General features: G+C 36.8%; 2 protein-coding genes and 2 long non-coding RNA genes across 29 annotated transcripts in view; 2 read left to right on the forward strand and 2 right to left on the reverse strand.

Moving 5' to 3' along the window:
- LOC141401393 (uncharacterized) overlaps positions 1-25353 on the reverse strand; it is a 72177-nt gene extending 46824 nt beyond the window's left edge. The window contains exon 1 of the long non-coding RNA XR_012412344.1: positions 25153-25353. This is a non-coding gene — a long non-coding RNA (uncharacterized lncRNA). The remainder of the gene's footprint in view (positions 1-25152) is intronic.
- A 43662-nt stretch (positions 25354-69015) lies between these two features.
- On the reverse strand, positions 69016-192702 carry LOC141401390 (lamin-B1-like). 20 transcript variants are annotated; one of them, XM_073981611.1, is made up of 5 exons: positions 192586-192699; positions 192353-192414; positions 152400-152469; positions 125114-127518; positions 120929-125034 (listed from the first exon to the last, which is right to left on the reverse strand). In XM_073981611.1, the coding sequence occupies exons 4-5, from the start codon at positions 127238-127240 to the stop codon at positions 125002-125004; spliced, it is 2160 nt and encodes a 719-aa protein (XP_073837712.1). In that variant the 5' UTR covers positions 127241-127518; positions 152400-152469; positions 192353-192414; positions 192586-192699; the 3' UTR covers positions 120929-125001. The 20 variants fall into 20 exon arrangements, with proteins under 20 accessions (XP_073837720.1, XP_073837719.1, XP_073837717.1 ...); XM_073981610.1 differs by having other exon boundaries at positions 125114-133561; positions 192255-192414; XM_073981609.1 differs by having other exon boundaries at positions 125146-133561; positions 192255-192414; positions 192586-192685.
- On the forward strand, positions 158960-162902 carry LOC141401614 (uncharacterized). The gene is made up of 3 exons (XM_073981944.1): positions 158960-159074; positions 159134-159345; positions 162646-162902. The coding sequence occupies exons 1-3, from the start codon at positions 159034-159036 to the stop codon at positions 162900-162902; spliced, it is 510 nt and encodes a 169-aa protein (XP_073838045.1). The 5' UTR covers positions 158960-159033.
- A 72-nt stretch (positions 192703-192774) lies between the features above and the next one.
- On the forward strand, positions 192775-238343 carry LOC141401392 (uncharacterized). 7 transcript variants are annotated; one of them, XR_012412343.1, is made up of 8 exons: positions 192775-192889; positions 193164-193213; positions 193280-193393; positions 193459-193716; positions 193786-193912; positions 193982-194566; positions 194641-194848; positions 237325-238343. It is a non-coding gene; the product is annotated as an uncharacterized lncRNA (long non-coding RNA). The 7 variants fall into 7 exon arrangements; XR_012412341.1 differs by having other exon boundaries at positions 193982-194848; XR_012412338.1 differs by lacking the exon at positions 237325-238343 and adding an exon at positions 220710-220986 and having other exon boundaries at positions 193982-220628.
- Positions 238344-243793: the final 5450 nt, after the last annotated feature.

Genomic DNA, 243793 nt, shown 5'->3' on the forward strand with positions numbered 1-243793 from the left:
ATAATGATAAATATGTACTCTTAGCTTCAAAAATACAGGAAATACAAATTTTGGACAAAGGTATTAAGGAAAAATTGTATTGACAAATTTTAAAAAATTCAGAAAAAATAGTAATTGTCCGAATCCCATTACCAAATAGGGCTTAAAATTTTTGTAATTGAACGTAGTTTAACATAAATTTTTTTTTGAAAAAATCGAAGGGTGCAATCATCTTTAAAAATTGATTTTAAATATTAAATCCCGAAAATTGCATTGAAGCCCACTGTGCACACTTATTTTAAATATTTCTTTCGATAGCTGATAAAAAAACAAACAGATCAAAAAAAAGATGGTCCCATTTGGACCAATATTAAAGAAGTTATGAGTATTTATTTGAACATAGTTCTTTAAAAATTCGATAATTTCAATAGGCGATATCTCTGTACCGTTGGTCAAAAAATAATTTTAAAATATACTAAAATGTTCTGTTGGCTAGGAGCATAAATTGAACCAAAAACAATTGAAATCAAAAATTAATTTTCTCCGAACTGTCCGATTTCACTTGGAATTCCCCATATATTCTTGATCAGGGTAAAATTCTGAGTCGATCTGTGCACGTCCGTCCGTCCGTCCGTCCGTCCGTCCGTCCGTCCGTCTGTGGTAATCACTCTAGCATCCACAAAAATGAAGATAGGACGCTGAAATTTTGGGAAAATGAGTCTTTTGTTTGCAGGCAGGTCAAGTTCGATGATGGGCTATATCGGTCCACGTTTTGGTATAGCCCCCATATAACGGTACCGCCCGATTTACGGTATTTTGACGTTTTTAGCTACATTTTCAGGCCGATATAGCTATAATTTGACATTTGGGGTTCTTAAGTGTCAATAAACTTATATAACAAAACTTGTGGACATAGGTCCACGTTTTGGTATAGCCCCCATATAACGGTACCCCCCGATTTACGGTATTTTGACGTTTTTAGCTACATTTTCAGACCGATTTAGCTATAATTTGACATTTAGGGTTTTAAAGTACCAATAAACTTATATAACAAAAGTTGTTGACATAGGTCCACGTTTTGATATAGCCCCCATATAACGGTACCCCCCGATTTACGGTATTTTGACGTTTTTAGCTTCATTTTCAGACCGATTTAGCTATAATTTGACATTTAGGGTTCTTAAGTGTCAATAAACTTATATAACAAAACTTGTGGACATAGGACCACGTTTTGGTATAGCCCCCATATAACGATACCCCCGATTTACGGTATTTTGACGTTTTTAGCTACATTTTTAGACCGATTTAGCTATAATTTGACATTTATGGGTTTTAAGTGTCAATAAACTTATATAACAAAAGTTGTGGACATAGGTCCACGTTTTGATATAGCCCCACATAACGGTACCCCCCGATTTACGGTATTTTGACGTTTTTAGCTACATTTTCAGACCGATTTAGCTATAATTTGACATTTAGGGTTCTTAAGCGTCAATAAACTTATATAACAAAACTTGTGGACATAGGTCCATGTTTTGGTATAGCCCCCATATAACGGTACCCCCGATTTACGGTATTTTGACGTTTTTAGCTACATTTTCAGACCGATGTAGCTATAATTTGACATTTAGGGTTCTTAAGTGCCAATTAACTTATATAACGAAAGTTGTGGACATAGTTCCACATTTTGGTATAGCCCCCATATAACGGTACCCCCCGATTTACGGTATTTTGGCGTTTTTAGCTAAATTTTCAGACCGATTTAGCTATAATTTGACATTTAGGGTTCTTAAGTGCCAATAAACTTATATAAGAAAACTTGTGGACATAGATCCACGTTTTGGTATAGCCCCCATATAACGGTACCCCCGATTTACGGTATTTTGACGTTTTTAGCTACATTTTCAGACCGATTTCGCTATAATTTGGCACTAAGGGTTCTTAAGTGTCAATAAACTTATATAACAAAAGTTGAGGACATAGGTCCACGTTTTGGTATAGCCCCCATATAACGGTGCCCCTCGACTTACGTTATTTTGACGTTTTTAGCTACATTTTCAGACCGATTTAGCTATAAAATGACATTTAGGGTTCTTAAGTGCCAATAAACTTATATAAGAAAACTTGTGGACATAGATCCACTTTTTGGTATAGCCCCCATATAACGGTACCCCCGATTTACGGTATTTTGATGTTTTTAGCTACATTTTTAGACCGATGTGGCTATAATTTGACATTTAGGGTTCTTAAATGTCAATAAACTTGTATAACACAACTTGTGTACATAGGTCCACGTTTTGGTATAGCCCCCATATAACGGTGCCCCTCGACTTACGTTATTTTGACGTTTTTAGCTACATTTTCAGACCGATTTAGCTACAAAATGACATTTAGGGTTCTTAAGTGTAAATAAACTTTTATAACAAAAGTTGTGGACATAGGTCCACGTTTTGGTATAGCCCCATATAACGGCTCCCGATTTTCGGTATTTTGAGAATTTTACCTACAAGTTTTAACCGAATTATCTGTAATTTGAACATTTGACATTTGAAATTCCTAGTGGTCACCACACCTCTCCATCAATAATTGTCAAGAAAGGTCGATGTATTGATAAAGCTCCCATATAACGGTACCTCCCGATTTTCAGTAATTTGATGATTTTAGCTACAATATTAAACCGAACTAGCAGCAATTTGACATTTGAAGTTTTTAGTGGTCACAACACCTCTCCATCAAAAATTGTCAACATAGGTCCATGTTCGTCCCATATAACGGTACCTCCCAATTTTCAGTAATTTTGCAATTTTAGCTACAATTTTTAACCGAACTAACTGTAATTTGACATTTGAATGTTGTAGTGGTCACCACACATCTGCATCAACAATTTTCAACATAGCCCCAATATAACGATACTTCCCGATTTTCGGCACTTTGAGGATTTTACTTAAAATGTTTAACCGAACGTAAGTCCATGTTTTGGTATAGCCCCAAAACAAACCTCCCGATTTTCCGTACCTTAGCTTTATTTTTTGGACGAACTTTCTGTAATTTGAAATTTAAAAGCCAACAAAAATTCTGCAACAAAAATTGTTCATTTATGTTCATATTTTCGTATAGCCCACATACCTCCGAACAAGCTGTTAATGACATTTGAAGTTCCCACGTTATGTACCGATTTTCGGTATTTTGAGAATTCTAGCTGCAATTTTTAACCGAATTAGGAGTTATTTGACGTTGAAGGCTCCCATCAAAAACTGTCAACATTGGTCCATGTTTTATTATAACCCCTATATAACGGTACCTCCCAATTTCTAGCCCTCCAATAATTGTCAACATACATAGTTAGATATAGGTACCATAAAAAAGGGCCTCCCGAATGAAGCATTTTATGTACATTATCTGACATTTTAACGTACCCACTTAAAGTTGGGGACAGGAATGAAAACTAGTTATTCCATTTTAGTTCAGAATATTTTATGGTGGAGGGTATGAAAAGTTCGGCCCGGCCGAACTTAACGCTTTTTTACTTGTTTCTTTTTGAATTACAACTTGCACACAATTTTATTTGTTCCACCACCAGTAAATACAAAATATTTGTGGTACCACAGTTATTTGAGGACAAAAAACAAATACAATTCTCACCTACTCGCAATACAACACACAACTGTTTCTCTCTGTTATGTTAGGGTGAGTACGCACAAGTAGCCACATAACATAACTGTTACACTCATTCTCTTTTTCATACCTTCTGTAACAGATATGTCTATGGTGTAGTTGTTTTGTTAGCACTTGCAGTTACACTGCCGCACGTCTTTAGTACATACTCAAAGTTCAAAGTGTTGAGTTTTTTAATTTTCCGCGCCAATGCTACTCAATTCGAAGATTAGGGGTAGAGTTTGTTTTTCAGTTTGCCGGTTTTTTCAACTCAACATCAAACGTTTAAAGCAATTACAATGATAAATAATCATTTGCTTAAAGAAACATTTTGATTTTTGTGGCTTATTAGCAAATATATTTTTATTACTCGGTAAATTTATGTTTTTTTCGAACATTTTACACATTCTTAAGGTGAAATTCAATTTGCACAAATCTGACAATTTTTTTGAACATAGTCTATGTATGATTAGCTAGGCAAGCAAAAACTTCAACCAGGAAAACCAGTGTTTTATAGATTTTTTCGATCTTGATTTACTTTATTTCTTATACCATGGTCAGAATATCATTTCCTGTGCAGTAGTGCTCAATTTATTTCAATTTGTTTATACTTCGGTAGATGGCGCTGGAACGATATCGTGGTAAGGTTAACAAAGACATAGAAATATAAATAATATAAATATAGGAAAACTCTGTTACAATAATTTATTTATTCTTTTTATTTTGTATTTGCCGCGACGAATTCTTTTTATTTTGTATTCGCCGCGGCAAAATCGTTTTATTTTGTACTGTACACGTAAAGCAATTGTAATTTTCATTATACTATTATTTTATATCATTCCAAAATCGCAAACGCCATGGTTTTTTTGAGAACATCATTCGCGAAATTAAACGCAGGTAATTACCATTTATGGAAGTTGAAGCTGGAATTAATCTTGCGTAATAGTCGTTTATATATAACCGGATTTAATAAACGCACTGGGTTTTAAATCTCAATTCCATTGCTTATATTTCAAATAAATCCTCAAAAACTGAACCCTGCAAAAAGCTGTAATATAAACATGGCCTAAGGAAGGTTGGTGGGAATGTGTTACTTGCGTTGTTCCTAATGACCCTGTTGCGAAATGGAAGAAAAAGAACGAAGCAGCGACGGTAATAATTGGCCTTCCGTTGAAGACAATCAACTAATACTGATTAGGAAAGCAACGAGTGCCCATGATTCATGGAATATATTGCAAAATCATCATGAAAAAAATACGCCTGGATGCGGATGTTAATGAACATAAAATGAACATGAAGTTACTATTTGAAAAATTGGAAGCAATAGGTGAGAAATTTTCCGAGCGGTGGTTGGTGGTTATGCTTCTAACAGTCTTCCGTCATCATTTGACACGCTTGTCAGAATCTTGGAAGTTCGAAAAGTCGACGAGCTGACTATTAATATCGTGGAAACATGCTTGATACAAGAATGCCAACGAATGAAAGGTAACGTACCAACGAATTCTATATCAAGACATCTGAACGTTCTGAAGAACGCCACGTAAACCCATGCCATTTCTGTGAGGCAAAAAGTCATCTGAAAACGGATTGCTGGAAATTCAAGAAAGCTAAGAACAATTATGCCAATAAAGAGAACGAGGCAAAAGACGAGAAAGCCGTTGAAGGCAACTATTGTTCAAATGGCGATATATTTAATATCAAAATCCAAGATGTGCAAGATGTGCTGTACAAACCATCCTTCCATCGATAAATAAAATATTGAAAAATGGAATTAAAGTTAGTTATGGCCATACAGATGTTGAATAAAGATTGATAAAGATACGTGATTACGGCATGAGAAAGGTATATATTATATGAGGGGTAATCAGTAAGGTTTTGGATAAAGATGAAGTCTTCGATAGAATTAAATGACTTTTAGAACTGATGAAGAATAAATTTTCAAGATACTTAACCCTAATACGATCCAATATTGGTGGTGAATATACCGATAAAAATGTGCGGATCTATTTGGTGCAGAGAAGAATAGAGTATCATGCTGTACCCATAGATCTCTTGTCGAAACGGCGAGGTGTCTACTTGCAGAAGCCAAACTTACAAATGTGTTCTGGGGAGAAGCTATAATGACAGCAAACTATTTACAAACTCGCACTTTCTCCAAATCCATCAGTATTACACCTAACCAAGTATGTATATGGAAAGAAAGTACCCAATATTAAACTTTTACATGATTTTGGACCGAAAGCTCATGTTCGAGTCGAAAGTTAAATGATAAAATTGAAATTTTAACATTCGGGGGTTATGATCAGAGACCATAAGGATGAAGATTTGTTAACACAATTACCAAGAAGGTAACCATCAGCTGAGTTGCAAAATTTACAAAGACTGATGCATCGATGTTTTTCCAAGAAAAACAAATTCCAATAATACTACTGACGAGGGTCATATAGAGAATCTAGCCGATGATATTTAGTCCGAAGAAGATGTACTTTTTTAAAGCATGGAAAATCAAATTAAATTCTCTTCAGATGATACAAATGAACAACTACAATTGCGCAGATAATCTCGTGAATAATGGAAACCCTGCTGCAAAGTAGGGTACAGTGTTCAAAAGTATGAAGAATTTCAGGAACCAAAAACTCAGCGATGCCTTAAAATCAGAGCAGCGTACAGAGTGGCTTACAGCAATGAAAGAAGGAATAACATCACTTAAGAAACTGAACGTAGAAGAATGCAAATATCGTTAGCTTAAAGTGGACATTAAAAATACAACGGAATTCTAAGGAACTGATCAAAGATTCAAAACTCGATTGGTAGCGCGTGAATACACTCAAAAATATGGTCAGGATTACGACGAAGTTTTTGCTCCTGTAGTGAGACAAATGAAATTACGGACGTTGTTACCCGTAGCAAGAACAAAGAAAATGTCAGTTGATCACTTCGATGTGAAATCAGTGATTTTGAAGGTGAATTGCCAGTAATCTTGGAAGGGTGAACCATTATTTGGATCTGAAAATTTTTGCTAGAAAAATTCTCCAACTTTTGTATTCGTCAGAGAAAGTATATCAATGACTTTGTCAAGAAATTTGGAATGGAGAATTCGAAAGATTCAAAATGCCGAAAAATATACATTAAAAAGCTAGGCTGACGCAAATTAGGCCGAAGACATGCTTCACAGGAAACCAAACTGTGTTTACATATATGAATTTAAAGGCGGTACTAGGCGGTACTATCAGTTGGACATGTAGATAACAAACATGTGTATCTATTTCATCTACACAGGCTGAATTTGTTGTCCTTTCCGAAGCATGCAAAGAAGCCATACGGATTAGAGATTATTAAGCGATATGCGAATTAGCCAAGGTTTGCCAACAACAACATTTGAAGATAATCAAAGTTACTTAAGACTCATCAAGGAAGAAAAACTCAGCAATAGAACTAAATATATTGACACCAAAGTTCATTTTGTAAAGGATCATATTGAAACAAAAAAACAAGAAATAATAGCTTATAACTAGGCGTTTAAACACAGACAGTATTGGCAAGACAATAGCAAATTTACAAACCATTTTCACCAATAATTTACTCTATACATTCTCTTGCCAATACTGGCATTTGCAAGGCCGGGTAATAGAGCTCTAACTCATTTTTGAGTTACCTACAAAAACTTCAACTATGTAGTTTGAATGGAAGAAATTCTTCAGTTTTGTATTGAAATAGTCATTATAATCAAATATCCACAACTCGATTATGTAGAGAAACTTAACACTTCGCCTTTTTCTAAATGCTCATAAAAGAATTATAAATAAACACACTTGTTTTTTGTGTTTAGTAATTATGAAGTTATATTAATTTTGGCAAACCAGGGTTCTATAGATTCGTGGATTTTGATTTAGCTTGTTTCTTATACCTTGATCAGAATATCATTTCCTGTGGAGTAGTGCATAATTTATTGCATTGTAATTATACTTCGTTAGATGGCGTTGGAACGATATCGTGATAACGTTAGCAAAGATGTATAAATATAAAGATATGAAGACCCTATTGCAAATACATCAGTTTTAGTATCAAGTCATAAAGGGCGTTTGTGTATAAGAGAAATATAACAGAACACAACGGCAACAAAACAGATATTTTTTTATTTTAAAGTCGCTATCGAAGGAGACAGTTACAAAAAAACTCCCACGAATGAAATATATGGATTCAAAAAACTTTTCTAGTGCGACTGCTTCCTCGCGATATCTTTAAAATCTGACTAAAAACGTAAACAAATGTGAACTTTGTTAAACTTAACTTAATTATTTGTCGCAATATTGTAATTCCAACGCCATCTAATCGAAGTATAATAACAGTGAAATGCCCCATCTTATTATATTTTGAACTGTTCCTTTATATTTGAAAACGGTAAAAGTAGTAACAGTTGTGAACTGCTATCATATCAATTGTATGGTTCTTTTAGTGGAGGAATGCTTTTCTTACGAGCTTTTATGTCTTACGTATCAGAGAGAGAGAAACCGTTTTTTATTCTTACAACTTTAGGAACAGGAATATGCTTTAGGAATAACTGTCAGATAAATTAAAAGGAACTTTGTATTCCTTTTAAAATTTAAAGTGCGCCCGAGAGTATGCTCACCAAAAAAAAAAAAATTAAGCAAATTCAAAAATTTGAGTAAACTTTAAATATACCAGTTTTTTTGGCTTGATATTGCCATATTTTTACAAAATATAACATGAATTTTAAATGATAATGCGAACTTTATCTCCTACTTTTGGATAATTTTAAAGATACGATATAGAAATTGAATATACATTTTTAGATGTGGCGGTGACAACTCGTTTAACTGTAGGTTCTTTAAAACTGTAGGTTTTAAATTGATTGAAGTCGTATTTCCATTGTTGGTTCTGTTCAGTTGACTACTTCCCCATTTATTAGGTACACTTAAATGAGGAAGTACCGATTGGTCAAGAAAGGTTAGCAAGTTGGACGCAGTATATGTCTTCCCCGATCTGTGTGTTAAATGCAATTGAAGTCTCTCAGAGATTAATCAAATACAGACGCCGGAATGTTCTCATCTGTTTTGTTTGATTTTGTTTCTACTGAGGTAGTATGATTAATTTTTGTTGTTTGAGTAACAATACCGAAGTCACTTAAACCTTAAATAAAAAGAATTTTCGTCCATAAAATGTGTTTCTTGTAAGACAAATATACAAAATATCAATTAATTTCCTTGAAAACAACATTAATTATCTCCGAAGTCGAGTATGTTTCGTACGCAAACATATAACATAGACTAATCAAATATAGACAACGGCAGATATTGTTTTTTTTCACCAATAGATTTTGCGTATGGTTACGGTGACCAACCGTACTCTATTATAGAGGACAGTACTCTATTTGAGGTGTCCGTACTCTATTTTTTCAACGTACTCTATTTGTCCTCTATTTTCATCATATGTACTCTATGTCCTCTATTTTTGATTTGTTTTACAAATACATGATTTGTTTTACAAGGTAATGCAATGAAATCCGAGAGACCTAGGCAGAAATTTGGCCAAATATTGTCGTTGTTGAAATGAAATCAGTTTCAAATCACTGTTTATTGATTTAAACACTTCTGCACGCGCTCAAGCCAATTGTTGAAACATCTCCAAAACGTGGTTTTTGAACGTGTCAACAGCATGTTCTCTCGATTGCTGTTTTGTTTCGGTCTTATACGCATTGTATAAGGTTTATATAGCGATCGTATTTTTTTGAAATTTCTTGCACCAATCTGTACGGGGTCCACCGATACGAAACCTTTTTTACGGCCAGGTTTTCATGCAGTATGGGATGTAAGCCCATGAATTAGCGGCAAGTGTCGCAGACATAACCATCGTGTCACCTGGTCTGACAAATGATGTCGTTTCTCTTGGACGTACAAAGTTTGTCGTAAAATATATTGAGTGTTTGGTAGAGAGCGGGAAGGATAGAGCTTCCCTACAATCAATTTCACAAAAACTGAATTTACTTTAAGGAAAACCTTTCACGTGTGACTACCAAAGTTTCGGAGTAGAGCCACTTTTGTTTCGACTCCGACTCCGGAGTCGACTCTGAAGACAATTTCTAATAGCACTCAATGAATAAAATATACACTAGTTTACGATTTTTTCCTATATGTTGGCCATTTTCTGCGGTGTTCCTTGAAAATAACTTTTGTCGAATATAATACACAACTACAAAACTTCTTTGTTTAAAACTTCTACGATTATAATAAAAATACAAGATCACAGAAATTTGAAACTCTGTGTAAGAGGTTCTGAAGTGGGCAGGGAATATGAGCAGTTTGAGATCATTATCTTCTTGGATCATAATCTTATATAGAATGTGTTTGATCCAAAACAAATATTCCAAAATATGTATACATTTCTTATCGTATATTAAGAAATCGACCCAGCTTACAAATTCACGCTTAAGTTGAAACTCTAATTCGATTGTCATGGAATTTTAAGTTTGCTTTAGATTATTAATTGGACCGCAAAAGTTCTTGAAATTCATTTTTGATAAATGTAGAAAAAATTGTTGCCCGGAGTTGGAGCCATGTTATTTTTTCGACTCAGTCTCCGACTACAGCATAATTGCTCGACTCCAACGCAGACTACGAAACCCTATTGACTACTGACTATAGAATGTTGCTTCATCGCGTCGTCATCACGTAGAAAATTGTGAAACATGGTCGGACGAAAATATTCACAAGTAAATTCCACATTTTTTTGCAAATTAATCCTTCAAGTCCTGTAAAAAACGCAATACGTGGTACGTCAAACCGCACTGAGTACGCTTATGCTAGAAAATGTTAAGCTTTCCAATCGAAATGGTAAATAGCGCCTGACATTGTTGTCTAGCCCAGAAACTTCTGTAGTAGCCCTCGTATGTGTACTCTATTTTCATCCAAAAATATTGGTCACCGTACGTATGGTACAAAATAAAAGTGTTGAGTTTTTTTTTTGTACCATAAACTAATAAATGTATAGACAAATAAGTTGTAGCTTGCTTCTCGTTCTCCAGGTGTCGCTCTTGCGAAATATGCTAGGGTTGCCACTCAATTCCACAATGTTTTGGGGTAAGTTGGACAATTTTGTTGCATATTTTCATATGAGGAAATAGATCCGGCCAAATACTATCCACATATTGTCTTTTACCGGAATAAATAGTTAAACAATTTATAGTTATTGCCATTTTACAAGTTGAGTTCAAATGAGTGCATATTAAACAGACTACATTGGAATATACTCACTGAGACGATTTCTTCCTCTTTACATTAATTAGTCCAGCATTAGGCAACCCATACCAACGCACATTGTGTTGTTTGCATTAGTAATGGGGACATAACGCGCTCAATGCAGTTCAATCATTCGGATCAGAATCGTTCATGGGGTCTTAATCGTCCGCTTGATGAAAATACATACACCAAAGGGCCTATTCTGTAACTTTTTAACAACTTTACTCATTGCTTATTTTCCAACAATTTCATTTCTTTGTTTTGTAGTTGCTACACTAGATTGTGAATCGTTTGTTCGTTGATCGTTCTTCGTGGATCCTTCGGTCGGCGCTCAGTAATCTATTGAACTATATCGACTGATTTAGTTCATACGCTCTTTTCAATTAATAGTCCAATTGAACTAGTTTGTTCATAAACTATACAACTCTACTCAACATCATATGTGTAAGGCAATTACAATGATAAATAACCTGGTCAACACTACTTTTGTATCTTCCGAAATTGTTTGTGTTTCTGACTAAAATTGTCTAGTTATTTTGGAATCCGGAAGCAGTTTTGCCTATCAGTTTTTTTTTTCGATATATAGGAGCCTATTTTACCATTTTTACCCAGATTTTCGTTATCCTTGGCCACAAGAAATATTTATTCGGCTTTTTTTAAATTAGTTTGTTAAACATTGGTTTGGTCATTTTGTGATTTTGTGGACCAGTGTAATCATTAACTAATAACCCGGCATTTAAATGCTAGTATTGGCAAGACAATAGCAAAAATATAAACCTTTTTCACAAATACATTTATAAATTTTTAAATATGTATAGAGGAAGGTATGAATGCATTGGTGAATATGGTTTGCAACTTTGCTATTGTCTTGCCAATACTGGCTGTACGCATAGTTATTAGCGCACATATAGTTTTATTACGGTGTAAATTTATGTTTTTCGAACTTTAACATTTTTACTCATTCTTAAAGTGAAATTCAATCCGCACACTATTGCCATCCTAATCTAAAAATTTTTTCGAATATGAAAGAAGAAGCATCATCGACTAATTAAATATAGACAACGGAATGCTTCTTCTTTATTGTTCGAAAAAAAGTCAGATTAGGATGGCGTTTGTGTGCAAATTAAATTTCGCCTTAAAAATGAGTGAAAACATTAATGTTCGAAAAAAACATAAATTTGGACAATAATAAAAATATATTTGCTAATAAGCCACAAAAACTAAAACGTTTCATAAATTGAATGATTTTTTATCATTGTAAGTACTTCAAGGCTTGCGTACATAAGCTGCCTCGCCTGGTTGCCTTGCTTGCTTCTGATAAAAAAATAAAAAAGAAAAGGGCAACCCAGTTCGAAATTTGCTCGGCCTCCTTTATTCTTTTATTTTTATTATGTCAAAAATGAAGCAGGAAAGCAAGGCAACCAGGCAAACACCTTCAGGCCTTCAAACATATGATGTTGAGTTGAAAAACCGGCAAACACTAAAGGGGTGTTTACACAATGTATGAATGTCATATGAGATGTCAAATTTGTTACCTGTGAATGTTGTACACATAGTGTGGCCATTATGAAAATTTGCATCTATCAAAATTATGTGGCAACTCATATGTAAATTTTTCATTTAGGGGGAGCTCTATTCGGTCATGTATTTTCGTATGCAGTTGAGAAATTGATTGTTAGAAGAAAACAATTTTACCAAAAAATGAAGGAAATAGGTAAAGAAAACGAAAATGTGAGTGCGATTAAAGTTTTTAACAATATAAATTGTGTTATTTGCGTGATTTATATTTTGTGGTCATATGAAATTGTATGCTAGTGTGAACGCAAAAACTAAAAGTGGTATGGACTTTGACAAACATAAAGGATGTCGAATGGATAAAAGAAGTGACAGCTCATATGACATTGACCGATAGTGTAAACACCCCTTAAAACAAACTCTACCCCTCAACTTCGAATTGAGCAGCTATGGTGCGGAAAAATAAACAAACTCAACACTTTGCGTATGTACCATCGTCAAAATATGCTGGTGTGGCATCTGGCGGAATAAGATAACTACATCTTCCGTTGTCTATATTTAATTAGTCTATGGAAGCATTCCGTTGTCTATATTTTATAAGTCTTTGTTTTCACTCATTCTTAAGGTGAAATCATAGACTAATAAATGAGCTCTGTTCCAGAACTAAAAAGTTTGTACAATTTTTACCACTTTTACACATTTTGCGTTGCCGTACACAAAATTTATATGAAACTCGTTTACTACTTTTACAACTTTTACCACTTTATAAAGTACGGGAACAGGCCAATGTATAGACAAATAAATTAGGTATGTTCGTTTACTCAATAATTTGTAAAAATTTGTACAAGTCCAGTAACTTCTTGTAAACGACTAAGGTCTTTTGCACTGAACTGTAGAGTAAACGAACAACATCCAGTAACAATTCGTACAAATTTTGAGTAAACGAACACACATATTGTAGTGTGCTTCTTGCTGATTTGTAGTGATTTGTTAGACAAATGAATCGTATATACATAGATTTGCTCTTAGCATTTATCTTCGAATTATCGAAAATTGATAGATGGCGTTAGTAGTTTTATTTATAGTTAATATAGATTTTAAACTATTTATTCTGATAAAAGACAACATGTGGATAATCTTTGGCCAGATCTACATCCTCATATAAACAAATTCAACAAAATATTGCAATTTACCCCAAAACATTGTACAATTGAGTGAAAAGATTAAGCAGTTTTCGCAAGGGCGACACCTACAAAAAGAAGCCACTACAATCTCTTTGTCTATTTCATTCATTCGTCTATGTTGTTATTACATCTTCAATTTAAACTAAATGTTATATTTTGTAAAAATATGGCAATATCAAGCAAATAAGACTGTACACATCAAATTTACTCAACTCTGATTGGTTGAAATGGATTTGCTCTCAAATTGTTCCTGTCTTTGGTGAAGCATACTCTCGGGCGCATTTAATTTTTCAAAGGAGCACAAACCTCCTTTTAATCTATCTGACACTTAAAGCCAGTTTCTGTATGTAGAAAGAAGAACGTTGGTGCGAATGAAGCACGCCCGAACTTTAGTTTTCGAAAACGTTTACCTTTGCTTTTGCTTCAAAATAAAAACAAATTTGAGAAACACACAAGAGTTTGGACGTGTTTCTTTCGCACACATTCTTCTTTCGACATGCAGAAACAGCTGTTATTATTAAAGAAAACATGTAAGAACAAAAAGCAGGTTATCTGTTCGATACCGGCCAAAATTTAACTACAGAAAGGATGTAATAATGAGCCAAAATAACATTGAAATTACTTTAGTGTGTCCAAGTCCAAGTTTTTCATCAGTCTCAATTTACCATATCAATATTGGTACACAATTATCATGAGGAAGAAGCAGAGACGGAAATTGGAAATTTCTCTCTTCAATGATGCTGGAGAGTTTTATGTTATGGATTCAACAATCATCCAAGCGAACAGAGGTTCACAAGAGGAAAAACGCACAAAGAGTCTCAAAGTTGCGGCTAACAGCGTTTGAAGTGTCCCAGGATGGCGTAATTCGAAAACTTCGTGTCGAACCTGAGGGAATGATTAAACGCCACAATAAACACAATAAACCATTGTATATCAGTGCCGGGCAACGTTCCACATAGAAATCCCTCCAGATGTTGTAGATGTTGTGCCACAGTCAGAGTTTATTACCCTTTCCGTGAGTGGTAATAATTTGGCCCCAACTCTAAAGAATCTCAATGGTTAACCTCCGGTTGTGGTGAACTGAATATGGTGAACTTTGCTCCAAATGTTTATTATTGTCTTTTTAGGACGAAGGCCATTATTTATGAAAGTTTTTAATTAATTAATTGGATTAATCGAGCTAACATGAGTTTTGTATATACTGGTGTTACAGTAACTTCAATGAAAAAGAATTAGTGGCAAAAGCAAGGAATTACATGAAATTGGTTATCAGCAACAATTACACTGCTCAACAAAATTGAAAAAGTTGAATGTTTCAGACGAAGTTGCAGTTGTTTCTAGATGAAATCGGCGAGTTATTTTCAAATCTGGTCCCGGTTTTTCTCCATCAGCCCTTGTTTTTGAGATATAGCTCAAAATCGGTTTTTACGAGTTTAAGCCAGACTTTCGTTATTTTCAGATTCACACAAATATTTTTTGTGGGTTTTTCGACATTAATATATTAAGGAGATGTTGTACGCTCGATACAAATCGTTTTTGAAATAGTTATGCTCACCATACATATCAAAAAAATATAGAAAATATACGACTATATAGTCCAGAATTTAAATATATAATATAAAGTTCATAGCTCCCATGATTCAGCCATAACCTAAAAATCATCATGAAGACTGCCATTGAAAAGTAAATGGCTTATGTGGTAATGATATCACTGGTAAATTATTTCCCTTTAGCAGTCTTCATGGTGATTTTTAGGTTATGACCGAATCATGGGGGCTATGAACTTTATATTATACATTTGAATACTGGATTATATAGTAGACACCCTAAGCATATCCGGAGTACCATATGAAGATCCTATGACTTTCCCCGATGACGTAATTACAGCTTAAAGTACTCAAAATATGCAATTTTTGCAAAGTCCGTCGTATATTTTCTATATTTATACCCTATACCACAATGTGGAAAAGGGTATAATAAGTTTGTTTTCCCAAAAATTCATGTAACGCCGCGAAATATTCGTCGTAGACCCCTCATGTGGTATACCAAACTTCATATCTCGACGAGATAAAGCGATTTAGCGATGTGTGTCCGTCCGTCCGTCCGTCTGTCCGTCCATTAAAAATTGTAATCAAGCTAGAGGCCGCAATTATGGACCGATTGTCACGAAATTTAGTATGGAGGTCGGGTTTGGACCAGAATAGAACTGATTAGTTTTTGGCGATGATCGTGAAATGTTAAAGGGATGAAATGGACCAAAAACAAAATTTTTGCTCGATTTTGTAGCCGCTCTGTAGGTCGCAATAATAGTCCGATCGGCGCGAAATTTTAAACGTAGTTTTGGTTTGAGATGAAGAAGTAGCGTGCAAGTCAACGGTATGATCGGATAATATTTAGCGGGTTAAATTGATCAAAACTTTTGTGTGAAAATTGGTAAAATTTCTAATGCACATCTTATAACAGCTAGCCCGGAAAGCTAGTGCACAGGGATAGTGGTATAGGGTATCACATGGTCGGCCCCGTCCGACTATAGTCTGTTCTTACTTGTTTTTTGATATATACTCACCATAACTATTTCAAAAACGATTTGTAGCGAGCGTACAACATCTCCTTAATATATTAATGTCGAAAAACCCACAAAAAAATATTTGTTTGTATCCGAAAATAACGAAAGTCTGGGTTAAACACGTAAAACCAGATTTTGAGCTATATCTCAAAAACAAGACCTGATGGAGAAAACCGGGACCGGATTTGGAAACAACTCGCCGATTTCATCTAGAAACAACTGCAACTTCGGTTGAAACAAAAGTCCTGTTGACCAGTGTTATCAAAGTTACAGAGTCTTTGGTCAAGGTATTGATGATGAGCCAAGAATAAAGAATTATTTTTCATTAAAACGTTTCTCATAGTTCGAAATGTAATCGGAGAATGATGATTGCCATATTTCCTTGCTGTGGTTGTTTTATACATACCACTTTGTTCCCATTCTTTCATTGATTTATATTTAACGCCATTTCTACATTCAGTCCTTAAAGATCGTAAGGATTTGTTGATGTTAGCTAGACCCAGATATTTATACAGTGTTGATCTTGAACATTTATATTTGTAATCTTGTATTGCTCCAGCCATGGAGCCGACTTCGTTGTATTTTAGTTCACCAACAACAGAAGTATCTTCTTCTATTTCATAGCTTTATTCTATGTTGCTGTCACCAATTCATCACCAGGAGCAGAGGCTGCGGATGTAGCAACTGCGACAGCTACGTCGTCATCCAATTCAAATTCGATGGCAAGCATCTGAACAAATCTTTTGAAATCATCGTCAATATGATCCTCATCAGCATTTGCATTTGTGTTGCTACGGCCTCCAACTATGAGGTTTCTTGCACTGATTTGTAATAGGTTTATTGTGTAAAGTGTTTCCTGGGTAGAATTTTTGTTTAATTCACAGCGGCCAAAAAAATATACGAGCTGTTGTATATGTTTTAGTACATGGGGCGATATATTTGGCAATGTGATGTGGTATTGGTATTTTCCCGTCGACAGGAGGGTTCTAAAAAGATCGCTGCTCTCCATCAGCAGGATCTGGTGAATCTTAATGAATGCGTCTCCAGATATTATGTTAACATTTGCGTTGCCTTTTACTGCCTCAGAGTACAATTCTTTAAGAAGATTGATGTGATGCAATTTTACCAATTTTCCTCTGACTGTTCTGACTGTATTCGTTGTATTCGTGGACATGTTGATGGTAAAATAACAACTGTTCTTGTTCTGCTCAACTGTTAGATTGGTTTATATTGCCACGTGCCTAACAAAACAACAAAAACAACGACAAGCAACAAAAAACGTTAAATTTTAAATTGTGCTCTTCAGTTATAACTAACTTCTTAAGTTCTATGTTCTCATTGTTACATTGTTATATCATAGACTAATGGAAACATAGAGTATGTTCGAAAAAGTGTTCTGAAAAAGTTAATAAATATTTTGTTCTGGCAAAAGACAACTTGGGGTTAGATAAACATATCCAAGAAAATATTGTCATTTTCCGCAAAAAACGTCTTCGAACTTTTTTGAGTTTTCGGGTTTGAGTAACTTGATAGCGGCAAAATTGCGTACTCCTTCGTCTATGTTGTCATTAGTCTATGGTATAACTCAAAAAAAGTTAGTTTTAACTCAAGAGGACAAAAGAAGTTCTCTTTTTCTCTCAAACAAACTCAAACTTCAAATTTGTTATATAACCATTGTTTAAGTTAGAATTGATCATATTGTTTTATTTGGCCCTATGAATCGCATAGGCATATTCGTTGAAATCTCCCCATTCCAATTTGTTACACCCCTGTAATAGTATGAGAGATTTCAACTAATATTCACTTGACAACCGCCCTCTTCAAGCATCCATGCAGATGTCAACACAAAACAAACACATAAACAAAAAGAAGATCGATCGGCCGCTTAAATCGAAAGCAACTTCTACCCGCGCTTTATCGTAAGCCTTCGTTGTACTTAATTCTTAAAGGTAATATTGTTTACCAATAAATAAACACACGGCAATCGAGCCAAACCATTTACTAAAAACTATCGTGTTTTATTTTCTATTTCTTTTTATTTCTATTGACGGCCACTCGTACGCATTGGGCGTACTGGCTCCTTGTACACTTGTTTCCCCCAAGTCCCTAAGTCCCTTAAGTCCCTATAGTGCCTATAGTGCGGACTAAACATTTGGTTGCTTCGAGCCGAATAAACAACCATAATAACACACACACATACAAAAATAGCAGAAAGCTTTTTTACATTGTTCATTTGCAACACACACCACCACACACACACACAAAAATAACAAATAGCTTTTTGAAACTGGGATTATTTGAAAAAATAGGGAAAAAACGGGGTTCGTGAACTGAAAAATAGGGAAAACGGGGTTCGTGAATTGACTGGGGTTATTATTGGAATTATTTGGAAAAAACGGGGTTCGTGAACTGAAAAACAGGGAAAAACGGGGTTCGTGAATTGACTTGAGCTATTATTGGGATTATTTTGATAAATTTATCTAGTGGTTTTATCTGGCTTCGTGAATTTAAATTTAATCTTGTTTGTTTTTTACGTTATAAAATACGAAAAAAAACCAAAAAAAAAATAGACAAAAGTATCTTCTCTCAAAGAGAGATTCTTTTGACGGATGACGCGAATATCAACGGATAATGGTTTTAGACCCCAAGTAGGTTTGCACGATATCCGTTTCAGACAATTTTGAGTAGATCTAGCAATGTCCGCCAGTCTGTCTGTCTGGCTGGTTGGTGCGCACGATAACTCTCGAACGGATGAACCGATTTGGTCTAAAAGTTGGCCCTCGCAATATTTTGTGCAAACTTAGTTTAAGTTCGAAGATAAGCCATATCGGTCCACTCCTTCAGGTAACTTCCCCACAAAAGTTGAAAAATGTTTGGAAAATTGTGCACACGACAACTCTTGAAGGGAGTGACCGATTTAGTCCATACTTTACACATCCTAATATATATGCCAGGTATAGATCAGGTTCGAATATGGACTATATTTGTCCACTCCTTCGGGTGCCTCCCACACAAAATTTTGGATAAGTTAACTTTAAGAACTGCTCTCGAATCACATTGAGTTTTGTTGAAGCAACATCCGACCGATTTGGTCTAAAAGTTGGCCCTCGCAATATTTTGTGCAAACTTAGTTTAAGTTCGAAGATAAGCCATATCGGTCCACTCCTTCAGGTAACTTCCCCACAAAAGTTGAAAAATGTTTGGAAAATTGTGCACACGACAACTCTTGAAGGGAGTGACCGATTTAGTCCATACTTTACACATTCTAATATATCTGCCAGTTATAGATCAGGTTCGAATATGGACTATATTTGTCCACTCCTTCTGGTACCTCCCACACAAAATTTCGGATAAGTTAACTTTAAGACCTGCTCTCGAATCACTTTGAGTTTTGTTGAAGCAACTTCCATTCACTGACCCACTTACGATGGTACAATTTTTTCAGGGGCAAGTAAATACTTTCTGAGAAAATAGCCCGAAAGTTGTAAAAATCCCTATGACACCATGTGTAGTGGCTGGTGCGCACTATAGCACTCGAAGTGGTCAACGGATTTGGTCCAAGATTTGGCTCACAGTTTCAATTCACATAGGCTGAGGGTATATCTCTGTCGGCAAAGCCGACTGATACTTTTTTACTTGTTATACCCTATTTTAAATGTGGACAAAATGTGACCCAATCTTGTATTTACTTTCTTTCAGATGCCATCAAGAAGGAAATGCAGCATTCCAGCATGCAACAGCATTGAGGCACTGCAGCAACCCAGAATCCAAATCCATTCCATTAGGACTGCATGGATTCCAATATTGCAACAATATTGGCAACAAAATTATAGTGATGCAGAGCTAAAAGGAATTTGTATATGCTCTCTGCATTTTGAGGCGAATGCCATTTCAAACAAAAATTATTTATATAATCTATCTTCCCACCACCTGCCAGAGCCGTCGTCCACGCCGACCACATTATTGACGACATTGATGCCGATGATGCAGCTGATGATGATGATGTAGCCAGTGCCAGAGCCGTCGTCCACGCCGACCATATTATTGATGATTATGATGATGCAGTCATGGCCGTCGTCCAAGTCGATGGTATAGGCAAAAGAACTTGCCAACAAATGTGGATTGATATTTTAAGTGGGAAATCTACATATCCTTATTCCCCCAAGGAAATCATGTTTTTAAGGACACACCTATTAATGTCACACAAGACATATACAACATTAGAAAATAGATACGATTTTAGATGCCCACCCGCAGAATACGTTGAAATCTTTCTACCAGACAGCCCAATGGGTTTCTCAGAAACTACAAAAGTTTTGCTTCAAAAATACCTCGAAAATAAACCACCGACAGAAAAAAATTTGCATTTTTTCCTTTGACGCATTGAAGGTAAAAGATGATAATTGCAGATGTGCATATGCATTTTTGATGAGTGTTTTATTTTCGAATTGGGAACTTCTGTTAGGGGTGGAATCTAAACCGAAATACACAGTGGACAATTTAACGAACATGCTTGCTCAAATTTTTGCAACAGTATCAAGTTTAAATGTTCACATTGTTTTTTGTTGCTGCGACGCTGATGATAGACACATGCAACTATTATATCCATTAAGGGTTCAAAGAGTATTTGTGGAAATAATTCCAGGCTACAATTACCTATGGGCCATACACATAATGCATTTGTTGTGCAATATAACATATGCATTTTATTCCAAAAAAAAAAATTAAATTTCAGCAATCAGTGCCCAACTACGGGTATATAAAAACAAAATATAGAAAGCGAACATCATATTCATATGAAACATTTAACTTAAATAATCTATACTTAAGCATTTATAATAATAAAACTCTTGCAGATCTTGCAACCAAAACCACAAAAGAAGATTTGCGGTGCACAAAAGAAGATTTGCGGTGCACAAAAGACTTTATATCCGGCATGATTCCTCTCGTGCATTTATTACTGCATGGCGACTTGCCTTTAGGAGAAAAATATATATTATACAGGCATGTCACAGATTCCGATCGGAATGGTTTCAATTCCGTAATTTCATTTCGATCGTTTTTGTTTTAGCTTCTTCAGATTTCAATCGATTTGGTGAATTCCGAAAATCTTATTATTTGTATAAATATGGCAACATTAGAAGAATTAAGAGAAACGAAACAAAAACATGTGATTAGAAAACACGGTAGAAGTGGAATTGTGAAAACATTGTGTTGCCTTTTTTGTGCGAAAAGAAAGTTAATTTCGTTATTGAATTTTCAATTTTTCTATTGTTTCTGTAATTTAGGCACAAAAAAATCAATTTTACATTGAAAAATACCTTCCTTGAGCTTTTTCTTGTTTTGTTTTCTTTTATCATTGTTTTAATTTATCATTCGTAATGCCAGATTGTCTTGTTTTTACAAAATAACAATGAAAAATTATGTGACAATACTTTGTTAACAAATGATTTCGTTGATTGAGAAATAATGGAAATGTGCGAATTTTTTAAAAAAAAAATGGTAAAAAAATATGAAATTAAATGTGAATTTTTTAATAAAACAATATTTTTATTATTTTCAAGTGTTTTTGCAGTGTTTTAAAGTGACATGTTTCCAAAAATATGAAATTCCACTTGAGAAACCAAAAGTGGTTTCATTTCGAACAAAATTTTCGTTTTTCGGTTTCTGAAGAAGCTAAATACGGAATCAATTCCACTTTCGATCGGAATTGGTTTCTGTGACATGCCTGATAAACACATTTTGCAATTTTTTAGAACAAATAGATTATTCTCAACAAAAAGTTTTTATTTCATCACTTAAAGCATGGAAATTAATGCTACAAAGATTTGGCAATATTTCATTATTAAAGTGTACAACACACAATACTATTGAACATTTGTTTGCAAAAATTAGAGCACGATATGAGAAAACACCCACAGTAAATAATATGATTTATGTAAAATCGGGTTCAGATGCCGCAATTGAATGCACTAATGAAATTAATAATAACTAGACAGCGGAATCCTATGCAAATGCATATATGGTTAGGATGGTCGTCGAGAAAATCTGATTAGACAGAAACTCGTTTTATTACAAAATAAAACGGATTAGGCACAGAAATTTTTGCATATTTTGCATATTCAGCATATCGTGCATATTTTGACATATTTGTACATATCTGCATAAAATTAGCATATGCAAAACCATGTGCAAACATATATTCAAGAATTTGTGGTCTAAATATCCCACCGAAATAGCTGAAATTTGGTATTAAGTCTTCGTTAGGGGTATGCAACTTTACAACTGAAATCTGTCCGCATAGATCCACGTCTTCATATAGCCCCCATAGAACGGTACCTACCGATATTCGGTATTTTGAAAGTTGTAGCCTCAACATTCCACCGAAATGACTGAAAATTGGTATTTAGTCTTCGTTGGGCGTATGAAACACTCCACCTGAAATTTGTCGGCGTAGGTCCACGTCTTCATATAGCCCCCATAGAATGGGACCTCCCGATTTTCGGTATTTTGAAGGTTGTGGCCTCAATATCCCACCGAAATGACTGACATTTGGTAGTTAGTTTTCGTTGGGGGTATAAAACTTCCCACCTGAAATATCTCGGTATAGGTTCACTTCTTCATATAGCCCCCATAGAACGGTACCTCCAGATTTCTGATATTTTGAAGGTTGTGGCCTCAATATCCCTCCGAAATGGCTGAAATTTGGTATTAAGTCTTCCTAGGGGGTATAAAACTTTCCACCTGAAATTTCTCATATAGTCCCCATAGAATGGTACCTCCCGATTTTCGGTATTTTGAAGGTTGTGGCCCCAATATCCCACCGAATGAATAAAAATTTGCATTTTTTTTCGCTGTGGGTTTAAAACTTTCCACTTAAAATTTGTCGGTATAGGTCCACGTCTTCGTATAGCCCCCATAGAACGGTGCCTTCGGATTTCTGGTATTTTGAAGGTTGTGCCCTCAATATCCCTCCGAAATGGCTGAAATTTGGTATTAAGTCTTCGTTGAGTGTATAAAACATTCCACCTGAAATTTCTCGATATAGGTCTACGTCTTCATATAGCCCCCATAGAATGGTACCTCCCGATTTTCAGTATTTTGAAGGCTGTGGCTGTGGTTATATATTTCTCTATTTTATTGACTTTTATGGAGAGAATTTTAAACAGAAAAATTGTACACACAAACATTTTTGTACCTATTACTGAAATATTTGTTGCATAAGAAAATATGTAAAATGCATAAATTTTGCATATGCAAAAATTTATGCATTTTGCATAATTTTGCATATGTCATATGTTTCGATTGCAATGTAATCAGAAACCAAAAATATGCCTAGTCTCAAATTTTGACATGAATCGGACCAAAAATAGGGGTTGCATAAAATTCCGCTGTCTAATAATAACTTATTCTGGGCTGAGGACAAATTTCCAAATTAATTATATATTATTATTATTTGATATTATAATTAAATTTAGTTTACAATAATAAAATCTACTCAAAATTGTCTGAAACAGATATCGTACAAACATACTTGGGGTCTAAAACCATTATTTCTATGAGGCACATTCTTGGTCGTATCAAAGTGTAAATATATTAAGGCATGTTTAGAAAAGCAGCCTCCAAACACGGTTCACAATGTTACTAAGTTTACCACACAACACTCGAGGAAAAATAACTATGACACAGGACTTTTCTTGATATCACTACTGCCAGGGAAATCTGTATCTGATATATCACACATTAGATACGTTTTAAAACAAAAAGCCACGTTTGAATCCCCAAAAGCTAATACGAGAATACTTCAACGTTGGCGTTGCCAACAGTGGGGTCACGTGTCTTCCAACTGCAGCCGTCAGTGTGCATGTGTCAAGTGTGATAAGTGTCATGACCCCGGTAATTGCGAATATGTACAAACGGATAGTAACAAACCAGCAAACCGTATTGTGTGAATTGTAAGGAATACGGTCATCCATCAAGTTATAGGAAATGTCCCTCGTATTTAAAGTATGTGGAACTAAAAGAAACAATTAAAACTTCTGCGAAACAATAGAGATTAGAGGCTTCAAGAGGTGTATATAATGCTCTGAATGGGTCAAATATAGTTCAACCCGGAAAAACGTTTGCTAATTGTTTCAGCAGCTCTCAAAATTGCAAGGAAAGCTACGCATCAAATACTGTTCAAGAGTTCCTAAAAATAGCAAGAGTTTTATGTGAACCTGAGACGTTGTCTCTGCAAGAAAAAATGGAGCGTTTTATGAGAGGATACAAGAACATGACTGTAGATGAGGCTAAAAGCCAATGTTTGGGGTTGTTAAATGAACTAAAGCAGTCTTATGGTCCGTAAACATATAAATTTGTTAACTCTTAATGTCAGGTCGTTAATTGATATTAGCCGAAGAATTGATTTATTGAGTATATTAAATTCTAACAGAATAGATTTAGCTTTCATTCAGGAAACATATTTGAATGAAAGACATCGAGTAGTATTGAAGGACTATGTCTTTTTAGAAAACAGAAGTGGTGTTGATGTGGTTTGGCACTTCGAGAAAACATAGCATTCACAAGACTCGAAATTCCAAATCTTCAAGTTCCAAATTTGTTCATAGTAATAAACACTTCAATAGATGGTCAGCAGAAGAAGATTTTGCTAGGAACAGTTTATTTTGAGTGTAATTTGGGGAAATCTATCATATACAACAATCTCTCAATTATAAACAGTTTCTCTCGTAACTATGATGGTTTAATTTTAGGCGGTGATTTAAACTCCAGAAACGTATGTTGGGGTGGCTCCTTTACAAACTTAAACGGTAGATCACTTCTACAATGACAACTCTCTCGTTAGATTGTGCGATTCAACACCATCAGTTCCAAATGGAGCGTCATTCTTAGACCATTATTTAATCAGTCCAAATTTTGTAGATGTTCTGCACCCTAATTTTCGTATTGAGAGTCTATCAATCTTTCCTGATCATTATGCGTTAAAATTACAACTTACGTTTGGTGGTGTTGACTTTGTAGCCTAGGGAATACGTCTCATTTGAAAACACGAACTGGGTTCAATTTAAATCCGATTTAACTGCTGAATTAGATGCTCATTTCCCACCACTTAATAAAAATCTGTCTAACGGAGAGATTGATGATTACATTGAGGAATTTACTTCCACTGTTGGTTTAGTGTCTCAATTACATTCTGAAAGAAAACTGTTGAAAAACAGAAAATTTAAAGTATCGCAGGAAGTAAATAATCTTTACAAATTAAAGCATGAATGGCTAAAAGAATTGAAACTACTTTTTCACCGTCACATGAACAGACAAAATCCTCAATATGTATTACTCTCAAAGCAAATTAATCTTCTTAAAGTTATAAACAAAGAAAATGTGGAGATAGAACAGTCCCGTATTTTTGATGGAAAACTGCGAAACATTAGACCTGGTCCGAATGCATATAGACAAATCTATGGCTTAATAGGAAAGTGTAACAAGTCTGCAATAGGGGATGTATTAGTAAACGGTGTGAACGTGATAAATGACAATGAAAAACTTGAGGTATTAAAGAATCATTTTGCTGAAGTTTATAATGGGCCAGCGTCAGATAGAGACCCTACGTCTGTAGAAGAGTCAATTAGAGATTATTTGTCTAATATTCCTGATCATTTGGTAGTGTTTAATAGCGAATCAAACTCCACAAACAATGATTTAGATAGCAAATTCACCAGTTCGACTAGTGGTATCCACATTACATAATAAAAATCAAAGGGTTTGGACAATATATCGAACTACTTGATTCGAAAAATTCCAGTAAAAGCTTTAAAGTATCTCGTTGTTATATTTAATAACTGTTTGAATAATTCATACTTTCCAAAAGTTTGGAAAATTGGCAAGATTATACCAATCAAAAAGAAACAAAATTCCACAGACATTAATAATCTACGACCCATTTCGCTCTTATCCAATTTAGGAAAGTTATTCGAGAAAATTTTACGTGAAAAAATTGACATAGATGTTCAGGCAAATTATATTCCTCCTTACCAATTTGGGTTTAGGAAGGGACATTCTACATTAGATGCGCTTACCAAGTTTAGTAGTGATATAGTTCATAATCTGAGAAAGAGAAACCGCACTGTTGCAATTTCGCTGGACGTGGAAAAGGCATTTGATCGAACTTATCACGATTGTGTTATTTATAAAATGATTCTACTAGGATTTGGAACTCCTGTTGTAAAAATGTTTAGAAGTTTTTTCACCGATCGACGTTTCTATATTGAACTAGTGAATTTGAAATCCGACTTAAGTAGTGTGTCTTGTGGTGTACCACAGGGTTCAATCTTGTCACCTCATTTGTTTAGCATTTATATGTACGATTTTCCGCATGCTTTTCAGAACTCGGTGGGTGTTTTGTATGCCGATGATTGTCTCTTGTATGCCCACGCTGAATCTCCGATAGAGGCTCTGTCATTTGTTTCGGAACATTTGCTGGCTGTTCATGAGTTTTATACAGAATGGCGTAGAAAAATTAACACTATTAAGAGCGAGGCGATATGCATAAGAAACGCCTCTGGAAAATGCAAGAGATGGGTGGTACCAGAAAGTAAGATATTAAAGCTCTCCCTTAATGGGGTAGAAATTCCGTTTAGAGATGGAAACTGAAAGTTAATTATTATTTTACAAAACGATTGTTAGACCCGCACTGCTATATGCTTTTCCCATTTGGTTTTCAATATCCCCTACTGTCATGAAAGAGCTCAGTATCTTTGAACGAAAAATAATTAGGATGTGCATAGGAAAGAATTTTGAATTTTTTAATAAACGTCATTCAAATAGTTTTATATATGAAACATCTGAAGTTAAACCCATTTCAGAGTACGCTATAAAAATTATGTAAACAGACTGTTTTTGCATCCAAACCCACTTATGAATGAAGTTGTTGAAATTGAATCGGAATACAACTGGGCAAATACAAATTATATTTCAGCTCTTGGAATTAATCTAAATTATGATTTGGAGGGTTTAATGTGTCCAGATTTTTATGTACGCACTTCTCTTGGAATCCACAGAAATTTGGCCTCTCTGACAGGTCTAAACATTCCTGTCAGAGAGGCCACATTTCTTATTTATTTATTTTTTTTATTAGGTTTAGGTTAGGTTAAGTTTAAACCAAATGAGACATGCTCTCTAAATATTGATGTGCCGAGAGCAAACACGATTTACTTTCACGGAACAATAACAACATATCTTACATGTCAAGACAAGACAGATGCTGAATTTTTAAATATGTCATTAAAACAAAACATAATAGCTTTAAGTATTTCATATTATGTGCTTTTTAAACTTGTATGGGATAAAAAAGACTCAATAAATTTGAATTGCTTATACATTTGAAATGCTTAGTTTAAATGAAAAATTATAAACAAATTAAAACTGGTTTATTGGCCCACGCGGTTGAGCGAACTTTAAACTGACAATCTGACTGCGTTGGGTTCTATTCCCAGTCTTAACGTTGAAATTTCAATAGATCACAATTAGGTGAACTGTCTATGCCAACCAGCGCTACAATTACTTATAATTTTAAGTGTATTAGACGATATTTAAAACATCAGATCCAGAATATTATATTTATTGTGGTATTTAAGTCAATTTATCGACAAAATATAGTTAATATAAATTAAGTGATGTGAATCAATTTAAATTTAACTTTTTGTTCTCATTTGGAATGTTGCCATAAATGTAATGACAATCACTTGGAATTAAGTGTTTTAAGTCCCAAAATCTCCGGAAATTGTCTGTTGTAGAGTCTGGCAGTTATCTTTTATATCACTTTAAAAATAGATTATACCGCTAAGATCAAACGCCAATGTTTGCAGTTTATTGGATCTCCTGTCCATTTGCATTAGTAAACAATACAGAAAAGTTCCGTTTTTCTCTGGATCTATTTGAATATCATTAAAACCAATCTCAAGCCATTATATATGTTATACCACGGGTTGATAAGAACATTGTTCGGCAAACTTACACTATAACCGTAGTTGTCTTTAAAAAACATCTTTGTGTTAGACCGATGAGAATTTTGAGCATATACACGTTTTCGGGCGAACGTCTCATAAGACTTGTCAGGTACATCAGTTTTTGTTGCCATTTGTCTTCAAAATAACCACTTTTGTCCGTTTACTTTATATTGTTTTCACGTTTTTTGTTGTTCTTGGGAGGTTTATTCAAATCAGGGCAGTGGTCGGTCTTCAGACATCATCTTCAATTAGACACTTCAATCACTTTTTTATTAAAACTTTCGACATTTTACCAAACCTGGGTTTTGGCTATGACATGCGTATAAGGTGAAATATCAAAAATTCCCACAAATCTGAATTTTGGTGCAAAAAGATATTCGGGTTACAAAAACCGCCTAAAGTAAAAGTTGTAGATTTAAGAATTAGCAACAAGAATGGTCTTTATAATTTTTTAAACGGAATCACCATTCATGAGATATCGTCATCTGAGAGTCAAATTAAACATATGGAGAAATAAGCCGCATAAGAGGCGAACCGGTTAAAATAACCACGCCATGTGATAGGTATTTTTTAAGCTTACAAACGACACCCACTTTGTAGTAATAGGTTCAGTAGAACCGGGTCTAACACGGTTTTTGAATCTGGACTTTCGGGTCAAATAACCGGATAACCGTATCCGCTCCAAAGGAAATTATACGTTTCCGTAATCAGCTCAATATACCCTCCCTCTGGCATTATACTTGCAGCAAAAATCAAGGACTAAGTTGTTTGTACTGCTGTTTTATTTTCAAATAATGTGGGTTACGCCTTTTGTGTTTTATGAATATTACAGTAAGCTGTTACGTCTTTTGGCATTTCTTAAACAGGACCGTTATTCTTAAACGTAGACGCTTGAAATTTTGCCAGAACATGTATTTTAGCTTAATGTATCAGATTCCACCAAAAAACGAATTTCGATTTTCATGTCGGTTACGTCTTCCGGCATTTATGGTGTATGTATATTAGGGTTATGATTTTTTGACATTTTTTCTCAAAAATGATTTCCTGTAGCAAGGATGAATGAACTTTTGCCTAATAATCACTACGCTATCGTTTATTCCATTGAAATATAAAAAAAGTTCACGCACAATTCGATTTTAAAAATATAATTTTTTGAAAAAATATATGAAATGAAAAAAATTTCAAAAATTATTTTTTGTTGTACGAATGAATAAATATAAGCCTACCAATAACTATAATAATGTTTATTTCATTCAAATATTGAAAAAGGTCATGCACAAACCACTTTGAAAAAATTTTAATATTTTTGTTTTTTGTTAAAAAATTATATCTTCAATTCTGAGAATTGAAGAAAATTAGTGAGAAATAAATGTTATGTCAGTTTAATTATCTCATGCGACTCTAAAGTTTATTTTCAATTGTATATCTGCTTACAGTGACTGCAAAAAATTGTCCATAATTTTGATAAATTCAAATTTTAAAATCATTTTGTGCGTGAGGTTTTTTCACCGAATCACCTTATAATTACGATTTAATGTAATCTTACGGTAAAGCTCATCACGCTATGATACAGGGATATATATATATATATATATATATATATATATATATATATATATATATATATATATATATTATATTGTAGAAACGTAATCTATAACGAACCCTGTTTTATTTGGTACAAATCGTATCGGGGAATAAAACAACGTCTACACGGATGTTAGTTAAACCTAATTCCGTAACAATATATACATTAGGGTTATGACTTTTTTACAACCTCATATCCCTGTATCATAGCGTGATGAGCTTTACCGTAAGATTACATTAAATCGTAATTATAAGGTGATTCGGTGAAAAAACCTCACGCACAAAATGATTTTAAAATTTGAATTTATCAAAATTATGGACAATTTTTCGCAGTCACTGTAAGCAGATATACAATTGAAAATAAACTTTAGAGTCGCATGAGATAACTAAACTGACATAACATTTATTTCTAACTAATTTTCTTTAATTCTCAGAATTGAAGATATAATTTGTTAACAAAAATATTAAAATTTTTTCAAAGTGGTTTGTGCATGACCTTTTTCAATATTTGAATGAAAAAAACATTATTATAGTTATTAGTAGGCTTATATTTATTCATTCGCACAACAAAAAATAATTTAAAAAAAAAAAAAAAATTTTCATTTCATAAATTTTTTCAAAAAATTATATTTTTAAAATCGAATTGTGCGTGAACTTTTTTTATATTTCAATGGAATAAACGATAGCGTAGTGATTATTAGTCAAAAGTTCATTCATCCCTGCTACAGGAAATCATTTTTGAGAAAAAATGTCAAAAAGTCATAACCCTAATATACATACACCATAAATGCCGGAAGACGTAACCGACATGAAAATCGAAATTCGTTTTTTGTTGGAATCTGATACATTAAGCTAAAATACATGTTCTGGCAAAATTTCAAGCGTCTACGTTTAAGAATAACGATCCTGTTTAAGAAATGCCAAAAGACGTAACAGCTTACTGTAATATTCATAAAACACAAAAGGCGTAACCCACATTATTTGAAAATAAAACAGAAGTACAAACAACTTGATTTTTGCAGCAAGTATAATGCCAGAGGGAGGGTATATTGAGCTGTTTACGGAAACGTATAATTTCCTTTGTAGCGGATACGGTTATCCGGTTATTTGACCCGAAAGTCCAGATTCAAAAACCGTGTTAGACCCGGTTCTACTGAACCTATTACTACAAAGTGGGTGTCGTTTGTAAGCTTAAAAAATACCTATCACATAGCGTGGTTATTTTAACCGGTTCGCCTCTTATGCGGTTTGTTTCTCCATATGTTTAATTTGACTCTCAGATGACGATATCTCATGAATGGTGATTCCGTTTAAAAAATTATAAAGACCATTCTTGTTGCTATTTCTTAAATCTACAACTTTTACTTTAGGCGGTTTTTGTAACCCGAATATCTTTTTGCACCAAAATTCAGATTTGTGGGAATTTTTGATATTTCACCTTATACGCATGTCATAGCCAAAACCCAGGTTTGGTAAAATGTCGAAAGTTCTAATAAAAAAGTGATTGAAGTGTTGTAATGAGTGATAGTTACAAAGATTTTTCTCTAATCGCTTCCCACCCAAATAGTTTGCTGGGCAACAATTACTTTGTCAGCTGCTATGATAACTACCTCCTAATTCCTACTTTTACAGTACGTTTTGTGCTACCCTCTTCCATTGTTTACCTTTTTCTATTTGTTCGGCATCTTTCGTCAATCTCTGTTACAATTCCCCCCAAATACCGTTGTATTGTAATGTTGCGACCCCCAACACAGACCACTTGTTTAGGTATTGGTTCGAACATGTTGGAAGCCTCACTAGAGCTCATACTATCTTTTGGCTGTATCAACCGACAGACTTGATCTAGGTCAGTGGGTAGCGTAGTTGGCTGACATTCTGGAAGCCGAGGTTCAATCCCAGCTCTAGAGATACAAAATGTTTACATTTTTTTTGGGAAAAATTTTTGATTTTTTTTATGCCTTAACATTCTTTTCCTCTATGTGTCTTTATCATGACATTTTTTAGAAGTACCAAGAACGGTACATCACTTAGTCTACACCAGTAGTCTCATTTTTATCAACAGTAAACGTTTCGTTTCTGCAATGTTTCTTTGGAAATAACAAAATTGTGGATTTTATTCTGCCTACCATTCCTATTCGCGGAGAGACCTAATGGCCTAGTTACAAATTACTGATCTTTCTTTCCTCTTGTGGCTAGTCGTTAATTCAGAACGTTGTGTGGAGTGAATATTTGTTCTGCTCGAGAATTTAAGTGCCGACATAAATTAAACAAAATAACATAATTAAATCGGCATATATCAGAATCATCTAAACTCGCACAATAATCCAAGCCAAATTCTATTAATCGTACGTCTGCCAGTACCCACTTTTTTGAGGAAATTTTAACTAATTAGACGAAAAGTTTCCACATATATTAATAATTGATTGGAGTCCGTAATCAAGGATAGTGACAGAATCTTTCGTCTGCCAAGTAGAAAACCCGTAACATACATACATAAACGAATCGCAACAGTTAGTTTTAATTTCTGCACAGGTAAATTAGTATTTAAAAAAAAAACTTACGGTCAGTGGGCTAAAGTGCTATTTATTCGTCCTTTAGCTCGCTTGCATTGTATTTGGTACAAAGTTTTGCCACCGGCAGTCAAGAATTTACAACGTGCAAGAGGGGCTGTGCTTATAAGCAGTGAAACAACCTTCCCAATGGGGCTATATTGAATTCTTGGAGTTAAAAAAAATCGCAATTATTACTCCAACCAGAGTTGTGAAATTAAGCCAAATCTAGTGGAGTTAGCTCATTATAGTGGAATCGACACTTGGCCTTAGTGGATGAATCCCAAACTTTACCATAGCATAGCCGGAACTGGAGTACACCCTACCGAATATCCGACATCACTGGGTCAAGATCTAAATTTAAGTCATCTAGAGGAATTAAAACCAATCGAATCCATCAAAGATTTCAAATTGCTAGTGCATATTTTAAGCAAATGTTCTTACAAAACCCCATCTAGCCACCTGTGTAACGAAGTGCTTCGAGGCCTCGACGACTTTCCAACACGAGATTTGAAAGTGGTAAGTTTAAAACATACAGCTACTTGCTGTCATAACCAATAATTTGCTTTTTATGTATATGCAATATTATAAATGTTGATGTTTGAAATCTTTGGTAGACTTATTTTCCGTCAGCATAGCATTAAGCAATCAAGAAATGTTCAAGAAAGAATGTACAAAACACAGTTAAGATTTGCAAGTATTGTTGTTTTATAAGTTACCCTCCAATTAAGTATGATCTAACTCAGTAGTGATTCAATATCACAACTTATATGTTGAAGCACTGCTACAAAAAAGTAGTGAGATTTCCATCTTACTGTTTCTGATCGAAAAAGGAAAAGTTAAAAGAAGGGAATCCATTATGATTAAAGAATAAGATTAAAAATTATAGTTCAATTAATACGATTCTGTTTCAGTGAACAAGGTCTTTTATATTTTTTTTCCATTGCATATGTTTATGTTTATTAATGAATGTTTCTATACTTAGAATTTAAAACTAACTTACACGAGTTATGAATAAAAGTGTAAGTTTGAAATGAATTCAACATTGGATTACAAAATGAATCTATAAGTATCTTTTGGTTTGGCGGCGGTGATGCGTAAGTAGAGGGCAGGGTCGTCGCACAGTAGGGGTCTTAAAATGAAGTATTAGCCCTTTAAGATCTTGGTTGGGTAGGGTTGTGAGGCGTAGATTCCAGATCACCCGGAATCTTGTTTTGATGAGGAATTAACGATAGGTGAACATTAATTAGTGGGGTTGTTTCCCTGGTGTACTAGAAGTACACTTTTTAGAGAAGAGTTCGATTAATAGGATTTCTTCTGTTGTTGTGTTGGCAATAGTTTCAGTTAAATGGGAGTCTAAATTCAATTTTGTTTATGAAGAGGATAGGCATGGATGCATCTAAGGGATTTACTTTATTTTTGCTGTTCGCATTATAAAGTCCGTAGTTAATAGTGACGGGAAAATCGAAGGCTGGTTTGTTAAAATGTTGTAAGGGCATATAAGATGAATTCACCCCATAGCCCAGTTTAGTTATTTGAGTTTCCGAGTTTCCTATCGTATTCCTATATATGTGTTCCTACTCTACTATGCATCACCAAATCGCCGTAAAAACCGAATATTTGCATTTTCTATAAAAACAAAAAAAAATTGTGCTGATAAGAATGGTTCCTATAAAAACCATATAATAAACGTCTATATATTTTCATTATTTTCTTTACTGGATTTGATTGATATAAAAAATGACTCAGCGCAGTCCGTCAAAACCTGTAGGTGCAATTTTAGGAGCACAATCTCTTCCTCAAGGGGAGCCAATTTGTAGCATCTGTGAAGACCCGATGTTGTTCGATTCATAGGAATGTTATAATATACAAACATGTAGTCACATCTTCCATCAGCGCTGTGTGGAACCAGCTCTGTCGAGTTCTGCAGAATGTCCGCACTGCAAGCTACCATGCGATTTAGCAGATTTGCGCAAATATCAGGGTAATTCGAACCCTGTCATTAAGAATTCAGTGGAAATATCCACACAAACAGTTAATGAAAAAAAATCTCATCCAGCTGTCCGAGGGAAAGGTCGAGGCGCAATGGCCAATCGGCCAATAACAAGAAACTTTAGTAAAGTCCTTTTCCAGGAAAACTATGACACTCCGCAACAAAACCTTGAACATTTAGTTCATATGAACGAACCATTTTCCCCAATGAGACTAAATGCTTCGTTTCCACCACCACCTCAACACAATTTAAATAGTGGTTATTCCAACCCCCCCTCTCAGAATTCTATCGCGGTTGATTATTCTAGAAACCAACATTGCTAAATTCTTTCAAAATTTTAATTTACAAGGTAACTCTTTACTGAATTCTCCTTTAAGAACTGATTAAGAACCACCAGCGTCTAGAAATGAGAATTTGTCACAGCAGATAATAAGCAATCGTAGGCATAGTATTAGCCAGCTAGATCAAATGATTTCATCACGTCCCGAAAAACTGGCATCTATTATTCAAAACTGGAATGTCAAATTTGACGGTTCCAGTAAAGGCCTTACGGTGGAAGAGTTCTTGTACAGAATAAAATCCTTAACTCAGGAGCATCTCGAAAATAATTTTGGCATAGTATGCAAAAACCTCCAAGTGCTTTTAACAGGCAAAGCAAGAGAGTGGTATTGGAGGTACCACAAACAAGTGGACTCCATAGAATGGCCGTCGTTTTGTGCGGCCCTCAAATGCCAGTTTAAAGATATGCGATCTATGTTTGAAATTAAGGAAGAGATCAGGGATCGTAAAATGAAATCGGGCGATAATTTTGAAGAATTTTATGATTCAGTCTGTGCTATAGTCGACAGATTAGAACAACCATTACCTGAAGAGGAATTGGTTGAGATTCTCGTGAGAAATTTAAGGCCTGAAATTCGGCACGAACTGTTCTATGTGCCTGTTTTCACAATTGCTCACCTTCGAAATCTCGTTCAAAGGAGAGAAAAATTGTTTGCGGACGAATGTTATCGTAAAAATGTGAACCTTAAATCACAATGTAACATAAATCCAGGCAATCGACGAAATTTAGCTGAATTAGAAAAAACCGAAGATCTATCACCCGAATTAAATACCGAGGTTAGAGTTGATGCCGTCAACTCTAATTCAAATCTACCCAAGTGTTGGAATTGCGACCAAACCGGTCACTTTTGGGATGATTGTGCAGAACTGCGCACAGTGTTTTGCTATGGTTGCGGCACTAAAAATGTGTACAAACCACAGTGCGGTAGATGTGCAGGAAAAAAAATTAGGGTTGTCAAAAAACTTTGCACGTCAAAATTTACTTCCGAAACAATCCTAGCACATTCTAACGAAAGCAACACCGATCCACAATTGTCACCTTCAAAATCTGTTTTGCGACGTAACGCTGATACACCTAATCTTCCATCTAATATATTACGGCCCTTGCGTCCTTACCATGAACGTCTTATGGACTATGTTGCAAAACGAAACCAAATTTTTCAAACTCATGCCATTAACTGTTCTCTTAGGAAGCACCCAAAAGGTCAACTCTCCGCTTGAGATCATACTTCAGACGAAGAAAACTTATTAGTAAATACATAATTTCGGCTATAATTTCCAATGCTAAGGACAAAAGGTATTATGCCAAAATTTCTTTTTTGAATTTTAATGAATGTGGCTTGCTTGACACCGGGACAAATGTGTCATGTATTAAGTCCAGTTTAGCTCTTACAGATTTCACTCAGTATCCTCAGTTTGTTTCAAATAAATCAGGAGTGAAAACGGCTGATGGGACTATTCAGAAAACTATTGGTTTTATAGATGTTGACGTCAAATTCCGAAATGAGACACGAAAATTAAAAATGCTCATTGTCCATGCAATTACCCAGAGGGTCATACTAGGCCTAGATTTCTGGAGAGCATTTAATTTAGCCCCAGATCTCTTTCAACCAGCCATTACAACCGAACCGAATTTTTATCAAAATTCTTCAGATCAGCCTTTCCAACTACCAAAATCAGTCAGTAATCTTTGTAGTCCTGATCCTTCAACGGACAACCAAAATTATCCTCTGAGTTCTGGTCAGAAGTCCCAGCTTGACTGTATCATCGAGTTATTTCCAGACTTTTCCAAACAAGGCTTAGGACGAACATCCTTAATAGAACACGAGATTGCGTGTGGAGAACCTCATGTTCCAGGAAATCGATAGAATGCTCGCTCTTGGGGTAATTGAACCCTCGTCGTCTCCATGGAGTTCTCCGATGCGTCTAGTTTTAAAGCCTAACAAAGTTAGGCTTTGTCTAGATGCACGGAGACTCAACCAGGCCACTGCTAAGGATGCCTACCCGCTTCCCAGAACCGAGGGTATCTTCTCTCGATTGCCCAAAGCTAATATAATAACAAAGCTGGATCTCAAAGATGCGTACTGGCAGATTTGACTGAGTGAAAAATCGAAATCTCTCACTGCGTTTACGGTACCAGGTCGTCCATTGTACCAGTTTACTGTAATGCCTTTCGGTCTGTGCACAGCTCCACAGACAATGTGTCGTCTGATGGACCAGATAATTCCGCCTGACCTAAAGCATTGCGTATTCGGGTACCTCGACGACCTGGTCATCATAACAGAAGATTTCGCCACTCATGTCACTGTCCTCGTCAGAATCGCTCAGGAATTTAAAAGGGCCAATCTGACCTTAAACGTTGGAAAATGTAAATTCTGTGTCACTCAGGTCCAGTACTTGGGTTATGTCCTCGGTCACGGTGGTATACAGACCGACCCCGAAAAGGTGAAATCAACCATGGGGTAATATCTATGTGGGTGTTAACACCGTTGTGTTGGGTAGAACAGTAGCTCACATTTAGTCGTAGGTTACGTAAGACCGACAGTAGCCCAGAGGGTAGCACATCGAGCTACAACACCAGCAGCCCAGGTTCGAGCCCTGCATCTGGTATTACTTTTTTTTAATTTTTTCCCACATTACACAAGTTTGTTTCTTTTTTGTGAACTTCTTAGTATTACTAATACAGTTGAACCAATTAATATATAAACGGGTCATATTCTAGACGATAACCGTAAAGGTTTCATTCTCTAATGTCCCCCTGAAGACTGAGCCGTGGTGAATTTTGTTCTTCTCTACCCTTCTTGTTCATAGAGAGGCTTGGAAGCACAACCACCAAAATGATTTCGATCTTTCTTTTCGTGAACTTGGACCAAACCACATCATAAAGAAGTAGAGCAATAAAGCGATAAAATAAACTACGTCTGCTAAATAGAGCTGTGATCAGAGTGTTAAATACATTATTAACTCAATTATTCCAAGTGAATTTTGTTAACTAACTTTAGAACACCCAAAACGACGTGAATGTATTAACGCATATACGGTAATTTCCGAAGTATTCTTTGAAAATATTTAGTTAAACATAAACTTCTTATAGAAAAGAAAGAAAACTTCGTCTAATATTGTCACTATTTGAGTGTACAAATTGATGCAACACCCTATCATCGAATCTGACTAGAGTCGCTGTTGTCTAAATCAAATTTTTGTATTCAAAATTAACAATTGTGCACAGGTAAATTCCGTTTTTATCCCAAGCATCCTGGAAACTGTTATAATTCTGTAGTTTTTCAATCTCCAGCCCACTTGCCGCGAACCTAACCTCCCTGTTGTATCATTGGAGTTGGTGGCACCCGCAGCCACAGAGGGCTGTGCATCTGGATTATTAAATTCCCTAATTAACATATAACATCCAGAGGCATATTCATAACTCTTGGCAACCAGACCTGTTGTGCAAATGTTTATGGTGTTCCAAACTAAGTGGACATATAATTGAATACCAATATCTGCCATGCCAGCCTTACTTTGGAATACTTAATACTACTTCGTATCATCGTAACCATAAACTCTAAATACAGGAGTATTATCTAACGACAAGTACTGAATTTTCCTTGAGAAATATCGATCGTGAAGCTGTTTTAGAATAAGTTAAAGGAATAAGTCTATTTTATCAGCTTGTATAAAAGGTTTCACAGTATCAAGGCATATAATAAGCACCATTTAAATTTACTTAATACAGCCACATGAGTCTGCAGAAAAGTTCTTCGAGGCATCGACGTCTTTCAAGGATGACTACCAAAGGTGGTAAGTGAAACCAATCTTTATAATTGTTGTGATACAAGAATGAGTTGTTTTTTTATATGCCAAAGTCTAAAAAATACGTGAAATCTTAAGTCTTGTGGAAGTTATCTGAAATTTGCGTAAGAAGAAATATATATTTTTTTTGTTGTTGAAAAGGAATGTCGTAATAGCTAACATTGCGAAGTTTTTCTATAATTTACAATTTTGTTGTTTTCATACATGATTGCCTTTTTTTTTTGAGGGAATAACTACAGATAACGCTTTTGAAATTACCATTTATTGGTTAGTTATTATGAATTTTTATACTTTGCAATGGTAAATTCTATACTACATTTCTCAGTTATTTGATTATTTTACACTTAAATTTAATTTATACATAACCTTAAAGTTAAACCTCCACATTTATGAAGTCGTAACCTTTAAAACAAGACTTAATAATGAACTTAAAATTCAACGCCAATTAGTACTATCAAACATGTTCGAGTTTGACCTGAACTTCATTATCATTATTGCTAGTAATCAATCCCTGTTTTTTTTTACACACAATAAATGAATTTGTCGATTGCTTGTGAATTAACAATGTATCTGTGAATATCTTTTACTTTACGGTGGTGATGTATAATTAGGGCAGGGTTACGGAAGTTAGGGGCCTTAATAATAATAAAGCCATTAAGGTCATGGTAGGGTTGGGTAATGAGGCTTTAGATTCCAGTCCATCCGGAATCTCATTTCAATTATATTGAGGAGTATGATAGATAATATATATGATTGCCATTATATTCAATCATTTGGGGATCAATATTTTTATGGTTGGAAACAGTTTTCATTTAAATTTCAATTCATCTTGTTGTATGTTTAGATTAATTTAAAACGGGAGTCTATACAAATAATTTTGTTTGTGTAGAGAGAGTAGGTACGGAGACATTAAGGGGACCCGAACCCCCCTCCTGACTGCAGCTAGTTTTTTATGGCTCCCAGTCCTCTTGATGGCCCGACAACTATCTAGAATTTTTGATCACTTTTTATTCTGCCTGCCTCTCATACAGTGGTTACATTAGGGACCCCTAGTCAACCATCTTGTACATTACAGTGTCTAATTGAAGATGATGTCTGAAGACCGACCAAATCAGGGCAGATTTGAATAAACCTCCCAAGAACAACAAAAAACGTGAAAACGATATAAAGTAAACGGACAAAAGTGGTTATTTTGAAGACAAATGGCAACAAAAACTGATGTACCTGACAAGTCTTATGAGACGTTCGCCCGAAAATGTATATATGCTCAAAATTCTCATCGGTCTAACACAAAGATGTTTTTTAAAGACAACTACGGTTATAGTGTAAGTTTGCCGAACAATGTTCTTATCAACCCGTGGTATAACATATATAATGGCTTGAGATTGATTTTAATGATATTCAAATAGATCCAGAGAAAAACGGAACTTTTCTGTATTGTTTACTAATGCAAATGGACAGGAGATCCAATAAACTGCAAACATTGGCGTTTGATCTTAGCGGTATAATCTATTTTTAAAGTGATATAAAAGATAACTGCCAGACTCTACAAGAGACAATTTCCGGAGATTTTGGGGCTATAATTTCCAAAAAAGGAATTTCAGCACCTGCTAGACTTAAAACACTTAATTCCAAGTGATTGTCATTACATTTATGGCAACATTCCAAATGAGAACAAAAAGTTAAATTTAAATTGATTCACATCACTTAATTTATATTAACTATATTTTGTCGATAAATTGACTTAAATACCACAATAAATATAATATTCTGGATCTGATGTTTTAAATATCGACTAATACACTTAAAATTATAAGTAATTGTAGCGCTGGTTGGCATAGACAGTTCACCTAATTGTGATCTATTGAAATTTCAACGTTAAGACTGGGAATAGAACCCAACGCAGTCAGATTGTCAGTTTAAAGTTCGCTCAACCGCGTGGGCCAATAAACCAGTTTTAATTTGTTTATAATTTTTCATTTAAACTTTTCAAATGTACAAGCATTTCAATTCAAATTTATTGAGTCTTTTTTTATCCCATACAAGTTTAAAATGCACATAATATGAAATACTTAAAGCTATTATGTTTTGTTTTTTCAAATGTACAAGCAATTCAATTCAAATTTATTGAGTCGTTTTTTATCCCATACAAGTTTAAAATGCATGCAAAGCTATTATGTTTTGTTTTAATGACATATTTAAAAATTCAGCATCTGTCTTGTCTTGACGTGTAAGATACGTTGTTATTGTACCGTGAAAGTAAATCGTGTTTGCTCTCGGCACTTCAATATTTAGAGAGCATGTTTCATTTGGTTTAAACTTAACCTAACCTAAACCTAATAAAAAAAATAAATAAATAAGAAATGTGGATTCCAGGAGAAGTGCGTACATAAAAATCTGGACACATTAAACCATCCAAATCATAATTTAGATTAATTCCAAGAGCTGAAATATAATTTGTATTTGCCCAGTTGTATTCCGATTCAATTTCAACAACTGCATTCATAAGTGGGTTTGGATGCAAAAACAGTCTGTTTACATAATTTTTAATAATTTTTATAGCGTACACTGAAATGGGTTTAAGTTCAGATGTTTCATATATAAAACTATTTGAGTGACGTTTATTAAAAATTTCAAAATTCTTTCCTATGCACATCCTAATTATTTTTCGTTCAAAGATACTGAGCTCTTTCATGACAGTAGGGGATATTTAAAACCAAATGGGAAAAGCATATAGCAGTGCGGGTCTAACAGTCGTTTTGTAAAATAATAATTAACTTTCAGTTTCCATCTCTAAACGGAATTTCTACCCCATTAAGGGAGAGCTTTAATATCTTACTTTCTGGTACCACCTATCTCTTGCATTTTCCAGAGGCGTTTCTTATGCATATCGCCTCGCTCTTACTAGTGCTAGTTTTTATACCCCAATCTGTATAAAACTCATGAACAGCCAGCAAATGTTCCGAAACAAATGACAGAGCCTCTATCGGAGATTCAGCGTGGGCATACAAGAGACAATCATCGGCATACAAAACACCCACCGAGTTCTGAAAAGCATGCGGAAAATCGTACATATAAATGCTAAACAAATGAGGTGACAAGATTGAACCCTGTGGTACACCACAAGACACACTACTTAAGTCGGATTTCAAATTCACTAGTTCAATATAGAAACGTCGATCGATTTGTTACTCCATAGAAATGTCTGCCCTTTTTGAGTCAGTGGTGTAAGCTTGCGGCAATGCTGGCAAAATTGGTGACAAACCGACGGTAATAGGTGCAGAGACCCAGAAAACTTCGCTGCTCATGGAGGTTTCGAGGCTGCGGCCAGTCTCTGACGGTCGATATGCCCTCCGAAGACGATAGCTGCTGGAGTACATTCCTTAAATTCGTGAGGTGTTCGTCGAATGTCTGTCCCATGACTATAATGTCATCCAAGTATATAAGGCACGACTTCCACTGCAACCCTTTCAGCACCCGCTCCATCAGCCTTTCAAAGGTGGTCGGGGCGTTGCAGAGTCCGAATGGCATGACATTAAATTGACAGAGACCGCCGTTAACGCCAAACGCTGTATTTTCCTTATCTTTTTCGGCTATATCTACCTGCCAGTAACCACTCTGCAGATCGAGGGTAGAGAACCATGACGTCCCGGCTAAGGTGTCTAGTGTGTCGTCGATTCTTGGGAGCGGGTAGCTATCTTTCTTGGTGACATCATTTAGTTTTCTGTAATCCACACCAAAAATGTGCCACCGTAGTGCAATGGTATGCACACCCGCCTTGCACACATAAGGTCGTGGGTTCGATTCCCCGGCCAGACAACATCGAAACACTTTTCAACGGTGGCAAAATACCCCTCAGTAATATTGGCGACATTTCCTGAGTATTTCAGTCATGTAAAACTTCTCTACAAAAGTGGTGTCTTAGACACGCCGTTCGGACTCGGCAATAAACTGTAGGTCCCATATCATTGAGCTAATATGAATCGGGGTGCACTCATTGATTGTAGAGAAGTCTCCCTTGTCCTTTATGGGATGTTTGCGGAACAATTATATAATCCACACCAAATCAGGTACTTCCATCATTCTTCTTGACCAGAACTACTGGGGAACACCAGAGACTCGACGACGGTTCGATCACACCACTCTCCTCTATTTATCAAATTGATTACAGCTTCGGCTGGTGTACATTGTCCAACGTCGGAAAATTGGCAAATTTGCTCTTGCTTGTCTGACAGGTTGAAAACTCTAACTCTCTGCTGGTTCCACCACCCACAATTTCCCGACTCCACAATCTCCATCCATTGATACCCATATCAATGTTTCGGCTCAAGGCGGTATAATCTCTGGATGTTTGTGGGAATTATGGTAACATAAATTGCCCACAAATAATTTGCATTGTTGCTCCAAATTGTTTGCTAGAATACCTGTTTTATTTTTAACCATTAGATTGTAATCTATTACAATCTTTTTTCCACAAACCAAAGTTGGTTAACGCGTACTCACCGACCGATGTTTTTTTCTTTTTTTATTATTTTATTCTGCTTCTTATTCCTACAGAAAAAAATCCTCTCTTTTTACGGTACTTTTTACTTCGGATAGTAGGCGGAGCTAACATCGTTATGTATCCTTGTATTGCTAGGTAACGGTTAGACGAAAAGATCATTATTTGTCAGTTTCTCGGTTAACTTTCCCAATTAAATATTATTGGTGGTGAAATTTCTAGAAAATGATTAACATTATTCCCACAACACCAACAAGAATACCAATTGTTCTTTCGCTTTTCTGTTCTGCCAACGACAACACACAACATTTGACGAAACCAAACTTATTGTGTTAAACGGTTGTGAAATAAAACATAAATCAAAATCGAAGTTTTACAATTAGTAAAAAGTGCATAAATAAATCTAAGATCGCCTTTAAATCAGTGTATGTTTTAAGCTGAACGCTATTGAATTTCCTTAATAAACATATCAGTTACAACAAGATAAGGTGATTTTTGAAGAATTTTTCGATTTTATTCATTTTAACTACTACAAAAAAACTTAATTTAAAGGTCTGTAAAAATTGGTTGTCAAGCGTATCTAGATCTCTATTTCTCTGGCCAAAAGTGTCCTTAAACGTTTACTAGTGCAACAAAATTATCCCGAGGTAAGGAATGAAATGAAATACAGTGATGCAATTGGTGTTAGATTAGTTTACCTTTCCTTTAGATATCCGTCAAAATTCTCCATTTTGTGAAAATCAGTGCCGACATTGTTCTGTTTCCGGCAATAATTTTGTTCGTGTATGCTTTCACGAAGACTTAGAAATTATTCCTTGACGAGTGGGATAAAAATCTGCCACTGTGCGAGACCGCACGGGCCAACAGTGATTCTACCGTCACTTGTTACTCGAACGACAAAGTGGAACGTAATTGCATGAAGATTCAAAAATAGATCCTCACCAGCCTACAGGCCAAGTGTCAGGTGGCTCTCTGACGTTGTGGTGTCTACGCAATCCGAGTCCGTTGTAAACCCCACCAAATTTTTAGTTAACCACATTATCAACAAGACCGACAGTAGCCCAGAGTGTAAGCGGGCAGTGCAGCAATCAACCTTGTCATACCTTCCCAGCAAAATGTTCCATGCCAAGGATGCTATTGAATCATGGGTGCAAGTGATCTGGCATGTCATCTTTTTAGCATTTTCACTCATGAATTTTATATGAGCGTGACCACCATAAGATGACACTCATTTTCGGATCTTAAGATGACATTCATTGTCGGATCCTAAGCATGTCATTTTGACCAATGCTTTGACATGTCATTTTCACCAACCCTTTGGCATGACATTTTCATGTCTTGTTTGGAAACTGGAAAATTCTGTATTCAAATATGATTTTCCTGACAAATCAAACTATTTATTAATTCAAACTAATTCATGAAATAACTAGAACTAATTTATCAGCATAAAGTTTACACCCAAAATTTCAATTTAATCACCGCCGCTGCACCGCAACAGAGTTCACTTCGTCCACTCTCAGCCACTGATTTTGTTTCATCTTACAGAAGCTTTTCTATTATCTTCTAATCACCAGTTCAGATTTCGACATGGACTCCAACAGCACTCCTTTAAGAATTTCTAGTTCGTGAACCGACATTTAATTTGTAATTTTGTAATTTTATAACAAAAATTTTGGAAATGTATACTCTTTTGTTTTGATGTCGCTACTTGTAGGGATGTACAAATCGACTTGTTTGTTTCTAGTGATCTGTACAAATGATTCAAATGCTGATGAAAAGATCGGATCTTTCACGACTTCCTTTGCATGGGTTTAAATGCTAATGAAAAGATCGGATCTTTCACGACTTGCTTTGAACCAATGCAAAATATGCCATGAAATCACGCCATCGCATAGAACCCCTTCCTTCAAATTTTGCTGGGTTGTCATACATCACCAGCAACCTGGGTTCAAATCCCGGTATAAGCAGTAGCCAAAACTTTTCTTTAATTATTGTTTAAACTTCTCCGAAATCACAAAGAGTAAGAAAAAGAAATATGATACCCCAAATCCAAAGAGTTTCAATAAGTATAAAATTAACTACTAAAAAGACAACACCCCTAAAAATATGCAAAACATTTTAAACTTTAAAATTTGAACTTCTTTCAAGGTATTACAGCAGAGTGAGGCAGAGAAAATTGTTGGGTCTCTCTTGTGCTCTCAATGAGCGAAAATTTGTTGTTGTTCACAACGAGTTAGCATCTACACATGCTGTGAGCGATAACAAATTTACGCTCACTTAGAGAAAATGGGCTCTCTTGTGAGTCACAATGCCTACCCTTGTATTACAGCAAAACCTCAACATATCCTGCACAAACACATACAAACATGTTCATCGAGGACTCGGCGATCATCATAATGTGAAGTTAAAAGGATGTTAAAATAAACCGTTAAGTACAATCGTAAGTTGTAAAACACAAAGAAAACCGAAAAGTGTAAATTAAAAGTGTTAAAATGTCATTTGCATTTGAGTCCTTGAAAAGGAATATAATCGAAGGATAAAATCTATCTTTCCAAAGGAAGCCCAAAAATCATTCGAAAATCAACATATACATTTATTCTTTATTTCTACAAAGTTTTCCGCTTCATATCCTGAAGATAGATGAAGCTTTTCGATTACATCACTTTATCTAAAGAATAAGAATTTAGAAAAAAAGGATAACTTGTTATTCTAACTCCTTTTATTACTCTGACTCCATTATTTAATTATCCAATTCACAAATTTCAATATTGTCCAATTCAAAGAAAAATAACCTAAACTAAAATTATCTGCTTGAAAAAATCGAAACCTATATTAGTGGATATAAAATCGATTTGTGTAATTTTCTGTCATCTCTTTTATTTCTAATTCGTATGCTTTCAAACGGGTATTTACCATTATAAAGTTTTTCAAACTGAATTGTAAAAATCGTTGATATAAATAATTATACCTCTCATATCTCAAAATGAATTGCCCAACTTGTCAATCTATGTTTCTTCATCTCCTACTTTCCTGAATATATTTATAAATATACGATTGTATTCTATCTGAATGAATTCTTTATTTAATATATCCTTGTGTTAACAAGATGAAACGTTAAACTAATCTATTATTCCTTACAGTGGTGAGGTAGACTAAAGAGGGAAAGATCGCTTTTGGGGTCTCCAACATTTTTAAGCAATTGAGACCATAGTAGGGCAAGGGTTTAGAGGCTTAATCTCCATCTTCCACCAGGAGTTTGAAATACCAAGTATGTAGGACTTGATTTTCCATAATTTCATTTTTATCTGGACCAACAGGGGTACAATGGTTGACCAGATTATTTTCCATCCAAGTTTAAATTGTTTTGCTTCACTCCCACGGGAGTCTATAATAACACTGTGCAAAATTTTAAGGTGATCTTGTGCAAACAATTCGAACTGAGGATTTTTTGAAAGTACAGACACAAACCACAAGAAACCCTAGTTGGGTTTTGTTGTGTCAGGTCCAGCTTGGATTTTATGGCCCCAGCTAAACATGGTTAAATATTGAATTTTTAAAGAAATTCGGGGCTATATCTCTGAAACCAATGCGAATCTTCTTCTGACCTCTGAAGCAAATTTGTAGATAAGGACAAGAATAAAATATCTGGAGAAATAATGGACTCGAAAAACTACATTTAAAATATATATATATATATATATATATATATATATATATATCTATATATATATATAAATGAGCTTGGTGATTGACTGACTGACGGACTGACTGACTGACTCATCATCAACGCCCAGCCAAAACGGCTAAAGCTAGGAGCTTGAAATTTTACCAGTGGGTCACTGTTGATGCAAATGTGCGAGATAAGGCCGGGTTTTAGAAAATTCGTCCTGGAACCACAAAAAATGACAACAACAAAAATCCTTATTTTTCATTACTATTACGTACTTATTCACTTAGTTGGCCCTCTGCAAGACATGTGTAAAATTAACAATGCCATAACTTATTGATATCGTAAGAGATCACACATAATTTCAAATTTTGTAGTTTACTTCTAGGCGCACTTATTTTATCGTAAACCACTAAATAGTAGAAAGACAAGACATTTGTTATCTTCCATTGCAACAGATGTCGCAGTTGGTCATAATGGTGTATAAACATCAATTACGCAAATGAACAAATGAGTTGCTGTTGAAGACAACATTAGGGGAATAAATTCAGAAATCGGCCAGAAATAACAACAACTAAAAACTGTATGGACCTGACTTTTTGGTAATAACTAAATGTTTGCAAATCAATGAAAGTGCAATAGAATTGTGCATATTACCACGATTTATTTGCAATTAAGAATTTTATCGTATATGGAGATGTACAGTCATAACTATTCAATTTTCAATTTCAAAATCTGTAATTTGAATGAAATCAATAATAGGCCCCAGGAATATAGGAATTTGGTATGGAAATCAAGGTTGGGAAGTGGTGCTTCTAAAAGGAAATGGTTTGGAAAATTACCAATCATGTGTACGAAAAGTACTAAATTTAGTACAATTTAGATTTGGGTGAACGTAAAGAGCTGGAAACCTGAAATTTGGAATTAAAGTTACTGTTGTAGTGTAGGATTGAAATATGAGGGTAGTTTTGGAAATTCGTGCTTATGTGTACGAAAAGTACTAAATAGTACTAAATTTGGTACAATAGGGATTTGGGTGAACGGATAGAGCTGGAATCCTGATATTTGGAATTGAGATTACTGTTGGAGTGTAGGATTGAAGAACTTTTGGAAATTCGTACTTATGTGTATGAAAAGTACTAAATGGTACTAAATTTGATACAATGGGGATTTGGGTGAACGGATAATAGCTGGAATCTCGAAATTTGGAATTGAGATTACTGGTGGGGTGTAGAATTGAGGTAGTTTTGAAAATTCGTACTTATGGGTACGAAAAGTACTAAATGGTGCTAAATTTAGTACAATTTGGATTTGAATGAACGGATAGAGCTGGAAACCTGAAATTTGGAATTAATATTACTGTTGAAGTGTAGGATTGAGATATGAAGGTGGTTTTGGAAATTAGTACTTATGTGTACGGAAAGTACTAAATTGAACTAAATTTTGTATAATGGGGATTTGGGTGAACGGATAGCGCTGGAATCTCTAAATTTGGAACTGAGATTACTGGTGGAGTTTAATATTGTGGAAGTTTTGGAAATTCGTACATAGGGTACGAAAAATACTAAATAGCACTAAATTTGGTACAGTTTCGATTTGGGTGAACGGATAGGGCTTGATTCCTCAAATTTGGACTGAGGATCACTGATGAAGAGTAAGAAAGATGCACCAAAGGGTTTTTGGAAACTTGAGTGTACGAAAAGTACTAAATGGTACTAAATTTGGGACAATGGGGATTTGGGTGAACGGATATAGTTGGAATCTCGAAATTTGGAATTGAGATTACTGGTGGGGTGTAGAATTGAGGTAGTTTTGAAAATTCGTACTTATGGGTACGAAAAGTACTAAATGGTACTAAATTTAGTACAATTTGGATTTGGGTGAACGTATGTATGTAGCTGGAAACCTGAAATTTGGAATTAAGATTACTGTGAAGTGTAGGACTGAGATATGAGGGTGGTTTTGGAAATTCGTACTTATGTGTTCGAAAAGTACTAAATTTGGTACAATAGGGATTCGAGTGAACGGACAGAGCTGGAATCCTAAAATTTGAAATTGAGATTACTGTTGGATCATAGGATTGGGGAAATTTTGGAAATTCGTATTTATGTGTACGAAAAGTACTAAATGGTACTAAATTTATTACAATTTGGATTTGGGTGAACGGATAGAACTGGAATCCTGAATTTTAAGTATCAAGGTTGGGAAATGGCGTTGAAATAAGGAAATGGTTTTGGAAGTTCGTATTTATGATTACGAGCAGTACTAAATTTGGATTTGGGTGAACGGATAGAGCTGGAATCCTAAAGTTTTGAATTAAGATTACTGTAGGGGTGTAGGATTGAGATAGTTTTAGAAATTCGTACCTTTGAGTACGAAAAGTACTAAATGGTACTAAATTTGGTACAATTTGGATGAACGGATAAAGCTGGAATTCTGAAATTTGGAACTAAGATTACTGTCGGACAGTAGAATTGAGGTTGTTTTGGAAATTCGTACTTATGGGTACAGAAAGCACTAAATTCGGTACAATTTGAATTTTAGTAAACGGATAGTGTTGGAATTAGGAATTAAGATTACTGTAGGAGTGTAGTATTGAGGAAATTTTTAAAAGTCGTACGTGTGCGTACGAGAAGTACTAAATGGTACTAAATATGGTACAATGTGGATTTGGGTGAACGGGTAGAGCTGGAATCCTGAAATTTTTGTTTGGGAAAGAAATGGTACTAAATTTGATACAATTTGGATTCGGGTGAATTAATAGAGCTGGAATCCTGAAATTTGGAATTACGATTACAGTCGAAGAGTAGGATTCAGGTTGTTTTGAAAAAGCAAACTTATGGTTACGAAAAGCACTAAATGGTACTAAATTTAGTACAATTTGTATGTAGGTGAACGGATAGCGGTGGAATCCTGCAATTTGAAAGTATGATTATTGTAGCCCTGTTGCGTTGAGGAAGTTTTGAAAATTGGTACGAAAATTCTAAATTGTTCTAAATTTAGTACAATTTTAATTTGGTTTAACGAATAGAGTTTGAATCCTGAAATTTGGAAGTAAGATTACTACTAAAGTGAAGGATTGAGGTAGTTTTGGAAAATCTTTCTTATGGGTACGAAGAGTTCGACTTCATACTAAGTTTGGTACAATTTGGAATTGGACGAACGGATACAGCTGGAATCTTGAGATTTGGAATTACTGTAATTATTATGGAATTTACTGTAATTATTTTGTATTAATGTCCGTGTATGGCTGAGATATACGTACCATAAGTATACGAAAATTACTTAATGGTACTCAATTTGTTTTTGGGTGTAGGGACAGTGCTGGAATTTTTATTTTTTGGAGTTAGGGTGTGTATTGGTGTGCAACGTTCATCTCGCTGTTAATGTGTAAGGGTGAGATACGGCTGATCTTTTTTAAAAACGAACTTAAGGGGTACGTACAGTACTAAGATAAAAATAAATATTGATTAAAATTGGTATTAGTGCGACCAAATTTTCAGTGTTTGTCATTTCCATATTATATATTGTTTATTTGTTTTTTTTTTATATCCTTTCCGCATACGAAGTAGCGGGCATTTTGCTAGTATATATATATATATACATATATATTGTACAGGCGGGTAGAGCGGGTGGCAGGTTTTCGCTGCTGAGTCAGTGGAACCTGTTTTTAGGGATAGCTTTTGCTTACGAGAGTGTGGACTGTAATTAAAAGAGAACTAGGGAAAGAAACAGTCGCCCCTTGACACTAGTGATGCAATTTAATATTTGTTTAAGTATTTCTCAGCCGTGAGAAATGGTTTACTCTGATTGTGGAAAGATTTAGCGATTAGGCAATAAACCAGTATGCGTTCAGAACTTATAATTTTATTGGTGATATTATTGTGCGTGCTTACGTATGGTTGATTGGACAAGAAGAGAGCTTTATTTGTGTCGCAACACAGCAAGAAAATTCAGTTTTGACAATTCGAGTGTTTCAATACAATTTGTTTCGGTTACTTAGCTTAAGTTAATAAGTATTCTATTCAATTCAGTAGGTAAAACAGTTCAAAGTTATTCAGTAATATGTAGAGATAGAATTCAAAAATAGTTAACAGTAGTTCAATAATACCAATCATGTAAGTCTAAACTATTGAGTTTAGACATGCCGCCGGATCCAACGGTGATTATTTCGGTGTTGAGCATAGAACGGATGCTAAAGCACGTATGGCCTCGGATTGAATTTGTGGATCTGGAGCTCCGTTTCTCCCATGGCTGTTGTCAGTTTGAATGACATTCCGATGACTGGACTGCTGGTTGTTGTTTGAAGATGTTGACCGTTGCCCCCTGATCTCTGGGTACACCTGATGCAGTAAGGTGTGATGAGGTCTGCCACATCTACGGCACATATTGGACGAACGACAGTCTCGGAACCGGTGGCTTCTTGCCAAACAATTAACACAATATGCTTCCTTCAAAACCAAGAGATTCCTTTGCCTTGGAGTCATGTCAAGGAGTTTAGGGCACGATTTTAGCGCGTGGAAACGTTTGCAGAGTTTGCACTTGTGAACGTCCGTTTCTTGATGCTGAGATTGAGATCTGTAATTTTATGAGATTAATTAGTAGGGACTAACAAAGTAAATTCTTCCAAGATTCCATTCATGAGGACTATTACTAAATCATTTACTCTTAAGTTGTCTGACTTAGTTTTCCATTTGTAACGCTTCTGGAGTGATTTAAGAAAGTCTTCCATTAATTGAACAGCAAAGTTTTGGTGGAGCGCTTTTAGTTTTGACCATCTGTTAACGAGAGATATGTTTTGGGATGGATCTTCACGGAAAGCCATTATGGGAGAACCTCTTAAGAAATGTCCGGGAGTCAAGGCAGTCATATCTGCTGGATCTTCGTATATTGCGGAAATGGGACGAGAATTCAAGATACCTTCAATGCGAGCGCGTAAGGTGGAGAATTCTTCGAAAGTCAATTTATGGGAGCCACATATCTTCTTAAAATGGATTTTAAAGCTCTTGACGGCCGTTCCCATAGGTCGCCCATATGAGGTGCATGAGGTGGAATAAATTTCCATTCAAACCCATGAGCTGCATATTTTTGTGATACTTGAGTGGACGCTTTTTTTAGAAATGTTGAAAATTCCTTAAGGAGTGTTCTACTTGCTCCCAAGAAATTACGTCCATTACCCGACAGGGGAGTCCCCGCCTACCAATAAAACGAGTAAATGCCGCTTCAAATGCTGCTGAGGATAAATCTGAGCATGGTTCGAGGTGTATTGCCTTTGCCGAAAAACAGACAAATACACTTACGTATCCTTTAATTATTGGACAAGGGTTTAGAGGCTCAATCTCCATCTTCCACCAGGAGTTTGAAATACTAAGTATCTAGGACTTGATTTTCCATATTTTCATTTTTATCTGGACCAACAGGGGTACAATGGTTGGCCAGATTATTTTCCATCTAAGTTTAAATTGGTTTGCTTCACTCCCACGGGAGTCTATAACAACACTGTGCAAAAATTTAAGGTGATCTTGTGCAAACAATTCGAACTGAGGATTTTTTGAAAGTACAGACACAAACCACAAGAAACCCTAGTTGGGTTTTGTTGTGTCAGGTCCAGCTTGGATTTTATGGCCCCAGCTAAACATGGTTAAATATTGAGTTTTTAAAGAAATTCGGGGCTATATCTCTGAAACTAATGCGAATCTTCTTCTGACCTCTGAAGCAAATTTGTAGATAAGGACAAGAATAAAATATCTGGAGAAATAATGGACTCGAAAAACTACATTTATTGCCTCAAATTTCAAAATATATATATACTAGCGGACCCCGTCTGCTTCGCTAGACACCAAGTCTGAAACTTTATATCGGATAGGGGTATGAAAACCTACAAAAAACACCAAATTGGTTTTTGTCTTAAATTAATTTATTGCAATGCTCTTTGGTAAACAACATTCTTGGTTTTTCCATTAGGTGCGTACACAAACAAATCGGAAGGTTTCCCAACACGTGAATAGGCTACATACAATTGTCCATGTGAAAAACAATAGTTTTCTAAATTTAATCCACAGGCTTGCAATGATTGTCCTTGTGATTTGTTGATGGTCATAGCAAAGGCAAGTCGAATCGGGAACTGCAAACGTTTTAATTCAAAAAGCCATGTCTGTTGGTATTATTGGAATACGTGGAATTAAGACGTCTTCACCTTTAAATTTTCCATTCAAAATAGTTGCTTCGATAACATTGGTCATTAATTTCTCTACTGCAAGTCTTGTACCATTACACAATTTTGGCTGATTGAGATTTCGTAACATAATAATAGGTGCTCCAACTTTCAATTGTAGATTGTGAGGTGGGAGTCCTGATAGATCTAGTGAATTTAAAAATTCTATGGGATAATTGACCACCTCATATTCATTCGTAATGGTGTCCACTGATTTAAATGTGAATAATTGGCCTGGTATCTCCTTCAAAACCGCTTCATTAATTTCAATAACATCTTTATTTTTGCGGCTAATATGGCTCAATCGCTCAACCAACGATGATTTTTATATTGTTCTGTAATGCGTGGAAAAACCCTTTTAATCAGCTCTTGTTTTGATTGAGTGATTCGACAAAAATCAGTTGGTAGGGTAATTAGTCCACTTTCTTTATCTATCGGCATTTTTCCGTCTCCAATTTTAGAAGTTGCTTAGAAAATTCATCAGCTGATAGATCGTTTTGCATTTGAACGCGCAAATTTGTAGTTAGTGTAAATTTTCTGACATATTTCCACAAAATTAAAGATTTTAAAGACGCATTCAACTCATCGGCAGCAGTGGATCGAGTAATAACAGGTAGAGTTTGTCTAAAATCCCCTGCTAACAATACCAAGACACCACCGAAAAATTGCTGATTTGTTTTCAAATCCTTCATGGTTCTGTCAAAAGCTTTCAATGATTTTTTGTGAGCCATTCATTCATTCATCCCATACGACAATTGTACATTCTTGCAAAACCTTTGCCATACTTGAAATCGGCCGAAAATATATATGGGAGCTATATCCAAATCTGAACCGATTTCATTACAATTTGGCATACTTATTTCTACACCAAATTCTGTCACACATTCCAAGTTTCATTGAAATTGCAACATACATAGCGTGTTTGATGCATCAAATCGGCCGAAAGTATATACGGGAGCTATCTCGAGATCTGAGCCGATTTTAATATAATTTGGCATTCTTATTCCTAAATTATTTTACGTCACACATCCAATTTTTGAAGACTAAATCTATTACCGTTCGTGTTCGTAGATATCCGCATACAACTTTTAAATTTGTTGGAGATACCTCCGATCCCGACGCTATATCTCCAGATCAATGTGAAATTTCAAAGATTTATGTAGGCAATGTTACGTTCAGGCGATGTAGCAAAATTCTCTGAAAATCTTTCTTCAAAATATATTTTTGCAAATTTTCGCGGGATTTTCGCGATATTTCAAAAATAAAATATATCAGATCCTTCCTTGGATACGTACAAACATTTTGAGACAATATACTCTGACAATCTTTCTTCAAAAAATATTTTTGCAGATTTTCGCGGATTTTTCGCGATCTCTCAAAAATAAAGTACGTCAGATCTTTCCTAGGATAAATACGAAAATTTTAAGACAATATTCACTGACAATCTTTCTGCAAAATATATTTTTCGCGATATCTCAAAAATAAAATACGTCAGATCCTTCCTTGGATAAATACGAACATTTTAAGACAAACGGCAAACAAATCGGTTGTAAATTGGTTGAGTTTTTGATTCACGTACGAACGTCATTTGAGTTTTATATAATATATATATATATATATATATATATATATATATATATATATATATATATATATATATATGTATATATTGTACAGGCGGGTAGAGCGGGTGGCAGGTTTTCGCTGCTGAGTCAGTGGAACCTGTTTTTAGGGATAGCTTTTGCTTACGAGAGTGTGGACTGTAATTAAAAGAGAACTAGAGAAAGAAAAAGTCGCCCGTTGACACTAGTGATGTAATTTAATATTTGTTTAAGTATTTCTCAGCCCTGAGAAATGGTTTACTCTGATTGTGGAAAGATTTAGCGATTAGGCAATAAACCAGTATGCGTTCATAACTTACGGTATAGTTGATTGGACAAGAAGAGAGTTTTCAGAACTTACGGTATGGTTGATTGGACAAGAAAAGAGTTTTATTTGGGTCGCAACACAGCAAGAAAATTCAGTTTTGACAATTCGAGTGTTTCACTACAATTTGTTTCGGTTACTTAGCTTAAGTTAATAAGTATTCTATACAATTCAGTAGGTAAAACAGTTCAAAGTTATTCAGTAATATGTAGAGATAGAATTCAAAAATAGTTAACAGTAGTTGAGCATAGAACGGATGCTAAAGCACGTATGGCCTCGGATAGAATTTGTGGATCTGGAGCTCCGTTTCTCCCATGGCTGTTGTAAGTTTGAATGACATTCCGATGACTAGACTGCTGGTTGTTGTTTGAAGATGTTGACCGTTGCCCCCTGATCTCTGCGTACACCTGATGCAGTAAGGTGTGATGAGGTCTGCCACATCTACGGCACATATTGGACGAACGACAGTCTCGGAACCGGTGGCTTCTTGCCAAACAATTAACACAATATGCTTCCTTCAAAACCAAGAGATTCCTTTGCCTTGGAGTCATGTCAAGGAGTTTAGGGCACGATTTTAGCGCGTGGAAACGTTTGCAGAGTTTGCACTTGTGAACGTCCGTTTATTGATGCTGAGATTGAGATCTGTAATTTTATGAGATTCATTAGTAGGGACTAACAAAGTAAATTGAGAGCAGTATGTATATGTAAGTTGATACAGGTGTTACTCATTGGGAGTTTTCATCGTTGCTAGAATTAGAGAAGGGTAGATGACATAATTTAACAATTGGCCGATTGATTATTCCAGCAGCGACCTTTACATTGGCTACTCGCACGCTACCATCGGAACCCACATAGGTTTTGACAATTCTTCCAAGATTCCATTCATGAGGACTATTACTAAACCATTTACTCTTAAGTTGTCTGACTTAGTTTTCCATTTGTAACGCTTCTGGAGTGATTTAAGATAGTCTTCCTTCCATTGAACAGCAAAGTTTTGGTGGAGCGCTTTTAGTTTTGACCATCTGTTAACGAGAGATATGTTTTGGGATGGAGCTTCAGGGAAAGCCATTATGGGAGAACCTCTTAAGAAATGTCCGGGTGTCAAGGCAGTCATATCTGCTGGATCTTCGGATATTGCGGAAATGGGACGAGAATTCAAGATACCTTCAATGCGAGCTCGTAAGGTGGAGAATTCTTCGAAAGTCAATTTATGGGAGCCACATATCTTCTTAAAATGGATTTTAAAGCTCTTGACGGCCGCTTCCCATAGGCCGCCCATATGAGGTGCATGAGGTGGAATAAATTTCCATTCAAACCCATGAGCTGCATATTTTTGTGATACTTGAGTGGACGCTTTTTTTAGAAATTTTGAAAATTCCTTAAGGAGTGTTCTACTTGCTCCCAAGAAATTACGTCCATTATCCGGCATTACCCGACAGGGGAGTCCCCGCCTACCAATAAAACGAGTAAATACCGCTTCAAATGCTGCTGAGGATAAATCTGAGCATGGTTCGAGGTGTATTGCCTTTGTCGAAAAACAGACAAATACACTTACGTATCCTTTAATTATTGGACAGTTGCGGAGTGAAGAACTTTTTAATTCAATTGGGCCGGCGAAATCGACACCAGTAATTGAAAAAGGGGGTGACAAAGAACATCTGTCAGTAGGAAGGGGAGCCATAATTTGAGAGCTATGTTTCTGTTTATATAAAATGCACGTTTTATACTTGTGAATTACGCTTTTTACTCTGGGCTTCAGGCGGGAAATATAAAATTCTGTTTGAGTAAATCAGCACATAAGATTACATTCTGCATGTCCCAGAAAGCTATGTAAATGGAGAAGATAGAGATGGCATAGTGTAGAATTACCTGGAAGTATGATGGGATGGCGTTCTTTGTAAGGAAGATGCGAATCAGAGAGTCTTCCATTTATTCTCATAATGTTATCTGCGTCGAGAAATGGGTTGAGAGTGCATAAATTGCTTTTGTTTGCGATTGGTTTAGATTTCAACAAAGACTCATATTCTTGTTGATAAAATTTTCTCTGGGCAAGAGTCGTGATTTAATGAATTGAACTTCTGAAAGCGTTAAATCTGTTGTTTTGAATCTGGGAGAGCTTTTGACTTTTTTGAGAGAGTTATAGAAAAATCGAAAGACATATGACAGAACTCTTAAGGCTCGAGTGTATCCAGAAAATCGTATCAAAATGTCGTCTTCTTGAGTTATTGTGTGAAATGTTTCAATTTTTTGAGTTTCAATGGGAACAGCCAAAGGGTTTTTCTTGGGCCAATGAGATTCTGATTTAGTTAACCAGGGGGGTCCTGACCACCATAATGAGTTACGTGCTAGGTCTTGAGTGCTGGATCCTCGGGTGCCTAAATCGGCAGGGTTTTCGCAAGTGGAAACGTATTTCCATGTTGCCTTAGGAACCAACTCCATAATTTGAGACGTACGGTTTGCAACATATGTTTCCCATGACATTGGAGGTTTTGAGATCCATCCAAGTACAATTGATGAGTCGGACCACAACGTTATTGAAGAATAATTGAAATCAAATGTACTGACAACATAACTTACTATCCTGGCGAGAAGAAGTGCTCCATTGAGTTCAAGCTTTGGAAGAGAAACGACCTTTAAGGGAGCCACTTTACTCTTAGCAGTAAAGAGATTAGAGAATGTTGTTGAGGTAGAGGTTTGAGAGCGAATGTATACACATGCACAGTATGCCGATTTTGATGCATCACAAAATCCATGTATTTGTATGTTGCTAGTGGGAACGTACTGTATCCATCTGGGAATTTTGATGGTTTCAATATGAGCTATGTCGGAAAGGAAATTGTTCCATTCTTGTAAACAATCGAGATTGATTTGTTCATCCCACTGTCAAGTGGTTTTCAATGGGAATCAGAGAGTAAGAAAATTTATCTTCTAGGTCATTCCATTTAATACCCAGAGTTTTTGTTGAATTTTTTTCGGAAAATTTCAAGAGATCTAAGTCATATACGTCTTCTGGTGGCAAATGAGAAAGTAATTCAGAGTCATTAGCTATAAACTTTTTCAGAGGGAATCCAGCGGATTTGAGAACGGATATTAATTGTTTTTGAGAGTTGATGGTTTCGTTTATAGAAAATCCACCAGTGAGTATATCGTCAACATGGGTCTCATTGCGTAATATTTTAGCAACATTTGGGAACGAGTTTTCAGAATCGTTTGCGAGTTGTAACAGAGTTCTTATGGCCAAAAATGGTGCACAATTCACCCCAAAGGTGACAGTATTCAACTCGTAATCTTTTATCGGGCTTTTTGAGTCTTTTTGGAATAAAATTCTTTGATATTTTCTATCATCGGGATGTATCTTAATTTGTCGATACATTTTTTGTATGTCTCCACAGTACACGTATTTTTACTTTCTCCAATTGAGAATTGTTGAGATGAGATCTGTTTGGAGTGTGGGACCTGTGTAGAGTACGTCATTTAGCGAATAGCCAGACTTTGACTTTCGAGAAGCATTGAATACTACTCTTACTTTCGTCGATTTGTGATCTGGGCGCACTACGGCGTGATGTGGGAGGTAAAACGAGAAGTATTTACCTTAATCACATATTTCTTGGGACGACGTTTCTTCCATGTGATTTAGAGAAAGATATTCTTTTAAACCTGCATTATATTCATGCTGGAGGTTTGCGTCTGTAGATAATGATTTTTCTAGTCGAGTATATTGACCAAGAGAGAGGAATCGAGAGGAGCCTAGAGAGACACTTTGGGGAAAATCTTTTTTAAAAGGGAGTCGTACAACATATCGACCATCTGAATCACGAGTTGTTGTATTTGAGTACAACTCTTCACAATAAATATCAGACGGAGCGGAGTGAGATACTGTGGGGACTTCTTCGGTTTCCCAGAACTTGCGTAGAATCACACTAAGCGTTTCGTCTTCGGATGGGACAACACTGGTAGAGAAAGATTGGACAGTTTTTGTTCCCATAGGACCACTGAGAACCCATCCAAAAATCGTGTTGTATGCTGAAGTTGTGCCACATATATTCTTCTTTATACCATCTAAGTTTATGAATCTTTCCGAATCATTGCCAAGTATGAGATCAATGTTTGAGGACTTATTGAAGTTGGGATCGGCTAAATCGATTTCTTGAAGTTCTAGAGAGTTGGGTTTTTCGAACGATATTGACGGCAATTTCTTCGTTACTTTTGGGAGAACAATTGCACTAATGGGACATCGAGTATTGTATCGTTTAGAGTATAGTACAAGGCCGCATTCCTTGTCAGCTCTCTGAGTTATACCGCCAATGCCACCAATCTCGAACGATGCTTTTCTGTAAGGGATTCTGAGCATATTTCTTACTTTTTCTGAAAGGAAAGTCCTTTGAGAACCAGAGTCAAGCAAAGCTCTGACTGTGAAACGCTCTCCATTGTGCTCAATTTGCACTAAGGCTGTTCTGAGCGAAATTATTGTGGGACAAGTTTGCATGGACCTGGGAATGTTTAGAAGTAGAGCGAGAAGAAAAACCTGCCTTGATTTCGTTTTTATATGAGCCCGATGTGTTTTTACTGTCATCTTCACCTTGAGATGTGTATTCATTGGGTTGGTCTAAATGCAAAAGCGTATGGTGCCGTTTTCTACAAGTAAGGCAACTACTTTTACTCCTACATTTGCTTTTAAAGTGATTGTCAGAGAGGCAATTGTTACACAATTTGTGTTTGAAAGCAAATTCAATTCGTTCTTTAGTAGTGAATTTGCGGAAATCTGTGCATGTTCGTATACTATGATTAGTTCCGCATACTGGGCACGATGAATTGAGCTTTTCTTGAGAAGTATACGTTTGAGTTTTGTAAGACGGAGGAGCAGAAGAGAATGCTGGGAAACTGTGACGTTCTTTTGTAGACTTTATGCTTGAGATTCTTTCCACCACTTCAATACGATTTAACAAGAATTCATCTAATTGTGACCATTTGGGAAGCTCTCGATGGGATTTTAGGGACTGTTCCCACCGAGAGATTGTTTCTTCGGGAAGCTTAGTGGATATCAAATAGATTAAAATGGGATCCCAACTGTCAGTTTTTACATCCAGAGATTTTAAAGTGCAAAGACAATCGTTTACTGTTGAATGTATTTTTTGCAATGACAAGCTATTTTCAGTCTTTTCTACAACCATATTGAATAATATTTTGAGTTGGTTGTCTACAAGCACTCGCTTATTCTCGAATCGAGTCTTCAGTGCATTCCATGCCAGATCGAAGATTTCGTCACAAAGAGGGTATCTTTTCACTATCGCTACTGCGCTGCCCTTGGTTTTATTTCGCAAGTAATAGAGCTTTTGCGCTGGTGTAAGCTGTGAGTGGGTTGCGTAAACGGCCGTGAACATGTCACGAAAAGATGGCCATTGTTCGTAGCTGCCCGTGAATACCTCAGTGTCGCATGGTGGGACTTTTATGGATATATTAGAGTTATTACAAACTTGGGTATTGAGAGAATTATTGGGGGCTCTACTATTTTCAGAAATTTTTAAAACATCTGCTATTTGGGATCGAGTCTCATAATAAGCTTCAGAGGCAACATTGAAGTTAAGTTTGGTATTCTCTCTAAAGTCTTTGGTGTTAGAGGATTCAGGGGATAACATCAGATTTTAATAATCTGTTTGTAATTGCTTGTATCTGCATTCCAAATCCTCTGATTTTATTTTCAATACAGAATCTGTTTGATCTGTAACGTCCGTTTCACCGAACGCGGTACAAAAATTGACCACATGATCGCAGTGAAAGATAAATTTATCATGAATGGGAGAGGGTTTACTCGAAGAGCTTTCCCTTTCAGTGACGTTTGAATGCGGATCGATCATTTTGACTAAAATTGGTTTAAAAATCTGAGTACAAAAATGTTTGTTTATTCAAAGTGAATATGAGCGTTGCGATAAATTTGGGTCAAAACCCGCAAAAAATAGAAATATGTCAAAAAACCTTGAACGCAAGTTTCGATAATGTGTATACTGTACTGAGTTGAGAAGCCAAATTTGTGAGACGTAAAATTCTATTCTGCACAAAAAGTTCTCAGATAAAGAGATGAACCCAAGAAACGAATGTAATATTTGGACTTGAAACCCCGAGAGAGTGGTACAAATGTCAGAGGGAAAAGGGCTATAGACACTTTGATCAAAGTGTATAGCTTTAAGTTGTTTATAAACTTTGCATAAATGAGAGTAAAGAAAAAAATTGCTATAGACACTTTGTGCAAAGTGTGAAGCTTTCGGTTGTTTATAAACCTTGAGACAATTTTCGAAATTTGGTATCAGAATTGTATTTAATACAAATATAAAACCAATTTTTGAAGTCGCTATTTGTATAGTGTATAGAACAGGTAATTGTAAATTTTAAGAACAAAACCGTTGTGAAGATTAGAAATGTTTGTTGTGTAAACGATGTACAACTTCAGGATAAATATTCAAATATAGATAGCTGCCTTGGAGTCTGCAGTAGTTAAAGTTTAACTCACAGTACTAGGATCAATTCAAAACCGAAAACCAAAAAAAAACGTACCAGTGGAGGATAAATATTTGTACCGTAAATTTCAAAAATACAATGTATTACCCAACTTTGTTTAATTGTAATTTTTGTCTTGTTGATGAAGAGATTATTTCTTTTGTTTGTTTTTTGCAGACCACAAAATATTGCATATAACTTTGATTTGTTGGGATTATATGTCGCTCTTTGTGCAAACAATATGAACCAATAATTGTTGTGAGTGTTCATCAAAAGGGCAACCTTTCGCTTATAGCTCGATATGGACAGTGTCGTAGTCTTGCGTTTGAGTGAATAAAATTATTATAAATAATTTATTTAATAAAATACCACAAATTAATTTGAACAGGATGTAAGTTTCCTTAATTGAAAGGTTGAGAATGTCACTTAAAAAGTATTAACTCATCTGCAGTCTGCATATAATTCCAGGGAGTAATTTGTTCAGTAAATTTGGTTTACGTGGTGGCTCTACTTTATAGCCTCAATTAGTATGTGCCAGAAACTATGAACTTTTGTAGATTTGGCTTCAATAATATGGTATATAAATGAATCTATTATCTTATGTCGTTTCTGCATACATCAAATAATTTTTTGTTGTTCGTTTATTTTTCCGAACCGAACCCGGTCAAATTTTTAAATTGAGAAGAGTTAGAATTTTATTTTTCACAGTAGTAAGCAAAATAGTTCACACGATTATCTAAGGGAGGTTAATATTCACTTTTCGTTGAGGTTTAATTATTAATCTTCCAATTTGTTTAAAACGAATATCAACTAAAACGTTGATGATGCAAAATTCTTTTAAATGTAATTATTGCAGCTATGCCATAAATATTGATCTGTTGATTTGTACCCACTGTATAATGTTTGCATGCTAGTATCAAATCGTAGCTACGAACATCCAAATGTAAACAAAACTTCTGCAAATACTGGTAACCAAGAACATTCAACAGTGATCTGTTCTTCTCTTTTAACACTTTTGTGTTACGCTCAGCTAACAGCGCTATGTTATTGGGGTTCTAATATACCATGTATAACAGATGGCCACGCACACACATTTGCCAAAAATATTTGTGTTATAACACTTAGAATGACATGAAGAGAAATAGAGACGACCAAACACAAAAAAACCAAATGCGGATAGAATGAAGTAGTGAAAAAGTAAGTATGGGAATGCCAATGGTAATCCCTGCAAATTTTTTAACGGTCCTTACTTTTTTTGCTATTATGTATTTATTATTTGGTCGCTCTTTCGTACATAAATATATGTCGGTATTCTTGCTGTAGGCACACAACTTATGTATATGTATATATGTTTGGAAAGACTGCAAGTCATGTAAATTAATTTTGCTTCTTTTTTGAGAAATTAGTTTCTTAAGAAAATACGAGGAATTGGACACACTTTTTTGCAGAGATTTTCCTTATAAAAGATTGCTAAACTTTGCGATACTACCAATGAGTAGTCATTTGTTGTTTCTGTATTACTTTTTCGACACTGCGTTTTTAATGAAACTTAATATGCACATTTCAGGCTTCTTCCTCTTGGGATATTATAACAACAATGGCATATGTTTGGCTTCGAAAACTGGAAAGACTGCAAACAACGTGAGATATTTGCCTTTAGAAATTAATTTCTTAGAGAAATATATCCACTTGTTTCATTTCTTTTTTTTTTTTTTGTGGTACTTTTGCTTTTTGTCTTAAACAAATTATGCACTAAGGTGTTTTTCCCCTTGGGCTATTAAACCAATACTTTTATGTATTTTTGTGTTCTCGGACAGACAAATTTTGCACTGACGCACGGACAATTTTGACAGGCTTTGTTTGTATTACTAATCACTTTTTGACCAAATGTATTTTGTATTTTATATGAATTTTTCAAACATTTTATATTTTTCCCAAATGTATGATGTTAACACTTGTTATCAAATTGAAGAAATCCGCAGATTCTAGAAAAGAGAATATGTTTTTATACATTCATTCACGGGTATAACATATTTAAGCATAAACCCTTCGCACAATCAATATCGGCCTTTCGTTTTCAATGTCAACGGAGAACTGTTTTATGTGATTATTTTTGAATTATGCTTTACCTTCTTTGTGTGTTTGATCTTGGAGTATTAGAGCTTTCTCTCCTGGAATTTACCATGTTGTAGGGCTGCTTTAAAGACGGATCGATTGGACTAGGCGGGTAGAGCGGGTGGCAGGTTTTCGCTGCTGAGTCAGTGGAACCAGTTTTTAGGGATAGCTTTTGCTTACGAGAGTGTGGACTGTAATTAAAAGAGAACTAGAGAAAGAAACAGTCGCCCGTTGACACTAGTGATGAAATTTAATATTTGTTTAAGTATTTCTCAGCCGTGAGAAATGGTTTACTCTGATTGTGGAAAGATTTAGCGATTAGGCAATAAACCAGTATGCGTTCAGAACTTATAATTTTATCGGTGATATTATTGTGCGTGCTTACGGTATGGTTGATTGGACAAGAAGAGAGTTTTATATGGGTCGCAACCCAGCAAGAAAATTCAGTTTTGACAATTTGAGTGTTTCAATACAATTTGTTTCGGTTACTTAGCTTAAGTTAATAAGTTATTCAGTAATATGTAGAGATAGAATTCAAAAATAGTTAACAGTAATTCAATTTAGAGTTTTCATTTTAGAGTTTCAGAATGTTCAAAGGAATTGTTGATAACTTTATTTGGAAGATTTTTGCAAAAGGTTACTTGGTTCAACTCCCTATAGTTCAGCCGATACTATTTTATAGATTTTGATGCCCTAGATGGAGTTTTTCTTATGTGGTTTTTTCAAAAGACAAATGGATAAATGGAAAAAAGTGTAGATTTAGCCCGGTTTAGATGAGGCCATAAAATCCGAACTGGATCTGACAGGACAAACCCCTACTAGGGTTTTTATAGTCTAAATACGTACTTTCAAAAAATGCATGCTAGAAGTTGTTTGCATTTTCAGTGTTGCATAGTGTAATTCTTTTGTGTATGTTCGAAGGATATTTGTTTTTTTTTTTTTTTGAGTTCAACGGCAGACACGAACCACCCCACTCGGCTGTTAGCTAGCCACCTCAATGGCTCCCAATCGTCTGACTGTTCTCAAATTTATGTTGACAGAAATATTCCACCAAGATATCCTTTCTCTAGTGTTCATGTGGAAATCGATAGGCCCGGATTCAACTCCTTACAAAACCATTCCTATCAAACTGTGAATTGAACGTTACATAAATAAAATGGCGCCCATCGTGGGGCGAAATATTCGAATCCTTTAAGGATGGTAATACCATTCTGAGAAAAGAAAATATATAATTTAATTAATATTGATTTATATAGTAATCCTGCAGCAGATATTTGTAAAGTCTATAAGAATTGGCATGTAACGATACAAATTCTGTTGGAATTTACAAATATAAGTCTGTATAGTCCTTAGGAAATTGATCGCCTCATACATCCTTTGTGTTTTGTAAATTTCCTTTAAAATATATATTTTTCCGAGAGTGCTTTGCTATCAGGAGCTCGAGTATGGAACACTTGTTGCAAACTCTCAGGAATTTCAGGTTTCTGATTGCTTCGGAAATTTCTGACCGACATGTCCTTCATCAATACTTTCCGTACCGGTCAATTGTTTGCAGGGTAGTTTGTTAAAATGTTTAAAGTTTATAATGAGTTTATAGATTCCTTTCCGTACAGACTTAGTTACCGTCATTCTGACTTTTTCTGTATAAACTTTGTTGTTGCAGTGGCGAATCAAAGTCCGAAAATGTCAGTTTGAAGTTCAATAGGAATGATGGTTTGTTTTATAGAAAAGAGTTTATAGCCCAGATTTCTTTAGTTTCCTAATCAGTCCTAAGATATCTAAAATGTTTTCCCTCATAAAAAACCTAACCCACAAAAGTAAGGAAAGTTGTGTTATTGCATATCTAATTACTTTTTCCACTTTTTCACTGAACTAGTTTTGGTGTTAAAAGTTCATAACTATTTGTCTCATTTCTTGTTGCTTCCGCAAGTTATTTCAATTTTTTTGCTTTTATATTCCAAAACGTCGATATTAGGAAGTCCTTTGCCAAATCCCAATATGGATACCGGAAATTGTTCTGAGGAAACTTTGAAGAGCCTCTTTTGTCAAGATGTTATCAACACTGAAAATCAAGAATGTCGTGTTATTGACACTTGTCAACACATCTTCCATCGTTCGTGTATCGAACAAGCTACTGAAAGCTCGTCACAATATCCTTCATGTAAGAAGACATTTGTTTTCAGACGGCCTCGATGTTCCCAACGAATGCTATGAATGAGTTGATAGAAGACACTGCATCTCATTCTTTTACAAATAATTCCAATAACATTAAGGAAATCCCAGCCATTCCAACTAATAAAATACCGAATCCGATCGATTATAAATCTAATGAAGTCGACTATTCCAGAATCAGTCAGATGATTGATAAAAAAATAATAAAACTTTTTCAAAGTTTGAATCTTGGAAAACAGATTCAAAATCAAAATTTAAATTCTGCTAACTCTGGGAATAATAACCGTGATCTGAAGGGCATTCCACCACCAAATCCTGGAAGTATTCCACCACCATATCATGCAACTGCCAATCAAAGCAATATACCCGAACATTCTGATTCAGAGCCATATTCACCACTTTTACGAACTGATAGTGTAACCTTTATAATCCAGACCTGGGGTCTTCAATTTGATGGTTCTAGTAATGGGTTATTGGTTGATGAGTTTCTCTACCGTATAAAGATGCTAACAAAAGAACATCTAAATAATAACTTCACGTACATTTGCAAAAATCTGCCCATCATTTTGGCAGGAAAAGCAAGAGAATGGTACTGGAGGTACCACAAGAGTGTGGATTCCATTCAATGGAATGAGTTTTGTGGAGCTCTAAGATGTCAATTTAAAGACCTTAGATCTGGCTTCGACTTAATGGAAACCATTAGGGGACGAAAGATGAGGCCAGGTGAAACTTTCGATCCGTTCCATGATGCTATATCTTCAATAGCTGATCGGCTGCGAAAGCCAATTTCCGAAGAAGAGTTCGTAGAAATTCTTGTACGAAATCTGCACCCAGATATTCGTCACGAACTTCTTTATGTGCCCATTTTGACAATACCTCATCTGCGAAAACTCGTACAAATGAGGGAGAATCTAATGAATGAGGATTCATTCAGGAAAAATCCCAATCAAAAACCCCAAATTTCTAATGCTAACACGAATGTTCGAAGAAAGTAAATGGGGATCTATAGACTTAAGGAAAGAAACACGGGTCTTTCCTATATGAATGCTATACATGCACTGATTTATTAAACGTAAAAATGGTCTTAATAACTAAATACAAAAATATTACTTAACCTACTTAAACTAGTGTGTAGAAAAGAGAAAGTGAGAGTGCACATATGTGTACGAACGCATCTGCCATACAATCTTATGGAGAGGTCGTAAAATACTCTTATCTTACACGCGCATACATGTAGCAAGCAACCACATGGTTATTAGACTGCTCATAGATTGCCTGTACCAATCCATTTCAGACATACCACATGTGGGAATGGAAATTCTTATCTCCTTTCTTCTAACGACCTCCCACGATAAGGAGGTCTGCTTGCCACATGTTTACCCAGTTCAACTGGACTGTATTTAAACTAGATCCCTATTTAACAAAATGATCTCTAATCTACACACGCAACCCTCACCAAGACATTCATTACCTTTATTATTAGAAAATTAATATGTTCACGTGAACACCTTGGGGGCCCAAAAATACATATGAAATATAAACAAAATTTCAAAGTACAAAAATCAATTAAAATCCTAAATATGAAAAAATTGGAAATACTAAAATGAAAGATATTGCAATATAAAAATCAATACTATAATAATCAGCCTAAGTGAAAGCACCCCGAAAGCTCCTCCTTCGCTTCAGCCACTCCTTCTTGCTCGTACCACCTTTGTTTTCCCGCTTCATCTTCCAGGTAGAGTCGTCTTCATCTGGCGGCTTCTTCACTCTGATACTCGCAACGTCATCCTTCTGCGCCGGCTTTACTTTTCTGGCCTTGGGCATAGTCTTCTTCCGGCCTTGAAGGCAGTTATCCTTTTCTGGCGACTTCACCTTTTTGGCCATAGGCATCTTCTCCTTCCAACGTCGAAGAAAGTCATCCTTCTTTAACAGCTTAACATTTCCGGCCTCGGGCATCTTTTTCTTCTGGCGTTGAACAATGTCATCCTTCACAGGTTGTCTAGATGGATATTCCTGGCTTATCTTCTTATCAACGCTGAAGAACATTTTCTTCTCATCCCTCTTTGTGAATTGGGCTTTGTTGACTCCAGCATACTTAATGTCTTCCATGGCAACTGTATGTTCTGATTGTTCCTTTGGGCTGTCCACCTTTTCCCTCTTCATAGGCTCCATTTTTATTAGCAGAGTTCCTGTCTCTGCCTGGTATTTGGTCAGTGCCGAGCTGTTGACTGATTCGTCTTCCTGGGAATATGGCTCCATAGCCTCATCCCTTCTGTCTGCAGCATCGTTGCTCAGATTTGAAGCCCCCTCGCCTTTGTTGCTCGCCGTCACCACCATTTCCATTCCCTCTGACTCAGCACTCCAGAGATCTGCAATTGATTACCCTTTGTAATCGATGCTTCCATTTCTTTTATAGTTTGGAAAATATTATCAGCCTCCTTAATACCTTCCACCACCAGTTGACAATCAGCTGTATCTTTAGCCAACAGTACTGCCGCCAACTCATCACGTTTGCATTCAGCTGCATGTCGCGCTCTATCTGCGCTAGCCAATTCTTTATTAAATTTTCTCACTTCTACCTTCATAGCCGTCACCTCACAATTTCCCTCTTGGATAGCCGCTATTAATTCTTCCTTAGCTATCCTCGATTGCTCAGCCTCACGCTTGACTTGCTCCTTTAGTGTAGTGGCAAGCTTGACTACATCTTCCTTTTCCGATTGGCATGCGGTCATAGCAACTTCCATTGCCATGATCTCCCCTTTCATAATCTTCATAGCTTCTACCGCGGCCCTGCGTTGCATTCGCTCGTTGTCCACTTTTTTCTGGAGGCCACGGACTTCCATTTTGGCCTCTTCATCCCTCATGTGTAAGTCTCTTATCACCTCACACTGAGAGCTCACTCTGGTTTCAAGGCTCGATTTAGCCTCTTCAGCATTTTGAAGGTCAATTTCCAGAATCTTGTTCTTGGCTTTCCATTTCCCTTCTTCATAGTCCATTGCGTCGATATCCCATCGCAGGAATTTTATTTGTTCCTCCAATGACAAGGGCCTAACAGGCATCAACATTACTGGTACCACTTCCTCTTTTTTGGTAAACCATTGGAGGATTTTCTCGTTTACCATTTTATCTGTTGCTGCCAGCTTCGATGCTGCAAACCTCTGCTTCTCCACGTACGTATAAACGCCTTCATTGTAACGCTTAGTCTGGGTTTCATTTAATTCTTCAATCGCCCAGTTGATGAGAACAAGAAGCTTCTCCACCTCATCAGCAATTTTTGCCGCAGTTTCCATTTGGCTCAGCATGGTAAATTTCTCTTTCCCTACGGACAATATCCCCAATTGGATATCAAGACTTCACCAGCCAGCTGACCCAATTTCCTCCCTGTGAGGCAAATTATCAGCTTCCCAGCTCTTTTTGGATTCGGTCACTGATCCGGCTCGAAGGACCAATGTAAATGGGGATCTATAGACTTAAGGAAAGAAACACAGGTCTTTCCTATATGAATGCTATACATGCACTGATTTATTAAACGTAAAAATGGTCTTAATAACTAAATACAAAAATATTACTTAACCTACTTAAACTAGTGTGTAGAAAAGAGAAAGTGAGAGTGCACATATGTGTACGAACGCATCTGCCATACAATCTTATGAAGAGGTCGTAAAATACTCTTATCTTACATGCGCATACATGTAGCAAGCAACCACATGGTTATTAGACTGCTCATAGATTGCCTGTACCAATCCATTTCAGACATACCACATGTGGGAATGGAAATTCTTATCTCCTTTCTCTTAACGACCTCCCACGATAAGGAGGTCTGATTGCCACATGTTTACCCATTTCAAGTGGACTGTATTTAAACTAGATCCCTATTTAACAAAATGATCTCTAATCTACACACTCAACCCTCACCAAGACATTCATTACCTTTATTAGAAAATTAATATGTTCACGTGAACAAAGAAATATTGCCGAACTTCGGTCTGACGAAGTATTTTCCGAAGAAACCAATAACGATATTTGCGTAGATGCTATACATAAAGATCCAACCGTCACAAAATGCTGGAACTGTGACGAAATCGGTCATTTTTGGGACGATTGTCTTAAGGTTCGTAAAGTATTTTGTTATGGATGCGGTACAAAGAATATGTATAAACCGCAGTGCGTGAAATGTGCTACAAGAAAAATTTCCATGCAGCCAAAAAACTCGGCGCGTCCCAGTCAGAATCGGAATCTTCCTTAGAAAATACGACCAATGGGGAAGCCTCTCAAACCCAAAAGCATCCGAATACTATTACCATACTCAAACCAATAGAACAACCCGTTAAAATTGTCGAAAAATTGCTCTACCCTATTCGACCTTATCATGAAAGGTACAAAGAGTACCTTGAAAAACGAAATAGGATATTTTCAGTGTCTGCACTTTCAGTCGCAACCTCTAAAGTAACAAAAAGATCCACACGTCGTCTTCGACTGTATTTTATAAGCGTCAGAAATATGTAATTTCCACCATAGTGAATTGTACAAATGATAAACGATTTTATGCCAAAGTAGCATTCCTTAACTTTTCAGAGTATGGTCTATTAGACAGCGGGACCAACATCTCCTGCATAGGATCTGATTTGGCCGCCCAGGATTTTTCGAAATATTCCGAATATACGCCAGGAAAAGCTGGAGTCAGGACTGCCGATGGATCGATTCAAAGGACCTTAGGATCCTTGGTTGTGGATATGAATTTTCGTGGAGAAATCCACAAGCTGAAATTATTAATAATAACTCAACGCTTTATCCTAGGTCTTCATTTTTGGAAATCTTTCTCATTGGCCCTTGACATTTTCGATAATTCGATTACTACTGACCCCTTTAATCCCTATGTTTGGACGCTAGGAAATTAAACATGGTCACCAAAAAAGATGCCTATCCTAGTTTTGAAGGTATATTTGCGAGGCTATCTAAGGCAAACATTATTACCAAACTTGATCAAAAAGACGCCCATTGGCAAATTGGTCTTTCAGAAGAGTCAAAGGCTCTCACAGCGTGTACAGTGCCCGGAAGGCCACTGTACCAGTTTGTAGTGATGCCTTTCGGGTTCTGTACTGCCTCACAGACCATGTGTCGACTTGTCGACATGATTATGCCTCCCGACCTTAGGTATTGTGTATTCGGGTATTTAGATGACATCGTCGTGGTGTCCGAAGACTTCAGTCAACATTTAGCCATATTAGTACGAATAGCCGAAGAGTTCCGCAGAGTAACGCTAATCATAGAAAAAATGAAATTTCTGCGTTACATGAACGAAGTATTTGGCTTATGTTATCCAAACCGACCCAGAAAAGGTAGACTCTATTGTCAACTGGCCTGTACCCAAAAATATCCGTCAGGATAGGGGATTTTTAGGTCTTGCGGGTTGGTACAGGAGGTTTATAGAGAACCTCTCCTCTATAGTCTTCCCCATCTCTGAAACCCTGTCCACCAAAACAAAATTCAAATAGACCCCTGAGGCTCAAAAGGCCTTTGAGATCATAAAAACATTGCTCACAACTGCACCCGTTTTGTCCAATCCGGACTTCACTAAAAAATTCTATTTGCATTGTGACGCCTCAGATTATGGCATCGCGGCAGTCTTGGTACAGTTAGACGAAGAGGGCAATGAACGTCCCATTGCGTTTATGTCCAAAAAGCTTAACACCGCGCAAAGAAATTATAGCGTGACTGAGCGCGAGTGTCTCGCTGCGATAGAGGCCATCAAGAAATTCCGGTGCTACCTGGAATTACAGGATTTCGAGGTGGTCACAGATCATTCGTCACTTCTCTGGCTGATGAAACAACCCGACTTGACAGGCAGATTAGCAAGGTGGGTTTTCAAATTGCAATCCTTATAAATTCACGATATCTCATCGAAAGGGCAAGGATCATATAGTACCAGATGCCTTGTCTAGGATACCTACCGATGAGATAGCGGTTATTGATCATATTGAACCAGAGATCGACCTTAAATCTCCTTGCTTTGATGGTGAAGACTAGCAGGAGTTAAAAATTAAAATTAAGGATAATTCCTCCAAATATCCTGATGTTAAAATAATTGACAACTTTGTATACATCCGGACAGATCATTACGCCGGTAATACTACTGAGGAAAATTCAGCCGGAAAGTTGTGGATACCTGAAAAAATGAGACTTCCATTAATAGTAAGGTTCCATAACAGTCCTGTAGCTTCACATGGTGGTATAGGGAAGACACTGGAACTTTTACGACGAAATTTTCGGGAATATATACGTACTTGCGAAACATGCAAAACTTCCAAGCACCCTAATTATATTCTCAACCCTGAAATGGGGAAGCTAATCTAAACCACTAGACCTTTTCAAAGGTTATATGTTGACATATTAGGTCCGTATCCAAGGTCCAAAAATGGATACATTGGTCTTTTTATTGCTCTCGACCATTTGTCAAAGTATCAATGGCTATGTCCGCTTAAGAAATTCACTTCTGGTCCCATCCAAGAGTTCTTGCTTAAGAGTAATAAAACTACAACCGACTCGTTGGGTTGCAAATTCTATTCTAATTTTATTCATGATAAAATGAATCTTAAGAACTAAGTTACAAAATAATTCTTAGCCTATCTTCTCTTATTCTATGCTCTTATCACTACAAAAACCTGCTCCCTTGCTGAGTGTATTACCACTTGGGCGATGCCTTTATTATCAATGCACCCCAGCCGTTCACATAAACAGCTATCTCTTATGCTCTACTTATCTAAAATACATAGATTTTTATTGCCCATTGTACTTAAATATTTTATGATCGAGCATATTAATAGAAAATGTTGCTGCTGGAAAACTGACTGATTAAAATATTTTCCAATATTACACGAAGTTCCCCAACAGCACAACCATTACTAAATCATGTACAAATAATTTGTATATTAATTCATCACTTGATCCTGGGGACATATTATTGGGATGTGTCCATTCACTGCACTTTTCCTGGCTGTGGGTTTCAATCAACGGTTGTACACATGTTCCGTTCTCCATTCGTAGTTGTTCCATTAGTTCATTTTCTTCTTCTGGAGTGTCTTGATTGACTGTATCTTTGATATTCACAAATTCTTCCACAACTCTTTCTTCATCACTGCTTCCCGTGTCTGTTCCAGCCGTCTCATTCATGGTTACAAACCATTCCAATTTGCTAAAATAGTCCTTGCCACTCAATAGTTTGTTGTAGGCACCAATTTCTAGATCCAATGAAATTTCCATGTCCGTTAGAAGTTGGTCCTCTCGCATCTTTTGCACCATCGCATTATGTAAACGTTGCAATTCAGCTTCCAAATTGGCTACATCCGAAACATGACTTGTACCCTCATTTTCTAGCAATTGCTCCAAATCAAGTATGCAGGCTTTCAATGTAGCTTTTGTCGATTCCAATTCACTAAGTCGATTATTCAAGCTATCAACACGTGTACGAGTCTCAAGTAATTCTTCGATAGCACTAGAGTTACTTTTGGTTGCAGCTTGCAGACTCTGCATCTTTTGCTCATACAGCATTTTAATTTCCTCACGAAACTCCTGCAGAGATTGTTGTAATTTGTTTTCACTTGCTTTGTAGACATCATTATTTTTATGTAATTTTTGATGGACTTCGTCTAGTTGTTCCTCTAATTTTTGATTACGGTTTTGTAATTCTTCATTGGAAGACTGCAATGAATTAAACTTTACACGAACATCCGCAACAACGTTCTTAAATTCTGCTATCACCTCTTGGAGGCCTTTAACCTCACACAATAACGCTTTTTTGTCGGTGCATTCTTCATAGAGCTGTGCTTCCAGCTGTTGAGTTGTCTTCTTTTGAATACATTCAATTGGTTCGTATGATTGTTTCATTTCTGCTACATTCAATTTCAGTATCCTCACCTCCTTTACGAGGTGTGTATTTTCTTCTTGCACAACATCGAGATTACATTTGGTTTCTTTCAGCTCTGTGCGCAATTTTTCCAAAAAAAACTATTCTCTTCATCCATGGCTCTTGTTTCCTCAACCTGGGAGGTATTTTCGGGTTGACCGTGGTCCAGCTCTTGATATTTTCGGCTGGCCTCGGCTATGCACCCGTCACATTCACAGTTGTGGGGGTAGAAGATCCAATATCTTTCAGCCATCCAGAGTCTCTCCATTGAATCCTCCTCCCACATCTTATCCTGTCTACCTTTGTCTACGGGACAGACCATTTCTCCTTGAAATAAAGCCTGGAAAGCCTTCAGCAATTCTCTAAGGCGGATTTGCGCATCTTCGGCTAACTTTAATCTGCCTTCTAGCTCTCTATTTCGAGCCATTAGTTTATTCAGAATATCTCCTTTCATGATTGTTTTTTTTTTTTTTTTAATTGTGACCTTTGGCTCTTTTCAATAGTAACTTTATGTGACTTTATGTCCACTTTTGATTTTTTTTGTTCCGAGTGGGACTTTTATAGTCCTCTTTTCTATAAATTTCTATTTTATTTTTTTACTGTTGGGAGCCTTTGTCCTCTTTTGCCCCTTTGGGTCTTTTCCAAATTTTGCCTCTGTGGGTCTTTTTCAAAATTGCCTCCGCGGCTCTTAAATGTGCCTTCGCGGCTATTTCATTTTTGCCTTCACGGCTCTTGTTAGATTTTTATTTTGCTTCAGCCTTTTTTTTATTTTTCTTTTATATATTTTTTTTTTGAAGTTGCCTTCTTTGGCTTCTTTTTTTTATTATTTTTAAGGATGATTTCTTTTTCTTTTCTGGGATCCACTTTACTTATCACCTTGTATTCTTTTTCTTTTTTAGTTTTTTATGCCCTGTGGGTCTTTTTTTGCTTAGTTCTTCTCTTCCTTTTTAGAGAAGAACCGCTTCGTTCTTCCTTTTTTTATATTTTTCTAATATTTTATTCTTCTTAATTTTGTTGCCACTGATTCTAATTTTTTTTTTAAATTTTCTTTATTTCATAATCGTTTATTTTTCTCTTTTTTTACGGCCGCTGATTCTTTTTGTCGAAGGATCATGTGTGAGTATTTTACTTTCAGTCCGGCTCGAAGGACCATGTTTGAGTAATAAAACTACAACCGTTCCGTTGGGTTGTAAATTCTATTCTAATTTTATTCATGATAAAATGAATCTTAAGAACTAAGTTACAAAATAATTCTTAGCCTATCTTCTCTTATTCTATGCTCTTATCACTACAAAAACCTGCTCCCTTGCTGAGTGCATTATCACTTGGGCGATGCCTTTATTATCAATGCACCCCAGCCGTTCACATAAACAGCTATCTCTTATGCTCTACTTATCTAAAATACATAGATTTTTATTGCCCATTTTACTTAAATATTTTATGATCGAGCATATTAATAGAAAATGTTGCTGCTGGAAAACTGACTGATTAAAATATTTTCCAATATTACACGAAGTTCCCCAACAGCACAACCATTACTAAATCATGTACAACTAATTTGTACAGTCAGTGACAATGGTACCCAATTTAAATCTAATGGATTTAATTCCTTTTTGACAAAATTCGGGATCAGACACATTTACACAGCCCTTTATTCGCCACAGGCTAACGCGTCTGAACGCGTTAACCGTTCTATCATTACAAGTATTCGGGCATATCTCAAACAGGATCAACGACTTTGGGACGAATACTTATCCTATATAAGTTGTTCATTGCGGAATTTAATACCCCAAGCCAATAAATGCTCTCCCTATTTTGACCTATTTGGGTTTAATATGATCACACATGGTGAGACATATGCCCTCTTGAAAAATATACAATCACTTGACGAACCCAATAGTTACATTCGTAGAGAAGACCAACTTCAACTCATTAGGAAGGAAATTAAAAATAACATTTCAACAGCTTATGAAAACAATCGAGACCAATACAATTTACGTACTAGGCCCATTAGCTATAATGTTGGTCAAACTGTTATCCGCTGTAATTTCGCACAGAGCAATGCCGAAAAGAAGTTTAATGCGAAATTGGCTCAAATTTTTCTACAAGCCAAAGTTAGAAAGAAGGTCGGCAGTGTCTTTTATGAATTGGAAGATTTAGATGGTAAGTTTATCGGAACTTATCATGCGAAGGACATCCGACCATAATTCTTCTAATTCCGATTAATATCTAATACAAGGATAGATATTACCCGGTTCATTGCGGAATTCAATACACCAAGCCATTAAATGCTCTCCCTATTTTGACCTATTTGGGTTTAATATGATCACACATGGTGAGACATATGCCCTCTTGAAAAATATACAATCACTTGACGAACCCAATAGTTACATTCGTAGAGAAGACCAACTTCAACTCATTAGGAAGGAAATTAAAAATAACATTTCAACATCTTATGAAAACAATCAAGACCAATACATTTTACGTACTAGGCCCATTAGCTATAATGTTGGTCAAACTGTTCTCCGCCGTAATTTCGCACAGAGCAATGCCGAAAAGAAGTTTAATGCGAAATTGGGTCCAATTTTTCTACAAGCCAAAGTTAGAAAGAAGGTCGGCAGTGTCTTTTATGAATTGGAAGATTTAGATGGTAAGTTTATCGGAACTTATCATGCGAAGGACATCCGACCATAATTCTTCTAATTCCGATTAATATCTAATACAAGGATAGATATTACCCGGTTTTGTGGGAATTATGGTAACACAAATTGCCCACAAATAATTTGTATTGTTGCTCCAAATTGTTTGCTAGGATGCATGGTAGAATAAGAAAAGGTAGCAGCAATACACAGCTGACTGAACTGGGTTGTAACGTTAGTGTCAAATTTCATATGACATTTTATACATTTATTTCTATTTCGATGTACATTAGGGACATATATTTTTTGAGAAAAAAATATATCATTCGGAAAAAAACATTTCCCAGAAAGACTTCTTCATATCAATGATATGTAGCCTCCTCCAAGTTCGAACTATAAGCCGCGCAGTAAATCACCGCTTGTAGAGGCGATACAACGTTTGTTAATATGTGAGGTATTTTGTTAAAATTTAAAAAAATAAAGCCCTAATAAACATGTGCTTCTTTGATTTCTAAAACTTAACATTGAAACAGCTTCTCCTTTTTCTATGAATTTCCAGCGACCCCAAACTTTTCTGCAAGAATTCTACTTTCTGCGAGAATTTATGCATTTAGTGGAATGATGTGAAACCATAAAAATTGAAAATGTAACGAATTTTCATTCATGTTTTCCAAAATATTCAACCAAATGTGAAAAATTATTAGTTTTTTAAATTCCAATAATTTATAGACATTTCCTTGTTTTGTTTACAAATACAACTGGCAGTAACGTTACAAACAAAAACAAATTCCTTTGTGGTTGTTGTTCGAGTTGTATTTGTTGTAGTATTAACTTTACCTTCTATTTGTTCTACCATGGCTAGGATGCCTGATTTATTTTTAACCATTATATTGTAATCTATTACAATCTTTTTTCCACAAACCAATGTTGGTTAACGCGTACTCACATCCCCTCGTGGAAGCTGATCAATTAATACTAGTATTTAGCCAAAACACCAACCAGTGGAGAGCGTGCCTGCTCCCAAGGCATAAGGACGGCGGTTCAATCCCGGGTCGGACCGATGTTTTTTCTTTTTTTTTTATATTTTTATTCTGCTTCTTATTCGTAAAGAAAAAAATCCTCTCTTTTTACGGTACGTTTTATTTCGGATAGTAGGCGAAGCTAACATCGTTATGTGTCCTTGTATTGGTAGGTAACGGTTAGACGAAAAGATCATTATTTGTCAGTTTCTCGGTTAACTCTCCCAATTAAATATTATTGGTGGTGAAATTTCTAGAAAATGATGAACATTACTCCCACAACACCGACAAGAATACCAATTGTTCTTTCGCTTTTCTGTTCTGAAGAAACCAAACTTATTGTCTTAAACGACTGTGATATAAAACATAAATCAACATCGAAGTTTTATAATAAGTAAAAAGTGCATAAATAAATCTAAGATCGCCTTTTAAATCTGTGTATGTTTTAAGCTGAACGCTATTGAATTTCCTTTATAAACATAACAGTTACAAGATAAGGTGATTTTTGAAGAATTTTTCGATTTTATTCAATTTAACTGCTACAAACCTAATTTAAAGGTCTGGAAGGAAGTCGGTAAAAATTGGTTGTCAAGCGTATCTAGATCTCTATTTCTCTGGCCAAAAGTGTCCTTAAACGGTCACTAGTGCAACAAAATTATCCCGAGGTAAGGAATGAAATGAAATACAGTGATGCAATTGGTGTTAGATTAGTATACCTTTCCTTTAGATATCAGTCAAAATTCTCCATTTTGTGAAAATCAGTGCCGACATTGTTTTGTTTCCGGCAATAATTTTGTTCGTGTATGCTTTCACGAAGACTAAGAAATTATTCCTTGACGAGTGGGATAAAAACCGGCCACTGTGCGAGACCGCACGGGCCAACAGTGATAGCTGATCGACTGCGAAAGCCAATTCCCGAAGAAGAGTTCGTAGAAATTCTTGTACGAAATCTGCGCCCAGATATTCGTCTCGAACTTCTTTATCTGCCAATTTTGACAATACCTCATCTTCGAAAACTCGTACAAATGAGGGAGAATCTAATGAATGAGGATTCATTCAGGAAAAATCCCAATCAAAAACCCCAAATTTCTAATGCTAACACGAATGTTCGAAGAAATGTTGCCGAACTTCGGTCTGACGAAGTATTTTCCGAAGAAACCAATAACGATATTTTCGTAGATGCTATGCATAAAGATCCAACCGTCACAAAATGCTGGAACTGTGACGAAATCGGTCATTTTTGGGACGATTGTCTCAAGGATCGTAAAGTATTTTGTTATGGATGCGGTAAAAAGAATATGTACAAACCGCAGTGTGTGAAATGTGCTACAAGAAAAATTTCCATGCAGCCAAAAAACTCTGCGCGTCCCAGTCAGAATCGGAATCTTCCTTAGAAGATACGACCAATGGGGAAGCCTCTCAAACCCAAAAGCATCCGAATACTATTACCATACTCAAACCAATAGAACAACCCGTTAAAATTGCTGAAAAATTGCTCTACCCTATTCGACCTTATCATGAAAGGTACAAAGAGTACCTTGAAAAAGGAAATAGGATATTTTCTGTGTCTGCATTTTCAGTCGCAACCTCTAAAGATCCACACGTCGTCTTCGACTGTATTTTATAAGAAGAAAAAAAGCGTCAAAATATGTAATTTCCACCATAGTGAATTGCACAAATGATAAACGATTTTATGCCAAAGTAGCATTCCTTAACTTTTCAGAGTATGGTCTATTAGGCAGCGGGGCCAACAACTCCTGCATAGGATCTGAATTGGCCGCCCATGATTTTTCGAAATATTCCGAATATACGCCAGGAAAAGCTGGAGTCAGGACTGCCGATGGATCGATTCAAAGGACCTTAGGATCCTTGGTTGTGGATGTGAATTTTCGTGGAGAAATCCACAAACTGAAATTATTAATAGTGCCATCCATAGCTCAACGCCTTATCCTAGGTCTTGATTTTTGGAAATCTTTCTCATTTTCGATTACTACTGACGCCTTTAATCCGCCTTGTACGTCTGTTGTTTCCACTTTGGGATAATCGGGTTCTTTACCTGCTCATAAATACCGTCGTCCGAGTCATCATCGGATTCAATCGAGTTTAAATATCCTTTAACCTCAACCCAGCAGGTTCAATTAAAAACCATCATAGAACTCTTTCCTAGTTTTGCCAAACAAGGCTTAGGTATAACCTCATATTTGACCTATAGTATAGACGTAGGTGACACCAAGCCTGTAAAACAACGGTTTTATCCGGTGTCTCCAACTGTGGAGCATTTAATGTATAAAGAGATTGACCGTATGTTGTCGCTTGGAGACATTGAACCTTCTGTCTCTGCGTGGTCGTCACCTATGCGTATGGTAGTAAAACCGAATAAAGTTCGCCTATGTTTGGACGCTAGAAAATTAAACATGGTGATTAAGCGGGCTTACTTTAAAAATAAAAAGTAAACACACATCACAACAAAACTGCCAAAGTGAATCTAAAAAAGACACACAGCACGGTGGACGATTTGTTTGTTGTTATTTTTCGACAAACTATCAACATAGTTATGATGATTCTCTGCATTGTGGAGACGCATAACAATGGGAAGTAGTTACTTGGTTTACATATGCGGCTACGAGGTTTTTTTAAATGTTTCTGATGAATTCGCATTTAAACGAATTCATCGATTACGTTTATTCTTGAGCTCTGGTCGTCATAAAATTGGGGAAGAGTTCTTTGCTTCAATGCAAAGAACTAAGAGAACTGATGAGTCCAAGTGGCGTTGGACGACACTAGTATTCTCTGCCCTTCCCTAAAGTAAATCAATTTTAACTATACCCACTTTAAAAACTTGTTGTTTTTAAAATTTGAAAACAACAATTATGTGATTAAGCGGGCTTACTTTAAAAATAAAAGGTAAACACACATCTCAACAAAATTGCCAAAGTGAATCCAGAATTTTTCGATTTTATTCAATTTAACTGCTACAAACCTAATTTAAAGGTCTGGAAGGAAGTCGGTAAAAATTAGTTGTCAAGCGTATCTAGATCTCTATTTCTCTAGCCAAAAGTGTCCTTAAACGGTTACTAGTGCAACAAAATTATCCCGAGGTAAGGAATGAAATGAAATACAGTGATGCAATTGGTGTTAGATTAGTTTACCTTTCCTTTAGATATCCGTCAAAATTCTCCATTTTGTGAAAATCAGTGCCGACATTGTTCTGTTTCCGACATTGTTCTGTTTCCTTGACGAGTGGGATCGGCCAATGTGCGAGACCGCACGGGCCAACAGTGATTCTACCGCCACCAGTTACTCGAACGACAAAGTGGAACGTAATTGCATGAAGATTCTAAAAATAGATCCTCACCAGCCTACAGCCCAAGTGTCGGGTTGCTCTCTGACGTTGTGGAGTCTACGCAATCCGAGTCCGTTGTAAACCCCACCAAATTATTAGTTAACCACATTATCAACAAGACCGATAGTAGCCCAGAGTGTAAGCGGGCAGTGCAGCAATCAACCTTGTCTAACATCACCAGCAACCTGGGTTCAAATCCCGGTAGAAGCAGTAGCCAAAACTTTTCTTTAATTATTGTTTAAACTTCTCCGAAATCACAAAGAGTTAGAAAAAGAAATATGATACCCCACATCCAAAGAGTTTCAATAAGTATAAAATTAACTACAAAAAAGACAACACCCTAAAAATATGCAAAACATTTTAAACTTTAAAATTTGAACTTCTTTCAAGGTATTACAACAAAACCTCAACATATCCTGCACAAACACATACAAACATGTTCATCGAGGCATCGGCGATCATCATAATGTGAAGTTAAAAGGATGTTAAAATAAACCATTAAGTACAATCGTAAGTTGTAAAACAGAAAGAAAACCGAAAAGTGTAAATTAAAAGTGTTAAAATGTCATTTGCATTTGAGTCCTTGAAAAGGACTTGTATTCTTTATTTCTACAAAGTTTTCCGCTTCATATCCTGAAGATAGATGAAGCTTTTCGATTACATCACTTTAACTAAAGAATAAGAATTTAGAAAAAAAGGATAACTTGTTATTCTAACTCCTTTTATTACTCTGACTCCATTATTTAATTATCCAATTCACAAATTTCAATATTGTCCAATTCAAAGAAAAATAACCTAAACTAAAATTATCTGCTTGAAAAAATCGAAATCTATATTAGTGTATATAAAATCGATTTGTGTGATTTTCTGTCATCTCTTTTATTTCTAATTCGTATGCTTTCAAACGGGCATTTACAATTAGAAAGTTTTTCAAACTGAATTGTAAAAATCGTTGATATAAATAATTTTACCTCTCATATCTCAAAATGAATTGCCCAACTTGTCAATGTATGTATCTTTATCTCCTACTTTCCTGAATATATTTATATATATACTATTGTATTCTATCTGAATGAATTCTTTATTTAATATATCCTTGTGTTAACAAGATGAAACGTTAAACAAATCTATTATTCCTTACAGTGGTGAGGTAGACTAAAGAGGGAAAGATCGTTTTTGGGGTCTCCAACATTTTTAAGCCATTGAGACCATGGTAGGGCAAGGGTTTACAGGCTCAATCTCTTCCACCAGGAGTTTGAAATACTAAGTATATAGGACTTGCTTTTGCATATTTTCATTTTTATCTGGACCAACAGGGGTACAATGGTTGGCCAGATTATTTTCCATCCAAGTTTAAATTGTTTTGCTTCACTTCCACGGGAGTCTATAATAATTCTTTTGTTTATGTTCGAAGGATATTTGTTTTTTTTTTTTTTTGAGGCTGTTAGCTAGCCACCGCAATGGCTCCCAATCGTCTGACTGTTCTCAAATTTATGTTGACAGAAATATTCCACCAAGATATCCCTTCTCTAGTGTTCATGTGGAAATCGGTAGGACCGGATTCAACTCCTTACAAAACCATTCCATGAATTGAACATTACATGTTCCGTAGTCAGAGGTCTAATAGGTGTGTTTTTATCGTAACCCATATTTAATGGAATTTCCACATTGGACCATGTCATCACACATTCTTTCATATCCAGATTAAGACCAAAGGCAATCATAAAAGCTGCGCCTATTACAACTTCGTCTACGATATCAGCCACTATAAACTCGTAATCGACCGATTTATTGACAATAGTTAGTCTCACGGTTATCTTTCCATGTACTGCCGCAGGCTCCCCTGTTGCTGTGCGCAGTCTGACTCCATTTAGTGGCGTTATCTTTCCCTTCGGCAGATCTGATCTGATAATGGACTTTGATGCGCCTATATCCAAGGTCAGAATTCGCTTGTCGCCATTGATGTACATAGTTGTTGTAAGGTTGTGGTTTTCTGTTGTACTATAGCTATGGAGATTGTGGGGCCGTCGTCGATGGGAGCAGGTTCACGCCCCGTTGGACTGTCTCGATTTAGTTTAACGGTGACTAATTTGCAGAACGTTGAGCCACTCTTTTACTTTCTTTTGACGGGGGTGGTGACGATGACCTCGATCGCTTCGCTCTACATTCACGCGCAAAATGACCCATTTTGTCGCAATTGTGACACCTACCCCTGGCCATGTTGTTGTAGCAGCATACAAACCTACGTAGAAGCATAGGTTTGATGCTGGTTTGTGCAGCCGCTGGCCGAAACACTACGGTTTCGGGTCAATCCGGTACGATAGAACCCGCTTCTGTGGGATTGGGCCCTGGCCTTAGTTGGTGCTGCCGTATAACTTCCTTTTAATGCCTGCTTCACTGCTGCCACGATCTCGTTACTAAGAGATTTGGGTTCATCGAGCTCGGTATCCAATTGCGGACCTTGTGAGTCTGGGGATTGGTGATTATTCTTGCCGTCTCTTGTGCAAGGGCGTACGACACGGTTTCTGCAAATGACGATTTTGGTGACGCATACGTTGCACGTTTGATCTCGGGGTCACGTATACCATTCACAAATGTCATAGAAGAAAAAGATGTATTCTTGAACTCTAAATCCTTATGAATTGTATCCAAAAATTTGTAATATTATTTGAAATAAATGAAATGAAATGAACATAGGGCAGATGAAAGTGATATTTTATGTTACACAGGGTTAGTAGCTACGGCTGATTGAAAATCATAAAGCCTTCTATGATCAATATGTTTATTTTATTATCCCTCATTTGGGCCATCATAGCGTGAATAAAATCACCATCTGTTGAACGTCTTACGGTACCCTTAATGTCCATTAAGCAATGTTTTTTAGTAAGTTGAAATACTGCTTTTGGTTCCAGTTGTTTAGAGTGGCCTGGTTTATTGATTTTCGTGCGGATCCAGCATATGCCCTCACAACGTCTAAAGCCCCATTTCTTTAGTCAATTCCGTCCCATATCCAAGCCTTCGATGATCCACACCACAGGAGGAACACAAAGGAACGATGTGCTGCTATTTCACCAACATCAAGATCTAAAATTAAATATATAAAAGAGTTAAAAATAAACAAAACATTAGATTTCCAAAAACTCCTCCATATTCAAAATTTCATCCCAATTTCAAAAAACTCTTGGCGCTCCACCCACTGTTGGAATTTAAGCTGCTTGATGATCCATTGTTAGAATCTTTATTACCCAATGCTATCTTAAGTTCATCCACACTGGATAAGCCCAGCTGTAAGTAGATACCAAGAAAAAATCGTTGAGCTAAATGGTAAACACGAAAGTGTTTACGTGATGGCTCCTGAGAGCTTTGTAAAACATCACTCATGACTGCATCAGTTGTGGAGTTTAAGATTTAAAGAAAATATGCATAATTTCAAAAACTTCACAGTAAATTTGTAATTTTGAGATGAATTTGGAGTTTGCGAGAGTTGTGTTGTCCATCACTAGAGCTGGCAAACCATCGATGGGAAAGTTAGGTTAGGTTTTAGGATGCGCAGCTGCTATAGGTTGCAGCCACTCCACTCGGAGACCTTATGGTCCATTGTGATTATCCTGGGTGTTGAAAAATGTATGTGTGTGTTTATTGGTTGTAGTTGAAAACAAATTGTGTAAGATAGTTGCGGATCCGGTTGTAGTGATGATGAGTGCTGTTGATGGAAAGAAGAGATGCTATGGAGATGGAGATTAGTTATGGATAGGAGAAAGTAGATGGAAGGAGACAGGGGAGAGTAGAGAAATGATAAGAGAGTGATGGAGAGGAAACAGATAATATTTAGAAGGTAGATTAACTAGTATATTTAGGTTAACCCGCCCCATAGCCATTTAAGGCCTCTGCAGTATGCTAACAAGACTGTGGGGTCGGAAGAGGAGAAGTGAGACAGGGACTCTGTCGTGTGAACGCCAAAAAGTCGGTGTCTTTTGGCCCTCAGTCTGGGACACAGACGGAGAAGATGTTCAATTGTCTCCGTCTCCTCCACGTCCTCACACAGCCTACAATAGTCACTGCTGTTGTTGTCCCATTTGCAAGTCATAGATCTGATGTTGCAGTGACCAGTAATGATCCCGACAACAACTCTGATCTCCGACTTGCACAACGAGAGAAGGGAAATAGTTCTACGCTCCGAGATTACCGGCCAGATTGACTTATCAACCCGACATCCAGGAGCATCTAGCCAAATTCTTTTGGTTTTCTCTATGTAGAACCTGGTGAGTTTATCCATGAAGTGACAAAGTGACCAGGTACCCAACAAAATCTTACTGACATACCACAGGTTTTCAAGATTGACCTACAATCTCGAACGATCCTAGGCTTAATAGTGAAAGACCCTAATGGCTTCAGATCTGGATACTCGACGGTAGACAATATTTATAATCTCTCGTCAATAGTGCACCTTAAATTTCACGAAAGGAGAAAAGTCTATGCGTTTTTCGTTGACTTCTCGGCCGCCTTTGATATGATCTCTAGAAGACTCCTAATCCATAAGCTCCACAATATGGGGATGTCAACAAAAATAGTCAATCTATTAGAGAGTATTTACAGAAATACAAGGTGTGTAATATGGACAGGAAAAGAAGCATCAGAGAGTTTTAATACTTATACGGGAGTGCGTCAGGGATGTTTATTGTCGCCTTTGCTTTTTACTCTGTACCTAAACGATCTCCATGACCACCTAAAAGGAGGATTGAATATTGATGAGCTAAATATACGTGTTTTACTATACGCGGATGATATTGTTATATTAGCCGATGATAAGGAAGTTCTACAGGAAATGATAATAAGACTGGAAAGTTACTGTGAAAAATGGAATATGGTAGTAAACTTGGCAAAATCCAAAATAATGGTATTTCGAAACGGAGGTCGATTGTCTGCGCAGGAAAGTTGGCATTACCGTAACCAGGAAATTGAAATTGTTAATGAATATTGCTATCTAGGTGTCAATATAACTCCAAAAATGTTTTTCTCCAAACATGTTGAAAATAGAAACATCAAATCAAAAACCTGCATTAATGCAACATGGAAAGATGTGTTAAATAGACCTGAAATGTCATTAATTGCGAAGTGGAAGATTTTTCAGAGCGTTTGTCGAACAACTCAGGCCTACGCAGCGCAAATATGGGGATTTGGATGGTTTGAGGAAGTAGATAAGCTTCAGAGGTATTTTCTGAAAAGAGTATTAAAACTACCGGATTCCATACCAAATTATGTATTGGCACTAGAAATGGATGTCCCTGAAAACCATTTTTACACGTTAAAACTTCATTTAGATTATATCACAAATACCGTACATAAGTATAATAACGAAAGGCTACCGCATATTCTCTCACTAAAAATATGGGATAAACGTTTATTTTGGGCAAAAGCCATAGAAACTCTTGCTGATGGTGTAAATATCACAACATCAAATGCGTATATAACATCACAGGAATGGTTAACCTCAATTAGTTCAATGATGGATATACTCAGAAGAAGAAGCTATTTGGAAAAACGAGAAAAGGCAATGTCTAGCCAAAACAGATTTTACCGTTTTTTGAACCCAGATGTTGGTACAGATTATATGGTTAATATCTGGAATTTGAACAAGATTTCAACAATAATGAAAACAAGAGCAGATGTACTTCCTCTAAACGGGAACAAGTTTGGAGTAAATGATACTAAACAATGTCCCTTATGTAACTCTGGTGATGTCGAAAACATGCAACATTTCATTGCTAAATGTCCAATTTTACGTGAAATAAGAAGATGTTTTTTCGGAAAATCATATTTAGAACAAAATGAATTAATAAACATCTTAAATGGATATATTGAAAACGGATGGGAAAAGTTATCTAATTATGTACGAAACGCTCTTAAATATAGAAAAAGCATAATTCAACAAATGTTTTAAATGTAGATAAATCTATTTATACCTTACATATTAACAGAATTTAAAAACTGCAAAATTTGACAGACAACTTCACAGTTATTGTCAAAATATCTATCGTATTTTGTTTCCTTTCTTAATATGAAATGTTATACATTAGAATTGTAAATTACGAATTAAACAAAATAAAACTAACTAACTAACTAACTAATGCTTTTAGCGCTGCCTAGCTGCACTGAAAGAAAAATGCTTCGTTGTATCAATGAACGGGTTTCATTGATGCTATGAAACGTTCCATTAATACAATGAAATGTTTCTTTCATGCTGTTTAGTCCGCACTATAGGGACTTGGGGGAAACAAGTGAAGCAAGAATCCCCAATGCAGCCAGTACGCCCAATGCGTAACGTGTGGCCGTCAGTAACAATGAAAATAAATAGAAATAAATAAAACACGATAGTTTAGTAAAAGATTTGGTTCAATTGCCGGTGTTTATTCAATGGTAAACAATATTACCTTTTGTACAACGATATGTACGAAGCTTACGATAAAGCGCGGGTGTTGCTTGCGATTCAAGCGGCCGATCGATCTCTTCTTGTTGATTTATGTTTATGTTGACATCTGCATTGATGCTTCAAGAGGGCGGTTGTCAAAGAGAATATTCGCTGAAATCTCTCATACTATTACAGGGGTGTAATAAATGGGAATGAGGAGATTTCAACGAATATGTCTATGCAATTCATAGGACCAATTTAAATGTAATAATCAATTCCAACTTAAACATTTGCCGACTCCCTTGAAACATCCAAATGTTTTAACAGATTCCATAATGATATATACAAAAGTATTAAGCTATAGTATAGTGCAGGCGTGAGCATAACCTTCTACATTTTTTCTTTCAATTTTTGATTGTTTTTTCTTTTTAGCATATCATTTTTTTCAAAAACATTCTTACATGCTAAACGATGGGCCATGAGGGACCCGGGCCATTAGGGACCCCGCGGTAAATATGGCCATTAGGGACCATGATATAGGTTTACAAACTAAACGATGAGGCCATTAGGGACCCCGCGGTAAATATGGTCATGAGGGACCATTAAAGCGACTGTGCCATTAGGGACCCAGCTGTTGTGCAGATCACTATAGACCTGGCTAACGAAAGGGCCATTAGGGACCCTGCGAACGATAGTGCAACGTGAGCTAACGTTCGCCTTGTTTGGTTGGGCCGCTTTACAACGATTTTCCGTACCATTTACGAAAACGACAATTTATGTGACAGGGCCAGTAATGATCCACCCAAACGATGTATTTTGAGCGAGCAGCGAACCAGACGAAAGTCGAAGAGAATGATTTTTAATTATTTTCGGGTACAAGTCTGCTCCTATCAAAATATCTACGGGGCGCGATTCGCCGAACTGAGGATCTGCCAAGACTATATTCGACAAATCCGACTTAAGGTCCGAAGTGACTGAAAAGGTTGGAAGATTTCTCGATATGGAACCTACTACCAACGCCGAAGTCTCAAAAGTAGACGACCTGTCACCACGACTACGAAGTTTCAACGAACAAATTTTATGACATGTAGCTGTGACAGTATCATTAGCTCCAGATATTGACGATTTATTGGATTGGACCTGGAGTCCCAGATCCTTCTGAAGTCGTTCCGAAACGAGGGACGACTCAGAAGCGGGGTTGATCAACGCCCTAGCAGGAAAAGAAACACCTTGGTGAACGATATTCACCAGTGCTGTTCCCAATAGAACTTTTCTTTTCTGCCTGACGTGGAAGGATTGTCGAACTACATTATCTACCGATGTCGAAGGAATGCTAGAAGCTGAGGAAGAAGTACAACTACCATTTAGAGTTCTAGGCCGAAAAGTGGAAGCTGAAGCAGACAACTTCGAACTTCTGGGAGTCACAATTTGACTCGGACTGCTCACCATAGTGCGATCTCTGTGCAACAGAGTGTGATGTCTCTGGTTGCACTTTCGACAACAACGACTAGCACAATTTTTGACTTCGTGTCCCTTCCGATGCTTTTTGACTAATTTAAATCTTTCCAACGGCGTACAATTTACGAACCGCTGGCAAATATTTAATTTGTGTTGTTGCTCTGTACAAAGAACGCAACAAGTATTAGGAGACGAACGAAGAGGTGTCGAAAAGTGTTTGGGACTGGGAGAAGAGTGAGGAGAAGAAGTGCAAGATTTAGGGACACTTTACAAGTCGAATTATACAAAGTGCCAACACTTCTCATTTCATGCAAACACAGAAGAGTTCGAATTCTCTCTGTCAAGAATGCATCTAATTCTTTCCAAGTTGAAAGACGAGACTTATTTGTCACACTTTGCTCCCATAAAGCGTGTGTGATCTTAGGCAATTTTTGTAAACAAATGAAAACCACGATCGGATCCCAATATCCGTAGGTATTTCATAAATTGCCATTGCCGAAAGACAACTATTTATTCCACGCTGTATTGACTGTAGTCCCGGACTGGTTTCCTGATCCAAAACAGGAAGCGAAAATAATGTTTTTAATTGGCTGTGTACCAGCAATCGTGGATTATCGTAGGTGTTAAAGGAAACTTCAAGACGATTTCTCGAGCCTCACCACTAGTTTTACTCACCAGATGACACAAGCGTTCAATATCTGTCAACTGGGAGTTATTTATATAAACCGCACTGAACAAATCTCTGAAAGTGGGCCAATTTAGAATATTTCCATTGAAAACCTCAACATCCAAAGGAGGTAACGCAAGATTATGAATGTTATCAATATTTGGGAGATCAGCAACGAAGTTTGTGCCTACTCTAGGATTCCCAATACTCAATATTGTAGAGCTAGACGCCTGTGTACCCACATCACGAGAAGTGTGGGTCGACAAACTCAGGTCTTTAACATTTGCATCACACGACGGGCTTTTCGAAGAAATATCACCGGGATGCTCCGTTAAGGAATCTACCGAACTATTTTCCAATGTGTTCGGGGACAATTTAGCAGAACTACGAAATTTTGATAACAAAATATTTATTATTGACGAACAATTTATATATTTTTGATGCGACTCCTCATAAATGGAATGAAGTTTCTCAGGATTTTCTATACGAGAGAGGAATTTTTGAAAAATTCCCTGAAAGTTCTTCCACAATTTCTCAATTTCCTCACAATAAACTTCGAGACCATAAAAGTCAAGTTCGCCTTCCTTTAATATACTGAAGTGTTCAGTGAATGTCACGATAGACTTGGAAGCACGAATTAATAAATATGGAGGAGTGAAAGCCATATTAGTCAAAAAAGACAAAGTAAACCAACAAAATGGTGAATGAAATTTAAGAGCAAAAGTGAAGGTGTATTAAATATATTACTTTCCGCAAAAGGATAAATTCTCAAACTACCAATTGTAGCGTGCTGATTTAAAATCGGAAATCTGAAATTTGAATCAATATTCAAAATCCCACAAATTGCATCAAATTATTGTAACGAAAATCAACAAAAAATGCAATTGACAACTCTAAGGGTCTAGGAACAACCTAAGAATCAACAATAGGAAATTAAAACAGTATTTAAATTCCAAAATATATGTAAATTACCATTTAATTTACCCACAATTCGAAACTATATTCAAATTGCAAAAGCAAATAGTAATAGGAAATTTAAAACTATATTCAAAATCCCTGAATTACCATTTAACTTACAAATTTATTAGCAAAACGGCACTATACGATAAAAAGCAAGAACAAATATCTATTATCGGCCAAAAGTACACGAAATAACTACCGATTGTATTGTATTTGTGCCCAAAAATATAATTGGGAATTCGAACAATATCAGAATTCCAAAAAATTATAAAATTCGCAAAAATATGTGTACAGAATGCGCTACACAAGAAACCGACCAATTGTAGGGTGCATGCAATATCAAATTTATACAAATAACCACCGAATGTAGTGTATTTGTGTCCAAAAATTCAACAAAAATTTCAAACTGTATTGAAATTCCAAAAATATACAAATCGCAATAAATATTTTTAAATAACGCCCTACACAAGAATAGATCTAATTGACCGATTGTAGGGTGCACTCAATTCCAAAATGTCCAAAAATATTATTGAAATGTTCCCTGACACCGATTTATTATATTTACCATAAAATATAATAATATGTGTCACAGTACTAATTTACTGACCGGGTACTGTGTAATAATACACCGGCGGGTTACTGTGCAATAAAAACGGACACTACAGAAAGAGGAATATCCAAAAATGCAATATTTACGCGTACATGCGTGTGTGTATATATTGACATGTAACTGACTGGCTGACCGACTAGACGGAACAACCAAGCGACGATGCTGTGTATGTAGCTATACTAACGTACAGAAGGGACCACGAATAGGCCGTGCAGTGTAAATATGTAACCGATGTATTTATGAAAATATTTTAGGGAATATTTTCTACACCTTTTGCAACAACAATAAGAAGCAGGTAAACGACAATTTAGAGGAAAATAAACAAAAATTAAAGCGAAATATTTAGAAGCAAATATGTATGTATTTATTATTTTTGTTTTGATTTTGTTATTCCCGTATGTCTGTCCACGATTTGGACTTTGACCGATTAACAAAAAAGGAGAAAGGGAATCTATGACGTTGTAAGACGGCCAAACAAACGAACACTTGTTTTTTTTATTTATTTTGATGCTCACTATGCACTATACGTACCGATAATAGTAAGCAGCAATATGATTGTGGACTGTATTTTAGTGGGATTCCAGAAGTAAACCAATTCACTGGAGGATCCGGTTCGATTGGACCAAATGTTTAGTCCGCACTATAGGGACTTGGGGGAAACAAGTGTAGCAAGACTCCCCAATGGAGCCAGTACGCCCAATGCGTAACGTGTGGCCGTCAGTAACAATGAAAATAAATAGAAATAAATAAAACACGACAGTTTAGTAAAAGATTTGGCTCAATTGCCGGTGTTTATTCAATGGTAAACAATATTACCTTTTGTACAACGATATGCACGAAGCTAACGATAAAGCGCGGGTGTTGCTTGCGATTCATGCGGTCGATCGATCTCTTCTTGTTGATTTATGTTTATGTTGACATCTGCATTGATGCTTCAAGAGGGCGGTTGTCAAAGAGAATATTCGCTGAAATCGCTTATACTATTACAGGGGTGTAATAAATGGGAATGAGGAGATTTCAACGAATATGTCTATGCAATTCATAGGACCAATTTAAATGTAATAATCAATTCCAACTTAAACACATGCTATGAAACATTACGTTATTTATAATTTAATGATTTTTGGTTTCATTATATATAAACGAAACGGACGTTATGAAATTTTTAATTTTTGTAAAGTTAAGAAAAATATGTAAGTTTTGAATTCAAACTACATGGAACTACAGAACTAGTAGTAGTAGTACAGAACAGAACTAGTACGCAAACACTTTTTAAAAAAATGGCGAAAAAATTTATATATTCGATGTTTTTGGTTTGCTTCAAAAATTAATGAAACAGTTTCATTAAATAAATGAAACATGTTTGAAATCCCTAATACTGTCGTATCTAATATTAGCTTATGTGTAGGTATTATTACCCTTTTCGTATTTGTATTCTTTGTAAATCTGTTTATTTATAACATTCGTCTTCTAATTATTTTGTCTTTTTTAAACAAATTATATTTTTGACAATCACAAAAAGAACAAATACATATATTGGCTACATACATATGTATGGAGTCACATACATAAATAAATATGTATGCACGAATATTTACAAAAACTAGCAGAAGCGGCATCAACTGTACACAAATTCGATACTGTCGCCGATTGGCGTTGGTATACATAAATATTCATTCGCATTAAAAAGAATGCTATTCTCAGTTCTTTGTTATTGTTTGTATTGTTGTTCATTGAATTCCAGCTGTGGATGTGTGCGTGTATTTAACAAGCAGAAACCACGTGTAGGCAAAATTACTCTCTCTTTGCAAAACAACCACCGTTTTCGTAGCTACACCATATGATGTTCACGAACTTTGTTTTATTTTGTGCTATACCACAATCAAGTGTGGATGAAAAAAGTTATATTACGTCTGGTGTTTTCAACTTTAAAAAGTGTGATGCGTTTAATATGAAAAGAAAATGTAAACATTGTTTTTTATGTGTTCAGTTGTTCTTTTAAGTGAATTTTCATTTATATTTTTCTTTGTAATCAAAGCATTCAATAGAAAATCTAAAGATGAGTGGAATGGCGGAGAATTGGCCAACGAAGCACTTCAAATCTAGAAAATGGAAATCTTGTATCCTAACTAGAGTTGTGTAGTCCGCGAACGAACTAGTTCAATTGAACGACTCTCCTGAAGGAACGACTGAACTAGATCACTCGAAATCGTTCTTTATAGTTCAGCCAAAAACGAAAAAATGTAAGCTGTTTCAATAAATAAATACAATAAATAAATAAAATAAAAAATAAATAAAATAAAGTCCATATTTACATTCGGCTATTTCCCTTGCATCAATTGTCAGTTTTTCGGTGAGAGAGGGTGTTGAGAGGCAAAGGGTTACCATATACCTCACCTATCTCCCCATCAAACTGACAACTGCCGCAAGAAAATTGCCTAATGTAAATATAGACAAACTAACTGAACTACTGAGCTAAAAGAACGACCTAGTTCAATCAAAAGAGCTGAACTAAAAAGATCGATCAGCTAAACGAACTAGAAAGCACAACTCCAATTCTAACAGCTTGGAAGTACACATTGAATTGTCCATAGTTTGCTGTAGAACTGCAAAAAGTAAGTTAATGTTTAGAAAAACAGATAAATTACTAAAAATTGTTTGTTTTTCAGTTTTGCTTACAGATGACAACGCTCAAAAGGATAATTAACTTCGCAGCCAGTGTATCACATGGGGTTTGAGACCCCAGCTCTTACCTATGGTGTTCAGGCAAGAATATAATGTAATTAAGCATCTCTTTGTTCGCTCCTCGGTATTCCTCTTCCAACAAAGCTTGTGGTCGAGGACCACACCAAGATATTTTGCTTCCTTGGAGAGGCTTAGTTGCACACCATCTAGAGTTGGTGGAACGAAAGCAGCAATCTTTCTCTTCCTGGTGAAAAGTACCAGCTCTGTCTTCGCCGCGTTCACCCCAAGTCCATTATGGTGGGCCCAACGTGAGAGTTTCACTAAAGCACCCTGCATAAGTTCAGACAGCGTAGATAAAAATTTCCCGCTGATTAGAATGACTACGTCATCCGCACACGCGACCACCTTGGTTTTTAGCTTGGTTTTTAGCCACAACAGAGGCGTTCCTCTGGTGACCGACGTCTTTATAGAACTCTCTCCTAAGCTTGAATTGATTAGCCTACTGTCAAGCATTCTATCTATCCAATTTATTAGAATTGAGGGGACACCTAGTGTTTCTAGAGCAGAGTGAACTGATTCAAGTTTCACGTTATTAAACGCGCGCTCTATGTCTAAGAAGGCAGCTAAGGTGAAACTTGAATCATCCATATTCTTCTCTATGCAGCCCACAAACTCGTGTAGCGCGGTGTCTGTTGATTTCCCTTTTACGTAAGCATGTTGAGAGTTACTTACAAGGTCATGTTTATATATGATCTGATTTCCAAATCTTGTAGCCTTTCTAAGGTCTTTAGAAGAAAGGAGGAAAGACTTATCGGCCTATAGTCTTTCGGCAGCGTGTGACTTGGTTTCCCAGCTTTGGGAATGTAGGTCTCAGTTACCTCCTTCCATAGCGCCGGTATGTGCGATAGCAGAATGCATGCCCTAAAGATCTTTCTTAGCGTTGATATCAAAACATGCGACACGTTTTGAAGCATCGCTGGAATGATACCGTCAGGCCCGGGTGATTTGTAGGGCTGAAAAGTGTTGATCGCCCATGAAATTCTACGACTACTTGTTAAACTGTCGACAAGTTCGCTCTCCGCTGTGGAGTAGCTTCTGCTCGCATCCCTCCTAAATTGACACGAGCTAGCATCCTTGTAGCCTGGAAAGTGTGTGATGCCAACTGGTTTAGAGTCTCCAGAGCTGAGTTACTCCAAGTGCCCTCATTTCTCTTGATGCTCCGAATGGTTTTCGGATCCTTTGAAATCACCCTGCGGAATCTTGCAGCTGCACTGACTCCCTCTATAGTCGCACTAAAGCTTATCCAAGAATTCCTCTTGGCCTTCCTAACCTCACTTTTATACTTATTGAAGGTATCCCTATAGATATTCCAATCAGTATCTAGTTTGGTCCTACTAGCTTTGTTGTAAGCCCTCCTACTGGTTTTCCTTAAATTAGCTAAATCCTTATTCAGTCTGGTGGAATAAGGATTTAGCTAATCTAAGGAAAACCAGTAGGATGGCCTTCAACAAAGCTGAGATCTCCTACCAGGCTGAGATCTCCTACCAGGATACGTTAATGGGCAGGTCTCTCATAGCAATCTTTAAGAGCCTGTAGCATACAACTTATAAATACGTGGATGGTGTTGTTAGGAAACATTGGAATGCACGTTTGGCTTCGGCCTTGCTCACCGGAAGGGGAGGTTCATTTATCGCCAATGTTCCATTTCCACTAGCTATCAAGAAAAATAAATAATTACGTGCATTGGTAGGAAGGTACGTATGAGATTAGAACAGGAAACGGAAACTGAAAGATAGTATCAAGGGTATGTTAACTATGTTAACATTGGAAAAGAGAAAGCACAAGTACATATGTATGTAAGGACAGAAAAGGAAAAGAAAGCATAGAAGTAAGCAAAAAGAGAAAGTAGTTCACCCAAATGATGCCACGCAACAAGATATTTCGTTGCACAACACCCCACCCAACCATGGCTGCAACATGTTGAAGACCATCCCAAATAAGGCTTTGCATTGCAGCCCCGACATTGCATTCATAACAAACCTCTGTCTACACTCAAGTGTTATACAAACAGATTTTTCTCAGATTTACTCACAATTCATTTCTAGTTTATTAATATAAATCTCATCAAAATTCATATTGATCTCTTAAAAATTAACAAATGGAAGTTAGGCTTAGCCCAAAGGTAACCAAATACAATCACCTTGGGTCCCGAACATTTATGACTCTAAGCTAGACATTAATAATAACTAACAGGTAATTAATAACTAAAATTAACTCTTACCAGCATAAAAGGCATATTATTATATAAAATAAGCAAAAATGCATCCTGCATTTCGAGTGTTATTCTCAATCAAATTAATTTGACTCGGAGAAGCAATCATAAATAGAAAATGAATAATAAAGAAAAACTTAAGGGAGTAAATGAAGTTCCAAAATCAGCGTTTAACAAAATATTCATTTATATTAATATATAAGGAAGGACAGAAACAATCCTAATATGCTTCAAAATCAGGGTAATTTTTTTTGTCACTGTTAAATATCACACAAATTGGAAATTTTTCTCGAACAACCAAATCAAAATAAACAAACAAAAGAAAAATGATGGCAAGGCAAGCTTATGGTCTTTAAAACGAACAACCCATCAATAAGTTACATCCATGAGTTATTGGTTCAGCTAATTAAAATTTTTTACTGCTTTTCATAGCAAAATTCATGAATCAGTACAATATCACAAAAACAATGTTACCCGGTCACTTTTTCTTTTGTTTCTCTTTCATACCAAAACATATGTGATGATAAAAAAAAAATAAATCAAGTTCATTGACTTACGTTTTGTGTTGTTATTCCCTCGCCGAAAGTATACTTTCGCTGGAGATCTGTCAAAATAAGCACCAAGAGCGGGAGCGGTAATCTTGCTCTCAGATAGATTCCACTCACAGAGAATGAGAAGTTATTTATGTTCCTTGGCTGAGTGAGAGAGGTGTATATTAAAATGGTTGTCTGATATAGAGGAATGTTGCTAAGCCAAAGGTCTAGCAACATTCCACCCACATAAAAGTTGCAAACGTTAACAGTGATAATTTTTAACAGTGATTATTTTAACAGTAATGGTTAACATTTATGAAGGAACGTCAGAAAGAGAGAATAAATGTTTCAATTCTAATAAGACCTGTTGATGATGATCATTAAGGGTTACAAAATCTTCAAACATTAATATGTATGTAACATTGGGTGTTTATCTTCTGACGTTCAATCCAAATGCCTTCACAAATCAAACATTTACATGCGGATTTGGGTAATTAGAAGGGAAAGAAACACACAAAAAAATGAATCAGAAATTTGAAAAAAAAAACATTCGCGAAATTAAATAAAGTATCAAATGAAATACTTAGCAATTAAATATACTTTATATATAAAACGAATCTGGGTGATTTCTTTTTTCCCCTTAAACTTAAATGGCACAATATTAATTTATCAATAAATCTTCTTTACGATTCCGGACATTAGTTGATCACATTAGTGGGGGTTTTAGATCATCCAATTTAGCTTACTTGACTTTTGGTACAGTTTGTTAAATCACCATCTATTCCGGGGTACCACAACATCATTATATGTACTGGCGATCGAAAATTTGTGCGTCTTCAAGAACTCAAGGCAATATAATATCACTTTGACCGAGAATTGATATACACGGAGGCGTTTCCAATAACGCTAACAATCGTTCGAACTAATTCTGATCATATATGTAATAGCTTGAAATTCACTTAATGCAAATCGTTGTTGATGTGACGTGTTTTAATGCTATGTGTTTAAGACTCAAGGGGCAGGCAGTGGAATTGGACGCTGACCAAAGCCGTGAGTACATAGAATGTCAGAGAGATTTGTGGACTGTAAATAGTTGCGGACTTAAAAGAGTTCCTGACACCTCTATGTCTTTGTCTTCCCCGGAGTTCCTCGAATAATGGTGACGTTTTGGAAGTAAAAGAAATAAAGATGTTTGTGCACAGTAGGGTGTTTTATTATAGGGCTTGGAGGTTTGTGCTTACCGCTAGGGTTGTTAAATAAAAGTGGAGTTTATTTTAAGCACAACATACCAAGAAACGTACAAATTTATCTAATAAGTATTCATTACTTATAAAATTCATGAGTGTGGATACTAATTATTTTTGTTGATTGTACAATGGTTCTCAAACTGTGTTACAAATTTCAATTTTAAGCCGTTAAATTCAAGATTCTTAATGATTAGTAATTTATACGAAATTCATAAAATATATATATAAGTCTAAAAGCTTATTTTAGACATGCCGCCGGGCCGGAAGACGAACAGAGTACAGACGCTAAAGCCCGTATTGCCTCGGACAGGATTTGATGATTAGGTCCTGGCGTTGCGTCGGAGCCTTGGTTGTTGTTTCGACTGGATTGTGTGTTGTTTCTTGTTCGGGGTGTTGTTCTGTTGTTATTATTTTCCTGGGGTTTTCTTGACCTTATCTCCGGGTAGACCGAATGCAGGAGTGTATGGTGAGGTCTTTGGCAACGACGACACATATTTGACGACCGACAATCTCGGAAACGATGACTCCTAGCGAGGCAGTTAACGCAATACATCTCCTTTAGTATAAATATGTTTCGCTGTCGTGGAGTCATGTCCAGAAATTTTGGACAAGCCTTTACTGCATGAAACCGATTGCATAATTTGCATTTATACATATTTGGCTGTCGATGCGTATTCATGGGAGACCTAGAAATGAACTTTTTATTAACGTGTTGATAAAATTGTTAGTAAGTGAATGTAATGACTTTGGGTACATTACTAATATTAGTTATTTTCATTTGAGTTGGCATACGGAAGAAAACATAATTTAGATACCGGTCTATTTATAATACCAGTGGACGTTCTCACGTCTACTACTCGAATATTTCCATCTGTGCCTGGATAGGTTTTGTCAATTCGCCCCATGCGCCATTCACATGGAGGAAGTAAATCATCAATAACCACTACGAAATCATCTACATTTAAATTGGGAGTGGAATATTTCCATTTATATCTTTTGTGCAAAGCTTTTAGATAGTCCTCTTTCCAACGTAGCGCGAACTGATGATGTAAAGCTTTCAACTTTAGCCATCGGTTTATAAGAGGAATGTTTGGTGATAATGGCTCTGGAAGAGACAGCATTGGACCTCCTTTTAAAAAATGACCTGGGGTAAGAGCTTTCAGATCAGAGGGATCTTCTGATAGAGCAGATATAGGACGGGAGTTTAAAACGCCTTCAATGCGAGCTAGCAAAGTGGAAAATTGTTCAAAATCGAACTTGTGAGAACCGGCAATTTTCTTAAAATGTATCTTGAAGCTTTTTACAGCGGCTTCCCACAGACCGCCCATATGAGGTGCATGCGGAGGAATAAAACTCCATTCAAATCCATGTATATTGTATTTTTGAGAAACGTCATGGGAAGTTATTTTTAAAAATTGTGTAAATTCTCGTAGCAGAATTCTACTGGCTCCAATAAAATTGCGACCGTTATCAGAAAATAACCTATGGGGGAGTCCCCGCCTCCCAACGAAGCGAGCGAAGGCAGCTTGAAATGCAGCTGAGGACAAATTGGAACAAGGCTCTAAGTGTATTGCTTTTGTTGCAAAACACACAAACACGCTAACGTAGCCTTTCATATATGGGGCCTTTCGAAGGGATGAACTTTTGAGTTCGAAAGGGCCCGCGAAATCCACACCAGTGACATGAAAAGGTGGGGAAAGAGTACATCTGTCAATTGGTAATGGAGCCATTATTTGCGAAGTGGGCTTATGTTTGTAAATAATACATGTTTTACATTTCTGTATTATACTCTTCACTCTTGGTTTAAGACGCGGAATATAAAATTCGGTTTGTATCAATCTACACATTAAATTGCATTCGGCGTGAGCTGCAAATAAGTGTAAGTGACTTAAATAAAGATTACATATTCTTGAGTTTCCTGGAAGAATTATCGGATGGCGTTCTCGATATGGAAGAAGAGAGTCAGCGAGTCGTCCATTTATTCGTATAATTTGACTGCTATCTAAAAATGGGTTGAGAAATGATAAGTTGCTATTTTTTTGAATCGGTGTTGAGTTTACTAAACAGTTATATTCTTCTTCATAAAATTGCTTTTGTGAGAGCATAATCAATCGTGATTTAGTGAATTGTAACTCTTTAAAGGTAAGTTCTATGCTATTGGAAGAATGAGAAGTTTGAGATTGATTACGACACTGATTATAGAATCGAAAAACATACGAGATAACTCTTAAAGCTCGTGTATAAGAAGAGAATCGAAATAAAATTTCATTTTCTTTTGTTTCGGATTGAAACGTTTGAGTAATAAGGGTTGATTTGGGAGTCGATATTGAATTTTTCTTTGGCCAATTTGATTCCGGTTTGGTCAACCAAATTGGGCCATTCCACCATAACGAGTTATTTTTGAGATCCTGTGGCTTGCAGCCGCGAGTTCCCAGATCAGCGGGGTTATCATTAGTAGGAACAAATCTCCATTTTGCATCAGGTGCTAAATCGAAAATTTGGGATGTGCGATTTGCCACATATGTTTCCCATGTCATCGGTGGTTTGGATAGCCATCCGAGTACAATTGATGCATCTGTCCATAATATCACGTTCGAAATATTAACTTCGAGAATATTTACAACATATTTAATAAGTTTTGCTAGAAGTAAAGCACCGTTGAGTTCTAATTTGGGTAACGATATAGTTTTGATCGGAGCTACTTTATTTTTGCAGTGAGCAAGTTAGAGAAAACAGATGATGACGTTAGAGATCGTACATAGACGCATGCACAGTATGCTGCCTTTGAGGCGTCACAAAATCCGTGCAGCTCTACCTTATCTGAGGGCATATGCTGAATCCATCGCGGAATAGAAATTTGTTCAATATGCGAAAGATCACTTAACAGATTTTGCCATATGTACAGTGATTCAGAGCTAATTTTTTCATCCCAAGATAAATTTTCTAACCATAGTTGCTGCATGAGAATTTTTGCTCTTATAATAATGGGAGTTATCCAACCTGCTGGATCGAATAACTGAGCCACTTTGGACAATACTATACGTTTGGTTACTTTAAGTTCATTTTGGGTTGGAATGAAAGAGTAGGAAAACTTGTCACTTAATGCGTTCCATTTTATCCCCAATGTCTTTGTAGAACTTGTTTCTGAGAAGCGCAAGAAATTATGATCGTACAAATCATCTTTGGGTATATGAGATAGAAGTTGAGAATCGTTAGCAGTTAATTTTTTTAAGGGAAACCCTGCAGATTTGAGTACTGCAATGAGTTTTGTTTGTGAGTCGATGGTTTCTTCAATGGTGAATCCACCAGATAACACATCATCGACATAAGTTTCATTCCGTAAAATTTTGGAAACTTGTGGGAACTCTTTCTCAGAGTCTGAAGCGAGTTGTAATAAGGTACGTATGGCTAGGAACGGGGCACAATTTACTCCAAACGTTACTGTGCTCAATTGGTAGTCTTTAATGGGGCTACTTGGATTTTGTTGAAACAAAATTCGTTGAAATGGTCTGTCTTTGGGATGTACCTTGATTTGTCGGTACATTTTTTGAATATCTCCATTATAAACGTATTTATATCTTCTCCAATTGATAATAGTGGATATTAAATCATTTTGAAGCGTAGGACCCGTGTAGAGAACGTCATTGAGTGAGAATCCGGAATTAGTTTTTCGTGAGGCATTAAATACAACTCTGACTTTTGTTGATTTATGCTCGGGGCGGACTACCGCGTGATGTGGGAGGTAAAATGAATGATATTTACCTTGAGAGCAAATTTCTTGGGAGCTTGATTCTTCCATATGATCAAGGGTAAGATATTCCTTTAGGACAGAGTTGTACTCTTTTTGAAGTTCTGGATTTTTTGACATGGATTTTTCCAGTCTAGCATATTGTCCAAGAGCCAGAAATCTAGATGATCCAAGAAAAATATCTTGAGGAAACTCATGTTTGAAAGGGAGCCGTACTATGTACCGGCCGTCTGAGTCTCGAGTAGTTGTGGCAGCGTATAGCTCTTCACAATATTTTTGGGATTCTGAGATATTTGGTTTGCATGGTACCTCCTCAATTTCCCAAAACTTCTTCAGAATATCGTTGAGTAATATTTCGTCTGAAGTAATGACACTTGTTGTGAACGTGTGTGTGGTTTCTGCTGGCATTGGGCCACTGAGAACCCAGCCGAAGATCGTGTTATACGCAGAAGCAACGCCACAAATGTTTTTTATGACACCTTCGAGGTTTATGTGTCTTTCATAGTCATTACCAAGAATGAGATCAATATTTGAAGATTGATTAAAGTGAGGGTCTGCTAAATCAAGTTCTTGTAGTTGGGGAGAATTTGGCCTTCGAAAAGAGATGGCAGGTAACTTGTTAGTTACTTTGGGTAATACTATTGCATTAACAAAGCATCGAGTATTGTATTTTTGTGAGTACAGCACAATTTGACACTCTTTGTCGGCTTTTTGTGTTGTACCTCCTATTCCTCCAACCTCAAATAATGATGTTCTATATGGAAGTTGCAATAAATTTCTTATTTTTTCTGAGAGGAAAGTTCTTTGGGAACCAGGGTCTATTAATGCTCTAATGGTAAAGAGTTCACCATTGTGTTCTATATGAACTAAAGCAGTTCTGAGCAAAATAGTTTCATTATTTAGCCCAACGTTTGCTTGAATATGCGAAGAAGTTTTGTTTGTTTGCGCATCAACGTTAGAATTTGAACTGTATTGAACTTCTATTTTGTCTGAGGGAGCTGAGGGGTTGCTGTTTTTAGGCTCTGATTTCAATGATTCACTTTCTCGTAAGTGTAACAGTGTGTGATGACGTTTTCTACACGTTAAACAAGAGCTTTTACTCTTACATTTATTTTTGGAATGGCCAAGAGAGAGACAATTGTTGCAATATTTATTTTTAAAAACAAAATCAATTCGTTCTTGAGTAGACAGTGATCGAAATTTGGGGCATATACGAATACTGTGACTCTCTTCACATAAGAGACAATTCGCATTAAGTTTCTCTTGAGAAGTATATGTTTGTATTTTGGATGAGCTTTGGGGAGAGTGCCATAGTGGTAAACTGGTCTGCTCTTTTGTGGATTTGAAGTTTGAAATTCTTTCTACGACTTCGAATCTGTTTACTAGGAACTCATTCATCTGAGTCCAACTTGGTAATTCTCTGTGTGATTTTAGGGATTGTTCCCATTGAGCTATAGTTTCCTCTGGGAGTTTGGTTGAAATCAAATATATTAAAATTGGATCCCAACTATCAACTTTGACATTCAGAGATTTGAGTGTACAGATACAGTCATTAACAGTGGAATGAATTTTTTGGAGTGATTCACTATCTTCTACATTTGCAACCGGGATATTAAATAATATTTTTAACTGATTGTCGACAAGAACTCGTTTGTTCTCATATCGGGTTTTAAGAGCTGACCATGCGAGATCGAAATTTTCATCACATAATGGATATCTCTTGACAATTGCCCCTGCACTACCTTTGGTTTTGTTGCGCAAGTAATACAGTTTTTGAGCGGGTGTAAGTTTTTGGTGCTTTATGTAGACCGCCGTGAACATGTCACGGAACGAAGGCCATTCCTCGTAACTACCCTGAAAGACATCTGTATCGCAGGGTGGAACTTTTATGCATATATTTGAGCTGTCATTATTGGTGGGGAGTGGGGGAACTATACTTTGTATGTTTGTGGTCTGAAGGCTCCTTCTTGAGGATATTCTTAAAACATCCATAATTTGCGAACGGGTTTCATAATATGCTTCTGAGCAGACGTTAAAATTTATTTTTGCATTTTCTTTGAAGTCTTTGGTATTGGATGATTCTGGGGACAACATGAGATTTTCATAACCTATTTGCAGTTTTCTCCATCTGCATTCTAGGTCATCCAATTTGGCTTCAAGAAGGGAGTCGGTTTGATCAGTGATATCGGTTTTCTCGAACGATTTACAAAAATCGATCAGGTGATCGCAATCAAAAAGGAATTTTTCATGTATTAGAAAAGGTTTTGCAGCAGAGCTGCCAGAAGTGGATGCACTTTGTTCTGCGGTATCCATCATTTTTACTTAAAGAATGAATTTATAATTGCTTGAAGCGAAACGGAAGAAGGTTTTTTGTTACAGAAGGATTATAATACCTCTGCTTAATTAATAATTTGGTAGTTTTAGGCTGCAAGAAAATTCTTTCAAAACCAGCTATGTTCAAAAACGGAAAATATTTAAATTGGCAGTAAATCCGTGTGTATAACTTTTAGGTGTATTGTAAACCTATTAGTGGATTTGAGTATTGAGTTATAGACACAACGAAATATTAACCGCACAATTATTCGTTTCTTGTAAATCGGAAAAGATTGTTGTTGCAGTAAAGCACAATGAACAAGATGTTGCACAATGAATATGTGTCTGAGTATAGTATGAGTAAATATTGTTTATTTCCCAGTAAATCCCGAAAAATTGGCTTATATTCTTTAAGAATGACAATACATTACACGCCTGGTAATGAATTGCGGCAATATTTATATTGTAATAAAAGTTTAAATATGTGAGTTATAAATGTTGTAAACAATATTTTTAAATATTATATAAATTTGTTGCGAATTAATGATGAGTTTGTTGCGGGTTCTAATAAATATATAAATTGATGTTTAAACTGTTGAGATTATGGCATTATTGCATTACAGTGAGTGGATTTAATTTCGTCGGTGTTTGGTGTAATTATATTTAAATGCGATTATTTGATTGCAAATTATAATTGTATATTTTATGAATCAAACTATTGTCTGATTTCGTTGCAAGTATCCCACGTCTAATGTAACATATCCAGCTCTGTCCCCATACAGTTTGAAAATCACAACAAATTTTTTGGGTACTAAATGAAGTATTATTATGAATGCTTTCAATTACCTCGTCGTTGACTCCAATGCAATGAACTGATGTATGTTGGTGTATTTTTGTTGTTATTTTGTTTCGACCGTACCGATAGAGTTTTAACAGTGTTTTTATCTAATTATTCAATTCCAAAACTTTTGATTTCCAGCACTTGACCATACTTTTTTTAATGACTATTTTTATAAGCCACACACAAATATGTTCACTGTATATTCGACTGGAAAAAATGTAGGCATGGACATTAATGATTAAATTATCATTTGTTTTCAAACAACTCTTTCCTTTTCAACTGCAATTTGGTTTGTTTTAAATCTATGTTACTCATCAATATTTTTGTTTAAATATTCTTTTTATATGTGAATATCTCTTCTTGATAACGACCTGTTTGCTGGCATGTCAAATTGTTCACTCGTTTTTCTCTTCAGTTCTGACACTCACAAAAGTGGAAGACAAGAGAATATCATTAATTGCGAGTAACTTTTGAAATGATATCTCTTAAACACTTATCACTCAATTGTAAAAAATGATGAGAAATATTTGCGGAGATCCGATCAAGAAGGAGATAGAAAAATGAGAAACTTGAACCAAGTAGGAATGAAATGACAATTTGAAACTTGAAAGAAAGAATGGTGTAATAAGGGGAACGGTTGAAGTATGTACGTATGACTAAAGTATGTATGTATAATGTACATACAGATGTGGATTATAAGGCAAAAGGAGAAAAAATGAAATAGAGCAGGAGTGAGGTAATTTTAAAAGGCGAGGGAAAGGGGACACTGCCAATAATCCGCTATTTTAAATTCTTTTCTTCTTTAATATGTTAGCTCCCACGTTTTGTAGTTTTGTGGTAATCTAACGATACTCTTAATTTTTTACATGACATGTATTATACATATGTGTAATATTTTCTCCACTGGATTGTTAATTTTTAGGTTATGAATTTGGAATTTTCCCACATGCAATTTTTAATACACAATTAATGGAAAAGTATTCCTTTTTTCGATATGCGCCTTTTATGCAATTTTACTTTCTCTGGCGATCTTAAAATATTATAGCACACCATAAAATTTCCGACTTATTCTGAATTTATTCGTATTTTAAGGATTCTCAAATTTTTTCACTATATGCCAATAATATGTAATTTTTCGCGTTTTTACTTTTCTAAATGATGTTTTAATTATTTCGTTTTTATTTTTACATTCACCGCATCAGAATTTCAGCGTACGTATTGAAGGTTACCGTCAAACTACCTTGTTAGTTTTCTTATATGTTTCATTACCTTCTATTTTCTCTGCTGTCGCGCTGGTTTGAGGTTTCTCTCCTCGAATGGACCATGTTTAAGACTCAAGGGGCAGGCAGTGGAATTGGACGCTGACCAAAGCCGTGAGTACATAGAATGTCAGAGAGATTTGTGGACTGTAAATAGTTGCGGACTTAAAAGAGTTCCTGACACCTCTATGTCTTTGTCTTCCCCGGAGTTCCTCGAATAATGGTGACGTTTTGGAAGTAAAAGAAATAAAGATGTTTGTGCACAGTAGGGTGTTTTATTATAGGGCTTGGAGGTTTGTGCTTACCGCTAGGGTTGTTAAATAAAAGTGGAGTTTATTTTAAGCACAACATACCAAGAAACGTACAAATTTATCTAATAAGTATTCATTACTTATAAAATTCATGAGTGTGGATACTAATTATTTTTGTTGATTGTACAATGGTTCTCAAACTGTGTTACAAATTTCAATTTTAAGCCGTTAAATTCAAGATTCTTAATGATTAGTAATTTATACGAAATTCATAAAATATATATATAAGTCTAAAAGCTTATTTTAGACACTATGTCCACTGACAACTGAATTCTGACAACGGGATCGCTAAAGCAGAGGAAATTAGATCACATACAGACAGACATTCATCCAATCTGTCTCTGTTTATTGCAGTATGCTGCCTCCAAAATGCGCACCAATCAGCCTAACAATTTTACGAAATACACGGTATTAAATGAGAGAAAGACAATAAATGAAATCAATATATTTACCAGTGTAGAATCAGTGACAAAGAATAATTGCAAAATGACGATAGATCGTAATAATTGGGGTAGATTATCCAACGGAACGTAGTTTAAAGTTGCGTTTTTTTTAAGCCATTCAAATAAATGTAACTAACCAAAAGAAATTTTATACCCGAATTTTAAATAAGGTACAGAAAGAGCGCGTACTCACGATGTTTAATAAAAATTAGGGAAATTCAGAAGGGAGTCACACAAGACAAATAGGTTATTTTCCTTTAAGTACTGATACCCTGCTATATTACGAATATATGTTGACTGTTTGACTGATTTCAGACAAAATGGACGATGTTTCCATCTAGTCTCAATATGGAGATTTAATAAAGCATTTTTTAGTACATTTATTCCAGAAATTGGTAAAAGTTTATAACGAGTAAATGTTGGTAGAACGTCAAATACCTGATAGGCAATTGTGTACCTCCTTAACAATCCCAAAGATGTCGCTTGCTGAAAGCGGTTACATTTGACAAAAATAAAAAAAACATGTTGAAGAATATGCCGATGCAAGCGCTTCTACAAGCCTTTGTGAGACCTTCTACCTGAGTGTCAATTTCCCCTGTTGTGCGAGGTTCAGAAATTTCGCACAACCTGCAAGTGACAAGAGATTTAAAAGATTCCCAGTTGGTCGTTCTTGGATTCCTATGAGGCGGTTGCCGCTTACTTCTGCAAGAGACATGAAAGTGTATCGCTCTGTGGTCCGAAAAGGAGCACTTTTCCGATACTCTCCAGTCTGTTACAGAAGTATCTTCCATATTCGTAAGGGTTAGGTCTATCACCTCCTCCCTTACCCTATTACGGAAAGTGGCAGAATTCCCCCTATTACATACTCGTAGATTATTAGTTAAAATAAAATCGAATACGGACTCACCCCTTGCGTTTGTGTCACTGAAAGTGATGAGCATTAACGTCACAGCCCATTATCAAATTTGCACTGCTCCTCTCTCCACTAGCTTCCGCAGCATTCTGCCGGGTGGGTCAGGAGCTTCATACGGCATGTAGACCGAGGCTAGCACCAAGGCTCTTCCATAACATACTTCTACCCTCACTACAGCGCTGCAATGATGCAGATTAATCTGCACCACGCGGAGCCCTTGCTGCCGAGCCTCTCTACTGTAACTTCGCGGCACGGAACCGAAGACAACCAGACCTGAACTACAGTTCCCCCTCACAATCCTTTATGTAGCTGGCGCTTTTGTTGTCCATGGCGAATTTCATCACCGTACCTCCTCTTTCTTTCAAAGAGTACACTACTCTCCAGCTAGCAGTAGAGCAGGGGTGAGCACGCCTGTGTGCTAGCACACAGGCAAATTGGAAAATCGTACTCTTAGTTTTTTGTGAACCATGAACAATTAAAAGTTTATGCAATTTTTTATTTATATTTTTTAATAATTTGCATTGTGGACGATTTTAGACAACATTAAAGTTCAAAAAATGTTGAAATAAGCAATGAAATATCAAGAAAAATTAAATATTAATTCTCCCTTAAATTTGCCTCTCTCTCGATTTTGCTCAGCTCTGCAGTAGAGAGACCCCTATTCTGCTTCTGGATCTTCTTCAGCACATCCGCTACATCCTGATCCGGAGGTGGCACCCATGCTGTGGCTGTGGCTCTGCGTGGTATCTCGCTAGTAGGCACCGCGGCTAGCTTGCAACCTTCCCAGAGTGCGCTCGAGCCATCAACCGTTCGGATGAGGTAATCTTTTGATTTCCTATCTTGGCAGTTGATGACTTTGACTCCCCTGATTTAGGTTGCCTTGCCAAAGCCTGTCATGCTAGCGTCTGCCTCGTCAGAAGTTATGGCCTTCCTCAGAAGACTTTCTACTAGCAGCCATTGATCATCACTGATCCAACCGTCTGGATCAGCCCTATTAATGACTGCCAACTGAAGGTCCACCGGGGCTAGCTTCTTGGGGGTAGTCGCTGGTTTCGATGTCCCCTCAACAGTTGGCCGTAGGAGCTTCGAACTAGAGCTACCTTTGCAGGTCTGCTCCGGTTCAGCCCCAACTGCTGACTGTTGAGCAGCCACCTTATCGAGCGAGGGTGACTGGTTCGGCTGACGATCCACCATCCTTTTGGCTGAGGGCTGTGGACCCTCCGAAGACCTAACCCGCTTGACGCATGTCTGCTGCGGGGAGGTCTTTGGTTTGCCACTGGCCTGCCTAGAGGTTGAGGGACCGTCAGTCGTTCCAACCACCCGACCTTCTGCTTCTCCAACGCCTCTCACTCCTCCGTCTCCTGAGGGTGGGCAGGGCTCCTTGGGGTCCTTAGGCGCCTCAGAGTCCTGTATGCCAGAACTCTGCATCGTCAAGGCTCCCAAGCAGTCTCCACCCTATTTACCCCGGCAGCAGCGGGGGCAGTCGCCGGCAGAACGAATGCACTAGATGTGCATCTGCGTTGCCCACGACTGTCGCTTTTTCCGCTCTAACATCGAGACGGGTGTTACCTTTGTGGGTAATGACCACCGTGATGCCTTCTCCGGCTTCGAAGGCATCACGGTGGTCATCTTTCTGCTCGTTTCCGCCGCAGTCACCGCCGGTGTCCGCAAGGAGTTCGAGCAGCCCGATGCTTCCGAATTTTGTGTTTTCTCTGCAACCACTGCACTCTTACCAGCCGATCAACCAGAATGGGGATCTTCTCCATGTAAGGGTACTTGCGCTCAAGTCTCCTCGCAATTCGAAGCCTCACACCGATTAATCGGAGTTCATCTTGACTCACATCGTTTGGGGCTTTGTCAACGAATTTGTTGCAATATTTGGCAACTCTTTTGTATTCGTGACGGTCCTTCTTTTCCTTGGTCTTACTGCCCATGTTGGTTGAGGTCATTGTGGAGGGTGTCACTTCCTCCAGTATGACTTCTTCCTCCATGGCGTCTTGCCTCGGAAGGTCTATCGGATTCGACCGATGGATTATCCCCCAGGGGAGTTGACCTCACTAAGGTGAGGTTAGAGATCCCCCTTGGACTGAAGACAGCGCTTCCTGGGATGTCCGAGATGGGATGACTGTAACATCCATCTCTTCGTCCGACATAAGGGATTCGACTTCCCAGTTCCAGGGGGGGGGGGGGCTCTCCTGACTCAATCTGTGGGTCTCTCTCTGCCCAGGAGACCGACCAATTCCCTGCTCTGCCTGAGGATATCTTAACTAATCCTGTCCATTGTCGAGGTCGTCAGGGTCTCGTCCCCGCCCAGGGGTTTTTGTGGTTGTTACATAGTCGCACTTGGTGCGGCGTTGTCCATTGTCGTAGCTAGGGTCGAAATCGAGGGTGAAGTTGTTTTTTGTTGTTGTGGGGTTTATTGGGGGAATTTAGGACAGCCATGGCATAGCCCTCCTTACCATGACTAGGGCACTAATTACTCGTGGAGGTGCCCTGGTATCCACGAGGCTCCGTTCAAATACAGTTGAAACCCTAACTCCAAATCGAAGAACACCGATCCGACCGTCAGTAACAATGAAAATAAATAGAAATAAATAAAACACGATAGTTTAGTAAAAGATTTGGCTCAATTGCCGGTGTTTATTCAATGGTAAACAATATTACCTTTTGTACAACGATATGTACGAAGCTTACGATAAAGCGCGGGTGTTGCTTGCGATTCAAGCGGCCGATCGATCTCTTCTTGTTGATTTATGTTTATGTTGACATCTGCATTGATGCTTCAAGAGGGCGGTTGTCAAAGAGAATATTCGCTGAAATCTCTTATACTATTACAGGGGTGTAATAAATGGGAATGAGGAGATTTCAACGAATATGTCTATGCAATTCATAGGACCAATTTAAATGTAATAATCAATTCCAACTTAAACAAATGCTATGAAACATTACGTTATTTATAATTTAATGATTTTTGGTTTCATTATATATAAACGAAACGGGCGTTATGAAATTTTTAATTTTTGTAAAGTTAAGAAAAATATGTAAGTTTTGAATTCAAACTACATGGAACTACAGAACTAGTAGTAGTAGTACAGAACAGAACTAGTACGCAAACACTTTTTAAAAAAATGGCGAAAAAAATTATATATTCGATGTTTTTGGTTTGCTCCAAAAATTAATGAAACAGTTTCATTAAATAAATGAAACATGTTTGAAATCCCTAATACTGTCGTATCTAATATTAGCTTATGTGTAGGTATTATTACCCTTTTCGTATTTGTATTCTTTGTAAATCTGTTTATTTATAACATTCGTCTTCTAATTATTTTGTCTTTTTTAAACAAATTATATTTTTGACAATCACAAAAAGAACAAATACATATATTGGCTACATACATATGTATGGAGTCACATACATAAATAAATATGTATGCACGAATATTTACAAAAACTAGCAGAAGCGGCATCAACTGTACACAAATTCGCTACTGTCGCCGATTGGCGTTGGTATACATAAATATTCATTCGCATTAAAAAGAATGCTATTCTCAGTTCTTTGTTATTGTTTGTATTGTTGTTCATTGAATTCCAGCTGTGGATGTGTGCGTGTATTTAACAAGCAGAAACCACGTGTAGGCAAAATTACTCTCTCTTTGCAAAACAACCACCGTTTTCGTAGCTACACCATATGATGTTCACGAACTTTGTTTTAGTTTGTGCTATACCACAATCAAGTGTGGATGAAAAAAGTTATATTACGTCTGGTGTTTTCAACTTTAAAAAGTATGATGCGTTTAATATGAAAAGAAAATGTAAACATTGTTTTTTATGTGTTCAGTTGTTCTTTTAAGTGAATTTTCATTTATATTTTTCTTTGTAATGAAAGCATTCAATAGAAAATCTAAAGATGAGTGGAATGGCGGAGAATTGGCCAACGAAGCACCTCAAATCTAGAAAATGGAAATCTTGTATCCTAACTAGAGTTGTGTAGTCCGCGAACGAACTAGTTCAATTGAACGACTCTCCTGAAGGAACGACTGAACTAGATCACTCGAAATCGTTCTTTATAGTTCAGCCAAAAACGAAAAAATGTCAGCTGTTTCAATAAATGAATACAATAAATAAAATAAAAAATAAATAAAATAAAGTCCATATTTACATTCGGCTATTTCCCTTGCATCAATTGTCAGTTTTTCGGTGAGAGAGGGTGTTGAGAGGCAAAGGGTTACCATATACCTCACCTATCTCCCCATCAAACTGACAACTGCCGCAAGAAAATTGCCTAATGTAAATATAGACAAACTAACTGAACTACTGAGCTAAAAGAACGACCTAGTTCAATCAAAAGAGCTGAACTAAAAAGATCGATCAGCTAAACGAACTAGAAAGCACAACTCCAATTCTAACAGCTTGGAAGTACACATTGAATTGTCCATAGTTTGCTGTAGAACTGCAAAAAGTAAGTTAATGTTTAGAAAAACAGATAAATTACTAAAAATTGTTTGTTTTTCAGTTTTGCTTACAGATGACAACGCTCAAAAGGATAATTAACTTCGCAGCCAGTGTATCACATGGGGTTTGAGACCCCAGCTCTTACCTATGGTGTTCAGGCAAGAATATAATGTAATTAAGCATCTCTTTGTTCGCTCCTCGGTATTCCTCTTCCAACAAAGCTTGTGGTCGAGGACCACACCAAGATATTTTGCTTCCTTGGAGAGGCTTAGTTGCACACCATCTAGAGTTGGTGGAACGAAAGCAGCAATCTTTCTCTTCCTGGTGAAAAGTACCAGCTCTGTCTTCGCCGCGTTCACCCCAAGTCCATTATGGTGGGCCCAACGTGAGAGTTTCACTAAAGCACCCTGCATAAGTTCAGACAGCGTAGATAAAAATTTCCCGCTGATTAGAATGACTACGTCATCCGCACACGCGACCACCTTGGTTTTTAGCTTGGTTTTTAGCCACAACAGAGGCGTTCCTCTGGTGACCGACGTCTTTATAGAACTCTCTCCTAAGCTTGAATTGATTAGCCTACTGTCAAGCATTCTATCTATCCAATTTATTAGAATTGAGGGGACACCTAGTGTTTCTAGAGCAGAGTGAACTGATTCAAGTTTCACGTTATTAAACGCGCGCTCTATGTCTAAGAAGGCAGCTAAGGTGAAACTTGAATCATCCATATTCTTCTCTATGCAGCCCACAAACTCGTGTAGCGCGGTGTCTGTTGATTTCCCTTTTACGTAAGCATGTTGAGAGTTACTTACAAGGTCATGTTTATATATGATCTGATTTCCAAATCTTGTAGCCTTTCTAAGGTCTTTAGAAGAAAGGAGGAAAGACTTATCGGCCTATAGTCTTTCGGCAGCGTGTGACTTGGTTTCCCAGCTTTGGGAATGTAGGTCTCAGTTACCTCCTTCCATAGCGCCGGTATGTGCGATAGCAGAATGCATGCCCTAAAGATCTTTCTTAGCGTTGATATCAAAACATGCGACACGTTTTGAAGCATCGCTGGAATGATACCGTCAGGCCCGGGTGATTTGTAGGGCTGAAAAGTGTTGATCGCCCATGAAATTCTACGACTACTTGTTAAACTGTCGACAAGTTCGCTCTCCGCTGTGGAGTAGCTTCTGCTCGCATCCCTCCTAAATTGACACGAGCTAGCATCCTTGTAGCCTGGAAAGTGTGTGATGCCAACTGGTTTAGAGTCTCCAGAGCTGAGTTACTCCAAGTGCCCTCATTTCTCTTGATGCTCCGAATGGTTTTCGGATCCTTTGAAATCACCCTGCGGAATCTTGCAGCTGCACTGACTCCCTCTATAGTCGCACTAAAGCTTATCCAAGAATTCCTCTTGGCCTTCCTAACCTCACTTTTATACTTATTGAAGGTATCCCTATAGATATTCCAATCAGTATCTAGTTTGGTCCTACTAGCTTTGTTGTAAGCCCTCCTACTGGTTTTCCTTAAATTAGCTAAATCCTTATTCAGTCTGGTGGAATAAGGATTTAGCTAATCTAAGGAAAACCAGTAGGATGGCCTTCAACAAAGCTGAGATCTCCTACCAGGCTGAGATCTCCTACCAGGATACGTTAATGGGCAGGTCTCTCATAGCAATCTTTAAGAGCCTGTAGCATACAACTTATAAATACGTGGATGGTGTTGTTAGGAAACATTGGAATGCACGTTTGGCTTCGGCCTTGCTCACCGGAAGGGGAGGTTCATTTATCGCCAATGTTCCATTTCCACTAGCTATCAAGAAAAATAAATAATTACGTGCATTGGTAGGAAGGTACGTATGAGATTAGAACAGGAAACGGAAACTGAAAGATAGTATCAAGGGTATGTTAACTATGTTAACATTGGAAAAGAGAAAGCACAAGTACATATGTATGTAAGGACAGAAAAGGAAAAGAAAGCATAGAAGTAAGCAAAAAGAGAAAGTAGTTCACCCAAATGATGCCACGCAACAAGATATTTCGTTGCACAACACCCCACCCAACCATGGCTGCAACATGTTGAAGACCATCCCAAATAAGGCTTTGCATTGCAGCCCCGACATTGCATTCATAACAAACCTCTGTCTACACTCAAGTGTTATACAAACAGATTTTTCTCAGATTTACTCACAATTCATTTCTAGTTTATTAATATAAATCTCATCAAAATTCATATTGATCTCTTAAAAATTAACAAATGGAAGTTAGGCTTAGCCCAAAGGTAACCAAATACAATCACCTTGGGTCCCGAACATTTATGACTCTAAGCTAGACATTAATAATAACTAACAGGTAATTAATAACTAAAATTAACTCTTACCAGCATAAAAGGCATATTATTATATAAAATAAGCAAAAATGCATCCTGCATTTCGAGTGTTATTCTCAATCAAATTAATTTGACTCGGAGAAGCAATCATAAATAGAAAATGAATAATAAAGAAAAACTTAAGGGAGTAAATGAAGTTCCAAAATCAGCGTTTAACAAAATATTCATTTATATTAATATATAAGGAAGGACAGAAACAATCCTAATATGCTTCAAAATCAGGGTAATTTTTTTTGTCACTGTTAAATATCACACAAATTGGAAATTTTTCTCGAACAACCAAATCAAAATAAACAAACAAAAGAAAAATGATGGCAAGGCAAGCTTATGGTCTTTAAAACGAACAACCCATCAATAAGTTACATCCATGAGTTATTGGTTCAGCTAATTAAAATTTTTTACTGCTTTTCATAGCAAAATTCATGAATCAGTACAATATCACAAAAACAATGTTACCCGGTCACTTTTTCTTTTGTTTCTCTTTCATACCAAAACATATGTGATGATAAAAAAAAAATAAATCAAGTTCATTGACTTACGTTTTGTGTTGTTATTCCCTCGCCGAAAGTATACTTTCGCTGGAGATCTGTCAAAATAAGCACCAAGAGCGGGAGCGGTAATCTTGCTCTCAGATAGATTCCACTCACAGAGAATGAGAAGTTATTTATGTTCCTTGGCTGAGTGAGAGAGGTGTATATTAAAATGGTTGTCTGATATAGAGGAATGTTGCTAAGCCAAAGGTCTAGCAACATACCACCCACATAAAAGTTGCAAACGTTAACAGTGATAATTTTTAACAGTGATTATTTTAACAGTCGAATAATGGTTAACATTTATGAAGGAACGTCAGAAAGAGAGAATAAATGTTTCAATTCTAATAAGACCTGTTGATGATGATCATTAAGGGTTACAAAATCTTCAAACATTAATATGTATGTAACATTGGGTGTTTATCTTCTGACGTTCAATCCAAATGCCTTCACAAATCAAACATTTACATGCGGATTTGGGTAATTAGAAGGGAAAGAAACACACAAAAAAATGAATCAGAAATTTGAAAAAAAAAACATTCGCGAAATTAAATAAAGTATCAAATGAAATACTTAGCAATTAAATATACTTTATATATAAAACGAATCTGGGTGATTTCTTTTTTCCCCTTAAACTTAAACGGCACAATATTAATTTATCAATAAATCTTCTTTACGATTCCGGACATTAGTTGATCACATTAGTGGGGGTTTTAGATCATCCAATTTAGCTTACTTGACTTTTGGTACAGTTTGTTAAATCACCATCTATTCCGGGGTACCACAACATCATTATATGTACTGGCGATCGAAAATTTGTGCGTCTTCAAGAACTCAAGGCAATATAATATCACTTTGACCGAGAATTGATATACACTTAATGCAAATCGTTGTTGATGTGACGTGTTTTAATGCTATGTCCACTGACAACTGAATTCTGACAACGGGATCGCTAAAGCAGAGGAAATTAGATCACATACAGACAGACATTCATCCAATCTGTCTCTGTTTATTACAGTATGCTGCCTCCAAAATGCGCACCAATCAGCCTAACAATTTTACGAAATACACGGTATTAAATGAGAGAAAGACAATAAATGAAATCAATATATTTACCAGTGTAGAATCAGTGACAAAGAATAATTGCAAAATGACGATAGATCGTAATAATTGGGGTAGATTATCCAACGGAACGTAGTTTAAAGTTGCGTTTTTTTTAAGCCATTCAAATAAATGTAACTAACCAAAAGAAATTTTATACCCGAATTTTAAATAAGGTACAGAAAGAGCGCGTACTCACGATGTTTAATAAAAATTAGGGAAATTCAGAAGGGAGTCACACAAGACAAATAGGTTATTTTCCTTTAAGTACTGATACCCTGCTATATTACGAATATATGTTGACTGTTTGACTGATTTCAGACAAAATGGACGATGTTTCCATCTAGTCTCAATATGGAGATTTAATAAAGCATTTTTTAGTACATTTATTCCAGAAATTGGTAAAAGTTTATAACGAGTAAATGTTGGTAGAACGTCAAATACCTGATAGGCAATTGTGTACCTCCTTAACAATCCCAAAGATGTCGCTTGCTGAAAGCGGTTACATTTGACAAAAATAAAAAAAACATGTTGAAGAATATGCCGATGCAAGCGCTTCTACAAGCCTTTGTGAGACCTTCTACCTGAGTGTCAATTTCCCCTGTTGTGCGAGGTTCAGAAATTTCGCACAACCTGCAAGTGACAAGAGATTTAAAAGATTCCCAGTTGGTCGTTCTTGGATTCCTATGAGGCGGTTGCCGCTTACTTCTGCAAGAGACATGAAAGTGTATCGCTCTGTGGTCCGAAAAGGAGCACTTTTCCGATACTCTCCAGTCTGTTACAGAAGTATCTTCCATATTCGTAAGGGTTAGGTCTATCACCTCCTCCCTTACCCTATTACGGAAAGTGGCAGAATTCCCCCTATTACATACTCGTAGATTATTAGTTAAAATAAAATCGAATACGGACTCACCCCTTGCGTTTGTGTCACTGAAAGTGATGAGCATTAACGTCACAGCCCATTATCAAATTTGCACTGCTCATCGTCTCCTCCACTAGCTTCCGCAGCATTCTGCCGGGTGGGTCAGGAGCTTCATACGGCATGTAGACCGAGGCTAGCACCAAGGCTCTTCCATAACATACTTCTACCCTCACTACAGCGCTGCAATGATGCAGATTAATCTGCACCACGCGGAGCCCTTGCTGCCGAGCCTCTCTACTGTAACTTCGCGGCACGGAACCGAAGACAACCAGACCTGAACTACAGTTCCCCCTCACAATCCTTTATGTAGCTGGCGCTTTTGTTGTCCATGGCGAATTTCATCACCGTACCTCCTCTTTCTTTCAAAGAGTACACTACTCTCCAGCTAGCAGTAGAGCAGGGGTGAGCACGCCTGTGTGCTAGCACACAGGCAAATTGGAAAATCGTACTCTTAGTTTTTTGTGAACCATGAACAATTAAAAGTTTATGCAATTTTTTATTTATATTTTTTAATAATTTGCATTGTGGACGATTTTAGACAACATTAAAGTTCAAAAAATGTTGAAATAAGCAATGAAATATCAAGAAAAATTAAATATATATTATCCCTTAAATTTGCCTCTCTCTCGATTTTGCTCATCTCTGCAGTAGAGAGACCCCTATTCTGCTTCTGGATCTTCTTCAGCACATCCGCTACATCCTGATCCGGAGGTGGCACCTATACTGTGGCTGTGGCTCTGCGTGGTATCTCGCTAGTAGGCACCGCGGCTAGCTTGCAACCTTCCCAGAGTGCGCTCGAGCCATCAACCGTTCGGATGAGGTAATCTTTTGATTTCCTATCTTGGCAGTTGATGACTTTGACTCCCCTGATGTAGGTTGCCTTGCCAAAGCCTGTCATGCTAGCGTCTGCCTCGTCAGAAGTTATGGCCTTCCTCAGAAGACTTTCTACTAGCAGCCATTGATCATCACTGATCCAACCGTCTGGATCAGCCCTATTAATGACTGCCAACTGAAGGTCCACCGGGGCTAGCTTCTTGGGTGTAGTCGCTGGTTTCGATGTCCCCTCAACAGTTGGCCGTAGGAGCTTCGAGCTAGAGCTACCTTTGCAGGTCTGCTCCGGTTCAGCCCCAACTGCTGACTGTTGAGCGGCCACCTTATCGAGCGAGGGTGACTGGTTCGGCTGACGATCCACCATCCTTTTGGCTGAGGGCTGTGGACCCTCCGAAGACCTAACCCGCTTGACGCATGTCTGCTGCGGGGAGGTCTTTGGTTTGCCACTGGCCTGCCTAGAGGTTGAGGGACCGTCAGTCGTTCCAACCACCCGACCTTCCGCTTCTCCAACGCCTCTCACTCCTCCGTCTCCTGAGGGTGGACAGGGCTCCTTGGGGTCCTTAGGCGCCTCAGAGTCCTGCATGCCAGAACTCTGCATCGTCAAGGCTCCCAAGCAGTCTCCACCCTATTTACCCCGGCAGCAGCGGGGGCAGTCGCCGGCAGAACGAATGCACTAGATGTCGCCTTGTGCATCTGCGTTGCCCGCGACTGTCCCTTTTTCCGCTCTAACATCGAGACGGGTGTTACCTTTGTGGGTAATGACCACCGTGATGCCTTCGAGGCCGGAGGCATCTTTCTGCTCGTCTCCGCCGGTGTCCGCAAGGAGTTTGAGCAGCCCGATGCTTCCGAATTTTGTGTTTTCTCTGCAACCACTGCACTCTTACCAGCCGATCAACCAGAATGGGGATCTTCTCCATGTAAGGGTACTTGCGCTCAAGTATCCTCGCAATTCGAAGCCTCACACCGATTAATCGGAGTTCATCTTGACTTACATCGTTTGGGGCTTTGTCAACGAATTTGTTGCAATATTTGGCAACTCTTTTGTATTCGTGACGGTCCTTCTATTCCTTGGTCTTACTGCCCATGTTGGTTGAGGTCATTGTGGAGGGTGTCACTTCCTCCAGTATGACTTCTTCCTCCATGGCGTCTTGCCTCGGAAGGTCTATCGGATTCGACCGATGGATTATCCCCCAGGGGAGTTGACCTCACTAAGGTGAGGTTAGAGATCCCCCTTGGACTGAAGACAGCGCTTCCTGGGATGTCCGAGATGGGATGACTGTAACATCCATCTCTTCGTCCGACATAAGGGATTCGACTTCCCAGTTCCAGGGGGGGGGGGGGCTCTCCTGACTCAATCTGTGGGTCTCTCTCTGCCCAGGAGACCGACCAATTCCCTGCTCTGCCTGAGGATATCTTAACTAATCCTGTCCATTGTCGAGGTCGACAGGGTCTCGTCCCCGCCCAGGGGTTTTTGTGGTTGTTACATAGTCGCACTTGGTGCGGCGTTGTCCATTGTCGTAGCTAGGGTCGAAATCGAGGGTGAAGTTGTTTTTTGTTGTTGTGGGGTTTTTAGCTTATTTTTTGTATCATCCATGAGAAAATATGTTTATTGGGGGAATTTAGGACAGCCATGGCATAGCCCTCCTTACCATGACTAGGGCACTAATTACTCGTGGAGGTGCCCAGGTATCCACGAGGCTCCGTTCAAATACAGTTGAAACCCTAACTCCAAACCGAAGAACACCGATAGGCACGAGGTCGCTTAACACCCCGGTGTTAGGGGATCTCCTTTGAGGTAGGAGATCAAAACCTGGGATAACCTTTGGTCGTACGCAACCTTCTATTTTCCAGGTAGTACACTTGAAGTGCAGAGTATGCACTTGAAGTACACTGCTTGGTCAAGAAGAAAGTTGCGAACTTAAGCCCCCACATCGCTTCAACATTGTTATCCCCCCGGTGGGGGATCGATGGGAATATCGATATTATCGATACTTATTTTTTTACGCCAATATTGATGAAGAGTTTTTTATATCGATATTATCGAAAATTTTAACATAACCATAGAAAAGCTGTAGAAGTAATAGCCGAAATTTACGCGATTGGTTCTATAAAATGTTTGTTTATACGAATAAAAAGATTTCATAAAATTTTCCGCAAGCATAAAGAGAATGACGTGGATGGGATCGGTTTAGATGTGACCAACACTTTCAGCTGGCTATAGGGTAAATAATTGGATGATGATCAAAAATCAAACAGCAACACCTATTTCGGATCACACACAATGGCTTGGGAGTGTCGCCAGCCAATTTTGGTACCAGCGAACAATTTTATAATCAAGCAAGGGGCTCAATTCTGTTTCTATGAAAATGTGAAATGAAAACTTTTACAAAGGAAAAAACTGTCAAATGAAAATAATTATAAAGGAAATATTTTTCATTTCAAATTTTCATAGAACAAGAATCCAGCCCCAGATGTATAAATGGAAGATATACCCAATTCCATAAAGTTCAGCCGAGTCGGAACTCATGATACCGAACAGAGGCGTGGAAGTATACTGCAGAAAGTCTTTATGACTTCGGCTAATTTAATTCCCATGATTGACTTTTGTTTTGTATTAATTAAAAGTGCTTATCTATGTTTAACTATTAACTATTATAAAAAATATGTAATATTATTTCCCAAAATGATTTCGTCAAAATGGGATGGAACAAATCTCTTCTAACCCCACCTCGAGATACGCAAACATAAAGTACCGAATTTTAAAAATTTAATTTGTCAACAACATTTCAATGGCATACGAAATGTAAACAAGTCACATTGTGGAGTCTGAATAAATAGGGCTGAAAAATCTACGACAGTATCGATTTTATCGATATTTTAAAACTGAAATATCGAAAAAATCGAATGGGGCCGATATCGATAGTTTGCCAGCTCTAGAATACATAATTTTTGGGGAAAATAGTTTGGTTGTTAAAGTTGGGCAATCTAGTTCCTGGAGCGGATCGATCTTCCTAGTTCCTTTTGCCAAACGGAACTAGTTCCTTAATATAGTTCCATAGTTCCAAATAGTTCCGAGAGCGATATAGTTCAGTGAATCTTTCTCTTTCATCGTTCTTTTTATTTCCATCGTTCCAAATAGTTCCGAAAGTGAAGTACTTTAACGAATCTTTCTCTTTCTTTTTTTTATCTTTTGGTGGATGAATTGACATAAAAATAAATAAATTGCAGCGATGTAACAAGGATGTGATTTACGTTTATTAAAAGAAAGATCGAAGTGCGTGTCCAATTAAATAAAGAAAATGAATTATACAAATGAATGGAATTATATACACGGCTGGAACTATACAAATGAAAGAGCCGGATATAGTTCCAATAGTTCCTTGTCCGGAATAGTTCCTTGGAACTAGTTCGTTCCGGAACTACACAACTGTATTGGTTGTGTAGCCGGTATATTTAAAGTCGCAAATTCACGCAGGCTGAGGGCACATATCCTGTCGGCAAAGGCGATGTTACGGCTGTAACGTTTTCGAATAAGTTTCCACTATGGCAAATGGCCAACTTATTGTTTTTGGCAGAAGAATTATAATAAAACACAAACTTTGCCCTCGATTGAAATGAAACCAAACCCTTTGGCCTTTCGTTCTTTTACAAAGTCTGTTTATTTCGATTGTACGTTAGTTTGTACATCTGTTTGTTTCATGTTATTTGGTTTGTCGGTTTGTTTTATTATCTAAAATAAAATTAAATTGAAATGGCAATGTAAATTAAATGAATTAAATGAAATTACAAAGTAAATTAAATGAAATGATTGCGTAATCAAATAAGGTACAAAGGTTGATCTTACTTAATTCTTTCTCTCTTGGCGGTTTCTCCTGGAATGACTTAAAGGAGCCATTGTGAGAAATACCAAACGATAATATATCGTTTATCTATTACAAAGATATTACTGAACACATCTTTTAAAACGAACGATAACAAACATATTATAGAGCGTTTACACTATTAAAAAAAAAATCGATATTAATAAAATTGATCATACAAAACAAATTGTACGTTATACAAAAAAACATAAATTTTATAAAAATCATAAAAAACGAACGTTAATAAATTTAAATTTCAAATTAACGGAAAAAGTCTTCTAAGTTCATAACATCCCGCCGCCCGTGAATCGATCGGGAGATTCACCACCAACATCCAGGACTGCTAACTTTGATGCTGGACGACGTAACTTGCCTGCCGATGTTTTCACCACTGCCGAACGAACTTGACCATCAGCCGCTGTACATACTTCCACCACCACACCTCGCTTCCATTCACCACGGGCCACATTACTATCACATACAACAACAACATCTCCAACTTTAATCGGTGGTACAGGATGAAACCACTTTGTCCGCCTTACTAGATCTGGAAGATATTCCTGTATCCATCGTTTCCAAAACGTTTGCTTCATTTGTTGTAATATGTGCCACTGCTTCCGTAGACAGATGTTTTCATTTACTGTTGGTGTTTGAATAAAATTAGGACCACCCACCAAAAAATGGTTTGGGGTAAGAGGCTCACTGTCTTCGCTCTCAATTGGTAAATGCGTCAATGGACGAGAATTTACTAAATTTTCTGCTTCGATGAGTAAACTATTTAACGTCTCCACTTGAGGAGATTTTTCTTTCAGGGTGAAAGCCAAAACGTTTTTTACAGCACGCACCATCCTCTCCCATGCTCCGCCAGCTGAGGGGTCCGCTGGATTATTAAATACCCACTCAATTCCACGACGTGTACATTCATCGCCAATTTTACCAGAATCAAAAACGAAGTTTTCCTTGCTTGCTCCAATAAAGTTGGTACCTCTGTCGCTCCTAATACGCACAGGAACTCCTCTTCTATTTATGAAATTTCTTAGGCAAAGAATGACAGCATCTGTTGATAAATCTTTCGCAAGCTCGAGATGAATTGCTCTCGTAGTTAGGCAAGTGAATAGTGCGACCCATCTCTTTTCACTACGTCTGCCCAATGAAACTGTATATGGGCCAATAAAATCAACTCCGGTATACGAGAATGCTCTCACAAATGGTATGACACGATCTTCGGGAAGTTGACCCATTAAAGGAGGCCTTGGAACAGCGCTACGATTTTTACAAATTTGACAATTTTTCTTTGCACTTCTTACCAGTTGTCTTAACGAAGGTATCCAAAATTTGGTCCGAATAGCTGCACAAATGGATTCCTGATTTTGGTGAAGAAAATCTTCGTGGTACTGTTTGACAATCAATTTTGTGATCAAATTATTTCTTGGCATGATTATTGGCTTTCTAGTGGAAGGTCCAACGCAGGTTGCATTATTAATGCGTCCGGAAATTCTTATTAAACCATCATCACCTAAACACGGATTTAATTCAAATATTGGGCTCTTTTTGGAAATACGGCGACCCATTTTTAAAGCTAGGATTTCATTTTTAAATTCTTCTTCTTGTGCCCGTTTACACCAGTATATTTCAGCATTTTTAATCTCCTGAGGAATTAAATACGGCTTCAAATTTAAAGAAGTTTCGCCTTCAAAAGAAATACTCCTTTTAAAAGTATTAATTGCTCTGTATAACCAAGCTGTTTTGCGCAGCAAGCTGTAATATTTGGTTTTCTCATCATATGGAAACAGACAATCACTCACCGTAGTAGTTGCTATGAATTTTGTTCGTATTTCAGGATCTTTTTCAAATTGTTTAATATCCTCAGGAAGAAGCGGCCAATTAACTGGATCCATTTTTAAAAAATCTGGTCCCTTTAACCATCTCGATACCTTACCAGAAAATTTACACGGTCTCGTGGCATCGTCAGCTGGATTTTGTGACCCTGGAATCCATCTCCATTCTTCCACTTTTGAATATTCTAAAATTTCTGCAACACGATGTGAAACAAATTGTTTATAAATTCTGCAGTCAGATTGGATCCATCTGACAACAGTCTTCGAGTCTGACCAGAATGTTATTTTATTGGGCTTTATATCATGACTGGCTACTATGGCTTCCTTCAATCGCACTCCCAAAACAGCAGACTGGAGTTCAAGCCTGGGTATTGACAGGGGCTTTATTGGTGCACATTTTACCTTTCCGGCTACAAATTTAATTTCCACCTGGTCTACACCTGTGATCCGCCAATAACAAACAGCAGAAAAAGCAACTTCACTAGCATCGACGAATACATGGAGATCAATTTTTGTGTCTGGACTTGTGAAATTTGCAGCATAACACCTTGGAATTTCAATATACTTAACATTATGCAACTCAGTGAACCACTCGTACCATCTGCGATATATTTCAGTTGGAATTGGCGCATTCCAATCTATATTAAACCTCCATAAATCTTGTAAGATGAGCTTTGATCGAATTACAATGTTGGCTATAAACCCAAATGGATCAAAAATGGACATGGTCACACTCAGCACCTCGCTTTTCGTTGGAATTCGTTCACCGTCTCGAACTGCAGAAGAAAGCTTTGAAAATTTTAAATTAAAATAAAAGGAATCAGTTTTAGGTAACCAGAACAGTCCTAAAACCTTCTCACCCATACTTTCGCCAACACAAAAATTTTTAAATTCCATTTTATCTTCATCTCCATCCGGCACAAGCGACTCCAAAAGATCCACTGAATTAGATATAAAGCCTCGAAGTTCAAAATTTGCTTCTTTATGTATTCGAATAACACTCCTGGTGACAGATAACGCTTCAGCCATTGTGTCAAAACTGTCAACAAAATCATCGACATAATGACAGTCCACAATGGCCTTATATGCTCTTGGTTCAGAATCAAAATAATTTTCAGCGTTCAAGTTTTTGACATATTGTGCACTACAGGGTGAACAGGCTGATCCAAAAATCATTGCACTCATAATATAAATATCCGGTGCCCTCGTACTGTCACCTCCTCGCCATAAAAACCTTTGTGCTGTTTGGTCTTGATCTCGAATTTTAACTCTATGGAACATTTCACGTATGTCTCCACATATACCAATTTTACCTTGACGAAATTTAAACAAAATAGAAAGAAGTGGCTTCGGTTGATATTTACAGGGACCTTTCATTAGTCTCGAGTTGAAAGACTCTCCATCGATGTTTGCTGCAGCATCAAAAACCAATCTGCGCTTACTATTTTTGTTTACATTCGTCACTACAAAATGTGGCAGGTACCAGGTGCGTTCATTCACAATAGAGGCTTCATCTGCATTCAATTTTCTGGCGTATCCCTTCGAGACATATTCATCAATTTTCTCATTATACCATTTAGCTAGTGATTCATCTTTTTTCATTTTTGTTTCAATGCCTTGAAGTCGTCTGAGCGCCACAGAATACGTATCCTTAAATTCATAATCGTCTTTCCTCCATAAAAGACCAGTTTCATATTGGTTACCAATTTTCACAGTTGTATTTTTAAGGATAGCTTCTGCTCTTTTGTCTTCCTCAGACTCGACTGGCAAAACAGGTTTCATACCAAATCCTTCAATTGAAAAATATTCAGCTACTTGCTTCTGAATATCATTATAGTCGCTGACGTCAATAACACAAACCATGTTATCAGCTGATTCTTCATTGGAGCCAAATACAATGTTGCCCAAAAGTGTTTGGTGCACAGAAAAGTTTTCATCGAGATCCATTACGTTTTGTGGTCGAACCAATCTAATGTGGGGTAATCCAATTAACAGCTTCGGGGTCACATCAAAATAATCATCAACAATAATATTTTCTAAAATAGAAAAACGTTTTTTAAAATCGGCAATATTCAGAGATTGTTTTGGTAATTTTAAATGGTTAGTAGTTCTAACATTTTTCATCTGCAAATACTCTCCATTCTTACTCGCGATTTCCACATCAATTCGCATAGACATTTCACTTGATTTTTTGCCACCAATCCAGCCTAGTGACAAATTACTATAAGGTCCACACAATCCAATCTGCTTGGCAACCTTTTCTTCCAGCAAAGAAATTTTTGATCCATCGTCAATAAATGCAATTATGTTTATGTAACCTTTAGGTCCTCTCAATCTCACAGGTAAGTATTTAAATAGCGTTTTCTTGTTTGTATATTCATCCAATATTGTTGTTACAGATGATGTATTCTCACTGTCACCCACTGATGCTCGCTTTTCACCATTACCCATATTACTATTTCCATTTATATTGTTGTTGTTTTTGCCAGCTTCATGCAATAAACGGTTGTGGTATTTTTGGCAACCACCCACTGAACACTGCTGGCGATTACTACATTTTTGGGAAATGTGATCAGCTTTTAAACATGTAAAACACAATCGTTTTTCTTTTACCACTTTCCACCTGTCAGCTGTGGAAAAATTTTTAAATTTGCTGCAATAATAGATTAAATGTTTTTCTCCACAAACAACGCACAAATTCTTCCTGTTGACATCCGTTGTTATGGCAAAAGACTGTTTCACTTTTGGATTTTTATTCTGCATAACATCAGCTTTTGTAGAATCAGATTCCGTGGCAAAAGAAACGTATGTGGCAACCTCTTGCAGCCATGTACTAAACTGGCGTATTGTTGGGTATTGCCCCAAATTATTCAAAGAAAATCTTGCCCATTCTTCACGTTTAGATAGAGGCAGCTTGTTGACCAATTCTTCAAGCAAAGTTAAATTACACAAATGCGGCGTTGCCCCTGCATTTTCCAAAAAAACGGTAAGATTCGACACCATTGTACTGTAATTTATTATTTCCGACATTTTCTTTCCAGAAATTGTGGGAAATGATCGTACCTTGGCTATTTGGGATCGAATCATTATCTGCGGGCGTCCAAAATGAAATTCCAACGTTGACATCACCTGATCAACACATTCAGGGTGAATTAAATAAGCCTCCACTTTGGCCTTGGCTTCTCCTTTTAGGGATTTTTGCAACCGCGTTAAATTTTCCAGCTTTGTATAATTGTACATACGTGTTGTTTCTTTATATGAAACGGCAAACATGGGCCACTGTTCAGGTTGTCCATTAAATTCCGGTAGGTCGTGTAATTTTCGGATTGAATTTTGCATACTTGTCTGCATAATTTGTTGCGGCACTTCCAATAAACAATTGTTGACATTACCGGCATTTTGAGTTGCAGCGAAAGTCGACGTTTGTGGCTGTGAGTATGTTGATGGCATCGTTGTATTCTGTTGCTGTGATTGTTGTGACTGCGGCTCATAATTATTTGTTTTTTCACTGAAATTATTTTGTTGTGATTGCAGCACCACATTCGGCTGTGTTGAGGTTTTTATTATTGTTGACGGCGATACTGTCAATCTGTGTGATGGTTGATCGTTTGACGTTGAATTAGGTACACCACTAAACAAATGCGTGGCGTATGACGGGTAGGATACCATTGGCGCTTGTGATAAAAGTGACGGCGGCAAATTATATGAAGCACTCTGTGGTGTGGAAAACGGCATGTAATGCAATTGTTGTTGTGTTGGTGCATACGATGGTGGACAGTATGTTTGTTGTTGTACAAGCGGCTGTGGAAAAAGAGGGGTTATGTATTGAACAGAGTTTATGTTTTGATTAAACATATGCTGATGGTCGATACTTAACTTTTGTGCCGTCGGCGTATACGGCACATCCATAGTTCTGCTGGGCATCGACGCAACACTGTAATACATTGTAGTAGACGGCGCAGCTACTACATTGTGATGAAAAGTTGGCGGTTGTGATACAGCAACACTTGTCGTTGTATTGGCGGCATTCATGTACATCTGCAATGATGATTTTAAAACACGAATTTCTTCTTTCAGGCTTTCTATGTTTTCGCCTGCGGTATTTTGTTGTTGCTCCACTATTGTTTTTTCGAGTTCACTCTCAGACGATGATGCTGACGCAGTGACCTCTGCAGGCAGCAGCTTTTTTGTATTCTCATTACCATGAGACATCTTCTTCAGTCGTTGGCTACGACGTATCATACACTTGTTCCAGGAGAATTAATTAATACAAATATTAATTAAATAATAAAAATAATGTTACGGCTGTAACGTTTTCGAATAAGTTTCCACTATGGCAAATGGCCAACTTATTGTTTTTGGCAGAAGAATTATAATAAAACACAAACTTTGCCCTCGATTGAAATGAAACCAAACCCTTTGGCCTTTCGTTCTTTTACAAAGTCTGTTTATTTCGATTGTACGTTAGTTTGTACATCTGTTTGTTTCATGTTATTTGGTTTGTCGGTTTGTTTTATTATCTAAAATAAAATTAAATTGAAATGGCAATGTAAATTAAATGAATTAAATGAAATTACAAAGTAAATTAAATGAAATGATTGCGTAATCAAATAAGGTACAAAGGTTGATCTTACTTAATTCTTTCTCTCTTGGCGGTTTCTCCTGGAATGACTTAAAGGAGCCATTGTGAGAAATACCAAACGATAATATATCGTTTATCTATTACAAAGATATTACTGAACACATCTTTTAAAACGAACGATAACAAACATATTATAGAGCGTTTACACTATTAAAAAAAAAATCGATATTAATAAAATTGATCATACAAAACAAATTGTACGTTATACAAAAAAACATAAATTTTATAAAAATCATAAAAAACGAACGTTAATAAATTTAAATTTCAAATTAACGGAAAAAGTCTTCTAAGTTCATAACAGGCGATTTATACTTTTTGACTTATTTTTCAGAAATCAAAATTTACTATAAATATAAAACGATATTGGGCACAAATGGTCAATAGACAAGAGTTTTATTAAGTATTATTAGTGAATGATTATTAAATAATATATATGAGCAAAATCAAAAACAAAAGAAATCGCCGGAGGGATTTTCAAATAAATCGCGGTATAAGTTCACATTTTTGGGGTTTTTAGTTTTTCATGATTTTGCGTGGAACGACATTTCCTATCGAAATACGACTAAGGATTTTCACTGCTACAACATATACCTTAGTCGCATTTCAATAGGACTTGCCGCTTCCCAGCAAAATCCTGAAAAATCTCAAATAAACCTAAAAATGTGAACTTTGACTGCGATTTATTTAAAATTCCATCCAGCGTTTTTTCTTGTTTTTGGGTTTTTATCATCTATGAACATTGCTGTTTCAGAATCCGCAAAAAAATTCCAGGTGTAAGCCGTTTTCATCTAAAGTTAGTTAAGGACACCGTACATGACATAGTTTTATAAGGAGGCGATACAGTCAGCGCATTGTCCCAATTTGAACTTCTATATCTCAAAAATGGTAAAACTTTGGAAAAGTAATAAAGGCCAATCATGTAGAGAATTTTTACAGTTACAACTTTTTCTTTAGTCCCATTTTTTGATTTTTCTCATTTATGAACATTGTAGTTTCAGAATCGGCAAAAACTTCGCATGTGTAAGCACCTTGCATTTAAACTTAGTTAAGGCGCACCGTGTTTATATTGCGACATATATTATTTTGTCACGACTTAGCTAGAGTTTGCCAATTGGTTTCTGATATTTGTTTCTCAGATATTTGTTCGACCATGCTGTGGCATAGCCCAAACATGAGTTTTGTAGTCCCAAACAGTACTCCGATCGTCCGTATCGTCTTTATCACTTCTGGGAAAAAAAATAAAATTTGGCGTTTTTAATGCATTAAAGCATATTTTATTCTTAGGTTTTCGACACAATCGCTAGATATAGAAGTCCAATCTGTGCTCGCGGATTCTAGTTATTCTTCTTTTTAAAGGTAAAGAAGTACTTTAAGTATCTCGATATGTAATTAAAAAATGGGGCGTTATGTTCGGGTCGAACTATACCCCTATACACTATAACTCCTGTATAACTCAATTCGTCCTACTCTCGAATATAGTTATATGGATTGGATTAAAACGTGGATATATTTTAACCACTTTCTGCATGGAGGCTCTTCAACAAATAGGAATCCCAAAATCTGTATTACAGCTGATACTCTAAAAATTAGATTAAGAGCTTTGAAATACTGAAAATCTTGCGGTAGCAGAAATAATGGAAATTCTCTGTGCTTTTAAAATTCTGTGATATACCATAAGCTGGACCTGTATTTTTTAATTATATAGGTTCAAAATACTGAAAACGGGGCGCAACTTTTATATGGCGACTATAACGAACGTGGTCCGATATGTTTTATTTTCAACTAGCTGAACCCGGTGCGCTTTGCTACCCCGCAGCACATTTATTTGTAGGCCACACATTCCAAATATCATTGAAATCGGACATATATAGCGTTTTTGGTGCATCAAATACTTCAAATCGGATGAAAATTCATATGGGTGCTATATCCGAATCTGAATCGATTTCGCTATAATTTCTTACATTTATTTACAGTGCAAATTCCGTCACACATTAGAAATTCATTAAAATCGGCCGAAAATATATATGGAGGCTGTATCTGTAACCGTTCATCAGATATTTCCATATAAAATCTAAGTTTCTTGGAGGTACCTCCGATCCTCAAGATCTATATTTCCAGATCGGCATGGAATTTTAAAATTTATTATAGCCTATTTTACTTTCAGGCAATGTTGCAATAAACCCTCAAATTTTCAGGAAGATCTGTTCAGTGGTTTTTATTCCATAAATTACAAACAAACGTAAAACATTTTTCTCTTTTTTTAGATATAGATTAATCTAATAAGGGCGAGTATTTGGAGTATTATCAATAATGTACGAATGGGAATAAGTAGGGAAACCAAAACCGCTATAGCTCTATTTTTTGGGATCCTCCATTACAACAAAATCTGCAATGTAATCCCATTTTCAGAAATGCAATTTATTGAATAGGACTTTTTGTTGAACCTAGAAACTTGAAATTTTGTCAGAGCATGTATTTTGGCTGAGCCTATTCTTCCCTTTAATTAAATTAAGAATAAACCTAAGCTTGAGAAGGTTTTTCAACGTTTCAAGCTGTTGTGATGCCTTAAATTACTATTAGGGTAAATCCCACTTATATTGACAATTTTTAATCAAATAATAATAATGATGATATGGACATGTCTTAAGTAAATAGAGGTAACCGCTTCCCTTCCCCCATCCCACCTAAGAAATCTCAGATATTTATTAATTTTAGCCTTGGTTTTCTCCAACTAAAAGCAAACTCATATTATAATGATGACTTGTACTGCCTTCAAAGGCACCTACTTAAATCAGAGATTCAAAATTTTATTATTATTCCTTATCTCTTGCCATGTGATATTTTTAGCAAAAGGATTACTCTGAACGGTTTTTAAAATATTTTGTCGAACATTTTTCTAGTCCAATTTCTGCACACATTTTACAAATCTCGACAGATTTCAATATAATTTATATATAGTCTCGATTCCTTCACACTTAATGAGTTAATTGAAATTGGACATACATAGCATGTTGGTGCATCAAATACCTCAAATTGGACAAAATTATATATGGGAGCTACATCCAAATCTGGACCGATTTGGATATATCTTGGCACATTTATTTGTAGGCAAAATTCCGTAACAAATTCCAAAATTTATTGAAATCGGGCATATGTATATTGCATGTTTGATGCATCAAATAGATGAAAAAGGACTTATATGAACAATACCATATTTTCGGTATTTTAATGGTTCGGAAATTAGATGTATACCACTATGTTGTAGAAAAGTTTTGGTATAGACCCATAGTGTCCGTAAAACAGTATCTCCATATTTTCGATATTTTGTTGGTGTAAGCCATATTGTACAATCAAAACGTGTACAATTTTTATCTTGGTTTTCGGTCGAGGTACAAACATTTCTTGTCGAAAATGTTCGGCGAAGCTCCACGTTTCGGCATGGCACCCATAGAACGACACCGCTTGATAGCTGTATTTTTGGAGTTCAGCCTCCGGCACAGGGCTGATTGCGGTAATTTCGAATTTTCAGACTCACGGTATTGGAATATGAACACAACCGCAAAAAAGGCATTTTGTCGTTATTTACGGTTACAAAATTGACACTGGAAGGTATTTGCTTTCCCAAATAATAAACAAAACCACTAAAAATTGTTAACAATTTTTGTCTTAAAATGTCACTTAAGTTTTTCACTAAAAAATTAAAACAGGTTGAAATAAATAAGTCGACAGCAAGAGCCTCCAACGACATGTGAGGAATTTTCCCTATATCGAAAAAAAAATAAAATATGTCAAAAACTTCCTTTGATAAACAATCGCGAAACAAAACAGTTTTAAATTTGTACATATATACTCTTCGCTAAAAATTGTAAAAGGTGGAAATAAGCAAGTCGAAATGTGAGGAAACAATTAACTTTCTTCAAAATATATATTTGCAAATTTTAGCGGATTTTTCTCAGAAAAAAAGAAAAAAAGTTGAAATAAGCAAGTTGGCTACCAAAGCCTGAAACACAATGTTCGCCAAACTGCCTAAAAAAGTGCCACTACATAATGCAAACACGAAAGCGTGGTAGAAATGGCGGAGGAAAAAGAGATATATCATCTAAAAATTTAGCTGTTTCATGAAAAAATATATGTCAGATCCTTTCTTGGATTAACACAAATATTTAAAAAAAACGGAACAAATCGGTTGTAAATTGTTCTAGTTTTTATAACTTTTAAATATTGTTAAAACTAAAACGTAAGATGTCCATATACACTTTTCGCTAAAAAAATGAGAAAAGGTGGAAATAAATATGTCGACAACAAAAGCCTCCAACGAAATGTGAGGTGTTTATGTATGATGGATGTCTATGCGATGAAGTGGAGCTGGTTCCTATAGGTTAGCAATGACAGTTGCTGAGAGCCAAATTACAAAACCCCAGAATGTGGGAGACTTTTAGTTTTGTGGTTTCCAAGTTGTTTGCAAGACAATATAGAATATGAATAATATGAATATGAAACAACAAGTATGATGAAAACAAACAATTGGAGATTGTCTCTATAATTATGGATTTATTCACTTTTCAAGTTATGTTACCAGAGATTTTGGTGTGTATTCTTAGACCGCTCGAACAAGAAGGAAGGAAATTTACAAGGTTTTTTAAGAAAAAAGGTATTTCAATATGGCTTTAAAGAAGCAGTGCAAAGAGAAGAAAAGAAGTAACTCATTTCAATAGATTACTTATTACTAATTATTATGCCGTTTTTACATAGAAACAATTTGGAGATTTCAGATACAAATCGATACTAAAAACTGGGGGGAAAATAGGGGTTTACGTTCAGACGTAAACATTCCGGCCCCTCTTTCAGTGCTCACTGAAACTTTTACTTAAACTTAGATACTGCTTTAAAGATTACGATACAACATTTCGCATTTTAATTCAATTAGCGAATCAATAGGTGTGTTATAAATTTAAATTCATATTCTTGTAATGATAAAAGTTACAATTCTTGGCTATTATATGGAGAGGAAATGATTCTAGTAGTTGTAAAGAGTGTTACTTATTTTAGTGAGAGTACAGTCCATACACGATAATCCCGAATAGGGTGCTTTGAGCTGTTGGAAGCCCATTTCGTACATAAACTCCCTCACGAATTATTCTTGAGTAAACATCTACGCCCAGGACTACATCAATAGAAGCTGCTTTGTGAAAATTATTGTCAGCCAGGATGAAGTTAGAGAAATACGACATAAGTGAGTTTGGGAGAGACTCCTTTGGCGTTGTAGTGTTGATTCTGCTATGAACTCTGAGAGTCACATCAATTTTATTGGACTGATATGCTACAGAAATAAGCGTCGATGTGCATATGGTTTCGCTCTCTAATTCCAAGGTCGTCAGACCCAATTTTTATACACTTTTTTGGGATATGCAGCTCATGCGCGATGCAGAGTCAATTAAACATCTTACGTATTTTTCGCCATCCTTTGTTTTAATTTTGACGACGGCGGTTGGTAGCAGTGTGGCCACGTTCTGCTTTAGAATTGCTGTAAGGGATGTAGTAGTGGTTTGTGGACGAAAATCAGGACGAGACTTCGGAAGTGATTTGCCACTTTTACTGGTTGACATTCCGGGATCTGATGGGGCTTTCGTCTTATTACGGCCTTCAGCTAAGCCCTGTTTGAGCCTGACATGAGAATGTAACAGAGAATGGTGCTTTTCCCCGCAGTATCCGCAACCGGTTGTGGTGAAACATGAGCCTTGGGAATGGGAGTGTGCCAAACAGTTGTTGCAATATCCAAACCTTTTTACTATACCAAGTCTCTCGATTGTGTTGGCGTTACGGAAACGTGAACAGTGTTTTAGCCCGTGGTTCTCTCTGCACAAGCGACAAGCAAATTTGTATGTAGACATAGTATTATGTTTCTTCTTAGAAGGCATTTCCTGTAAGGAAGGGTATGGATTAGTAATGAGACAATTATGGAAAACTAGAGAAATTTAAAGTAGGATTTGAATATGTTATCAGCTTTCTAAAGAAAGAGACGAATATATTTTATGAGCTGTTATCCGAAATGACAACCAATTTTCTAATTGGTCGGGTTACGACGCCTCTTTGGGTGAGGACATCAGCAACTCGTATTCTTTTGTCTGACCCGGGGTATACCCTTTGTATTCTTCCAAGTCGCCAGCTATTCGGAGGTAGGTTTTCTTCCCTGATAACCACGAGCATATCCTTTTCGACATTCCTTTCTGGTCTTTTCCATTTGTGGCGTTTTTGGAGCTCCTTCAAATATTCGTTTTTCCACCTGGAACAAAATTGCTGGTGGATACATTTTAATCGTTGCCAACGATTTTGGATGGATATTGGAGTTTCACGGATTTCTGGATCTAATGGAGTCATTAAGGCTGTGCCAATAAGGAAATGTCCTGGGGTGAGGGCAGTTAGATCGCTTGGACATTGCGATGTTGGAGACAAGGGCCTGGAGTTTAAACAAGCCTCGATTCTGCTTAATAGTGTCTGGAACTCTTCAAAGGTATATTTGTGACATCCTGCAGTCCTTTTGAAGTGGTGCTTGATGCTTTTTACCCCTGCCTCCCACAAACCTCCCATGTGAGGGGCACCTGGAGGAATGAAATGCCAGGACATATTTTGATGGGAATAACTGGAGAGGAGAGCACGATGGGACGTTTGAATGAATTCTTTTGCCAGAATCCGTGAGGCACCGACGTAAGTAGTCCCGTTGTCCGAATGAAGGTTGAGTGGACAACCGTGCCGGGAAGCAAAACGGCTGAAAGCTGCAAGGAATGCTGGAGTGGACAAGTCCGATGTAGCTTCGAGGTGTATTGCTTTTGTGGAGAAGCAAACGAAAACACAGACATATCCCTTCGTTATGCGACAGTTTCGCCCCGCATAGCTCCTCAGGTCAAAAGGACCAGCGAAATCGAGTCCAGTATGGGTAAATGGCCTAGAGTATTCGCATCTTGAAGGAGGTAAAGCTGCCATTAGTTGTCTTTGACACCGATGTCTGTAAATAATGCATTGCTTACATGTGCGGATGAATTTCTTTATCAGATTTTGAGCTTTCGGAATCCAGTATTCAGTGTGGACAAGTCGAAGAACCAGCTGGTTACCGCCATGCAGCGATATACGATGTATGAAGTCAATTAGAAGCCATGCGTATTTGCATTTATATGGAACTAAGATCGGATGTTTTTCGGCGAAGGTCAAAGATGGGGAGGCCTCTAGACGACCACATAGACGCATAATACCATTGGAATCCATAAATAGGTTTAGATTTAAAAGTGGACTTGACGATGGGATTGGCTTGTTTGTAGAAAGAGACCAGTACTCTTTAGGATAGAAAACCTTCTGAATAGTGGATAGTAGTCTGTTTCGCACAAATCTAATTTCAAGAGCCGTAACAGTACCACTACGCTTTTGGTAGGTAGAACGATATTTTGGATGAGTTCAGAAGAAAAAACGATAAACATATGCAATTGTTCTCATAGCCTTAGAGAAACATGAGAATTGATCCATTAGATCGTCGAAAGTTTTGAAATAAGAAAAGTGGACTTTAATGGACTTCTTTTCCAACTCATTCATCGTCTACATATGGAGTGGATTTAGGCCAATCGTCTGTAGGTCTGGATAACCATGTAGGTCCTTTCCACCAGAGATTGTTGTCTAACAAATCTTGAGGGTAGACCCCTCTGCTCACCAAATCGGCAGGGTTGTGCGCGGATTCGACGTGAGACCACCGAGAATGGTCAATGACCTGTATTATCTTGGAAACCCTGTTAGGGACGAAAGTATTCCAAGAGCAGGGTGGTTTGGCGAGCCACGATAGAACAATCGTGGAGTCAGTCCAGCAAAATGTAGAGTAATTTTGGATGTTGAAATGTGGGATGATGTTATCTATCATCTCTGCTAGCATCGTAGCGCCGCACAGCTCTAATCGCGGTATCGAAAGGGTTTTTATTGGAGCAACTTTCGATTTGGAGGAGATTAGGAATGTGGAAATTTCATTTGGATGTATAATGCGAATGTAAATCACCGCACCGTAGGCCTTTTCTGATGCATCAGAAAAGCCATGAAATTGAACTTCAGCGTCTGGAACAAACTTAATCCACCTTGGAATTCTAATCTCATTTACGACTGGATAGTGCTCCTGAAAGGATTGCCACAAATGCAGTGATTCAGCAGAGATCTCTGCATCCCATTCAGTGCGATCCATCCAAATTCGCTGCATAATGATTTTGGCTAATACGATGATTGGCGCTAACCAACCTGCTGGATCAAACAATTTTGATATATGGGAAAGGACAACTCGTTTAGTGTTTACAAGATCCTGTGGAAATGACACGACACGGAAATAAAATTCGTCCTCTAAGGCATTCCAGCGGACACCAAGTCTCTTTGCGGAGCTATGATCATCGAAGTCGAGAAAATCAGTATATAGCAGATCTTCAGGAGGAAGATCTTTTAAGATTTCTTTGGAGTTTGAGGTCCATTTTCTCATTACGAAACCTGCTGAATTCAATGCCTGTAACAACTCACTTCTAGCCTGGACAGCTGAGGTGATATCGTGCGCACCAACCAAGGCGTCATCAACGTACATTGATGTCCTTAAGATCTTTGAAGCTATTGGGAATTTTTCATGAACATCATTAGCTAGTCTATGCATCGTTCTTATCGCAAGATACGGAGCACAATTCACCCCGAATGTTACAGTATTGAGCTCGAAATCTTGGATTGGATCATCTGGACCGTTACGGTATAAAATTCTTTGGAATCGGGAGTGTGTAGGATGCACATTTATCTGGCGATACATTTTCTGGATATCACCATTAAAAACATATCGGAAAAAACGCCAGTTTAGAATGAGGAGTGTTAGGTCATTCTGCAAAACAGGCCCAGTATGGAGTACATCGTTCAGGCTCAATCCATTTGAAGAAGGCGCTGAAGCGTTAAATACAACACGAACTTTTGTCGTTGTACTTTCAGGTTTTATTGCCGCATGGTGCGGTAAATAATAACATGGCAAAATATGAGATGAAGTGGAGGCCTGAATAGGAGACATATGTTTCAATGTTAAATACTCCTGAATATTGTCATTCCTGGACTGACCTAAGCTAATGATTTCCGGAAACTCGGTTTTAAAAGGGAGGGATACCACATATCTCCCTTCTTCGTTTCTGGTGGTAGTTTTTTCATAAAGCTCTTCACAGAACTTATCGGAATTGGATACTGAACGTCTCTGTGGAATATTCTCCACCTCCCAAAATCGTGAAATCTCTTGGCTAAGAGAGATTTCACAGAAATAGGAAACGAATGTGGAACATGATCTGGGAGTAGAGGATGGAACTGGTCCTGTCAGAATCCAACCGAATACTGTCGCTTGTGCCATTATCGACCCGAACACCTGAGGCTTACAGCCGGACAGCATGATGAAGGGAAGAACGTCGGCACCCAAAAGAATGTCAATTTTGCAACTTTCGTAAAATCGTGGATCTGCGAATGTTAATTGGGGTAGGATGGATAGAATGTGCGAGTCGATCGTATTAGAGGCCAGATTGTTGGCAACATGTGGAACAATTAATGCAGATACGCTAAGTTCAAAATTCTCGTCTGTATTGGAAGCCAAAATGAATTGACACTCCTTCTGGACGTCAGCTGAAATTGTGTTATTTAATCCTGATATCCTAGCTGCTGTTCGTTTCGTTGGAAGCTTCAAGAAATTAGCCAATTTTTCGGACATGAAAGTCCCCTCGGATCCCGAGTCTATTAGACCTCTTGCCTTATAAGCAATACCCATGTGAATGATTTTTACGCAGGCTGGATGTAGAAGAGGCCTTGGGACTGTCGTTATCTTTGTGGAGAAGAGTGTTGTGCCGTTTGTGACATTTGAAGCAAGAGTTCTTGCTTTTGCAACTTTTGAGCACGTGAACACTTGAATAACAGTTTAGACACAGGTTGCTGTTATTAATCTCAGCTAACCGCTGATCATAATTCATATTTAAGAACTTAGGACACTTACGAATAATGTGGAACTCTTTTGGGCAGAGCTTACATTTCGTCGGCTTGACATTCGCTTGGAATGCATTAACCTTGGGTGTCGAAGTAGGTTTAGATTTGGATGGATTTGTTTTGCGATCGGTGGAATTTTTTATTTCAGACACAGATTCCAATGTTCTGTATCTGTTGGTCAGGAAAGCGTCTAATTCTGACCATTTTGGAATTTGTGTCTTGTCCTTTAACGTTTGCTCCCATAGTGTTAATGTCGAATCTGGAAGACAGTTGGAGCATAAGTAAACAAAAATCGGATTCCAACTTTCGACATCAATCTTATAGAGTTTCAGATTGGTAATGCACGCGTTAATGTCCCGCTGCAACTTCTTAATGGAGTTTGTTTAAGTTTCTCAACTGGCCATTTATTAGTACACGCCGATTTTCATAACGAGCGCATAAGTTAGACCACGCATTTGGAAATCCATCATTGGTAAGTGGACTTTTAGCGACGATATCATGGGCCTCACCTTTTGTCTTTTGGGACAAATGAAACAACTTCTCAACGGGACTCAGTTTAGAATTGTCAACTACCACTGCTGTAAAAATATCCCGAAAGGTGGGCCAAGACTTGTTATCCCCATGGAATGTACAAAGTTCGACTGGTGGAAGCGAGAATTGATTGGAGGGACTAGTGACGGATTTAGAGATAAGGCCAGGTGATGTAGGAGATGCATGGGGGAGACTTTCGAGGGCATCGTTTAACTTTGAGATGCACCGACAGTACGTAGCGTAAGATTTTTTATACTTTTCCTTAACTGTATCTACTACGCTGGTTTCATCCTCATTCGTCTCATCTGCCTCTTCATCTTCCTCTTTATTCCCAATATCTATAAGACATTGTTCATAGATATTCTTAAGTCTGTGCCATATCGACTTAACTTCATCTTTGTGAGTTTCGAGGAGACAGCGTGTGGTTAGAGGAAGCTCATTACTGTTTAATGAGGCTTCAACTTCCACCAGAGTATCACAGAGACGTATGAATTTATCTAAGGACATCTCGTTGGATAAGAAGATTGGACTGAAGGAAGTATGAGCGTGACTACGAACAATCTATTGGGAGGTTATGGGAGTTCCCAACCAGTGTAGACAGAAGAGGAACTTTCTTTATTTTTCTTGTTTGGAAAACTATTTGGTAGCAAGTAGGCTATATATGTACATGTAAATGGGGTTCGAGAGAGGTTTGGCCCGAACCGGCATTCGCAATGAAGGGTAATACAAGTCAACGTGATAATCCCACAAAGATTACATAGAATGGGGAAGAAATGTTTCAGCAGGAGATATCTTATACGTACATGTATTAATGTGGGGTGCAAAAGGAGTCCGACCTTTCCAATGGGTAGCAATATGGACAGTATCGATATAATGGAACAAGCGGGATGAAAAGTGGAACAAGCAAACGAACGGAGATAACACAAAGGCACGGATGTCCCTCTGATAACCACGGAAATGTGTTGACTAGTCTGACCACTTAGTTTGAGGATGTACCGATGTCAGATAAATAAGAGGATAGAATCATCGACATGCCAACTTATGGCAACTTTAGCTCTTATAAATAGTGATAATCCTCAACGATCATTAATATTCTATCGTCACTCAATCTAGTATCCCACTAATCCTTTTATTTAGATTGGACCACTAGAACGCTTAATATTCAGAAGCTATTGACACAACTTTTGTAGGCAAAATAAATTATTATATAAATATTTTTATTATGTGGATTATTATAATGAATATAATTTCAAAACTATATTCGTTGTCGGTGTTAGTTATGGGTTTAGAAACGTTAATATTCTTTTAAGTCGTGCTTTCCCTTTTGTTGTTCAGGATTTAGCATTCACATTCAGTTTTTGAGCCACTGTAAAAAAGCATCTGTAACATTCATACATACATAGCTGAAAGATACGCATAAAAGTACTGAAAAAATTGCATGGTTTCAACAATAATGGAAGATAAAAACGTAAACAAAAGAGGTCATTGATCTCGATGTATGTGGAATATTGGAATATATGGATTATTTGTTTACATTTCTATTTTCGTTCTCGATCTTTGTCTTCTTCTGTGCTTCAGAGAACGCAGGTACCAAATGCACCAACAATATAGAAAGGCATACGAGAGAGCAGAGGAACACAGAATTAGCACAGCGGTTGTTATCTCTGTTGAACAGAAAACAGGTTTGTAATCAGTCCAGAGCCACAAAACCAATGCCTAGCAATCTTAGAGAGTGATTATTTTTGTGTATGAGCGATGTTGTTGGTAGGTAGGCACGGCAAATGCAAGAGTCCGTCTGACTTTACGAGAGAAGCTTTATATGTGCGTGAGTAAGACCACAAAAACATGAAAAATCTCACTAGACATGCGCATTAGGGAGAATGTGAGAATTGAGTGATAATTTTTTGATTTTGAAGAACTAAGTGAGTGCGAGGAGTGTATTTTTGCACTGTTAATAACATTCCGATTGCAAATGTGTGATCTTTCGTAACATGTGGATTGCTAGCATATGGGAATTTTTGTGTCAGCGGGAAATTTAACAGAATGTTACGGAACACGCTTTCTATAATTGACAAAACTTCTACAATATGATAGACTTTGCAGAGGTATTGCCAATGGGATAGAAAACCACTAGCTCTGTGATTAACTTTGAGGAATGCGTTTTACATTTAATTACAATATAATTGCAACAGGTAGCATTTTCATCGACATGTATTAGGATATTCCAACTTACTGCGTTGCAACGTGATTCCTTAACTCCTGTTGTTGTAATTCCTTATGCACCACAGTATTTTCTTTGATATTGGAGCCAGAGATACTACAGCCGAACAAAAGACCAAGACAGTATCAGCACATCCAACTATTTGCACACGCACCAAAAATTGAAGCTTCAATATTTTTATTTCTTCCTAGGAAATCCTCTATTTGTCATAATATTTAGCTAATTGCAGTATTAAATTGTTCACTGCGAAAATATCTCCGACGGCATGTGTCCAAGAAACGACCTCCGTTGCTTTACTTGGTACAAACCTTGAACACAGAGTAAACGTTGAGTGGAGTTGATATCTCTCGCAAATATCAATGCATCCGTCTCGCAATGGACCAAAATTTTTATGTATGATGGATGTCTATGCGATGAAGTGGAGCTGGTTCCTATAGGTTAGCAATGACAGTTGCTGAGAGCCAAATTACAAAACCCCAGAATGTGGGAGACTTTTAGTTTTGTGGTTTCCAAGTTGTTTGCAAGACAATATAGAATATGAATAATATGAATATGAAACAACAAGTATGATGAAAACAAACAATTGGAGATTGTCTCTATAATTATGGATTTATTCAGTTTTCAAGTTATGTTACCAGAGATTTTGGTGTGTATTCTTAGACCGCTCGAACAAGAAGGAAGGAAATTTACAAGGTTTTTTAAGAAAAAAGGTATTTCAATATGGCTTTAAAGAAGCAGTGCAAAGAGAAGAAAAGAAGTAACTCATTTCAATAGATTACTTATTACTAATTATTATGCCGTTTTTACATAGAAACAATTTGGAGATTTCAGATACAAATCGATACTAAAAACTGGGGGGAAAAATAGGGGTTTACGTTCAGACGTAAACATGAGGAAATAATTTACTTTCTTCAAAATACATTTTTGCAACTTTTCTCGGATTTTTCACTATATCTCAAAAATAAAATATCTCAGATCTTCCTCGGTTAATACGATCATATTATGACAAACGCGAAGCAAATCAGTTGTAAATTGGCCGAGGTTTTGATTCACGTACGAACGTTATTTCAGTTTTATATAATATATCGGCCAAATACATATGTATATGGGAGCTATATATAAATCTGAGGCCATTTATATGGAATTTGACATACTTATGTATTTCCACATCAAATTGCGACATACATACTTTGTTTGGAATTTCAAAGAATTATATATCCAATGTTACTTTCAGGCGATGTATCAATATACTCTGAAAATCTTTCTTTAAAATATATTTTTGTAAACTGTCGCGGATGTTTTCGCTATATTTAAAAAATAAAAAATAATAATAATAATAATAATACCAGATACTTCCTTGGATAAATACGAACATTTTGAGACAATATTCTCTGACAATCTTTCATCTAAATATATTTTTGCAAATTTTCGTGGATTTTTCGCAATATATCAAAATTAAAATACGTCAGATCCTTCCTTGGATAATTACGAACGTTTTGAGACAATATTCTCTAAAAATCTTTCTTTAAAATATATATTTGCAAATTTCCGCGGATTTTTCGCGAAATCTCAAAAATAAAATACACCAGAACCTTTCTTTTATAAATACGAACATTTTGAGACAATATTCTCTGACAATCTTTCTGTAAAATATATTTTTGCAAATTTTCGCGGATTTTTTGCGATATCTCAAAAATAAAATACGCCAGATCCTGCCTTGGATAAATACCAACATTTTGGGAAAATTCTCTCTGACAATCTTTCTTCAAAACATATTTTTGCAAATTTCCGTGGATTTTTCGCAAAATATCAAAATTAAAATACGTCAGATCCTTCCTTGGATAATTACGAACGTTTTGAGACAATATTCTCTGAAAATCTTTCTTCAAAATATGTTTTTGCAAATTTCCGCGGAATTTTCCCGAAATCTCAAAAATAAAATACGTCAGATCCTTCCTTGGATAAATACGAACCATTTGTGACAAACGCGAAACAAATCGGTTGTAAATTGGTCGAGTTTTTGATTCACGTACGAACGTCATTTGAGTTTTATATAATAGATTCTAAGTATCCGAGGACTTATATTTTATACTCTGTAAAAAGTTAAAATTGTATCCTATATATTGTGAGCTTTCTCTACTCAATTTATATACTTTGTGTAAATATTTCATATAAAATCCATAACAAACCCTAAAAAAGCTTTACGTAACACAACACACCATTTTCAATTTTCATGATTTTTGGTCAAGTTGGGCACCAACCCCCCATTCATTGATTTTCAATGAAATGTACGTAAGAATTTTCAACATTCTTCGATTCAAAACATTTTTGAGGCATCCTTGAAATGCAATCTGCTTCATTTTTAACACATTTGGCGTGTTCAATTGTGTAAACAAATCCTGACAGGATCCAATTATGAAGTTTATTTATTCTTTTTTATAATAAGCTTTATTTTTCTTTTATTTAATATCAAGTTGATTATTTAAAGGTGAGTTGAAAACTGAAAACTATTTTTAAAACTCTTAATAACTAAGCCCATATCGCCTTGCTGCGTCGTCGTTGCTCTGCTGCTACGCTGCTTCCGTTCTGTCGTTCTGTCTGCCTTTCCTGCTGAATCGGCAGTTCGTGTGTGATCGGGTAGAGTTGGATGTTATGTTTTGTAATGTACAACTTCGGTTAACTAGGTAACACCTAATTACCTCATTGTATGAGAAGTAGGAAAGTAGCTAAAAATCAAAACAGTTCTCTAGACGCCAAAAGGACTGGGAGCCATAATAAGCTAGCTTCAGTCAGTTGGGGGGTTCGTGTCCCCTTGACGTTCTAGCACCTACCCTCAACATAAACAAAGAATTTGTATATAGACTCCCATAAACTGAAACTATATTATGACAAAAAAAAAAGAAAAAAGAAAAAAACAACAACAACTCATAATGAGGTTGAACAGAAATAATAACGCCAACTATTGGAAACAGATTGCATTATTTACCGTTTTCTACTACAAAACAATGAAAGATTCCTGGTGTTTTGGAATCTGTGGCCTCTTGACCCTTCCCATCCTTGGTCTTCTTGGCACGTATGTTTCAGCAAAGACCCCCTTATCCGCAATGGTACTTCGTTCTACTCCTACATCATAGCCATAAAATCAAAACTTTACGGATTCATTTTAAGATCAGATCTGACAACAGTATTCATTTATTTAACATAATAAAACCTACTGTAAATTTCATTTACAAAGCTACTTTAAATTTATTTGGGTATAATCAAACTAGTTTGATAGAACATGTTTGATATCTGTATAATTATGCTCTAATAGAAAAGTGAATCAGAATGCAACGTATGTACTGAAACTTAGTGGTACACTCAATGGATGTTAATGATAATTAACAAGTCTTATTTTACTCCAATTTGCAGATAATGATGTGCATTTAAATGAGTGTAGAATTGACTACAGGTTACAAATAGGAGGTTTCAGAAAAAAACACCCCTATGAGCAGAAAAACTGACGGTTTATATTTTTAAGAAAATGTTTGAGAAGATATGATTAGAATCCATGCATTTGTTATTATGATAAAAAAAATCTCGGAGTAAAATACGACTTCAATATATCTTTGATGATCTATTCATATGTAACAGTGCAAATACAAAAATAATGTGAAAGCTATATAAAGTGGAAACTAAATACCAATTTATAAGCTGATTTACACCAAGATTATGATTAATTGTTTGGGGATTTCAAATTATGTAATTAACATAGGTAAAGCATAATAATTTCTCCCAAAATTGGAGCATACAATAATTTTTATGACTTAATACTATCTTTAGTCCTTTTTTGACGAACGCCGAGGCCTCGATGATCTCCTTATGGACGGAATGTGGCTACCTGGACAAAATTATTAAGTTATGCTTTATAAAGATGTATTTGTGCGATGTTGGATTTATAAAGATGTATTTGTGCGATGTTGGTTATGGCTGATTATTTCTGGCATCTAAATTCACAACCAGCTCTGGATATTTGGCCTTTCCTTTGAAAGTCGTATGTACGTATGTCGATTGGGTTTTATTCCTTCACAAGCACAAGAATTTGCTTTGGAATCAAGAAGATTGGTAAAGTTGATCTTACAATAGCGCAGCCCTCCTCCTGCACCATAAGCGTTCACAAAAATGGCAGAAATATAGCCAATTAAGACTACTAGAGGGCTATGGATGGAAGAAATAACCAAATTCACTTTCCGAATAAAAAAAGTCTGCAAAATTTTATTTTACCTGGGCTTATTTTTATGTTGATTGCTTTTTAAACAAACTTTTGGTGTGGTATATGTCAAACACTTGTGTTTGCGTTCGACAAGCGGGGTTATATTTGTGGTAATTTCGATTTTACAAAATCATCGTCAAAATCACTTTTATTTGATTTGTGAAAATTTCGACCGATTTGACGAGAAGGACTATAGTTACTTTTCAATTTGTGGTTTGATTTATATTTTGTTGTCTGATTAATCAGATAATTAATGATTAAATCCCGGTGTTTTATAATAACATGTAATCAAACTTAAACTATTATTCGAATGTTCACAAAAATCTCATGATCTGTGTCGTTACAAAGCCACAAAGAAAAATATAATTTGCTTTGGATACCTTTAGCCCTCTCATGTACCTGGAGAGCAGGCACTATAGAATCTCACCTCTTCCTACATTCTCAAATTGATTAACTATAAACGGAACACTCGAAATTGAAACATATACTGTTAGTGACCTGGAGTATATTCTATGATCGTATTTCTACCCTACATACTCGGATTTACCGAAGCAAAAAGAACAAAAGAGGAAGAAAACAAAAAAAATCAAGTCGGACAAAAAACTTTGCCCGGACCTGGGCGCGAACCTGAGTCTCTGGTATCGAAGATCGGCTTCTTATCCACTAGGCAATGACAAGCCTGACTCACAATGCAGCCGAGAGTGTACGTAAGCTTGCCGTGTTGTGTGCACCCACACATGTGAAAGTTTGAGGGTGTCACATACGTGTGATAAGAGAAGAATGAGTTAATAATAGATAATTCCGAAAAGAGTGTAGAGCAAAGCATAACTCAGAATAAGGTGGGAGGCGGTATCGATGAATTGCTGGTGTGATGAAGATCATGATGATGAAAAAGGGAGATACTAAGATTACCCAGCAAACAATTATGAATGAGTATAGTTAAACAAATATATAAAGACATTCATAGTCAAGAAATGTATGCTACGGCTTTGGTTGCAATCAGTCATTACAAACCGGGTAATATTAATCCCTTGGATGATAATATTAACCGGCGTATACAATTAACGATCTGTTATTTACGACGAATGTCTTTTGCATGATACGTGCCAGGAGAGTTTCCATCAACATCTTTAAGAATATAAAAATGATTGCCGATTTTTGACTGAACAGTGGCCTTAACAAACAGTGGGGAGAGCTTGGCATTATAATTTTTTGATGCATTGCTCTGAGAAAAATTTCCACGATATACAGTTTGACCGACGGTATATGAATTGGGCCTCGTACGCAAATTATAATGTTGCCTGTTTGTGTTGTAAGCTCCGCAGATCTCTCCTGATCAGTGAAAGCTGATCTTCTCGATTTAACCGAACTGTTGGCTCATCCAAAAGGCTAACATTTCGCAGTAATTTATAGGAATCTCCATGCGTTATCATATTTAAGCCGAAAGTTGCGAAATAAGGAGAGTATTTTATGGTTTGGTGAACTCAATTCCTGAGGGCACAGCTTATTTCAGAAATGTGTTCATCCCACATTTTGTGGTCTTGTTTTAAATACGAACTAATACCAGAGATAATAGAGCGGTTGACCCTCTCCGAGGCGTTGGATTGGGGACTGTACAACGCCGTATAAATATGTTTTATTCCAAGTTTGGTCAGAAAAACATTAAATGCATGGGCTTTAAATTGTGAGCCGTTATCACTTACTAAATACTCTGGTACGCCGTAAACGTGAAAAATTTGTTCCAAAAGAAATTTTTGAACACATGTAGAATTGAAATTTCGCAGTGGGCACAACCAATGATACTTTGTTACGTGATCTAACACAATAAAAAGTCCAATGTGACCATTCTTGGACCTAGGGTATGGTCCCAGGAAATCGACATATAGTCGTTGGAAGGGTCTTGCGGTATGAATTTGGTTACCCCTCTCTGGTTTCAATATCATATTAGGAGGTTTTGTAACCTTACAAACCTCACAGTCTCTTACAAAATTTCGCACATCGGTCAGTAGACCTGGCCAATAAAAGTTTCGACGAATCAGTTCGACGGTTTTATACATGCCCCCGTGGGCTGCTGTTGGCGAGCTATGGAAACGAGATATAATGGTTAGGCGAAGATTTTTTGGTATCCATAGATTCCAAGCACTCTCTTCTTGGTGAATATCGCCAGAGTAGTGCTCGGTGCGTATGTAAATGAATTTGTCGACTATTTTAAGGTCCGGATACTTCGAGCTATTCTCCAAAATTTTGGATTATAGGGCTGTATAATCCGATTCTTCAAAACATGGGGAATTAAGATCTATTTCCGGCTCTGTGAGCTCCAAGACAGATACTTCCTCGGAGGGAATGCGGGACAAGGCATCGGGCACTACGTGATCCTTCCCCTTACGGTGACTTATGGTAAACCGATATGGCTGGAGCTTAAAAACCCATCTGGCCAGCCTGCCAGTAAGGTCTGGTTGACTCATAAGCCACCTTAAGGAGGAATGATCCGTAATGACCTCGAAATCCTGAAGCTCTAGGTAGCATCGGAATCTCTTAATAGCCTCGATGGCAGCCAGACATTCCCTTTCCGTTACGCTGTAGTTGCGTTGGGATGTATTTAGCTTCTTTGACATGAAGGCTATCGGTCGTTCTTCCCCCTTATCATCAAGTTGCACAAGGACTGCACCAATACCAAAATCCGATGCATCGCAGTGCAGAGAGAACTTTTTCCTAAAGTCGGGATTGGCAAGAACGGGAGCGCTGGTCGGACGCATTTGCTTCCGGAGTCCAGATAAACTTTTTCTTTGTGGACAATGTTTCCGTAATTGGAAATGTAAGTGAAGAGAAGTTTTCAATGAATCGTCTGTACCAACCAGCTAGTCCCAAGAATCCACGAACTTGCTTGATGGTTTTTGGTACAGGCCATCGTGCAACCGATTCGACCTTATCGGGATCTGTCTGTATGCCACCATGGCCGATGACATAGCCTAAGTATTTCACCTGTGTTACACAGAACTGACACTTCTCTATGTTTAGAGTCAGGTTGGCGTTTCTGAATTCTTGTGCTATTCTGGCAAGGATGGATATATGAGAGGAAAAGTCTTCGGTTATGATGACCAGGTCGTCGAGGTACCCGAACACGCAATGCTTGAGGTCTGGCGGGATTATTTGGTCCATTAAACGGCACATGGTCTGCGGTGCAGTGCACAGACCAACGGCCGACCTGGTACAGTAAACGCCGTTAAAGGTTTTGACTTCTCACATAATCCAATTTGCCAATAGGCATCTTTCAAATCAAGTTTGGTAATTACCTGGGCTTTGGGCAAACGAGCGAATATACCCTCGATGCTGGGAAGTGGGTAAGCATCTTTTGCTGTACCTTGATTAAGCCGACGAGCATCAAGACAAAGTCTGACCTTGTTTGGTTTCAAAACCAAACGCATTGGGGAACTCCATGGAGATGACGATGGTTCAATAACCCCTAACGCAAGCATTCTATCAATTTCTTGAACATTAAGTTCTCAACAGCGGGAGAAACTGGATAGAATCGCTGCTTAATGGGTTTTGCGTCCCCAACGTCTATCTCATGTTCAATTAGTTTAGTTCGCCCTAAGCCCTGTTTTGAAAAGTTTGGAAAAAGCTCAACTATACAGTTGAGTTGGTTCTGCTGATGGACAGTCAGAGGAAATTTTTGGGTCTGGGTTGAAATTTCTGATTTAGAAATATTACATAATTCTGACTTTGGAAATTGTAAGTAGTCAGTTTGTGGATTCTGAAAGGCTGATGGATCGAAAACAATTGCTCGTTCAAACAGATCAGGAGCGAGATTGAATGCTCTCCAAAAGTCTAAACCCAAGATAACCCTCTGGGTTATGGAAGGAAAGATGAGCATTTTTAACCGCCGAGTCGAAAAGTAACCTCAACATCTAAAAATCCTAGTGTTTTTTGTACAGTTCCATCAGCTGTCTTCACACCTGACTTGCTAGGCACATATTGTTCAAGGCCCGAGAAATCTTCTAGTGCTAAATTAGACCCTATACAGGAGACATTTGCCCCAGTATCAAGGAGACCACACTCACTGTAATTTAGGAATTTAATTCGGGCGTAATACCTTTTGTCGTTGGTATTATTTACAATGGATGAGATAATAAGTTTGCTGGTTAGTTTTCGTCTCTTGAAGTACGATCTTAACCGAAGCGTCGAACGTTTTGGTCTTTGCCTAGGGATATTTTGAATACTGTTTATTTGAAAAATTTGGTCACGTTTAGTTAAGTATTCCTTATAACGCACATGATAAGGACGAATGGGCCATAATATTTTGGCTGAGTCATTAAAAATGGGTTCAGGTCGTTTTAAAATAGTTATGAGGGGTGGTGAATCGCAATGTAAATTTGTATTGGTGGATTCAGTATGAGTTATGGTTGCTTCTGGGGTTGATTGGGGCGTGAGAAGTTTTTTGCAAGTCCTAACTTTTTTTCGGCACAGCGCACACATTGTGGTTTATTCACTTTTTTTGTGCCGCAACCATAACAAAAAACTGTGCGAGGTTGCACACAATCGTCCCAGAAATGTCCAGACTGGTCGCAGTTCCAACATTTAGGTGGATTTGAATTATGGTTGACTGCGTCAACGAAAACTTGGCCATTGGAATCAGTATTTAATTCTTCAGAACTATCGATTTCAGCTATGTTTCGCCTAAAAGCTGTATTTGGGTTCGATTGTGATTTTATTGCGACATTTTTTCGATAAGTCTCCTCTGCAAACAACTTTTCTCTTCGTTGAACCAGATTCCGTAAATGAGCAATGGTAAAGACTGAGACATACAACAGCTCATGGCGGATTTCTGGTCTTAGATTTCTGACCAAAATCTCTACGAGTTCTTCCTCAGGCATAAGGTGTTCTAACCTGTCCACAATAGAGCAGACGGAATCATAAAAGGATTCAAAATATTCGCCTGATCTCATCTTGCGATTTCTTATTTCCTCCTTAATTTCGAAACTTGATCGCATGTCTTTGAATTGGCATTTCAAAGCAGCGCAAAAAGAGGACCATTCTATGGAGTCTGTCTGTTTGTGGTACCTCCAATACCACTCTCTAGCTTTTCCTGTTAACAGGACGGGGAGGTTGCATATAATAGAGAAATTATTCTCAAAATGTTCTTGAGTCAATGATTTTATGCGATAGAGAAATTCTTCGACTGTAAATCCAGTACTGGAGCCGTCAAACTTGACGTTCCAATTTTGTATGATTGCAGTTAACTTCTCTGGCCTTGAAGAGATCATTTGATCAATTTGGCTAAAACTCTGTCTACGACTGTTAAACTGTTGATTATTATGACTATTGTTTCTAGGACCTTGTGGGTCTTGAACTCCTGGATTGTAGATTTAAATTTTCAAAAAATGTTGCAATATTTTTTTCAATCATGTCATTGACTTTGGCATAGTAAATTTTGGTTGAATTTTTAGATGAAGGTTTGGGCTTATTATTCCCAGGATTGTTTTGAGGCGGATTATTATTATTCCCCATCGGAGAATAAGGTTCAATTATGTCCATCAAGCTATCGGGGTTTGTGTGAGAAGTAGTATTGAAGTCAAAAATTTCTGTAGAAAGTGCTTTACTGAAATTTCGTGTTATAGGTCGACTTGCCTGTGCCGCTCTACCCTTGCCTCTATTTGCTATTGCCTTAAGCTTTTGAAAGTTGGTTGTTTGGGTGGCGGTCTCCACCAAAGTATTTTCGTTTATGTCCGTAGCACTATGGTGTTTTCGCAAGTCTGCTAGCTCACATGGTAATTTAGAGTGTGGGCATTCAGCCGATGTAGACAACGCCTGCTCAACACAAGCGCGATGAAACTTATGACCACACGTTTTAATAGAATAACATTCTTGAGAATCAAACTGTATAACTTCTTTGCAAACACTACATTTATCCTCAGCAGAAGCAATGGAATGTGCTCCTAAAGAAAAACCTAGCAAAGAAGAAAGGGGACTACGTTGAGTCATTTTAAACCTTAGTTTAATTTCCAAAAAATAAAAAATAAATTATGAATAGACGCAAAAGAAAATTTGTATTTCCTTTGTAAAATTTTTCAATACCGTTCCAAAAAAGGTTGAAATAATCAAAAGAGAACTATTAACATATATTTTCCATATGGCTATGTGATGATGTATTAATGGAGTAGAACCATAATATAGAGAAAACGACAAACAATTTAATAACTATAATTGGGCTATGGTGTGAATATTTCTTGTAAGCATTGATGATACTTTGACAAACAAGCCTGCCGATTATCTTCTTTAATCTGAACTATTATCTAGGGACTTTATGACGCAACTTGCTGAGATAAAGTGAATCCACTATAAAATAGGAGGCTCGTAGCTTTGTCAAAGAATCAGCATCACATACTGAAATAATCACGAACGAATAATAAGACGCCCTTCGGTCGATTTGATCTCGTATTGAAAAGGTTATTGGATAGTTTCCAGGTCTACTATCCGACACAATCAGACAATAGAATATCCATAGAAGTCCAATAACTATTCAAATACGTAGTTCAAACCGAAAAAATGACACCCTACCACCGTTTTTAAAAAAAAGAACTCTATTTATATCACCGGTCTATTGTCTATTAGGGCTCTGCAAGAAATCTGAAAACTAGGTAATCTTGAGATAAAATTTGGTTAAACGTTTGCTGAACCAAAAGCAATCTCAAGCTCATATTTATCTTCAGATAAAAACTATCGAAAACAATATGTATACCAAATTTTTATAGTAACTTAAACCCCACGCCAGGCGCCATTTATTTATGTAATGTACAACTTCGGTTAACTAGGTAACACCTAATTACCTCATTGTATGAGAAGTAGGGAAGTAGCTAAAAATCAAAACAGTTCTCTAGACGCCAAAAGGACTGGGAGCCATAATAAGCTAGCTTCAGTCAGTTTGGGGGTTCGTGTCCCCTTGACGTTCTACCACCATCCCATAAACTGAAACTATATTATGACAAAAAAAAGAAGAAAAAAACAACAACTCATAATGAGGTTGAAGAGAAATAATAACCCCAACTATTGGAAACAGATTGCATTATTTACCGTTTTCTACTACAAAACAATGAAAGATTCCTGGTGTTTTGGAATCTGTGGCCTCTTGACCCTTCCCATCCTTGGTCTTCTTGGCACGTATGTTTTAGCAAAGACCCCCTTATCCGCAATGGTACTTCGTTCTACTCCTACATCATAGCCATAAAATCAAAACTTTACAGATTCATTTTAAGATCAGATCTGACAACAGAATTCATTTATTTAACATAATAAAACCTACTGTAAATTTACAAAGCTACTTTAAGTTTATTTGGGTATAATCAAACTAGTTTGATAGAACATGTTTGATATCTGTATAATTATACTCTAATAGAAAAGTGAAAAAGTATGTACTGAAACTTAGTGGTACACTCAATGGATGTTAATGATAATTAACAAGTCTTATTTTACTCCAATTTGCAGATAATGATGTGCATTTAAATGAGTGTAGAATTGAGTAAAATATGACTTCAATATATCTTTGATGATCTATTCATATGTAACAGTGCAAATACAAAAATATAAAAATAATGTGAAAGCTATATAAAGTGCAAACTAAATACCAATTTATAAGCTGATTTACACCAAGATTATGATTAATTGTTTGGGGATTTCAAATTATGTAATTAACATAGGTAAAGCATAATAATTTCTCCCAAAATTGGAGCATACAATACTTTGTATGACTTACCACTATCTTTAGTCCTTTTTTGACGAACGCCGAGGCCTCGATGATCTCCTTATGGACGGAATGTGGCTACCTGGACAAAATTATTAAGTTATGCTTCAAGTATGTTACGTAATTCGAAATCTTTGTTGCGTATTTTATGGTGTTGTTGTGATTTGATATTCCTTATTCTAGTTAAACTGATTAATGTAAAAGATAATCTAAACAGGAACTTCTTTTCCGAGGTATGATCTCGATGAGTAGAGTATTTTCCCACAATGCCGGTATAGAGGATTTATAAATATGTATTTGTGCGATGTTGGTTATGGCTGATTATTTCTGGCACTTTCTCTAAATTCACAACCAGCTCTGGATATTTGGCCTTTCCATTGAAAGTCGTATGTACGTATGTCGATTGGGTTTTATTCCTTCACAAGCACAAGAATTTGCTTTGAAATCAAGAAGATTGGTAAAGTTGATCTTACAATAGCGCAGCCCTCCTCCTGCACCATAAGCGTTCACAAAAATGGCAGAAAGATAGCCAATTAAGACTACTAGAGGGCTATGGATGGAAGAAATAACCAAATTCACTTTCCGAATAAAAAAATTCTGCCAAATTTTATTTTACCTGGGCTTATTTTTATGTTGATTGCTTTTTAAACAAATTTTTGGTGTGGTATATGTCAAACACTTGTGTTTGCATTCGACAAGCGGGGTTATATTTGTGGCAATTTCGATTTTACAAAATCATCGTCAAAATCACTTATATTTGATTTGTGAAAATTTCGACCGATTTGATGAGAAGGACTATAGTTACTTTTCAATTTGTGGTTTGGTTTATATTTTGTTGTCTGATTAATCAGATAATTAATGATTAAATCCCGGTGTTTTATAATAACATGTAATCAAACTTGAACTATTATTCGAATATTCACAAAAATCTCATGATCTGTGTCGTTACAAAGCCACAAAGAAAAAGATCATTTGCATTTTGCTTTGGATACCTTTAGCCCTCTCATGTACCTGGAGAGGAGGCACTATAGAATCTCACCTCTTCTTACATTCTCAAATTGATTAACTATAAACGGAACACTCGAAATTGAAACATATACTGTTAGTGATCTGGAAACATATACTGTTAGTGATACTGTTAGTGATCTATGATCGTATTTCTACCCTACATACTCGGATTTACCGAAGCAAAAAGAACAAAAGAGGAAAAAAAATCAAATCGGACAAAAAACTTTGCCCGGACTTGGGCGCGAACCTGAGTCTCTGGCATCGAAGATCGGCTTCTTATCCACTAGGCTATGACAAGCCTGACTTACAATGCTACAATGCAGCCGAGAGTGTACGTAAGCTTGCTGTGTTGTGTGCACCCACACATGTGAAAGTTTGAGGGTGTCACATACGTGTGATAAGAGAAGAATGAGTTAATAATAGATAATATCGAAAAGAGGGTAGAGCAAAGCATAACTCCGAATAAGGTGGGAGGTGGTATCGATGAATTGCTGGGGTGATGCAGATCATGATGATGAAAAAGGGAGATACTAAGATTACCCAGCAAACAATTATGAATGAGTATAGTTAAACAAATATATAAAGACAATTCATAGTAAGGAAATGTATGCTACGGCTTTGGTTGCAATCAGTCATTACAGTTTTTCGTTGAAATTAAGCTTGCATAGCAGCTCGTGTAGATATTCGCTGCATATTTGCAACCAAACTCTGGGAATAAGAAATATTTAGTGTTTCTCACGATAACTTATACACACACATTACTTGGCGTGGTTGACGTGTTCTCTGACCGAAATTCGGATGAAAATCGGAATCGGAACCGGACCGAATTCGGCCCAAATTCTGATGAACTATCGTATGAATTTCTGATTTATTAACCGACGTTTGGACAGAGATCGGTCTGAATTCGGAAGTAAAATCTTATGAAATTCGGATGTTTTAGACGTCTTTCAGACCGAATTCGGTCTGAAGTCTGATGATCTATCGTATGAATTTCTGATTTATTTACAAGCATTCGAACAGAATTTGCAATCAGTCATTACAGTTTTTCGTTGAAATTAAGCTTGCATAGCAGCTCGTGTAGATATTCGCTGCATATTTGCAACCAAACTCTGGGAATATGAAATATTTTGGGTTTCTCACGATAACTTATACACACACATTACTTGGCGTGGTTGACGTGTTCTCTGACCGAAATTCGGATGAAAATCGGAATCGGAACCGGACCGAATTCGGCCCAAATTCTGATGAACTATCGTATGAATTTCTGATTTATTAACCGACGTTTGGACAGATATCGGTCTGAATTCGGAAGTAAAATCTTATGAAATTTGGATGTTTTAGACGACTTTCAGACCGAATTCGGTCTGAAGTCTGATGATCTATCGTATGAATTTCTGATTTATTTACAAGCATTCGAACAGAATTTGTTTTTGTTATTTAAAAATTTTAAAACTACGCAGTTAATTCATGAAAAATTAAAATCTTTGCATTTAAATGTGTGTTCATCTACAAAACATATTAAAGGTTTTAATATAATCTTAGGCTGTTAAATAAATGTTCGTGCGCCACTTTATAGAAAACAAGTAAAAAAGCGTTAAGTTCGGCCGGGCCGAACTTTTCATACCCTCCACCATAAAATATTCTGAACTAAAATGGAATAACTAGTTTTCATTCCTGTCCCCAACTTTAAGTGGGTACGTTAAAATGTCAGATAATGTACATAAAATGCTTCATTCGGGAGGCCCTTTTTTATGGTACCTATATCTAACTATGTATGTTGACAATTATTGGAGGGCTAGAAATTGGGAGGTACCGTTATATAGGGGTTATAATAAAACATGGACCAATGTTGACAGTTTTTGATGGGAGCCTTCAACGTCAAATAACTCCTAATTCGGTTAAAAATTGCAGCTAGAATTCTCAAAATACCGAAAATCGGTACATAACGTGGGAACTTCAAATGTCATTAACAGCTTGTTCGGAGGTATGTGGGCTATACGAAAATATGAACATAAATGAACAATTTTTGTTGCAGAATTTTTGTTGGCTTTTAAATTTCAAATTACAGAAAGTTCGTCCAAAAAATAAAGCTAAGGTACGGAAAATCGGGAGGTTTGTTTTGGGGCTATACCAAAACATGGACTTACGTCCATGTTATCCCCCGCCGGGGATAACAATCTTGAAGCGATGCGGGGGCTAGACGTCACAATCTTCTCATTTAACTTCTTGTAGTGTTGAACTGGGAGGCTGTGATTGACCAAAGGTTATCCACTCTCTGTCACGCTCCAACTCAGTGCACTGGAATTCAAAGTGTATCTCCGGATTGAGTGACACATATTTGGTAGTGATCTCCTACCAAAGTAATTGTGAGATCCCCTAACACCGGGGTGTTAAGCGACCTCGTGCCCATCGGTGTTCTCAAGGTTTGCAGTTAGGGTACCAACTGTATTCGAACGGAGCCTCGCGTGATACCTGGGCACCTCAGCGAGTAACCAGCGCCCTAGTCATGGTAATGGAGGGCTATGCCATGACCTGTCCTCAAATCCCCCAGTAAAACGTTCCCCTATGAATGAATCCGAACTAAACAAAACAAAAACAACCCAAACCAATCTCCCCTCGTTATCGACCCCAGCTATGACCACGGACAATGCCGCACTACCAAATGCGACTCTAGGACCTCAAGAATCCCTGGGTGGGGACGTGACCCCGACGACCTTGACGATGGACAGAGTAAGTCAAGACATTCTGAACCAAAGCAGGGAATTGCTTGATCTCATAGAGCAGAGAGAGACCTGCAGATTGAGCCAGGAGAGCCCCCCCCCTTGGAACTGGGAAGACGACTCCCTCATGTCGGATGAAGAGATGGACGTTACTGTGATTCCATCTCGGACATCCCAGGAAGCGCCTTCCTCGGTCCAAGGAGAGACCTCGAACCTTACCACAGCAGGTCCAACTCCTCTACGGGATGTTTGTTGGCTTTTAAATTTCAAATTACAGAAAGTTCGTCCAAAAAATAAAGCTAAGGTACGGAAAATCGGGAGGTTTGTTTTGGGGCTATACCAAAACATGGACTTACGTTCATGTTATCCCCCGCCGGGGATAACAATCTTGAAGCGATGCGGGGGCTAGACGTCACAATCTTCTCATTTAACTTCTTGTAGTGTTGAACTGGGAGGCTGTGATTGACCAAAGGTTATCCACTCTCTGTCACGCTCCAACTCAGTGCACTGGAATTCAAAGTGTATCTCCGGATTGAGTGACACATATTTGGTAGTGATCTCCTACCAAAGTAATTGTGAGATCCCCTAACACCGGGGTGTTAAGCGACCTCGTGCCCATCGGTGTTCTCAAGGTTTGCAGTTAGGGTACCAACTGTATTCGAACGGAGCCTCGCGTGATACCTGGGCACCTCAGCGAGTAACCAGCGCCCTAGTCATGGTAATGGAGGGCTATGCCATGACCTGTCCTCAAATCCCCCAGTAAAACGTTCCCCTATGAATGAATCCGAACTAAACAAAACAAAAACAACCCAAACCAATCTCCCCTCGTTATCGACCCCAGCTATGACCACGGACAATGCCGCACTACCAAATGCGACTCTAGGACCTCAAGAATCCCTGGGTGGGGACGTGACCCCGACGACCTTGACGATGGACAGAGTAAGTCAAGACATTCTGAACCAAAGCAGGGAATTGCTTGATCTCATAGAGCAGAGAGAGACCTGCAGATTGAGCCAGGAGAGCCCCCCCCCTTGGAACTGGGAAGACGACTCCCTCATGTCGGATGAAGAGATGGACGTTACTGTGATTCCATCTCGGACATCCCAGGAAGCGCCTTCCTCGGTCCAAGGAGAGACCTCGAACCTTACCACAGCAGGTCCAACTCCTCTACGGGATGTTACATCGGTCGGTACCGATAAGCCTTTTCTTCCGAGGCAGGACGCCATGGAGGAAGAAGCCGTGATGGAGGAAGCGACCCCCTCTAACACGACCTCTACCAACAAGAGCGAGAAGGCCAAGGAGAAAAAGGATCGGCACGAATACAAAAGAGCCGCTAAGTACTGCAACAAATTTGTTGGTAAGGAAGCCACTGACATAAGTCAGGACGAATTTCGTTTAATCGGAGTGAGGCTTCGAGTTATGAGGAGACTTGAGCGTAGGTACCCTCATATGGAGAAGATCCACGTTCCGGTCAACCAAATTCCAACACCTGGAACGGCTGTCCCCTCCAGCCTAACGGCTGCCAAGGGTGCAGTCGCTCCGGGTAACCTACCCAAACCGGGAGTATCAGGCTGTTCGGACTCCTTGCAGACACCGATGGTGTCAGCGGCGGAGACGGGCAGAAGGATGCCCTCGACCCTGGAAACAGCAAGACGGCTGCTGTCCTCAAAGGCACCAACCGTCTTGCCGTCGGAACAGAAAAAGGGTCAGTCAGGGACAACGCAGATGCTCAAGGCGACTCCGAATGTATCTGCCTCGTCGGTGACTGCCCCCTCTTCTGTCGGGGTAAATAGAAGCAGCGACCTCTTGCGAACCTCGACGATGCAGAGGCCTGGTAAACAGGCAACTGAGGCGTCGAAGGATCCCAAGAAGCCCTGCTCCTTAAGTGATGGAGGAGTGAGGATCGCCGGTGGCGCAACTGGTAGAATGGCTGGTGTGACGGACGGCCCTTCAACCTCTAGGCAGGCCAGTGGTAGACCAAAGACCTCTCCGCAGCAGTCATGCGTAAAGCGGGTCAGGTCTTCGGAGGACCCACAGCCAACAGCCAAGAGGTTGCTGGACCGACATCAAACCAACCATCCTCCCACTCTTGCTAAGGTGACCGCCCAGCAGACGGCAACTGGGGTTGAACAGGAGAAGTCCTGCAAAGGAATCTCCAGTCCGGCTCCCCAGCAGTCATCTGCTGGCGGGACATCAAAACCAGCGAGGACCCGGAGGAAGCTGGCCTCAAAAGACGTTCAAATAGCAATCATTGATAGGTCTGATCCGGAAGGTTGGATCAGTGATGATCATTGGTTGCTGGTTGAACGTCTACTGAGGAAGGCCATAACCTCTGACGAGGCGGACGCAAGTATGACGGGCTTTGGCAAGGCAACTTATATCAGAGGTGTCAAGGTCATCGGCTGTCAGGATGAGAAATCGAAAGATTATCTCATACGAACAGTCGATGGCTCGGGCGCACTCTGGGAAGGTTGCAAGCTAGCCGCGGTGCCTACTAGCGAGATACCTCGCAGAGCGTCAGCCACAGCCTGGGTGCCACCTCCGGATCAGGAGGTTGCGGAGGTGCTGAAGATGATCCAGAGGCAGAACAGAGGTCTCTCTACTGCCAGCTGGAGGTTTATCAACTCCACTAAAGAAGGAGCTGGTGCGGTGATGAAGTTCACCATGGACAATGAAAGTGCGGACTACATTAGGGATTGTGAGGGAGAGCTGTACTTCGGCTCTGGCTGGCTTCGGTTCCGAGTCTCGAAGCCACAGTAGAGAAGCTCAGCAGCAAGAGCTCCGCGTTGTGCAGATCAATCTGCACCACTGCAGGGCTGCGGCTGCTGAACTTCTCCTCTCCCTCACAAAAACCGAAGTAGACATCGCTTTGGTCCAGGAGCCCTATCTTCATAAGAATAGGGTTTCTGGACTAAACGATGGGCGCTACTCTATATTCTCTGCATCAAATGGAGAGAAGGTAAGAAGCTGTATTGTAGCGAAGAAAAGTTTAAACCTTATTCAACTCTATAATTACAGTGATGGTGACACGACTGTAGTGAGGTTAGAAGTAGGCTCTGGAAGAGCCTTGGTGCTGGCCTCAGTCTACATGCCGTACGAGGAACCAAACCCACCCGGTATACTGTTGCGGAAGCTAGTGGAGGAGACGATGAGTAAGGCAAACTTGATAGTGGGCTGTGATGCAAATGCTCATCACTTCCACTGGGGTAGCAGCGATACAAACTCAAGGGGTGAGTCCGTATTCGATTTTATTTTAACTAATAATCTTCGAGTATGTAATAGGGGAAATACCGCCACTTTCCATAATAGGGTAAGGGAGGAGGTGATAGATCTAACCCTTACAAATATGGAAGATACTTCTATAACTGACTGGAGAGTATCGGAGGAGTGCTCCTTTTCGGACCACAGAGCGATACTCTTTCATGTCTCTTATAGAAGTAAGCGGCAACCGCCTCATAGAAATCCGAGAAGAACAAACTGGGACTTTTTCCATTCCCTTACAACTTCCAGGCTGTGTGAAGTTCCAGAACCTCGCACAGTAGGGGAAATTGACAATCAGGTGGAAAATCTCACAAAGATTCTGATGGATTGCTATGAGATGTCCTGCCCACTAACGTATCCTGGTAGGAAAGCTCAGCCCGTCTGGTGGAACAAAGATTTACACGATCTGAGGAAAACCAGTAGAAAGGCATATAACAAAGCTAGTAGGACCAAACTCAGTACTGATTGGGATCTCTATAGAGCATCTTTCAATAAGTACAAAAGCGAGGTTAGGAAAGCAAAGAGAGACTCTTGGGTTAGTTTTAGTGAGTCCATAGAGGGAGTTAATGCAGCAGCAAGATTTCGCAAGGTGATCTCAAAGGACCCGAAAACCATTGGAAGCATTAAGCGAAACGAGGGCACCTGGACTAACTCAGCTCTTGAGACTCTAAACCTGTTGGCAAGTACACACTTTCCTGGCTGTCAAGATGCCAGCACGTGTCGACCTAGTGAAGATGCGAGCAGAAGCTTCAGCACAGCAGAGTGTGATCTTGTTGATGGTGCAATAAGTAGTCCCAGAATCTCTTGGGCGATCAGTACTTTTCAACCCTATAAATCCCCTGGACCTGACGGTATCATCCCTGCGATGCTTCATAACGCGCCTCGAGTGTTGATATCCATATTAAGGAAGATTTTTAGGGCTTGCATTCTGCTGTCGCACATACCGGCGATATGGAAAGAGGTGACGGTGATCTACATCCCCAAAGCTGGGAAACCTAGTCACACCTTACCAAAGGACTATAGGCCGATAAGTCTTTCCTCCTTTCTACTTAAAACTTTGGAAAGGCTACTAGATTTGGAAATTAGATCTTATATAAATAATGACCTTGTAAGCAATTCACAACATGCCTACGTAAAAGGGAAATCGACAGACACAGCGTTACACGAGGTCGTGGGTTATATAGAGAAGAACATGGATGACTCGAGCTTCACTTTGGCTGCTTTCTTGGACATAGAAGGTGCGTTTAACAACGTGAAACTTGAGTCTATCCACTCTGCTCTAGAATCACTAGGTGTCCCCTCAATTCTAATCAATTGGATAGATAGAATGCTCGAGAGTAGAATTATCAATTCAAATTTAGGAGAGAGTTCAATTAAGAAGTCGGTCACCAGGGGCACACCACAGGGAGGAGTCCTATCACCCCTGTTGTGGCTTCTGGTACTGAACGGGATACTTTTAGAATTTGACAGGTTAAAAACCAAAGTAGTCGCATACGCTGATGATGTAGTTATTCTAATCAGCGGGAAATTTCTATCAACGCTGTCCGACCTTATGCAAGGTGCCTTAGTAAAACTCTCACGCTGGGCCCACCAAAATGGACTTGGTGTGAATCCGGCGAAGACAGAGTTGGTACTATTCACCAGAAAGAGGAATACTGCTGAGTTTGTTCCACCAACTCTGGATGGGGTGCAACTAAACCTCTCCACTGAAGCTAAGTACCTTGGAGTGGTATTGGACCATAGGCTTCTATGGAAAAGGAACACCGAGGAGAGAGCTAAAAGAGGTTTAATTGCACTATATTCCTGTAAGAACACCATAGGAAAGAGCTGGGGCTTAAAACCACACATTATACACTGGTTGTATAATACTGTGGTTTGCCCCATTCTAACCTATGGTTGTCTTGTGTGGTGGCACTCACTTAGTATAAAAACAAATCTTTCAAAGCTAACCAATGTGCAACGTGCCGCGTCAATTCTCATTACTGGAGCTATTAAAAGCACTCCTCAAATGGCGCTGAATGCTGTTTTAAATGTTCAACCTTTGGACATTTTGGCTCAGCATCAGGCCTCCAGGTGTGCTTTGAGGCTTAGGGAACTTGACATGTGGCGTTGCTCATTGGCTGGCCATGCATCTGTTCTGCGGCGGTATATTAGTCAGGTAGAGATTGGTGACAGAGGGGGAGAGACTGACTATATCTCTCCGTCTCTTGACTTCAATATACCTGACGTCTTAATTCCCAATAGGGACGCATGGGTTCAGTGCAGACCAATACCCGATAGCCTATCCATCTTCACTGATGGGTCTAAGATGGAAGAAGGCACGGGTGCTGGAGTGTACTCAGACGAACTGAACTTCAGGTACTCGTACAAACTTAACGACAACTGTAGTGTTTTCCAGGCAGAAGTCTTTGCAGTATTGAAGGCCTTAGAGGCACTAGTGGGGGGGACAGACCTAGCAGACAGGGCGGTCACCATATATGTAGATAGCCAGGCTGCGCTAAAAGCTCTAGGATCTTTCACTATTAAATCTAGGATCGTTCGAGACTGTAGAACTGCTCTGAAAGCCTGCAGAGTGCCAGTAAGACTTTGTTGGGTACCTGGTCACTGCGGCGTAGTGGGAAATGAGATTGTGGATGAACTGGCAAGGCGAGGCTCGCAATCAACCGATATACAACTGGAAGTTGGAGTGCGACCCCCGCTTTGTCACTTCATTGACAAACTCACAAGGTTCCACGTTGAGAAATCCAAAAGAACTTGGCTAGACGCTCCTGGTTGTCGGGTGGCTAAGTCAATCTGGCCGGAGATCTCGGCACGTAGAACTGATTCCCTCCTCTCACTATGCAAGTCAGAGATCAGGGTTGTTGTGGGGGTCATTACTGGCCATTGCAACATCAGATCAATGACGTGCAGATGGGAGGCTAGCAGCGGTGATTATTGCAGGCTGTGTGAAGATGCAGAGGAGACGGAGACGATTGATCATTTACTGTGCCAGTGCCCCAGACTGTCGGCCAGGAGATACAGACTCTTCGGCGCATACATGATTGAATCGCTCTCCTACCTCTCTTCTTTCGACCCATTAGTCCTGCTTGCATACTGTAGAGGTCTTAAATGGCTATGGGGCAGACAAACTTAACTGCATGTTAGTCTATTTAATAACTAATATACCTCTTTTGTTTTTTTTCTTTCTTTTACCATCCCTAATCCTTCTCCTATACCCCCCCCCCCCCCCACCCGTCTCTTCCTCTCCTACCTCTTCCTCCCCCATCCAGCAACAACAAACTGGTATCCAGTCGAGCACACACTCACACGCCATCACATCACAACAATCAAATCCATAGATGCAATATCCATCATCACCACACTTACACAACCAACATCACATATACACCAGCAAAAATCACCACACACATCATCACATCACCACACTTTAACGGTCATCATCACACACAGAAACACATGCAGAACCACCAAACAACAGACTACATCAACAATACCAACAATATCCGATCACAACATAACAGGATGATCACAATGGACCATAAGGTCTCCGAGTGGAGTGGCTGCCTTCTACAGCAGCTGCGCATCCTAAAACCTAACCTAACCTAACCTACGTTCGGTTAAACATTTTAAGTAAAATCCTCAAAGTACCGAAAATCGGGAAGTATCGTTATATTGGGGCTATGTTGAAAATTGTTGATGCAGATGTGTGGTGACCACTACAACATTCAAATGTCAAATTACAGTTAGTTCGGTTAAAAATTGTAGCTAAAATTGCAAAATTACTGAAAATTGGGAGGTACCGTTATATGGGACGAACATGGACCTATGTTGACAATTTTTGATGGAGAGGTGTTGTGACCACTAAAAACTTCAAATGTCAAATTGCTGCTAGTTCGGTTTAATATTGTAGCTAAAATCATCAAATTACTGAAAATCGGGAGGTACCGTTATATGGGAGCTTTATCAATACATCGACCTTTCTTGACAATTATTGATGGAGAGGTGTGGTGACCACTAGGAATTTCAAATGTCAAATGTTCAAATTACAGATAATTCGGTTAAAACTTGTAGGTAAAATTCTCAAAATACCGAAAATCGGGAGGTACCGTTATATGGGGCTATACCAAAACGTGGACCTATGTCCACAACTTTTGTTATAAAAGTTTATTTACACTTAAGAACCCTAAATGTCATTTTGTAGCTAAATCGGTCTGAAAATGTAGCTAAAAACGTCAAAATAACGTAAGTCGAGGGGCACCGTTATATGGGGGCTATACCAAAACGTGGACCTATGTACACAAGTTGTGTTATACAAGTTTATTGACATTTAAGAACCCTAAATGTCAAATTATAGCCACATCGGTCTAAAAATGTAGCTAAAAACATCAAAATACCGTAAATCGGGGGTACCGTTATATGGGGGCTATACCAAAAAGTGGATCTATGTCCACAAGTTTTCTTATATAAGTTTATTGGCACTTAAGAACCCTAAATGTCATTTTATAGCTACATAAATCGGTCTGAAAATGTAGCTAAAAACGTCAAAATAACGTAAGTCGAGGGGCACCGTTATATGGGGGCTATACCAAAACGTGGACCTATGTCCTCAACTTTTGTTATATAAGTTTATTGACACTTAAGAACCCTTAGTGCCAAATTATAGCGAAATCGGTCTGAAAATGTAGCTAAAAACGTCAAAATACCGTAAATCGGGGGTACCGTTATATGGGGGCTATACCAAAACGTGGATCTATGTCCACAAGTTTTCTTATATAAGTTTATTGGCACTTAAGAACCCTAAATGTCAAATTATAGCTAAATCGGTCTGAAAATTTAGCTAAAAACGCCAAAATACCGTAAATCGGGGGGTACCGTTATATGGGGGCTATACCAAAATGTGGAACTATGTCCACAACTTTCGTTATATAAGTTAATTGGCACTTAAGAACCCTAAATGTCAAATTATAGCTACATCGGTCTGAAAATGTAGCTAAAAACGTCAAAATACCGTAAATCGGGGGTACCGTTATATGGGGGCTATACCAAAACATGGACCTATGTCCACAAGTTTTGTTATATAAGTTTATTGACGCTTAAGAACCCTAAATGTCAAATTATAGCTAAATCGGTCTGAAAATGTAGCTAAAAACGTCAAAATACCGTAAATCGGGGGGTACCGTTATGTGGGGCTATATCAAAACGTGGACCTATGTCCACAACTTTTGTTATATAAGTTTATTGACACTTAAAACCCATAAATGTCAAATTATAGCTAAATCGGTCTAAAAATGTAGCTAAAAACGTCAAAATACCGTAAATCGGGGGTATCGTTATATGGGGGCTATACCAAAACGTGGTCCTATGTCCACAAGTTTTGTTATATAAGTTTATTGACACTTAAGAACCCTAAATGTCAAATTATAGCTAAATCGGTCTGAAAATGTAGCTAAAAACGTCAAAATACCGTAAATCGGGGGGTACCGTTATATGGGGGCTATATCAAAACGTGGACCTATGTCAACAACTTTTGTTATATAAGTTTATTGGTACTTTAAAACCCTAAATGTCAAATTATAGCTAAATCGGTCTGAAAATGTAGCTAAAAACGTCAAAATACCGTAAATCGGGGGGTACCGTTATATGGGGGCTATACCAAAACGTGGACCTATGTCCACAAGTTTTGTTATATAAGTTTATTGACACTTAAGAACCCCAAATGTCAAATTATAGCTATATCGGCCTGAAAATTTAGCTAAAAACGTCAAAATACCGTAAATCGGGCGGTACCGTTATATGGGGGCTATACCAAAACGTGGACCGATATAGCCCATCATCGAACTTGACCTGCCTGCAAACAAAAGACGCATTTTCCCAAAATTTCAGCGTCCTATCTTCATTTTTGTGGATGCTAGAGTGATTACCACAGACGGACGGACGGACGGACGTGCACAGATCGACTCAGAATTTTACCCTGATCAAGAATATATATACTTTATAAAGTCGCAAATGAGTATTTCAATGCGTTACAAACGGAAAAACAAACTTAATATACCCTCCATACTATGGTGGAGGGTATAAAAATCAACAGTGGAGAAAAACAAATTCATCAACAAGATCTGTGAAATATGTAAAACAATTGTTATTAATATTTGAAAAAATACATGTCTTCACATACATAAAAGTAATAAGAAAACAAGTAAAAAAGTATCAGTCGGCTTTGCCGACAGAGATATACCCTCAGCCTGTGCAAATTGAAACACTTTCTTCACAAAAAACTTATGTATTTAGGGGCTTTCAAAATTTTGGTAGTATGAACCGACAAAAATGTTGATTAGGATTAAAGTTCAAAAATTTTGCGGAAAAGGTACCTAAAGGAATGGACCGACATACACCATGGGGGTGCCATAGGGGGTTTTTACACCCTTCGGGCTGTTTTCTCAAGAAGTATGGACTTGCCCCTGAAACAACTTTTACCATCGTAATTGAGGCAGCGAATGTAAGTTGCTTCAACAAAAATCAAAGTGATTCAATAGCAGGTCTTAAAGTGAACTTATCCAAAATTTTGTGTGGGAGGTACGGGATGGAGTGGACAAATATAATCCATATTCGAACCTGATCTATATCTGGTAGATATTATGAGAATGTGTAAAGTATGGACCAAATTGGTCACTCCCATCAAGAATTATCGTGCGCACAATTTTTCCGAATATTTTTGAACTTTTGTTGGGGAGGTACCGGAAGGAGTGGACCGATATGGCTTATCTACGAACTTAAACTAAGTTTGGAAACAATATTACGAAGGCCAAATTTTGGCCGGAACCGGCATTTCCGTTCGAGAATTATCTTGCGCTTCCACCCATAAACATGGTGTCATAGGGTTTGTTTTTCAACATCCAGGCTATTTTTTCAGGAAGTATGGACTTGCCCCTGAGGAAAATTGTACCTTCGTATAGGGGACAGTGAATACAAGATCATACAACAAAAACCAAGGCGATTTGAGAGCAGGTCCTAAACTGAACTTTTCCGAAATTTTGTGTGGGAGGTACTCGAAGGAGTTTACCGATTGAGTCCATATTGGAACCTCATCTAAGTCTGGTAGAAATTTCATAATGAGCAAAGTATGGACCAAATCGGTTACTCCCTTCAAGAGTTATCGTACGCACAAATTTTCCGAACATTTTCGAACTTCTGTGGGGGAGGTACCGGAAGGAGTGGACCGATATAGTCCATCTTTGAACTTGAACTAAGTTTGGACAAAATATTACGAAAGCCAAATTTTGGACCGAATCGGCAGATCCGTTCGAGAGTTATCTTGCGCTCCAACCATTACACACGGTGTCATAGGGTTTTTTGTAACTTTCAGGCTATTTTCTCAGGAAGTATGGACTTGCCCCTAATGAAACTTACAGCGTCGTATAGAGGACAGCGAATACCACTTGCGTAAATAAAAATCAAAGCGATTCGAGACCAGGTCCTAACTGAACTTTTCCGAAATTTTGTGTGGGAGGTACCCGAAGGAGTGGACCGATTGAGTCCATATTGAAACCTAATCTAAGTTTGGTAGAAATTACACGATGTGTAAAGTATGGACCAAATCGGTTATTCCCTACAAGAGTTATCGTGCGCACAAGTTTTGCGACAATTTTTGAACATTTGTGGGGGAGGTACCTGAAGGAGTGGACCTATATGGTCCATCTTCGAACTTAAATCGAATCTGGACAAAATATTTCGATACCCAAAACTTGAACCGAATCGATTGATCCGTTCGAGAGTTATCGTGCGCACCAGCCAGACAGACCGACAGACAGACAGACGGACGGACATTGCTAGATCTACTCAAAATTGTCTGAAACGGATATCGTACAAACATACTTGGGGTCTAAAACCATTATTTCGATGAGGCACATTTTTGGTCGTATCAAAGTGTAAATACCCTCTTTAGCCTAAAGGCTGAGGGTATAATTAACTTTGGCAATATATATAAAACATATGACTTTCCACTTTCCACAACGGTTCACTATGAATGATCTTTAAACACTATCATGCATCAACTAAAATAAACCAAATTTGTTCTCCGATTGCATTCAGTTTTCGTTCGTACTTCATCAACGTCGGCACTTCAATAACACTGTGCTGCAAAAGTGTGATTTAAGTGTGACAAAAACGCATTAAAGAACAGGAAAATGCTTTTCCTCGTGCTCTAGGCTGCGTAGAATACACCAAACTGCCTAATTATTTACTTTTATCAAGAAGGAAATTTAGTTAGCTTAACTTAACACTTAAATCACTATAACTTAACCATTCGTTACCTGATTTTTTGAAAGCCATGATTTTCACCTTTTAAATAAAAAATAAGATGTAAATTTACGTTGTAGAAAAAAGAAGTTATGTCCGTGTTAAGTTGAAAATCCAAGAAACCCCGTTTTTCACTACATTTATCGTTATAAAATCAAAGAACGAAGTGACCCAAGGAAACCAAAGGTATTTTCCTCTTCCATGGACTCCCACAATACCGAATTTATATATCCGAACCAAAGTTTTACTGTAGCACAGTGTAATTAATCAATCCCACGGCAGCGGGTTCTTTCGTACCGGATTGACCCGGAACAACACAAAATCATCGTTCCGGCCAGCGGCTGCCACCTCAGGGTACATATGTTTGCATTTTTTTCGTTTTGCTATGTTGAGAGCAGCATATTCCGGAATGCCTGCTCCAAATTCTTTTGGTCCGTGCCGGGACGGAGGAAAACCCAGGACCAATATATCTGTGCTCAGTTTGTCACACCCGCATTTTCACCCACATCCAACCTTCGGTGAGATGCAATAGATGTCAGGAGTGGGTGCATCTAGACTTGTCCACGTGAGGGACTACGACAGGGATTATGTTGCTGCATGCTGCGTGAACACAATCCCCAGTGAGTCGTCGTCGGATTACGAAACTCCCTCGTCGTCTGACTACGAAACTCCCCCGCAGTCCCCTCGACAACAACCGCAGACGCAGCCTTTAACACCAGCCGTTGTTGTCCCAATCCCAGAGAATGCATCCTTTTTACAATTTAATTGCAATGGACTCCGAGGTAAGATCGAGAACATCTAGGTCGCTGCGGTGCAAGAAACCAAGCTCAACAACAACTGTGGCTTACAACATTGTGATGGTTACAATGTGCTAAGGAAAGATCGCACCAGAAGTGGAGGTGGAGATTAGCTTTCATATTGCATTAGTCTATCCAATGCAGATCTATCTCGCTTGAGCCTGTCTCTAATGACTCGTACATGGAATGTATGGGGGTAGCAGTCAGGTGTGGAACTGCCGAGATAGAGTTGCTGAACGTATACATCCCGCAGAGAAATAGCTGTATCTCAGATTACGTGCCTAACATTAGCCCGCATTTGGAAGGTCATAATCGTCTGGTCCTGGGGGACTTTAATGCGCATCATGAGATGTGGCATTCGGCCCTCGGAAACGACCAGAGAGGTACAGCGCTGGCTGAGCAGATTGACAGCTCTACGTTTTGCACGGTCAATGAGGACGCCCCTACCAGAATTAGAGGAGAGTGTCACAGCTCGGCAGACATAACCATCCTGTCACCTGGTCTGACAAATGACGTTACCTGGCAACCCGTCATTTCCCTTGGATCAGACCATCTCCCCATAATTGTCTCCATTAGCAGACCACCCGATTTCATTACCTCTGAACGCCGCACGATCGTCAATCATAAGAAAGCTGATTGGCCGGGTTTCAGAGAGTTCACCAATCACCGCTTCAGAGACTTGCCCAATCCTTCTGATGTTCGGGTAGCGGAAAGGACGTTCCGAAACAACCAACCGCAATGACCCCAGAGTCAGGGTGCTGACACTGAAAGTTAACAGGCCGGTCGGCGAGCATAAGCGGAACAAGTGGTTAAATCATCTGAAGCGTTGCAACATTGGAGCCGGTATAGGTGAATTGTGGGCAACTGTTAAATCACTTTCGAACCCACCCTGGAAGAAGGGAAGATAGGACCTCAGTCACGTTTGGCGACGTTACGTTGACTGACCCGTAACGTCGACATTTTGTCGAGCACCCCGAGAGTGACAGGGCGAAGAGAAGAGTATTGCGTCGCATCAGATCTCTTCCTGCCGAGGAGGAACCACCACAGTTTACAATGGATAATGTTGCCAATGCCATCAGGAACGCTAAATCATCCAAACCGTTGGGCCCTAATGGAATCTCCATGGTAATGCTAAAGCAGCAACTTGTCGCTATCCACCCTCATTGCTCCCGAAGTCTGGAAAATGGGCCGGGTGGTCCCACTACGGAAGCGCGGCAAGGATGCAAGCAAAAGTGAATCGTACAGTCCGATTTCGCTTTTGTCGCCCGTAGCAAAGACCCTTGAGCAGCACAGCACGACAACTGCTCTGCACGCCAATACCACACATATTTATCAAGGACTCAACTAGAGACGGCCGTGCGATAGAACAGTAATGGTGGCGCTTGACTTATCAAAAGCCTTTGATACAGTCAGGCACTCCACGCTGTTTGAGGACCCTTCGGCCAAGCTGGAAACGTTGGATAGTCAATTATATGTGTGGGCGCCAGTCGTACGTGGAATTCAGGAACAAGAAGTCCAAACCCCGTAGAGTGAAACAGGGAGTTCCCCAATGTGGGGTGATATCTCCGGAACTGTTTAACCTCTGTCTCTCCTGTATTCCGCCCCCTCCAGACGGCATCGAGATCGTAACTATCTGCGACAAACTGAAAAGTAGGAACAAGGTCCTCAAGTCCCTAGCCGGCAACACTTGGAGTGCAGATAAAGAAACCTTGTTGACCACATATAACGCGATAGGTCGGTCTGTGGTAAGCTATGCGGCTCCAGTTTGGTCCCCGAGATTATGTGATACGAATTGGAAAAAGATTCAAACCTGCCAGAATGCCGCCCTGAGAACAGCAACAGGGTGCCTCCTCAAATCTTCAGTGGACCATCTACATGAGGAGGCAAAGATTCTTCCAGTAAAGCAACACAATGAGATGCTTTCGTTGCAGTACCTGCTTGGATGTTACCGTGTGAGCCATCCCAATCACCATCTTGTGGGTAGGCCTGGCACATACAGGCAGATCAGGAAGGATATCCATGCCCTAGAGGGAGAGGTCCATCGATACAGGAGAGAACCCCTAGATTAACAAGCGCATCGAGCAGGTTTAAATAGTATTCACACGGATGCAGTTGCCAAGGCCTTAAGCAATTATAGTGTGAATAAAGTCCTCGAAATACATCCCCCATCTATTGCAGCTGAGGAGCGTCAGCTGCCACGACAAACTAGAGTAGTTTTGGCTCAACTACGCTCGGGATATTGCAGTCGCCTAAATTCTTATTGGGCGGAAAAAAGACCCCGCCGTGCAAGACATCTGCCCAGTATGTGGCATGGGCCCACACGACGCAAAACACCTTTTCGACTGCCCAGCCAGACCTACTCATCTAACTCCAGTGGATCTGTGGTTACATCCCATCGAAGCAGCCACTTTCCTGGAACTGGAGATAGACCCAGAGCCAGATTGAACAGAAGAACGAACATACAAACGTAATAACAAACAGTGTTACAACAACAACATCAATAATTATTTTTCAATGAATATTGCCAAAGCAGCACAAAAGAAAGTAGAAAAAATCCCTTCAGAGAGAGGGAGAGAGAGACAGGGAAAATGTTCGTCAGACTAACCGGACAGAGTTCGGACAGAAGTCGGTCCGACGCGTCGGAAAAAACTTCCGACTTTGAGCAGACGTATATGATGCCTACGATTGGAAATGAAGTAAAAACCGACCGCCCTTTCCCGAAACTATATATAGATTTCATGGGAAAGTATCCTCGTTCTGGAAAGAGCAATACTTATATTCTGGTGATAGTTGACAACCTAACAAAATTTATATTGTTGAAGCCATTAAGCGAAGCTAATATTAGAAATATCATAAAATTCTTAGTAGAGAACGTGTTCCAGCAATTTGGTGTCCCGGAAGTAATTCATACGGACAACGGAAAGCAATTCGTTTCTAAAGAGTTTCAGAAAATGATGAAAGATTTACAAATAGATCATATGAAGGCCGCATTCTATACACCCCAATCCAACGCTGCTGAACGGGTTAATCGGAGTGTACTCAATGCTATCAGATCGTATTTAGATAATGACTACACCCACTGGGACCTAAATTGAGCAAATATTGAGTTGGCATTAAGGAAATTGAAAGCACTGAGCGGTAGTGAGCTTTTAATGCTAGAAGAAAATTATAGGATCAGCATAATAATTGATATTAACAAGTAAAAAAGTATCAGTCGGCTTTGCCGACAGAGATATACCATCAGCCTGGGTGGATTGGAGTACTTTTTTTCCAAAAAAACTTATGTATTTAGAGGGTTTTCAAAATTTTTGGGCGTATGAACCGACAAAAGTATAAATAGGATTAAAGCTCAAACATATGCGGAAATATCGATAGATAGGGATTTTTTATGACAGGGCCACTAGGACAACCTTTGGTAAAAATGTCCATTAGGGTTATGACTTTTTTACAACCTCATATCCCTGTATCATAGCGTGACGAGTTTTGCCATAAGATTACATAAAATCTTAATTATAAGGTCATTCCGTGAAAAAACCTCACGCACAAAATGATTTTAAAATTTGAATTTATCAAAATTATGGACAATTTTTGGAAGTCACTGAAAACAGATATATAATTGAAAATAAACTTTAGAGCCACATGAGATAATTAAAATGACATAAAATTTATTTCTCACTATTTTTCTTCAATTCTGAGAATCGTAAAAATGTCGTAAACGCTTTTATTCAAAAATATAATTTTTTAACAAAAAACAAAAAATTTTAAATTTTTTCAAAGTGACTTTTTTCGCGACTTTTTTAATATTTGAATGAAATAAACGTTATTATAGTTATTAGTAGGCTTATATTTATTCATTCGTGCAACAAAAAATAATTTTTTGAAAAAAAAATTTTTTTCAATTCATATATTTTTTAAAAAAATTATTTTTTTAAAATCGATTTGTGCGTGAACTTTTTTTATATTTCAATGGAATAAACGATAGCATAGTGATTAATAGGCAAAAGTTCATTCATCCCTGCTACAGGAAATCATTTTTGAGGAAAAATGTCAAAAAGTCATAACCCTAATGTCCATAGGATCCTCGAACAGACCCTTAACCACACAAAAATTTTGAACATTTGTGTGGGTGGTACCACAAGGATTGGTCAGATAGGGCCCAAATTTGAACGCAAACTAAGTTTTGACAATATTTAGAGATGTAAAGTTTGGACCAAATCGGTTGCAAAGTCTATGAGACATCGTGCGTACCATTTTAGCGAATATTTTCGAACGCAGTATTCGGTTCGAGCTCTCCAGCCACTACATATGGAACCATACGGGTTTTTTAAAACTTTCGGGCTATTTTCTTAAGAAGTATGGACTTGCCCCTAAAAAAACTTTTACTATCGTAATTGAGGCAACGAATACAAGTCGCTGCAACAAAAATCAAAGTGATTCGAGAGCAGGTCTTAAAGTGAACTTATCCAAAATTTTGTATGGGAGGTACCCGAAGGAGTGGACAAATATAGTCCATATTCGAACCTCATCTATACCTGGTAGATTTATTACGATGTGTAAACTATGGACCAAATCGGTCACTCCCATCAAGAGTTATAGTGCGCACAATTTTTCTGAACATTTTTGAACTTTTGTGGGAGAGGTACCTGAAGGAGTGGACCGATATGGCTTATCTTCGTACTTAAGCTAAGTTTGCACAAAATATTACGAAGGCCACATTTTGGACCGAATCTGCAGATCCGTTTGTGAGTTATCTTGCGCTCCAACCACTACACCCGGTGTCATAGGGGTTATTTGTACCTTTCAGGCTATTTTCTCAGGAAGTATGGACTTGCCCCTGATAGAACTTGTACCGTCGTATGGGGGCAATGAATACAAGTTGCTGCAATAAAAATCAAAGTGATTCCAGAGCAGGTCCTAAACTGAACTTTTCCGAAATTTTGTACGGGAGGTACCCGAAGGAGTGGAACGATTGAGTCCATATTGTCGAACTTTTGTGGGGAAGGTGCCGGAAGGAGTGGACCGATATAGTCCATCGTAATATTTTCTCCAAATTTAGTCTAAGTTCGAAACTTAAACTAAATTTGGACAAAATATTACAAAGGCCAAATTTTGTAGCAAATCGGTTCATCCGTTCGTGAGACGGACGGACATGTCTTAATCGACTCCAAATTGTCTGAAACACATTTCGTCCAAAAATACTTGGGGTCTAAAACCATTATTTCGATGAGGCACATTTTGCCCGTATGAAAGTTAGGGTTATGACTTTTTTACAACCTCATATCCCTGTATCATAGCGTGACGAGTTTTGCCATAAGATTACATAAAATCTTAATTATAAGGTCATTCCGTGAAAAAACCTCACGCACAAAATGATTTTAAAATTTGAATTTATCAAAATTATGGACAATTTTTGGAAGTCACTGAAAACAGATATATAATTGAAAATAAACTTTAGAGCCACATGAGATAATTAAAATGACATAAAATTTATTTCTCACTATTTTTCTTCAATTCTGAGAATCGTAAAAATGTCGTAAACGCTTTTATTCAAAAATATAATTTTTTAACAAAAAACAAAAAATTTTAAATTTTTTCAAAGTGACTTTTTTCGCGACTTTTTTAATATTTGAATGAAATAAACGTTATTATAGTTATTAGTAGGCTTATATTTATTCATTCGTGCAACAAAAAATAATTTTTTGAAAAAAAAAATTTTTTCATTTCATATATTTTTTAAAAAAATTATTTTTCTAAAATCGATTTGTGCGTGAACTTTTTTTATATTTCAATGGAATAAACGATAGCATAGTGATTAATAGGCAAAAGTTCATTCATCCCTGCTACAGGAAATCATTTTTGAGGAAAAATGTCAAAAAGTCATAACCCTAATGAAAGTGTATGTACCCTCGTTAGCATAAATGCGTTTACAAATGCCAGTATTGGCAAGACAATAGCAAAAATACAAACCTTTTTCACAAATACGTTTATAAATTTCTAAATATGTACCCAGCCAGCATTTTTTGAAAATTTTAATCAAATTCGAGTCTTTTTTGATCCGACTGCACGATTAAAAAGCTGGAATATGAGCTCATTTTCTGATCATAAATGACTCCTTTGTCGGGAGGAAAACGTAACCTCAGGAGACTCTTCTAAACAAATCACAAATGAGTCTTCTTCTGCATTAGTTTCGAGTCATTTTTGCCCATTTTCATGAGTCTTTAGGGAGTCATTTATGAGTATTTTTATTAGACGAAATAAATTAAAAAAAATTTATTTTTATTCTTTTTTGTTCCTTTCCTTTGTTTTATTGCCTTTTCTGCTTTATTATGTCTTCTAATTATCCTTTATGTTGCGCGGTGGTTAGTATACTGCTTCTTCATTTCACTTGGCAAAACCTGAACATGTGTTGTGTTTGTCTATACACTTAATATTATACGTTACATTTATATCAAAGTTTTATAAAAAGTGTATATGAGAATTATTTACAACCAAACAAAAAGAAAACAAAACAATCAGTTTTTAATCACCTATCTGTTCAAAATATGATCAGAAGATACATAATTATAATCACTTTTCAAACACCTGCATGACCCTTCTGATTAAGCATTTTTCAATCTTCATGAAGAACAAAATGTGACTATAAATAACGAAAAAATAGTCACATTTTAAACGCCTCAATGATTCATTTGTGATTGCTACACATTTGTTGTTGTATTTTAAATTGAACTCTTTTTAATCATTAAAGGGAGTCACTTTCGAGTCCCTTTATGATCATACAAGCGACTTAATCAGTTTTTGATCACCAAAAGGACTCTAAAAAGACTCCGAAATGTGATTTTTGAAAAAACAATCATCCAAATGCTAGCTGGGTATAGAGAAAAGTATGAATGTATTGGTGAAAATGGTTTGTAACTTTGCTATTGCCTTGCCAATACTGTCTGTGTGTAAACGCCTATTAAGGGTATAAAAACTGGTCGTGTGTGCCCCGCATTAAGGTTTAATAAAGTAACACTAAACGATCGTTAAGCCGAGTCCAGGAAAATATGGATTATGTACAGCTTATACACTTAATAAGTTAACCTTATTTTATACCTTTCCAGATACCATGTTATTAGTGATAGTCGCCATTGATAAAAAAGAAAGAAATAATAACATTCAAGTTTACACCGTATAGCTCGACATGAATGAGTCCGTAGAAAATAGTTTTATTTTTTTTTTCTTTTTTTTTAAGAAAAGATAATAAATTTTTTCAATAAAAATATGACTTCACTCTCAGATAGATGATACACAAAAGAGTGTTTTTATAATCTAGATAAGTTTTAGATTAAGATGGTCGGCGAAGTTCGCCTTTGCCCTTTGGGTTATCGCTTAAGAATTAATGTACAATTTAGAGTTAGGTTTTACTTTCCCTTCCCGGGGAGACGAAGCTTCCGTTGACGAAGCGATAATTATACATTATACTTTCGCTTAGAGAGTTATACATGGTATCAAGGACTTTGTTGTTGATGTATAAAAGTGTGGAGAATGGTTCCATGGGTAACAAGAGACTACAATCCCTCACACTTGTGTTCTATAAGGTAACTTTAAAACCGCAGAGTTTTTTTGAGGGACAGGGCCTGACAGAAGATAGGGTACCATAGGAGCTGGAATAGAGAAAGATGGCAGAAGGATAGCAGAAAGCAATGCACAAAACGGAAACGAAACGACCGAGACAGTGTCTACAGTAGCACAGTTTTAACAGAAGAGCCCATTTAAACAACAAGACTAAGAGAACACACTGAGCTGTTGTGCGATTCTCTAAGGCATTTTTGGAGTTACTGACAATAATCGGTAAAATAATATATTTTTAATTTCGGCAATTAACGATATTATTCGGTTAGTTAACGGCCTAAAAAAATTAGACGATAGCAACAGTGTTGTCAACTTTTATTTTAACTATGCATTCATAATTTTGCGTTCTAAAGTAACCGATTTTTGTCGGTAACTCAAAAAAGAGAATCGCGCTACTGGGGTCGACACAGCCGACGGTGGTCAAGAAGCTAAGGGGTGGGTACATGCCGGCGAAGTCCCCATACAGTCATCAGAATAGTAGGTAAAAGATGGACGTTAGTCGTAATTCGATTATGCATAAGGGTCCAAAGTTTGTATAATTGGATGGCATGGCGCCTTCTGCTGTATGTCCTAGATTGGACCGTAGTCAATAAAAACCTGCTGGGTACCAAATTAAAGCTCGGCTGGACTTCTTGAGAAACAAGTTTTAACACACGAAATATGAGCAAATGCATGTTCCCTTAAACTAAAATGTTAAGAGAAAATAAAAATATTAACTCTGAGCATAACCCTAATATATAACCAGTAACGCCAATGCATTTGGTTCTGACTTAAAGATCAGGATGGCTTCTTAGATAGTGGTCGCTTTTGTTAAATTAGAATCCAATGTCTCCATGGTTTCACAATGTGCATCATCGTAATAGCAACATTGTCTACTTACAGCGAGAGACTTTTCTTTTTTTCGAATACCCCTCATAGAAGTCCATACCGACTATGGATATTATCTGATCATCACCAAAACAAATACGCTCCCTCCTCCTTTTGAGATCCCCAATCAAATTTTGAGGCAGGTATACATAAGGGTGGGTCTGCGGCCTTTGTTTGGTGTTTGAGACGAAGTCAACTTCTTTATCGTGTAAAGGAACCAACGATTTTTTAAAAATTATGTCAGAACAATGATGACGAAGTAATTCGTAGGGTGAGGTTTCTCAATAGGTAAATTTCGCCGTAACAATGAGTAATGCTTGTGTGGATGAAAATACAACAGAAATTAAAACCAAAATTCTGGTCACGAATATGAATCTTATGAGTTGGGAAAATAATTTAATATTCATTGGTCGGAAGAAGCAAAGGTAGCTTGCATATGATAGACGAGTGCTATTGAGTAGTTTCGGTTTGCCGAGATGTAGGGAATAATAATAGAAGGGGTATGGTAGCCCAGCTGCGATGCATTTATGTTATGGAGGTTGTATCGATAGTCGGCGTATCTGCTGTCCCTATATTTACCTGCAATCTAGGCATAGCGGGCGATGCGTAATTTTTTATGTGCTGGCTTGCTGCTAAGTCCCGGTACATACTAGAATGAATTTCATTAAAAAATTTCATGAAATTAGGCGTTCTTATATTGAATTCCTCACTACAGCAATTTCCTGATTTTATTCTACTATGGAACTCGATTTTGCATTTTTATGTTTTTATATTTCTGATTTATAACTCGTGCTCATACCACCAGCAACAACAGCAACTGTTTGTGGAACTTATCATTTGACAGGCCAAGGATGGGAGTATGTATAATAGGGTTATGACTTTTTGACATTTTTCCTCAAAAATGATTTCCTGTAGCAGGGATGAATGAACTTTTGCCTATTAATCACTATGCTATCGTTTATTCCATTGAAATATAAAAAAGTTCACGCACAAATCGATTTTAAAAAAATAATTTTTTTAAAAAATATATGAAATGAAAAATTTTTTTTTTTTCAAAAAATTATTTTTTGTTGCACGAATGAATAAATATAAGCCTACTAATAACTATAATAACGTTTATTTCATTCAAATATTTAAAAAGTCGCGAAAAAAGTCACTTTGAAAAAATTTAAAATTTTTTGTTTTTTGTTAAAAAATTATATTTTTGAATAAAAGCGTTTACGACATTTTTACGATTCTCAGAATTGAAGAAAAATAGTGAGAAATAAATTTTATGTCATTTTAATTATCTCATGTGGCTCTAAAGTTTATTTTCAATTATATATCTGTTTTCAGTGACTTCCAAAAATTGTCCATAATTTTGATAAATTCAAATTTTAAAATCATTTTGTGCGTGAGGTTTTTTCACGGAATGACCTTATAATTAAGATTTTATGTAATCTTATGGCAAAACTCGTCACGCTATGATACAGGGATATGAGGTTGTAAAAAAGTCATAACCCTAATGTATAATTGCGGACACGGTCGTATGTAAGAGGGTGGCCTAACAGAATAAGCCAGCAGGTAATGTAAGATAAAATGCAAAATTTCAAGGCCACAAGTACTTTGAACCTGGACCGTTGTTCAAACACAGCAAGTTCCCAGCAAAATGTTCGATGCCAAAGATGCCATTCAATCATGGGTGAAAGTGATCTGGCATGTCATCTTTTTAGCATCTTCATCGATGAATTTTATATGAGCGTGGACCCCAAAAGATGCTATTCATTTTTGGATCCAGAGCATGTCATTTACACCAATGCTTTGACATGTCATTTTCACCAATGCTTTGGCATGTCATTTCCTCCAATGCTTTGGCATGTCATTTTCACCAACCCTTTGCAATGGCATTATCATTATGACGAGAGTTTTAACAACGTTGGTTGTGATTTCGAGTCTCTGACAACATCAAGCCTATTGTAAATAATTAATCTTATATATTTAGAAAAATTTGTATAAATAAAAACACTGATTTCATCTCTATTAGATCGATGGAATAGGTTCAAATCCTGATGAAAAGATCGGATCTTTCACGAGTTCCTTTGCATGGGTTCAAATGCTGATGAAAAGATCGGATCTTTCACGACTTCCTTTGCATTGGTTCAAATGCTAATGAGAAAATCGGATCTTTCACGACTTCGTTTGAACCAATGCAAAAGATGCCATGAAATCACGTCATCGCATGGAACCCCTTCCTTCAAATTTTGCTGGGTTGTTGGTAGCAGAGAGGCAAACATGAAGGTACCTGGGAGTGTAATATGTTATGAGATGACTGAGTATTAGGCCGCAAAGTCTGTTGTAGGGTTGAATAAAAGCAATTTGAATCCCTGTCAGGCGGCGCAATGGGCGACCTTCGGCTAGCTTCGCGGTCTCGGGGCTACGGTCCTCAACCCGTCCTCTTCTCTAGCCCATCATGGCGAACACGAATTGAACTCTATATATCACAAACACTACAATGAAACACAAACAAATCCTGCTTTGGAAAGGGAATACTGATCTTCTACTCCCACATGTAGCCCACCCAACCATGTTTTCCAAAATCCTCATATTACATTTTATTCGAAACCACACACACTCACATTTCCACGTTTGCGGTTTCACTCTATTAGGAACGACAAAATCAAAACGTATTATTTACTGTTATAAACATTCAATACATTATAAAATTTTTTAGAAGTAAAAGTCTCTTAAATTTATATTTTTTGTCTGATTGTATAAAAAGAAGGAAAATCTAACACCAATATGACCAAAAACGCTGTTAAAAAGGAACCTAATTATAGGTGTTTAAGTTAAATAGTTTATTGTTGATATAATTTTCGCATATCAACGGCCAATCTGTTGTGGCCTAGATTATCGATAAAATCTGCAAACTCTTTATTGTTACATCCTTGTAACATTTGCTTTGCAGATTTTAACGATAATTCTTTAGTTGAGTTGTTTGACATTTCCCCACCTCTCATCTACTTTTACTTTCCATCGTATCGTTGAAACGCGCGCTTTATAGTAAGCTTTTCCTGCAAGATCGTTGCAAATATTCAAGGTAATATCGTTACCAAAACCCTTTTTTATTTATTCAATAAAAGCTCATTTGACATTAGTCAAATACAAACATCAAAACGAAAATACTGCCTTTTTATTTCTTTTCTATTTTCTTTTATTTACATTGACGTAAACAATAAGTATATTAGAAGCTATCGTCTACAATTGATAGACAAAAAAATATTTCTTCACCTATGCTAAGGGAGGTCTCTTATGATGGCACAATATGACTGTTACAAACATTCAATACATTATAAAATTTATTAAAAGTAAAAGTCTCTTAAATTTATATTTTTTGTCTGATTGTATAAAAAGAAGGAAAATCTAATACCAATATGACCAAAAACGCTGATAAAAAGGAACCTAATTATAGGAATATTAGAAGCTATCGTCTACAATTGCTAGACAAAAAAATTATTTCTTCACCTATGCTAAGGGAGGTCTCTTATGATGGCACAATACGACTGTTTGCGTAGCAAATAAATATGGAAAAAAGAGAAGTAAAACACAAAAAAAAAAAAAAAAAATATATATATATATATATATATATATATATATATATATATATATATATATTTTATTTTTAATTCATTTTTTTCAAAAAACAAATGCTCCAACGCAATTAGATATATATTTTTTTATTTTTAATTCATTTTTTTCAAAAAACAAATGCTCGGAGAGCCAACGCAATTAGATTATTGCTTTCGACAACTACATAATAAAGATGAGCTCGTAAAGCACGCGGGACACCGTATGGCTGCCATCACAAAAAAGGGTTACATTGGACATGTGCCGGAGACAACCCAACCAAAAATGGTGAGCTGTGCCCATGGGAAACCCGTAAACCGGTAAATATTATCTACGATAATAATACAAACCCAATTTTCTCAATAAAACCAACTATATTTTGAATTATTTACTGCCAAAAAATTTGTGTTTTACTTCTCTTTTTTCCATATTTATTTGCTACGCAAACAGTCGTATTGTGCCATCATAAGAGACCTCCCTTAGCATAGGTGAAGAAATAATTTTTTTATCTAGCAATTGTAGACGATAGCTTCTAATATTCCTATAATTAGGTTCCTTTTTATCAGCGTTTTTGGTCATATTGGTATTAGATTTTCCTTCTTTTTATACAATCAGACAAAAAATATAAATTTAAGAGACTTTTACTTTTAATAAATTTTATAATGTATTGAATGTTTGTAACAGTCATATTGTGCCATCATAAGAGACCTCCCTTAGCATAGGTGAAGAAATATTTTTTTGTCTATCAATTGTAGACGATAGCTTCTAATATACTTATTGTTTACGTCAATGTAAATAAAAGAAAATAGAAAAGAAATAAAAAGGCAGTATTTTCGTTTTGATGTTTGTATTTGACTAAAGTCAAATGAGCTTTTATTGAATAAATAAAAAAGGGTTTTGGTAACGATATTACCTTGAATATTTGCAACGATCTTGCAGGAAAAGCTTACTATAAAGCGCGCGTTTCAACGATACGATGGAAAGTAAAAGTAGATGAGAGGTGGGGAAATGTCAAACAACTCAACTAAAGAATTATCGTTAAAATCTGCAAAGCAAATGTTACAAGGATGTAACAATAAAGAGTTTGCAGATTTTATCGATAATCTAGGCCACAACAGATTGGCCGTTGATATGCGAAAATTATATCAACAATAAACTATTTAACTTAAACACCTATAATTAGGTTCCTTTTTAACAGCGTTTTTGGTCATATTGGTGTCAGATTTTCCTTCTTTTTATACAATCAGACAAAAAATATAAATTTAAGAGACTTTTACTTCTAAAAAATTTTATAATGTATTGAATGTTTATAACAGTAAATAATACGTTTTGATTTTGTCGTTCCTAATAGAGTGAAACCGCAAACGTGAAAATGTGAGTGTGTGTGGTTTCGAATAAAATGTAATATGAGGATTTTGGAAAACATGGTTGGGTGGGCTACATGTGGGAGTAGAAGATCAGTATTCCCTTTCCAAAGCAGGATTTGTTTGTGTTTCATTGTAGTGTTTGTGATATATAGAGTTCAATTTCGTGTTCGCCATGATGGGCTAGAGAAGAGGACGGGTTGAGGACCGTAGCCCCGAGACCGCGAAGCTAGCCGAAGGTCGCCCATTGCGCCGCCTGACAGGGATTCAAATTGCTTTTATTCAACCCTACAACAGACTTTGCGGCCTAATTCTCAGTCATCTCATAACATATTACACTCCCAGGTACCTTCATGTTTGCCTCTCTGCTACCAACAACTTGCTGTGTTTGAACAACGGTCCAGGTTCAATCACAAAAAAGGGTTACATGGGACATGTGCCGGAGACAACCCAACCAAAAATGGTGAGCTGTGCCCATGGGAAACCCGGACTCGAATATGTTTGGGCCTTCATTATTCGGGGGTACACATCGGGGCCAAGTACAATGCCAATGCGACCTGCCCTGAAAAATTGGGGATCAGCCAACATCATGCCACCGTAGTGGTCCTTGATAGTCTCCGAGGCTGTTGCTGATGGGGTTATTATGTGTTGCAAGTGGAGACCCTTGCAGACACTAACAGTCTCTCGCTCCGACTGTAAAACGACTCCAAGTTGAGGGGACAGTACTGGTCCTGGTCAACGTTGATCACAGAGAGCCGCATTGACTCCACCAGTGACCGACATATACGACTTTTACCCGCACACAGGTCCAACAGGGCCCGTACTGGATAGCGCCGGTCATCCAACACTAAGTTGAACACCAAGGTGGGTCCTACCATTGGTTGGATGCTAAATGTGCGTACAGGGTTATACCTCACTACAGACGGACAAGGGAGTGCAGGCGGACGTGTCGAGACGGACAGACCCGAAGAAGGACGAAGGTGTTGGAGGCTCTTAGACTCCTCTCGCGACAAACAGGGGTGCAGAAGAGTGTGGTGCTTCTCATTGCATTCTCGACACCTCTGCCCACTTGTGCACTCTCGGAAGGAGTGGGATGCGCAGATGCAGTTGGAGCAGATGTGTCGAGAGACCAACGTCCTGACCTTTTTCTCCAAGGACATGCCTCGGAATCTTCTGCATCTCCTCAATGGATGAGCTCTCTGGCAAAGAGGGCATTTCGACGCTTTTAAAGCAAAATTTAAGTCCGGATTTCGTTTGGCCATTTCAGAACCCCGCGATGCCTCTGGATGTGCGCCAACAGGTTTTACACTGGAACCCGTTATTTCCGCTGAGGGAGAGACGGATTCAGTGCTTCCGGCCTGGATCGGCTCTTCCAATTTTTGTGAGAGGGGCGCTGGTAGAATCTCCTGCATGGGAGTGTCAGCTTCCGAGGGCTCAGCCATAGGACCTGGCTCTGTCGAGGTCGTTTCCGCCGTAGGGTTTGACGATACCTCCTGAGATGGTGCCAATGGAACGTCAACTTCTCTTTCCTCGTCAGACATGGGGGTGAGACCCTCATAGTCGGGAAGAGTAGCAGCCATCTTACCAATATTTTCCATTCTGTGAAAAGATAGAGAGGTCAATTAATGGCTCTACAGGAGCAAGTATTGGCGACATTATTAGAAAATGACCCGGTATTAGCGCTACCGCGTTTTCCGGACTATCATTCATCGGACATAGAGGGCGAGAGTTTAGGCACGCTTCAATTCGAACGAGTATCGTTGATAACTCTTCGAAAGTAAATTTTTGGTTGCTAGCGTGTTTCTTAAAGTGCAACATAAAACTTTTAACCGCAGCTTCCCAGAGCCCACCCATATGTGGTGCTCCAGCTGGGATAAATTTCCAAGAGAGTTCCTGATAGCTATATTGTGAACAAACCCTATCACGACCTTCATAAAGTACGGCCTTAAAATCACGCTCTAATTCTCCAGAAGCGCCAACGAAATTGGTGCCGTTGTCCGGGAAAATTGTTTTTGGGCAACCACGGCGTGAAATAAATCTGTGAAATGCCTCTAAAACTGTTGTCGTCGACAAATCTGAGGTGACTTCAAGATGTATAGCTTTCGTAGAAAAGCAAACAAATACACATACGTAGCCTTTCGAAATTCTACAACAGCGACCTGTAAACGACTTGAGATCGAAAGGACCAGCAAAATCTATACCTGTAGTGGCAAATGGTCTGGTAATGACAGTTCTCTCCGGAGGTAGAGATGCCATAATTTGAGAACATGACCTTTTCTTTTCTAAAATGCAAGGTTTGCATTTTCTTGTAACCTTACGAATCAACGATGTTGCTCTAGGTATCCAATATTGCATGCGTAACATACGTAAGACTAATTGAATTCCTCCGTGAAACGAAATACGGTGGAAGTATTTTACCAACAGAAGAGAAAATCTGCAATTGTATGGTAGTATAATTGGATGTTTCTCTGCGAGAGGCAATGTTGGCCATTGCGCTAAGCGTCCATTGAGCCGCATACCTCCCATATCATCTAACATAGGATTAAGAGGGAGCAGAGAGCTTTTGGAATTCAATGACCTTTTATTTAGTAGACAATCGTACTCATCCGGAAAATGAACTTTCTGAGCTACTATAGCAAGACGTAATCTTGAATTTTTTATTTCAGTGGCTGTAGGATATTTTCCATCGAAAGTATGTCGACCTCTATGCGAAGGATGGACTTTATGGAAGTAACGGTAGAACATTGCAGCAGCGCGTAGCGCCCTATCCAGATCTGAAAAATCATCCAATATATCCTTATGTTCCGAAAAGAAAGAAACATGGCACCTTACTGGGCGCATTTCAATGTTCGTATCAGGAACAGGAGTAGACTGAATATCACACAGAGAAGAGTCTTGACGAAGCCATTGTGGTCCATGCCACCAAATTTCTGACAATGACAACTCTGACGGTGAAAGTCCTCGGCTGCCTAAGTCAGCAGGATTGTCTTCAGATCGTACGTGATACCAATTACTTTGACCAACATTTTCAGGTATCCTACATACCCTATTTGCAACAAAAGTGGACAATGTCGTAGGGGTTTTCTTTAACCAGAAAAGGACGATCGTGGAATCGGTCCAACAGTAAACTTTTTGGAAAGTTATTTAAATTTCAGCTACTATCGATTTATACAGTTCTGAAGCTAAAACTGCACCACATAATTCTAGTCGAGGCAAAGAAATGGATTTGATCGGTGCTACATTTGTTTTGCTAGAAAGCAAAAATGTAAAAATTTCACAATTGGAGGCAATGATGATACACCCCCGCGTATGCCTTTTCCGAGGCACATATTTAACCCAACGAGGTATTTGAATCGAATTAACGCCCTGATAAGTTTCAACGAAGCTGTGCCATTCATGTGCCGTCGTAGACGAAAGCGAATCGTCCCAATCAATCTTATCTAACCAAATCCGCTGCATAATAATCTTTGCTACTACAATTACTGGGCTCAACCAACCTATGGGATCGAACAACTTAGCAATTGCAGACAAAACTTCTCTTTTGGTATAATTATCTTTGATGGCAAGGGGCTTGACATTAAAATAGAACATATCTAGCTGAGCATTCCATCTGATACCCAGAGGCTTAGAGCTACTAGCTTCCACGAAGTTAAGAAGCTTAGAGTCTATCAAATGTTCAACGGCAAGGGGGTCTAGGATCGAGCGATCTTTAGATGGTCATTTTCTCAACTCAAATTTGGCGGAACCTAATGCATTAATAAGTTGGTCCCTAGACCTATGCGCAGTCTCCAAATCATGATATCCCGTCAGGACATCGTCAACGTACATGCACTTGTGCGTGTGCCGCAAGCGGAAAATCAGATTCAGTATCTTGAGCTAACTGTAACAAAGTCCGAATGGCTAAGTAAGGGGCACAGTTAACTCCGAAAGTTACAGTTTGTAACTCATAGTCCTGTATAGGATTATTGGGAGAATCCCGAAACAGAATCCTTTGAAGAGAAGTATGAGCTGGGTCTACCCGTATCTGGCGATACATTTGGGTAATGTCACAATTAAAAACATGTTTATATAATCTCCATCGAATTATGAGGAGGACCCAGTCCAGTTGTAAAGTCGGACCGACGTGAAGAATGTCGTTGAGGCTTTTCCCATTAGATGTTTTGTTAGATGCGTTAAAAACTACCCTTAATTTGGTTGTTTGTTTATCGGGATTGATAACGGGGTGATGAGGCAGATAACAAACCGTAGAGTTTGTCGACGTTGTCGAAACTGGCCTCATATGATCTAACTCTTAATATTCACGAACCACTCCATCGTAAATTTCCTTAACTTCTGGTCTTCTAAGGAGTGATGCTCATTACGAAGAAATTGTCGTAGACAATTCGTCCTAGAGTATCTGAGATCAAGTTGGTCTATGAATTCTTGTTTAATGGGAAGTGATACGACGTATCTTCCATTAGAATCCCTATATGTGGTTCGTTTAAAGTTATCCTCACAAAATTGTTCTGAAGGAGACAATTATTTGCGCTTTGGGACTTCTTCTAGTTCCCAGAAACGAAGTAGAGTCTCGTTGAGCTTCTCTTCATGGGAATATTTCACATTTGTTGAAAACGTTGTGACGTTACTAGAAGCAGTGACATTACTATTAGGGACTGGACCTGTAATAACCCAGCCGAAAACAGTTTTCTGTGCGACTAAAGACCCTAGTATATTAGACTGTATCCCCTGAAGAAGTATTTTCGGATACAGATCAGCTCCTATTAACATGTCTACTGGACGACAGTCAAATAGACTTCTATCTGCCAAACGTAAATTTGGCATTCTAGATGCAAGTTCTCTGCTAATGGAGAAGGACGGAAGATTGCCTGAGATAGTGGGAAGTACTAGTGCTGTCATTTCCATAAAGAGCGTAGTGTCTATAGGGGAACCTACACATAAGAAACACGATTTTCGTGACATTATCGAAACAGCCTGATTTACTCCTGATATTGTAGCCTGAGTTGAGGATGTGGCTATACCAAAACGCTGTTGTAATCTTTCGGTTATAAATGACGCTTCAGAAGCAGGTTCTATTAAAGCACGAGCTGGGTACGTAATACCGCGATGAACAAGATTGACCATAGCTGTACCCAATAGAACTGTTCTGTTTTGTGAAGTATGGAATACCTGCCTATTGGAACTCGAAATTTGACCTGATGACGTGGTAGCGATATTTGGGTTAGTTTGATTGGATTGGGAATTAGTTGGAACAAATTCTGATTGCAACGGGGGTTGTGACGTCGTCGTTCTATTATTGGAACTGTTATTTTGTACCGTATCATGATGGAGTAAAGTATGATGACGTTTATTTCACCTTGAACAACTGTGGGAGCTAGTGCAATTCCTAACGTCATGGCCTCGAGAAAGACTATTAATGCAAAGCTTGTGTCGTTTTGCTAGTGAGAATCGGTCGGCCGAAGAGCGCTTTCTAAATTCTGGACATAATCTTAAATGATGAAATTGCCTGGGACACAGTATACAACACTTTTCCCCAGAGGATTGTGAAGATTTGGGTGGATCCGCATTCGTAAAATGGGTCCTAACTTTCTTCTGCTCTGATCGTTTGTTGGAATCGATTCCTTTTATATCCCTAAGACAAGTAAGAGTTTGAATTCTTTCCGTTAGAAAGAGATCCAAATCTTTCCATGAAGACAACGCAGATTTGTCTTTTATGCTTTGTTCCCACAGCGTAACTGTAATTTTGGGAAGCCGTTGCAGACAAAGGAAAACTAATATTGGGTCCCAATTTTCAGTGGCAACTTGATAAATTGCCATGGCAGAAATGCACCCATTTATACCTCGCTGTAGACCTTTCAAACCTGCGCTCGTTTCAAAAAGAACCTTGAGTTGGTTGTTAACCAGAATGCGAACATTATCATAGGTTTTTTTTAAAGATTTCCAGGCTAAACTAAAACTTTATGAGTTAGAGGGAATTTTTATACAAAATCTCGCGCATCGCCACTCGTTTTCTTTAGCAGATGACACAATTTTTCAATATCGCTAAGACGAGAATTATCAATATAAATAGCCGAAAAGAAGTCCCTAAATGTTGGCCAAGTAAGAATGTCGCCATGAAAGACATCGATGTCACATGGCGGAAGATTAATACTATGCAAGCAACTATCAGCATTGGAAACAAAAGAACCTTCACCAAATATACCACTTTGACGCGAAACGTTCAGACCAGAAGCAATGTCTTCTTCTAGAGGCTGTGCTGCACGTGGAGTGATTGCTTGATTAGATACCCTAGTTGGAGTTTGATTCTTCGGAGAAGAACGCAATTTGTCTATTTTCTTATCTACAGCTGATAATATCCTAACATAGGACTTACAGTGTGTTTTTGTAAAAATGCTTGCCTGTCACACGAACCGTTCGTACTAAAAAGTATACGTTCAAAATTTGGTTCTTGTAAAATTTTACGAACCATTCGTTTTTATCTGAAAGCTTTCGTCTATTTTATAAAAGCTTTTATATTTCAGGGTTTCCATGATACTTATTTTGTGAATTTTGCATAGGCATCTGCACGTAAAATGTGTTACTTGATGGCAACCCCGATAAACAGATGACATTTTGTTTGTAAGAAAAAAATGTAATCAAATTTGTCCAAAAATAATTGTGATAATATGAAGAAACGGATGAACATATACGAGTGTGCTTCTATGGAAATAAATAAAATTACATTCCCTTCCAGTTTTCGTGTGTTTTGTGCCATTTATTACTCAAATTATTTAATTTTCATTCAAAACGATGGGTCTTTTCCATTCGTTTATTTTTGACGTATTCGTTCGTCTGATTTTGTTACGAAAACCAAAAAAATTACGAAAATAAAAAGCTTTCATTTGTTTGTCACACGAATACAAAAGTCAACCGCTATGAAAACCAAATTGTGTCTTCGTTCATGAAATCGACGAACGAATGGGCAAAAACTTTTTACAAAAACACGCTGTTAAATGCAACATCATACTTGCTATTAAGGGACGTGATTTCATTAGCCGAAGGCTGGTCACTTGACTAAATCTCATCTAGGCAGTTGTCAAAGAGATCTTTAACCTTATTCCAAAGTACCTTAGCTTCATCCCCATGAATTTCCAAGGAATACGTGTCAAGCTCTTCATCTAGAAGAGTTTCAAATTTCGCAACGAATTCTACCAGAGAATCAGTGGCTCTGATAAAGGATTGAAGAGAGCTCAAAGGCATTTTGGTGGGTTAATTGACCTTTAAAACCAAATCAAAGACTAAAACCACAAGTATGCAATAAATTTCCAACAAAAAAATTGTTGAAAATTCAATAATTGACCCAAAAAAAAGTAAATGAGACAAGCTTTCGAAAAAAAATAAACTTGAATTCAAGAGTAAAACCCAAAATCAATGTGATATGTATCTCAAAGAAAGAAGAATTGGACAGATGCACACGACCAAAAGATATTTAAAATGCTTCAAAAAGTATAAAATTCAATAAAATATCAAAAGCAAAATATATAAAATTGTAATTTATGATATCAAAAATAATATAATATATATTCGTAATTATCGAGGACCGACTGTACAGTAAACCACGATTTTTTATTCACGTACGTATTCGTAAAAATACCCGAAAATGTTTTCCATTTTTTTTTTTTTAATTTTATTTGACAAAAATTTATCACGCCGCTTGGGTAACCCTATTCGTGTACATACAAAGGTTCAATGTGGGAACAGTGAGAACACATCCAGCATTAACAACAACAGTACTGGCTAATGCAGTCAATGTGGTTATGTGGTTCACTGAGTGCCTGTATATTTTGTTTTTGTATTTTTCTAATTTCTTTTTATTCTTTAGCCTTTATTTTTTGTTGTAAAACACTATATTAATAATATAACACTATATTAATAAAATAATATTAATAACCACTGAACGATATTTGGGCAATTTTCCACTGTTCTCACTTGTTTTAAATTATTTATTTTGTTATTCTCTTAAGGGAATATCACTTTGTATGCGACCGATTAGGTTTGACGGGCAAATAAAACAACAACAACAAGCCGCGTATTGTAAGACGACCGTAGGTTATGCGATTTATTTGTAAATATTTTGTAAACAAATTTATAAAAATGAAACACTCGCGATTGCACTCTTAAATAGAGATACGTACCTTGATTTTTTACTGATTTTATGAGGGAAATGAGGGTGAATTGATGAGGTGATGGATTTGTTGTGTTTTGATTTGATTCTTCTATGGAAATAGAAGAAGCGAAAAACCTTTTTAATTGTCGTAAACAATTTTCTATCCGGCTCGCTCAGGACCAAATGTGTGCGTAGCAAATAAATATGGAAAAAAGAGAAATAAAACACAAATTTTTTGGCAGTAAATAATTCAAAATATAGTTGGTTTTATTGAGAAAATTGGGTTTGTAATATTATCGTAAAAGCGGTTGCTTTGGCGAAGTTCAAGAACGAATTATCAAGTGTCAACAACGAAAGCGTAGGTGTTGTAAAGTGGCGCTCAATGCATTAGTTACTCGTTAGAAGTTTGACAGTACTACTTTGTGCCGTAAGCGCAAAGTTGTACTTCAAAGTAGCAAAGAAATTGTAATGTATGCAAAAGCTTTTGAAAATAAATCCAGAAAGTATAAAATGGTTTAATTTTGAATTAAACAATGACACTTCAACCCAATTCTATAAACTCTACTAGTTTTCATTTATCCCTGAAATTCTTACAAGATCATGTGAAGCTAAAGGACATTCACAACTTATACTAAGACCTAATTGATTTGATTAATAAATATAAAATAATTTCTTGAATATTAAAATTTAAAAGTTGTTTCCAAAAAAATAGTCTCGGTTTAAAAAAAATATTCCCGCAACTTTAGGCGAGTTTAATTTAAGAATCTTTTACTTTAGTGAATCTGATAATTGCCCATTTAGAATTAATCATCTTGTTTGTACTTCTCGTTTCAGAATAAAACCCTTCTGCTGTCGCACTCAAATCATGCATACAGATTACCTGTTTGTTGGATCGGATTCTAAGCAGTTCGCTGGTTCTACAACTGCTTTAACGGATTTATCTAGTCACCAAATTTAGATTCTTGGCAGCATAGGCAATTACCCACGGATTGAGCAATACAATCACAATTGGCTGCTGTAACACAAAAAATAACGCTCTTCATGCTGGTACAAACGTCCCCACACAACGTCAATAATTTGGAATAATTTGGAGTGGCTACCAAAAACGATTTATAGTTCCTCCCAAAATGACCAACTGGCCCCACTATGGGGAAACTTTTGTTGGTTGTTTCCATAAAAAGACAGAATAAAGTGAACATTAAAATTCACTGTTTTTGTCAGTAACATAACTGTTTTACTTAAAAGCGTTTAACCACTGCACAGTGGATCCACTTGTATGGAGAAAGTGGCCAAAAATATTTAGAGTTTAAAAATCAAGCCAATACGCTGGTTACAGCTTTGTGCTGCTGCGAAGAGTGTTTTAAGAAACCACGAGCGTAACATTCTCCCCCCTTTCCCCTCTAGAGGGGGTATACTGTAAGAATTGTTTAATGATGTTAATACAAAATTACATGAACAAAGGTCCCGATTATTTTATGTTGCAAAAATAGGCTTGGGGAAACAAAACAATCTCCAAAACAACATAAAATCCAACCAATTTAGCGGATTAAAAAAATCAACATTTTTGTCTGAAAATTGGTAAAAGTTTTAATATAGATCTTATAGCGTTCTTCCTGGAAGGCACGTACCGCCAACGTAAGACAAATTTGGCAGAAGATTTCTTTATCTTGCCACTGATGCCAATTATGTTAATGTGCGTGGTCAGATAACAGAGTTATGCGCTAATATATCCATAGAAACCCTATTCTAGGGCAGCTTTAGTGAGCAACCCACCATTTATAGTCTGGCACTAGATGGCAGCTGATTTTAATACTGAATAATCTTAAACCCATGACCTACTTTGGAAAATTATTCCCGAGGTGGGCACTGGTGGGCATCATGACTAAAACCTTAGGTCAAATTTAAGTATATGATCGAATTGGCATTACAAAATACACTAAAGCGCTCGGCACATACGGTGCGTTGTGCGTCGCGCTACAACAACCACATGAAAAATGTGTAAGTGATGCCTAGTTTTTTGAAAAACAACAACATGTCTGGCGCATTAAAGTTAAACATAATTTAACTGTTTTGGGACAACGCATGTCCCAACGTGTCACTAAACGGACCGTATGTGCCGAGGGCTTAAGAAAATATGCAGCTAACTAGAATTTCACAACACGCTATAACACTATTTTTAATGAAAATTAAGCTATTACCTCCTCCTTCAAAATCCACTATAATATTTTGCTATACGTATCAGTTTCGCGATATTTTGAATATATTTAGTTGCACTTAAAATATAGGTTGTACTCACAACAAAAAATATTAGTCAAATGTTCCGACTTGTGAAGCTATTGTTAAGAAGATCGCGTTCGACTGAAACAAAAATTAATGTATTTTTAAAAAGGTCCATGTCATAGCTGTCAGAGTTGCCAGATGTTGTACCAAAATTTTGACATTAATTTTTTTATTTTTGGCCAATGGGTGGATCCACTATGCACTGGTCGGTAACTTGACATGACAGCACGGGAATTTGAAACCACTAACCTCTCATTGGCGCAATTTTGCTTTTATAGCCCAGTCTTTTCCCACCATTTTCCTAGATTTTCCAATCATACAACAAAATCACTCAATTATAAACATGACCAACACCAAATGGCTACCACTTCACAGCTGATTGTTTTGGGAGTAATGCTCACTGAACATGGCCTCGTTATTTTTCACTGAACATGCTCTACATTCATTCATACTGGCAACGCCTATAATTTTCTTTATCAGTGTCTTTTAACCATCGCTCGACGCGTGATAGTCTCAGTTAATATTTTCACCGAAAAAAATTAAATGTTAAAAGGTACCTGGATTTGGGATCAACGGTTTCTTGGAGTGTTAAACTGTTGTGCCCATCCACACATACATAACGTAGTCACGTAGTCTGTAGTAATCGCGTATCTGCCGCAGTCGACTGCTTTACTCGTCTCATTGTGAAATTAATTATAGCCTACCATCGCATTCATGAAAATACTTGGCAAGAAGAAGAATCATTGTTTATGTTTCATTTCTTTTGCTATTTGTGTCCTATTAAAATTTGTCTACCTTGGTTTTTAATGAGTTACAACTTGTTTCAGCCTGAATTTACCAAGAGCTCGTATCCATGTGGAAATCCGGCTATGTTATAGTGAGTATAATTTTTTAATTTATTGCAGTCATCAATCAAAAAGGTGTGGTTTGTTTTATTTTACAGGTGACAAGTTTGAGGAAATTTTTCCTGTTAATGAAAACACATGTTTTTACGCGCTTTTTTGTCATTTGTCCAACGAAGGAAGGCTTGTCTAGACAAATCACAGGCGACGTCATGGTGAATATAATGGTTATATTTATTGCTGTCATCAGGATAATAATGTGCTTTGTTTTATTTTACAGGCGGTCGTCTACTTTTTTTAAGTTTAGTAATTTGCCCAACCAAAGATTTTCTGGACAAATTACCATGAATGGACCAATTGCTATGAAATGTTTTCTCGAGAGGGATATTACGTATAGTCTGGAATGTGTCACTTCTAAATAGTGATTGTGATTTTATAAGTGTCGTTATTTGGGCGATTGGTTCTTAGCCGACGGACGAGGTTTGTTCTTGCAAGTTTGGGCGGCCAAACCTGTACAAACATCTGATTGCAATGTATCGTGAGTCAAGTTAATATTTCTGTTAGGATAACACTTTTGCTAATTGCACTTTTTTATTTTGCTTTTCAGGAACATTGGATAAGCCGCGCTGTATTTTTTTCTGCGACTATTCGCGGTCTGTCTATCTCGTATTTGTCTACCAACTTCTAAGGATCCTTTTAAACAAATCTGTACAAACATCTAATTGCAATGTATCGTGAGTCAAGTTAATATTTCTGTTAAGGTAACACTTTTGCTAATTGCACTTTTTTATTTTGCTTTTCAGTAACATTGGATAAGCCGCCCTGTATTTTTTCTGGGAGTATGCACTTTTGATGGGAATATAGCCAATAGTTTTTTATTTAAAGCCATTTGTGGAATCATTTGTTGTGTACTCCGGTGTACGCTCACAAATACATTACTTTGAAATTTATGGTGGTGTATGTCTGGTGGACAGACGCGGTTTTGTATTGCCACATTCCAACAAGTCTGGTTTGTGCCTGGTAGACAGACTAACATGGTTTCGATAACACTTATGTTGGATACATTTCGCATATTAGGGTGTTTTTTGTATAACCATGTTTTGTGTGTGCTTTATCGTGGGGGACATACAAGCCTTTGGGGGGGGGGGGGGGGGATATGTTGGTTGTGTGCCTGGTGGACAGGCCTATATTATTTGGAACAATTTCTGAAGCTAATTAATTTTTGAAGTAAGTCAATAATTCTTTTGGTTAGCATAGCATTTGGCATTGAAAATACCTGTAGTACTTTCAAATGATATGGAAATTTAAAACACGTTTTCCATTGTTTTACCAGAACCGCACTGGTGACAGTAAATGTGAGTTCAATAAGAACGATGAGTATTATTAAGGTATGTTATTAATAGTGTTTGAATATATATTACAATTATCCGTTTTACAAAAAAAAAAAATACTGTTGTTACAGAAAATTGAATTTGCAAGAAAATATTGAATAATAGGACACTCAGCCCAAACTAGTTAGCCCTGACTATTTAGTTTGCTGTCAAATACATTATTGTGACATAAAATACAAAGGAAATCAAATCACAATAATGAACAATCTATTATGTTTGTTGTCAAAAGTTGTTAGCAGAACTCTGAATGGCCGACCTTCATAGGAACGTTATAAAAAGGTACGTAGGATAATGTAAAAATATTTTTTAAGTCTCAAAAAGAATGATAGATTTCAATCAAACCTAATTTTAAAACATTTGTCCCAATTTTTTAATACATTTATTAGTACAGTATTACCCACCATATGGTGATCTATTTTTGTAAAACCGTACCGCCGATTTATAGTAAAACATTTTATAATGTCGTTATCTTTGGATTAAGTAGAGGGTTGGGTCATCTTAATTCATTCTAAATATTTTGGGTTGGAAAATTAATATATAAGGCAGGTTGTTTGATAAAAAATTAATTTTACTGATTATTTGGGCATTATGTGAGAACATTATCTACCTCCGGAAGGTTTATGCCAAAACTTTATTGGCTTTATGTTCCCTTTACATCTCGAACTTGTAATTTGGCCATTGATTTGGAAATCCTTGTAGGAAGCTCGAGTAGACTTTAGTGAACATCTGTTAGTATTATCGGCATTAGTTAAAAACATTGGATGGTTCGAAGCTAACTGACATCTACCACAATAGTCTAACTGTCCTAGGTCCGCGATGTCACCGTTCTAGGGATACGCAGTGGAATGCAATAATCGGTTTTTCGATTATACGGTTTTCGTGAAAAACTTAAAACTCGATTTTCGGTTAGTCGATTATTTGAGAGTGTACTAAAAGTCGACTTTCGATTATTCGTTAATCGCCGAAAACCGATTATAATCGAATATAATCGACCATTTTCATTGATGCGATCCATGACGTGTATATGTATAAAAAAGTACCGTCCACTACGCGGTTTTAGCACACCTAATAGTCAACTATGACTAATAGTCGTCCACGATTAATAGTCGACTACGAATAATAATAGACTACGACTAATGGTCGACTACGAATAATTGTTGACTCCGTTTTTCGAAAGTCGATTAAGAAAAATCGATTATCCGGTTTTCGCACAGTCAATAGTCGACTACGACTTTTAGAAATTTTGCGGCTAATAATCGATTAATCGATTAACCGAAATCGATTTTACGTATCCCTACACCGTTCCGACCTGCAACGTTTAATGGGCAGCTTTTTATGGGGACCAGATCCTGACTACATAACTTTTATTCGGAATCATGTTGGCCACTCACACTCACCCATTTGTTGAAAACTTTGCCGAAATATGTTACATTTGTCACTACATCTTTAAATCCTTCACGTGACATGTTCCCTGTGGTTTCCCTGGTAGATCTTCAATTTCATACATGTTATTTCCCACAGGTTTGACAATTATGTATTTGATATATTTACGACAAAATTTAGCGTTAATATTTTTTCCAAAATCGCTTAGTACCTGGTTTTTCTGGTATGCTTCTTAAACCGGTGTAAATTTTACTCGCATTTTGCACTTCTTTCGTAAGCTTCGTGTACATTTTTAACAATATTTTCCCTGATGAGCTCTAGTCTTTCTTTCCTATCCAGCTCAGATATTTTATGATCGCATATTGATTGTAGTTGTCTTGCTAATTTGTAAAAACAAACAAACAATGCAACAAAGTGGGTAACTCCCGTAGCCGAATGCACGGACGACCTTAATGCACATTCGATTTCTGATAGGTATGCATCCCACTCCCTATGATCTTCTTCCGAATAAGCCTTTCGGATGCGTTTGACTGTAGCGAGTGCGGAGCTGTATATGGTTTATTTTGCACATTTTTACCATGTCTTTGAAGATTTGCCGTAAATTGTACCCAACTATCAGTATGTATTGTTTCGGGAACACCAAATTTTCTACAAATTTCCTGCACTAGAAATATCACTACATTTATTGTGGGGGCTTCCCTCATGGCTTTCAGGAGAGTCATCGACTACGATAAAAATATAGGTTTACCGCTCTTTGACCTTGGGCATTTCCCTAAAAAATCCATATATAACGTTTGGAAAGGTCGTTCCGTCACTACTTCTTTCTCTATAATTCACAAATATTCACAAATTGTTTTTAGACGGCGTAGCGTTTTTGCTGTGCCCTCATGTGCACACGTTACCTCATTATGGGCTTTTTCTATAAGAAGTTATGTTAACGATTCAGGAATCTATAGCTGGCATTTCTTCTTCTAGCTCAGAGTCAATATCTGTTTTCGTTCGTTTGAATATTAAACCATTTTCAATCTTTATGTCGGGCAGTTTTGTCTTATTGTTTTGTACATGTTTTATGAGCTCTTTATACTCTGTACTTTCACTCTGTGGTGTAAAATCGAAGAGATCATCCACTGCTTCAATATCTTCCACCACTTCCAGACGAGATAATATGTCGGCCACGTCATTTTTTTAACCCTTACGGTGTTTTATTTCAAAATTATAGACATGGAGAATTAGCGATCACCGTGTTACCTTCCCACTTAGGTCTTTTACTCCCATCAGCCATTTTAAGCTGGCATGGTCCGTTATGACTGTAAACTTCAGTAACTCCACATAGGGTCTAAATCGTCTAAATCTATTGAGAAAATGGCGATAGGGTTTTCTTCCTACTATTCTCCCTTCTGAAAAAGCACAGCCCCTATACTATATTCAGAAGCATCACATTGAATGAAAAAGGGTTTTCGGAAATCACATGCCTCAAAACTGGAGCTGTCGTCAAAGCAACTTTCAATTCTTCGGTTTTTGGGTGCTTTCTTCAACGTGTCCGTAAATATTTCAGTTCTCTGAAGCAGAACATACTCTTCTTCAGACCAATTGTAAGATTAGCTCGTCTTAAAGATTCCGTTTTCAAAATCTTCAGATATTACTAATAAATCATCCAAGTATATGAATACGTTGGCCTTTTTGAGTGAGGGTATAACTTTGTCCATGAGGCTACAAAGACGTTGGGCGGCGTTGCATAGCCCATATGGACGGCCGTATAAAAAAAGCCGTATAGGGGCTCGACTCTTCGTCCAACTCTATCTGCCAGAATGCATACTTGAAGTCAACGCTACTTATAAATTCTGCTTAGGATCTCGTCAATATTTTGCAAGGGATATGCATATTTAATAGTCACAGCATTTAACTTCCGTGCATGTAAGCAGAATAGGTTTTTCCCTGGCTTTTACCCCGGTTACACTATTGAAGGTTAACCCACTGGGTTTGATAGATCCAGTGGGTTAATCTTTGCTAATTACACTTAGCTTTTCGAGTATATAAACTGTCAGCTGATGTTTGTTTACGTATACATACAAAATAACTAATAAAGTCGTGTGTTACACTTTTACAATTTCTCGTATGAGATATCGTCCCCTCTTTGCTCATATTGGTATATTTTACACACAGGGATCCATTTTTGTATCATGGTATCAATCGTACTTTTTGTTAAAAAAGTGTCTAATGAAAAAAAAATAAAAAAAAAAAATTATGATTTCCAAATAACTTTAGACTTATTAACTCCATAAAATCTCATGCGACCAATCGTAAACGTGTAAAAACGACAAACTCTGTTGCAAAAACAGTTGCAACTTTTTTTCATTTTTTGGGTAGAGTTGGATTTTTTTGCAGAAATACCGAATACAACACTGTATTTTTGGTGGATTTGTGCCGCATTTAAAATAAACCCAGCCATGAGAGGATTTAATTTTTGTATGGCAAATCTGGTCAGATTTGAGCAGATTAAGCAAATAAATCCTCATGAAGTGGGTTAACCCGGCAAAAAGCTATAGTGTAACCGTGATATTTCTGACAATCGCAGTTTTATTATTCCAAGGGCTTTCACTCTCTTCGATAACTTTAAGCTCCAACATCTTGTCAATTTTCTCGTAAACCATTTGTTCCAGCGTAGTATGTACCAGACCCAATTTCTCAAACGATGGAAACGAATCTGCCACTTTCTTCAATTTGTCTTTCTGGTCTTCTGTTAAGATGTGTATTTCCTTTGCATAATTAACATCTTCCGCAAATTTCGCATAAGTCTTTTCGATATCGATGAGAAAGATATCGATCTCATTAAATTTGACTATATCCGGTGCTAAATTTAAAGCCTTCCAAAAGTCTATGTCCAAATATAGGCTTTGCTCGAAGTCTGGGCATAAATAAAAACAAATTTCTTTCTCTGTATCTTTGTATTCCACTATCAATCTCACTTTGCCTAAAATAGCGGTCCTTATGCTGTTCTTACATTCGTATTGTATGATTCTGGCACAATCTCAATTACCAATTTGAATTTTTCGGCATCATACCCAACAATGAAAAAACGGCCAAAACGACACAAAACTTTACCCAAACGTTGGATGTGTTTTCATCTTTAGCGTTCAGAGCCAAACTCATTACTTTCAAAGGCAGCGCTAAAGGTGTGAACAGAATGAGAAATTCATGCTTATCCACGCCTGAATTTATGCAACAGAATAAAGAAATGCAAGATCGCATTTTAATTAGGTAGTACCTCCCCTTTATTCTTTTACGTAAAGTTAGGCTTGGATAAGCATGCATTTCTCATTCTGTTCTCACCTTAAAGGCCTGGATACATAAGCTGCCTCGCCTGCTTACCATGCTTGCTTTTGATAAAAGAATAAGAATAAAAGGGCAACCCTGTCCGAAATTTGCACTCCCTTCTTTAAGCTAAAAACACATACAACGTTTGGGTAAAGTTTTGTGTCGTTTTGGCCGTTTTTACACTGTTGGGCATGATGCCGAAAAATTCAAATTCATTTGGAATATATGCCGACAAACAGATAAACGCTGGACTTTGGTTTCGGCGTCGCCCTGTTCTTGTTGTTTTTTTCTCAACGCCCAACACAAAATTTACTCAAACGTTGTATGTGTTTTCAGCTTTATTCTTTTATTTGTATTATGTCAGAAATGAAGTAGGAAAGCAAGGCAACCAGTCGAGGCAGCATATATACCCACACGCAGAGAAAAAAAATATGTTTGATCCAACAATATTCCAAGAGCAAAATATGTATTGTTAACATATTGTTGGATTCCTCATGTAGTATTGTAAATCCAAAAATAGTTTGTGTCAACTGAACAATATTTCTCTCTTTTCTTCGAAAATTTGTTTCTCTTCTCTCGCTATTCGATGCCGTGTTGAAAAAACAATTTTGGTGAGTTGTGGTGTGTTTGTATGACATGCTGCCTTTACCTTTGTTTTTGTGTGTATGTACTTGTGAGACTCTTGTTTTTATTTGTTTCTGTTTTGTTTCATTCTTCTTTCCTTTTCATGTTTGTTATGGTGTTTAATTATTCCTTATGTTGTGGTGGGTTCTTGTGGCTTTTTTTTGTCTTTGTTGTCAGCCAATGCAGCAAACCATGTATTGTGTTCATCAATGATTGCAATATTATACGCGACATTTATATCCAAGTTATGCGAAAAGTGTATATGAGAAGTATATGCACTCAAATCAAAAATTTCTGGGCTGGTTTTCTGTATTGACAATACTTTTTGTAAACAAAATTAGATTATGATAGTTCCTACAATCGGTATTGTTAACGATTTTAACAATATTGCGGAAATTCGAAAGTTGTTTTTGTTTTCTATGTTTGGAACAAAAGATGGTATTTTTGGATTTGGATTACAATGTTTGAACAAAACAAATACATTTTTGGAACCAAAACATATATTTTTGTTCCAACAAAAGCGAAAAATATTTTTTCTGTGCGTGCAGACCTTAAGCGTTTGTCAACTAAATGGGCAAATACCGATTGTTGTCAAAAATGTTCAAATGGAATACAAGTTATTGTATTTAACGATTTTGAAATACTATTTTCACGATTTTGGCACCCGAAGATTGACGACTTCGACCAAACTTAGAGGTAATTTACACTATCTGTCAATGTCATTTGACCTGAAATTTTCCATCGTTATATAGTCGCTAATGTGTGCAATATTGGGAATTTTCCTTAAGCCATTTACTTTACGCGTCCATACCAGCAAAAATGCAGTAAAATTACGTCTCCACATTGCCTGCGTGGGTATATATCGAATGTTTTTATTTCGTGTCATATGACATTGATAGAGAGTGTAAACTACCTCTTATCTCGCATTACTGAGTTGATATAAAGGCTGAAACTCAATCAGTCAAATGGTCAAATACCCATTGTTGTTGTAAAAAAACAACGAAATGCATTTGAAAGAAGAAAAGTTCGATGACAGAGAAGCCGGTCCACAGCAGGCAAACATGCATGTCACATAGTGGTGGTTGTGCGGGTTCGAATCTTCGGCTTTCCTTTTTCACTTGCTTCATTGGTCATTAAGCTCGATTCCAACGAGAAATTAATAAAAAATTAATATTAAAAATGATCTTCGCACTAAAAGGCAAAATTTTCAAATGGAATACAAGTTATTGTGTTTGACGATTTTGAAGATTTTGGCACTCGAAGATTGACGACTTCGACCAAACTTAGAGGTAGTTTACACTATGACCTGAAATTTTTCATCGTTATATAGTCACTAATGTCTGCAATATTGGGAAATTTTCCTTACGCCATTTACTTTACGCCTGTACGGGAGCGTGTCAAATATGTAATGAACACGAATGGAATTCGTGCTGAATGCAATTTTCAATTGGTTTTCAAGCATTCTGGGATTTGGTAGGAGGTAGGACGTCGGGAGCCTTTTGGAAGTCTAGCTTCAGCCGGGTGGGGGGTTCTTGTCCTCCTCTGACCAATCCATGTTCCCATAACACGATTATTATAGACTCCATTATTTTTTTAGAAAAAAAAATTGTAAAAAAAATTAACCTGTGGAAATACATTACATATCGATACCAAATACACCCCTCTATAAAAACCATGATTTTAAAGGTAATATTTTATATTAGTCGATGCTTCTTATTGCCATATGAAGATCCTATGACTTCTCCCGATGACGTAATTACAGCTTAAAGTACTCAAAATATGCAATTTTTACAAGGTCCGTCGTATATTTTCTATATATTTTTGATATATACTCACCACAACTATTTCAAAAACGATTTGTATCGAGATTACAACATCTCCTTAATATATTAATGTCGAAAAACCCACAAAAAATATTTGTTTGTATCCGAAAATAACGAAAGTCTGGGTTAAACTCATAAAAACCGATTTTGGGCTATATCTCAAACACAAGAGCTGATAGAGAAAAACCGGGACCGGGATTTGAAAAAAACTCGCCGATTTCATCTAGAAACAACTGCAACTTCGGTTGAAACAAAAGAGTTATGGATGTTAATTATTGATTTTGGTTTGTCTCTATTCTCAGTGAAATTCCAAATTTACTCTAATAATAGCCCATTGATGATTTCTTTACGTTTTAAATTGCTAAAATAACTAATGCGTAATTCTATCTGTGTTCATAGATACATGAGTGGGAATGATACCTTAGAACGGGTTATATATTTGGATTTTTTTATAATTTGACTTTTTCCATAACCATATTAATTTGAGAATTTGAACAAATGTGTATAGTGTAGTCAAAACTTTGTGTTGAAATATTATTTTAAAGTTTTTGCTTTTAGTGTAAGACGTTCGAATGAACCATATGCGTAGACATTATATGGGTATACTAAATTGAAAGTAATGATATAATATTTTTTCCCATTTAACTTGGTAACGCTTTTTTCTGGTTATGAGAAATTTTACTTTACGTTCTGTTTGATATTTTAAAGTGAATTTCCAAATGGTTGTGAGATCATAATATCAAATTATAAAAGGACGCAATATATAGGGTTTTTGGAAGATTCACTTCTACTTTAAGATACCAAATTCTTGACTGTTCCAGTTGTGATGACTCTACGGAATTTCAGTGATGAACAGGGTTTATAGAAAATCACGTCCGGATGCAATGGTGATCGGGTTCGGATATACTATGTCAATTCAATGATGAGCAGATTTGATACAGCAGCGAGGGTTCTCGTGAATTTGTATGGATCACTTGCATAAATAAAGGTTATAGTACGATTCTTTGATTTGCTGTCACACTGTTTGATGTTGCTGCAGGTTGTTTATGTTGCTGGTAAATTATTTTAGGTTTCATGCAAGTAGGCGTAATTTGCAGGTTATCACTCAACACTGACAATAGGTATTTTTGGAGAATCTCGAAACTCGAAACGAGAGGCCAGCAGGAGAGGACCTGTTCCGAGGTCGCAGTTTGTGTTATGGGACACTATAACTGCCGAGAATGGATGGAGCTTGTTTACGCCCAAGGTGGTGGTGTAACTTGACGTTGAGTTATGATTTTGATTTAAAATTTATAATTAATAATCACAGATTCCAAAAAAAAACATGTTTAAAGAAAAACACCAACCTTTGGGATTGAAATCTCTTTGCTTCAGATTATTTTGATTATTTTGCTGCTTATGACAAGAAATTGAACTTTCCACTTTGAAGGTTTATCCAAAAAGGAAGTACTTTGATAATTTTGTCAAAATGTGACGTAGGCTATAAGAATTTGATGTATGTAATAGAAGACAAAACGTCAAAATTGCTAGAATGGTATCGATTTTGAGATACATATCGATTATATACCATAAAGATTGTCAGATTTTGTACCATAATACTTTAGAGTTTAAAATAAAATTTTGATTATTTTCGCTTTATATTTCTGACGGTATTAATTATTTTAGGATTTTAAGGATGTGTGTACTGTACAGACTGAGCGCGATTGTTGGTTCCAGCTAGGCTTAAAGGGGAACACGTAAAAATGTTATGTGTCTTGACAAAAGAGAATAGTACAAAAACAAATCAATGTGTCAGCAAAGTTAGATATCATAATCAAAATAAACCGTAGAAAGATAAACTTTGGTACGATTGACAAACAAATTTTTGTTTGCGGTTGTGATTCCATTCAGAAAGTATTTTGCAGTGCCATATCCTTAACTAGGGAACAGATATATGTTACACAGATTATGGTGTAACAATTGGAACATTTTAGTGATTTTACTATACAGATATGTAAATTGAAATAAAGTATGAATTGCTGTTCGTATATTACAGTATATAGCAAACTGATGACTTTTTGTGTTCTATTACCAGGAATTATACTGCAAAATATTAAACCCCAAGAAGAAAGTTGACACGCATCGTATGCCATCTATACACTAATTATGTGCGGAATCATATTTCATCAATCCGAGAAACAACTTATAGCCAATTTCGAGTGATGAAGAAGCTGAGAGACGTGAAACATTATAGACAATATGCAACAGAATGTAGTCGTGGTGCATTATTTGAAGTTGATCATCTCGTTGGAGAGTGACACTGGGCTCGTTTAATAATCTAAGTTTTCTCATCAGGTCATATGTGGAGGCGTGGGTGACCATATCAAACCCATATAGGGCATGATAGGGAGAGCATTTGATGGACTGATGGACCGTATTACGCAAAGCGCAACTAATAGCGGTCAGTTTCTGATCCCACTCTTTGTGGTCGTTTTTAAGATATGCGCGAATGCCCGCGATAAGGGAGCGATTCACCCGCCCTGAGGCATTTGCTTGAGGTGAATATAATGCCGTGTAAGTATGTTTTATACCCAGCGATGTCAGAAAAGCGTTCAGTTCATTAGAACGAAACTGGCTCCCATTATCACTTACTACATATTCAGGGACACCATAGACGTGGAAAATTTGTTTCTCCAAATAATCTTGGATTACACTGGAGTGAATTTGCGTACAGGGCAAATCCAGTGAAATTTGGATAAGTTATTCAAAACTATGAGTAACACTATATGTCCCGATTTGCTTCTAGGGTATGGACCCAATATATCAATGTAGAGGCGCTGGAATGGACGAGATGTTTCGACTATGTTACCCATTGGTGGTTTTAAGACCATATTCGGGGCTTTTGTTGTCTTGCAGACTTCGCAGTTCCTAATGTATTCTCGGACATCTCGTACCATTCCAGGCCAGAAAAATGTCCGTCTTAGCAATTCAAGGGTTTTGGCCATTCCACAGTGGGAAGCCACGGGAACATCATGGGCTTTTGCTGCCACGGAAGACTGGAGTGATCAGTGATCACCTCGAGTTCCTGTAATTCCAAATAGCATCGAAACTTCTTTATTCCTTCAATCGCAGCCAGGCATTCTCTCTCTGTAACTGAATAGTTACGTTGAGAGCTATTCAATTTCTTGCTAATGAAAGCAATTGGTTTCTCGTTGCCATCCTCGTCGTGTTGTACCAAAACTGCTCCAATCCCGAAATCACAAGCATCGCAGTGAAGATAGAATTTTTTAGAGAAGTCGGGATTGATCAGTACTGGAGCCGAGGTTAACAACGATTTCACCCGTTCAAATGCAATTTGGGCTTCGGAAGTCCATTGAAATTTTCTCTTTGTCGAAAGGACTTCAGTTATGGGGAATGTTTCGGTGGAGAAGTTCTGCAAGAACCGCCTATACCAGCCACCTAACCCAAGAAACCCGCGAACTTGTTTCAAGTTCCTTGGTACTGGCCAGTTTAAAATTGCAGAAATCTTCTCCGGATCCGTGGTTATTCCGCCATTTCCTATAATATATCCTAAGTAATTTACGCTAGTTACGCAAAATTTACTTTTTGATACATTTAGGGTTAAATTAGCTTTACGGAACTGAAAGGAAATTCGCATAAGGATGTCTATGTGAGAGGGAAAATCCTCTGAGACTATAACCAAATCATCCAGGTAACCAAACACAGAATGACGCAATTCAGGCGGAATAAGCTCGACCATCAACCTACACATTGTTTGAGGGGCATTGCACCGTCCGAAAGGCATAACTACAAACTGATATAGCGGCCTTCCCGGAACTGTGAATGCCGTCAATGCTTTGGATTTTTGGTCGAGACTTATCTGCCAAAATGCGTCCTTCAGGTCCAATTTTGAAATGATATTGGCTTTTGGCAGTCTGGACAGAATTCCCTCATATTTCTTTCTTGGTAACCGCGTTCAGTTTTCGGGCGTCCAAGCAGAGACGCACCTTATTTGGCTTCACCACAAGTCTCATTGGGGAGCTCCATGGACTTGTGGATGGCTCAATCACTCCCAACTTCAACATTCTGTCTATTTCTCCAAACATAAGCTTTTCCACAGCTGGCGAGACTGGATAGAAGCGTTGTTTTATAGGCGCTGCGTCGCCAACATCAATGGAATGTTTTATTAACGCTGTTCTACCCAGACCCTGCAGCTCGAAGTTTGGAAAAAGCTTAATGACAGCATCTAATTGTTGTTTTTCGTTAGATGTTAAAGGGAAATACGTGACATTAGAGGATTCTTTAACCTCTTGATCAACGGGACAATCAAGTGTTGACAAATTTGGTGAACATATGCCACTATTGTTTAGGGCAATAATGTCAGATGTGGACAACAAATTTTGGATAAGGTCAAATGACCGCCAAAAATCGATACCGAGGATCAAATTTTGCGAAATAGATGGTATGATGAATAATTTTATATTTTGAGTCTTGCCTCTAAAAGTGACATTTGTATCGATCCACCCTAATACACTTTGTGTATTACCATCTGCTGTCCTGACGTGGGTTTTTGTAGGTTTGAAATTGGGGTATTTGGAAAAGTTGTGTAGGGCTAGATTACCTCCAACGCAACTCACATTAGCCCCTGTATCAAGGAGTCCATACTCTTCAAATTCTAGGAACGATACCTTCGAGTAGTACCGCATGTCCTTAGGGTTAGAAATTATTGTAGAAATATGAATATTTCTACACATTTTTTGACTTTGAAAAAACGTCTAAGACGTAGAGTAGATCGCTTAGGTTTGGACGGATGATAAACAGCTGACACATTAAAGATTTCGTTCCGTTTTTGAAGGTATATTTCCCACCTCTTATGGAGGGGGAGTCTTGGATATATAATCCGAGATACATTGGATGTCTCTTTGACGATATTGGTATCATAAGAGGGCCTTTTCAGTATAGTAATAGGGGCTTATTTGGCACATTCAGAGGTCTGTTTTTTAATAGACAAATTAGGGGTTGTGTTTGGTAAGTCAGGGTTATAAATCAAATCTCTTTCTGAGTTATCAGTTACAATGGGTCCATGTGACGGCCCATTGATTTTAAGTTTTTTGTTTGATTTTTTGACAGACAAAAGGCACATTGAGGTTTGTAAACTTTTGGCCCCGCAGCCATAACAAAAGATGGCCCTGTCCTCAAGGCAATCGTGCCAGTGGTGCCCAATCTTGTCACAATTCCAACATTTTAGGCTCACATCGGACTTGTGAATAGCCTCTACTGAATGTGGGATTTCAGAATCTGAATCTAAGGGTTCATCACCCTCAACAGGGGCAACATATTTACGAAGGGCAGAATTTATAGTAAAAAAACGTGAGGGGAGATTTTTGCGAGCATATTCGTCGCTTAAAAAGTTTTCCCTCATTTGAACTAATTTCCTCAAATGAGACAACGAATGGATTGGAACATACAGAAGATCCTGACGGATCTCAGGTCTTAGGTTCCGAGCTATTATTTCGATTAGCTCTTGCTCAGACATAGGGCTTGAAAGTCGGTCAGCTATTGAGGACAGAGCGTCGCAAAAGCAATCGTATGACTCACTAGGCTTCTGTTTTCTACTTCTCATTTCCTCTCTTAAATCAAATGATGATTTAAGTTGCCTATACTGGTTGAGGATGGCTTCACAAAATGTTTCCCAGGTTATTGACCGAACCTGTTTGTGGTATCGCCAAAACCTCTCGCGGGCTTTTCCCGTCAGTAAGGTATTCAAATTGCTGCAAATGACTGTGAAGTCATTATTGAGAGTTTCCTTAGTGAGGGTTTTGACTCTATAGAGGAATTCTTCTATTGGTAGACCATTTGGTGAACCGTCAAATTTTAAATTCCAATTATTAATAATTGAAGTTATTTTTTCAGCATGAAATCTGTGAGAACTAGAAGAATAGTGAGTGTTAGGAGACGAATTGCCACTAGAAGATTGATTCTTTTGATTTGGAACAGGATTCCCATTCTGGTTGTTGTGATTATTGTGTAAGTTATTTGAATTTCTATTAGAATTCTGTGCATTACTTGGTATTATACTGTTATCTTTTGATTTGGAACAGAATTCCCATTCTGGTTGTTGTGATTATTGTGTAAGTTATTTGAATTTCTATTAGAATTCTGTGCATTACATGGTATTATACTGTTATTAATTGGAGGATTAGAACCTACATTTTGGTTGTTTGAACTGTTAGGCAATGGTGGGAAAAAGTTGCAGTTTGCGAGCGACTGTCACTTCAATCAGTTGGTTAATTTGATTATAATCAACATTGTTGGTATTTACTCCTACAGGTAGGTTATTTGAATATTGTAACGGCGATGCATCCAAATGAATTTGATCCGAAATACTATTGTTTCTATATGGAGTTCGTGGAATATCTACATTTGGAAAAGGGTTGTTGTTCGTGATGGGATTTTGTGCTTCCTGGAATAAATTGCGGGAAGTACTTCTTGTGTAATAAGTTTTTGCCATGGCTCCACGACCTCTAGTGGATTTGGTAGTATTTTTATTACCTTGGGGGGATTTAGGGGCTAAACTCAAAGTACGAAGGTCGCTGAGTTCGCAAGGTTTTTAACATGTAGGACATATTGACGAAGAGGATAAAGAGTTCTCAAAGCATGTTCTATGAAAATAATGAGAACAACCGTTTATGTAGAGACAATCTTGTCCTTGTTCCAATACTTCATTGCAAATATGACATGCTGCAGAAGAAGTGGATGCTGAAGTTGTCGGATGAGATTCTTCTGGATTAGATCCTTCCGGTGGAGGAGTCTGTAATGCCTCCGCCATGTCAAGATTGTTTTTTTTTTAGGATATGAAATGAGGTTCGGATATCAAATGAGAATCAAAAGTTTTGGGTTTAAAGAATATGGTATTTTGATATATAAACACTGTTTCATATATCAGTTTTAATCAAATGTAAACGAAATTGGTTTAATCAAATATATTATCAGATAAGATGTGAAATATAGATTATTGTTCAAATATTCTCTTCTTTATATTTTTGTATATAAAGTTATTTTTGTGAACTATCGATCACTAAACAAACTTTTATAAACCGATTTCAGTAGAAACGGCTCAATTAAAGAAATGTTTATTGAGAGGAAAAACAATTATTAAAATACAAACGTTTCTTGCATATAAATGGGTACTGCTGTAAAAGGAGTTGATAACAGACGACTAAAAAAGATATCAAAAAAGGCTATGAAGTTGAGAATAAATCTTAAATCCATGGAAACTCAGACAAACCAACATAAGGAATGTTCTATTCTTGATCCTTATACTGTTGATATGAGGTCATTAATTCGCACTTGCAAATAAAATGAAATCCTCAAATATTCCAGTTGCTGATACCTAAGTCGACAAATCCCCAAAGAATAAAAGATATATTCAGAACTATATGAGATTGAAAATGTCTTTCATGGCATTCAAAAAGATTTTGAAACGGTTAATTGGAGGCAAACGGTCGCCAGATCTAAGTAAACCTCAACCTGCGAATTTCCAGTGAGGTCCTAATAACTATTCAAGAACCCTGTATCCTGTCATAAACGATCTTTTACACATCTCATGAAAAATTGAACTCTAAGAAAACTGAAAAAAACAGAGCCAAAAAGACCAGGATATATTCTATTCGGCCCCACGTTGGGCGCCAAATTATGTAATGAAGACGAATGGAATTCGTGCTGAATGCAATTTTCAATTGGTTTTCAAGCATTCTGGGATTTGGTAGGAGGTAGGACGTCGGGAGCCTTTTGGAAGTCTAGATTCAGCCGGGTGTGGGGTTCTTGTCCTCCTCTGACCAATCCATGTTCCCATTACACAATTATTATAGACTCCCTTATTTATTTAGAAAAACAATTTTAAAAAATTAACCTGTGAAAATACATTACATATCGATACCAAGTACACCCCTCTTTAAAAACCATGATGTTAAAGGTAATATTTTATATTAGTCGATGCTTCTTATTGAGAGTGATGTTGAGAGTACATGCCTCATAACCCTCGCCAACCAATTTTCTACAGGCACTTGAGAATTATAGTAGAAACCCTAACAAGTTTCAACTCCTAATTAATTAACCCATACGAGCAAGAAGACATTCAAATTATTCAGAATTCCATAGTGAGTTTAAATTTTATTCAAAGCATAATTATAATGAATGTTTAAATTTTTGGAAATATAACTAAAAATCATTCGATATTATATATTACATTATGTTACAGATTTATAACACGTTTAAATGCAAGGGGAAAACTACTTATAAACAATGTCTTCAAAATCTACACGAACATATAATATAGGTCGAAGGTCGCTGAGTTCGCAAGGTTTTTAAGATGTAGGACATATTGACGAAGAGGATAAAGAGCTCTCAATGCATGTTCTATGAAAATAATGAGCACAACAGTTTATGTAGAGACAATCTTGTCCTTGTTCCAATACTTCATTGCAAATATGACATGCTGCAGAAGAAGTGGATGCTGAAGTTGTCGGATGAGATTCTTCTGGATTAGATCCTTCCGGTGGAGGAGTCTGTAATGCCTCCGCCATGTCAAGATTGTTTCTTTTTTTAGGATATGAAATGAGGTTCGGATATCAAATGAGAATCAAAAGTTTTGGGTTTAAAGAATATGGTATTTTGATATATAAACACTGTTTCATATATCAGTTTTAATCAAATGTAAACGAAATTGGTTTAATCAAATATATTATCAGATAAGATGTGAAATATAGATTATTGTTCAAATATTTTCTTCTTTATATTTTTCTATATAAAGTTATTTTTGTGAACTATCGATCACTAAACAAACTTTTATAAACCGATTTCAGTAGAAACGGCTCAATTAAAGAAATGTTTATTGAGAGGAAAAACAATTATTAAAATACGAACGTTTCTTGCATATAAATGGGTACTGCTATAAAAGGAGTTGATAACAGACGACTAAAAAAGATATCAAAAAAGGCTATGGAGTTGAGAATAAATCTTAAATCCATGGAAACTCAGACAAACCAACATAAGGAATGTTCTATTCTTGATCCTTATACTGTTGATATGAGGTCATTAATTCGCACTTGCAAATAAAATGAAATCCTCAAATATCCCAGTTGCTGATACCTATGTCGACAAATCCCCAAAGAATAAAAGATATATTCAGAACTATATGAGATTAAAACTGTCTTTCATGGCATTCAAAAAGATTTTGAAAAGGTTAATTGGAGGCAAACGGTCGCCAGATCGAAGTAAACCTCAACCTGCGAATTTCCAGTGAGGTCCTAATAACTATTCTAGAACCCTGTATCCTGTCATAAACGATCTTTTACACATCTCATGAAAAATTGAACTCTAAGAAAACTGAAAAAAAAACAGAGCCAAAAAGAAAAATTGCAGCAAATTGCAGTTTCGACCATTTGGTACATGAAACAGACATCCCTTTCGAATTAGAAAATGCAAAGTTTACATCCTATAAAATCCGATTCTCGGAGCCACAACCATATCATCATAAACAATTTGTACGAAAGGAGCAGGAATCCTTGTTTTGCCTCAGTGGATAAATTCACTTTATTTGACTGCTTCGTTTTATATATCCAAATATGAACCGATTTTTAACAAAATCGGCAAAACTGATCAGAGGGCCAAGCAAATATCGCATATTAAATTTGAAGGCGGTTCAATTAAAATTGGCTGAGTTATAGCAAAATCGGGGAAATATAAATATGTGGGGGCTATATCGATATCTGATCCGATTTTTAACAAAATCGGTAAAACTGATCAGAGGCCCAAGCAAATATCGCATATTAAATTTGAAGGCGGTTCAATTAAAATTGGCTGAGTTATAGCAGAATCGCAGAAATATATATATGGGGGATATATCCAAATCTGAACCGATATGGACCAAAATGGGAATTTTTCATTCCTATGCCCGCATAAGTACTTGTATAAAAATTCATCGACCTAGGTCAACTCCTTCTATTTTTGTCCACGTTTACAAGGAAGCGGCAACACTGTGCGTCGGGAGCCTTTTGGAAGTCTAGATTCAGCCGGGTGGGGGGTTCTTGTCCTCCTCTGACCAATCCATGTTCCCATTACACAATTATTATAGACTCCCTCATTTATTTAGGAAAAAAATTGTAAAAAATGAACCTGTAAAAATACATTACATATCGATACCAAGTACACCCCTCTATAAAAACCATGATTTTAAAGGTAATATTTTATATTAGTCGATGCTTCTTATTGAGAGTGATGTTGAGAGTACATGCCTCATAACCCTCGCCAACCAATTTTCTACAGGCACTTGAGAATTATAGTAGAAACCCTAACAAGTTTCAACTCCTAATTAATTAACCCATACGAGCCAGAAGACATTCAAATTATTCAGAATTCCATAGTGAGTTTAAATTTTATTCAAAGCATAATTATAATGAATGTTTAAATTTTTGGAAATATAACTAAAAATCATTCGATATTATATATTACATTATGTTACAGATTTATAACACGTTTAAATACAAGGGGAAAACTACTTATAAACAATGTCTTCAAAATCTACGCGAACATATAATATAGGTCGAAGGTCGCTGAGTTCGCAAGGTTTTTAACATGTAGGGCATATTGACGAAGAGGATAAAGAGCTCTCAATGCATGTTCTATGAAAATAATGAGCACAACCGTTTATGTAGAGACAATCTTGTCCTTGTTCCAATACTTCATTGCAAATATGACATGCTGCAGAAGAAGTGGATGCTGAAGTTGTCGGATGAGATTCTTCTGGATTAGATCCTTCCGGTGGAGGAGTCTGTAATGCCTCTGCCATGTCAAGATTGTTTCTTTTTTTAGGATATGAAATGAGGTTCGGATATCAAATGAGAATCAAAAGTTTTGGGTTTAAAGAATATGGTATTTTGATATATAAACAATGTTTCATATATCAGTTTTAATCAAATGTAAACGAAATTGGTTTAATCAAATATATTATCAGATAAGATGTGAAATATAGATTATTGTTCAAATATTCTCTTCTTTATATTTTTGTATATAAAGTTATTTTTGTGAACTATCGATCACTAAACAAACTTTTATAAACCGATTTCAGTAGAAACGACTCAATTAAAGAAATGTTTATTGAGAGGAAAAACAATTATTAAAATACGAACGTTTCTTGCATATAAATGGGTACTGCTATAAAAGGAGTTGATAACAGACGACTAAAAAAGATATCAAAAAAGGCTATGGAGTTGAGAACAAATCTTAAATCCATGGAAACTCAGACAAACCAACATAAGGAATGTTCTATTCTTGATCCTTATACTGTTGATATGAGGTCATTAATTCGCACTTGCAAATAAAATGAAATCCTCAAATATCCCAGTTGCTGATACCTAAGTCGACAAATCCCCAAAGAATAAAAGATATATTCAGAACTATATGAGATTAAAAATGTCTTTCATGGCATTCAAAAAGATTTTGAAAAGGTTAATTGGAGGCAAACGGTCGCCAGATCGAAGTAAACCTCAACCTGCGAATTTCCAGTGAGGTCCTAATAACTATTCAAGAACCCTGTATCCTATCATAAACGATCTTTTACACATCTTATGAAAAATTGAACTCTAAGAAAACTGAAAAAAAAAACAGAGCCAAAAAGACCAGGATATATTCTTTTCGGCCTTACGTTGGGCGCCAAATTATGTAATGAAGACGAATGGAATTCGTGCTGAATGCAATTTTCAATTGGTTTTCAAGCATTCTGGGATTTGGTAGGAGGTAGGACGTCGGGAGCCTTTTGGAAGTCTAGATTCAGCCGGGTGGGGGTTCTTGTCCTCCTCTGACCAATCCATGTTCCCATTACACAATTATTATATACTCCCTTATTTATTTAGGAAAAAATTTGAAAGAAATAACCTGTGGAAATACATTTCATATCGATACCAAGTACACCCCTCTATAAAAACCATGATTTTAAAGGTAATATTTTATATTAGTCGATGCTTCTTATTTTTGGTACTCTCAGGTGATGTTGAGAGTAAATGCCTCATAACCCTCGCCAATCAATTTTCTACAGGCACTTGAGAATTATAGTAGAAACCCTAACAAGTTTCAACTCCTAATTAATTAACCCATACGAGCAAGAAGACATTCAAATTATTCAGAATTCCATAGTGAGTTTAAATTTTATTCAAAGCATAATTATAATGAATGTTTAAATTTTTGGAAATATAACTAAAAATCATTCGATATTATATATTACATTATGTTACAGATTTATAACACGTTTAAATGCAAGGGGAAAACTACTTATAAACAATGTCTTCAAAATCTACACGAACATATAATATAGGTCGAAGGTCGCTGAGTTCGCAAGGTTTTTAAGATGTAGGACATATTGACGAAAAGGATAAAGAGCTCTCAATGCACGTTCTATGAAAATAATGAGCACAACCGTTTATGTAGAGACAATCTTGTCCTTGTTCCAATACTTCATTGCAAATATGACATGCTGCAGAAGAAGTGGATGCTGAAGTTGTCGGATGAGATTCTTCTGGATTAGATCCTTCCGGTGGAGGAGTCTGTAATGCCTCCGCCATGTCAAGATTGTTTCTTTTTTTAGGATATGAAATGAGGTTCGGATATCAAATGAGAATCAAAAGTTTTGGGTTTAAAGAATATGGTATTTTGATATATAAACACTGTTTCATATATCAGTTTTAATCAAATGTAAACGAAATTGGTTTAATCAAATATATTATCAGATAAGATGTGAAATATAGATTATTGTTCAAATATTTTCTTCTTTATATTTTTCTATATAAAGTTATTTTTGTGAACTATCGATCACTAAACAAACTTTTATAAACCGATTTCAGTAGAAACGGCTCAATTAAAGAAATGTTTATTGAGAGGAAAAACAATTATTAAAATACGAACGTTTCTTGCATATAAATGGGTACTGCTATAAAAGGAGTTGATAACAGACGACTAAAAAAGATATCAAAAAAGGCTATGGAGTTGAGAATAAATCTTAAATCCATGGAAACTCAGACAAACCAACATAAGGAATGTTCTATTCTTGATCCTTATACTGTTGATATGAGGTCATTAATTCGCACTTGCAAATAAAATGAAATCCTCAAATATCCCAGTTGCTGATACCTATGTCGACAAATCCCCAAAGAATAAAAGATATATTCAGAACTATATGAGATTAAAACTGTCTTTCATGGCATTCAAAAAGATTTTGAAAAGGTTAATTGGAGGCAAACGGTCGCCAGATCGAAGTAAACCTCAACCTGCGAATTTCCAGTGAGGTCCTAATAACTATTCTAGAACCCTGTATCCTGTCATAAACGATCTTTTACACATCTCATGAAAAATTGAACTCTAAGAAAACTGAAAAAAAAAAACAGAGCCAAAAAGAAAAATTGCAGCAAATTGCAGTTTCGACCATTTGGTACATGAAACAGACATCCCTTTCGAATTAGAAAATGCAAAGTTTACATCCTATAAAATCCGATTCTCGGAGCCACAACCATATCATCATAAACAATTTGTACGAAAGGAGCAGGAATCCTTGTTTTGCCTCAGTGGATAAATTCACTTTATTTGACTGCTTCGTTTTATATATCCAAATATGAACCGATTTTTAACAAAATCGGTAAAACTGATCAGAGGGCCAAGCAAATATCGCATATTAAATTTGAAGGCGGTTCAATTAAAATTGGCTGAGTTATAGCAAAATCGGGGAAATATAAATATGTGGGGGCTATATCGATATCTGATCCGATTTTTAACAAAATCGGTAAAACTGATCAGAGGCCCAAGCAAATATCGCATATTAAATTTGAAGGCGGTTCAATTAAAATTGGCTGAGTTATAGCAGAATCGCAGAAATATATATATGGGGGATATATCCAAATCTGAACCGATATGGACCAAAATGGGAATTTTTCATTCCTATGCCCGCATAAGTACTTGTATAAAAATTCATCGACCTAGGTCAACTCCTTCTATTTTTGTCCACGTTTACAAGGAAGCGGCAACACTGTGCGTCGGGAGCCTTTTGGAAGTCTAGATTCAGCCGGGTGGGGGGTTCTTGTCCTCCTCTGACCAATCCATGTTCCCATTACACAATTATTATAGACTCCCTCATTTATTTAGGAAAAAAATTGTAAAAAATGAACCTGTGAAAATACATTACATATCGATACCAAGTACACCCCTCTATAAAAACCATGATTTTAAAGGTAATATTTTATATTAGTCGATGCTTCTTATTGAGAGTGATGTTGAGAGTACATGCCTCATAACCCTCGCCAACCAATTTTCTACAGGCACTTGAGAATTATAGTAGAAACCCTAACAAGTTTCAACTCCTAATTAATTAACCCATACGAGCCAGAAGACATTCAAATTATTCAGAATTCCATAGTGAGTTTAAATTTTATTCAAAGCATAATTATAATGATTTTTTAAATTTTTGGAAATATAACTAAAAATCATTCGATATTATATATTACATTATGTTACAGATTTATAACACGTTTAAATACAAGGGGAAAACTACTTATAAACAATGTCTTCAAAATCTACGCGAACATATAATATAGGTCGAAGGTCGCTGAGTTCGCAAGGTTTTTAACATGTAGGGCATATTGACGAAGAGGATAAAGAGCTCTCAATGCATGTTCTATGAAAATAATGAGCACAACCGTTTATGTAGAGACAATCTTGTCCTTGTTCCAATACTTCATTGCAAATATGACATGCTGCAGAAGAAGTGGATGCTGAAGTTGTCGGATGAGATTCTTCTGGATTAGATCCTTCCGGTGGAGGAGTCTGTAATGCCTCTGCCATGTCAAGATTGTTTCTTTTTTTAGGATATGAAATGAGGTTCGGATATCAAATGAGAATCAAAAGTTTTGGGTTTAAAGAATATGGTATTTTGATATATAAACACTGTTTCATATATCAGTTTTAATCAAATGTAAACGAAATTGGTTTAATCAAATATATTATCAGATAAGATGTGAAATATAGATTATTGTTCAAATATTCTCTTCTTTATATTTTTGTATATAAAGTTATTTTTGTGAACTATCGATCACTAAACAAACTTTTATAAACCGATTTCAGTAGAAACGACTCAATTAAAGAAATGTTTATTGAGAGGAAAAACAATTATTAAAATACGAACGTTTCTTGCATATAAATGGGTACTGCTATAAAAGGAGTTGATAACAGACGACTAAAAAAGATATCAAAAAAGGCTATGGAGTTGAGAACAAATCTTAAATCCATGGAAACTCAGACAAACCAACATAAGGAATGTTCTATTCTTGATCCTTATACTGTTGATATGAGGTCATTAATTCGCACTTGCAAATAAAATGAAATCCTCAAATATCCCAGTTGCTGATACCTAAGTCGACAAATCCCCAAAGAATAAAAGATATATTCAGAACTATATGAGATTAAAAATGTCTTTCATGGCATTCAAAAAGATTTTGAAAAGGTTAATTGGAGGCAAACGGTCGCCAGATCGAAGTAAACCTCAACCTGCGAATTTCCAGTGAGGTCCTAATAACTATTCAAGAACCCTGTATCCTATCATAAACGATCTTTTACACATCTTATGAAAAATTGAACTCTAAGAAAACTGAAAAAAAAAAAACAGAGCCAAAAAGACCAGGATATATTCTTTTCGGCCTTACGTTGGGCGCCAAATTATGTAATGAAGACGAATGGAATTCGTGCTGAATGCAATTTTCAATTGGTTTTCAAGCATTCTGGGATTTGGTAGGAGGTAGGACGTCGGGAGCCTTTTGGAAGTCTAGATTCAGCCGGGTGGGGGTTCTTGTCCTCCTCTGACCAATCCATGTTCCCATTACACAATTATTATATACTCCCTTATTTATTTAGGAAAAAATTTGAAAGAAATAACCTGTGGAAATACATTACATATCGATACCAAGTACACCCCTCTATAAAAACCATGATTTTAAAGGTAATATTTTATATTAGTCGATGCTTCTTATTTTTGGTACTCTCAGGTGATGTTGAGAGTAAATGCCTCATAACCCTCGCCAATCAATTTTCTACAGGCACTTGAGAATTATAGTAGAAACCCTAACAAGTTTCAACTCCTAATTAATTAACCCATACGAGCAAGAAGACATTCACATTATTCAGAATTCCATAGTGAGTTTAAATTTTATTCAAAGCATAATTATAATGAATGTTTAAATTTTTGGAAATATAACTAAAAATCATTCGATATTATATATTACATTATGTCACAGATTTATAACACGTTTAAATACAAGGGGAAAACTATTTATAAACAATGTCTTCAAAATGTACACGAACATATAATATAGGCGTTGAATATAAATAACTTTATAAAGTATACTATTAATTATCATATGTACATACATTTGAAGAAATAATCTTACTACATCCCTAATAGGGTATATAATTATTCTTCAATGATTTGTATAAGTAGGTTTTTATGGGGCTATTTAATTCATTTGTTTACAGACCCTCAATGTTATATAATTTTTGTTTAGTTACATGTATGAATAATTTAAAGTTTTATATATTGATATTTTACGATTTGTTTTATGAGGGCCCTCAAAGGGTTAATTCATTATTGTTCTAATAATTATATGAGTTTTTTTACTGGAGCAACATTATCAATGAGATCAAAAAAAAATATATATTGAAGAGAGATCATAATTATATGAAGAAACCACATAATGGTTTTAACATAAAAAGGGAAGAAAAAAAAAAATAAAACGTAAGAGACTGATTTTTAACTCAACGAATTTGTTTAATGTGATTGTCTCTGATTCATGACTTCTCTTCAAGTAAAAATATATGTAAAAGTAAACAAAATCAATAGAACAACATATCAATAAAGAGCATTACTTTGTGTTATTGCTTACCCCCTTTCTCCGGTCATGGTGAAGGCCTCCAAACACGAACTGGATGCGGGTGTTGATTTCTTGTTGCTGCTTTAAGAGGTGAAAGAGTTAAGGATGTTAATTATTGATTTTGTTTTGTCTCTATTCTCAGTGAAATTCCAAATTTACTCTAATAATAGCCCATTGATGATTTCTTTACGTTTTAAATTGCTAAAATAACTAATGCGTAATTCTATCTGTGTTCATAGATACATGAGTGGGAAGGATACCTTAGAACGGGTTATATATTTGGATTTTTTTATAATTTGACTTTTTCCATAACCATATTAATTTGAGAATTTGAACAAATATGTATAGTGTAGTCAAAACTTTGTGTTGAAATATTATTTTAAAGTTTTTGCTTTTTGTGTAAAACGTTCGAATGAACCATATGCATAGACATTATATGGGTATACTAAACTGAAAGAAATGATATAATATTTTTTCCCATTTAACTTGGTAACGCATTTTTCTGGTTATGAGAAATTTTACTTTACGTTCTGATTGATATTTTAAAGTGAATTTCCAAATGGTTGTGAGATCATAATATCAAATTATAAAAGGACGCAATATATAGGGTTTTTGGAAGATTCACTTCTACTTTAAGATACCAAATTCTTGACTGTTCCAGTTGTGATGACTCTACGGAATTTCAGTGATGAACAGGGTTTATAGAAAATCACGTCCGGATGCAATGGTGATCGGGTTCGGATATACTATGTCAATTCAATGATGAGCAGATTTGATACAGCACCCAATGACAAATTGCCAAAACAATCGAGGGTTCTCGTGAATTTGTATGTATCACTTGCATAAATAAAGGTTATGGTACGATTCTTTGATTTGCTGTCACACTGTTTGATGTTGCTGCAGGTTGTTTATGTTGCTGGTAAATTAGTTTAGGTTTCATGCAAGTAGGCGTAATTTGCAGGTTATCACTCAACACTGACAATAGGTGTTTTTGGAGAATCTCGGAACTTAGGCCGAGAGGCCAGCAGGAGAAGACCTGTTCCGAGGTCGCCGTTTGTGTTATGGGACACTATAACTGCCGAGAATGGATGGTGCTTGTTTACGCCCAAGGTGGTGGTGTAACTTGACGTTGAGTTATGATTTGCAACCCAATCTATTTAAAATTTATAATAAATAATCACAGATTCCAAAAAAAAAAACATGTTTAAAAAAAAAACACCAACCTTTGGGATTGAAATCTCTTTGCTTCAGATTATAATGTTTCGTGAAATTAATATTAGGATGTATATGGATTTACTTTGCTGCTTCTGACAAGAAATTGAACTTTCCACTTTGAAGGTTTATCCAAAAAGGAAGTACTTTGATAATTTTGTCAAAATGTGACGTAGGCTATAGGAATTTGATGTATGTAATAGAAGACAAAACGTCAAAATTGCTAGAATGGTATCGATTTTGAGATACATATCGATGATATACCATAAAGATTGTCAGATTTTGTACCATAATACTTTAGAGTTTAAAATAAAATTTTGATTATTTTCGCTTTATATTTCTGACGGTATTAATTATTTTAGGATTTTAAGGACAATATTTTCTTATTTTACTCCAAAAAAATAATCGAATAGATGCATGATGCTGAGGTACAACAAGCATATGTGTGTACTGTACAGACTGAGCGCAATTGTTGGTTCCAGCTAGGCTTAAAGGGGAACACGTAAAAATGTTATGTGTCTTGACAAAAGAGAATAGTACAAAAACAAATCAATGTGTCAGCAAAGTTAGATATCATAATCAAAATAAACCGTAGAAAGATAAACTTTGGTACGATTGACAAACAAATTTTTGTTTGCGGTTGTGATTCCATTCAGAAAGTATTTTGCAGTGCCATATCCTTAACTAGGGAACAGATATACATATGTTACACAGATTATGGTGTAACAATTGAACATTTTAGTGATTTTACTATACAGATATGTAAGTTGAAATAAAGTATGAATTGCTGTTCGTATATTACAGTATATAGCAAACTGATGACTTTTTGTGTTCTATTACCAGGAATTATACTGCAAAATGTTAAACCCCAGGAAGAAAGTTGACACGCATCGTATGCCATCTATACACTAATTATGTGCGGAATCATATTTCATCAATCCCAGAAACAACTTATAGCCAATTTCGAGTGATGAAGAAGCTGAGAGACGTGAAACATTATAGACAATATGCAACAGAATATAGGCTCTGGCTTTTGAACATAGTAATCAAGTGTCGTTATATGTGTGTATATTAGTGTGTATATATTAAAACCATTAAGAAATAAAATTTGTATAGTGGAGTATGCTTATTCAATTTATTCGATGGTTGTGTTGCAAACGTCCCCTACAAACCTGATAATTCAGGACACTTTGGAACTGAATTAGACGGAAAAAGGACCTTCTAATGTCCTTACTATGGTAAGTGCCTGTATGTTTGCCGTCTTCATCTTCCAAAGTGTAATAATGATTGCCAAGCTTTTCCTTAACCTTTGCTTTAATAAACACAGGAGCCAATTTTGAGTTGAAACTTTTGTCAAAATTGCTCTGAGCAAAGTTTCGCCGAAAGACCACTTGACCACAGGGACGTACGCAGGATTTCACTTCGGGTTGGGGGGCCCAACTTGACCAAAAATCATGAAATTAAAAAATGTTGTGTAGCATTACGTAAAGCTATTTTAATGGGTTATGGCCACTTATTAGAATCCATTTTCATGCATTTGTTTAAGAAATCTATTAAACCTTGAAAAAGAATAAACCGATCAGCATATATTTTTGTGGGATCATTACGAACCTAATAATCTGTACAAATTTGATATTTTTGTTGGACTCCGTCAGCAGTTTTTTTTAAAGACTCTCTCGGTTAATCACATGCTTTATGTGTATAATAGTCCCACAAAAACATATAAAGGCCGGAGCATCCGTTTTGAGCTACAGTGGGCACCGCTTTCAAAAGTGCCTCTTCGAGGAAAAGACGTTTTTAGTTTCTATGCTACATACAAAACACAATAAATGTTTCCCTTCGAAATCTCATATCTCGGTAAATTTTTGTCCGATGGACTGGAGATTTTGACCCATATTCTATTCTAAATGTACTTTAAAATGAGACAAAAAAAATTAGATTTTTCGAATTTTATATGAAATATTGATACATAGCATATAAATACAATAGAAAGAATTCATAATATTTAGGATACAATTTTAAATATTTACAGAGTAGGATATTTAGAATTGACAAGTAAAAAGTCGTTAAGTTCGACCGGGCCGAACTTTTTATACCCTCCACCATAAAATAGTCTTAATTAAAATGGAATAATTAGGGTCCTTTTACAATTTTAGGTGGAACAACTTTTCGACAATGGTTAGACTCCTACTGCCTCCCAATATTGCTTAAATTACACTGTGATGAAAGCCCTTGGTGTGTGTATATTAAAAACCCCGAAGGACAGATGCGCCGTGATTCGAACTTCCGCGTTATGGCGTGATGAAGTTTTTGCAAGAGACCCTGTAAGCCATCATGAATTAGCATTATATCTTTGTTTGTTGTTTTTGTAGAGCACTTAAGCAACAGTGAACAAAGATATAACGCTAATTCCTGATGGCCCACAGGGTCTCTAACAAAAATTTCAAGAGTCAAATTGAGGGTAGTTTCATCAAAACAATGTAGACCCTCAAAAATGGACCCATGTTGACGAATTTTGGTAAAGAAATTTCGTGACCACTGAAAATTCCCAAAAATCGGGAGGTACAGTTATATGGGAGGATATACCAAAACATGGACCTATATTGACGATTATTTTTGAATAGACAAAATTGTAGCTAAAATTCTCAAAATACCGATCATTACAGCTATTTCGGTTAAAAATTGCAGCTAAAATTCTCAAAATACCGAAAATCGGGAGATATCGTTATATGGGGGCTATACCAAAACATGGACCTATCTTGACGATGTTTCGTTGGAGATGTTTTATGACCACTGAGAACTTCAAATGTCAAATTACAGCTATTTCGGTTAAAAACTGTAGCTAAAATTCTCAAAATACCGAAAATTAGGAGGTACCGTTATATGGGGGCTATACCAAAACATGGACCTATGTTGACGATGTTGGGTGGGAATGTTTCATGACCACTGAGAACCTCAAATGGCAAATTACAGCTAGTTCGGTTAAAAATTGTAACTAAAATGCTCAAAATACCGAAAATTCCCAAAAATCGGGAGGTACAGTTATATGGGAGGATATACCAAAACATGGACCTATATTGACGATTATTTTTGAATAGACAAAATTGTAGCTAAAATTCTCAAAATACCGATCATTACAGCTATTTCGGTTAAAAATTGCAGCTAAAATTCTCAAAATACCGAAAATCGGGAGATATCGTTATATGGGGGCTATACCAAAACATGGACCTATCTTGACGATGTTTCGTTGGAGATGTTTTATGACCACTGAGAACTTCAAATGTCAAATTACAGCTATTTCGGTTAAAAACTGTAGCTAAAATTCTCAAAATACCGAAAATTAGGAGGTACCGTTATATGGGGGCTATACCAAAACATGGACCTATGTTGACGATGCTTGGTGGAGATATTTCATGGCCACTGAAAATTGTAGCTAAAATTCTCAAAATACCGAAAATTAGGAGGTACCGTTATATGGGGGCTATACCAAAACATGGACCTATGTTGACGATGTTTGGTGGAGATGTTTCATGACCACTGAGAACCTCAAATGTCAAATTTCAGATAGTTCGGTTAAAAACTGTGGCTAAAATTGTCAAAATACCGAAAATCGGGAGGTACCGTTATATGGGGACTATACCAAAACATGGACCTATGCTCATATCCTTTGGGATATAAGTTTGTTGATCACTAGGAACCCTAAGTGCGAAATTATAGCTAATTTGGTCTGCAAATGTGGCGAAGAACGTCAAAATACCTCAAATCCGGAGGTACCGTTATATGGGAGCTATACCAAAAAGTGGACCGATATAGCCCATCTTCGAACCTGACCTGCCTATGGAAAAAAATACCCTCGGGTGCAAAATTTCAGCACTCTATCTCAATTATTGCGGACGCTAGAGTGATTACAACAGACGGACAGACGGACATGGCTAGATCGTCTTAGAATTTTATCCTGATCAAGAATATATATACTTTATAGGGTCGCAAATAATTAGTTCGATGTGTTACAAACAGAATGACAAACTTAATATACCCTCCATACTATGGTGGAGGGTATAAAAATAGAATATAATCATATAGGTCCACGTTATGGTTTATCGCAGAATTTTACAAACACAAAGAATTGCCGTTATCTCTGCTATAGCAAGATTTTCACTATTTCGATGATCTTAGCTTAATTTTTAAGAATATTGTCTGTCGTTGATATGTTTCCAAATGAAAACATTAAGAAAAATTTAACAGTTTTGGAGATATGGTGCGAAATGTATACAAATTATGGAATATTTAGATATATTATAACATTTGAGGCAATAAATGTACTTCCAGTTCATTATTTCTCCAAATATTTTAGTCTGGCCCAAGGCATATGTATACAAGGTAGCAGTGACAACCTGCAGTATTTTTACTTTTTTTTTTGTAAATTTAGTTTTCAAAATGTAATAGGGTCTACTCATGAAATTTGAAACTTCAAAATTTGCTACCATAAAATTATTCTTTTCACCGTAAACGTGTAATAACAATGAATTATGACAGTTCTGTATGCTTTATATTTACATTTTGATTCAAATTTGTTCTATTTTAGAGGATTTTCAAAATGTATTTATGTCTTCCCAGTAAAAATTTTTGGAACGGACCTATTATTCAATATTTATTTTTGACAATTAATTTTCAATAACAACAATGTTGTTTTTGTAAATTTTTTAGTTGTTGTAATTCATGCATATACCTTATATAAATTTGCCTTGGTCTGGCCCTTATCTACAACTTTGCTTCAGAGGTCAGAAGAAGATTTTCATTGGTTTCAGAGATATAGCCCCGAGTTGGTTTAAAAAGTCAATATTTAACAATGTTTGGATAATCCGAGCTGGATCTGACTCAACAAAACGCAACTAGGTAAAAATAATCCTGGAATCAGACTCTATCTCCACCGGTAAATAACATTGTGCAACATTTTTAAGGTAATCTTGTGCAAACAATTTGAAGTGAGGATTTTGTGAAAGTACAGACCCAAATACAGAAGGGTCTGTACTTTCACAAAATCCTCACTTCAAATTGTTTGCACAAGATTACCTTAAAAATGTTGCACAATGTTATTTACCGGTGGAGATAGAGTCTGATTCCAGGATTATTTTTACTTTTAATATAATGTTACTTTTAATATAATGTTTTGTTCTTCTTAATTATACGATTAGAAGTTTTTGGATTTGATGACAAATACTTTGATGGACTTAGTTCTATATAGTTTTGACAAATAACAATCGATCCTTATTGAACCCCACATAATTATTCGCTAATAACAAGATAATTAATTTTGGAAACGGATCTTATTTTGAGAGACACTCTTCTCTATAGTTACCGCGCCCATAAGCTATTTTAGTTGGTTACCGTAGTATTTACATTTTTGTCAGGAAGCATGAACTTGTCCACGAAAAATAGGATATCGCTGTAAACAAGACTACAAAATATCCAAAGGATCCTCGAACAGCCTTTTAACTGCAGTTATGTTAGACTTGTCTTGAAACTTGATGTATTTTGGATGTAAATTTGCGAGTGGAAGTAGGTAGTCCATACTAGGTTCGATTTAAGACTGAATCGGTTAGTCCCTTCCACCATTTTAGTTAACATTTTTTAACTTTTATGGCAGAGGTACGGATATAACTTAAATTTAATTTGGACAAAACATTACGAGATCCATATCTTAGACCAAATCGGTTGATCCGTTCGAGAGTTATCATGAGTTCCAACCTGCCAGACAAACAGAGATACAGATGGACGGACGGTGGAAAGTACTTCCATCTTGTCTGAAACGAATATCGTCCAAACATATGTGGAGTCTAAAATCATTATTTTGATAAGAACTCTTAGTTTCGTATCCTAGTGTATATAATCTCAGACTTTAAGGATAGTCTGAGGTTACAATTATACTTCGGTGATGATAAAGAAAAAATTAAGTGACGTACAAAAATTCATTTGCCTTCATTATTTTCTCATACTGTCTAAAATAGGATAACAAAATTTTGTGGATGCCAGTAAAACAAATTTCTAAATGGCTTTCATGATGTAGTCCACGAAGGACCGACTCTTCATACATTTTATCCAATAGAAATTTTTCATATACTTCCATTCCCACAATACTCAACTCGTTATTTTTGTTGTTACAGCATGAGTTTTAAGCTTCGAGAGCTATATATAGTTCGAATATGACATAAAGTTGGAGTATATTCATTATGGAATTCGCATTTGATAGTGGAATGATATGACATGAAGAAGTAATTCAGATTTCATTGGAAGTTTCTTCAAGGTTTTGGCCATTCCATAGTGGGAAGCCACGGGAACATCATGGGCTTTTGCTATGGTTGTGGTCCGCAGCTGGGACGGAATGCAGAGTTTCCAAGACTGATTCTCCTGGTCTTCGTCCCCGGAATAATGTTCTGTGCGGTAATATATAAATCTGTCAATAACTTTGACATCAGGATATTTACCCTCATTCTCTAATACGCGCTTCTTCAAGTCAAGGTAATCTTTATCGCCGTCAAAATGTGTGGAATTTAAGTCGATACCGGGTTGCGAAAGTTCTATGCTACCAATTTCATGTTCGGGAATGCGGGAAAGGGCATCGGGGACCACATGGTCACACCCTCTTCTATGACTAATGGAGAACTTGAAGGCCTGCCGTTTGAATACCCAACGAGCGAGCCTGCCGCTCAAGTCGGGTTGGCTCATTAGCCACAGAAGACTGGAGTGATCAGTGATCACCTCGAATTCCTGTAATTCCAAATAGCATCGAAACTTCTTTATTGCTTCAATCGCAGCCAGGCATTCTCTTTCTGTAACTGAATAGTTACGTTAAGAGCTATTCAATTTCTTGCTAATGAAAGCAATTGGTTTCTCGTTGCCATCCTCGTCGTGTTGTACCAAAACTGCTCCAATCCCGAAATCGCAAGCATCGCAGTGAAGATAGAATTTTTTAGAGAAGTCGGGATTGGTCAGTACTGGAGCCGAGGTTAGCAACGATTTCACCCGTTCAAATGCAATTTGGGCTTCGGAAGTCCATTGAAATTTTCTCTTTGTCGAAAGGACTTCAGTTATGGCGAATGTTTCGGTGGAGAAGTTCTGCAAGAACCGCCTATACCAGCCAGCTAACCCAAGAAACCCGCGAACTTGTTTCAAGTTCCTTGGTACTGGCCAGTTTAAAATTGCAGAAATCTTCTCCGGATCCGTGGTTATTCCGCCATTTCCTATAGTAGATCGCTTAGGTTTGGACGGATGATAAACAGCTGACACATTAAAGATTTCGTTCCGTTTTTGAAGGTATATTTCCCACCTCTTATGGAGGGGGAGTCTTGGATATATAATCCGAGATACATGGATGTCTCTTTGACGATATTGGTATCAAAAGAGGACCTTTTCAGTATAGTAATAGAGGCTTGTTTGGCACATTCAGAGGGCTGTTTTTAATAGACAAAGTAGGGGTTGTGTTTGGTAAGTCAGGGTTATAAATCAAATCTCTTTCTGAGTTATCAGTTACAATGGGTCCATGTGATGGCCCATTGATTTTAAGTTTTTTGTTTGATTTTTTGACAGAAAAAAGGCACATTGAGGTTTGTAAACCTTTTTGGCCCCGCAGCCATAACAAAAGATGGCCCTGTCCTCAAGGCAATCGTGCCAGTGGTGCCCAATATTGTCACAATTCCAACACTTTAGTTTCACATCGGACTTGTGAATAGCCTCTACTGAATGTGGGATTTCAGAATCTGAATCTAAGGGTTCATCACCCTCAACAGGGGCAACATATTTACGAGGGGCAGAATTTATAGTAAAAAAACGTGAGGGGAGATTTTTGCGAACATATTCGTCGCTTAAAAAGTTTTCCCTCATTTCAACTAATTTCCTCAAATGAGACAACGAATGGATTGGAACATACAGAAGATCCTGACGGATCTCATGTTTTAGGTTCCGAGCTATTATTTCGATTAGCTCTTGCTCAGACATAGGGCTTGAAAGCCGGTCAGCTATTGAGGACAGAGCGTCGAAAAAGCAATCGTATGGCTCACTAGGCTTCTGTTTTCTACTTCTCATTTCCTCTCTTAAATCAAATGATGATTTAAGTTGCCTATACTGGTTGAGGATGGCTTCACAAAATGTTTCCCAGGTTATTGACCGAACCTGTTTGTGGTATCGCCAAAACCACTCGCGGGCTTTTCCCGTCAGTAAGGTATTCAAATTGCTGCAAATGACTGTGAAGTCATTATTGAGAGTTTCCTTAGTGAGGGGTTTGACTCTATAGAGGAATTCTTCTATTGGTAGACCATTTGGTGAACCGTCAAATTTTAAATTCCAATTATTAATAATTGAAATTACTTTTTCAGCATGAAATCTGTGAGAACTAGAAGAATAGTGAGTGTTAGGAGACGAATTGCCACTAGAAGATTGATTCTTTTGATTTGGAACAGGATTCCCATTCTGGTTGTTGTGATTATTGTGTAAGTTATTTGAATTTCTATTAGAATTCTGTGCATTACTTGGTATTATACTGTTATTAATTGGAGGATTAGAACCTACATTTTGGTTGTTTGAACTGTTAGGCAATGGTGGGAAAAAGTTGCAGTTTGCAAGAAGGCGAGCGACTGTCACTTCAATCAGTTGGTTAATTTGATTATAATCAACATTGTTGGTATTTACTCCTACAGGTAGGTTATTTGAATATTGTAACGGCGATGCATCCAAATGAATTTGATCCGAAATACTATTGTTTCTATCTGGAGTTCGTAGAATATCTACATTTGGAAAAGGGTTGTTGTTCGTGATGGGATTTTGTTCTTGTGTAATAAGTTTTTGCCATGGCTCCACGACCTCTAGTGGATTTGGTAGTATTTTTGTTACCTTGGGGGGATTTAGGGGCTAAACTCAAAGTACGAAGGTCGCTGAGTTCGCAAGGTTTTTAACATGTAGGACATATTGACGAAGGGGATAAAGTGTTCTCAATGCATGTTCTATGAAAATAATGAGAACAACCGTTTACGTAGAGAGAATCTTGTCCTTGTTCCAATACTTCATTGCAAATATGACATGTTGCAAAAGAAGTGGATGCTGAAGTTGTCGGATGAGATTCTTCTGGATTAGATCCTTCCGGTTGAGGAGTCTGTAATGCCTCCGCCATGTCAAGATTGTTTCTTTTTTAGGATATGAAATGAGGTTCGGATATCAAATGAGAATCAAAAGTTTTGGGTTTAAAGAATATGGTATTTTGATATATAAACACTGTTTCGTATATCAGTTTTAATCAAATGTAATCGAAATTGGTTTAATCAAATATATTATCAGATAAGATGTGAAATATAGATTATTGTTCAAATATTTTCTTCTTTATATTTTTGTATATAAAGTTATTTTAGTGAACTATGGATCACTAAACAAACTTTTATAAACCGATTTCAGTAGAAACGGCTCAATTAAAGAAATGTTTATTGAGAGGAAAAACAATTATTAAAATACGAACGTTTCTTGCATATAAATGGGTACTGCTGTAAAAGGAGTTGATAACAGACGACTAAAAAAGATATCAAAAAAGGCTATGAAGTTGGGAATAAATCTTAAATCCATGGAAACTCAGACAAACCAACATAAGGAATGTTCTATTCTTGATCCTTATACTGTTGATATGAGGTCATTAATTCGCACTTGCAAATAAAATGAAATCCTCAAATATCCCAGTTGCAGATACCTAAGTCGACAAATCCCCAAAGAATAAAAGATATATTCAGAACTATATGAGATTGAAAATTTCTTTCATGGCATTCAAAAAGATTTTGAAAAGGTTAATTGGAGGCAAACGGTCGCCAGATCTAAGTAAACCTCAACCTGCGAATTTCCAGTGAGGTCCTAAACGATCTTTTACACATCTCATGAAAAATTGAACTCTAAGAAAACTGAAAAAAAAACAGAGCCAAAAAGACCAGGATATATTCTTTTCGGCCCTACGTTGGGCGCCAAATTATGTAATGAAGACGAATGGAATTCGTGCTGAATGCAATTTTCAATTGGTTTTCGAGCATTCTGGGATTTGGTAGGAGGTAGGACGTCGGGAGCCTTTCGGAAGTCTGGATTCAGCCGGGTGGGGGTTCTTGTCATCCTCTGACCAATCCATGTTCCCATTACACAATTATTATAGACTCCCTTATTTATTTAGGAAAAAATTGTAAAAAATTAACCTGTGGAAATACATTACATATCGATACCAAGTACACCCCTCTATAAAAACCATGATTTTAAAGGTAATATTTTATATTAGTCGATGCTTCTTATTTTTGGTACTCTCAGGTGATGTTGAGAGTACATGCCTCATAACCCTCGCCAACCAATTTTCTACAGGCACTTGAGAATTATAGTAGAAACCCTAACAAGTTTCAACTCCTAATTAATTAACCCATACGAGCAAGAAGAAATTCAAATTATTCAGAATTCCATAGTGAGTTTAAATTTTATTCAAAGCATAATTATAATGAATGTTTAAATTTTTGGAAATATAACTAAAAATCATTGGATATTATATATTACATTATGTTACAGATTTATAACATGTTTAAATACAAGGGGAAAACTACTTATAAACAATGTCTTCAAAATGTACACGATCATATAATATAGGCGTTGAATATAAATAACTTTAGGCCATGTTTATATTATAGCCTTTTGCAGGGTTAACCTTCTTAATGAGGATTTATTTGACGTATACGTAAAGGAATTGACATTTGAAATCCAGGGGGTTTGTTAAATCCGGTTATATATAAACGTACTATTATAAAGTATACTATTAATTATCATACATACATTTGAAGAAATAATCTTACTACATCCCTAATAGGGTATATAATTATTCTTCAATGATTTGTATAAGGTGTTTTTTATGGGGCTATTTAATTCATTTGTTTACAGACCCTCAATGTTATATAATTTTTGTTTAGTTACATGTATGAATAATTTAAACTTTTATATATTGATATTTTACGATTTGTTTTATGAGGGCCCTCAAAGGGTTAATTCATTATTGTTCTAATAATTATATGAGTTTTTTTACTGGAGCAACATTGTCAATGAGATCAAAAAAAAATATTGAAGAGAGATCATAATTATATGAAAAAAACCACATAATGGTTTTAACATAAAAAGGGAAGAAAAATAAATAAAACGTAAGAGACTGATTTTTAACTCAACGAATTTGTTTAATGTGATTGCCTCTGATTCATGATTTCTCTTCAAGTAAAAATATATGTAAAAGTAAACAAAATCAATAGAACAATATATCAATAAAGAGCATTACTTTGTGTTATTGCTTACCCCCTTTCTCCGGTCATGGTGAAGGCCACCAAACACGAACTGGATGCGGGTGTTGATTTCTTGTTGCTGCTTTAAGAGGTGAAAGAGTTATGGATGTTAATTATAGATTTTGTTTTGTCTCTATTCTCAGTGAAATTCCAAATTTACTCTAATAATAGCCCAATGATGATTTCTTTACGTTTTAAATTGCTAAAATAACTAATGCGTAATTCTATCTGTGTTCATAGATACATGAGTGGGAATGATACCTTAGAACGGGTTATATATTTGGATTTTTTTATAATTTGACTTTTTCCATAACCATATTAATTTGAGAATTTGAACAAATGTGTATAGTGTAGTCAAAACTTTGTGTTGAAATATTATTTTAAAGTTTTGTGTAAAACGTTCGAATGAACCATATGCATAGACATTATATGGGTATACTAAATTGAAAGTAATGATATAATATTTCTTCCCATTTAACTTGGTAACGCTTTTTTCTGGTTATGAGAAATTTTACTTTACGTTCTGATTGATATTTTAAAGTGAATTTCCAAATGGTTGTGAGATCATAATATCAAATTATAAAAGGACGCAATATATAGGGTTTTTGGAAGATTCACTTCTACTTTAAGATACCAAATTCTTGACTGTTCCAGTTGTGATGACTCTACGGAATTTCAGTGATGAACAGGGTTTATAGAAAATCACGTCCGGATGCAATGGTGATCGGGTTCGGATATACTATGTCAATTCAATGATGAGCAGATTTGATACAGCAGCGAGGGTTCTCGTGAATTTGTATGGATCACTTGCATAAATAAAGGTTATAGTACGATTCTTTGATTTGCTGTCACACTGTTTGATGTTGCTGCAGGTTGTTTATGTTGCTGGTAAATTATTTTAGGTTTCATGCAAGCAGGCGTAATTTGCAGGTTATCACTCAACACTGACAATAGGTATTTTTAGAGAATCTCGAAACTTAGGCCGAGAGGCCAGCAGGAGAAGACCTATTTAATCTATTTAAAATTTATAATTAATAATCTTAGATTCCAAAAAAAAAAACATGTTTAAAAAAAAAACACCAACCTTTGGGATTGAAATCTCTTTTCTTCAGATTATAATGTTTCGTGAAATTAATATTAGGATGTATATGGATTTATTTTGCTGCTTCTGACAAGAAATTGAACTTTCCACTTTGAAGGTTTATCCAAAAAGGAAGTGCTTTGATAATTTTGTCAAAATGTGACGTAGGCTATAGGAATTTGATGTATGTAATAGAAGACAAAACGTCAAAATTGCTAGAATGGTATCGATTTTGAGATACATATCGATTATATACCATAAAGATTGTCAGATTTTGTACCATAATACTTTACAGTTTAAAATAAAATTTTGATTATTTTCGCTTTATATTTCTGACGGTATTAATTATTTTAGGATTTTAATGCCCGTAATTTCTAGCCCTAGTTAAACGGATAGGTAGCAACCTATTAGTTGTCTTTACCTACGCGTTTGGTAATTTCTACGTGCCATTTACCGAAGTCTAGATTCAGCCGGGTGGGGGGTTCTTGTCCTCCTCTGACCAATCCATGTTCCCATTACACAATTATTATAGACTCCCTTATTTATTTAGGAAAAAAATTGTAAAAAATGAACCTGTGGAAATACATTACATATCGATACCAAGTACACCCCTCTATAAAAACCATGATTTTAAAGGTAATATTTTATAAAGGGTGTTTTTTTAAGTCCGATAGAACTTGAAATTGTAAAAAATAACACAAAAAATTAAATTGTAATCAAAATTTTTTTTTATTCGAAAGATCAATACGTGACATTAACATTTGAAAATGATTTCGGGCATATGGGCACCGCGGCTGTTCTTGACGAAGTGCATTCTGGACGTCCAATTTTTGGCCACTTTTTCGAGCACTGCTGGCCGTATGTCACGAATAACACGAACAATGCTGGCCTCCAAGGCATCAATTGTTGCTGGTTTATCAGCATAAACCAGTGACTTCACGTAGCCCCACAGGAAATAATCGAGAGGTGTCAAATCGCACGACCTTGGAGGCCAATTGACAGGTCCACTTCTCGAAATCAACTTATCGCCAAATTTTGATTTCAATAAGTCGATGGTTGCGTTCGCCGTATGGGACGTAGCGCCATCCTGTTGAAACCACATCTCCTCCGGATCAATGTCATCCATATTTTCAAACAAAAATTATTAATCATGGTGCGGTAACGATCTCCATTGACCGTAACGCGAGCTCCGGCCTCATTTTTGAAGAAATAAGGTCCGATGATGCCACCAGCGTGAAAACCCCACCATACGGTGCATTTTTTTGGATGTAATGGAGTCTGTAGGGTATCTTGTGGATTGGTCTCACTCCATATGCGGCAATTTTGCTTATTAGCAAACCCGTTAAGCCAAAAATGCGCCTCATCGCTGAACACAATTTTGCGATAAAACAATGCGCGAATCGACGACTGATTTTCAAAGTAAATTTGGATAATTTCGTAGCGTTGTTCAAGCGTGAGTCTATTCATGATGATTTGTCAGAGTATACTGAAACAAATAAAAAAAAAAGTTTCATCAAAGTTTAATTTTTTGTGTTACTTTTTACAATTTAAAGTTCTATCTAGCTTAAAAAACACCCTTTATTAGTCGATGCTTCTTATTTTTGGTACTCTCAGGTGATGTTGAGAGTACATGCCTCATAACCCTCGCCAACCAATTTTCTAAGGCACTTGAGAATTATAGTAGAAACCCTAACAAGTTTCAACTCCTAATTAATTAACCCATACGAGCAAGAAGAAATTCAAATTATTCAGAATTCCATAGTGAGTTTAAATTTTATTCAAAGCATAATTATAATGAATGTTTAAATTTTATATTACATTATGTTACAGATTTATAACATGTTTAAATACAAGGGGAAAACTACTTATAAACAATGTCTTCAAAATGTACACGAACATATAATATAGGCGTTGAATATAAATAACTTTAGGCCATGTTTATATTATAGCCTTTTGCAGGGTTAACCTTCTTAATGAGGATTTATTTGACGTATACGCAAAGGAATTGACATTTGAAATCCAGGGGGTTTGTTAAATCCGGTTATATATAAACGTACTATTATAAAGTATACTATTAATTATCATACATACATTTGAAGAAATAATCTTACTACATCCCTAATAGGGTATATAATTATTCTTCAATGATTTGTATAAGGTGTTTTTTATGGGGCTATTTAATTCATTTGTTTACAGACCCCCAATGTTATATAATTTTTGTTTAGTTACATGTATGAATAATTTAAAGTTTTATATATTGATATTTTACGATTTGTTTTATGAGGGCCCTCAAAGGGTTAATTCATTATTGTTCTAATAATTATATGAGTTTTTTTTACTGGAGCAACATTATCAATGAGATCAAAAAAAAAAATATTGAAGAGAGATCATAATTATATGAAAAAACCACATAATGGTTTTAACATAAAAAGGGAAGAAAAATAAATAAAACGTAAGAGACTGATTTTTAACTCAACGAATTTGTTTAATGTGATTGTCTCTGATTCATGATTTCTCTTCAAGTAAAAATATATGTAAAAGTAAACAAAATCAATAGAACAATATATCAATAAAGAGCATTACTTTGTGTTATTGCTTACCCCCTTTCTCCGGTCATGGTGAAGGCCACCAAACACGAACTGGATGCGGGTGTTGATTTCTTGTTGCTGCTTTAAGAGGTGAAAGAGTTATGGATGTAATTACTGATTTTGTTTTGTCTCTATTCTCAGTGAAATTCCAAATTTACTCTAATAATAGCCCATTGATGATTTCTTTACGTTTTAAATTGCTAAAATAACTAATGCGTAATTCTATCTGTGTTCATAGATACATGAGTGGGAATGATACCTTAGAACGGGTTATATATTTGGATTTTTTTATAATTTGACTTTTTCCATAACCATATTAATTTGAGAATTTGAACAAATGTGTAAAGTGTAGTCAAAACTTTGTGTTGAAATATTATTTTAAAGTTTTGTGTAAAACGTTCGAATGAACCATATGCATAGACATTATATGGGTACACTAAATTGAAAGTAATGATATAATATTTTTTCCCATTTAACTTGGTAACGCTTTTTTCTGGTTATGAGAAATTTTACTTTACGTTCTGATTGATATTTTAAAGTGAATTTCCAAATGGTTGTGAGATCATAATATCAAATTATAAAAGGACGCAATATATAGGGTTTTTGGAAGATTCACTTCTACTTTAAGATACCAAATTCTTGACTGTTCCAGTTGTGATGACTCTACGGAATTTCAGTGATGAACAGGGTTTATAGAAAATCACGTCCGGATGCAATGGTGATCGGGTTCGGATATACTATGTCAATTCAATGATGAGCAGATTTGATACAGCAGCGAGGGTTCTCGTGAATTTGTATGGATCACTTGCATAAATAAAGGTTATATTACGATTCTTTGATTTGCTGTCACACTGTTTGATGTTGCTGCAGGTTGTTTATGTTGCTGGTAAATTATTTTAGGTTTCATGCAAGTAGGCGTAATTTGCAGGTTATCACTCAACACTGACAATAGGTATTTTTAGGGAATCTCGAAACTTAGGCCGAGAGGCCAGCAGGAGAAGACCTATTTAATCTATTTAAAATTTATAATTAATAATCTTAGATTCCAAAAAAAAAAAACATGTTTAAAGAAAAACACTAACCTTTGGGATTGAAATCTCTTTGCTTCAGATTATAATGTTTCGTGAAATTAATATTAGGATGTATATGGATTTATTTTGCTGCTTCTGACAAGAAATTTAACTTTCCACTTTGAAGGTTTATCCAAAAAGGAAGTGCTTTGATAATTTTGTCAAAATGTGACGTAGGCTATAGGAATTTGATGTATGTAATAGAAGACAAAACGTCAAAATTGCTAGAATGGTATCGATTTTGAGATACATATCGATTATATACCATAAAGATTGTCAGATTTTGTACCATAATACTTTAGAGTTTAAAATAAAATTTTGATTATTTTCGCTTTATATTTCTGACGGTATTAATTATTTTAGGATTTTAATGCCCGTAATTTCTAGCCCTAGTTAAACGGATAGGTAGCAACCTATTAGTTGTCTTTACCTACGCGTTTGGTAATTTCTACGTGCCATTTACCGAGGCGTGAACATTTTGAAAACATGTGGTAACATTTTTGATTTTCATGATTTCGTAAAAACATTGCCACATATAAGTGTTTTACAATTTTTACCACATTGGCAACGATCAACCAGGCAAAATCCTTGGTGTAAGTAACACGGCCGTTTTCGACCCGTAACGTTACCTATGGATTGAAATTATGAATTTATGCTTACACGGAGGATATCTATGAACTTATAGATAGAAATTACGGGCATAAGGATAATATTTTCTTATTTTACTCCAAAAAAAATAATCGAATAGATGCATGATGCTGAGGTACATCAAGCATATGTGTGTACTGTACAGACTGAGCGCGATTGTTGGTTCCAGCTAGGCTTAAAGGGGAACACGTAAAAATGTTATGTGTCTTGACAAAAGAGAATAGTACAAAAACAAATCAATGTGAGTAGAGGGGTAATGGCGGTTCTAAATTAAAAAGCGCCTTTTTTGCCTATTCGGCCCACTGTGCAGGCTGTGTGTGTGTGTGTGTGAGAGAGAGAGTGTGTGTGTGTGAGAGAGAACAAGAGAGAGAGAGAGAGATCGCTAGATCGAGAGAGTATTTGGAGAGCAGATCTTAAATGTAAACAAAGCTTAAATATATACAAAATATTAGGGTGTCTCAAAAATATTACCTCCAAAAATATTAGGGTTGCCACATTTACCGCTTAAATTAAAAAATATTACGTTGAATCATGAAATATTGGGTCCCCAATGTGAGAGTTAGGATAAAGACCAGCCCTAAGAAGCAATTCTTACCCGAACAGCCCTATTGTGCGAGAGAGTTTTATTCAAACAAATGTATGGCATTAGAGAACATATGAGAAAACTATAATAAGAGAGGGAGAGAGAGAGAGTAAACTAATAGACGGTTATACAGTTACCCATTTACATGTATGTATTTCCAGATAGTTAGGATAAAGACCAGCCAAAAGATGCAATTTTTGTCGATTTGAACCACTGTGCGAGTCAGTTGGAATTAAACAAATGATTGAGTGGAGTATATCTAGAGAACCACATTTAACCTGTATATGTGTGGAAGGAAGCCAGACCTTGTTTTCGGGAGAGAACCACATTTAACCTGTATATGTGTGGAAGGAAGCCAAACCTTGTTTTCGGGAGAGAACCACATTTAACCTGTATATGTGTGGGACGAAGCCAGACCTTGATTTCGGGAGAGAAACACATTTATCCTGTATATGTGTGGGAGGGAGCCATATCTTGATTTCGGGAGAGAACCACATTTTAACTGTACATGTGTGGGAGGAAGCCAGACCGAGAAGTTGAGAGAGAACCACATTTGATCGCTAATGTAAACAAAATCCATTTCAATATATGTCTGTCCGTAAGCATGCCGAATCATGATCATAATCAAAGAGGATTTTTCCGTCCGTCCGCCAGTCTCTCTGTGAGCATGTCATTCATGTTCATAACTTAACATCTGTATGCATAATTAATTTCACAATATTGTAAAATTATTGATGGTGGTTGACAAATTTCGTATAAAAAGCAAAAATTTGAAAATAAGATTCACAGTATAAAAGTTAAAGTACAAGTGAAGACATGGCGAGCGGAGATTTAATTACTTTCTTCAATTCCTTCAACATCAAATCAATAATTCCTTTGAAGGATATGGAGGACAACAAGGATTACATCATCACCGGAGCATTCAAGAGCAAAACAAAATATGGGGAGAGAATTGTATTGAGGATAAATGACTCTATTCTTTACTTGCCAACAAGATTTCTTTCACTAGGAGACGAACATGTGAAACAATTAGCTGGTGGAGGATATGCTATCACAAAATCTACCCTGAAAGATTCCAGCGGAGCAGATGTATATAAATTAGAGTTAAAACAATTGGAAATTCCAACATTTTATTATCCACCGTATTAAACAAAAATAAAGTATTTTTATAAAATTTAAAGTTTCTGTGGCTTCTTATTTAAATTTGGGGGGATAGAGGTTTCAGTATGAAAATAGTACTTTAGTTAGAAAGATGTCCGCGCTTAATAGGGAAGACGAGCGTTTAAAAACCTTCAATGGTTGGCCATTACCATATCCAGATACAAAGACGATGGCTGCAGTTGGATTTTATTATATTGGTATAGGAGATTTGACCAGATGTTATTTTTGTGAATTAGTTATTCATCAGTGGGAAGAAGCTGACTGTCCTGTTGCAGAGCATTTACGAATGTCATACAGCTGCCCGCTAATGAGAAGACTTTATACAAACAATATTCCCATCAATCAAGATATTTTAGATGATATCCTCCCTGAAATTGGTCTAGATGTTTGCGGCACCAGAGAGTTTTAAACAATATTAGTATTATTGTTCACATTCATTGCTTGCACTTCTATGAATAAAATTTGAGAAAAATTAAAACACTCAAATCTTTGTTGTTTTATTTATAATCTTTATTTTATGTTTTGGTTTTTACAATCCATCTTGTATTATATCACGAATATAATACCATTTCTGTTCAATGAAAACAAATATCTTAAATACATTATTAACAGCACATTTATACTTAGAATCTATATGTATTGGACAGTTGGTGAAATAATCTTGACGAGTTCTAAGATTCATATTACTTTCTAAATTAACAATATTAGTTTGAAGATAGTTTTCCAAAAAGCATTTCTTTTCTTTCCCATTTACAAAAACGTATTGATAGTTGTTTAATGGTGAAAGAACATCCTCGATATCATTGTAGCAGATTTCACCATCGGTCCAGTCTAATCCATTAACATATGTTTTGGTGTAGTTGATTGTTCTGAGTGCTTCTCCATCAAGCTCCTTTGCACTATAAGGTGGTCGAAACAAAAAATGATTCGGAATAACAGAAGTTCCACACATAAATGATAGTTCCTTCATGAAAATGGTTTTATCATTTCCATGACAATATTGAAAGTCGGCAAATGCGACATCCGATCTTTGGATTAGGTACGACATCTCGGATAAGTTGTATTAGACTGTAGTGAGTAATTTTGTTGTTGGTGTATTTTATTTATAAAATCTTGCTCATTTGCATCAAAAATTTTAAGCAAAGATGACCACAGTTGTATGTATTGAAACGTTGATCTCGTTTATAATTATATGTTGTAGCTGATCCCAAGTAACGTAAAATTTCAGCTGGAGGTTGAAGATTGCCAAAACTATCGTAATAGTCGATGATGTTATTATTCTTATAATATGCCACCCAATGCGTGCCAGGCCCACTGTCAATATCCAAATTTACGACACCACATTCAATTCGATACGGTTTTTTAGGTAGTTTATCTCGCATATAAACACCTCTAAAGTATGGGATGTATTTCTTTCCAAATGTATTGATATGTGTATCTGTAAGTGGACCTTTGGGCAGCTGTTTTATTAGTTTTTTGGCGTTTCATTTTCATCAACATAAATTCCATAGCCTTTTTTGTATGGTTTGAGATAGAGCCCTTTACCCATAGCTATAGCTTCTATGGTTTTGTTGTGTCTGGTCTGCTCTTGCAACTCTTCTTTGGCTTTTTTAGCATTCAAAACTGCATTGGTTATCGCTGAACTGCCCGAAGCTAATGCACCCAACGCTCCCAACCCAGTTAGAATAGGTATGAGAGGAAGAAATCCCCCCCTTTTGGGTACCCTTATTACTCTTGGTATGACCACCTTTGACTTTTTTCCTCGGAATGTCTTTTGTATTTCTTTCCTTGCTATTTTGATGGCAGCATTAATATCAGTTGGTTTAACGCTTTTAAGGGAATCTGTTGCATTCTTTATAGCATTTTTAAATATTTGTTGACCAAGTATTTGTTTGGGTTTCTTATTACCCATTCCCATTCCAAGCTTTGTCTTTGCCTTCATTATATTAGTTACAAGATAGGCGTTTATTTTTTCTCCAATGCTACTATCCTTTGATTTTACTCGTTCCCAAGTTCAGTTAGTTCACGATCAGCAATATGTCGTTGTTCTATATCTTTTTTCTGTGAATATGCAATATCGTGTACTCTGCAAGCAGCATCCAGTGGATTAACACCTTGATCTTCTCTTTGTATACGTTTTCTTAGCTTTGTACCTGGGCCACAAAATTGATAACCTGGTAGATGAAGTTCGACTGGAAGAGAGTTGATCAACTTATTTACAAGTCCTCCTCCTTTAACGGCTTTCTTTCTAATAAATCGTTTTGCGTTGTAAACAATCATTTTATACTTTTTCACACGTGCTAAACAAAATATATATGTAAATCGATTATATATATTATAAATAGTCATGTGTCCTTATACTAATCATTAGTTGTAAACATGAAATTAGTTGAGCAACAAGCTAAAATTACAGTACGAAATGGGGACTTTATACAAAGGAAAACCCCTCGACATAGTACTTTGTTACCCAATACTATACGAGCATTAATAGTGGGTCCATCAAACTGTGGAAAGACGAATGTTATGCTTAGTTTGATTGAAAGCCCAAATGGATTAAAATTTGGAAATGTTTACATTTATTCAAAATCGCTATATCAACCGACATATGAGTACCTAAAGAAACTGATTTCCTCTGTAAACGGGATGGGGTTGTTTACATTCACCAATAATGATGATGTTATACAACCAGATGAAATAAAACCAAATTCAATCATGATTTTTGACGATGTAGCGTGTGATAAACAGAACAATATTAAAAACTACTTTAGTATGGGACGACATAAGAATGTTGACTCATTTTACTTATGTCAAACATACACCCGTATCCCAAAGCATTTGTTGCGTGATAATGCCAATATGATAATCATGTTTAAACAAGACGATCTGAATTTAAGACACATATACAACGATCATGTGGGGTGCGACATGAGTTTTGATATCTTCAAAGACATGTGTCATGAATGCTGGAAAGAAAAATATGGATTTCTAACGATTTCTAAAGATGATGAAATTCACTCTGGGAGATATCGAAAAGGCTTTCATACATTTATTCAACCATAATATTATTTAAAAGATGTTATATAGTATATTTACATTAGTACACCTGCAACCATGGAGGAAGCAATGTTGAAACGACTTGTAAAGTCCAAAACTGCTTTGAAAAGAAAATTTCAAAGCATTAAAATGGGCGAAGATGCTAAAACTACTGAATTGACAAACACTTTTAAACCATTAACAGAACCCATAAACAAACTACTAAAGCTTTCAACTGAGAATGCAAGCAAAATGATTGCACCCAAGAAGGAGAATATGGATTCATATAGAGAATCATTTGTCGCAAGTACACCCTTTAAAAAATATAAGCCAGAGATCAAGCTAGAGCCAAGCATATTGGAGGGGAAAGAGGATAAAGGAGATTATTCTCAAAATTATGATACTTACAACACCTCGAAAGATGACACATTTTATTCAGAAAATGAGGATGATGAAGACGATCCTATTAGTTTAACACTCTTGAAGAAAAATAAAAAACTAGATACAGTATATGGATCGCATAAAGATGAAAATGGTGAATGGATGTTTGGAGATAAACAACTAAAAATCAGCGATGAAAAGATTACAATTGGAAATAAAAATTGGGCATTTACACCAGGACTGTTTGAACTCTTATTTTATCAAAACCCCAAAAAATATGATCCTACAGAACTCGACATATATAAAACAATCTTGTTGGACTCAAATGCATTTAAAATAAACTATGACCCTAATGGTAGAATCAAGGGGAACAAAGGACAAAAAAATAAGCGGATAATTAAAAAGTTAATGGGGGATACTCACAGTGGCAAAGGCTTAATGACACTAAATCCAAGTAAACCCCACTATATATATTGGGACGATCCCAACGAGTTGGTAGAACGATTAAAGCTGTTGATGGCATCACAACAAGCCGGAAACAATAATCATACTAATGAGATTGTTTCGATTATCGAAGAACTGCGAGAAGGCAACCTAATCTATTAAGTAAACTTTAAAGGAAACAAACAACCTATGACTGTTGACAAGTTTGGTCATCATTATAATCCAAAAACCCACTCAAAAGAAGTAAGAGAAAATGTTTCGAGAATACTGGGAATTAATATTGACGAAGATAATAACCTTGACGTGCAAAATAAAAAAATTAGGAACGTTGCACCCCCAACAGAAGGAACGGATGCGGTCAACCAAGCATACATACATTCACAAATCAAGCACATACAAGAAGTATTAAACCAAAATATCATTCAGGAGTGTACTCAACTAAGAGAAGAAATATCCCATCTCAAACAATCACATAAGGAAATTTTTAAAGTCTTATCTCAACCCCCATTCAACTCAATTGCTCTAATATATCCCCCAAAACATGAATAATGGAAAAGCGAGGATTGGTGAACGAACTCCACTCTCAAGCACGAAGAAATTTTAAAAGACGAAGGGTTATTACAAAAGGCATCGATGATCTTTGGCAAGCTGATTTAGTTGAAATGGGCAGCTATTCTAAAGCAAACAAGGGCTACAGATTTATGCTTACTGTTATCGACACCTTTTTGAAATTTGCCTGGTGCGAAGCACTTAAAACAAAAAACAGCAACGGAAGTATATAGAGCATTTGAAAAAATTTTAAAAGATGGAAGAATTCCAAGAATTTACAAACCGACGATGGAAAAGAATTTTTCAACAAGGAATTTAAAAAATTAATGCAGAAACATTCTATAAACCACTACTCTACATACAGTGTATTGAAAGTCTCAATTGTTGAACGCTTCAATAGAACTTTAAAGGGTATGATGTGGAAGGAGTTTAGCTACAATGGAAATTATCAATGGATTGATATTTATAGAGACCTGGTTGATCAATACAACAAAACTCGTCATCGAACAATAAAAATGGCACCTATTCAAGTAAACTCATCGAATGAGCAGATGTTGTTAAAAACTGTATATAACCACATAAAAATCTTTAAGAGGCAAAATCTTCGTGCTGGTGATCATGTTCGCATCAGCAAATATAAACATCAATTTGAAAAGGGGTATACGCCAAATTGGACTACAGAAATATTCAAAATAAGAGGAATACGATTAACCAACCCTGCTACTTATTTACTAGAAGACTACGAAGGAAATCCCATACATGGATGTTTCTATAAAGAAGAGCTTTTACCCACAAAATATTCCAACACATACTTAATAGAAAAAATATTAAAAACAAAGGGTGATAAAGTCTTTGTTAAATGGCTGGGATTTTCAAACAAGCATATTTCCTGGATAGATAAGACAAATGTATTGTAAACTTTATATAACTTTAGTATTTTAGTAAATAAATAAAAACCTTATATAAACATATGTATATTTGATGTTTTACTTATTACTAGAAAGAATCTTACAATGTCAACAACGTTTACTTTGACGGGTAAATCATCAATTTTACACTCAA

Source organism: Musca autumnalis, unplaced genomic scaffold, assembly GCF_047663935.1.
Source record: "Musca autumnalis isolate F117 unplaced genomic scaffold, ASM4766393v1 scaffold_4, whole genome shotgun sequence".
NCBI classification, from domain to species: Eukaryota; Metazoa; Arthropoda; class Insecta; order Diptera; family Muscidae; genus Musca; species Musca autumnalis.

Excerpts from the sequence above, each read along its gene's own strand:
- LOC141401390 (XM_073981600.1), bottom strand. The coding sequence starts at position 127,240 with ATGATACGTCGTAGCCAACGACTGAAGAAGATGTCTCATGGTAATGAG.
- LOC141401614 (XM_073981944.1), top strand. The coding sequence starts at position 159,034 with ATGGGCGCTACTCTATATTCTCTGCATCAAATGGAGAGAAG. Across the intron at positions 159,075-159,133 it reads CTGCATCAAATGGAGAGAAG|TGATGGTGACACGACTGTAG; the intron begins GTAAGAAGCTGT and ends CTATAATTACAG. Across the intron at positions 159,346-162,645 it reads CAGCGATACAAACTCAAGGG|CAACAACAAACTGGTATCCA; the intron begins GTGAGTCCGTAT and ends TCCCCCATCCAG.